The sequence below is a fragment of the Acipenser ruthenus genome, chromosome 12 (assembly GCF_902713425.1).
Source record: "Acipenser ruthenus chromosome 12, fAciRut3.2 maternal haplotype, whole genome shotgun sequence".
Taxonomy (NCBI): domain Eukaryota; kingdom Metazoa; phylum Chordata; class Actinopteri; order Acipenseriformes; family Acipenseridae; genus Acipenser; species Acipenser ruthenus.
The window spans coordinates 10,122,979-10,382,080 of record NC_081200.1 but is presented as its reverse complement, the minus strand read 5'-3'; the positions used below and the strand labels follow the sequence as shown (position 1 = coordinate 10,382,080).

The following is a 259,102-nucleotide window of genomic DNA, read 5'->3' as shown; positions in this document are numbered from 1 at the left end:
AAAGCAAGCAGCTAAAAGAAAAGATCGGCATCATGCACACTTCTGTAGCTGTGTGTATCGTTGTGTGCCAAATAAACAATGGTGGCTGAATATGCCAAGTCGCCAGCACCATTATTGATCATTATTGAGATCCACAATCCTGCAATTTTTATATTTGTCGCTTAGTTACTAAATAACAATCCACTGCAGCTCGTATATGTGAAACAACCTGAACTTTAACCCGCTAGATTTTTTTAAATTTAATATCTGTATAATTAAAGTTGTATGATGTAGAAATAATTACTATTCAATATTGATCCACTGCTGTCTTGCCTAGCACAGATTCAGCTTTCTATTTACCTTTCGTGCATGTGGGAGTATACTGAGCTATGTAACCACATTGGTCATGTGATGCAAAAATCTGGCCCGAAATCTGCTTTGCGTTCATACATATGTAAAGGCCGTCCCTGGTCTGGGATTGCAAGGCCACGTTGAAATGGCAGCCTAAATCTGGGCCGGCCCTGGAATGCCTTTTCTTTTTTTAGAGTGTTCACATATGAGAAAAGGTGGCCCTGGGCTGCCTCAAATCGCAAGTGTGAACAGGTCATAGTTACACAGTTTATAACAAGTTTGTGGACTCCATAACTTAACTTGGAACACAAGAATACATAGCATCAATTTTATTCTTTAGTTTTATATGCCTTTGTTTCCTTATTGGCTGTGCAGTGGTGTGTAAAAGTATTGGCACCCAATGACATTGATAAAGTGAGAAATCAACAAGCAAATATATTGCAGAAAGTAGTGCTATAATTGATTTATTTGCATCTTGTGCTGTACTGTACAAAACATTAATTATTATTATTTATTTTTTTATAAATTTAGTCATTGCCAATTAGTTTTTTTTTATTATTTTCTCCCCAATTTGAAATGCCCAATTATTTTATTATGCTCAGCTCACCGCTACCACCCCTGCGCTGACTAGGGAGGGGCGAAGATGAACACACGCTGTCCTCCGAAGCGTGTGCCGTCAGCCGCCCGCTTCTTTACACACTGCGAACTCACCGTGCAGCCGCCTCAGAGCTACAGCGTCAGAGGACAACGCAGCTCTGGGCAAGCTTACAGGCAAGCCCGCAGGCGCCCGGCCAGACTACAGGGGTCGCTGGTGCGCGGTGAGCCGAGGACACCCTGGCCGACCTAACCCTCCCTCCCCCCCGGGCGACGCTCGGCCAATTGAGCGCCGCCCCCTGGAAGCTCCCGTCCACGGTCGGCTGTGGAATAGCCTGGACTCGAACTTGCGACTTCCAGGCTATAGAGCGCATCCTGCACTAGCGAGTGCTTTTACTGGATGCGCCACTCGGGAGCCACAAAACATTAATAACTGTACCGGTACCTTCCATTATTTACAATTTTTTTAAAAATGCCTCTGTGAATTGATTAGAAATCTATTGCTACAATTAGGACTCTGTTCAAGACATTATACTGGTCACACGCTTGACCATTACAACTTTATCAGTAGTTTATCTTACACAAAATGTAATATATGCTTGTGTAATGATAGGTCACTTTATCAATAAACCAAAATATGCCAATAAGGAGCAGAGCAATAAAGGATGCATTTCATAAATGTCTTATTTAGCTGAAGTAACATTAATTTTGATTAAATAGCAGAAAGTAAAAGTGGCGAATTGTGCTGTTGAGCAAATGAAAAATACATTGCTCAGTGCTCGTGAATATTTAAAAACTCGGTTGGTCTTCGGAGTCAGAAGTCCGAGCTCAGAGCACCGGTTGGTCTAGAGATCATTTCTAAACTTAAACAGCTGCAGGGGGTGGGATCAGAGCACTTGTAGTACCAATCACAGAGAAAGACAGACACATCAGACCAGACCAGAGTGTGAATGTGTTCTCTTGAACTGCTGAGAGTGATCACATGACCAGCAAATTTCAGAATGTGAGGCTGAGCGAATAAACACGTTTCTTTTTCCTGCTCTCCCCGAGATTTGTGCTCTTGTGTCTTGTTCCAGTTCTGTATAATTTTTAAAAGTGCAAACTTTGCACTGGAGCACAAACTGAGTTAGCCCTGCCTCACATGTGGATATAATGCTGATAAGTTGTAATAGGTACATTAAACAGATGCATTGAGTGCTGCAAACTTGCAGTGTTGATGATTCAGGGTTTAACAAATACATCACTCCACAATCCAGTATGAAAGCATGTACCTTGCAGACCTCTCAATTTAGTTAATCGGGGCACTGTTAGGTTATCGGGTAAAATGCAGAAAAAATTATTTTGAGAGGATGTGGAAAAAAAGCTATTAAAAACCCTTATCCACAACAACACTTGGCAGGAAGAAAAATTATAACTTTAAAATCCATTTTCATTTCTCTCATTAGCATTACACTGCAGAATTATCCTCTCATCAGAATTGTGCTAAAAAGGCATTTTTTAATCAGGGATATACATATTTTGATAACAGAAGAACATGAAGGTATCAGGAACTTTAAACATTATATACCTGCAGCATTTGCCTGCCTGCATTTGCATATGCCTAAGTAAAATAAAGTGTGTGTGAGAGTATATATACAGTGCCTTGCAAAAGTATTCAGACCCCTGACCAATTCTCTCATATTACTGAATTACAAATGGTACATTGAAATTTCGTTCTGTTTGAAATTTTATTTTAAAGCACTGAAACTCAAAATCAATTATTGTAAGGGGACATTGGTTTTATGTTGGGAAATATTTTTAAGAAAAATAAAAAAATGAAATATCTTGCTTGCATAAGTATTCAACCCCTGTGCTGTGGAAACTCCCAGTTTACACCGATGAAAGAAATTGCCCTAACGAGGACACAATTACCTTACCATTGGCCTCCACCTGTGAACCATTAAAGTTGCTGTCACATTTTCTGGATAAAAACCCCACTGTTGAAGGATCATTGGTCAGGCTGTGAATCTGAAGGAAAATGAAGACCAAAGAGCATTCTACAGAAGTTAGAGATAAAGTAATACAAATGCATAGATTAGGGAAAGGGTACAAAATAATATCCCAGTGAGCACGGTGGGTTAATAATCAGGAAGTGGAAGCTGCATCACACCACCCAGGCACTGCCAAGAAAAGGCCGTCCCTCAAAACTCAGCGCTCAAACAAGAAGGAGACTTGTGAGAGAAGCCACAGAGAGGCTAACAATCACTTCGAAGGAGCTACAGAGTTCAGTGGCTGGGAGTGGAGTAATGGTGCACAAGTCAACCATATCAAGAGCTCTGCATAACACTGGCCTGTATGGGAGGGTGGCAAGAAAGAAGCCGTTACTCAAAAAGTACCATCTGAAAGCACGTCTGGAGTTTGCCAGAAAGCATGAGAGTGACCCAGCTGCGATGTGGGAAAAGGTTTTGTGGTCAGATGAGACCAAGATAGAGCTTTTTGGCCAAAACTCAAAGCGCTATGTGTGGCGCAAACCTAACACTGCCCATGCCTCAAGACACACCATCCTTACAGTGAAGTATGGTGGTGGCAGCATCATGCTGTGGGGATGCTTCTCATCAGCAGGGACTGGGCATCTTGTTAAAATTGAAGGAAGACTGGATGGAGCAAAATACAGGGAAATACTGCAAGAGAACCTGCTTCAGTCCACTAAAAAACTGAAGCTTGGGAGGAAATTCACCTTTCAGCAGGACAATGATCCCAAGCACAAGGCCAAAGCAACATTGGAGTGGCTCAAGAACAAAAAGGTGAATGTCCTACAGTGGCCCAGTCAAAGTCCTGATCTCAATCCCATTTAGAATCTGTGGCACTATTTGAAAATTGCGGTCCACAAGCGTCATCCAAACAACCTGGAGCAAATCTGCCAAGAAGAATGGGCCAAAATCACTCCGACACTGTGTGCAAAGCTGGTACATACTTACCCCAAAAGACTTAAAGCTGTTATTGCAGCGAAAGGTGGCTCTACCAAATATTAATGTGTGAGGGTTGAATACTTATGCAAGCAAGATATTTCAGTTTTTTATTTTTCTTAAAAATATTTCCCAGCATAAAACCAATGTCACCTTACAATGATTGATTTTGAGTTTCAGTGTTTTAAAATAAAATATCAAACAGAACGAAATTTCAATGTACCATTTGTAATTCAGTAATATGAGAGAATTGGTCAGGGGTCTGAATACTTTTGCAAGGCACTGTATATATATATATATATATATATATATATATATATATATATATATATATATATATATATATATATATATATATAGTAATAATGTTGCTATATCTAGTAAGAGCTAAGATGGAAACAATAGAGATGCATATATTACATTTCTTAAATTGCTTTGAATAGTTATAAATTATAGATGCTGCAAATGACTCAAGGCCTGCAAATTCTTCATATTCTTTATAAGCAGTTTCCTGCATTGTGCAAAATTTCATTCTTGTGATTGAGAGTGCATTAATCTGGAAAATATCACTGTTTGATTATAATACCAATTCGGATACAAGTACATGAACTTGTTTTAACCTTGTCTACCGTAGCATGAAATATTTGGGATGTAATGGGGATTTTAAAGTAGAAATAAAACTTTTCTAAATAACAGACACACGTGTTTAGTTTCCAATCCTGTTCAGTGCACGACATTGCTGTCAAGTTCAAATGTGTTGCAAGCCTCAACTTTAAAACACTCAACCAAAATATTCAGTTGTACAAAAAGTATATCAAATTATATAAGCAAGAAGTTTTTATTTTTATTTTTTATATATATATATATATATATATATATATATATATATATATATATGTAATAGGCTCTCTGGACTCTTGTAATAAATTACATTCAGAGTTTATGTAGAGATACAGAGTAATCAAGTACAGGCATATTCTAGTGATACTGTAAAGTAAACAAGCTGTTATTTCCTCCTGTTTTTACCTAGTTTGAACCAATTGCTGACCATTTTTTGTTAATATATTTATTTTTGTAAAGAGTTCTAAAAGTCCCTTTGTGATAGTAGAGAGAAACGTCAGTTCCTAACATATCAGAGCAGGTAGTATTAGTGTGAAGTACTGTATATCATTAAAAGTTCACACAGTGATAATGCTCCAGTATGTCTTAGAAACACGCAATAGTAACATATGCTGTTGGCTCTTCCCTTACAAAAGTTACCATAGTAAATCAGCACAGTAATGTTTCAGTTTTTCCATGCTTTTGACATTGTTTTAATACACATTTACCTTTTTACAATGGTTTACCCTGATTTTTCTTCATATATTTGACCATACCTCTGGGCTTTACCATACTTTCACTATGCTTTATTACACTTTACTATGATTTTACTATAGTAAACTTCTATAAGGGTTATTTGGTGCTGTACAGTACACTGCACCATAGTGTGGGTTGTGAAAGTTCAGGGGTTCTTTTGGTTTTTATGGACAAGCAATGGCCCTCATTGTGTATAAGATAACCTGTATAAAGCCGTGAAGTTCCAATAAAACAATAGGAGAAACAGTATGAAAAGGGGACAAAAAGGCATATTTGAGGTCACCCTGAGTCTTAAGAAAAGCAGACATTAATAGCATAGAGTGCTGAAAGAAGACTAATGATTTTTAAAAAAAATATTATTATTATTTGTTCATCTTGCTGTCAATATCTTAGCAAAGAAAACCCAGCTGAATTATATTACAGACATCTGTTACAGAACTGGAGGCAGTAAGCTAGCAGCAAAGGATCGACAAAGGAGATCTTATTATTTGTATTACCCAAAGTCAAATAGACTAGTTCTTAGTAAATGTCTGAAGTAGTGGCATTTGACCACAAAACGAAATACAAATGATAATAATAAAAAAAAAATCAAATCACACTTTTGCTGTCCTCTGAACCATGGTATGTTGTCAGCTTGAAGGGTGACCTAATCACTAGGATCAGGCATTAAATTGGATCAGAGCGAGGTGATGTTAAATCATGACTAGTGTGACAACACCACATGCTGCAATCGCATTCCAGCATTGCAAACCAAATAAAAGAAATTGAGGCACTAGACACAAGAGGCTTTTAATGCAAAAATGGAAAGACTCATTTTGACAAATCTCTTGGAGATGGACTTCAGTGCTCAGTCTTTCCTGACCCACATTCTAGTTTGGATTTCAGGCCTGCAAGTCGAGACTTGCTACAGAACGGCAGTGGTGAAACACAAATTAAACAGCTTGAATAAAGATTTATTTGGACCTTTCAGGGGAACATGATGAGGTCTGAACATGATGAGGTCTCACACATCAGAAAAAATAGGGAACGGCTTTGAAACGTGGAATTTTAGGTGCTGTGTCTGAGCTCTGCAACAAACTGAGACTCATCTTATTGGAGTACAGAGTGCTGATTAGATGCAATGATTGTGAGTGACAGAGTGCTGAACAGATCGAACCACTAAGAAAACCAACCTGCACATTGCATGAAATGCAATTAGAAGAAAGCACATGAGAACAGTAACTGCAGTCAGGTAAACAAACTTCAGTTGGCTTGTCAAAGATCATCACCATGTTTTGGGGAAAAAAAGCTGTGAATTTGACATTGAAAACTAATGTATTTGTGCATGATGACCAATTGCTAAAAATTGGCAAAAAATGTAAAACTGAAAGGCAGACATTATAAAATAAAAAAGGTGAGACATGCAAAATTGGACAAGTAAGCACTAGGCTGACAGCATTCCTGACAAACTAATACAAGACACAGGCGAATTGTAGCTGAGGCTACACATTCTGTTTGGACTCAGGATTTTCATTTTGGACCTATCCAGGGCGACTTACAGTTGTTACAAAATATCACATTACGAAATATCACATTACAGATGAGAGCAATTATAAAGTACAGTAAAGTCAGTAGAAAGTAAGATCAAATTCAAATACAAGCAAAATAAAGAATACAGTAAAGAATTACATTTAAGAGCGAATTTGACTTAGCAGTAAACTTATAGTAAAAACATTTGCTTATAAGAGTAAATTCCATTAAGAGCACTTAACAAAAACATGAATACAGATACCTTTAAGAGTAAAATCAGCTACAAGAAAAATTGTTATAATTAAGAGCAGTAGTAGAATACGGCAAAATATGGAGCAGTTCAGTGCAAGTACAAGATGATACAAGTACTGGTACAATTAGGTAACATAGTCCATTATAGTCAAGAGTTGTGTGTCTTGAGGAAGCGCTGGAAGGTGGTCAGCAGTCCTGATATCCATGGGTAGGTTGTTCCACCATGGGAGGGGCAAGGGTGAAGAAGGAGCAGGATCTGGAAGCGGGGGAGTGGAGGGGGGTACAGCTAAACTGCCGGTGGTGGAGGAGCAGAGGGGACGAGAGGGGGTGTAGGGAGAAATTATAGTCTGAAGATAGGAGGGAGCAGAAAGGTTGAGACAGCAATAAGTGAGTACAAGAGTTTTGAATTGGATGCGAGTGGCAATAGGGATCCAGTGGAGGGAGCGGAGCAGCGGTGTAGCGTGGGAGAAACAAGGAAGGGAAAACGCAAGGCGGGCAGCAGAGTTTTGGATGAGCTGGAGTGGACTGATAGCAGAGGCATGGAGGCCGGCCAGGAGGGAGGTGCAGTAGTCAAGGGGGGACAGTACCAGGGCCTGAACTAGGAGCTGCATGGAGTAGCTGGTGAGGAAGGGGTGAATTCTGCATATGTTGCTGAGGAAGAAGCGACAGGAGCGTGCCGGAGTAGAGATGTGCTGAAAGTGGGAGAGGGGGGGGGTCGAGGGTGACACCAAGGTTCTTGGTGGATGAGGAGGGAGAGAGGGTGGTGGATTCAAGAGGAAATGCTAATGATCACCCTTCCAGTAAAGGGAGACATAACCAATAATGCACCGTACAAGCAAAGGCAATCTCAGTTACTAAGCTGATTAAAACTGAAAAGTGGGGAGCTGTTACTAGATAGAAACAAGCTAAAGTACCATTGATCAGCTATTCACTTTATAGCTGATCGCAGAAGCTTCAGGCTACAATGGCACTGCTGGTTTTAAAAGTGTATTTAACTAATCGAGTATAAAATAACCGCAAGTGTTTTGTTTGATTGTATCACCTAATTGTACTGCTTGTTATATGTTAGACAGCTAACACGATCTGGAGCTGTCGCTTAAGGCCAGCACAAACCTGGACAACACTGCACCATTGTTCACAGATTAAAATTGTATTTCACCACGAGCACTATAGCACTCACTCTGGACTTGTGACCATGTCTGTGTTTTGTATGTGTGTTTAACTGTGTCTATTATTTCGGGACTGCAACCCGTTGTTTATTGAACTGTGCAATACACATCAATGTGTATTGCCAACCCTCCATTTCTTTACTGTTGTCATCAGACTTTGGATTATAAATAAACCACCATTTCACCAGTACTTTGTTGTTTGTCACTGTCTTGAGCACTGCATCACCCCTACACCTGCACACTGCCATCTAAATCCTTTCTTCCTTTGTCAAAGTTGGAGATTTTCAGTCTTATGACAAGATCCGGAGATCCCGAGCCACAGTAGAAAACTACAAAATGCCAACCACAAAGGACTGGAATATTGGCTTCAGGAGTTATTACTGTGACCATATTGTTATCAAATTATCCAATTCCATATTGTATATTTTGCCATATTATTATTATTAATAATATTATTATTAGTAGTAGTAGTGTCTTGTATAGTAGTATGTTAAAATCATGCACTGTTCACTGTTGGGTTTCAAATTGTATATGGAAAACAGATACGATCAAACAAAGCAAGTATACTACAACATTTGTTGTAACAGTACATATTTCTTCAGTTCATTTGCAAGGCAACCTTTAGGCATCCTTTCATAAGAATTGCATTGTAACCCCTCCTGTAAAAATGGTATGGGCCTGTTTTGGAATATTTATCAGTGAGTGGTTTGTCTGTGCACAAAAAGACACATGGCAATTTTTTTTTTATAATAATCCATACGAAATTTCAGACAAAGCGATCATTCAGAACTGATTCTGTTTTTTAGCTTAGTATGAAATAAACGTCTGTAACAATTACCTTGCATTTAAAGGTGCCATTATTCCTGAATTTCAAATTATCATGCATTAAGATATTTAAAAAAAAAAAAAAAGCCTTTTTTAAATTAATTAATATTTTTTGGTCAATCTACACTGCACAATAGCATGATTTGAAATGCTGTTTTCAAGAGGCTGGCTGAGATTAGACTTTATAATTTTTTTATTATACAAAAGAAAATTGTAAATATGTCTTCGTAAGAGCTTCTTGAATGCCTTTGAAAGCAGAATTGAAAAGAACATCCTTGAAAATACTGCATTAAAAGAAGTACATGGATGAGCTCGTCAGCTGCTAATGCAACAAAGCTCTAGCAAGCACAATAGTAATGGAAATGGTCTTAGTCTGCACAATTGGTACAGTAACTAAAACTATTTACACAAATCTGGAATAACAGCCTTTTTAATAATTTGATTGGTCTTTTAAGTGGCCAGTTGAAAGGCAAGGCCCCTTACAGCTACATTTATGAATAATAATCAACTAATGATCAACACGGTGCGTAAGCCAAGTTCCTGACTTTCCACAGAGCTCTAGGCAAACGTGTGTCAGTGATTGGGGTCTGGAAGCCTGTTCTGTGTCTGCAAGGCTTCATGTAAATGCAAGAGTGAATGACTAGGGTCCTCAGCTGTTTACAAGTACATACAGTGCCTTGCAAAATTATTCAGATCCCTGACCAATTCTCTCATGCTTTCTGGCAAACTCCAGACGTGCTTTCAGATGGTACTTTTTGAGTAACGGCTTCTTTCTTGCCACCCTCCCATACAGGCCAGTGTTATGCAGAGCTCTTGATATGGTTGACTGGTGCACCATTACTCCACTCCCAGCCACTGAACTCTGTAGCTCCTTCAAAGTGATTGTTAGCCTCTCTGTGGCTTCTCTCACAAGTCTCCTTCTTGTCTGAGCGCTGAGTTTTGAGGGACGGCCTTTTCTTGGCAGTGCCTGGGTGGTGTGATGCAGCTTCCACTTCCTGATTATTAACCCACCGTGCTCACTGGGATATCCAAACACTTGGGTATTATTTTGTACCCTTTCCCTAATCTATGCATTTGTATTACTTTATCTCTAACTTCTGTAGAATGCTCTTTGGTCTTCATTTTCCTTCAGATTCACAGCCTGACCAATGATCCTTCAACAGTGGGGTTTTTATCCAGAAAATGTGACAGCAACTTTAATGGTTCACAGGTGGAGGCCAATGGTAAGGTAATTGTGTCCTCGTTAGGGCAATTTCTTTCATCGGTGTAAACTGGGAGCTTCCACAGCACAGGGATTGAATACTCATGCAAGCAAGATATTTCATTTTTTTATTTTTCTTAAAAATATTTCCCAACATAAAACCAATGTCCCCTTACAATAATTGATTTTGAGTTTCAGTGTTTTAAAATAAAATATCAAACAGAACGAAATTTCAATGTACCATTTGTAATTCAGTAATATGAGAGAATTGGTCAGGGGTCTGAATACTTTTGCAAGGCACTGTATGTACATGTCTGAGCAATTTCCTCCTGCAGGAAAATAAATGCTGCCTTGGACTTTTTTAACCAACATTTTAGGACATCAGCGTTTGCATAAATATCCCAATAGCAAGAATCTTAAATTTCAAGGATGCAGTGTGACATTCTCGTGTAGTCACTGCACATTGTTTGCAGTCTGTGTTAAAATCTGTAAAGCAATAAAAAAAATAAAAAAATTGGCATATTCTGATGTAAATTTAATATATTTTTAAAAATCTGCTTGCAAGCAAGTTCTGAGTGCTTTTTAAAGCTCTTAAATCATGAACATGTTGTACGGCCGGTTGTTGGTGTCTCAACAACCTGAGATTGTGTTAGCTGGTTTAAAACAATATTTCTAAAAGCCCGTATTTTTTACATTTGCCTACAAAATGTTAGGTAGAAGCAACAAATGAAACCAAGACAATGAAGTAAACATTTTCACACATTTCCACAATTATCACTGTTACTATATGTTAATTAATGAATTATTCTTGTTTAGATACATTACACATTGTTTTTCAAGCCATTTTCCCTAGCATGTGTCATTAACCTGACTCCACTCTCAGCCTAATTCAGTTCAATTGTGTACAATCAGTTTTTTGCTCCGAGAATCTTTTGGAAGCGCTAAATGTTAGATTTAAAAGAGTACTGGCTGAATTCACTGCTTAAATAGAATTTCTTTAGAAAGAACGCAGACGTGGTTTTCTTGTTAATAAGCAATCCGCAAATCATTTCTCATTTGTATAGCAACCTCCAGATAAACCAGGAGACAGACTGAGCGAGTGAGCAAAACAGCCACATGCGTATTTTGGAAATCGATTGTGCTTTATTAGCATTCCCTGAAGTTATTCAGCCACTGTGAGCTACTGAAATATTATCCTGCTTCATCTTCAAGGGGGGTATGCACTGGGGTATAGACTTATACAGTCAATAAATCAAAAGTTGTTTAGTACATATGCCATGCTTGCATTTTAATGAAGAATCCAGCATTAAGTGCCTTGTTAGAAGTGCAAATAATCAAAGTTTTACACAACCATGGCTAGATGTCAACAGAGTGCCAGTAAATATTTAAATCAGCCAGTTCTCAGAATAACACCTGAAGAAACACATTTGATACTCACAGTTTCTTACCCCTGTTCTTTATTTTTATTGTATCTCTCTCCCCTGTCCAGTCCAGATTAAAGCTTTGAAAGCACATCAAAAGATAAGAGCTAGCTATATCCACATCCAAGAAACAAATCAGAAATGCACATGAATTACTTGAGCATTCCACTGCAAAAAACCCAGAGAGACCAACAATTCAGGCTGCAGCAGAACCACTGTCAACAAATGAAGACATACACAGCACCGACCTGCATTTGAACAAGATATCCAAGTGTGCCGTGTCTTAAGCACTGCACTCCAGCAACCTCCTTGTCCTACACATCCTCTCCTAAAGTGAATCAGTTGTATTTCTTCTGTATTATTTTCCAACATGACCAGCTGTCTGCTCTCCAACACCAGATGGGATAGAAGAACAAACAGAAATGGATGGAGGATATCCCAAAACGTATGGTCACAGCAAGTACTGTATATAAAACAGTACATCACAGTGTATGCCACATAGGTTGCTAAAAATGCCAGGAAAATAAAAAGAAGCCTGACATTCTAATATCTGTAAGTCTGTAATTATTTGCTACATGGGTATTTCATGGTTCCACTTAAAGCACAGTTTTATATTCTTCATTATTGATTTGTTATGCAAAAACATATGTGGAGCCAAAAGTTTTAAAAAAAAATGTACAGCTACCGGTTGAATGCTTTTTTGTCTCGATTTAGAAAAGACACCATTAAATAATTATACAGGAATTAGACTGGATTAGACTGAGAAGTTGCCTTGATAATTTCCATAAGTATCTCTTATGGCATATTTGATGCAGCAGTGATGAACGATGCATCTGATGAAGAAGAAAATAATGATTACAGTGCCAGACACATTTTATGATAAACAGACGACTTTATAAAGATCTGATTACTTCAAAAATATGTCAAAATATGCCATCAGGGGCAAATATGGAACACTATCATGTAACCAAAAATGGTTTTAAAGTCTTTTCAGAATCAATAACATACTAGATTATCTTTTGGTTATGATGATATGGCACCGGTCTTGAAATAGTCAGATCTGAGGATCGAGCTGCCTTTACAAACAACCAGGCATTTCCTCACTAAATGGTCAAATACAAATGATTAAACTAGACAATACTGACATGCTTAATGTATTTGAAACTTGGCCTTCTCGTAGGTAAATTCTCTATCTAATCCTCTCTAATATTTTGTAGCAATCCCTCACACACACGAGACATGACTATTGAAAATTCTGCATTCATAAATAACCCTTTTCCAAGACCATCAGCTGTTGTAGCCACTACATTGCCAGAGTAATTGCGATTTAAAAATTTACTAGAAAAAAAAATATTGCTCCAGGCTTAGATTTTCCATTTTACATTGAGCATGTCAGACTTAATTTAACTGTGGCCTTCAGTTTCAGAACAGAGTCTCTGTGTCAGTGTATAAATACAGTACTTGTGTGACTCATTGGACCTGGTGGTACACTACAGGAAGCTGTGAATCTGGGACATCGATACTAAATGAACCAAAGCTGGAATTTTAAATGAGATTGAAAACTGCTTTATATTATATTATTTCATAGCATATGCTGAAGAGGATTCCTTTTACAGTAACCAGGGGGAATTATATTTCTGGACTGGTAAACAAGTCTTGCAAATTGAAAAGTAATTTTGCAACAGGTAAGAGACTGTTCTTAAGTTTGGGTATCAGAAGATTAAACATTAAAAAACCCATCAGCAGCAACTATTTTTAAAAGGGAGAAGGAGAAGAATAATACCATACTGGGATTTAGTTGAAAGTGATGTAAAAGTGGTCCCATTCATTTGGCAGCAGAGTGTAAACAGATTTTGAACCAAGAAATCAGAGGACATTACTTACGGCAGGGAAAAGAGGATAAAGAAAAAACAAGAAAAAGAAATACACATGTAGGCAGAATGGAGGAATTAATTATGTTACAAGGAAAATACTCAAGGTACATGCATAATTATATAAATAGCAATTACACAAAACGTGCAATGTCTAGTTGAAGATTGGATTGTAGACTGCAGATGAAATTAGCAGCACCCCCAGTTTGAGGAGTTGTAGATTGGTTTCTTGGTGAAATAGACCTTTCAGACTGCATTTGGGTATATTCATATAAAATGTTGATTATATACACATCTTAAACTATAAAGTGTTTTTTATATATATAGTAACACAGCAGGGAGGGGGTTAATCCTCCGTGCATGAAAAACACGTGCGAAAGCACATTGGTTTAATTTAATTGTTTTGTTTTATTGTTTAATTATTTTTGTTAATTGTTTTATTAGTGATTATCCCCTGCACCCGGTAATTATTGTAAATTAGAGCCAGGTGCAGGGTATAAAAGAGAAGCAGCCAGTCTGTTCAGGGCTGCTGTGTGTAGACCCTGTTTGCCAGGGTGTGCAGGCGTATCAAGGTGTGTTGGTGAATTCCATGTTTATTTTGTTTAGAGTTTGTGTAGCAGGTAAACGGCTTAGCCATCCTGCAATTTAGTTAGGTTCCATATGTTTAGTTAGTGCTCGTATAAGAGCTAGGTGTTTTTTTTTGGTTTTGTTTTGTTTGTGTTTTGTGAATTAAAAAAATAGCGCATACGCGCTTTCAAAACTCCATTCCTGTGTCTGTGTTTAAAGGGGCAATGAACTGTGAGTGGTGCAGTTCTATTACAATAATATATATATATATATATATATATATATATATATATATATATATATATATATATATTGTAGCAGAGGGTTTCAGATGATTGGCTAACATCTTTTGGTATGCTATGGAATGATTTTTACCATGTATTTGAACTAAATTTTCTGTGCCATTAGAGGGGAAAACAACCCTATAGTATAAAAGGATATTACCACCGCCGTGCTTGACAGTAGGTATGGTGTTCTTTGTAAGCCTCACCAGGTTTTCTCCAAACGTAACAACTACCAGCATGACCAAACAGCGCAATTTTTGTTCATCACTCCACAAAGCCTTTGACCAGAACTCATATCCATCATTCGAATGCCGTTTTCCAAAGTGGCTTTTTCCTTGGCCTGCGACCATTGAGATCTTCACCATGTAGAAATGGTTGAAATGGAAACCCCAGTCCCACTTGCAGCCAATGAACTTTGAATATCTTTGGCAGGCAATCTTGGATTGTTATTAACCTTCCTCACAATTCTTCTACTTCTTTCTTACAGACCGAGGGAGTGTTGTGACAGTACCATGAGTCTTATACTTCTTGATAATAGAAACAATAGTTGTAACCTTCTCCAGCTTTATGACAATAAATAATTTTCTGCCTAAGGTCAGATAGCTTTACTTTTTCCCCATATTGACTTATTGGTAATGACAGCAATCATCCTATGCCTAACCCTTTTATACTATCTAAGAATGTTTACCTACAATCCAGCATTTTCTAGACTTTTCATATTGAAATTTCTAGCACCTTGTACAATACTGTCATAGCATTAAAAGGGTGTGAATACATTTCAATTAGCATTTTTTGAGTTTTGCAAAAAAAATTGCTTAAATAATTGTAGACATCTATTTAGTTTAACTTTATTTTTTTCCTCATCCAAAAAAGCAAAATATTTTTCCTATAATTCTTTGTTTGAGAAATGTCTAGAAATTATAAATATCCATTGGGGTATGTAAACTTTTGACTACAACTGTATACAGTGCTCCCTCGCTATTACGCAGGCCTCGGGGGACACACAATGTGAGTGTTATAACTGAAGAGCGTTATAAACTGGGGAGGGCTGTGCCACGGGACACATAACACACACCTGACTAATACAAAATAACTCCCTCTCTATAATGCACATATAGTGAAGCAAAAATGTAACTTTCTGTGAATTAACCATGCATAAACCACCATGTAATCAACACTATATTTTTTACCAAAAAAAAAAAAAGAAAAAAAAGTAACAATCCCACTCGTGGATCATTTTAATTAGCAGTTTTTAAACTATAAATAGCCTGGCTAAACAGCGGTCGAGAGTTCAGTTCAAAGCGACAGACAAGCAAACCAAGTGCGAGAAGGAGAGTGGGTTGGGAAAGGGGAAGATGGAATGGGCTCACCCCAAGTTCAGCTGCCAGAGCGGGGCTGAAGCAAAGCTAAAGTGTCTCGTCTCCCAGAGAAAGCCGCAGCTCCTTTCGCAGCAATAAAGTAAATACATTAGGAAAGACTACCATGTAATAGCCCTAATACACCACCAACTCGATATATTGCGGGTGTCGGGGTCCAATATAAATCCGCTATATATCGAGGGCTGCGATATAGTGAGAGACCCATAGAAAAACAAATAGGCTATCAAATACTGTACAACCACTCCCCGTTTTATTGGGAGCGTCAGGCTCCAATGTAAATCCTCTACGCAACCCGCTTTTTCTCATTTTTTGTATAAAAATCAGCACACCATTTTAATTTGTACTGCGAAGGGTAATTGCTTCCCATCAACTTAAATCTCCAATTAATTTCATGAGTCTTCCTCTCCTTTCTCAAATGCACAAACCCGCTGCATTGAAAGAATCCCATTCCAAACATAGGAGGTTTGTTGCTAGGGAGCTGATTTCACTGCCCTGTGACTTTTGCACCTTATAACAATAACACCTTGTTGGCTAAAATAAAAACAACTTTAGCAAGTAGATATTTAATTTGCTTTGTGTTATTGTGCAATGCATGCATATATGATAACAGTATGATATCAATGATTTGTTTTGTATATTTTATGTTTGTGATGTGTAGTACGAAATAAAACAAACAGTAATTCTAAGTGCAATTGCCTATGTATATTGCAGACTGTAAAAATGGGAAGCCAACTCCAGGACTACAATATATCCAAATCCGCAGTGTGGAGTAGCGGTTAGGACTCTGGGCTCTTGACCGGAGGGTTGTGGGTTCAATCCCTGGTGGGGGACACTGCTGCTGTACCCTTGAGCAAGGTACTTTACCTAGATTGCTCCAGTAAAAACCCAACTGTATAAATGGGTAATTGTATGTAAAAATAATGTGATATCTTATAACAATTATAAGTCACCCTGGATAAGGGTGTCTGCTAAGAAATAAATATTAATGAAGTGCTTATTTGTAACAATAAAAAAAAAATACACACTTACATTGAGTACTTAACAAGGGGTGGGTGTATTTATAAACAAATGCTGAATGACAGCAATGTGAACCAATCACATCAGAGGGAGACTATTGACCAGTGGTGTAAGGATGTTAGGGCAATAATTCAATCTGTTTTTGCTCCTATGATGAGGTTTTAACCAATCACATGCGTGAATTTCCCAAGCACGGACATACACACAGGGCTCAAAATTAACACTGGCCACGCGGCAATTGCCAAAATGACCCTCAAAAGGTATCTCTATTCACAGCCATCATGGCCGCAGTGCCCTTTCAGCTACAGCAACTGGAGACATCTGTATTAGCAAGAGTTTGGGTCTAAATAACATGATTATTTGATTTGTGTGGTTAAGTCACACCAATCCCACACACTTGTATCAATATGTATGAATGCGCTAGGACATCGGTCTTTAAAGGGGAAAAAAAAAAAAAAACAGCATATTGCATGTTTTAAACTGAAGTGTGAGAGAGACGATAACAATCTGATCAAACACAAATGCCTGGCAGTCCAGAGGTGCTGTATTAACACTAGCAGAATACAGTAACCCGTTTCATGCAGCAGTTGTGATGGTGTTGTGTAAGTACTACTGTTGTGTAAAAATGTAGCATAAAATGAAATGTTGCATTCAAGAAATTTTGAACAAGAACGAAAAGTAAAAATGCAGTTGGCTCCTAAGGCAAACATTTAGGCTGCTGGCTGACAAAATAATACAAAAAATAATAAATTAAGTTAAAGTGGCCAATAATTAGCGTTTATATATATATATATATATATATATATATGATAAAATTACACAACACTCTACACTTTGGCCTTGACTTAAGTTTAGCAAGTAGATATTTAATTTGCTTTGTGTTATTGTGCAATGCATGCATATATGATAACAGTATGATATCAATGATTTGTTTTGTATATTTTATGTTTGTGATGTGTAGTACGAAATAAAACAAACAGTAATTCTAAGTGCAATTGCCTATGTATATTGCAGACTGTAAAAATGGGAAGCCAACTCCAGGACTACAATATATCCAAATCCGCAGTGTGGAGTAGCGGTTAGGACTCTGGGCTCTTGACCGGAGGGTTGTGGGTTCAATCCCTGGTGGGGGACACTGCTGCTGTACCCTTGAGCAAGGTACTTTACCTAGATTGCTCCAGTAAAAACCCAACTGTATAAATGGGTAATTGTATGTAAAAATAATGTGATATCTTATAACAATTATAAGTCACCCTGGATAAGGGTGTCTGCTAAGAAATAAATATTAATGAAGTGCTTATTTGTAACAATAAAAAAAAAATACACACTTACATTGAGTACTTAACAAGGGGTGGGTGTATTTATAAACAAATGCTGAATGACAGCAATGTGAACCAATCACATCAGAGGGAGACTATTGACCAGTGGTGTAAGGATGTTAGGGCAATAATTCAATCTGTTTTTGCTCCTATGATGAGGTTTTAACCAATCACATGCGTGAATTTCCCAAGCACGGACATACACACAGGGCTCAAAATTAACACTGGCCACGCGGCAATTGCCAAAATGACCCTCAAAAGGTATCTCTATTCACAGCCATCATGGCCGCAGTGCCCTTTCAGCTACAGCAACTGGAGACATCTGTATTAGCAAGAGTTTGGGTCTAAATAACATGATTATTTGATTTGTGTGGTTAAGTCACACCAATCCCACACACTTGTATCAATATGTATGAATGCGCTAGGACATCGGTCTTTAAAGGGGAAAAAAAAAAAAAAACAGCATATTGCATGTTTTAAACTGAAGTGTGAGAGAGACGATAACAATCTGATCAAACACAAATGCCTGGCAGTCCAGAGGTGCTGTATTAACACTAGCAGAATACAGTAACCCGTTTCATGCAGCAGTTGTGATGGTGTTGTGTAAGTACTACTGTTGTGTAAAAATGTAGCATAAAATGAAATGTTGCATTCAAGAAATTTTGAACAAGAACGAAAAGTAAAAATGCAGTTGGCTCCTAAGGCAAACATTTAGGCTGCTGGCTGACAAAATAATACAAAAAATAATAAATTAAGTTAAAGTGGCCAATAATTAGCGTTTATATATATATATATATATATATATATGATAAAATTACACAACACTCTACACTTTGGCCTTGACTTAAGTTTAGTGACCTTGGTGCCCTCTACAAATGTAGAGAAATTTGGCCTTGCCTGTTTTGTTGCCAATTTAAAAAGTCTTTGCAAAAACTTTGGACTCACTGAAAACAGATCCAATTTGTAATCTTCATACTGGCAATATATACCGAGCATCAAAATAAACTTATCACTTATATTTGAGCATCAAAAAAACGCATCACTTATATTTGGATAAAATTCACTAGATTGAAAAATGACAAACTATTTTAGAGCAGGTGCAGTTACTTTGTATTGTGCTGATTAACAATGGACATGACAAAGATGCTGCAAAATGATCTGTCAATCTTGGGCAGGTGTTGCGACCCTTGGTCTCCCAGTTCACTGTCATTGACAGTGTGTGTCTGGTTATACCATCTCGCCAGGTTTGAAATTGCTGGCTGTGAGCACCCAAGACGGCAAGCCACAGTACGCTGCCCAATCCAGCCTCCAACATACTGATTGCACAAAGGCGCTGCGCTCTTGACAGACGTGGCATTTTGTTTTATTTTCTGTGGTTTTATTGCTTTTATTCAAACTTGCAATTCAACAGCTGAAATCACACCCTATCCAGTGTCCAATCAACTGTCTCACTAATTAGGTGATTAAGTGCATATGCTTCAGTCATAGTCACTCAAGCGTGTCATGGTCAAGGATGAATGACTGAGTGATTAAAAAAACATTGTCAATGTCCATCATTTATATACCTTATTTTTTTCCGAAAATAAATGTGTTATAATAGTGATAAGATTCTTTTGATGCTCTGTATAGATTAATTTGGGTGTTATTTATTTCTTTAACTAAAAGCACTTCAGTTTAACAGCAATAAGAAACACACAAAATAATTTCTACTCATTTATTGTAATAAACATTCGGTTAATGTCAGTTTCAACTAATAAAAAGGGATTGTGCACAATAGACAAAGGATTAGCCTTTATGGTCCATTCAGTTTTTTTTTTTTTTTGCTTAGAAAAAACTGACAAAAGCCAGAAAATACATAGACGTTGTAAACGCTCTCTAATTGTACATAGAAAGCACTACAGTATTTAAAAGTGTGGCAAATAAAACAAGAAATGGGTAAGTGCCTTAGGTTTACACAAAATCTATGCACTGTACCATAAAAAAAAAAAAAAACACTTAATTATCTACAACAATTATAGGTATGACACACAAGGGACAGACTGTAAATTTACACATAAATAGATCAATTATCAGCTTATTAATATAGAAAGTCTGGGGAAAATATATACAAAGCACAACGGATTCATTTTTATGTTCTACATGCAACCAGCCCAATACAAAAATAAATCAGACAATTGAACAATACTTTAGAATGGGTCCCCTCACTTTTTTCACATGAATACATTGCAATATCAACCATGCTTTTAGTTAACTACATACGAGACTAGAAATACACACACATATATATATCAAAAGCTTTATAAAAGCTGAATATATACTTTAAATACTTTCTTGTGAACTTATTACTGTAAGATGGTAGACTGTTTAAAAAAAAAAAACCTGAAAGATCCTATGCTGCATTAGATTGACATGACGTGCATTCCATTCAGAAACTCAAAGATGACTAAATACTATACTATTTGCAAGCCTTAACCAGTGTACATGTTGTGCTCCACAAATGTGTCAGTTTATCATGTCAAATAGCAGGAAAATACAAATAAACAGGACAGGAAAAATCCTTCAAATTTCTTAAGCCAAGTCAAACAAACAACTGCCTGGACATTATTGTTAATTATCAAACTGAAGTTACAAACAGAATGTTGCCCAGTACCATATTATTCAGGTTAATTAGGAGTTACAATTAAATCATAAAATAGGTTCTATAACATAGTCTGCAATAATTATATCAGGTGTGTAGTTGATCGACTGAAAGTGTGATACTTCCTTTCAAACATGGCTGGCAGGCTGACCAATGACGGTGACTGGACTCTCTAGAAAAAATAAAGGGGTGAAATATTAATAAAACAAGGTCAACAGAACAAGCAGGTTGACTGCATTTTCCTTAGCAGTCCCTTGTGAAAGGTGTACCGATAACCAAATCACCCAAATTCCACAGGTGCCATTTTGAACTACAGTACATGCAACACTGAGCCCAAAGTGCAGTCATTCTTTCTTTCCAAGTTTCTTCCATTTTAAAAGGGTTACTAAATACAGTATTTAAAAGAAGAAAAAAAAACACCACCACAACTTCCAGTTGCAACATTTACAAACGTGTAGAAGTCCTTTATTCTTCTATACATTTAAGGCTCAAAATGTTTTATGCAATAAAATCTATTTGGTCCTTCTGTAAACTGAATACAGCAATGCTTTTGCAGCTGTATACAAATTGTTCCCTTGCTTTTAAAATCGCTTGGAAAAGGAAGTCTTCAGCGTGTCTTTAAAGAAATCTACCTGTAAAACGTTCAAGCTCCTAAAGAAAAGCAGCACCGGAATCTAGGTGGGGGTGGGGAGCGAGTTGGACACACGAGAAACTGCAATAAAAAAATAAAAAATAAAAGAAAACAAGTGTTTTCAGGTTTCCTTTAAAATTACAAGTCCCGAGAGATTGTGGATGGTTCAGCACATTAAATGCAATTGTGCTTTTACAGAAGGAAACTCAAGTGCATCAATGTAGGTGAAGCAATAGGACTCAGCCTAAAATTTATCTACAATACAGATATGCAACGTGTTGATCGTGGTACAAAACTGTATATAAAGTATACTGAAATGCATTGGGATTTCAAAAATACCCATCAGTCTCTGCACCTAAATTCTAAACGGCACTACCACCTCCAAAATAATATGCAACACCTTACAACTTGCATTGTTGTTCAAGATATGTTCCTTGGAAAGAAAGAATTTGCAAGTGTTAATGTAGTTTAAAACTAGGCCCTTTACAAGATAAATGGTTTACCAGTCATTTATGCAAAAGAAAAGCCCTCTGTGAAAAGTGTAAATTATACACTACCAAATGAATTGGTGAACTGTGTTAAAAGTATAGGATTCTCACTTCAGCCATTCTTGTCACAAAAGGGTTTCCCTTCTGGTCACCAAGGAAGACCTTTGGGGGTGACTAACACTCTGTGGGCTTTGCTCAGAGGGCTCAAAAGCAGTTGTAATTGTTGGAACTGAAGAAATCTGAGCAGTCGGGGAAGCATTTGAAGTACAAGAAGTCGACACCCTATTATTGCTGATGTGTTTTTTGGGGCTGCTGGGGGTCTCATTACAAATAGGGACCCGGAGCCTGGAACTTGGAGAGCTTGCATCTAGGGAGTTTGAACGGTGCACATTAGCATGCCTGGCTGAGCAATTTAGGCTGAACGTTGAAGAAGAACGGGATATCTACAAACAGGGAGTAAGGAGGGAAGGAAAAAGTTAACTAATCAAAAAGGGAAAAATGCAATTAAAGTAAAAATTGTAATTATTCTGTATGGTACCACAATGAAGAATGTCAAAAGCAGTTAATAAAACAAATCACCCAAAAATTAGCAGAATATCCCTGATATCCCTATTACCTATGAATAGGGGGTCTACCTAAATCGCAATTTTGGGGAAATCGGGAAATTGAGGGGGTCACTGCGAAATTCACCTCTTTTAGGGGCCAATGCATACAAGACGAGAAAAAAAAAAAAAAAAAAAAATAGAAACCTCGTTTAAATTAACTAATGCACAATGCATGCGACGCAAATTACGTATCCTTAGACAAATAACATTTACAAAAAAACAACTACTCCAAAGTGGTTAAGTTCTTGTTTACTGTTCAAATGACAACAATGTTTTAAACAGCCTATCAGTGTGTCTGTACTGGCTTATCTGTGACCTGTACTGTAGAAAATACAATCAATTGCTATTTAGCTTCAGACTCACACATTAGAATGAAAGGCTACTACAGAGGCTGCTGAACAGAACGTAAAACAGCTTTCAGAAAACAGTTAAGTGGAAAGTCAGCACAGACAAAATGTATTCCTGGTCGGCTGTAGCAAAGTTAAAATCAGTACTACAGGTACAATCTAGCACAACCACCTCGCTTCAACAACCTGCTGCTTACTTTTTAAACGCAGTTAGAATTTTAGACCCGAATAGGCACGTTTTCTTTGTTTTGACTCGGTACTAAAAATAAATTATTGGATGGGACAAATAACATGACAATGAACGTGCTACATATATTGCCTTTAAAGTATGCCAGATGCCCTTGGGTAACAGAGTTGTGGGGCTGTTTCTAATCGATTTCCACATCTGTATAACTTGGCAAAGCTTTGCCTTACACTTCCAACCAATTCAGTGGATGCAGAACATGCAGTCTCAATGTATGGGCAAGTCCACACCAGACAGAGAATGTCGGCAGCAACTGCTGGGGGATGTTGCATGCTTGCCTTTAACAAATGACAACACTCTGTTTTAGTAAGGAAGCAAGTACCACTATTTTTAGGCTTTTTATAGTGCTCTGAAATATTGTCTACTTAGGTTTATTTAATGTTTAAACAGGTCCGCGAAATCCTAATTTTATTCCATAACCTACCTGCGAAAAATACGTAAATTTACCACGATTTAAGTAGATCCCTACCTATGAATTCTCAAAGCTGTACTACTGCTAGTCAAATTTAAATTAACACACTGCTTGAGTGTTTTTTTAAAGACTAAGCATACATGCTCCACTGCGGAGGAAGTATGTTAAGTTAGTGTCTGTGCATCAGTGAAATGTCATGTCTGCAGATCAAAAATACATTAATACAAATGTAACCTGGCCTATTAAATCTACAAACATGGTTATTTAAATAGGCAACACTAGGCTAGATTATGGTTGGGTAGTACTGCTAGTTGATGTTTGAAGTTACTACCTAATTTAACCTGAATACCACTTTTGATGTTTCATTCATCTGATTTGTGTTGGAAATATTACTAAAGATGACAAGATCGAGTCCCACAGTGATGATTCAGGTTAATTAAATATGTACTCTTTCTCCAAGTAGTTTTACACATTTTACAACAAGGTACAACCACCCCTGGAAAACCCTGCTTCATGGAAGCTGTATAAGGTTATTCGCTATCACAAAGCTACGGCATTAAAACTTTAGGCACTTCTCCACAGGATGTCTTGCATTTGTCTTGTCACACTTGATTACCATCAGAAAATGCTCAGGTCTAAACATAGCTAAATTACCAAGTGGATACTGTGACAGAAAGACAGATTCTTGGAGGTAAATCTCCCTCCCGACCTGTGAGATCGCTAAGTAACAGGAACAGTGTACCTAGACTTTGGGCTGACACTTCGTTCCTAGGGTTAAAAAGAAGTCGGGCATTTATAAAAGGGGCGGAGCTTCAGTACATTAACTCATCGACCCGGAAGGGAAATGATGTGGCAGCCGCGGATTGGAGGAGCAGGGACATAAGTAGGGGACGAAGCGACGTAATCTGTTCCTTCAGTTATGGTTACGAAACGACCCGGAAGGACCAGTGTTTTGAAATATATCATGAGTGTTGTGTTTGTTTTGTCTAAAAATACTGTTTGTTATTGTTTAGATGGCTAACACGATCCGAAGCTGTCGCCAAAGGCCAGCAGCAACCCGGACAACATCACTGCACTTTGTTTCATTGAGGACTGTATATCCACTACAAGCACTTGAGCATGCATTGTGGACTTGTGTTTGTGTCTGTGTTTAGTGTTACGTGTGGGTGAATAAGAATGGGAATGTTTATTATTTGGGAACCAACCGTGGATTTAAACAGAGCAATACATGCTGCTGTATTGCCTGCTAACATTGTTTATTATTTACTGTTATGCCATCAGGCAATCTGATTACAAACCATTAAAACAACATTGCCCCTGGATTATAATTGTTTATTATATAGTCTGTTTATTGATCACCTGCACACTGTTAACCACTTTGCCAGAGATACTTACAGCCAAAGATGACGTGCTTGCCAGGCGACCACCCAAGTAATTCCCAGTGCCTGAAGTAGGGCTATCAGGGGTACTATTTGCCAGGAATGCTCTCTGTATTACTCGCTTTGGAGTTTTGGTGAAGGAGAAAGCTCTTGTGACCTTTAAAAGGATACAAAATAATTAAATGAGGTTCCAATCATGACTCAATGCAGATGATAAATCAATTCAACAAAATTGAATTAGTATACAAACTGCATGAGGAGTAATTGCTACACAAAACTGGTCATAGGCAGTTTATTTTTTCAAGACATAGATAGATATAGATATTTTTAAACAAACTTTCAGTGACAAGCCTAAAAGATAAATGCATCTTGAATCAAATATCAAATTCTAAATGTAAATAGGGTTACCTTCTTGGATGTCTTTTTGATTGCCCTCGATGCACGGCTCAGTGTGCTGCTGTCCATATCTTTCGTGTTTACTTGCAGGGAGTCAGGATCGGTACACTGGATTAAGTTCTCCTGTAGCACAGAAAAATAAAAATGCTGAAGAAAAAAACTGAAGCACCAGTATTCATTAAGCGGAAATATTGATTGCAATCATTAAAAAACAAACAAAAAAAAAACAAACACAAACTTTATAACCTCCACCCAACTTTTAAATAATTGTGCTATTGATCAAAGTGGCACTTCTTTAAATTGCCAATTTAAATATATATATATTATGTTTTAAATTGGAAATATCCATACAAATGTGAAGAGAACACTATACCTCAATATAGTTAAATCTATCTATCTATCTATCTATCTATCAGACACACACACACACACTGCTCCGCTCCCTTGCTATAAGGCTCTCGGTTAGAATGTGCCTCCGATATAAGGCTCCTACAGCAGGTCCCCCAATTCCTTATACTAGTGATTAATGCAATATTTCAACATTAAATACAGTACCGGTGTTGTTTCAAACTGTAAACAACTTCTCAGCCTAACTTCCATTTCTGTCTCTCCCTTTTGATACAGTACCTCAACTGAAGAAAAGCTGCGCCGGCACTTTATAATACAGACATCTTATTCAGCATTTGTTTATAAATATTAGGCCTATTACCTGGTTATCTTTCCTATTGTATTTACTTTCTCTGGGAGACTAGAAGCTTCAGCCCCGCTCCGGCAGCCGAACCTGGGGCAAGCCCATCCCCTCTTGCCCTCTCCCAACCAGCTCTCCTTCTCGCACTTGTTTTGCTCGTCTGTCGCTTCAAACTGAATTCCCTGAATTCAAACTGAACTGCTAATCAAAATGATCCATGTGTGGAAATTACTTTTTTTGTGTGTGTGTAAAAAAATATATAATTGATTACATGGTGCTTTATGCATGGTTAATTCTCAGAAAGTTACATTTTTTCTTCACTACATATGCATCATAGAGAGGAAGTTATTTTATTTTGTATTTTAGTCACATGTGTGTTGTGTCCCACGGTGCCCCCCGACCCCTCCCAATTTATAATGCTCATAGTGTGTCCCCAGAGACCTGCCTTATGGCGAGGGAGCACTGTGTGTGTATATATATTATTAATCTATCTATCTATCTATCAGATACAGCTGGTTGTAGTATACACTTGTCCCCAGTAAGAGAAACTGATATGGCAGCACACTCCTGTAGATCCTTTAAATTTTGAACAGTTAAATAAGGTAAAATATTTAGCATCTCATTAAAACCAATCTTCATTAATATCCATTTGTTTTAAAAAGCATAGAACAACGCGTTGACACATCAGTGTCTTCATCAGGTTACAAACTGCTGCCATACTGGTTTATGTTACTGATACTACAACCAGCTGTATCAGAGACAATCATATTTAATTTTCTATTCCATTGTGGTAAGCACCTCATCACGTTAAACTTTTTGTGCACAAATGAGTTTCTAAAAAATGTATTATATATATATATATATATATATATATATATATATATATATATATATATATATATATATATATATATATATACATATATATATACATATATATATACATATATATATATATACACACACACACACACACACACACTTCAATTCCTGAGGCCGTTAAACATGAAAATAGGTGTTACTGCATCTTCAGCAATTTAATTATGCATGTTTTTGGAGCTGGTGGAAAGAAATTAAAGAAAATCTATTATAAAAGTCCTAAGATTCAGTGCAATTGCTATACTGATTTGCAGTTTCATGCTAAATCTAATAGGATTTAAAAATCAGATTTAAGATGCTTAAAATATGGCATAGGAAACCAATACTTTGCAAAAACATTAAAATATATATATATATATATATATATATATATATATATATACACATATACACACACACACACAGTATGTAGATTTCAAATCCAACCTATAATTCCTTGATTATTAAACAATATCAAACAAATTAAATTAATTTTATTTTTAAAACTTTTATTTCAGATGGTAATGAATACTGCAGAAGATAAATAATTGCCAGAAAGGCAGAAGATAAATTGCTCCCTGGCTAGTAGCATTCAAAAAATGAAAAAGGAGAACATAAGAATGAAGCTTATTAAAGGTGGCAGACTGCCCTTTAACACATACTGAGTATATACAGACTTTTGGGACAACTTTGGATCTGTATGTGGGGGATAAAAAAAAAAAAAAAGGGCAGAAATGTTTGGGTTTTTTTGTACATACACAACACATTCCTGAATGGTGTTTGCCTGTTGGTGGTGAAGTTAATAAGCACCCAAAGCTGTTTCACCAGGAAATCACACACTAAAAACACAGCAACTTACAGCATCTGCTTTACAAATGGTGTTGGCTACATGCCGGCAAAGCATCCTGAGCCAGTCTTCCTTGAACGTATCCTCTGCTGTCAGCTGGAAGCTAAACAACAGGTTGTCCTGTTCAGTGGGAGGGCGCACCACAAGGGCAAAAGCATTATGGCAATCTGTGATCAAAACCAATTAGAAAAAATAAAATAAAATAAAAGAAATCAGTTAAGGTGTATAAATGTCTTCACCTATACTCAAGTGTGAATGCAGCAATTACTGGTATAGGTTATGTTGATGAGGTCAAAATGTAAGCTCTCAGGAATTGTAATGCCACTGTAATTAAGGTTTGAGCTATTGCGGGTATAAGGCTTACACTTACTTTGATTTTTTTTTTTTTTTAAAAAGCATGCTTTGTACCAGTTTGATCATTTTCCTTCTATGTGACCCTGGAATAAAGCTATCCCCTGCCTGACATACCAAGTAATCATGTGTCCTAATGTCAACATATTCGGCAGCGATTTAAAGGTAGCCAAATACCAATACCAGAGGTTTAGGGTGTACTGCATTGATAAAAAAAAGTATGCAACAATTGGAAGAACCAGACACTTCCCTCATATTGCTATTATTGCAAATTGCCTTTTCATTTTAAACTTCACTTACTGCATTGTACCATGCTCACTTTGTTCTGAAAAGGATTATTTTAAAATTGTTCTTAGAAATCATGGCAACATACAAAGAGGAGTACATTAAAACGTAACTATTCCATCAGAGCGCTGCATTTCTTTTGTGCGTCTGTTTAGGTCAAGACCTTAGAGACCCAGATAAAATATTAAAAAACTTTAAGTATCCTATTTTCGTATGATGAAATTTGTACTGTTAATGAGTGTAACTTCGCCATTACAAAAACTTTACTTTTAATACAAATGCAAATGCCAATGTTAATTTATAAAGACCAATGTTGGAAGGCCAGTACTAAACTTATTGTTAAAGCCTGTATTCCTAGGAAACAACTCAGCAGATTCAGACCCCCACTAAGTGGATAGCAACCTTTTTGGAGAGTCCTGCGTTCACTAACCTTCTGTTTCCTTGAGGTCCAGAACTTTCCTGATTTGAGACAGGGGCATAAGAGTAATGTGTTTAAGGGAGGCCTGAGGTCGTGTGCCCCCATGGGGGCTCCTAAAAGTGGATATTACTTTATGACGCTTCCTTGCAATCTGAAAAGAAAGGTAGGACCATTTAATCCCTTTTAAAATGGTTTGCAGAAATTATTTTTTCTATTGATCTGGAAGTCAAGTGTAATATAATGTGGACTGGCATCAGGGGAATTGGTTAACCCAGCAAGTCAATAGCTCCTTCTTAAAGGTAAACCATCTCTCCTCGTTATCAGGCCTTTAATTGACAAAGGCAAGTTGCTGCTTTTTCTTTTCTTTCAATTTAAATAATGCTGGTCTAAGGTGGGGGTTGATTTTAAAATACAGTAAAGTGTCTCAGTAAATAAATTTAAAAGTAATCCTCATCGTTTCCCTTTGCTCATTAACAGGCTGGTCTGACACTCCTGAAACCAGGAGCTGAGACTCTTTTTTGATTGCTAAACCCCATCCTAATTCAACACTTCTAATTAGGAAACAGATACAGTAAGATGCTGTGTCAGCAACAACAGATTGCACATGCATAAATAATTCAAATTCAGAGCTGTTGCAAATAAAATTGCACTTTAAGCAAGTATCAACAATCCTAAATTTGAAAATATGCAGGGAAATGCTTTAAAGCTGATGCCACATTTGCCCCCAAACTAAAATACAGTACAGTGAAGATTTTAAATAGTCATTTGTGCATTCCTGAAGCAGCTAAAACAGTGTTGCAATGGTGTTTGTATTTTGATTTACAATCTTAATTATATATACACACAGAACCATGTATTTAGTCATATTCTTTCAGATAATTTTACAGTAGTAGTAGTCGTCGTAGTCACAATTCATCATTTGTTATTTTTTTTGTTAAAATCCAATACATAAGGTTGGTGCATTTGAAAAGACGGCTCTTCGTTAACCTACCTCCAGACAGTCATTGAAGAGAAACAAAGTGACATTTTCCCCTCGGTCACAAGGCTGATCCCCCAGCGAGATTGTCTCAACTCTATGAACCAGACTGCGATGAGATGACAGAAGATTGGCCTATATTACAATATAAAAAAGGAAAAAAGGTAAGTTAGCAATTTATCTCTGCACTGATCATACTAATAATGTAGTACTTCTAGAATCCAATCATATTTTATAAAAATCTGAAATAAAAGCTGTATATACTTAGGCTTTATTTTTATATAGATTTTATCTTTAAAAACCATCATCATTCATTTAATTATATCAAAAGAAGTACTGAAAAACATCATTTGATCTGTATAAACCAAGCTGTGAAGCATATTGCAGATTGTACTGGTAATGTAAACAAACTTAAAAGTATAAAAAAAATTCCACATCACTATACAGAAAAACGCAAGCAGATTGCATCTTAGTGAATTTACAAACACCGACCCAACTTCCATTTATGTGACACAGTACGCTTGGCTGTTGCACCTTATCAGATTGGTTCATGCAGAGCACTGTAAGCAGCTAAAGTAACCAAAAAGAGGGCAAGATAGACCCCTACTGGGCTTACAGGTACAGAGAAAGAAAGAAACACACACAAAGGGGAATTGCATATTGCACATGCATATTTTCATTTCATGTACTTTGGTTAAAAGCATATGTATTTAAAGAAAACCTACTGGACAATTATCAACTTCATAAACAACATCAAAGATCTGCTTTTGTCCTTCTGTTTTTCTTTTGTCCTCATTGATATGCCTGAAATAAGATACAAATATACATAGTTGTTTCCCTATAATAAATTAATTATGAAGTATAGTATTGAAGCTTAAATCAAAACATTTAAAAAGGCAATATAAAATTGTCAAAAGCAGCAGAAAGATTTATTTGAAATATACTTCAACAAAAAAAGTCACACTAGTTTCCTTATAAAGAACACATTCAAGGGATTGATACATTGTGTTGTAATCACTGGCTGAGGTAAAGCACAAGTCACTATTTTAATGATCTAAATACTGCTGAGATTTCTAAACAATTCAGCCCATTAAACTGCTTTTTTGGACAATGCCAACATAACCTGAATGACTGAATTCAAAGAGTTAAACAAAATTATAATAAGAACTTACGTCATAACTTCTTTGAGCGATTCAATAGCCTTTTCTAAAGTGACTTTGTCAGGATTGTCATCTGCAGTGTGTTTCCTAATATCTAAAAATATATTGGGGGGGGGGAAGAGACATATATATATATATATATATATATATATCTTTTTGCATAATACAAACAATAACATAACTAATTCAACTGTCAGATATTAATTCAATAAAAAAGCATAAACATATTACTATTACATTTGTAATTCACTGGAAATCTGTGTTTTTTTATGTTTCAGCTAATTATATTGTATTAGTGGTCAACAGGAATACACTTTCGGAAGGGGCACCAAGAACCAAAGTGCACTTAAACATGGAAACATTCATCAACAGACTTCAGTGACTAAACATAGTGCAACTTATCTCTCTCTCTCTCTCTCAAACCCCACAATAAAAAGGAGAAAAATAGTACTCTGCACAGTTTGACATGTCAAATGTGAATATTAATTTATAGCTGCTTTTAGAAGCAGCAACATGTCAAACTTTTTTTTTTTTCACTCGTGTTTAAAAGAAAACAGTTTGAGATTACCATTAAGTAGGAGAGCGACACTGGGTAACCTCTGCACTGGTCGGATAAGCAACTCAGCCAAGGTTTGACGCCCACACTCCGGTTTAGCTTGGTTAATCTAAAATAAAAACCCATTTGCTTGTTAAAGTGACTCAAAAAAAGTTTTTAAAAATTGTAATTCAAAATAAATTAAAAAAAGTACATACCTTCAAAAAAGCATGAAACCTTGGCTTCTGCTTTTCACATTTGGCAATTGTTTCCTTACTCATTTCAAAGAAATTGACAAATGGAGGGTAAGCTTTCACCAATTCTTTTGACTGTTAAAAACAGAAAACAATATGCTGTGAAGTTTCATACCCACAAAACGGTTTACAAAAAGTGCAAGTACAACATACTACCCTAGAGTAAAACATGCAAAAAACTTATTACAAATACTATGGTAAAGTTTTGTTTTTTTTTCTTCAAATGAGGACGAGACCTACATAGCATTTGGGATTGTACGACAGGTAGCAAAGTCTCATCTCTCATTACACATTTATATATATATATATATATATATATATATATATATATATATATATATACACACACACACACACACACATACATATATATATATATATATATATATATATACACACAGACATACACACACACACAGTTCTCCATCGCTATAAGCCTCTCGGTTGTAACGCGCCTTGGATATAACGCTCCTACAGCAGGTCGCCCAATTCCCTATACTAGCGATTCATGCAGTATTTCTACAGTAAATGCAGTACTGGTGTTGTTCAAACTGTAAAGACCTCAGTCTAACTTCCATTTCTGGCTCTCCTTTTTGATACAGTATCTGAATTGAAGAAAAGCTGCGCTGGCACTTTATAACACAGACTTCTTATTTAACATTTGTTTTATAACTAAATAAATATTAGGCCTATTAGTGGTTCTCTTTCCTAATGTATTTACTTTTTTGCTGTGAGAATAGCTGCAGTTTTCCTTGGGACATAAGACGCTTCAGTTTCACTTCAGCCCCACTCCGGCAGCCGAACCAGGGGTGAGTCCATTCCTTCTTCCCCTTACCCGACCTGCTCTCCGTCTGCACTTGGTTTGCTTGTCTGTCGCTTCGAACTGAACTCCCGACCGCCAGGCAATTTATAGTTTAAAAACTGCTAATTTAAAATGATCCACGAGTGGGAATGTTACCTTTTTTTTTTTTTTGTAAATATAGCGTTCATTACATGGTGCTTTATGCATGGTTAATTCATGGAAAGTTACATTTTTGCTTCACTATACATGCATTAGAGAGGGAGTTATTTTAATTTTAGTCACATTTGTGTTGTGTGTCCCGCGGCGCCCCCCACCCCCTCCCCCGTTTATAACGCTCTTCAGTTGTGTGTGTCCCGAGACCCGAATTATAGCGAGGGAGCATGGTGTATACATATTCCACATATCAATCCAATAACTTATGTATCCAGTACAAACCCCCTACAAGTACTGGTGCCACTGAATAGCAACTTTCAGTGGTTGACTAGTAACAGTGGAAAAAACAGGAATATTCAGTATACTTACATATTTTAAAATGATGTCACCAACACTCTTATCCTCAGACCAGTTAAGTACAAGTTCTTCAAGCTCAGCCTGCAAATATATATATTTAAACACAAATGTGTGCTGAAACAAACATTAGCAAGTCAGGAAATTCTCAGAGGTTGCTCCCTGTCTGTCCCCAGTGCGAGCTTCGTAAGATCCTATTTATTTACCTTCTCCAAAAAGAATGAAATTTCCCCCATGCTTCAAATTGGAATCGCTGTTAAAACTAGAACCCAGGTAGGCCATTAGCTGGTAAAGGGATTTTGCTTGATGAAGAGAAAATGTTTTTATAAATGATACCTTGATTCTAGTATGCACATCAAATATATCTGGGATACTGCCAAAAATCGTTTTGATTTCTTCCACAGCTAGAATAGGCCCACCAAGTTGTCCTTCTTTCTCCAAAGGGTCCTTGAACAACTAAAAGATAAAAGTAAATAGTTCCCATATGTGATCAAGATGGCCCACATGTTGATTCTGCTTACAGTTCCAATAATATTAAGGCTTTAAAAGGAAGGTATAAAATCCCCAAAAAGTCAGAGTTTTACTAAACATCTAACCAAAAATTGATATTGTAAAAAAAACAGACTGACCTGTAACACTGTTGTTAGGATATCCACATAGTTGTTTTCAGTCTGGTACAGCTCCTTTGCAACCTGCCACCTGGCAGACTGCTTTTGAGGAACAGGGGTTGAACTTTTTGAAGGTCTAGCAACTGACCTGGGAGTTTCTGTCAAATTAAAATAATATAATTAGTAAAAAAAGCACATACTTTATCTACCCAATGCAAACAGCTGTTAACTTCCATTCTTCCTTTAAATATATAACAACCTGGATTATCCAAAACTGATTTTACAAACACCTATCAAAACAGTACCCTGATAACCAATCATGTGTACAGGGCTCATATGCCCACTGTCATGGGGAAATATGCTCAGATCAACTCTCTCAAGTACAATACTCACATTACTGTATATACTTAACGTTATGGGGGGTTTACTGTAATTATTCCCAGAAGATTTGGTACTAGAGTACTGTATTGTAAATGCATGCTTTGAAACATGACATATGTTCCATAGCTTACCTTTGTTTTCAATTGCACTCATTTCATCAAAGCTGTTACCTATACTAGTGTCAATAACAGAGTATTCAGAAACTGCCGAAGATGCAACTCTGTCTTCAACAGCTGACACTTCTTCCAACAAACAAACATTGCTGCAGGAATACCTTCTAGAAATGCTTCTATAAGGGTTTGTATCCAAGCTGACATCTTTTAAACATTCAGTACTTGAGCAAAGAGGTTTTAACTCTTGCTCTCTTCTATCAGGTTCAAGTCCTCCTATTTCACTTTCTGACAGACTGAAATGTAGTGGTTTCTGGCCGCCTGTTTCATTGTTAAAGGTTGTAAAAGGGGATGATAGCACATTAAGAATATTCTGTATTTGTTCCAGGGTTGCCTGACTTTCACATGCTTTAGTCTCACTTGTATGGAAAGTATCAGACTTTTCTGTCATGCAATCATCTTGTGAGAAATTATACGAAATCTGCATGCCTGAGAACTCTTCCTCCTCATCAGCTATACTGAACCTGTCCTGAAGTTGCATTTGTTCCTGTTTAGCTTGCCGGAGGTAAACTGAAGCTTTGTTAACACCAGACCTTTGCTGAAGATCTATTTCTAGCTGCCCTTCTTTCTCTGGTATATTCTGTTTTGCCCTTTCATTTCTCCGTCTCTGGCTGTGCCTGGTGGGACGGCGGTTACCAGGTGTCCGACTACAGTTTTTTCTACTTTGTGTTACTACTCTGTGTGGTGTATAATCTGCAAGAAAAGAATACTGACAAATTAAAAGCTGTCTCCCTCTTTGTAATTAAGATAAACTAATAGATACGAATTCACTTGATTAGCAAAATAACTTTCTAACTTATGCTTGATTCATATACAAGTTTGCTTTACATCATGAATGTCATTACTTAGCATTTTTCTTAAAATGAGAAATGTAGTTGCCAGCCTAACAAGACAAGCTTTAGAATATCTTACATTACTCTAGCCTCCACATACCTCCAGTAGCCTTTCCTGACTCTGGTGTATTGGAAATGTCCAGAAGAGATCCCATAGACAAGGAGTGCTCAGCAGATGTCCGTTTGCGTGGTGGGAATGGAGAAATGTCTGTTTCCCTGGTTAGCTGCGCAAGAGTGTCTTGCAGACGACGTCTCTTTCGGTTGCTATTCGGCGTGTTCAAGGACAGCAGAGAAACAGACTTCTTCAAAGTTGGGCTTCCAGCCTGTGAAGTTATTTTATAAGACAATATATACACGTTACCCAGATTTTTACAGAAACAAACAAAATAAAAATAACACCTGGCAAAGCTTGCAGATAAAGGAGTTTGAAATATTAACATTAAAGTATAAATCACATATAATACTGTATGTTAAGGATAGCACTTTTTATGGGGCCTATCCAGTATTTCAAGTATAGAATATTTCAAAAATAAACATGGGTAGTAGAAACTCAGATGAATCATACAAACCATGTATTTTACCTAACATTAAACAACCTACCTTTTCATAGAAATACATAGACTCCCCAGCTCTTGCATCCATCTGAATGCTACCCCAGAACCACTAAAACAAGAACAAACTGTTACTTCCATTTTCATAACAATGTGACATTCATTGAAACTTTTTTTTTCTTCTTTTTTGCTAAAGAGGCCATGCAATGTTAGTTACATTAAGAACCAAGAAGTAAAATTGACAAGTATTTAACTACAAACTCACAGTAAAAAAAAAAAAAAAAAAAAAAAAAGCAGACTGATGTACTGTTCAAGTACACTACATCAAGCTAAAACGGGCATTTGAAATTGTTCAAATGAAATTGTCATTTATTTACTAGCTGAAAAACATAATATAAATATTCTGCGAGCGTGCCAGTATCTAATTTATTTCTGGAGCACTGAAGTAGGAGATTTAGTTTATCAGGAATTCATTCTAAATGTAACTTTTTTTTTTTTTTAAACCTACCAGCTAGAATTTACCAGGGTAATGAATAAAGTAAGCATTTACCTCCTGCTTTACAACATATAACTTCTTTGATGGTTCAAAAGGAAGTTCTTTTATTGTGTTCTCCTCAACCACCATGTGGGTGCATCTGACATCACCAACATCCAAGTATCGGCCACCTTGCAGATACAGGGGGGAGGACTCGTTAGAATTGTTACATGACAATCACTGAAAGTGCAGCGCTATGTGCTATGATCCAACATATGCATAAGATTTAGAAAACTGACATTTATTTTCGACACAGATGCAAAATGCAACACTGATGTGAAATTTAAGAAAACAGGAAATCAATGTGGAAAATTCAATGACTTTTTGTAAAATAGACTAAGTAATAAAAAACCTAGACAAACACTCCAAGTTTGAACCCAGTATTAAAAGGAATACCCCATACCCTGCATTTCTGTCATGTCTTCCATGCTTGCTTTATCTTCATCAGAAAAGCCCAGAAAACTCAGCACACAGTCTTGGAACGGAGGTACTTTGAACTCCAATCGGAACTCTTCAGCAGCTGCACAGAAATTACTAGAAAAAAACATCAGTAATTTGTCAGCAAAAATGCCTTTCAGTGAAGGCTAATTTGAACAAAACAAAGACATTACTAATTTGCTGACATTTTACTAAAACGGCCTGCCTTAAAGCAATATCCCTCGCCTCCACAACAATAAAATGTGTATTCAGCAAAGGAATATTTTTGTTCTCATGTACTATATTGTTAACATGTACACTTTATTGTTGAACTTAAGTGAACCAGTTCACACCGAAAACCTGAAAACTGAGATAATGTCCCAGCTTGGTCAAAGGCATTCTAATGGAACCACGTGGGAAGTTCTGACAAAAGAATGTATAATGTGATAAACTAATTGATACTAGTTGTGTCAAATTGACTACTGTATCAAAGGGTATAAAGACTATACACTTTCAGTGCATCTAATAATTCTAGTTCTGCAGTATCTTTCCCTGTGTATGGAAAATGGATTTTCCATATTTTAATCATGGAACATTTTTACCAGATAAACGTATATTAAACCTGTACCATGTTAGTGATACTTACGGCTCATTCCTCTTCTCCCAGGCCTTATATATCCACTCTGTTTTCAGAATTGGCGTGCCCATGCTTACAGCAACCTGCAAGGGTCAAAACACAATGAATTAAGGAATTGTTATCAAATTAATAATTAAAGCTGTACATGCATCTGCAACAAATAGGGCACATCTATATTTGTATTATAATTTGAAACATTAAAAAAATACAAAAACCCCCAACATCCTACCAACTGCATAAAACATTTTTATTAAAGACATTTCTAAATGTAATCATGGCATGCAAACATGCTTGGAAAGGGTGAACATTGAAGCTAGGATACCGATTATTAATTATGTATGTTAGAAATTATGTAAAAATGCAACCGACCCTGAACTTTTCTCCATGTGTGGAATTCGCAATAAGATGCGTGACTTTGGAACTGAAATCCCTGCGGATGGTGCCTCCCATGTAATGAGCAAGATTAACAAGTTTTACCTAGAAATGAAAGAAGACAAAAGGAAATATACAGGGAATACATATTTAAAAAACACCTCAACACACTGCAGAGATCAATACTGTTACCAATGCAAGAGAAGACGATTGTCTTTAGGGATGCCATATTATCTGGGGTCATAAATATAACATCCACATATTACAGGTACCTTAAAGATGAAAATAAACGCTTAAGCACACAGGTTCAGCATAATTAGACAGGGAGCTCAACATATATAGCTTCCAGTAGATCATACAATCTGGTTTCAGTCTAATGACAAAGCATGTGGAGAAGCTCCATGCAAAATAGACATGACATATTGTCACATTTTTAGGCAAGCAGTTCCAAAAGGCAGATTGTCCAATCAGGGATCTGTATTGTAGAAAGTGTCAACATGACCTACATATTCAGTATACTGAATAACTACTTGTAACAAGTCAAATTTGGAAATTTTGGAAATACTGTTGGCATCAGGCCAAACAATACAAGGGCAGAACTAAAGAGAAAGCAAGTAAATTAAAATACCCTCAAGAACATTCACTAATGAATGGTCATTTCAAGTGCCATCACTAAGCTACGAGTCATTCTCAAGTGTAGCTACAAAACTGTCATGGGATGATGATGATGAAAAAGCACTTGAATGAAAGCAAATTAGAAACGTACCACTTCTTCTTTCTTTCTGAATCCGGTGAAACACAACACCAAGTTCAGCATGGTTGTACAGTAGAGTGGCCGGGAAGAGAATGGAAGGGGCTATATATATATATATATATATATATATATATATATATATATATATATAAAAAGGAAATACAAAAAAAGTCAACATTACGAAAGAGCTCAATAACAGTAACACGTCATACTGAAATCCACCAAGAAATGCCTCTTCTAAATATCTTCTGACTAATTTCTTGGTAAGAAAAATTAAATGCTAAATAACACACTTTTTTCCCCCCCAATAAAGATTTTTTACACAAAGAACAGGTACAAACCACCAAAATGGTGTGAAAAGTACACTTCACATTGAAGATTTGGACAGTCTCAGTAGTCAATAGTTTATTTACCTCTTCTTTCGCTGCACAGTGGAGTACAACAGGTGGTCCAAGAATTCTGTTGTCCTTTTTATATAAGTATCCATACTCTGGACACTCAAAATCAGTCAGTATGAATATCGTTTCAAATTCTGTGTTCTCACCATCTCCGAACTCTTTCACATTACATGTTTTAATACAGGGAACTTTAATTTCCTAAAGAAAGTAAAACAAAAAATAAGTGTACTACTAATGTAAAATGGCACCACACCCTTGAGCCATGAGAAAGTACACTACCATATATTATGTACAAATAATGCCTGTTTTTATCTTCTCCACAATCTTTGCAAATCTGGTTATTGACACAAAGGACTATGTTGAAGTAATTCAATCATTTAAATACAGGCCATGCACTTAATATTAAACAAGTAATTAAACAGGCTAGCAGACAGTCCTTATTCATTTGAAGATGACAACTAAAAATAACTGAATAGGCCTTTTTTCCTTTTATGACTTAATAAAATAAGATTTGTGTTGTCTTCTTACGAGTTCTTCAGTTTCACTTAAAATACACAAGGTAAAAAAATGTAAGTATTCAAATTTGTATCTTGTGTTATGAATCAGTCTATTCTAAAATATATGTATGAAGTTCATTTTTCATAACCAATTCATAAATTACTGGTTTAGGTTTTTTTTTGTTTTTGTTTGTTTTGTTTTTTTAATGTACCGCTGGTTTTACATCCCTCAGTTTGCACTAATCATATTGTATTATACCTTCCCTAATGCAACACTGAGTAATACAAAATGAATCAAGGTCTGTGAAACCAGCAGTGAATGTATTAGATATTTAAGACATGCTTTATACTGCAGTAATATAAGCTGTGAAATACTGTAAAAGAATATTTTACATGCAACATTTGTCACTGTATAAAACCCTCAAAACAAAGACCCATCTCCAAGTGGTAAAGCCATCAAACAATTGCTCCAAATCAAAAAGGACACCATTTAGTTATAGAAAGTGTTCCTCTTCACCAGTTGTTAAATTCCACAAATGTGCTATAAATCATCCAAGACCCATTAGTATACAGTAAACATGTGCTATTACTCTGGACACCTTAAACAAACCATGCAGGATTGGTCTCCATGTGGATTTAAGCATGCACAATCCAAATTCAGTGACATACCATATTTACTATAGTTTTTATAAATGTATTGCCCGACTCGCTGCCAGGTTCACCTCCTTTAATCCTTACAACTGGGACCTCCATTACTTTAACAGCCTGTAAAAGGAAGCACCAACTTAATACAACGATGACTATAAACCACCACCTAGGGCTTTTCAGCACTTTGTCTTGTCAAATATGTGTTCCTATTGTTCACGATTTCCTGTCCAGTCTATTGTTGGATCTTTCGCCTCTTCCATCCTTAGTGTTGAAAGAAGCAGTTTGGGTACAGGCGAGGTGTCCTCTGGTTCTGAACCCAGTCTTGTATTTTATTAAATTCTAAAATCCCATAGTTTAAATTTAACCAAGAGTGTACAGTTACTGGATTTATTTTTAATATAGCGATATTGGAATTATTTATAATATACTGTTGTATGTATTCTTAAATATATATCATTAACTTAATTACAAAAGTTGTAGAAAACAGAAAAATCTATGTTATTTTTGCAGGTACTTACTTGAAACTCAAAAATAAAGTATTTTATCCTCAAACAAAATGTTGCTATTAAGATTTCAAATTTGGAGAAAAACGAATTATCACAAACGCAACACCTTTTTGTGGCTTTGTTTACAACAGAGAGAGCACTGCTGCTCTGATTCGAATTAGTCAAGGTTTACATTCATTAGGGTTTCCCCACATTCATTACTTAATCTCTCAAGGATTTCTTGCTATTAGTTTAGACTAACACGAAGAAAAAAAGAACAGCCAAAATAAAGGCTTCCCCAAAAACTCATGTGGTTGGAATAAAACTTACCTCTAATGCTTTAAGAAGTTTGTCATCATTGCCAGCTTCCCCAACCAATACAACCCGGGTTTCAACCTGAGGCATGCCATCTAGAAATGAATTTGAAGAACAATTACAAACCCAATTAGCATGTTAAATACCTAAAACATTGTAATTTTTTATTATTTATTTATTTTAATGTGGATGCTACTAAACAAGCATTTGTTACAGGCTTGGTACCTGCAGATATTTTAAAAACAGAAGGGACTTGTATTGCTGTAAAGTGTGTATTTACAGTAGATTAACATTTCTTTCCAAAAGCAAACAATCTGCAAGCAATTCAACAGAAAAAGGAATGTTAGACAATTACAAATGAACTGAAACTGAAAATGGTATTACTAAATAATTTGTAATTGTCACACTCCTTTTTTCTGTTCCTGTGACCTTGGCAGCCCTACCTATATTTTATTAAGGGTAAATGTTAAACAAAAAAGGAACGCAACACCTAGCTCACAGAGTTGGAATGTTGTTATCCTTGTTTCACAACCAAGATAAGCAGCATCACATTGATTTATTAGTCACATTACTCAGTGGCAGAATAAAACCTGTTTAAATAAAATCCTATAATGAAAATGTCAAGATGTCCTTGAATTATGCTTCTTTGGTTGCAGTTTTGTAAAATTAACTTTTAATTGTTCTCTTTTCAAAGCATGAGTAAATTGCAGACTAGAAATAGCATGACAATATGGCCAGATCTTCCCTTTAAGAACTGTTTTTAAAAAGTCACATTTGTTACTGCTTATTAGCAATACCATAACTGGACCATCATTTCTTATGATAGCAGTTACCAAAATGGAAATGGATTTTAACGTCTTGGTTATCACCCCAGAACCTACTGAAGTTCTACAGACATTATTCTAAAATAAGAAACTCGATTCACTCAATGAAACTCTATGCCACCCATGTGTCCTGCTTGGCAACAGTGTTTTAAAAGCAACAAACCTAGGATTAAACACATTCTTTTATTAAATGTGTTCCCAATTACCTTCAATATCCTGTGATGTGGAACCAAGAAATAAATGTTCTTTGGAGGTCTCTGCCAATCTGGAGTCAAAAGCAGATAAGTCTAGACTCCGACCAGTTCCAAGTGTTAAAGTACTACTATCAGCCATTTTGGACGAATAGCTACAGCTTTTCAAGCTCTGTAAAATAAATGGAAGAGAGAGGAATAATGGACCTCAGAGTAAAGACACAGTATACTGTAGTGCAAGTTATATTTTTATTATGAATGTATGGTTTTCTTGTTGATAACAATATGATCAAGGTCTTGAAGTTTGAGTAGCGGGATGTTTGCGATTTTCTGGGATCCAGACAGGAGTTTAGTGTCGCTCGCAAAACAAAATAATTTTCTTTGTACAGTAATACATCGCACAGAAATTCGTAAATCAGTAACAGATTCTCAGATAGGAATGTGACTCGATAACAGCCTGTATTAGTACTGTATTACTGGTACCGTTTGTATTATGCCACAAATTCATGGGCGTGGCTAATATTGAATGTGCATGTTGCCACTGCTACACCTGTTTAAACAAACAGACAAAAGAATACAACAGCATAACCCGTAATGTATATAATTCGTCGTAACTAAACTGAATTGTCAAACCAATGTACCTGAAACAAGAGTAAACGAGTATGTTGAATCTATTTACGCTTAAAATAGTACTTTCTACAGACACCTACTGCATTAGCAAATCAATCGGTTTTTTTTTTTAAAAAAAGAAGACAATTAGCTATATTTGATACGTCTTTATGTAACGTTACGGAATAGCGATGCATATTTAATATTTCAATAAACGAATAAAAATACTTACATATAGTATTCAAACAACAGAAACTAGAACTTTATATAAAAACGATTAGATACTAGTCGTTATTTTTTATTTTGCATTGCTAATGTCACGCGGAGCTGTTCCTATATAAGATAATATAGAAAAAATAACAAAACCTCAGACACTCACCTATTGAGATAAAACAGCAAATCGCAGGCCTCTGAGGACACGAATGAGTAACACTGAGAAAACAGTAAACACAAAAATTATACTAAAGCTTTTTTTAACGAAGAAAATACGAACACAAACAATCGCGGTAACCTTCGCGCACCGCTTTGCTAAAACATATACTTTAAATAGTTAATTTCAATGCATTTGAACTGTGAACCCTCATTCTCTTTGCTACAAGAAGCTGTCTCGCCCAGCTAAATTCAAAATGAGAGTCAAACACGAGATCAGCAAGCTGATTGGACGAGACGGGAGAGCATGTACAGGAAATGATGTAGCGCGCTTCCAATTGGTTACTCTCTTCAGAGCGCAGGCAGACACTCCTTTCATACAACTCGTTTGGTTCAAATGTAATGTGTGATTTGATTACTGGAAAAGAACTGCCAGCAAATGAGACAGTAGTTTGTACCGGACATTTTGTGAACTGAGTTATTTATATTGGTTTGTTTAAAATGACCTGTTAGTTTGAGGTAGACATACAGTTATCCACGTGTTCTGTTGGTCCTGCATTGCAGGCTTTTTAATGTTTTAAAATAATGGCCACAACACTGTGTAGTTGTTTAAACAAATGTGTTGCATTAAACATTTTCATCTACAAATCTGTAACTTTTACATATGCATATTCAGAATATATGTTTTATCAAACCAATGTTTTGGAGCGTGTGGTTTCGATATCATTAGCATAGAATTGTAGCGATACTCCCTAGTGATACCTTACTCGTGCGCTTAGTCAATGCTGTTTTATTCATATTCAAATTGCTCGTACCATCTCTTTGAGGTTTGGCTCATAAAAGAATGGCATTAAATGAATTTCTTTCATGCACTGTAAAACCCTTAACAGACTTAAATGTTTATTTTTGTTACTCATAGTACACCAACACACTTCTAACTGGTGATTTACAAACCAAAGTAATTACAAGATAAAATGGCATGACAGGCAGACCCTTGGGCTACCAAGCTATTGACAGGTGTCTTGTCAGAACTCACTAGATCGCTCTAAGCTACTGTACGTACTACGTTCTGTCAGATAGCCCCAAAGGAAGAGCTTGGGAACATAAGACATTTTCACAATTAACAAAAATGTACAGGAGACTCCCGTAGCATATCTTAATAAGACACGGGTGAAGGTGCATCAAGTGTTAGCCCATTCATTTATAGGGTCTGCACTGAATACCACCTTGAGCCTGAATTTATTCTAAAGTATAGCAGACCCTAATATATTTCTGTGTATCAGATCACAAGTGGGCATTCTGATGGTGCTGACTACTCATGGGGTTGATATTAGTTGATATACAGTGCACCAGAGGTTATAAGGTGGTATGGTTATGGCTTCTTTGGACCATAATATCATTACGCTAGCACAGTGTCTTATCTATGGCTCCCTATGGTTATAAAGGGGGAGCACTATATATAATATATTAAAAAAAAAAAAAAAACTCGTGGTACTACGTGGTACGTATTTCATAGTAGGAACATTGTTTTAAATAGTTTTCATGCGGCCATAAATGGTGCAAAAACTGATAAAGGTAATGGATGATTTCAAAAACATGTTTTGAAACTAGCAATATGACAGCATTTGACACTGCTAAAATGAACAGAGCTTTCCAAAGTATCCCATGCTGATTGCAGTTTATTGGTTGTTTTGTACAGATTAACAGTTATACTTATTTATGTATTTGACTTTCTTTCCAAAATCTTGCAAACTATTTTAACATGGGTGCCATTCCATATCTACCAGAATAACTCAAGTCTCTGGTACTAGAAAAGCACTACATGGGGGCTGAACCTTGGTGAACTCAAGGGAGAACTGGAATCGAGCGTGAAGAATCTTTTTCAGAGTTCTGAGTTGCATCCGATTTCTCTTTTGAGCTTAAAATAGCTTCAGTTACTTTACTGAATAATTGAGAGCCCTGTTTTTTTTTTTCAGAATTGGCTGTATTTGAACTGGAATCCAAACCCTTCTTTGCTCGACACAATTTTTGCTCCACAGAGTAATTCCACAGAGGCTCCTAACAGGTACAGACAGATGCTTGCGATGAATCACTTAAGGTCGCTCCTTCAACCTTTAGAGGGACTTGCCAAGCTTATTCGTGCCAGTATTTCTTGGATTAATTTGTGATATCTGCAGTTCTTAGTACATGTCCTCCTTCTGTTGTTTCAGTTTGTGGTTTTGCTTGAAACACATTATCTGTGGAGCATGCCTCGCAGAGTAATAGAATAGAGTTTTCCGCAGCTCCAGGAGTGCTTGCTGGGTTTTGCAGTGATTGTCGTTGGTAGCTGTATCGATACAAAGATGATGAGCCTTTAGGTGAGGAGAGCCACAGGAGTTCAGGCTGGATCCTTTATTACGGCCTTTCTTAGTCTGAAAACATACAGTGTTGTTAAAATAAACAATTATACATTTTATCTACCTTTTTTTAACCAGATCATTTACATACCTCAGTCTTTGAATTTATAAATAATATATAATTTGTAATGATTTTGCTTGGGAAAAGTAAATCTGGGAACAGGTTATTTGGATGCACTATAAATATCATAAATCATAATATAAATATATATTATACTTTGCAATGAAATATTTGTGCATAGTTCCAGTTATTTGATTGCCATTATTTAGGTGGCCTATTTTTATACAGCCAATGTCCTTACCTAATGAGAGTGTGGTTAATAGGACTCTAGGAAAGGAAATTGGTAAGGAAAGACACATTAGGGCATCTAAAAGATGTGTGTATTCAGAATGTTTACATGCGTGACATATTCGGAATACTTATACATATTTTGGAAAACGAGTATTCCAAAAAAAGCATTTTAGATAATCTGTTTATATGTAAATGGAATTTAATATTCCACATTAACATGGAGACAGAAATATCCAGAACACTACACACCTTGGGCATGTGCAATGACAGAATTACAAACGTTTTAAAAAGCAAGACGAGTTTAACGGGAGTCATTTGATGTGGTGCCCTTAATGTATTAATTACAATTAAACACTACATAGACAATCTCAGTGTGTTGAAACTTTATTCCTTCCGATAAACTGGCATCTTCATACCAGGTTACTGTAACAGTATTTGTAGTAGATCAAAACATAAAGCAAGGCAAACTTCAATCAAACACAATTAAATTGTAACAGCGGAAAAATGGAATACCTAATAGGTGCAGTATAAAGTTTTAAACTGCACATCTGGCCATGTGTTTATCTACTTGCAATTCAATGGCTGTGTGTCTCAGCTGTACTATTATTTGCAGAGCACTGGTTCCCTAAATAGAGTCAGTTTAACAAATGCCAATCACAGGTTGTCTTACACATGCACAGAAACAGAGAAAGACAAGTATCTGGAATACACAGTTTACATGAACTAATATTCCACAGGTCTTATTCTGAATACACTTACTCAGAATACTGCGTATCTTAGTCTGAATATGCTGTTTAGATGAGTGAAATACCTTTTGCCAATATTCTGAATAAAAATTGAATATTAGCCTGCATGCTAATGTAATGAATGAAGCAAAGATCAGATGGGATAAAACAAACTAAATGGAACCTCAATTTGGATTCAGGTTGATAATTTCCTGGTCAATCGTCAGTTAACAATGCAACCACTAGGGGGCGATCTTCTTCTGTTCATCTTTAATTCTGCTGCTGGTGAATGACGGGGGGGGGGGGGACAGCTTGTTTGAGGCGTTTCCTCCCCCATAAAGTAGAAATACATGTTGCGTACAGTAACAATTACATATAAAAATGATAGATGTGTTTTTTGACAAATGTTTCTAATATATTCTAAACAAAATATTACCTAAAAACAAAAGCAATTATATTATACATATACAGCAACTAGAGTGATATGATGACTGGTTTGTGAGTCTGTTTCCTTTTTGTATTGATGTGCCAGTGAGTACATCAATACAAAAAGAACTGTACAAAACAAGCATTGGAAAACAGCTGGGGTTGTGTACACAAGCGATTTCCTGAAGTTAGAAAGAATAGTTCATACTCTGTGGTACAACATGATAACTAAGACAATCAGGCTAATAATCAAGATCAACTAACTGTACACTAGGGATATGAAACACAAAGCCAAAGGACTAAACATTACCATAACTCCCTATAAAAAAAGTGAAGACATTATGTTTTACATTCCTCCTCTTAACAGAACAGTACCAGTAAGTGCACCTTGTTACCACTAGTGGCCAGATGATATCGAGTCTGCTTCTTCTGGAGCTTCAGGACCCACCAGTTCTGACGAACTGTAATGAGAATGCACTGCACAGCAGGGAATGGATCTACAGTAATTTGGTTCAAAGATGTCAGCCATTAGACACTTCTGGAAATTGAACAGGGGATCATTGATAAAAGAGCTGCAGATGTGCAGTGCAGGTTTATAATGGTGCTGTATTGATAACATGCATTCATAACAGGTTAGTGGAAGAAAGAAGCCCAGACACAGGTCATTATAATGCATTGTAATTTGTTTTAAAATGTACAGAAATGGAATTTACAGCATTGTGCCAATTACATTTTTCATATATACAAAAAGCAGCCTGCATCTAATTTTAAAAGTACTTCCTGTTGCTTCATATGCAAGTCTCAGTTGAACACTGGCTTTCACTGGTCCTGAACCATTTCACAATTTACACAGGCTGGACAAAAAAATAAATAACCTGCGACTTGTAGTGTATATTTGTTACTCACATGACTGGTACGTTATGCAAATGGAATCCCTGCAATATAAAAGCTGTATTTTTACCCTTGTTAGTAAATCACAGGTAAGCATTGTAAAGTCCAGAGAGATGTGGTAAAGTATTACAAAAAAACATGGAAAATCATGGTAAATGTATAGTCTATCAATTGGAAAACTGAAAAATGCAAGGACAGCTTCAGTCACATAGGAAAATACAGATGAAACTGAAAGACTAATAGGTGTCTGCTGTTAGATATGCAACACTTGGAAAGGTGATGACTCTGCGGCCCATTCTGGTAAGATGCAGATGGTAGAAATCATCAAGGATTGGTCACTTATCCCTCCAGAACCATTTAAAAAAAATTCAGTTTCAGTGATGTTGTGTCTGTCTGGTGGCCTTACACCCTTCTGACAATGGTATGGCAGATGTTTTTTTTATGTTTGTTTGTCTAGGGCCTGTACAAACTTTGCTGTTGGACATGGATTAAGTCCTTGTGGCAATGTGCCCCGCCCGTGTGCATATTATGTGTTGCGCGTGCGTGTGTAAATGTTGGTGTATAGTCATTGGTACACGGGATATAAACGGGTCTGTGTTTCACGTGTATTTAAAAAGTGTAGATTTGTATATAGGCACGAGGAGGGCACAAATCACTTCACGTGCTGGTTAAATGTAATATGTAAGCACGGGGTTGCACAGAATTAATTCACGTGCTGGGATTCAAGTGAATAATTAATTAGTAATTGAATCCCAGCACAACAGTATATACAGACACATTTTCTTTCACTCGTGGTTGGGTGTTAGGTGAGTGGAGAACGAGAGAGAGAGAGAGAGAGAGAGAGAGAGAGAGAGAGAGAGAGAGAGAGAGAATGAATGAGAATATTACAAAGTGAATATAAGTGTTTTCACTCACCGTGTTTGTTCGTCTGTCTGTTTAAGTGTAGTACGTTTTGTTTGTCTTTTTATTTTGGCGTATAGTGCCGTGTCCCGTGTTTTGTGTTAAAACCTTTTATTTTCTGTGCTGTTTATTAAATGCTGAGCGAAACCATTCGCTCAGCTCCACCAAACCACACATCTCTGTCTGTTTATTTCCTGCTTCTGGTCTGACGCCACCCACTCCGGCCGTCTTTGTGACAGTCCTCCAGTGAAGTAATCAGTAAGTCAGTAAGGAGTTCTAGTATTGTACAGCTATGGCCAAAAGTTTTTCATCACCTAGAATTTTAGGATTGAGATATAATTAAAACAAACAAACAAAAAAAACTATATGAACATAATTTTGATCTTTTATTTAACATGATGATATTGCAAGTGTCTATCAGAAGCCATAATAGTAATACAGTATTTCATGTTCGATTTCGAAATGTCACATTTAAAATTGTCAGTTTTTCATGAAGTATATGGAAAACTACAAAGCAGTATGTAATTCAATATGTTAACATAACATTATTCAGCAGGTTTCAATAGACTTTATGAAGCTAAATTAGTTCATTCCATAAGGTGATGCAAAGCTTTTGGCCACTGCTGTATTTCTGGCTACAGGTATTATACAAGAAGGTTAAAAATGTACTTAATAAATAAACAGATAAATAGAAATGTAAAATATAAGGAACATAAAGAAGTGCTTCATTTTTTAGTGAAGTGTCTCATTGTTGAAGACTAGAATAAGACAGTAAAAATACCCTATATATGATAAATAAATAATATTTATATTTATTATAAATCAGTTGGGGTGTGCTGGATGGGGACAGGACCACATGTTTGAGCAGAAACACGTTTTTTACAACACCTGTTTTTGGCTCGACCCACTTTTGAGGCAGCCTTGTCCACTTCTGGTTGGCTCTGTCCATTCCTTTTTTCCCCTGCTCTTTTCCGAATCCCTGCACACCCCCTAGCAGTTTATCATGTAATCTGCTTACAGAACTAAGGCCACAGTGTTGACCCTGTGGCCTTAGAAAGCCAGTTTATCATCACCACAATATATTTCAGAGTTCAAGCAAAACAATTATATTTGATATTGTAAATATAATTTGGTCTGCTCGATATTGTGCCATTATTGGTCCATATCATCACAGAAAGTAGACAAGTAAATACTATGACAACACAACCAGCAAAACACACCAGAACCAGTCACCTGACAAGCGAATTACAATTTTAAGCTGTACAACAGCTCAATGTGATCACACAGTTTTTTCAAAGAGTCAGTATCTCTGGTATAGAATGGACATACGTCAGTCAGTTTTTTCTATCTATGAATTCGGCATCTCACTCAGTCGCAGACCTCTTGTTTTATACCTTACCGGTTAAGCTCCATAAAAGGAATGGAATAGGAAATCTGTGGAAAGGCACTGAAACAGTGCTAAATAAAATCCATCAGAGTAAGCATGAATGCAGTTCTCTTGCCATGAGATGAAGCAGCCAAGTGCATTGGTGACCTGCTTTATAGTCACAGCTGAGTGTCAGGGGGTTGTATACTGGAGGGAAGCTGGAACTTCTAGTCTTTAGATGAGAAAAACAGCTTCCTCTGCAGTGCTCTGCCTTCGGGAGTATGGAATGCATGGCACAGGCAGAGCCGGGAGCCCACAGAGAGATGCAAAGACGAGCCAGGGTTTCAACTTGCAACCTTTGTTTCTGTAGCTCTATTCCCCATGTATTCACTTTCCTTTTCTTCAGTGTCAGTTAATGCAGCAGTGCACATATCACGAAAGAAATCTGAAAGTCAGAATGATAATGAAATAAATAAATAAATACACAGGCACATTTTTTACTCAGAAATGTAAATGACAATTTTCAAATGTAGAAGCTACATTTCAAGCTACAAAATGAGAAATAAACATACTGAAACTACTTATTTCCTAACTAACAGGTGTTTTCCACCCTTTTAAAAACAATACATAAATAAATAAATAATTTACACTTTAGAAAACCAGTCCACAACAAAACATTCCTTGAAACAATCCTTATTACACTTTTGTCATTGAGTTTTACTGGATTTTAAAAAGGATACTGTTAACATTTTCAGAATATTTAATTTCCTGTTTAATATCTTATTACGTGTTTTGTACAGTTCTTTACTGCTGTTTCTGCTTAAACATTTCTTTACCCGAGACTATCTAACTAATGTCCCTTTTTCAACCATGGCGACTGCTTCTTAAAAAGTTGAATTTCTTAAGCAAGCTGATTCTAGAAATGACTACTGATGGTGTGCTATTATAATTTCTGTTCCCTCTTCAACTGTGAGTTAGCGAATGGAAAATCTCAATACAGTATCACTATTAAACAGGGGTCAGAAATTACAGCTGCACACTGTTTGTGCTTACTTTTCAAAACAGCTTAATTCAGAATTTAGCTTTTGGGAGTGTTTTCATAAGCATGGTAATAGCATGGTAAATAACAATCTAAGTGGAAATGATGAAATAAAAAATTAAAATGAACATCCGTAATCGGATTTCAAACAGGTAATACATAAAATATTATAGAAATGTGAAGATATTCATGTTTGATATTATCTGATCAACAGAAATGCAAAGCAGAATCAATATCATCTAGCAGGTAGGAGAGGGGTATGGAGACTTCCACAGAATGGTTTAATATCAGAAAAATAATGCTAAGTAGAAGAAAATCATGCTCCTTCTTCGGATCATTAAAGCTGGGTTCTATGGTTTTGCCCTGTACTATACAAAGCATTATCGGAATATATAGCATGGTGCCAATTTAATATCTAGCTTAATCAACTAACCACCAGGGCAAGTAAATATCACCTTCAATTATTATTAGGTCTTAATAAGTAAGACTTATCGGTCTGTAAAACTGAATTTGCATGTCTCAAGGTATTACACCCCAAGAGCAGAACTGTTACATAATCATTTTTTTGTGGTTTCAAAAAAAGTGGAACTATTAAAATACTTGCACTGATGGCTTTGAATGGTATAGATGTTAACACTTTAACAGGTGGTGCCAGAATTACTGTTTAAGTGAACCCCTCCAGCGATTTTCAGTATGCTGGATGGAACCAATCCTGTCTTCTGAGTTATAAGGTTCTTGACTAGCCTAAAACATAAACATATAATGGCAAGAGGTTCACTTCAGTTGAGGATTTATTCATGTCAGGTCAGAATATTGTCATACGACTTAACTTAACATGTACTCTTAATTCTGCTTTGTAAGGGTAGGACCACACATCAGACGGTAACTCTTCTATTGTAATCTCTTGTAGCAATATATCTTACTAGCAGGGTATGTGTGTCAAATGCATGAATGGTGAGTTTGTTTATTAGAAGGCCCGAGAGGATACCAAGCTACAGTACACTAGAAAACAGGTTTAGTATAAAAAGGCTTGTTGTGTAGAGCTCTTTTTTTGGACCAGAGGAAGGAATGAAAACTGCACACCCTGTCATCTCAGAAATTGGTAATTATGCACATAAAATGCCTTTTTCGTATTTGCATGCTGATTTTGATGTTTAATTGGGTATTGAGCTAATCATTCTGGCTTAATCCACAAAATAAGGGTCACACCAGTGAGCCAGAAACACTGTCCATCTCCATGTCAGACTACTATATTTTCATATATATATATATATATATAGTAATCATTTTATGTGCCCCTTTAAATGGTAAAGAAGTGAGAAATCATTGAAACTTTTTGAACAGGGTTAGAAATTAACACAATTGCGGTACAAGTCCTAAGGACTAGTACCTTTTGAAACTTGCTAGTCCTTATGTAAACTTACTAGTCCTTATGTAAACTTGCTAGTCCTTATGTAAACTTACTAGTCCTTATGCGAGTCAGAATAAACAACAGCTGTTGGGGTCCCTAAAATATTAGGTTTACATTTATTTTCTTAAAAAATGAATTAAAAATGTATTTAAAAAAAACAAAAAAAAACCAGATAGAATAAACATTAATGCTCATTCCCAGATACGTTGATTGGGTTTCTGCATCTTCCTTCCCCGCATTCCGAACCCAATAAAATCCGTTGACAGCATACTTCACGTAGCATATCACTGCCTCACTAACGGAACTATCTGTAGAACCGTCCGAGATAACCGACAAATATTTAGCAGTTGTCATTCTCGGCTTTACGCTGGGTCTTTGCAACAGCGTGTATACACTCCTGTGCCTGTTTAGAATTGCTATAGCTTTCCCCACATTTAATCCTTTTGCCTCATCCAGGTCATTCAGAATCAGAATATGGTTGTGCTGCTTTGCAAGGGCGCGAGTTGTTCTGAAAAGCACTTTTAGCTTTAAAATCACAGAGGTGTTTATGGTGTGTAGTAATTGTTATGCTTTTGATGTGCCTTGTTTGACAATCTTTTGCCTTTATCAGTTTCACAGTTAAAATGCCTACTTGATTTGTCATGCGCTTTAAAATAGACTATCTTAAGGCAGATGACCCAGTCACAAATGTTCCACTCTGGTTTTTGTCATACTGGACACACACCTTGCAGTACATCTTATTTTCTAAAGGCGTAGACACTGCAGGCAGTCAAATTGTGAAAGCCAGGTTACTTGAAAAGTGCATTGCTTCTTTTCTTTGTCATATTCCTGGTGTTTGCAAATCATCATGTTTTTTTTTTTTGGGGGGGGGGGGGTAATTTACACTTACTTCAAAAGATGCAATACGCTATTAATGTATTCATTGCAGTGGTTTAAATGTAAACTTTCAGTATTATAAACGAAATCTACTTTTTAGACATCAAAACAGTATAAAAACATCAAAACACAAAGTCGCTCAAGTGAATAGCCATTCCCTCACATTCCATTTCTTTGAAACGGACCACATGAAATTGTTATTCTAATATTTTACACTAAATCTTGTAATCTGAATATGTTTAGTAATAAAACAGTTAAGCAAGCATCCCTTAAATCTATATAGTTTTAAATACTTAAACATTTTACACTGATTGAAGATCGACCTACCAAATAAAATGTGTTGGGTTCAAGCAACTGGGATTTTTCAAAAAAGAAATACAGTAAAATAATAGTGAAATTCAGCATGAGAAGTGGAGATGTAGGGAGGTTTCAGATCCAAGCGAGTATTTTGTAAGCTTTATGAATGTTTGTTCACCACTGCTACATCCTGTCAGAATTTGTTTTAAATGCAAGCCTGTGAATGTGAGAGAATATCTGTACACATTTTTTAAGCACTCGCTCACAGGACTACTGAGACACAGACATCAACTTGCGGTCATCAGTTTTAATTCACTTTGGGCGAATGGATGAGCGTTAGTTTCTAACCCTGCTGAACATTGTGTGGTTTTCCTGTGTTTAATGTAAGGCTTTTCAAATCTACTGCTTAAACACAGAACACATATGTGAACCATGCAACTGCACATATACATTTCACACCTATGGTATTAGCATAGGTGTGAAATAAGACCGAGATGAACTGGTTTAACCTTGGGCCCCATCTTTCTTTGTTACAAGTTGTTGTACAAGATGATATTGCTTCAAAAGCTGTTTCTTCACATTTGATTTACTTTGTTCCTGAATGAAACTCTTTCGATTGAAATTACCTGAAGATGACTGACTATAATGTTTAAGAAGAAATCGAATCTTACAATACGTTATTCCACAAACAGTAAATCACTCATTTTAATATACTTTACCATGACACTAACACCTCATTTACTTACTTAAATCCTAAAATACCTCTTACTATACTCAATTTTCATTAAACTATTAATTGCCATTTCTGACTATATACCACTATATTATTTTGTACATATTGTTGATTTACATCATGGTGATCTCTTATTTTTGTCATACCAGCAGCTCTAATTTTGAATGTACAGCCTTGGCTGGGGGTACTCACCACTGGCCATTCTCCCCTTCCTCCAGAAACTGCACTAAATCCCCAGACTCCATGGACAGCTCTTCAGAAGTTTTGGCATCATTGGTCACCTGAACTCGAAACAGACCACGGTCCTTACAAAGGGGACAATAAAAAGAAAATGCAATGGGAACCGATTTAAAAACGGTGCCTGTCAATTTGATCTCTCTATAGCCTCTTGCAGTGTGACCTTTGTCAGCATTTTTTAAAAATGTAGCATTATGTATATTATAAAGAGAAAAAGCGCTATATCAATGTGACTTATTAAAAGGCTTACAAAATCAAACGACCGCATGACCATTTTTCTTTAATGTAACCTTCAAAAGGTGTTTACATTTTTGTTATTGGGTTCCTCCTCTGTCTCTGAAGAGTTGGAGACCTCCTCTGGGCTGGAAGGGATCGCTTCAAAATCCTCACAAGTGTCCAGCGATGGAATCTGTCTATTTGTCCAACCTTTAAAAACAAATACAATTCATCATTTCTGCTCACTTCTAGCGATGTGTAACTATAGGTTATGCAGTCTGCATGTGACTAAACAGCAGCAGTCTAACCCTGTTAAATAATGTGTGGAAATAAGAATTAAAAATGGAAAAAAGATGAGCAACAGTAAATGAATGTAAAATGTATTAATATTACTATCTCAGTACAGAGTATTAATAACACAGCAAAATTATACAAATAAATTACTGATCTTATGAACCGACCAAATAAAAGTAAATGCGCACACCAGTAATGTCAAGTACAATTCATGGAAAGCAAACAGTTTATAATATGCAAGATTCCTTGCAAAAACAGCTTATACCAGCTGCAAATCTGCCCCCAGTGTGTGGTAATGACAAATTAAAAAACTGCTTATCGTGATAAAAGAATATAAAATGTCAATGACAATTGACAGGAGTTCCTTTGTCTTGAGTTACCTGTCTGGGAAGTAGATCTAGTAACAGCTGAGTTTGTACTTATAGTACTGCTACGTTTGCTTTCAGCCGGTACAGCATCTCTTAACGTATCTGGGAGGAAAAGGACGTTTTTACACAGCAGTGCTAGGGCAAACAAATAGTACTAACAGAAATGTCAACGCTGCACAGCAATCTACCCAGGCCAGATGAAATACACTGTAAAATGACTAAATATATTCTGCTACAAATCACACTAACTCTTATAAATAAATACACAGTACTGTCAGACGTTTTCCAAATACAGTGGTTGTGGTTAGTTACTGTACACCCAGTCTCTTGATTAAACAGGGCCATAGAGTGCCATGAGGCAATATTCCAATGAAGCAAACTGCCAGTAAGCACTGCTGTTGACAACCATTATTAAAGTCAATATTATGAAAAAAACTAAACAAATTAAGATCATCCAGAAATATGAGTTTCATGCCCTGCTGAAGTATGATTAAAAAATCAAAATTTTACAACCATGATACATTCCTTACTTCCTGGTAGTTTTTGACCACTAACATTAAAATGCTTTTATTTTATTATCACAACAAGCACTATCAAGTGCTCATGGCCTTCGGGGGGGGGTGTCCTCAGATTAAAATAATGCACACCCACTCTCTTGACAGACCAAGCATAACAACTGCACATTAAAAAGAACATGCTTTTATTGCAGCTTTTTAAGAATGATACCACCACCTCACGAACACGACACGGTGCAGGCAAAAAACGAACAAACAAAACGACAAGTCAAACTCAATTAACAACACAGCAACAAAAACTGTTTTCATGCATAATAACCCAAGATGTCCAGCTATACCTTCATACCCCAATGGAGTGGGGTCACTCTTTATTTCATGCCTCTTAGCTTTAAGATTAGGAGCAATAGCACCTGTATAGAACAATGCACAGCATTAAACAAGAGAACAACCTGCACAAAAGACAAGACAAACAGCATCAATCCCCCCCCCCCCCCCCCCAAAAAAAAGAAAGAAAAATAATTTTGCAGTGTGCAAGGGCTAGGCTAAAATAAAGATGTATACCTAGCACCAGTGATGTATCAGGCAATATAATAAAAAAGGCACTATTATGTCTGTCAAGTACACGCAGCATATGGACACTGCTGGCGTTCAGGTACCTTTTGTGCGTCTAGTAGCTGAGGAGCTGATTGAGGAGGCTAAAGAGAAGCGACGCGTGACTTCTGTCTCTTTAGACGGAGGATCTGGAGTGAAAAGCAGGGTTAGCAGTTAGTAAGCCAGGGAAGGGAGAACAAAAATACATACAAATTGGGTTTAAGCAACTTGCAGACATAGCGGTTACACTTCCATGTTATCCGGGCAATATTTATGAGTAAAAACATGTCAATTTTGTATTATTTCTCTAACCTTTTCCTTAATCCTAACCTTAAGCTACCGAATCATTATGAACTGTCTGGTTATTTGTGGGAACATTACAGATAATTATCTTTAATTGACCAACATGTTTCCTCATGGTACTCAGCTTTATATAACATTATTTAGGATATCTTTATGATCAGCAGTCCCTAAGGTGTGGATTCAACATAATAAAAAAAGACAAAGCGCTAGACATATCCCTGTTTATAGTGAGATTCACTCATATTTTCAATGAAGTGCTTCTAGAATGTTTTGAGGAAGGGGGGGGGGGGTTAGCTGGTGCAGCTTCTGACAATCATTTGAAATGCAGAAAAGCAAACTGAAAAAAAAATCTAAATTGCAAAAGGAAGATAAACCCATGCAAAGATTGCACATATGAAATAAGTCAATGCAGTTCCTATCTGATTGCAAAAGATTCATTTAGCAATTAAAGCATCTCAAAGTATTCTCCCTAAGTTAATTAATGTTGAGCTGCACAAAAGACACAGTGAAAAGAGCTCATTAATTAAATGTGGGCTCTGTATATGGGATGAAAGGAAAAGGCCGTCTAAATTTTTGTCCTTTAGTTTTATGGCCTGTTGCATCATGAGCATCCACATAAAACATACTTTAATCTACGCTGAACATGAACCGCTTTCCCATAATTCACTTTGCGGTGTTCTGGTTTCTCATAGCTACAGTTCCTAGTCTCAAGGAATCAAATTATATTTGGTCTGTTACTACATAGACATGCCTTTGGTGTAATAGAATTTTAACACAACAGATGCACATGGCTTTATTAATGTGACAAGATAGATTGCCAGTATTTATTGAAAGTGCTGTATATTTTAACATTGCTAACTTTGTTAAAAAGCTATTTTTGTTAACGACAAGGCCCCAGATATCAAAGCAGTGTCCCGAGGACAAAATGAAATGGCGAGTAAAGCAGCAATGCAGATGGCGATTTCTGAAACACCAACAGGCTCAGGGGCTGACTTTACCTTTAGAGTGAGGCCTTCGGTTGGAAAGACCCTGCAATGTGAATCGCTTTTTAGCAAGAGCAGAACGCTCAATATTATGACTGGCAGAAGCATCAGCTAGGAAAGGAAAAGCAAAGGGAAAGGCAGAAGTAAGGAAGGCAGGGTATATGCCGGCAGCTCAGAGTATCTCATGAAAGTGTTCACATGTAACAAAGCTTGAAAGCATTATATATCCACTATCACTCAGACATAGCGGAACAGTACTTGGAAAGCATGTCTTCCTTGTTCAATATTAGAACTATGTTTCTGTAGTATCCCTGCAACTTTTAAAATGTACTTATTCAAAGAAAACTGAAAACAATTAAAGGGAGAATATTACTTCCACTCCACTAAGTGTAATTTGTATTTGTTAATGATACAACATTAGTAAATTACTCAATTCATGTAAGAAGTCCCATATGATATGGAACTGTAGTAACAGTGACCTAGAACATTCAGTAAAACAAAGCCAGTAGAGACAGTAACTGAACACTGTTTGACTGACTTGTTTGTATTTAGTGATTATTATAATTCAACTAGAAAATGTATAGAATAAAGCTAGCAATTTTCTAATAATCTTTAATCCCTGATATATTTGGTTTATTTAAGTTGCCTAGATTTATAACTTCCCAGTTGCTTTAAAGCTTGTTCTTCTGTTTAATTTTCATGGTTCTTTAATAAAAACAAGAAGTTTGTACTATAATGTGATGGGAGGTGTAGCCTGTCATTATTTCTCATGACACTGAATACACCCCAGGGAATTATGCACAGAAGAAATCAAAATTATGCAAAATTATGCGGTATCTCTCTACAAGTATGTACAAGCATGAGTAAAAAAAAAAATCTATGTAGGAAACAATGGATTTTTTTTTTTTTTTTAACATAAAGTCTTTCTAAATTCCAAGATTGAAATAAAGGAACACCAACGCTTTCAGTTTGTCTTCCGAAAGAGAACGCCTACGATCGGACAGGACGAGATTATACAGCGAGTTGCAGCGCTCAGCATCAGCTGTATTTGTTACTGCATTTATGTATCTGAAAGCTAATGTTTTCAAATTAGGAAGACGGTCAGCTGTCGATGACCAAAACAAGCTGATGTCAATTTCCCCTGGCGGCAGAGCGCTGTGGGTCGCATCGGTTGCCACCTTCACAGTGTACAAAGCAAAACAAAGAAAATCTTTTACTCTCTCTTTTGCTGATATATTTTCAACGTGGGACCTTTGTCGTGGCATTTTGTGGCAAAATCGATCAATGTTCCCTTATCCTCAGTGTGATCCAACATTTTTCTCTATAATTCTCTGTTAATGGCGATTAATATTACATGCCTATGCGTAGTGATACGTTTTAGGCGTAAAATTATGCTGGTGGGTAATTTCGTAATTCCCCAGGGTGTAACTGAAGAGAATGCACATTGAATCAAACCATGCATGCTTGTTGAGTTGAAGAGGGCAGTTTTGGCTATATATTGTGCTCCAGGACTACCTGACAAAAGATTCCCAACGCCTCAACTTGATACCAATTTCCTGTAAGGTTTTCTATATTTCTCTTAATGTACCTTTAGCTTAGTAGGATTGTTAGCTAACTGGTAAACTAAAACAATACAACAACTCCAAAATTAAAAAATCAGATCACAGGTCTGAAGCAGAAAGGACCCTTTTTTGGACTGTGTGCATCGCACTTGAATCACTTACTTCTCTTTTGTCTAGTGTTGGGACTAGCGGGGCTGCTTCTCTTATTAACTGTTTCAGGGCTTGAGGACTCAGACTTGTTGCTTTCTTGCTTGCATGAAGACTTTCTCATATTTCTGCAAAATATGAAACAGTAATGACACACATAAATACAGAGATACAGTGTGCTGCCCTAATCTTTACCTTTATAACAGGAGTAGCTGTTAATCATTTTGTTTTACTGTTTAAAAAAATATGCAGCAAAATTCCCCCGTCATGTCCTACTTTTGACTACCCAAATAGAAATTCTCTTTACACTGAACAACACTTACACATACAGTAGTAAATAGCCAGGTTCCAAACTACTACAGCTGTATGTCCACATGGTGGCAGCTTACACCCACAATGTACCTCTAAAAGCAAAATAAATTATACAGAACTGTACCTTGCATTGGGGGAATTCATAGTAGCATGATATACATTTTCAGTGATCCTTTGGTGAAGCTGGCTGGCCTCTATTTATTCAAGAACAAAGAATACAGAAAAGTACAGTTATTAAAGGAATTTCTCGTGTTATATAAATAAATGTATGTCTATAATACATTTTAGAAATGTATCTAAGAACTCAGAAAGTACACCTATCCAAATTATTTTTTGTTTAACATTTCTCCAGGGTGTAACTGGATGTGTGAGCTTGGATTTACCTGAATGGGGTTCCAGGACATCCAAATATTTTGAATTACAGGCACCCACCATAGATTGCCTACCTGTGCCAACCTCAAGCAAACTAATTAAAATGGAAATGTAATTGAAAGTAACAGTCATACAATGGAGCTATAGTTTGAACAGTGGATATATAAGCTCAGCCAGTGTTGATGAGTTCATATCTGGTAAACATTGTTTTTGGAGATACACACAAGTAGCCTTCCTACAATACTGTATATTTTTCAAAACTATGTATTTTATTCCAGCAATTGCCCTTCTTACAAAACAAAGCAATAACACACTCTCGCCTTTCTTGAAAAACAACTTGCACCTGTGAAGCACAGCCTCACAGTCTAAGGAGACCTGAGCAGAAGCTAAGGGTTGGAAACTCTGTCTTAAGTTTAAATCTTTCTAATCCATAGTGAAGTAATCTCTTTACGCTCCTGTTGCAATTATAAAATCATGTACAAGGATTCGTGCAAGTTTTGTAGTGTACATTTTTGCATATTGCATAGCCTATGGATAAACTATATCCTATTACAGGACAGACACACACCTATTATTTTTCCTGTGTACAAAATATGCTGTACAAACAAAACCAGGGTTAACTTTAAATGGTAGCACAACAGGACATTTAGACCACAAGGAGTTGGGTGGTCTTAGCCTGAGTCATCTGCGGGTTGTTATCTCAAATAGGGCTGTGTGGTCCAGTGGTTAAAGAAAAGGGCTTGTAACCAGGAGGTCCCCGGTTCAAATCCCACCTTAGCCACTGACTCATTGTGTGACCCTGAGCAAGTCACTTAACCTCCTTATGCTCCGTCTTTCAGGTGAGACGTAATTGTAAGTGACTCTGCAGCTGATGCATAGTTCACACACCCTAGTCTCTGTAAGTCGCCTTGGATAAAGGCGTCTGCTAAATAAACTAATAATAATAATAATAATAATAATAATAATAATAATAATAATAATAATAATCAAAACTGCTACACAGTTCTGTATTGAACCGAGAAAACACCAGTATTAAATGACCATATACAGACTTCTCTAATAATTCTGGTTGTCTTCTTGTGTCACAAATATCAGCCAAGTGGGAATCGCTGGCCTTACTTGCGTTCCAAGCAGCACAAAACGATCTTTGGCTATTAGTCAGTATATCTCCAGAAGCCCCAATAGCTCACACTAGGAACAGCTAGAAGGCCCCCAGGTATGGACAGAATGGGTGACTTAAAAGGATTATGTGTATGCTTTTCATAACCTACAAACTCAACCATACAAAATCCATACATAGGTGAGGATATTAAAATAGGGATATCAAAAAGCATGTAAAGGTCATATTTGAAATAATGTATTGCAGAGGATACTGTATAATTAAGTAGTGTGGATTTGAAACACCTCAAAACAGCATGTAACATTGCTCTCTGTGATAATGGGAGTACCTCTGCATGCTTCCAATTGTCCTGTCAACACTTTTCGGATTTCAGTAACCCACAGATTCTTCACATCCATCGATGAGGCCTGTTCATGAAAAGATGAACAAGACGTGTGTTGGTTGGGTTATGTACTCACCCCAGTAGAAGACCTATTTGGTGTTGTTAAATTGCTTATATTTAGGGTTGCCTGGTTTAGCGTTTATTTTTCATGAGCGCACAAAATAACAAAATAAACCAGTCCAGTCGTATTTGATTGCGATTTCTCATTGAATGATCACGAGTGGGATGGGAAATATATCAAACACCCTTCAAGTTTAGCCTTCACATATCAGTTCTATTCATTTTTTTTTTAAGTTGAATATCTTTCATGCAGAACCTAAAAATCACTCTAACTTCAGAATTAGAAAAATAAGTAGTTTTATTTTTACTACATTACAACCAGCTTTACTTGACTGGCTATAACTGGACATATGGCCATTCAATTATGTAGCGATACAGCACAATACAGTACAAGGACTATAAGAAACATACAAAATTGTTTTAAATATTTTGATACTATTGGACATGAGTGAGGATGGATAGTATTTTCTAGTTAGTAGTATGATTTAGTTTTAGTAGGAGGTTTAGTTTTGTTTATTTGGCTTATCCTTACTTAAATTGGGAAAACAATGCAATAAAATGTCAAAGTGACATTTATTGCCATTTAAAATGTATCTGTTTGTGCACCTTCAGAAGAAGAGTACACTCACCTGAATTATGTAGACCTCTTCCCTGCCATTGTACCACACCTCAAACTTCTTGCTGTCTCCTTTCACGTTTTCTGTGATGCCAACAGCGCTCATCTGCAGGAAAAAAAGTAAATTAGGATTTCCTGCTTTAACTTCTTACTTGGAAACAAGCGAGATGGACAGATACATAAGTTTTCTGTGTTTGCCTGATTCTTCTTATTACTTAGAATAGGATTGTCTAATTGTTTTTACCACCCCTGGTTGCTTTTACCTGCTTACAAGTTCAATAGCATCGAAAATATTATTATAGGATATTGCTAACTGACATAAGCCACACCAACAAACCAACCAACACCACTTCCTCACACTGAAATACAAGTAACTTGTCTGACCTTAATCTACTTTGTGCATCATTATATTACAATCACAAAGGAGTCTGGTGCACTAGAACATGTGTTACACGGTACAGGTAGTGTTATGAACAGTTTAACATATTGCCTATTCTTTAATAAAAACTGCTTTTCTATAACTGAAGGTTTGCTACAGCTACCCATGAACATTAAAAAGTAAAATTACTGTCAAGAATACTTGTGTCGGTAAAATAAATTTGTACACTTGTAAAAAAGATTTGTACCTGTGTAACAGGGCGAGGAGCCCTGTACATGTATTTATTAATTTATAGAACGGGGTACCCCTCCGCCCCTGTGCAATTTATTATTTTGTATTTGTTTTGTGGTATTATTATTGTTATTGTTATTATTTATTTATTTATAAATATGATGGCTGAGTCTGTTTTGTTATTATTTTGTATTGTTTAGCAGCGTGGATGGGAAGCCCCATCCACATAAAAAAACCTTGTGCAGAAGGTGACCATCTCCCGAGTTAATTAATTGTTTAATTGTTCCTAATTGGGAGATGGTCACCTGTATATAAGCCTGCAGTTCTCCATGCTCTGGGTGGGTGTTCAGAGGAGTGAACGAGAGCGAGCGAGAGAGAGAGAGACAGAGAGAGAAAAATCAAAGCGAAACTTAAAAACCCTATAGGAACAGTGAAGGCGTTTGCCCAGCCTGACCTGTAGTAAGTTTTGTGTTTGTGAGTTGTTTTTGTTTATCTTTTCTTTCGCTCTGTAAGCAAGTGTTTTTGTTATTTAAATAAATGGCGCACAGCACGTCTTTTTGCACCGCAGTATTTGCTTCTTTGTTTTTGTTCCTGCTGCTGGCCTGACGTCACCACTACAGCCATCCCTGCGACAACCTGTAAAAAGCATTCTGTGTAACTGTAAAATTTGTAAGTTCATAAAAACTACGGTCTCGTAGTTTATGATGTCACATAAACCCTAGATGGAATTATTTTCCTGTAACTCACTGAAGCCCATCTATTATTCTATATGTCTATTAATAGTTTATTTTTATATCCGTTGTTTTCAATTGCCTATATGTGTTATGAAGGAAAACAAATAAGTAAAATAACACCAGCTAAACAAACATCACTATCGTGAATATTGCATTTGAATTGGTGCATTGAGCAGGCTCATATGTTTTTTGTTTTTATTCAGAATGCTTTTTACAGGTACAAATCTTTTTTACGAGTCTACAAATGTATTTTACAGGTAGGCCTACGCATTTATTTTTGACAGTTATTCCACTCCATATTGAATTGCCCATAAACTAATACATTAAATTACACTGATTCATCTTTATAACAAAAGTCATGTATTTTCTTGGTATAAATCATCGTTTTCATATGGACCAAAAAGTAAAAAAAAAAAAAATGACATAAAGAAAAAAAAAGTGGAAGGTGGAGTGAGGCGAGGGTGAAACAATACAGTAACAAGCATGTGTACATTCCCCGTCAAGGCTGTGCATACAAAATCAAGGGCATCTCTGTATCACAAATTACATCCACTATATACACTATATATAACCTTTACCTTTAATGAATGCTTGAAGCCATAAGACGGGGTCTTCTCATGGCCATCCACAGTCTCCTCTCGTTTCTTACAGAACAGCAGCATCTTGTTATACAGGAAGAGGTGCCTCTGCATGGGCTTGAACCGGGCAAGATCCTTCACCTTGCTGTGTCCTTTTTTGTGTTCTGTCCACACGCTGAAGGACCCTTGCATCAGCAGTTTGCCAAGATCATTCAGGTTACCCTATAATTGTTTTTTTAAAACATCACTTCAACTCTAATTTTGTATTTATTATACCATTATCTCCAGTCATTAACTTTTTTTTTGTTTGAATCACATGATAATAATAAGAATTAATAATAATAAATAATATAACGTCTCTTAAGCACTCTCAAGTTGGCTTTTCATTTGTAACTTTTCTTCTTTAAAAAAAAAAAAAGAATTATACACTGCATAAAAAGTGGCCCTTTGTATTATAATGGACACCTATAGCAATATAACATTTTACATCTGTTCATAATGTCCAAGAGATGAGCCGACGGGATCAATTCACCTGTCACTATTGAAATAATTATTAAAGGCCCCTTTGTTTTCCAAGTGTAGGAGATGACATTCTTCATAAAGTGTTAATTATACAATTGATTATTTGTATGAGTTTTTATATTTTCAAATTTTGATATGTAGGACATGTAACTAGCTAAGCAAGACTCTGCAATTTTCCTGTCTCTCTAAAAAAAAAAAAAAAAAAAACATTTGCAGTCTCTTGTATCTTGGCATCCAGGCAGAGCGCCAAAGTTAGCAGGTGTCTAATCAAGATGGGTGGAGGAGTGGAGATACAGTGTGAAAACAGAACACCACAAACAAAGGACTAGTTTGAAATGGTGTCTAACAGATTAAGTTAAAATGCTTAAATGTGATGCACTATAAAATGGGATAGATTTGAGCGAGTTTCCCCCCCTTACCAGGAGGTGTGCTGAAGGTGTGTGATAGCAGGGTGGATCCATACTGATTGGAAGAGAGTATAAGAAATGGGGTGGAAAGGCTAATCTATTCATAGTATTTAATGTAATGTTTTTGTTTGATAGTCAATCAATTCTTTGATTTGACTCCACGGATGTCTGTGTTATGATACAAACGTATACATTAGGGCATGCTGTGACCTGCACGTCTTTGCTTATAAACATCCAATGTTTATATGATTGCATTAACATTATTTTCTTTTATACATATAAAGTATTTTTGATAAAAAAAAAAAAATAATAATTTGTCGGATTTATTTCCCTACACAAGGTTATACAAAAAAACAAAAAAAACTACGAGGCCTCACTTTATTTAAATCTACTACAGGTCTTAAGTAAACACATGTAAATATTTGAAATCAATGTTTGCCTGATGAGGAATGAGATGCTATTGACATACCGAATTAGAAACTTCCTGCAGTGTATTGTACCCGCCCTTTAACAATTAAAACATACCTCAAAACCAGTTATAGCAATCTGATGCATAGAGTCATTAACTGACTTGATGATGTCTAGCATGCTTGCTAGGGCCTCCTCCAGCTCTGCAGTGCCTTCTGAGTTCTTACTACACTTGAGCATGTCCTAATGAAAACACAAAAAAAAGCCATAGTGTGAAAACATTAGCAGCCACTCTAGTCAGGCAGGGTGCGCTAAACTGTTGCCCCAAGGGTGGAAAAGTGATGGGCAGTGGGCAATATTGTGGCTTTATTGCTTTATTGTGGAGGTCACTTTTTCAACCTAAGGGTAACAGATTACATACGTTAGTTGCTTGGCAAAGCAGATGCCTAGTTAAAACATCGACCCCATACACACACACATTGCATTGCACAGTATGATACACTAATACTACTAATACTACGGTTATAACGAAGTCCAGTTGGGGGAACATTTGCAGCAAAACAATGATAGTGGAGACACACAATGAGTGGGCCACAAGAATCTAAAGCTACCACTGTTGTTAAGCTCTAGGGTTCAAGCAACCATGCAATTTCCACAGACACCAAATACAACTTGAGGTCCTTGATACCATGAATTGTCAAACCCTGCTCATTTACCTTTAGCATCAGCTGATACTTGGTGATCCTCTGAACAGGTTTCAGTAAATAGGCATCCAGAGAAAGTTTATGATCAAGCTTTCTTTGGCATTCCTGCAAAATCACAAATATTTGAATAACGTTAATATTTAGTGTACTGACGTATGGAAACTGTTTTGCCTTCTGATGCTGCATTCTGCCTTTCACTAGTTACAAGCTCGATTGCAAAAAAAACACTTATGTTCGAAAAACGTGTTTTTAGTTTCTTCCTCCACAAAATCGTAAAATCATACAAGAAAACGTATATATGGTGTCTCCAAGCTCGCGCACATAAATATAGCCTAATCATGTATTATTGTGAATAATAAAACAAGTGCAGAGAAATGTCGCAGCCGACAGCTTATGACTTTGACTGCTGTGCTAGGGGTAGGCGTGCTGTGATGACGTTCTACAAGTTCACAACACGTATGAATGTGTATCAGCTATCAATAAAAACACTGTTGTCTTGCGTCCGACTGATCCATATACCTTAATCAGTAAATCATTTTGTAGCAAGCCTGTTTTTTAAAAAAACTACTATAGATTTCTATACATATGTTCTTGTGAGTTACTTGCTTAGCTACTGAGAATGCGCTGTGCTTTACTCGCAGCATCACTTTGGCGCCATAATCGGTCGCTGTAAATTACAGTCAGCCATTTCTTCGTAACGGTTTTCTCTTGAGCGAGAAGGACGGGACCATTGCTCTATGACTGGATCTTCCGTCAACAGATTTTCAGGTAAAATAACTTTTAGACCCACAGTTCAAGGGTTTATGTTTCAGCTGATATCCCAATACCAGGGCCAATCACTGCTTTCTATCTAAGACTTTCATTTAGTTAGCCACTGTGGCTAAAGTAACTCAACATTTTTTAGCCACACTGGAAAATCTTAAGCCATTTAATACTATAAACAGGTTATAAACATACTGGTTCACCAAGGCAAAAAGACGTGTGTTTTATTTGAAAACACCTAGATATTTAAATGCCAGACCCTACCATTTACAATACACATAAATATTATATTTAAATTGAACTACAACTCTTGATTCCCATTTAATAAATGTCAAACTTAGTCCCATGTGAAAAAACGGATTACCGATTACAGAGATATTCATGTACTGCATAATCCTTTACGTTATTTGACTGTGACACAGTTTTCTTTTCACTACAGAATTGTACAGCAAAAGTGTGCCAGTAGACAGTGCTATTAGTGTGTTAATAGTAATGCCTCCCTGACCAACCACAGCTACAGTTACACAAGATTGTACTAATGTGATTAATAATATTAGTAGGCTTGTACAGCCACTACTTTGTTTAAAAAACGGGTTTTTTAAAAAAAATTTTTACCGTGTTCTTTCACCAGGGACTACTGACAGTATATTGTAATAAATGTGTTTATTCTTTATTCTTCCTCTTTCGAATCCACTCTGTTACTATTTCCAAAATATATTTCAGCACATTTTGGAGATAGCAAACAACGAAAAAAAAAAAAAAAAACACTTAACTGTGGTCTTTTGAAGCTGCTTGTTTCTGGCTTGTCCTCTGTGAAAAGGTATGTTTGAAACCATGACTGCTTCACCTCCCTGTGACTAGTATCACGCTCATATTTTAGCTTTTTGTACATGGGTGACTGGTATTCCTTGGGCTACATCTTTTGAAACATGATTCTGGTAATTTGTCTGTACAATTTTTTTTTTCCGTTTTTACAAGCAGTGCTGTACGCTGTTTCTAATTAGAGCCGTCCTCCTGCCGAACACAACGTTTGTGGCATGCATATGTTACGTGATCAAGCCAAAGGGCTTTAATTGGGCAAAATGAAATCAAACTAAACAGTCTATATTGATTCACCTACCAACACACGTTGTATGTGCTGGCAGTCTTACACAAGTACATTTTTCAAAGCATTCGCCACCGTGGCGAACTTTGGGAAAAATAGTTGAGCCACAAGGGAAAAAGTTGCGCTTGTGGCGAGGGGCTAGCAGGAATGTAGGATCATAGGAAGACAAATTATTTTAATTCATGTTTTAAATTAAATAAAAGCAAAGTGTACCTGAAAGAATTGACTATCTCCACATTGTCTCCATAGAGCTTCAGAACGAGGTTTGTTCTGACAGTATTTTTCATAAATCTGAAGATCCTCTTTCTGAAAGAAAAATTTTAATATATATATATATATATATATATATATATATATATATATATATATATATATATATATATATATATAAGGGATGGGACGAATACAGTGGTTACGAATAATTTTCCTTTAAGGTCTCACTGAACCGACACATTTCAATTGAAAGCTGGTTAAACTTTTAAATCACACAATTAGGTTGTGCTGTGTGTATAATCTCCAAAGTGCTTTCAATTAAAAAAAAAAAATGTCGCCATCTGTAAACAGGTGAGTTTCACATGGCCAATGCAGATCCACATTATGAACACATAAGCATAACAATAGTGTGTAATGTCTTCAGGTTTTTTAAAATCCTTCTTGTTACAATTCTTCGATCTGTTGATGTTGAGGTTTAAAAGTTTGAAATTGATATGAGGCAAAACATACATGATGATAATTGCTAAGGTGACCATATGGCTCAGAATGAGTTGAAAAGCATGAACTGTCCCGCTGAACACGGAGCCATATTATCACAGTATTAAATTGGCCAATTAAAAGCCGACAGTTCCCTTTGAATCGAAAGTACTCTGCAAAACGTTAGGTTACTTACCGTAACCCTGGTTCCATGAAAGAGAAGACGACCACCAACGACATTATGTATGGGATATGCCTGCCCATTGGGTAGGTAATTGTTGAGCTCTCTATACCAGAGCTGCCGATAGGCCCCTTCCTGGGATGATGCACTCGGTCCCACCCACCGAGGGATTAAAACCGTCATCCTGAGGAAGCCATTTCTCTTTTTCCATCGAACCCGTGAGGGCGACCGATGCGACCTCGCGGTTGGTGGTCGTCTTCTCTTTCAGGGAACCAGGGTTATGGTAAGTAACCTAGCGTTCCCTTTCAATTCGAAGACGACCACCAACGACATTGTGTATGGGATAATGTATACCAGCGCCGTTGCGAGGGAGAAGGAACGGCAGCAGAGGGATGCATCAGAACTGCATAACCCAAGGGTTAGCGGTGTGAGCTTGCACCCTCAAGGACCCTTGTACCTAATGAAGGCAGGGCAGGATCTACCACAATAAGGCGGTAGAACCTGGAGAAAGTATGCGGCGTAGCCCAGCTAGCAGCAGTACAAATATCGGACAGCGAGGCCCCTCTGAAGAGGGCCCATGATATAACCAACCCTCTAGTTGAGTGTGCGGCTACTCTCCCAGGTGGGGGCAAGCCAGCACCATTATACGCAGTCAAGACCACTGTGACACGCCAGTGTGACATGCTGCTTTGACGGGCTGTCCTAGGGTCCGTGTCCTGAGACAAAGAGCTGGTCAGACTGACGCAGAGCTCTTGACCCATCACGTAGCATCTCCCGCACTGGGCAGAGGAAATTGAATTTCTCCTCTACTGTTGAAGCAAAAGGGGGTGGATGGAAGGACTCCAGTTCCACAGACTGATTAATGTGGAAGGATGTGATCACCTTGGGGAGGAAAGCAGGTTGGTGCGCAGAGACACCCTGCTGCCATCCTCCCAAATACACATGCAGGAGCTGTGCACAGACAGCGCCTGCAGCTCACTGACCCGCTTAGCAGAGGTGATAGCCATGAGGAAGGATGTCTTCATAGACAGGTACTTCAACTCTATGCTCCAAACGCGCCTTTAGAAATCAGGTAAGTCAATTTTTAAAGGGGCAACGAACCCGGAGAGGAAGCGTCGGTTTACTATATATATTATAATATTAGATACAGATAAATTACTCCACAGCTGGTCCTGTTAAAGCCGTGGTATATTTTCAAACTCTCAAAATGATGCTAACAAAAACTTTCTGTACACTTACCCTCTTCAAAAAACAAGTTCCCGCCAGTTCTGGATTTTCTGTGCAATTTTCTAGTTCTTTAAGAAATGTCCTAAAATAAATATTTTTTAAAAAGGTATATATCAAAACAAGATACAGTATAAAATATACATTAAATAGAAAATAGTGTTCAAATAGACATTAAACAGAATTCTATTTTAACTTTTTCTCAAACAATTAACAGTACTTACAGGCCCCTAAATTATATGTATAATGTATAATGCAAACACGCTTCCACTGCCTAAATGCCACTAAAAAGATAATTGACTACAAAAATATTTGTCTGCGGGCAACGGTATTAAAAGCAAAACACTGAAGCAATACAGAAGCTTTTAAATTAAACCCATTGTGTAGTTTTGTGTAATGCACGTTTGTTGAAATTTGATAGCCGAATGGGAAAACAAACAACAACAATGAAACAGCTTGGAAAAGCTTATTTCTGGTGTCAGTAGGCCCTATTCACAAAGCTTGAACCCATGAGTTCTTTTCAAGTTTAATACAGTAATCTGTTGCATATCTGACTGCGGTGGGACCAGAGTAAGGGCAGATATATAAAAAGTCGGATGAATGAATCCTGTTTTACACAATTATTGTTTCGACATTCAGCTTTTATTAGGGAACTCCCCTAAATCCCTTGTTTAGAATGATACAGGGTATTAATGCTTGTGACAGGGTAGCCGTCTGCCGTGTGCGTGCATGCATTTGCTGCTGAGTGACAGGCAGGAGATTGAGACGTAGGTTGAAGTTGATACGCCCCGCAGACGAACAGGATTTACATATCAACACACTGACAGCTCATGTGACACTACCAGCAATGGCAGCGAACGTGCAACACAGTGTACGAAAACATTTTATTATTATTATTAATTTCTTAGCAGACGCCCTTATCCAGGGCGACTTACAATTGTTACAAGATATCACATTATCTTTACATTCAATTACCTATTTATACAGTTGGTTTTTACTGGAGCAATCTAGGTAAAGCACCTTGCTCGAGGGTACAGCAGCAGTGTCTCCCACCTGGGATTGAACCCACGACCCTCCAGTCAAGAGTCCAGAGCCCTAACCACTACGCCACACTGCTGCTAGTTCAGATATCTACAATATCTGAACTAATCTTCTCTGTTCAATAATAAACTAACGTTGCTGAAGATCATGGCAGATAAATGGTTAGGGTGGATTTGGGACGGGTGGGTGACGGATTACTGTATAGGCTGTTGTGGTTAATTTATAGGCTTCATAAACGTTTCTGTCTTCTTTAACAGCAGCCTATAATAGTTTCATGAACTTCAAACTTTGTTCTATCTCAGTGGTCATACTACGAACATTATACAGTACAACGTCGCATATCCGACCCCCTGTGGACTGGGGTATAGGCAGATATGTGAAAAAGTCAGATTTTCAAATATCTATAGAAAAAGCATTTACACATCCATAAATAGGTTAGTGAACAAAAACAACACACAAACTGCTTTAAACATGGGGACATTTTTTGCTTTAAAAGTAAGCAAACGTAAACGAGATTAATTAGGCTACAAATACACTGTTGCTATGCAGGTTTGCTATAAGTCATCTCCACGCAAAGCTTTTTTTTTTTAAAAAACTCTAGAAGTCCCTGCCTCCCAGGTTCTGCTTTCTTAATATCTCTGTCATGGTACTTTGGCTCTTTCTTGATATTTCCAACAGCCAATAAGCAGCTCGGTTTGAATATTGCTTCGGCTATTTTAAACAAACGATCGGTAAGCATTGCTTTTATGAAACTTGCTTTGTTTAATTCAAATGCATTGAAAAGCTACAACAACATGCTGCCAATATCTGCAAGCGTGCGCTCCATCATATAAACACTTTGCACAAAAAAAAAAAGCTTTCTTGACTGGTACATTGAAACGTCACTGCTACACGCAGCTGACTGACACACGCACACAGCCCGCCTTTTTAAAGGGGAACACACCAAAAGGCTGATTGGTATAATGCTTTCTTTCTGTTTCCATTGTGGAAGCTGTATTGTAGCCTACTTTTTGATCAGGGCGGTTATGTGATGGTCGGATATACGACGTTCCACTGTACTTTTTAAATGAATATGACCTCAACAATGCAAATTCAATTTGCTCTTAAGCAAACATATTACCTCTTGTGAAACTCGTATATTTCACCAAGATTGCCAAAAAGCACTTCCTTTTTGTTTTGCAGAGCAATTGGAACAAGATTGACAAATTCTGGGTTGTCAATCTCAGCAGAATAACCCTGTAAGAATAATAAACAGAAGGTAGGGCTTCATAATAAGCAGTTTAGCAAGCACGTTAGTAACATACACAGGCGTAATATACATTATAAAGTTTTGAACCAACATTCATTTGGTTAAACATTTATACAAAAATAGCTCCTAAGGTTTTTAATATAAGATATTTTAATATAAATTTGCCTATTAGAAAACAATCATTCAGTTAATCACAATGTATAGCCTACTATACATTATGCCACTTGCATTGTAAACAAAAACACACACACAACTCAATAAGCTGATAAGAACAGTAAAACTGACACTTGAATCAATGAATATATACTATCATTGTGCTATAAAGGTTGCAGCCAAACTCTTCTGTTGGCTTTACCTTTGGAAAGTTTATTTTACCATGTGGCAAGGAGCCCTGCACATGAAAAGGGGGCAGGGCAAAGCCCTACCATACACCCCCTTGAACTTTTTTCACATTTTGTTGTGTCAGTGCCTCAGAGTTTCATGCATTTAAATGAGGATTTTTTTATCTACACACCATACTCCACAAGGGGAAAAAAGTTTTTATTGAGAAAAAAATTATATATTAAAAAAATTATATATTAAAAAAACAAAACTGAAAGATCATAATTGGATAAGTCTCCACCCCCCTAAGTTAATACTTGGTGGAAGCACCTTTGGCAGCAATTACAGCTGAGAGTCTGTTGGGATAGGTATCTACCAACTTTGCACACCTAGATTTGGCAACATTTGACCATTCTTCTTTACAAAACTGTTCAAGCTCTGTCAAGTTCCTTGGGGAGCGTTGATGGACAGCAATCTTCAAGTCATGCCACAAATTTCAATTGGATTGATTTAGATCGGGGCTTTGGCTGGGCCACTCAAGGACATTTACCTTTTTGTTCCTTAGCCACTCCAGTGTAGCTTTGGCTGTGTGCTTTGGGTCGTTGTCCCTGTCCCTGCCGATGAGAAACATCCCCATAACATGATGCTGCCACCACCATGCTTCACAGTAGGGATGGTGTGCTTTGGGTGATGCGCTGTGTTGGGTTTGCACCAAACATAACGCTTTGCATTTATGCCAAAAAGTTCAATTTTAGTCACATGGCTACAGAATCTCCTGAGTGTTTTTTTTGCATACTTCAAACAGGATTCAAGGTGGGCTTTCATGAGTAATGGCTTCCTTCTTGCCACCCTACCATACAGGCCAGATTTGTGGAGTGCTTGGGATATTGTTGTCACATGCACACTTTGACCAGTCTTGGCCATAAAAGCCTATAGCTTTTGCAAAGTTGCCATCGGCCTCTTGATAGCCTCTCTGATCAGTCTCCTTCTTGCTCGGTCATCCAGTTTGGAGGGACGGTCTGATCTAGGCAGGGTCTTGGTGGTGCCATACACCTTCCACTTCTTAATAATCATCTTGACCGTGTTCCAAGGGATATTCAAGGTCTTTTATATTTTTTTTATACCCATCCCCTGATCTGTGCCTGTTCCGGAGTTCTTTTGAAAACGCCCTGGTGCTCATGGTTGAGTCTTTGCTTTGAAATGCACTACCCAGCAGAGGGAACCTACAGGAACTGCTGAATTTATCCTGAAATCATGTGAATCACTACAATTTAACACAGTTGGAGGCCACTTAACTTGGTGTGTGATTTTGAAGGCGATTGGTTACACCTGAGCTAATTTATTACAAGGGGGATGGACACTTATCCAACCAAGCTATTTCAGTTTTTATTTTTAATTAATTTTCTACAAATTTCTAGAATGTTTTTTTCACTTGGAAGTTGTGGGGTAGGATGTGTAGATTAATGAAAAAAAAAACTATTTTAATTCCAGGCTATAAGGCAACAAAAAGTGAAAATTTGGAAAGGCGGTGTAGACTTATAGGCACTGTAAATGTATTATTTATTTTTAGAACGGGGTACCCCTCCGCCCCTGTGCAATATATTATTTTGTATTTGTTTTGTTGTAGTATTATTATTATTATTATTATTATTATTATTATTATTATTATTATTATTATTATTATTATTGTTATTGTTGTTGTTGTGATTTATTTATTTATAAATATGACGGTGGAGCCGTATGTTTTGTATTGTTTTGCAGCGTGGATGGGAAGCCCCATCCACATTAAAAACCTCGTGCAGAAGGTGACCATCTCCCAAGCTGTGGGTGTTCAGAGGAGAGAACGTGAGAGAGCGAAAGTGAGTGGATTAATATTCTAAACAAACCTAAAATATAAATAGGAACAGTGACAGCAACTGCCCAGCCTGTCCTATTGTTCTTGTTTAGTGTTTGCGATTATTTTGTTTAAACTTTTATTTTCTCTCTGTGAGCAGTATTGGTTTTGTTAAAACCTTTTATTTTGTTTGTTTTTGTTATTTAAATAAATGGCGCCGCAGCGTGTTTTTGCACCACAGTATTTTTTCCTTTGTTTTCTTCCTGCTTCTGGCCTGACGTCACCTCGTCAGTCATCCTGTCACAGACCATTATTTATTATTCCTTATTCAGAGGCTTCTATAAGATTGTCAGTCACAGTTTACAGAGTGTATATATCACTGCCGTTTGATCAATGCAAATATACTCTGTGCTGCTAAAAAGTCTTTGTGCAGCTCTTGAACTAGTGTATGTTGTGCTTGTAGCTAAGGTAATCGTAATGGTTATTTCAGGTTTGATCTATTAAACACAGAGGTATTGTACAAAAGGCTCCGATTCATTTGCAAACTGCCTACTGGGAATGTTTAGTGGAAGTCTCCATACATACCTGTAACACTTATATTTTAACTACAGCACAGCAATTGAGATGAACATTTGTATTGATATTCTTTTTAGAATTGCATGTTTTTTAGGGAGTCATGGTGAATATATCTTTGATCTAAAATTCACTGCTGTGTATCTTCGTTGAGTGGGCATTGCTTACAAGATGCGATCCCACATACAGTACTTTGAATGTAGGTTGTGTTTGAAGTCATTTTTTATTTCACTGTACAGCTGGATAGGTAGACCGTATGTCCCTTGGTACGAAAGGCTCCATACCTCAATGATGCTTTGAAGCTCTTCCACATATACTCTCTCCGTGTCTATCAGCTCATTCATGATGTGCCTAAAAAAGAGAGAATGACAGTGAACTTAGCTTTTTTTTGTTTTGTTTAATATTGTTGGGAAAAATCTAAATCTAGTCACCACCAAAAGTAAAAAGCTTTATCGAGCGCTATCAGTGCACACAACAAAATGAAAGTCCACATTCTAATCTTAACTACCTCATTACATATTTGCAATTGTAATAAGGTTTGTTTTAATATAAAACTACATCAGTCTATTACAAAGGGTATATCATGTACTGTAATCAAGTAATTTTACTAGGAGCCATGGACATGTGTGCTGTGTGCTCTAAAGCTTGCATATCAGTATAGAAATGTTTGTTGGTATTAAGATATTATCTGCCCTTTGTTTTGGGTGGATGCATTGAAAACTGTAGATATAACTTTACGTAATAGTGTGACGTACAGGCAGACTAATAATGTCCTTAGCAAGTTAGGTAGGTTCTCCAAATACTAATGATGTATAGAGAAAAATGAACTGCACCCATTTATTTACTAAGTATATATATATATAACATTGGATCAGCATTTCTTCAGCTTTATGTCACAGTATAAAGCAGGTTAGTTGTACTATACTACTGTTGAGGTTCTCACAAGCCTTGTTAGCTATTAGATCCCATTTAATTCTTGAAATCCCCTCCCCTCCCCAACACCTGTCTCCAAATAGATGAAGAAACCTGTTCAACTACATGAATTGACAACAGCATGAGAAACAATACCTTTTCACACATTCTTTCAGAGTGACTCAACCCCTGAGGGTATAGTAGGATTCAAATTATTTTTGACTGAGCATGGCGATAGTTATGAAGCATATTCAATTGTCTGATTTTAGTATACTATTGGTACCATTACACTATCCTATTTTGGCACAAGTATACTTGCAGTATATTATTTTTTTGTAAGTGATGATACTGGATTCTGGTCCAAACTTCTTTATACCATCTGTTAAATGTTGAACACTATGGGAGGTGCAAAATAACAAAAATTAAACAACAAATGTGCATGCATTATATATTCAAATGTGCAAGTGTCATATATTAAATATACAAGTCAAATACTAAATTCAGTACACCCTCGCTATAACAACCCAGTTTGGGTCCAAAGCCTTTTGTTCACTATAATAAAATGACAATCCAAAACGAACAATATAAGCTGCTGGTGTAAGTTAAGGAAGTCGCCACCCCCAAAATAAATAAATAAATAAATAAATAAATAAATAAATTGCAAGTGTTAATTTAAGTCGTGGTTCCTTATTTAAAAAAACTTTTTATATTCTTTTTGTAAATAATGCAACTTAGTTCTCAACTATTGGCCATTTCTTAGATTGCATCTTCCTTCTCTTTTGCATACCTGCATTGTCTCTTGCTAGATATGCACCTCCAGATTCTGACAAATACTTTTAGAAAACCAGGAGCAACTTCTGCTCTGGATCAAAAAGCTATAATGCTCTGCAGCTGCCCGCCTATGTGGATAACTATCGAAAAACTACTAGAAACTAACTTAAACACAAGTCTGGGAAAAATAAATGGAAGTCTGGAAAAAGTATGGAATTTTGATGTTGATGTATGATACATTGGTTTTTTGTTAAATTTTTTTCCCACTGTATTTAATGTATTATGCATTTTTCTGTATTTAAATTATTATGGATTTTCTTGTTGTTACTGCATCTTTGTGATGGTGGTCCACTATGAAAGGCCCTATATAAAATAAAGATTGATTGATTGATATACAGCTTGGCTGCTGCCATATTTGTTTAGTTAGACTCTTTTCAATTACCAGTAACATTTTACAGGCTGGTTCCAATATTCTAGCTACAAAAATAAACTCAGATTAAAATTTAAAATTTTCTATTTTGGATCACAGTAACATTTTTAAACCTTATTTTTGTATTTATTACTTTTTTCCACTGTATTGTTATTGCAGACACTATTATGGTTAATAAGTGGCACAATAATTTACATCTAATTCAGGAGAAAATACCAGCAGGATTAATATAGAGTTGGCTGTACATTTAAGGTTTAAAAGGAAACCCTTTTAGATTTTAAGAAAACAAAAAAAAAGTCTTAATCATTGAGGGATGTTACGGGGAAAGGGTTTGAAGCTATGGGGAAATCACACCCTAGCTGTCACCCATATAAATGGCAAGCATTCTAAGGCTGTTGCTGCTGACTGGAAATACAGAGCAAGATCTCAAGTATTTCAACCATACAGTATGTGTTTCCTGGGTGTTGAAGCCTTTTGCAGTACTGACAGCCAGAGGGCAGAGCTTGCTCGTTACGTCCTGTAAGGTATGTACTACTGTACTTCACTCTGCTGCTGCAGTTGCCACTTTTCTCTAAGTCAGGGATGGAGTTGTGCTGCTGGTAAAACTAATCACCAATTTGAAACGAATTCCATTCCTTTTGAATGAATACTTCATAATACTTGAGAACATCTTGTGATGGAAAAAGAATCTGGACTTTTTTTTATTAAATGGATAATGGATAATACTTTTTTGAGTTGGTAAGTGACCTGATCTAACAAAGTGGTATTTGTTTGTTTTATCTTCTCCAAGATAAAACGAAAGAAAAAGCCAAGATTGCACTTAATCCTGTATAACAGGATACAATCTAGATAATCAACAACAGGGCTTAAATATGTTTAACTTTTAAAAACAGCAGGACCATCTACAAATACATTGTTTTAAGGTTTTAAGTGTGAGATAATAGACATGTTTTCAGACCTAACTATAAAACATGGCAACATTTGATATGAAAAAAATAATAATAATTCCAGTACTTTTTATGATAACATTCAGTTTTACTTATATTCATGTAGAGAAACTTTCAACTGGTATATAAGTGACTTTTTGATAACTGATAACTGTGTTTTGCCTAAATGTGCGTGATTCAATAAAATCTGAATGAATTCAAGGGCTGTCACTACTAAAAGCATGTATTGCATCAATAATGTCACAGCAAACTCAAATAGTGTTAGTTTTAATATAAACTACAGATATTTTGATTTATTGATTTCAATTTATTGAAAAATGTCTTTTCATCTATTTTTTTCAAGCATAATGTTTTGTAGCAAACGTGTTCAAAATGTCCTGACAGTATAATTTAGAGGACTTGGTATTGGTTTACGTTTCTTTTAAAGCTGGCATTTAAAACATCTGGAAAGAGGTTTATATGCCAAAAATGTATTTGTTTGCTTTACAGTGGTGGCCACATTTGTTGTAGTAGCCCAATATAGTTAGGTTTACTGCTTTGTTGCCATTTATAGTGTGTGTATATATATATATATATATATATATATATATATATATATATATATATATACAGGTATACTGTATATAATTGTTGTTATAGTTAGTTTTTCTATAGTATTTTTTTATTTGCTATCCGTGGTTACATTGAATTCTATAACGTTTGCATATAAATATGATTTTTCTCTTCATAATGCAAAATTATTGAATAATTTAATAAAAACTGCATTGTCTACTTGTATTTATTCATATGTTTTGAGCTTAAAAGTTTTTACATACGATTTGGAAATGTCCAATGTGTGGACTACTTCCATAAAATAGCTGACAGTGAAAATTAGGCCAGTTTTCAGGCATTTTGTCATATACACCATGGCTCATCTTGTAGCTCCTCAACAGTAGAGGATATTTAAAATCAGACTTTTTATTTGAAATCCTTATAAAATTTTGCAAAGTTAACATCCTAATATTTTTCTATATCTAACTGGGGTGGAAATTTGCAGTTTTAAATATTTCTTATAAATTGTTGTGATTTTTTGGGGGGCGTGGCTTATATAAAAAAAAATAATACATTCCACAACAGAAGACATGATATCATTGGAAACAGCTACGTAAGGCTTTTCTGTGGATATATTGGCTTTTCGTTTGTGGTTTAAGGTTGCCAACCTACAAGCGCTAAAGGGTTAAAAAACAGAAGTTGAAATTTAAACTCATTGATGACTAACAATTCTGAATGCTAACCACAGAAGTATGTGACCAGCAGACCAGTTCTCCCTATGGTATTGCTATCCCGATCATTGTTGTTCACAGTTGCTGAGTACAAACTTGCTGTTGTAATGGTATTTTTTGTTGTCAAAGTTTTATACAGCTCAGCAAATCTGTTTCGTCTGTTACTTAAACCCTTCCATTATGGGCACACATACTGCATTTGCTGTGCTGGCTTTTATATTTATTCACAGTATTCAACCTATGCTCCGCTTGGTCGAGCGACTCCAGGGTTTCATGGTTTACTGGAGAGCTTCCAAAACTACCATAAAAAAACAGGTTTCCATAAGGAACCAAATGGGTATGTTGCAGTGATGCACATACTGTTCACTGCACTCCAGTTCAAAATGTTACAATTAATAAAACATTTGTCCATTTATGATGAAACACACATTATTAGGAGTATTAGAATGTGGTATAGTGGAGGTTCCCTGTTTGCTTGTCTCTCTCCCCATCTATGGACGTACTTTAGCACTGAAGCTAATGAGATTATGTGAAATTGTGTTAAATGAAGACATCGGCCCATCTATCTGCATGTCAAACTTTGTGCAGGTAGTGAATATCCACAGTCATCCACTTTTTCATGTTACTGATAGATAGCCCTTATTTTGTATTTAGTGATGGGAGATGAATGTTATTGACATGCATTTTTTATTTTTGTTAATGTGTTCTGAAAGGAGGTTAAGGAGGGATAGTTATTTAAAGGGTATATAAGGACCTTTTTATTTTATTGTGTTACATGTTACCATGTGTTGCTACAACTATTTAAGTAAGGTGTGTGTATTGTTTTAATTATTATATTTTTACATATTGATCACTTTTTTTTCACTTTTAAATTGCAGTGCTCTCTGGCTGTTTCTATTATAGCTCCAAGATGGCCTCTCATGTATTTATCAGAACTACATTTCCCATCATCCACCTGCTCACTGGTAAATCCATCAGTTACATATGTGAGTAGGAGGATGATGGGAAATGTAGTTTAAGTGGTCCATGCAGGTCCATGTGAAGCCATCTTGGAGGCAGTGGAATGCAATTTAAAAGTTCAAAAAAGTGGTCAAAATGTAAAAAAAAAAAAAATAATAATAATAATAATAATTAAAACAATACACACACCTTGCTTAAACAGTTGTAGCAACACATGGGAACATGTAACACAATAAAATAAAAAGGTCCTTATATACTCTTTAAGTTTCTGGATCTACAGGTGTAGCTTGTCATATTTTCTGTATGTGATCTGTCAGCTGTGCAGCAGGGAAGAAAAGCCCTGCACATAATGAGGGGGTAAATAATGTATTGTGTTATGATTTAAAAGGTATTTGTGTTTATTTATACACACACACACACATACAGATGAACCCGTTTTATATCACCTCGCTTAATATTATACCACTTTTATTATCACGATTTTTCAAAAACCACTCACAATGCACCAGAGGTTCTTTGAGAAATTACCTGTCTAATATCATCTCACAAACCCGCTTATTGTCACTTTTTGTGCAGCCTGTGATGTGCTGTGTGGCCGGGCTTTACTAAGTAACCACAGGATATAATTAGGCTTACTACTATTCGATTTTACTTTTTTTGCCAAATCGACAACTGATATCGAATTTACCTTTTCTTTCGATCTTTATTTTTCAGTTCAAGCAGAGAATGGGTGAAATCGACCTTTATGCTTTAAAAAAAACAGACTGTTTATGCCATTGCGAAACCCCTTTATTATTCAACATGCAACAAACCCATGGTCAACAACATTCTACTAGAACAACATTCAAACTGAAATGACGTTTAGTCAATGCAGAGCTATACCTTGTATAGATAAAGATCCTACACAATTAAAAAAAGATGTCTCAAATAAACCGCAGAAAACGCAGCATATAAACGTTTATTACACAGACTTTTATAGTATACATTTACTAGTAAAAATATGCACAGAACAAAACAGATAGTTGAACAGAACTAACTTGCACTTATTATACAGAGCTTCCCCACTCTCACAGCTGGACTCAGATACCATGTTTCCACGACACCTCTCTCAACTAGTAGCATTGAGCAGAATCGCTTCAAAACACAAACCACGCATGAAATCATGAGGGCAACCAGGACCGGATTCTTGTTTTTTCTAGCATTTTCACCAAGCAAGCTTCCATTGTACCTTTTTAAAGACAGTTTCTGAGCGCTATCCTTCATATTTTTATGACCTTGTTGTGCTTGCATGTGTTCAACTATTCTGTTTGCCTTCCCGGTGACTTCTACTTTACAGTTACATACCAGTTTACATACCAGGATATTTTCTTCATCTCCTGTCCCATGTTTATTTACAGTTTTCACTTCAAAGTCAGGGTATTCTGCACAATACTCATTTAGTGTTTTCCTCTTGCACACAAAGAAAAACACCAAGTGCAACACCTAATTGATAGCTCTCATCAGTCAACATATATCAGTCAATATATATATACACACACATGCTTCACTGCTCCTCTGAATCCCCTAATAAGAAAGTAAATTTATATATATATATATATATATATATATATATATATATATATATATATAGATAGATAGATAGATAGATAGATATAATATTTCTGTTCAAGAGGACATTGCCATTTAACTGTATTTTCAGTATTTGTATATGCTGCTTTGTTCATACAATATTTTAATTGATTTAGTGTAGTCAGTCTTGTGGCGTTTGGTCACAGTATTCACAGTAATGTGGAGTTATACTGGCGCCGTTTATTTGAATAATAAAATAAAGAAAATATTCAAACAAAAACAAATAAATAAATAAATCATCATCATCATCATCATCATCATCATCATCATCATCATAATAATAATAATAATAATAATAATAATAATAATACAAAACAAATACAAAATAATAAATTGCACAGGGGAGGAGGGGTACCCCGTTCTAAAATAAACAATACATTTATGGTAGGGCTTTGCCCTGTCCCCTTTTCATGTGCAGGGCTCCTGGCCCTGTTACAACAGGTATAACACATTTGGACTTCTTACAACAGATGTATGAATCGATACTATGTGCCATGATCATTTTGGAAGCTTGTTTAACCGGGAAGTGGTTGAGGAAAGTTTGTATTGCATTTGCTTTCTGTAAAATGTAAACATTTCTTGTCTTTTTTAATTTTTTTATTTTGCAGAGCCTAAAAGGAACAGCACAACAAGATGAGGACAGCATTGCAGAAATCTGTTTATTTGTTGAGAAAAGGAATACTCTAAATTAAGAATTCTCTCACGGAACACACGTTTTCAAGCAACCCCATGCATACTGCAAAGATGGTCCTTCTTGTGGGAACACTATGATGGAATTCAGACAAGCTGAAAATTGTAATCTGTGCAAGAACAAGGACAGCCCATTGAACCCTGTATACTGGACCTGACCGTGACTGGAGGTGACAGTAAGATTACAGAATGTTTAGAGGTGCCAGAAGATTTAGAAAATGCCAGTTTGTGCAGTTGATGACGTGCGTCATACTCGCTCTTGTTATGATATATTGGCAGCAACTTGATAACCATGTTGTAAGCCACATGAAGTCGTACTCCTATCGTTACCTTATAAACAGTTATAATTTCCTAAACGATAGCCTTTCCATAAGCAGGGAGGATGCTAGTAGCTTGCCCAACTACCAGTACTTGATCAACCACAAGGATAAATGTGAAAAGCAAAATGTGCTCCTTGTGCTGTTTGTGAAGACATCTCCAGAGAACCTAGAGAGACGCCAAGCTATCCGCTCCACCTGGGGCAACGAGAAGTACATCCGCTCCGAGCTGAAGGCCAATGTGAAGGTTGTCTTTGCATTAGGGGTTCACAAATATCCATTGGAGAGAGAAGTCTTCCAAAGGCATCTTGAAAGAGAAGACCGGCAGTATGGCGACCTTATACAACAAGACTTTACTGATGCTTTCCACAACCTCACCCTCAAGTTGATCCTGCAGTTCAAGTGGGCTCACATGTACTGCAGACATGCAAAATTTGTCATGTCAGCGGATGATGACATCTTCATCCATGTGCCCAACCTGGTAAAGTATCTCCAAGACTTGGACCAAAGAGGTGTCCGGGATCTCTGGATCGGACGTGTCCATAGAGGAGCCCCTCCAATCAGGATCAAAGAAAGCAAGTATTATGTTCCCCACGAGATGTACCAGTGGTCTTCTTACCCAGACTACACTGCAGGTGCTGCATATGTAGTTTCAGGGGATGTAGCTGACAAAATCTACAGGGCGTCCATGACGCTCAACACCACACTCTACATAGATGATGTTTTCATGGGAATCTGTGCTAATAAAGCCGGGGTGATTCCTCAATACCACAAGTACTTCTCTGGAGAAGGCAAGGCCCCCTATCACCCCTGTATCTACAACAAGATGATGACTTCTCATGGACACTTAGAAGACATTCATTACCTTTGGAGGGAGGCCACAAATCCAAAGCTTAAGACCTTGTCCTCTGGCATACTGGGAAAGCTGTACTGTACTGCTGTAAAAGCTTTTCTTCTTTGTAAACCATATTATGTGGACACTTATCCCTGCAGTGCAGTGTTTTCTTAATACCGATGAGTGATTGTAAAAAGCATGGTGTGAAGTTGTTTGTAAAGATGCAGTATTTTTTTTCCCTGCAGATTGTTACAAGTTACATTGTTTTAAAATAACATTTACCTCCCTCTTCTTTCATTTAGTGGAAGCAGGAGCACTAGAGTCATAAGTACCTTTCCTAAATATTTTGTTTGCATTTTTTATAGATAAACTGCAATGTAATTGATAAAAACAATTTTAAAAAAAAACTGCATCTTCAGTTTAAGTAGCTGATGGAAAGTTGCACTGCAATGCTACTCACCAACTTTCTCTATGTGAAAATACAACTATAATCGTGAACAAGGTAAATGGTAGAAAGAGTTTTAGTCGTGGCAGTGAACAGTTATCACAGAACAGCCGGTTGGACAGATAACTAAAAGCTTAATTTAATCACTCATAATGAGTTTAACATTAGTCACAGTTAATTTGCATCCAGGCAGAGTATGTTTGTTAGTTTTGGTAACTGCTTTATCTATCTTTATAAATCATAAGGTCATCAAGAGCCAATGAGAGTGCTGTATTTTTAGCATGAGAGGGGCCATAGTTCTGTAAATAGGTGTTTTGTCATGCAGTACAAACCACAAGAGGTCTGAGCAAAGAGTTCTCAAACATATCAAACATCAGTGGCACACAATTAAAAATACATTTCCATATATTGCACAATGCATTGCTTGCTGACAACACAGTACAGTTTCATAGGAATCATACATTATTCTTATTGAGTAACCACATTGGGCCTACAATTAAAGATCATAAGTACACTACATCTCAGTTGACTTAACCTTATTTCTCCCTTTACCTTGTTCTCCACCAGTACAGTACAGTATATTTAATTCAGTTTTACAGCACCCCTAATGTGACCTAAAAGATTGTGGTTTCCATGGACATTTTAGTAGGATTACCCATAAAGTTAAGCTGTGAGTTCTGAAGCTTGGAGCTTTCCAGTGCTTTTAGAAGAGGTGTGTTTACTAAACGTACAGTTTAGTAACATAAACAAATTTACATGGAAACAATTTATATTGTTTACTAATGTATAGCGCTTGATTTTATTTTGTATGTATTTTTTTTACTATAACCACTAGTAACAGGTAAAGATTATTATCCTGTAGTAGAAATGTTACGGCATACTGTCACCATCACACAGTGGAATTCATTCACCATGGTCCCAGTAGTAAATACCTTGCATCGACTAAAGCATTTCTGATGACGGGTTAAATGTCACCGTGTAGGGAGTGGTGAAGATAGGAATGCCATGAATAAACTTCAGCCCTGCATCTTTTTATTCATTTCCCAATTAAAAGATAATACATGTTGATAGTTTTCTAAGAAAAAGCAAGTCTGCAATCAGATTTGGGGGGGTTGGGGGTTGTTGTATTATATAGGTCAATTATATTAAAAAAGCATGTAAGAAATAAAAGATGGCTGTACAGTGTTTGATACTTTAAGTGATTTCAAGTTTCTATACACCTGAAGTTAGTTTAACCTGTCGTTAGTTTTACAAATATTTCTCTAGTTTCTGTGAATTGTAATATGTATTATGGTAAATGTTTCTCTTAAATGTCTATTACATTAGACTATGGATGTACCTGAACTGGACCTTTCTCTTTTGACTGGATGATATGAAGGTAGAAATCAGTATCATTCAGAAGTCTAGCTTGTATTATGTATGAATATTTTATTCCATGGCTAGTTAGGAACCAATACCTAAAGTATATTTATTGTAAGCTCCTGCCATGGATTAATGACTTGGGGGTAAACTTTTAAAAATTGTAAAGATGTCTGGGAGACGAGTGCTCACAGGGAACGCCTTTTTTATATAATCGGTTTCAACGAGAGAATGGGAACGCTGGATGTGAGTCAATGGAAATGTCCTCTACACAAGTGCTGATGTCAAACTCTGAGAGCAAAGTGTCGCACTCACAAGTTATATTTATGTCCCTTTTATGTTTAGCATGGATACTCTTGTAAATATTGTGATTGCACTGTTCTGTTCACTGTGTTCATCTTTTGTTTTTTGGGGGGTTTGAATGACTTTATAAAAGTTCAGTGAGATTCTAATAGTGTGTGTGTGTGTGTGTGTGTGTATCCTCATATCACTGTCTCCACCTGTGTTTTATCACTCCTCACATGGTTAATGAATGCAAAGTGCTGCAAAAAAAAAAATGCTGAGCTAATGGATCAACCAACAAATTATTTTTCATTTTCTGGGACGATATTAATTTGCAAATCTTTCTGTAGCGTCAACAGCAACCAAAACCCGGTGTTTACCATTGTTAATGATAGGTGGCTATGCCTTGCTTTGCCATACTTTTCTGTTCCTTACGCTGTCTATGCTTTCATACACTTCGCTCATTGTGTTATGAATTAAAACTAGGTAGATGATCCACATTTCCCTCCTGTTAGAATGTAGAACATTTATGCACCTACAGTAGAAGGAGGGAATTTACTTAGCAGTCTGAGTGACTCACATAGTCCAGACACCAGTGTTACTGTATTCTGTGATGTGGTTATGAGTAGACCTTTGTACTCCATGAAGTATCCTACCTCCACATGAAGTATATTGTGGAACAGCATTTAAAGTCCATATGTTTTTTACAATCTGGTTATATTTTATTAAACTACATTATAATAGTGTTCTATATATAGATAGATAGATATCATTTATACTTTTGGTGCTGGCTTGTATACTTTATACAAGCCAGCACCATTATACGCAGTCAAGACTGTGTCCACAATCCAATGTGACAGATGCTGATTAGAGAAGCACTGTCCTAGGGTTCGTGTCCCGTGACAGTCGAAGAGCTGGTCAGATTGACGCAGAGCTCTTGTCCTATGCACGTAGCATCTCAGTGCCCGCACTGGGCAGAGGAAATTCAATCTCTCATCCTCTGTTGAAGCAAATGGAGGTGGATGGAAGGACTCCAATTCCACAGACTGATTAATGGGGAAGGCTGTGATCACCTTGGGGAGGCAAGCAGTGTTGGTGCACAGAGACACCCTGCTGCCATCCTCCCAAATACGCATGCAGGAGCTGTGCACAGACAGCGCCTGCAGCTCACTGACCCGCTTAGCGGAGGTGATAGCCATGAGGAAGGCTGTCTTCAAAGACAGGTACTTCAACTGTGGAGTGTATGGGCTCAAATGGGGCCTTCGTGAGAGCCTCCAGTACAATATTAAGGCTCCATTCGGGGAGAACAGTCCTCCTGGGAGAGCATAAGACCCAATAGTTTTTAAAACAACACCAATTGTACTGTGAACCCTTGTTGAACAGTGCCAGACAGTTGCGAATGGCAGCTACTTTGTCATCCAACAGGTAGGCTTGCATTGTAAGGGAATCCAGCCGGAGACCCAAGCAGACCGTACTTTACACCGGTATTAATTGACTCTGGCATCATTGAGGGTGAGACCCAGCCTCAACAGATGCTTTATCACAAATCGCTGTGTGGGCCACTGCTCCTTCCTGCGACTGGTAAAATAGCAGTCACCACGGCAACGTGTTTAACTTTTTTGTGGGCGGGACTGAGTGCATCATCCCAGGAAGGGGCCTATCAGCAGCTCTGGTATAGAGAGTTCAGGGATACCTACCCAATGGGCAGGCATATCCCATATGTAATGTCATTGGTGGTCGTCTTCGAATTGAAAGGGAAACACGAACCATAAACCATAAACATGCATGCATATGTCTATGACATAAACAAAATGATCATACATACAGGCCTATTTTGTGATGGTTAAACGGTGTCAACAATACATTTCACCACAGATGGGCGCAAGGGAATGCACTGCATGAAAAAAAAAAAAAAGGTTCTGTATTCCGTGAAAGTAAAATCAGCGAGTTCATCAGTGCACAAGGCAATGATCACTTCATACAACACGGAACACAGAGACTAAAGCTTTTGTTTGTTGGTTTCTCATGGCAGGTACAAATTTTATTTTATTTTGTAAGACACTGGTACACAAGTTCACAAACACACGCATACCTTTGCAAAGACAGCTGCTCACAAAGACAATCATCAAGTAAGTGACCATTGATTAATTTTCCCCTGACAACAGCGGAACCATTTAGAAACCACAATACTTTTTTTTTTACCAGCCTTAATTAAATACATTTTTTAAATAGCTGTATCTATAAGACACTTCATACAGATATACAAATAAAAATGATTACCATAGATTTTTTTTTTCTTACCCTGTGCTAGTGCTCAATACTACTAGGCTATCCACTGCACATAATCAGTTCTCTGCTAGTGTTGCATTTGTTTTTTCAGACGTCAGATATTATTATCATAATTATTATTATACAATATACCGTTATTAAATAAACTCCGGGCCTCAAACCACTTATTCTTCCCCCCTTCTTTCATTACACACCACACTCCCGCTGTCCTTATTGTAATACAGACTACTCAAAATGTTGGAGAAATTCGTAATGATCGCTTTCACAGTCTGAAGCCATGTATATCTCTCAGCTGTTCCTGGTATGTGTTCCCCTAGTGACGTCATGCAAACTTAGTGCTTTTCTATGTGAGATATGGACTTTAACATTTGCATCTTTCTTATTAGGCATGATCTCATCAACCAATCCAGTGCCATAGCCTTATTCAAACAGGGCCTATTACCAGAGGAGTGAATACTTCTGAAGTAGTTCCCTCCATATTCTGAGCGGCATCAGTATAATATCTGAACAAAAGTTAATCTGATATGTTTTTAAAAGAATAATGTAATGCCTGGAGTAAGACTAAAATGAGTCATTTGTTGTATTGGAATTAAAAAATAAAATAGATGTTTTATTATAATTTATTATTTTATGTTTAAGACTATTCAAATCTTGCAGTAAAAGAAAAAACATATAGCAGGGCTATTTAAATTACTAACTGAATTACCCTTCATGCTTAGATAAATATAAGAGGTCACCTAAGGACTCCAAAGTGAACACACTGATAGCACACACGATAGCTTCATGGAAGAATTTTTCTTGGCTGAAACTTGAGCACATGCTTTAAACTTGAACAGAATCTTACCTTCGTCTGCTTAACAGACTTTCCTCGGTTTCATTTGTCACCAGAATGTGGCTGGACCCTCCTTGGCTGGCTTCGTGCATTACTTCAATCTAAACATGAAATAAACACTTAACAATTAATCTTCAGCAACACTCCTGACAGACGCACATGAGCATGCAGAAGCATCTCAAGTCAAGGAATACCATAATACAGTCAAAAGATGGCACTGATGAAAAAATAAATAAATAAATACAATATTTTGAAAATGCTGAGAAATGTAATCTTATTAGGGAGAAGATTTTCTTTGAGGGAAGTGGTGTAAGATTACAACATTTGAGACAGGAAAACACATTTCAGGAGGAGAGGTTAGGATATGAGATTGCAACTGAGGGCCCTGTGTAGAAAAGATGTGTATTTGTGGTAAGGATGATGTCACTGGTCAGACTGTTAGTAAACAGGCAGAGAATGCAGGTTTGTGGTGCGCAGATTTATAATTTATTATGTTATGTTTGACATGGTGGCCAAAAGGAACAAACATACAAAACAAGTACTGTGCTGTCTCCACTCCAACACACGTAGCAATTGTTATGATTTTAATTATTTTCTCCTGACTTGTTCTCTCCACACTGAACACCCACCCTGTGTGTGTGAAAAGTGACTTATGCAGCTGTGCTGGGACTCACTAATCAACTATTCACTTGAATCCCAGCACAGTCTGCACGTGAACTAATTGTGTACTCCCTGTGCCCCCATACAAATACCCACTTTAATCTGCATTGCAGCCGTTATGTGTGCTGATGCGCTAGGGAGGCAAAATAAGCTGATCCCTGGAGCCAACATTACACTTCAGCCATCATCATATGGAAGGAAAATGCAAATGGATGGAGACGCAGATGCATCATATTAGTGTACTGTAAAGCTACGTCTTAGTTGGTGCTTATCTTGGTGAGAGCCGAGTTCAAATCAGCATGAAGTTTAACATCTACTCTCATGTAATGGAAATCATGCGATTGAAGTGATTGTGCAATCCCTGTGCCTAAATACAAATATACATTTTAAATCACCTGTGCTACGTAACCCACACTTCATGCACCACTACACACATACATAAAAACATCCCACATACGACATAACACACAAAATACTCACAGGGGTGGCACACTCTGCCACAGTATTCCATAGTGTAAGTCCAAAGGCGTACTTGGGTTTTGGGACAGAGAGGTTGAGTGTGGATTCTAGTCTTGTGGTGGTATGTTTATGAGAGAGGTTACAGATAGAGTCCATGACAAGATTGAATGAGTTACATTAACCTAAGTAAGAGACATGTATGTGTTTTCAAAGTTGAGGGCCTGTGCAGAATTACCAAGGCTGTCATTTTGACCGTTTTTCGAATTTATATTTAAATTGCGGTGCATGTGTTTAAGATACGGAGATGTGCTTTCCTGACTTTTCCTAAATATATGTACTTATTACCCTGACAAAGAAAGAATCGCGTAGCTGCAACAATTAGGGAGATAAAATACTGTCATACCTATTCCTACCAGGAACGGTCAAATTGATTGCTACATATAAAACATATTATAACAATGAAATGTTGTGGTATTATTTGTATTTATCAGTCGGAACTTGCCTCCATGTATTGAAGATTGATTACATCAGTCTGCATTCCTCAAGTGAGCGGTCTTCTGACCGGTCTTTCTATTGTTTCAATGAGCCTCCCGATAGCCCATCAATCAGCCTTGACAGCTCACGATGCCCGGCTCTCTGTCTGTGTGATAGTCTATCACCTGTGCAAGCCACTACTTTTCTCCTATGATCTATGTTTTATATGCACTCTGGTCACTATATAAGTCACTCGTTTTTCTAAGAAATTAATTGTTACCCCAATACACGTTGAAAATGGATCGCTGAAGACGTGTGACAGCAAAGCATTGCTTGGAATTACTGCAAAGTTTACCAAACAACGATTCTGATGCAGCAGAGACGGACAATGACGAATCTGACTCTGAATAAGACTGGGCTTGCGAAGATGAATCTTCCAGTGACAGTGAGGAGTATGCCAGCGAAGTGCAGGACCGAGTGCGCGAAGAGGGCACAGGAGATCCCGTGGGAGAAGAAGCTCCAGCGGTAACGCCAGCACTACCTCACCCAGCTGGACAAAGACTGAGTGAAAACATGGTACTTCGGCTACTTGGACCCTATTTAGGGAAAGGGAGGAATGTTACCACTGACCTTTTTTTTTTTACTTCATTGCAATTTGAAGGAGAGACTATATTGAAGTTAGCCGAAGAGCTTTGCCAGACACATTTGCCACTGCCACATTGCAAAATGCAATGGCAACAAGGCTGTTGATAGCTGTGCCAAATGCACACGATTGTAAATGAAGCCCATTCTGTTCAAATCTTTACTTATTCATGTCATTTCAATTATAGTATGTCTGTGTATAAACGCAGCTTTGGTTGCGTATATGTGCTTTGTTATGCAGGCAATATAAGTTTATTTTACATTTTTTATACTTATTTACATTGTTTCAGTTGTACAGTTTTGTATGTAAATGATATACATGTACAGTTTTATACATGTATATTTTATACATGTATATACACAAATGTATTTTCAAATATTTGTTTATTAAATTTTTTACCGTTTTTTGAGGTTGTGCTTTATGTAATATGTCTGTATATAAACACATTTCTGTTCAAATGTGCGTTTATTTACAATGTTTCAGTTGTATAGATGCTTTATATAACGTTCCTGAATAAAACTACGACTTACATTCAATTGTTTGTCCGTTCATTATAATATTTATGTTGTTTTTAATACGCCGGTCAAATTGACCGTGCATGGTTGTTCTAGCTATGCCTATAAACACGGCCGTTCTATTGTTAATATGTGACAACGGGCAGTGGAGAAAAGCAGCTTCTCAGTGGGCCTTGCTTACACTAAATCACACAACATGATTAAAGGTTAAAGCTGATAATTGCTGATTGTTAACAGTGGCTGGCTAAAGCTGATAACCCCCCTTTTCTGTCAACATGAAACATTGCGGTTATGTTTACAATCTTCAAACATTTTTATTTTCATTTTCAGCATTCACAGATTCCTGGTTCCCAAACCACACTGGAAAAAGTTAATAATGATATGGTGTAAAAAACTTATCTTATTTCTGATTTAAAAAAAAAAAAAAATTAAAAACAAAGTCTAGATCATATTTAGCATGGACCTACTGCAGATATGCATGCTTTTAGTGAATAATGACAGCCACATGCAAAAAGGGAGACACTGGGTCTAGCAATCGCTATCACTGACATACTGACCAGAAGATGCAAATTTAAGCAAAAGGTATTTTTTTTGCCACACTCAGATGACAGTCTAAGTCAAAGCAAGGCGACGCCAGACTCAACACACAAAATCAGACCGTAGCGTGGCTTAGTCCAAATAACTAGAATGAATAGTGAACATATTAAATACGAAAAATAAAACAAAAAATTAGCCACTAACCACTACTCCACACTGCTGCCCAGTGCCTAGGGCTCTGGACTCTTGACCGGAGGGTCGTGGGTTCAATCCCAGGTGGGGGATACTGCTGCTGTACCCTTGAGCAAGGTACTTTACCTAGATTGCTCCAGTAAAAACCCCACTGTATAAATGGGTAATTGTATGCAAAAATAATGTGATATCTTGTAACAATTGTAAGTCGCCCTGGATAAGGGTGTCTGCTAAGAAATAAATAATAATAACTAATTACCATGAAATTATAGCATGTGAAATAGTGTAGTTACAACACAGATAACTATAACTACTTAAATTGTATAGATTGGCATATACAAGGAATAAAATCCAGTGATCAGTTCCCTTGAGTTCTCAGACTCAATAGAGGGTAGCAGGCAGACAAAGGGTTTTAGGGTTTATATAAGAAAGTAGAAGCAGGTTTAATATAATGTTAAAGAGCGGTAATACTGCGGATTAAAATAGACTTAAAAAAGATTGTTGAGTTTTTGTTAAGGGACCAACAATGAATTATTAATAAACAATTTCCATTAGGCCTTGATAGTTTAGTGCCAGAACACTGCAGTACAGCTCAGAGCTACGCTATAAATGAAGTGTCATTATGTCCTCAGAGGAAATGCACTTCATATGCAGCCAAAATCCACAGCAATCGTCCCAAAAATAACTTTCAGACTACCGTCGTCATTTAAGAAAATTCTGCTGAGCAAAGAAATGTGGGACAAGATAACTGGCACCTGAGGATACTGACGATTTTTTGGGGGGTGCTTTAGAAGTGAGCAACTACGTAGCATTCTGGTGTACAGTGCATTAGTATTTAGTTACCTACTTCCAAAACAGTAACAACAAGGCAGAAAGGCTAAGTTATTTGTTACAAAAATAGTCGCTTCTGCTAATCTGACATGATCGCTATGAATTGAGGAAGATATATATACAATTTATACTCTAAGGTTTGAGCGTGGTTCATTGTAAAACCTTGGTGTTTGAAAGCATTTCAGGATCCTTTCAGAATAAATTGTAAATTGTTGCACACCAATATATGTTCAATGTAAAAACATAAAGACACATTTAGTGTTACAGTAACAGGCAACTTCTGTAGTTGTTGCAGCTTTCTGGTATTATTAAAGCAGTATTACTCTGATAATAGGGGTCTGTGAAATCATCCACTTGCGTACAGGATGTGTACAGAACAGAATATAACCAGGCACTATCAGTCATTATGTTATCAGTAGTACCTTGCCCTTTAGTTAGAACCTTGATCAAAACTGGGCCCTAGGTGTCCTGAGTGGATTCCAAAGGGTAGTTTTCATTCATGGAAAGGGGTAGCGATCATACCTGTGTTGGTTGTGTTGAAACCAGTCTTGAAACCAAAATGCAAAAACACCAGACTTGTCTTACCTTGATTCCACCTTTAGTTTTTCTGGGGTTTTTCTTTTTTGCCAGTTCAGCCTCAGTAGGAGGCTTGGTGGTACTGGAACTCTCAGACGCCCTTCGAGTGGGTGCAGCGGCTGCAACAGAAGAACAAACTAACTGCCCCCTCAGCCAAGGAAGCAAGACACAATTACAGAAATGCCCTGCGTGATACAATATTACTCTATACTAAAATGTCCTGAGTCATCATTACTCAACAGCCCCGAAAGTAATTTCACTGCCTGCTACTCTGAGGATCCCTGTTGACTGTCATATTGGTGCACACTTGCATGAATATATAGAAATACTAACAGATGCTGGTAACAATTTTTGACAAACATTTTGACAAGAAGTCTTTAAGATACCGATAAAGACCTGTTGCTAAAATGTACAAGTTTATTTTTGTATTTTAAGTGTTTTAAAGGATGAAACACAAAAAAAACCAGCAACGTTATGTGGGAACTTTAATGGTAAAAGTTGCAGGTTGTTCTGTAAAGCTGTTGTACCAGCATCTTATCACCATGGCTTAACATAATAGGTTGTCAGCATTGTTATTTCATATCAGTTCAAACAAAGGAATATCTTCAAATTGCAGAAAAGGCAATCAAACAGAAGCCTGTTAAAACAAACAATGGATAGACAATGAAGTTATCAGATGCAATATCTAGTGAAGGGCCAGTGTTCACATGTCAGCTGTCACAATTCTTGCTCACACTTGTCTGGTCTGTGACTGATTTGTACTATAAATGTGTCTCCATAGTAGTAGCTCGACAAAGTGCAAGCAGACAGCTTAAAGCACACCATCACTGAGACATTTGCATAGAAACAGAAGTATTTTTATAATCTAAGTAAGCATTACATTTGCCGTGTTGATTTTGCACAGCTGTAGAATCATCTTTATCATGCTGTCTGTGATTTTCTGTGCTTTACACTTTGCATGGGAACTTATAAGGACCAAAGCCTTGACACCACCATTGAATATTTTGCGATTAATCTCTCTTACTGGGCACAGGACCCTACAGAGAATTTGCATACAGTATAAAGTTTTCAAACCAATGAACAAAAATAAATAAAACTGCAGGAATAGGGAATACACATTTTATATATTCAAATGTTTTATATCGACTTGCTGGATGGCATCCTACTCTGTAGAATTAAACCTTTAATGGCATTCTGTGCATTGCACTGGAGTACTGAATACAGTATCCTTTGTGTGCTTCTTCACTCTTCTGATAACAAAGCTGATTTAATCTGAGCCTTTGCTAAAAAATAAACATTAGTATTATTATTTGTCAGACGCCTTTATCCAACGATACTTACAGAGACTAAGGTGCGTGAACTATGCATCAGCTGCAGAGTCACTTACAACTATGTCTCACCCGAAAGACGGCGCACAAGGAGGTTAAGTGACTTGCTCAGGGTCACACAATGAGTCAGTGGCAGAGGTGGGATTTGAACCGGGGACCTCCTTGTTACAAGCCCTTTTCTTTAACCACTGGACCACACAGCCTCCTAATTAATAATAATAATACAAATAAAACTGAAGGCAAATCAATCGGATCCGCGCATTTGTGGAACAGGTGCGATTTATTTTTATACAATGTGTTTGTGCAGTAGTGTGTGATAAGTCTCACAGAAGCTGCTCTATAAAATCACATTTGATGTCTTGTGGTAGAATTTACTAGTTTACAATTTCACTCAAAAAAAAAGTCTAGTTCTTGTCTTGCAACTTAGGTTAAAGGAATCTATTCACTTGACTGGATAATGAGATAAATGTGAGTAAATGACAGGCATTCAATAGAAAGCAAATGAAGCTCACAGCTTGTGCTTTTCATATAAGGCTTCACCTGAATGGAATTGGCAACTTATTCAAGTTATTTAATGCTTTTTTCCATTTTAAAACCACATCCATTAAAGCGTATCCAGGAAAGTGCTGTGCTGATTACTTACAATGTCCATTATTGAGTGCGTAGCTGTAATTGTAGAAATTAGAGGCACATCCCAGTGGGAGTTTCTAGAAACCCCAAACTTCAGTGTAGGGTGTTCACGTCTCTTTAAATTGAGGGGTTTAAAATACAACTTCATACCTAATGAGATGTCAGTACTGTTAATCTATATTAACTGTGAAAAGGTTCATCAAAATTGCCCAAGCCGTTTTCAAGATATGGAAAAAAATGTGGTGTCCCTACAGCTTTTTTTATACATAGATGTATAAATTATGTGTTTTAGTGTTTTCTATAGGGTGATGCAAAACCTTTGGCCAGAGCTGTATAAACAGAAAGCCTGGCAAAAAGCACTGGCCTTTATTGATCTGCAAGAGTGCCATTGTTGTCTGTTCTACTCTACTGTAGCAAGGCTGTTCACTAGGTACTTGGAAGAGAGACCAATTAAACTACATGGGGAACTTTCCCTTTCAAAAGCTTGCCACAGTAAAATTGCAGTCATTCTTTTGCAGGTTTACCATGTTTCTCTTATGATTATATTATGCATTTACCACTAGTTCTATTTTTTTATTTGGTGTGCCCAATTGTAATTCCCCCCTGATTTCCTCCCGCTTTGGAATGCCCAATCGCTTTTCCCCTCACCACAGCAATTCTACACATGACTCTGGAGACCCGAAGATTCAGTGGGCGTCCTCCGATCCCACGACCAAGCCAGCTTTCTTTTTCACCCAGAAACTTGAGAGCAGATGTCAGCAAGCTACTGACCTCTGGAGGACAAAGGCCAGCCCTGCAGGTGTCTACTCTGAGCTCACTGGGCGCCTGGCCAGTAGGGTTCACTGTAGAGTGATGAGAAGAAACAGTCCCTCCCAGGACACAGACCTGTGCTGTATGACTCGCCCTGCGCATCACACAGCTGTGCTTCTACCAGGTGAGCCACTCAGGGACCCCAATGGTTTGTTGTTTTAAATCACTTTACCGTTCCTTTATGGGCTTTACCATGCTTTCATTATGCTTTATTACACTGCTCTGATTTATATATGAAGCTGTAGCTGGATATCTTTATTGCCAGCATTTGCAAAGAAGTTTAAAACTCAACAAACACCTAATGGAAAGTGTTTAATACATCTATCAGGTTGGAAAGAGACAGGAGTTTGCCCTGTTACAACGCAGTAACTAGCCATCCCCATTGAAGCATACATGCCTTTTATTTAGTTCTATATCCATGTACTTCCTTTACATTCCAGCTTATTTTAAGATGTTTTGCATGTAACTATAGCAACTATATTAAATAAAAATAAATCTCTATGAAGGCTGTATACTGCAGGTTGTTTACAAGATACATTTTCTGTACATTTTTGAGACTGCTGAATAATGTTACGTTAACATATTGAATTACACAGCACATTGTAGTTTTCCATATATTTGACATTTTGAAATCTAACATGAAATACTGTACTACTATTATTGCTTCCGGTAGACTTTTGCAATATCATTTTGTAGTTTCTTTGGTGACATGATGTTAAATAAAATATCTAAATTATTTGCATACATTTTTTTTTTTTTTCAATCCAAAAATTCTAGGTGATGCAAAACTTTTGACAATAGCTGTACACTTAAGGAGTAAGCAGCGGGTTGTTACAACTGTTTAAATAATGTACCTGTCATTTTTCTTTTCATTGTTAACATCCTGAAACGTTTTACACTTATAACTGTCTTATTCAAAATGTCCGCTCTAGTGTACTGATAGTGTAAGGATTATTGCCCACATTGTCAAATAGGTAATACAGCAATAACGATCCATGATGTGTTAAGGAACAGAAAAGCCAGCGCTTTTTTATTTTTTAACGCAGTGCTTTAGAGGACAGATCTCAAACCCCAGTTCACTAGAGCAGACATTTTGAAAATAGCTTTGAAACACTTTAAAGCTATAAGTGTAAAAAGTTGTCAGGATGTTAACAAGGAAAAGAAAAATACAGGTACGTTATTTTTTTTATTTAGTGGTTGCCAATTGATTTTTACCTTTTTTTCTCCCAATTTGTAATAGCCAATTATTTTTTGGCTCAGCTCACCCCTATCACCCCTGCACTGACGAACACACACTGTCCTCCGAAGCATGTGCCATCAGCCGACTGCTTCTTTTCACTCTGCAGGACCACCATGCAGCCATCTCAGAGCTACAGAGTCGGAGGACAATGCAGCTCTGGGCAGCTTACAGGCAAGCCCGCAGGCACCCGTCCAGTCCCCAGGGGTCACCGGTGCGCAGTGAGCCGAGGATACCCTGGCCAACTTAAGCTCTCCCCACCCAGGCGACGCTTGGCCAATTGTGTGCTGCCCCTTGGGAGCTCTCGTCCACGGTCGGCAGTGGAATAGCCTGGACTTGAACCGGCGACCTCCGGGCTATAGGGCGCATCCTGCACTCCACGCAGAGCACCTTTGCCGGATGCACCACTTGGGAGCCCACAGGTACGTTATTTAAACAGTAGTAGCAACACTTGGGGACCCGGCTACTTACTGTTTAAGACTGTATTTATTTATTTATTTATTTCTTTATTTATTTATTTATTTATTTAGTTATTTAGTTAAATGTCCAGATCAGAAAATGATGGTGTAAGATGCATGTACTATATCTTACTTACTAGGACCAGCATTTGTGACTGGTTTAGTGGATGCCCGTTTCGGAGAAGATTCTGGGCGGGGGGCCACAGGCTGTACAGGCCGGGTCTGCTTAGCTGACAACTTCTTAAGACTGACTTGTCTCTTTTCAATCATTTCCTGCACATCTCCTAGTCTCTGGAGGGCCTTCTGGACATTGGCCTGCCCGACAAACAACATAACACACTGAGTGGTCAAAAGAGATCACAACAAACAAAGGGAGCCTCTGCTGTTAACAATATCCGAAGTTAAAGATTAACACAACACATTAAAGCATAATGAATTGCTGGGCAATTATGTAATTGCTAGCATTTTTCAGACCTTAGTGAGTGTTAACAGTAAAAATGTTTTCTTACATAGTAACATGCTGGGATATGAAGAGAGTAAAGGATCATGCTAATGACAACTTGGAGTAAAGAGTTTTGAAAATCTAGCCCACATTTACAATCCAGAAGCAAAACCCAAAATGTTATATGCAACACATTATGCACTGTCAGCCGAGACACGAGTTTGGGTTCGGTAACTGGATTTAGCCCCTGTTGCAAATGTTAGAGATGGGCATGATGACCCAGTCGTTATCAAGCTGGTGTCATGATATGTTTAATGCTGATAGGGTTTTTTTTGTTTGTTCTAGAACAAGATGCTGTTGCATCACTCCTGATTACTTAAGCCATTTAAGTAATATATTTCTCTCTCACCCATGCTCGTGATGGTCAGTCATAAATACTGTGCCACAGACTAGTAATAGAAAACTGTATGGTTTTAGGAATGTGTCTATTTTTGAAATACACCACTGACACAGGATCAACTTTTCTATCTATTTGGGTGAGTTTATTAAAGAACCTACTCAAAATGTGATCAAATGAAGGATCCCACAATATACATATTGGCAGACTAGTCATAAATAAATATACATCCCCATCTAATTAACAAGTCTCTGCGTCCCGTATTAGCATAACTAGGTCAAGAAGACAAATGCTTCAGTTGACATTTTCCTTGACTTAGTTTATTTTCTTATAGTTGCACATCTTACCTTTACATCAGACGTGAGAATCATTTCAAACTGATTGTGAAGTTCTTTAAGGTTGCTTGGCTGATTCTCATTTGCAGTTTCATTAAACTCTTCAATGTCATGCAGGGCAGATTCAGCACCTTCTTGAGACTGGCACTTGTCCACTGCCTGGGATGCCAGCAGGTATATACCAGCGTCACACCACAGGTTAACCTATAAGAACATATGAATGAATGTGTATAGTATATACTTTTTATATGTACAGCAAAAACGGATATGAAAATGACAATACTTTCTTCTTCACCCTTACCATAGTCATGCAGACAGGACCCTGTAACACTAAAATGCCCATCAGTTTGGATGTTCTGTCCGTCGGGATAAAAAGCATTTGTCCAATACATAGTATACAGACATCCTTGTAGCTAAACATGTATCATTAAATTGGGAAAGATGCTGAGGTTGCTAAAAGCAATTTACAGTGTTGAATTTATTGTAAAGCCTGCATGGGGACTATATAGACATTAGAGCTTATCCCACACTACAACAAGGAACACTATACATATTTTTACACCTTTACTTGATATACTGGTAGAGTATGTTACAGATTCATAATTAAAAAAGGAAGATATTCTATTGAAAAAGTTAGCCTTTTTCCACTTCCAGAAAATGTGGTAAATGTGAACCTTACTATCTAGTAAGGACACCATTTCCTTTTATTGAGCCATTGGACATTTTTAATATTTAAATTGTAATGTTTTGGTTTGACACTACATGAGTAACATGGAACCGTACCATAATACAATAGCTGTCACTTTGCCCTGAAGTGAGTGAGTTACAACCAAATATTGTAGAAATAGGGTTAATCATCAGTTTACTTGACTATATAAGTCACCACCTGTTTGTCAGCTAACAGTAGGCCAACGCCTATGCTAATATTTACTAATGCTCTTGGTTTAGTTTATTATCAAGATAAGGATTTTTAAAGACTACAGTTTGTAGAAAAGATACCGAACTACATTTAGAGCAATAATGCTGAACAAGTTATTCCCAAGCTACTTGCTGTTATGGATCAATGTTGTACAGAATATCCAGATACACAATGGGTACATAATTAGTGTCATTCATTATATTAAAATAGCCACATTACTGGCTACAGATTTGTTGTTGGAATATTAGTGATTATGTTGTTTTCTGTTGTATAATTGTTGCTTAATTTTTGCTCGGCTTAGTTTTTTCACACACGTCTAATCTGTACAGGTACCTCCATACCTGTAGACATGGGAATAATTTGGCTGGAATGATTTATTTACCTTGTCTATTTTTGTATGTATTTCATAGGATTTCCCCAATATGTCGTACTTCTTCTTTGTTTCATTGTTAAAATCATCGCAGATTCGCCTGAGTTCAACACACTTGGGTCTGATGGAGTCGACAGCGTAATGGTTACTTTGGATCAGCTGGTCTCCGCGCAGGGCTTGCAACTGGGCCTTTTCCAAAGATTCCTGCAAACCACAACACACAGATGACCATGCATACAAAGTATTTTATATATATATATATATATATATATATATATATATATATATATATATATATATATATAAACAAAACTATTAAAAAACACAGAAAGATAACCTATTCAAATACTTTCCAAAACTTGGCAGGTTGTACGTAGCTGAATTTGCAATTATGTAAATTACACTCTGAAACGCTGATGGGCTGGTTGTAAAGTGTCATATATACAAGTTCTCTCCAAGGTGAAGAAGAAATGAAAAGGGAAGTAAGAAAATTAAGCAGACGTATTAAGCTACCCTAAGTAAAAACATACACATCTGAATGCTCAAAGTATAACCAACCTGAGCTTTCTCCTCCAATACTTTAAGCTCCTTAAGAAGTTGTTCTACTCGAGATACACTGTCTCCAATGTCTGTGAAAGCAGCCAGAGTCTCCACAAGGCTGTCCAAAGCAAGTTTTATCTGAAAAAGAAGAAACAAATATAGAAGGTATTCATTGTAAAAAAGAGGACACTATTTGATGCCTAAATGAAAGGTTTTAGAAATGGATTTGTAATTACACATGGTTATTTAAATTGGCTCAAAGCTCTTTACTCCAAATCGTCATTAGCACAATTTTTTTTTTTTAAAAGGAAAAAACCACCAGTTCAACGTCTGAAACTAACAAGAAACAACTTAATACTTCATTCAAGCTCCTGAATTAAAGTCTCACTTGTTTATTTCTGGTTTTGTAACTTTATTGGGTGTGTTTCTCTCTGAAAAGATTGTGCTATAATTACTTTGAGAATGGAGCTCCTTTTAACTACATGTATATTTACAATAATTAATACTATTTACATCATTAAAATGCCCTTTTACTGTATTTAATGCCCCAGTCTCTGTGGTATTTACTAACAAGCAGTACAGCCTTTAACTCAGCACCCTACTCTAACATTGTAACAGTAACAGCCGTTACCTCTCGAAAGTCCTGTTCGAAATGCCGCAGCTGTAAACACTGCTCCAGTTTTAGATGATGCTTGGACCAAAACTGCTCAAAAGCATTTTCTGTTTCATCCAACTGCGCCAGCAGCCTGTTAGGAAAACATGGTTTTGTCAACAAAGCAACCATTTAGCTCACAAAAAATACCATACGAAAAATTCACATTTTTTATTTTAAAATCAATTGAAATATGCAAAATGCCAGGGGTGATGGTGAAATGTAAAGTTGCAGACCACAAAGTTTCACTGGTTTATGTTTGTTTCCAGTGAGAGTCAACTGAGGTTCAGATGAATTAGCTTTTGTACTGTTAAAATAACCAGAAACTTCAACTGAGGGATATCTGCGTGCTGCATATAGACACATACAAGTTAAAAAAAAATACTTAAGATATGGTATTTCAGTTGATGTAATGGTTATCAACTCATTGAGAATATTATCAATGGTGATAGACTCCTGAAGATCTCTGACACAAACACCATTCATGACATCATCGGAACATATTGAGTTTCTGCCATGCTTTATTCGCAATATTCAAACATTTGACGCCACCTGCTAGAAAGAGTTCACATCAGAATCAGTCACATTCCACTTAACTTAATTCCTTCATCCCCCTGTTGCCTTTTTCCAATGCAAGTGGACTAATAACATTTTGTTATGGTTATTCTAGATGGATTCTAGATGGATATATATTCAAAGTAAAGCAGTATAATAGAGTGACGAGACAACAAGCGTCTGTGTATGGGTTATCAACACTTGCATCGCCAGTAGGGACTGCCTATCTTACAACACGTATAGTAGGTCATTATTAACAATTAGTATGGCTGACTAATACTGTAGGCAACTCAATATGCAAAAGGGACCCATTTGAACCTTGTATTTTAAAAAGTATGTATTAATATGGCTGGGCTGAGAAGGCTCTAATCAGCTAATTGAATCGTTCATATTGACCTGCTGGTGTTTTACTATGTCCCTGAGGGCTCAGACGATGTTCCATACAGTGGGTTGTAAACAAACAGATTTGGGGCCTCTTTATATAATCCTTGTAAGATTGTTTACTTTACTGTGTCAGACAAAGGCAGTACTTATTGTAGAAAGCTTAGAATCACAAACCGTTCAACTGTAGCAACATTTTCCAGTTCGTCAGAGTTGAGTTTGCAGCTTGTGTTTTTGGTTGTTCGTTCCTTAATGCAAGAGAGGAGGGTGGTTCCCTGTTTCAATGCCAGCTGGAGATCATCCTGATGAAAAGAAAACAATTAAGTTAAATATAGCCGCCCGCCTGCAGGAGAGAAGGGGCAATGAAATACCAGCTATTAAATAACCATGCACTCAAGCTTGACCCTTTTGTACAGAAGTTAAAACACTCAACTGGGGACAGGGAGTTGGGTTATCATTAATCTTTGTCATTACCCTCTTGATTTCACAATTGCAGTTGCAGTCTGGGAAACTGACACATTTTTCCAGCAAAATACAACATCCAAGTGCTAAAATTGAAATATATATGCACACACACAAACAAACAAAATTAGATTTATTGTATTAATATATATTTGTAATAATGATTGCAATAATAACCTTCTTGGAAATATAGTATAATAGGTTACCCAACTCTTTCAAATACAGTGCTTGGCCCTTTATACTGTGGAACCACTTCTGTATAAGGTGATCTGGTCATAGCTCCCAATTGCCCCATAATGCCATTCCACATATTGATTTAGATACAGAATATGCCAATGGCATGCATGTGGCCACATTATTTCTGATGCTATACAAATGTATCCTGTTTGTTTTTTGTATGCATCTATTGGCTTGGTGTAATATGAGCCTTTAAACCACATTATTACATGCATACATAAGCTTCCCTGAATACTAACCTTGAGCTTGTCATGCTTTTCTGTGTGGGAGACCAGGAGATCCTCTGTACAGTGAACATCATTCGGGAGCTCTGTCTCAGCCAGACCGGTACCAAACATCTGCAACATCTGCGCTGTCGTCTTCACCGTCACTGCAAAATTCTCAATAGCCTGCAGTGCCATGGAATTGAAAATCAGGATAGGATTTCTACTATGGTCAGCCAAATTAAGCCAGTTTCATAGTAAAAGCACCTTAGAGAAGCCCCTTTCTCTGGCTTCAAATCTCTTATGCTCTATGTACATGTGGAGGATATTTTAGTCTGAAATATTTCTTTAAACATGGCCTTTGGTCTTAATATCAATCATGTCATCTTTTGTCCCATTAACTGTTAATATTTCCCCTGCATGCCCCCTTGATTTTGTTGTGCTGGTACTTACGGTTCGATGATGAATCCACTGGTTATGGCAGTAGTCTAAGGTTCCTCCAAGTTCACGTGTAAGCTGGTTTTTATCAATGTAGCCATGTAAATCTGAGACTGCGTTTAACATGATGATCTGGAAAAGATAAAGGCGATAGTAAATTGCCCTGCACCTCAATCCTGGGTTTAGATGAGGTTTCAGCCTCCATATTCATTCAAGAACAAAAACATTTAAGAACAAAAGTTGTCTTAAAGGATCCCAATGATGCAGCACCAACAGCATGGCTAGTTAATCAATCAGCATGTCACATATTAGTTCCAGTGGTAATGGTAGTTTTGTGATGTTGACACCTACCCACAAGGAATTGGGCTAAGACCATCCAAACATGTTACACTGCAACATGCCCCCAATGCACAACATGGCTGGTACTTCAAATACAGTATCAGCCAAACAGGCTGGATTTAGTCTTCCTTCTCGTTATCTACTGACACCTGCATTGCACAGGATGAAGGGATTGCTAAAAAGGTACAGTATGCCAGCATTCTTAAAGCAAACATAGCTTCATTTTAACTTAGTACCAGATACATTTTTTTTATGAAAGTTTGCTGTAATATGTGCATCTTTCAAAACTGCACATTTGAACCCTAATAAGTAATATTTCTGGAATTATTTTGTTAGCTATAACTCCCCTAATATAGGGGAACAACTGAGGATTGAACACAGGTCTGAAGGTCAACAAGCTTAGCTACTGCTCAACTCAGTCAGATATTAGATACTTTGCAACATGCTCACTGGTAAACCACACAGTCCACGCAGCATGCATACACCATCAGCTATATCGTCAGGATGCTTGTATCTGCTCTGGGATCGAAACTGTTATCAGAAAACAAAAACAAACTGGCATGCATGTTTGAAGATGTATCAAATGTATTATGTTGATATCATATTTGTACCCTCAAATACAAATCTTCTGTAGTGAAAAACAGTACAGGAAAAACATACAGTAAGAGGAAACTTGGAATTTAATAGTGGGACTTGTAATAAACACACAAGACAGGAGCGCATGCTTACCGGTACCTTCATTTTAAAGTCATCTCGGTGCAGCTTCATGCTAATGTCAGTGATGGTTCTCTGAATGAAGCGGGAGGGACGCAGCACCAGAACAAGCTGCAGGTTCCCTGGGAATGCCCCCTACAAGTGACAAGCAGCCACAGCATTGAAATTCCTGTCCTAGTAACCTGGCAGAGTTTCCATTTGTGGAAGCTCTAAAAGCAACAGTTCTTTTCTCCAATGTTTTACTTATTGAAAAATTGTAAAGTAAGCATAATACAAGAATCTGTAAATACGTAATGTTTAAACAATGGGGGTATTTAGACTGGCCACTTTTTAGATCTGTTGAATTTCCTCCTCTAGTCTACCCATCAGTACTCAATCAGTACTGAAGTCACCAGTTCATTAATACATTACTTATCTGAAAAGTCATTAAGAAAACTGTAGAATTCAGGTATACCAACATATCTAGTCAGCAATGGGGCAAAATGCCCCCCCCCCCCCCCCCCCCTCAGTTGTTCTACATGTTTTCATGTGTCACAATCACTGTTGAAGGGTAGTGTATATGTGTATACTTGTATACTTGTATATTTGTTACATAAATTGAAAACAGCAAGTGATGTTCTAGAAGATATCTACGTTTCCTAAGAGTTTGTAATATCAGCGTGAATTGGAGCTGTTTGAAATGATTTGAGGGACCTATACTTTTGGGAACCACTATTCTTCAGGTATACTTTTCATTCTGTAAATTGCAGAAGGGCATTGTAAAGGCAATGTTAATTTATTAAAGATACATGTAGCTTTCATGTGCATACCGCTATCCGTGTCAATGACGCCTTCACAGCGCTCCATTTGTCCCTGCGTCGGTCTATAATAATGATGAATCCAATGCTGGCAGCCTCCAGACTAAAGCACAAAAACAAAAAACTGTCTGAAACACAGATTCTACAGTTGCACAAATAATCTTTAATAAAAAAAAGGCACACTGATATAATAATATCTTTATATAGCACCTTTCATAGTGGACCTGCATCAAAAGGGCTTTACAGAGGTAGGCTGTGAACTGTGCATTATATACAGATATACTTACAATAGGACATCTATTTAACATCTGTAGGATGGAGCACAGGGAGGTTAAGTGACTTGCTCAGGGTCACACAGTGAGTCAGTCAGTGGCAGAGGTGGGATTTGAACTGGTGATTCTCAGTAGTAGAGGTGGGGTTTGAACAGGTGACCTTCTGGTTACAAGCCCTGGACTTTAACCACTGGACTACACTGCCTCCAGTCTGATGGAATAACTGTATTTCCATCAGACAGATGGTTCCAGTGTGCATTCCAGATCAGGAAAAAAAGAAAAATCTGCTGCACCATTTTATTTATACAGCAAAACAAAAAAAGAAGTCCAGCACAGTAGTTTTGTGTGAGAAGTAAGGATTGGTAAAAAAATATATAATTGAACCCGTGACGAGATGAGATATTTGTTAGTTTATGGAAAATCTGAATGCTTATATTTTCAACAGGCTTCAACAGATCATGAGGTCATATCTACTACCAGCACATGCCTTCTGCTGCTGCCAACTTAACAAAATGGCTAATCAGAATGCATTATTAAATAAAAAAATGGTATTAAAAATGCATTGTTTGTTTCTTTTGTTTTATTCTGTTTCTGTTACATTTTCTAATCCTATTTTTTCAGATATATACGCATCTTAATCAGTGCAAAAATAAAATTAACATTAATATTTATATGTGTGTTGTGAAAAAATAAATATATAGGGGTGTGTGGGTGAAGGTAATACAGCAGTGCAGAAGAAACAGACAGACAACGATATCCAGGTGCAATGGGGTTTATAGTTGTGTTTTGTCCAGAGCCTGACGGCAAACAACAGTAAACAATAATGATGTAAAGTGATACAGCGCCGTGTTTCACTTTATTTATAATCCCCGGGTTTGACCTGTAACCAAAAAGTCCCATCCTTTATACACCCACACGTAAGACAAAACACATGCACAGGTAATTTAGTGAGTGAATTAGTGCTCGTGGTGCAAAATGCAGTTCTCCATGAAAGGGAAAGGGAAGTGCTGGTGTCCGGGTTTGATGCTGGCCTTCGGCTACAGCTCTGGATCGTGTTAGTAGTCTAAATAACAAACAAAAAGTTTTTACTTGAGACAAAACAAACAAACACAACACTCATGTTTTTCACAAGTTATCCTTTTAGGCTGTTTTCTAACCATTTACAAAGGAACAGATCACTTTACTACACCCCCTATTTATACCCTCCCTCATGACCCCTTGGATAACGAGCGCATCCGCTCCTCCAATCCGTAGTGGCCCCTTTTCTATGCCATGTCGTGCCATTTAGTCCAGGGTACTCTGTTCCCTTTACACAGCGCCCTCGCAGGTCGCGAGGGAGATCTAACACCAAGAATCATTCGATCTCTGTCACATATTCCCCCGCTCAGAGTGAAGCCGAAGGAACACTCGGGTAAATCTGCTTTTCCCATTACACCCTCCTCCTGGGAAAAATAATCCGCATTTTGGTGGTCTTTCCCTACATGGTGTACCATGTGGTACATGAAGGGCTGCAATGCCAGATACCACCGAGTTACCGTGTAACGATCACTCTGCACAACTGAGAAGCAGTTGCACTGTCCTCCCTAAGGAGATACTACTGGCCCTATTCCTATAACTAAATAAGTCAGCAAGAGTGACAGACAGCAAAAGCAGGGACGTCAGAGGTGTCAATTTCAAGAACAATCGGTTTATTATTGTGAACAATAATGTCAACAAATGAAAAAATGAACAAATGAATGAAATGAATAATGATAAGAAAGTAATTCAAATAATTGCAGGTAATAGGTAAGAAATAAGATGGTACAGATAAATATGTAGGGACAAACAGAAGGCTAAACAGTATCACCAAACAGAAATTAATGTAGGGTCCGGAGGGTCTCCAATAAACCCACACTCACAAACACAACACACACAGATAGACAAAAGATGGTGGGAGAATGACAGGTAGGCCCAACAAGTCCAGTAATAGCAGGGTAATTGAAATCCATACAAAGTAACAAAATAACAAAAAAATACAGGAAACAAAGTATCAAATTAAAGTAGAAACAATCCAAACGAAAAAGAAATGATCTCACCCACAAATAAGGCAGTCCAGCAAAGTGTCCCAAAATGATGGTGATTGTAGAAGGTTGAAAACATTGAGTACGTTGAAATTGTTGAGACTGTCCAGTAGTGTTGAGTTGAATGGTGAACAGTTGTTTGAAAAAAATCAGGAGGATCAGGAAAAAATTGAGACCGTCACACATAAAACAACAAACACTAAACAGACCTAGAAAAACAGCTAAACTTAAACAAGTAACAGTGAAAACAAAAAGAGCAGTTTAGACAAAGCGCAGCGACAAAAGAAAATGAACGGATGCACTGGAATTATCTAAGGATGGTAATGGATTCACTGAAATTTAAGTAAAGAAAATGCTGTAGTTTAATGGATTCCTCTGAGAAAGGGAGTCTCCCTCAGGCCTGATTAGCCAGCTTTAATACAAGTGCTGGCTACTAAGGAGCTCTGAGATTGGAGGGGTGGAAATCTGAATAAGCCAATGGGGAGAGAGGATGAACAGAGGGTGGTTGCAAGGAACTAAGGGAAATGAAGTTTTGACCTGGCCAGGCTACTGACCCTAATTAAAGGGACAGGTGGGTGAGACTTACACCCACATTATGTAGCATGGGAATTGCTACATATTCCCCCCCCCCCACACTGGAGGTGCAAGGGACGAACGCCATAGTAGCGTTTTAAATTAACAATATTGACGGTATCCTCTTTGAAATAATCTGGCTCCCCCCACTTGACTTTGTAGTTGTTGGGTCCAAGTCTCTTGGTTACAAGAGCTGGCCCAAACCATTTAGGGGCAAGTTTTGCGGAAAACTTTCCGGAGGCATCAGATAAGGGGTGAGATCTTATCCAGACTAACTCACCTTCTTCATACTGACAGTGTGCTCTCCGGGCATTGTAATTCCGAGCTTGCCGTTTTTGAGCTTTGGCAACGTGATCCCTCACCTCTTCGGCAATCTGCTGCTGGCGATCTAGCAGTTGGTAGGGATCGGTGGATGGAGCAGGAGCAACAGCGATTAATCGGTCCAATGGGCCTCTGATGGTCCTTCCGAGCGCTAGTACTGCAGGAGAGAAGCCAGTGGTTTCATGTTTGGCGGTGTTGAGGGCGAAACGAAACTCAGGTAGCCACTGATCCCACAGTTGATGGTTTTTCCCGACAAAAGATGCAACCATGGTCTTTAAGGTGCGGTTCACGCGTTCTGTCAGGTTGGTCTGTGGGTGGTAGCTGGTGGTGAGTTTTTGTACTACTCCCCAGGTCTTGCACACCTCTGCGAGTAGCTGGCTCGTGAACTGAGGTCCACGGTCTGAAAGAATGTGTTGCGGTGTTCCCCATCGAGTGAATATTTCCTGCGTCAAAATGTTCACAATTTTGGTGGTCTTACTGTCCCGCAATGGAAACAGCTCAACCCACTTTGTGAAGTAATCAACAATGACCAGGATGTAAGTGTTACCTTTTTTACTTCTTGGGAAAGGTCCCATTAGGTCCAGACCCAGCATCTCTCCGGGCTCCTTCACAGTAGTGGACTGGAGTTGACCTGCAGGTTTGGTGTTGGACGGTTTGTACTTCTGGCAGGTTTGACACTCCTTTATGTGGCGCCATGTATCTTTACGGATGGAGGGCCACCATGCAACCTCCAGCATGCGCAACAGGGTCTTCATCCTGCCCAGGTGACCTCCCAAAGGGTTGTCGTGGTAGTGGTGGAGGAAGGAATCCGTCAGCTGTTCCGGAATAACCAGCTGGTATCGGAATCCTTGTTTAGGAATGGGCACCCGGCGATACACAAGTCCCTGCTGTTGGATGAAGGAGATGCGGTTATCATTGGCAGTATTGGAAGCAATGTCATTGATGATGTCAGAGATAGCTGGGTCTTTGGACTGAGCGGCCGCAATCTGGTCCATGGTGGTGGGAAGATCCATGCTACTCGCAGGGGCATTGCTAGCACACACTGATGCAGAAGGAGTTGAAGGTGGTACAAGTGGAGCTCTAGAGAGTGCATCAGGTACAAGATTCAGACTACCTTTCCTGTAAATAACGGTAAAAGTGAATTGTTGTAGGCGAAGAGTCCAGCGGGTCAGTCTGGAAGAGGTTTTTGGGTTGTTGAATGCCCAGGAGAGTGCAGCGTGGTCAGTGACAACCTCAAACTCCACCCCCTCCAGATAATGCCGCCATTTTTCTACTGCCCACACGACAGCGAGACACTCCTTTTCAGATGTGGAGTAGTTTTTTTCGGCAGAGTTCAGTAATTTGGAGGCGTAGGCTATTACCTTCTCATCATCTCCTTCTAGCTGAGTCAGAACCGCTCCAAGTCCTACATCGCTGGCATCAGTAAAGACTCGGAACGTCTTGTTGATGTCCGGGTGAGCGAGGACTGGAGGACTGATCAAAGCTTCTTGGAGGAGTTTGAAACTCTTCTGGCACTCTCCTGTCCATTTCCAGGGGACATCTTTCTTTTTCAAGTTGTTAAGTGGGGCAGCAATATCCGCAAACCTGGGGATGTACTTGTGGTACCACCCTGCCAAACCTAGGAACCGTTGAACCTCCTTCAAGTTGGTAGGAATGGGATATTCCTGGATGGCTTGGAGCTTGTGGGGATCAGCAGCTACACCCTCACCTGAAACCACATGACCAAGGAAATGGAGAGTGTGTTTAAAGAAGTGGCATTTTTTGAGATTGAGAGTAAGACGGGCCAGATGAAGTTTGTGGAAGACAGCTTCGAGGTCTTGAAGATGCTGTGCGGAGTTTGGTGAATAGACAATGATGTCATCTATGTAGACGAAACAGATCTTCCCTCGGAGGTCTCCTAACACTCTCTCCATCAGCCGTTGAAAAGTGGCTGCAGCATTTTTTAACCCAAATGGCATTACATTAAATTGATAAAAACCAAAGGGTGTGGTAAACGCAGTCTTCGCTCTACTTCCTGAGTCCATCGCCACTTGCCAGTAACCCGAGCGTAGATCAAGGGAACTGAATACCGCAGCACCACTCAGGGACTCCAGGATGTCATGAATGAGGGGCATGGGATATGCATCAAAGACAGTCTTTGCATTCAGCTTTCTATAGTCCACACAGAACCTGTAACCACCATCTTTCTTCTCTGTGAGCACCACTGGAGAGGACCATGGGGAGTTAGATGGTTCTATAACTCCGTCCAGCAGCATGTCTTGGACGTGTTCCTTGATTAAAGCCTTCTTCAGTGGAGACGCTCTATACAGTCGACCCCGAACAGGGACTTCGTCCTCAGTGGAGATGGAGTGACGGGTGACTGTTGTCATTCCCAACTTATCAGTGCAGACTGAAGACCACTTTTGCTGGAGGTTCTGGAGTTGTTGCTCGACAGGAGATGGTTCAGCTGAAGTGATGGTCATGGTCACCTTCGCCGGTTGGCATGGCTTTGGATCAGAGGTGGTAGGTGGCTGGCAAGATGTATGGAAGTAGAGGCTGACACTCGATAAGGACCTATCCCAGGAAGCTTCCCCCTCATACCGTGGCAAAAAAGGATGGTAGGAGAAATCCTTCTGATGTTTGACACCATACTGCCTATTGGCAATGTCAATCTGGGTATGAGTTTTCTCCAGGAAATCCAAGCCTAGAACAAGGGGAAACGTCAGGTGATGATCCTGTAGGACATATGTGCCTAGAAACCAGATCTCTCCGTGGAGAAGGTAAGTGAGGCGAACTTGACCTTTGGCCTGGTGTGACTGTCCATCCGCCAGCATGAAATACTGGTCCTGTGCAGACTCCAGCTCTTCCCCTGGATGAGCTATCTTCCTCCAGAGACTCTCTCTCATTAGAGTGAAGGTGCTCCCAGTGTCCAGGACTGCAGGCCCTTGGAGCCCTCGAACGCCCACATCCACGATCAGTAGAGTCAGGCTTGCAGCAGGAACTATATTTTTCTTCTCCTGGCTTCTCACCATGCTGACCTCTGCCGGCTTCTTCGTAGCTCCTTTATGGCTCTTCTTGTCCTGAAAGGCTTTGCTGGAGTTTGACTTGACCCAGTATTCCCGCTGGGCAGCGTTGTCTCTCTCCACCTGGGTCCCGATGCGCACCAGTTCTGCCACTGTCTTCACTGTTCCCCTAAGGCAGCTTGCCAGTTTGGGATTACAGCTGTTTAGAATGCGACAAACCAACTCAGTCTCCTCCAAGTCTGGCTTCCAGCGCAGACATAGGGCACGGTAGTCATAGGCGAAGTCAAGGATTCGCTCGTCAGGAAGTTGGAATCTGGAGCGAAGTCGGTCTTCCACTTCGGTCTGGAAGTCAGACGGCAGAAAGGCTTGACGGAAGACAGTCTTGAACTGTTCCCAGGACTGGACTCCCTTGCGCTCCGCGACCCACCAGCTCTTTGCTGAGCCTTTCAGCACACTGGACATGGTTGCCAGGATCTGATTTGGTGTCATGGGTCGTAGCGCTAGGAATTCATCGCATTTGTCCAGGAAGTCAATGGCATCGCTGCTGGCCTCCCCGCCAAACTCTGGGAAGTTGATTTTAATGGGCAGCTTTGCTTGGGGAAGACATCCTTCAGTCCTGGAGCCATGGTAATCAGCAGACCCACCGTCAAAGGAGAACTGTTGTGGTGCAGATTGCTTTCTAGAGGAGAGAGACGGCAAAGAAAGTGGTAGACGAGGGGTGCTGGTCTTTTTGAAGAGTTTCTTAATCTCTTCTCCCCACAGCACATCGCGGCGTTTCAGGCACTTCACCACTTCCTTATCCATTTCGTCAAGGGCCTCTTGCCTTCGATTCTCCATATCTGTGAAGCGTCCTTCGATGTAACCTCGCAGGACCTGTTCACGATTAATGCTGCTCTCCTGTAACTCAGACAGCTGTGTTTCCAGTTGCTCAACACGGTCAGTGAGATGGGAACAGTGCTCAGTCAATTGCCCTATCGCAACGCTGTCAGTAAGGTTCCCTTCATCATCATCGCCTCCAGAAAGATCTGCCCCTTCCTGTGAAATGTACAGGTCACTAATGCGGGTGGTTCTCTCTGTGATAGGCTCTCTGATAGTCACATGGGGTCTATCTCCAATTTCAGAGAAGTTTAGCGAAGTCAAGGTCTGATTTTCCATTTCTGACATTAAGTTCCCAACAATTTAAACTGATGAATTTAGATATGAATTTAATGACACAAAGGGTCCCCATACGGGCCACCAATTCTGTAACGATCACTCTGCACAACTGAGAAGCAGTTGCACTGTCCTCCCTAAGGAGATACTACTGGCCCTATTCCTATAACTAAATAAGTCAGCAAGAGTGACAGACAGCAAAAGCAGGGACGTCAGAGGTGTCAATTTCAAGAACAATCGGTTTATTATTGTGAACAATAATGTCAACAAATGAAAAAATGAACAAATGAATGAAATGAATAATGATAAGAAAGTAATTCAAATAATTGCAGGTAATAGGTAAGAAATAAGATGGTACAGATAAATATGTAGGGACAAACAGAAGGCTAAACAGTATCACCAAACAGAAATTAATGTAGGGTCCGGAGGGTCTCCAATAAACCCACACTCACAAACACAACACACACAGATAGACAAAAGATGGTGGGAGAATGACAGGTAGGCCCAACAAGTCCAGTAATAGCAGGGTAATTGAAATCCATACAAAGTAACAAAATAACAAAAAAATACAGGAAACAAAGTATCAAATTAAAGTAGAAACAATCCAAACGAAAAAGAAATGATCTCACCCACAAATAAGGCAGTCCAGCAAAGTGTCCCAAAATGATGGTGATTGTAGAAGGTTGAAAACATTGAGTACGTTGAAATTGTTGAGACTGTCCAGTAGTGTTGAGTTGAATGGTGAACAGTTGTTTGAAAAAAATCAGGAGGATCAGGAAAAAATTGAGACCGTCACACATAAAACAACAAACACTAAACAGACCTAGAAAAACAGCTAAACTTAAACAAGTAACAGTGAAAACAAAAAGAGCAGTTTAGACAAAGCGCAGCGACAAAAGAAAACGAACGGATGCACTGGAATTATCTAAGGATGGTAATGGATTCACTGAAATTTAAGTAAAGAAAATGCTGTAGTTTAATGGATTCCTCTGAGAAAGGGAGTCTCCCTCAGGCCTGATTAGCCAGCTTTAATACAAGTGCTGGCTACTAAGGAGCTCTGAGATTGGAGGGGTGGAAATCTGAATAAGCCAATGGGGAGAGAGGATGAACAGAGGGTGGTTGCAAGGAACTAAGGGAAATGAAGTTTTGACCTGGCCAGGCTACTGACCCTAATTAAAGGGACAGGTGGGTGAGACTTACACCCACATTATGTAGCATGGGAATTGCTACAACCGTGCATTGCTGTCCTTCATTGTGCTTAACCACTTGAGTGGGGCGTGGTCAGTGACAATATCAAATGAGTGTCCCAGCAGGTAGTATCTTAAAGAGTGAGTGGCCCATTTAATGGCCAAACACTCCTTTTCGACCACGGAGTAGTTGCACTCCCGGGGGAGCATTTTTTTACTGATGTACAGGATGGGATGTTCTACTCCGTCTACTGTTTGGGACAAGACTGCACCCAAACTGACATCCGATGCATCGGTGTGGAGGATGAATCTCTTAGTGAAGTCTGGAGTGATGAGAGTGGGGGCCTGGCAGAGTCTCTGCTTAACAATATCAAATGCCCCCTGACATTCTACTGACAACATATTTAAATTTGGTGCATTCTTTCTGGTGAGGTCAACTATGGGATTGACCACTGCGGCATACTCGGGGATAGCATACTCGGGAGGGAAGCAGCAGCATTACTTTGTCAGGTCGAAAGATTCGAATTCATGCATTTTGATTGTAATGCTGCTGTTGCTGGTGCTGAGCCGAGGTTGTCCTGGGCCAAACGACCGACCAAATCTAGGCGATCTGTGAGTAGGAGCACATGCTGCACTACATTTTTGGACAAGCCTTTGTGCTCCTCCCACCCCTCTCTCAGCAGATCGAGGATGCCGCAAGGCTGTCGGACATACAAGAGCTCGAAGGGGGAGAACCCTGTCGAACTCTGTGGCACCTCTCTCACTGCAAAAAGGAGGTAGGGAAGAAGCGATGCCCAATGTTTTTGCTCTTGATTCACAAATCGTCTCAGCATCTACTTCAAAGTCTGATTAAAACGTTCCACCAAACCGTCCGTCTGTGGATGATAAACAGATGTCCTGATAGGACGTATTTTTTGTATTTTATGAACTTGCTATAATGTATTTAGACAGGAAGTTAGTTCCGTGATCAGTCAGGATTTCCTTGGGGATTCCTACTCTAACCACAATCTGCAATAATTCTTTGGCTATCGCAGCTGCACTAGTGGACCTCAATGGAACTACCCGGAATCAGAAGGTAGCAAAGGGCCGACTATATCCATTGTGATACGTTCAAAGGGATTGGAAATAAACGGCAGTGGGACCAAAGGGGCGGGGCGCACTCGACCCGGCGCTACTCACTGGCAGTCTGGGCATGTGGCTACATATTTCAACACATCTTTATGAAGTCCTACCCAATAAAATCGAGCCAATATCCGTTCAGCTTTGAGGTGCCCCGCAAAAGGGATATCACGCGCCAGCCTCATGACCTCCGGCCGACAAGATGGGGGAACCAATAATTGTGTTACAGGCTGTCCTGTCCCCGTGGCAAGGTTTACCCTATACAGTAATTGCCCCTTGATAATGAAATGTGGAAATACTAGCGCCCCAGCGCCTTCAACATCCTTACCTTCAATAGACCTGACCTGTCCCCAAGTGTGCACTAGTGAGGGTTCTTTGTTTTGGCTCCACACTATGTCCGTGCTTGAGTGCCACATGTCCAGTATATTGAGAGGGGCGGGAGTAGTATCTGCTCTAGATGGCCCAGTAACCTTACCCTCTCGGTCACACTGCATTCTGACCCCCTTTGACTGGCGTTTGTCACCATTGTAGCAGGTTCCCACCAGACCCCAGCCCTGTCTCATTAATGCTCCCTCCCATTTCCTCATCTGTCTCTCTTTATTTGTTTTTCTTGGATGGAACAGGGGGGAAAACATTTCTGTTTGAAAGGGAGGGCAGGGGTAGAACCTCTACCCCAGTTGGGGGTCAACCTTGGTCTCCATGGAGGGGAGGCAAGGTTGCCTATTGGGGCCGGCGGTCTAGGAGGTCGTGGACCCAGTCGCGGTGGTGGTAGAGCAGAGAGAGGAGGTGGTACTCGGTTGCTCCGTTGGACTGGAGCGGTGAGTAGGCCGGTCTGGGCAGACACCAGGGAGTCCTCAAAGTCCTCGGCGAGTTTCACTGCCTTGTCCAGGGTGTCGGGGTTGTGGTGCTGTATCCATGCTTGGGTATCGGTGCCGACCACATTGTAAAACTGCTCAATCACAATTGCCTCTCCCATCTGCAAGCTTGTCTTCTGGGCGGGGTTGAGCCAGTGTACCATGTGGTCACACAGTTTTTGTGCGACCACTCTGGGGTGTGTATCCGGGGACCTCTTGTACTCCTGGAGCCTCACACGGTGGGTTTCCTCCATAATGTTGAGATGGCGCAGAATGGCTAGCTTCACCAGGTCGTACTGAGCGGCGGCGTCATCAGCCATGGCTTGGTAGGCTGTCTGTGCCTCCCCGATCAGGCACGGTCCCAGTTGGCTTGCCCAGAACTCTCTGAGCCATGACGCGGTGGAAGCCAGCCGCTGAAATACAACCAGGTAAGCTTCTGGATCATCCTCCGCCATCATTTTGTGCATCCTCGTCTTTGGGGCTGACATTACAGGTCCTGTTGATGCTGTGGGCGGGATTGCCAGTCTGACCCTCTCGATCAACGCCGTGTATGGCTCCTCTCTTCATCTTTCCTCGGCCTTCCGTCTGCTGTCCAATCCGCAGATGCCACGCTGTTTCCCATCCGGGTCATTGAGTTCGGGTACAGTAGATCCTCCCCTTTTCTAGATGGCCGACTTCCACCTAACCCTGTTAATGAAGGGTTCCACAACACCCCTTCATTAATAACGTTTTACAAGCTGAACAAAGGGGTTTGTTGTTGTTGCTTGTATTGGCAACACCAGACATTACTTAACCTTTCCTTTTGTATTGGCATAGCAACATAGCTACAGTACAAAAGTCATTTTCAACAGAAGTATCCATCAACGTCAAACATGAATTCTTGCGGTTACCATCTTTGTAAGTTCCGTTTTTTCCTAGAAAAATGTAAGTGAATGGGTGGGAGAATGGGGTTGAAATTATGGCTGATTTTACAGACCCTGATTACAAGTAATTTTGGGCTACTTGTATCCAATATGAGTGTTAATCAGGGTCTGTGCAGCCACTGAAACATATATTTTAAAGGTTAGGATTTAATATGTATAGAGTAAAGAGAAGTAAGGGGGTTCTTATTAATTCAGTATGCCATGGCACAATATAACATTTTTATTGTCAACACAAAAAAAGAAAAACTTTTTTTTTATTATTATTTTTAGGCATCTAAAAAAAAACAAGCTAAAAGCTGTAAAGTGTTCTTTACAAATGCCTGCTTTTTCCCTGTGTCTTCTCTATTTGATGGCTAATTACATTTACTAGGACTGATATATATATATATATATATATATATATATATATATATATATATATATATATATATATATATATACATATATACGTATATATATATATATATATATATATATATACATATATACGTGTATATATATATATATATATATATTGAAACAGCTATATATATATATATATATATATATATAGCTGTTTCAAGCTGTATATTGGGAGTAGCCCAGTCATGTGAAGAACTCTTAACAGTATCTCTTTATGATATTCCTAACAGACCCGCACAGAAAGCTCAATACCTATCTGTTTTTATATGTGCACCATATTAGTGAAATAACTGTGAAAGAAAGAAACCCTTGTTTGGGTTGGAGAGGCGTTCTGAGTCCATGCATAGTGTGGTGAGAGTTAGTCACATTTAAGAAGGCTTTAATACAACACAATAATTGAGGTATTTAGGGTAATAACTGACATATTAGCAACAGACTGTAGCCAAACCTTGGTCATAAACATGTGACAGGGCAAAACGTTGCACACTGGGGAAGGTGTTTGTGGCTGTTTTAACACAGACACATGTTTAATTGATTAAGGGTTAATTGTTTAATTGAACCAGAATCAGGTGTAATTAAATACACCTGCCTGGAATTATTTTCATGCAAAACAAAATAAACAAAACCAAAGCTTAACTCCTTCCAGGAGTGCTACACTAAACTTTGTAAGTCATTAACTATAAACTGGACCGCTAACCTGTTTACCAGCAACAAACACATATAGTATTACAAGTATTACACAGTATCTTCTCTTTGTCAGGTCTGTCAGGTCTGCCCCACTGTCTTCCCCCGAGAGTTGAGCTTTGCATTTACACTTCCTATAGTGTCATTGTATGTGAGCCTCAGGACTGGTTTCACATACTTAAAAAAAAAAACAAAACCACAGTATCTGAGTAATTGTAAGGGGATGATAAAAACAACTAAGAAAATGTGATTTGAAACTAGTGACATTTATGTATATTGATGCATCATATACAGTATAGATGTGCTACCCAGACTGGACTACATGTATGTGGACCCCCAGTTTTTGCCCATCCAGTATAACCGTGACACATCCGTGATCTTACCTGGGAATGCTAGTGAGATATGTGACAACGTTAAGGAAGTCTTCATCAGGAAGATTCCCAAAGCCAGAATATTCAGGGAATGTTATTATCGGAGCTCCATTGTTGCCTCTCCCCCCTGCATGACAACAACAACAACAACAACAGCAAAAACAAAAATGAATAAGTATTTTCATTCTCACCAGATTGACAACATTTTACTTACTCTTTATTTACTCCAAATGATTGTCAGTGTCATTTTTTTTTTTTCCTGATAGGATAAAACAAAAATTATAATTCTAAAACAAATAAGAAAAACTTAAGACAAACTACAAGCCTCTAAATAAAATGTCTGAGTTGTTTATTTCAGGTTTGTTAAGTTTATTGGGTGTGTTTTTCCTTTCTGAAATAATTATGCAAAGGCAGATAGATATTGAGCACATAGGACATAGTGATTAAACACTTGTTTGAACAGGTGTTCAAAACAAGTACGGAACAGCAAATGACCACATCATTTTCTTCTCTGTGAATTTTACATTGCATATTCAAATTTGTTTTTGCAAACTGAGAGCTAGCCAGGAGAAGAATTAGATGAATAACTCCCATTGCTATGAATGCCAAACAGTAACAAGGAAAGTATTTGGAATTCTTCCACTAACATAACTACCAAAAAATCTGAAGATTCTGAGATAAGAAAGACTAAACAGAGGTATCTTTGCAAATGTCTTTTGTGTTATGCTCTATTTAGTTCTGCATGTATTCTGTTTCATCCGTGTAAGTTAACCTGTAAACCATGTAGAGCCGCATGTTACCACAAGGTGGCAGCAGAGGTCTAATGATGATGAACTGCTCCTGCACAAACCAGGCATTTTAAACCCTTACGACGGGTTGGCTCATAATCAGGGATTGATGAATATTTATCAACTACCGTTACAGTTATGTTTGACAATTTTTAATGATGTAACTGCTTTTGTCTTTATCACTGGCTTTGCTGGTGATTATTTAAAACTTCTTTAATGATAGCCGCACACTAATTCAGCTTTAATGATAGCAGCACCCTAATCTTGTTTAAAGGGACAAGGACAATGTTAGCATGGCCGTCTGTTCCATTCACATCTCCATGCAACTCAGTGAATATATTAATAAATCATATTTTGGCAATTAAGGGTCTGATTTAGGGTTAGACTTCTACAGAAAATATTGAGTGGACTCTATAGGGCTACACAATGTGAATCAACAGTGGCCTTGGGATCTATCAGGCCCCAGTGGGGTCTAGGGGCAAAGCCCCTGGGGATTTGTTCACATTTACAGGCCAGTGCAGTCAATTTTACACCTAAAAAGATAAAGATATTAATTGGAGAGCCTGGATCCATGAAAAATCATAGTGTTAGTTGAATGGGAAAATGTTTATTGCATGTAAAGTATTATATTATGTGAAGACTGGAACTAAGTTTTAGGCTACCAATTATCAGTAGAATAATTTGAATTAATAGTAGAACATGCTAAACTGTAAAATGCTGCCAATCTCACTGTTGGGTAGATTGAATATGAAAACCCAGAATAAACAAAAGGAAACCCTCATTCTCTAAACTAGTAGGGCTACCCTTGCCTGTTCTTGAGAAATATTATTTGTCCAATACTGGATTTTCAAAAATCGCCCTCTAAAAGTTGTCACGTCAATTTCAGTTCACGGTGCCACTTGTCAATTTCAGTAAAGACTCCAGTTGCTGTTTAGCCAGAGAGCACACGCAGATGCAATACAAGGAAACATTAAACAATGAAGTATTGGTGAGAAATAAAATAGACTACTATTCAAGATAAATAACAGTGACGATAGAGTGTGAAAAATTTCACCAAGAAATAGTGGGTGGACGGGGTCCATCCTTCCAATCCCCTAGTCTAACACTGGTCAGATGCCCATGACCATTGACCACCACTGCTTCTCACTTCAACACAGTGATGATGCTTTCTACAGGAAATGCCCGGCTTCACTGTAACTAATCCCTGCCATTTATAAAGCGTTTCTCTATTAATGTGAAAATGTATGAGAGTGACTGTGGTTGGGACACTAGTCATCTTCATTATGTCTGATTTATTCCACTCTGACATAATCCCCTTTTCTTTGGAAAGTTATTCCCTTTGCATACTGCCTAGTCCTGCTGCAATATAGATTTGTTCGGCATGTTTTGCCATTTGCTTCAAATTCACTTCATACAACAGAAACAGCTTGATACTTCATGCAGGAGTATTCGAATCAGTTGAACTACTGTGATTGGACACAGGTGGGCTCTATTTAACTTATTATGTGCCTTGTTAAGGCAATTTGTTGTACCTGAGCTCATTTGGGTTTGCTATGAAAGGGTGTGAAGACTTATACAATCAAGACTTTTTGGGGTTTTTTATGTTTAATTACTTTTTGAATATTTCTATAATTGTTCTTTCACGTTGAAAGTGCAGATGATGTTGTGTAGATCAGTGAAACAAACTCCTACTTTAATGCATTTTGAATTGTAATTTTTAGGCAGTAGAATGTGAAAAATGCTCAAGGGTGTGAAGACTTTATCAAGGCACTGCACATATATATATATATATATATATATATATATATATATATATATATATATAGAGAGAGAGAGAGAGAGAGAGAGAGAGAGAGAGAGAGAGAGAGAGAGAGAGAGAAATGGCTACCTTCACAAGACTGATGCAAATGAAATACCTAGATGCATATATTTGTAAGGGTAAATCAGTGAAGCCTCCTCATGGTGGCCCTACAGCAACAGGACAGTGGTAGGGCAGGTATTTCTAATTATCTGTCCAAACCCAGTAAGGTTTTTGTGTAAAGTATTGTGCATGGGATCGTCATCCCAGTACAAGCTCTTATATTTCAGGTGTTATTTAGAGTATTTATACAGACGATTACAGGAAGTGTTAGCCCCCTTGACATTCAGCTAGCCCTTTTACAGTCAGTTCTCTTGTCTGCTGCTGTAGCACAGCCATCATCTAAGAATGCTGATTCTCAGAATCTAGATTAACAGCCAGAGCCAAAGTAACCACTACTACATCCATGAACTATATCTCTCAAAAACATCTGGCCCGCCTTATAACCGCTTAGCCACATCTGGAGATGTTTACAACCTCAGCGCTGAATCGTCCAGGCAGAAAGCAGAAACGGACTGATCATTACAAAAAGAATTACAAATAAAAAAGATGATAATACGTACATCAAACCTAGGAACATCTGCAAGAAGAGAAGGTCACAGCAGTAAATATAAAGCCCTACCGTCAGAAAAATGTTGTCACGTATCATATTTTTATTAAAAAAAAAACAAAATATTTTTGCAGTACATGTCGGTGGGTTGGCATGAATGAAAAGGAGTGGCAACCACCAACCCCTGGAATGAATACATTCTGAAAGAATACTATTATCAACCCTGAGAGAATTAAAAATCGAAATGAACGAAAAGAAATGGGGAAATGTATTGAAAGCTCAGCAACACGAGAGAGCGGATCTAGACTAGGGCAGGGCCAGTAGTGCAGATTGCAGACTTCAGCTGATCAACCCAGAAGCTGTGAAGATATCTAGAAACACAAGAGCAGACAGGGATCCTTGATCTGTGTTCAACAGGTCACACAGATAACCTACTGTATATCATTTTCTTCACAACGCATTATTCCTGACCCAAAGATAATGTTGTTTTAGAGATAGTATTGCTTTTTACACACAAACATCACCCTGATAATATATTATGCAGTATGTTATTTTTTGTTACATGTAGTTTAAGTCATTTTCAGATTTAACATTGTAATTTAAATGACATTTTTATATAGAATTAAAAAAACTGTTAATACAGCCTATTATATACAATACATTAGTAGTCTTGTTGTCAATCAACAAGTCTTTTAAATAATACAGTAAGAGAAGTAGTATTGCAAGAGTGTTTAATAAAACAGTAGCCAAGGACTGTATTAAACAAATGTAGCAAGTTATTCAATTATTTGGAATTTAAAACTAAAGATTTATTCAGTCCATAAGCAAACCTGTAAAAGCTCTCTGGCGCACTCTGCTGGAAAAAATAAAGTATTTGACACAGTGTTGGAAGTGGTGCACAGGATGGAAAAGTTTTAAACGTGCATAGTGGTTAGGGCTCTGGACTCTTGACCAGAGGGTTGTGGGTTCAATCCCAGATGGGGGACACTGCTGCTGTACCCTTGAGCAACGTACTTTACCTAGATTGCTCCAGTAAAAACCCAATTGTATAAATGGGTAATTTTATGTAAAAATAATGTGATATCTTGTAACAATTGTAAGTCACCCTGGATAAGGGCATCTGCTAAGAAATAAATAATAATAATAATAATAATAATAATAATAATAATAATAATAATAATAATAATAATAATAATAGGCCTAATTTACACAGAGGATATGTCCCCCTCACTTTTTCATTATGTTAGATAGAATAATCTTTATGCATGCATCAGCTACAGACACTTCCCCCACCCCCCCACCTTTGAAACCAAAGTTACGCCACTGGTTTTAAAAGTTGAAAACGGTGAATGACAGAAATCAGAATTACAAACAATGGAGAAAAAATGTTGTTTCTTAAAAATAAATAAATAAATAAATAACTTAGCCCCTAAATTCAAATCATTTGTGACTGAAGGGAAGTGCAGGGGAAGAATGTTAGTGTAACGACTACAGCAAAATGAGAAGCGATATATACTTAGATTCAATGAACACATCAACATTTCTGATTTCCCTCCAGCGACAAAGAAAACTGAACCAAGCTCCCAGTTTGTCATGTCCAAAGTGGAAGTGCATTACAATATATTCTAATGTCCTTCCAAAGATGGAACAGCTTGCTATAATCCAACTAATGGCTTTCCATAACATTTACTCACGTTATCAACAGTCAACATGGCGATTAAAAAAGTTGGGATCTCGGTTTACTTTTCTGCTATTTGCTTGTCCTTAATTTAATTTAGGGCTGGACTATTTAAATAGAGAATTGGGTCCCATACTAATCATTCAATTTGTATGTATTCTTCAGTGGAAAAAACAGTGAAATCAGTATTTCGAGGCTATTATTTTACTGTGTAAACCAGACTACTGTAATCCCCAGTTCAGATTTCAGTACAATAGTGAATACAGACAAAGGATGAGGTAAAATAATACTTTCCACATGTGATTTATGAGCTATAGCAACCCTTTCAAAACACTCTTAATAATAATAATCTATAATAATAATCTATTTTATATATATTGCCTTTCATGTACATCTCAAAGCGCTGAACAATAAAAAAAATAAAAATAAAAAACATAACAATTTGTTCATGCTATAAAAGCCATTGAATATAAATTAGATGTAAAAGTGAATTAGGAATGAACCAGTACTAAATCAATGCTTTTTAACCTGGCCTTTTTTAGTTTCGATACCTGGGGAAGATGTGTTAATAATAGATAAACATAGTGTTTTGACATATTATTCAATAACTCTAAATGTTTTACCAGAAACATCTCAAGCTACAGCACTATTGAAAATCCATACTGCCGACCATATCCACATCCAATAATAATATAAAACTGGAATGCTCAGGGAGAGTACTGAGGGGAGGGAATTAGGACATCCTTGCTTTAGAGCAGGGCTTCTCAAACTCGGTCCTGGGGACCCCCTGTGTCTGCTGGTTTTCATTCCAACCGAGCTCTCAATTACTTAACTAGACCCTTAATTGAACTGATTGCTTTTTACTTGTTTTCAGCTCTTAAACAGTTGCAGTTCAAGTTACTTATCAAATGTTATAGCTAACTTGAAATATGCAACTGTTCAGAGCTGAAAACATAAAAAGGTCTAATTAAGCAAAAAAGGACATTCTCATCAGTATAACCAGGCTTTACTGGTTAGAAATACATACTGTAACTATTTCAAGTGAGTCCATGTTTATTTAGCTTTGTTTACTTCTACCTGTCTAGTCTGTATAATGTGATGATATTTCCTCTTGTGTTGGTTTCTAGGGAGCTCTGGATTAGCCCAATATGCTAAAATGGAAAAAAAAATCTCTAGGCATAGGATTGTTCTGTCAGATACTGACTTACAAGCTCTTTAATGCAGAATATGTTTAAATAAAATAAGCGTTTTTTGTTTTTTTGATTAATATTAATGCTGTTTATGTTAATTAATATTAAAACACAGAGAGTAGAGTGTGTGGGTGTTTGTCTGGGGGAAGGAGACATGTGCACAAACACACATACAAAATCATAAGTAAAAGAAGGAACAGACATTGAAAAGGAAAATAGGATCCTTACCTGAGAGAATGGCGAATTGTCTGTGAAGTTGCTCTATGATATCAGCTGCCAGCAGAGGTCGAATCTCCTGCTGCATTATTTCATCTAAAGGAAAGGAAGAGAGAATAATAGCAGTAAATCAAGGACAGCTTTTAGTATCTTAACAAAATGATACTAACTAAGATATATACACAAAGGAGATCTGCAGGAATTACAATCCAGGCCAACACTGGTTTAGTCATATGACCATTTCAGCAGATAGCCTATGATGCATGGAAAGTCTTATCATGGGTCTTTTTCATATTACTGTATATTTTCATTTGTTTGTGTTTTTTGTTTAAGCTGGTTTTGTAAGCGAATTGGAAAAACCTAGTGGAAGTCACGCATTTTCTGCTGTGCTGCAGAACATCTAAAGACTGCCTGCCTATAAAACATCCTGTCAAAGTGCCTTTTTTTTAATGAATGTCTATTTTAGACACCAAAGACTCTTTCCTCACCCTCCCATCATTCTCTGTTTTACAAACCCCCACTGTTGAGGGAAATAACAGACTGCATTAATAAAGTCCACAAATTAAAAAGGACTCGCTCTTCTCAACTGAAGAGTCACAATGAAACTACCATTATATTTAGAACAAAGATTCCCTTAAACAGCATTTAAGAGCCGTGATGCAGTAGAACCACAACACAGAACTAAGTGTTCTTGGTAGCTCCAACCATTTCCTTTACACCCTACTAATTAGACAACACTACTGCCAAATAAACCCACTGCCTAAAAAGATTCACAGATGTTGAGCCTGACTTAACTCAAGAGTTTAATAAGCCTAAACTTTTGTTGACTACAAAACAAGCAAGTAGAAATGCTAAAAGCTAGGTAGTAATATTAATAAATTAAAAATATAATCCTTTTGAACTGTCGTACACACCAAAAACAAAAATAGTCATACTGTAGTATTTATATGTATATTTATTGTTGTATTTATTTCCCATTTCCACCCATTGTCACATGAATTATTCAATTGCAGTGATTTACAATGTATCAATATACGATATACTTTTTGAAAAAAAAAAAAATGCGAGATGCAGATGAAACAGAACAATGGTGGTTAAATGTGTAATACAATACTATACACGTGTACTGTAGTAAAATACAATTTGTATTTTCATTGACTGCTTAAACGTTTAAACCTTTAAAGGCTTAGATACAATTAAGGGGGATTCTGGTGATAAGCAAGGCTCTTTTTTTCCAGACTTTTTCTTTTCATTTTGATATACCTGTGCAGCAGGTACAAGGACACTACCTGGTCCTCTCACTCAGTTCTTGTGCTGATTATATGACTTCCAGTACAGGGTCCTAATACCTGCTGCACAGAAAGTGATTCTAGTGGAGTGGCAAGATAAATCAAAGTAAAAAAAAACTAAAACTATCTGCAGCAAAATGATAAGGAACATGCATGAAAGCTGCTGTTCTGATAAGGAAATAAATCTTTGGCTTATTGTAACTGCCCCTAAACTAATTACAGCTGAATTGCACAGCTCACACAGCATGCTGCATTGCTTCATTAGTATATTTGTTGTATATTATTCAGATTTACCTGGGGCACACACTGCATGCAAAAGGAAAGTAAATGAGCCTTGAGGCGTATAAAAAAGTCATGATATATCTTTATATTCTGCATGTGTCTCCATAATGACAACCCATACTGTGCATCTTTTGCAGCACATCTCATCAGGGGAAAAGACACTATGTAAGCAGGATAACTCGTTTTATTTAACAAGCTGTCCCAGTGATTTGCAGATTCTTTCGTACTTCTTTGAATCCAATGAAACGAAGCCGTTATACAACCAAATTACGTAATATTAGCCTTCCCATATGGCCTTGTGCTGATGAATACTGTAAATCATGTATATTGTATATAACCAGGTTTAATAAGATAAATGCTGGCAAATTTACACATGCACAATTTCCTGTTTAGAAAGTAGACCATATACGCACACTATGCCAGGGGATGCAAAATGACTTCTGAAACAGTTAAAGCAAATCCGATTATAACTTTTCACTTATTTTGAGATTTCAATGCCTGAATGGTAATCAGAATAAAAGGAATTGTTGAAGCGCTTATTATCAGTAGACAGTGAAGTGCGATTAAAGAACTTGCAAATGTCGTTCTCTGCCAGGAAACAAAGTCATCTAAGCAATTTTACACCAGCTCTGGTAAAGGTGTTGTGTTTAGTTTTAAAAATAGTCATACATTAGGAGTTCTTGGTTCTTAGCTTGAAATGACTTCTGCTGACATGCCCCGCTGAAATAGATCGGCTCTGATTGTACAAAGTGCAGTCAAAACCGTTCATTGAATAAGAAAATGCAATTCCAAAAAAAAAAAACATATGCAGAAAGAAAGCTGGGAATATGTTTTGGTAGATTATAAAACATGTTTCTAACCCCTTACATAAAGTATTACGAGACTGTCCTACATCGCTAGTAATTTCATTATGTAATGTATCACATCGAGAAGGCCACTGATCTCTCAATAGGTGACTTTATAATATATTTTACAGATGATTGTTGCTAAACATCAGTGCTACTGTGGATTTAGTGCAGTTTGAAATACTGTATGTTGCCGGTTTCCATCTACTGCTTTAAAGAATATTGGATTGCTGTTTTTATCTAATATATTTTCTTTAAAACATAAGGAAGCACCCCTGTAGCCTTAATAGAGTGCACAAAATCATGCCTAACCTTTTAAGTACATCTGGTACACCAATGTGTAACCATTAACCTCTCCCCCTGCAACCTCTCCTAGTGGATGTAGGTGTTGCTTAGGAGCAGTTTAGTGGTTACACCCTGGTGTACCAGATATTCTTAGAGTATAACATGAGCTCTATTATAGCTATGGGGCCACTTTAAACTTTTAACAAGTTGCCATGATGTGATGAATAAAAATGATACAAAGTTAATTTAAACAACAACAGAAAAAAAATGTATTATACTATCAATCCTTATTTATTCCACCAAAACAGACCGTAAAAAAACAAAACAGGCTTTACCATTATGTACCATTATCAAAATGCATTTACTGTAATCATACAGAAACCAAAAAACACATAAATATGAAGTTGAATAGTGGTGCAAAGACAAGCCTTCTCTAGCTTGTGTGTGTGTCTTTCACAAACAAGTAACATGTGATTTACAGCCTGTATGTATTTTAAAAAGGGGACATTTGTAAAAAGAAAATATCTGTGTGCCAGGATGGTAACGACTGAAGATGAATTTGAATTCTGGCTGACTGTATAGCCTGAAAGTCAATTCCATTCTCTTTTTTAAATACCAGCAAAAAAATACATCCTCCTGTTACTCTACTTTAGCGTTTCTCTTGGAATTCACAAAAAGCATTCCACAGTTTAAACATTACTAATGTATAACAGCTGGGCAAGCTGTCTTTAAATCATGATAATGCAGGCAAAACAGTTTCAATATGAAGCAACTTGTGTGCCTGTATACAATGTGTATACAGGCACACTGCGCTTTAATTAATTTTAAGCATAAAATAAAGACTATATCAAAGCCCCACAGAAACTGATTTCAGTGGTAAAGTTACACTACACATTTGTCTGAATATTTTTTAGTATTGCCGATATAAGACAATTTATATATGTGTACAACCATCACATGTATACAGTGTATTTTATGAGGGAGCACACCCAGTCCTACATGATTAAATGGAGGGAAACGTGAGAGGTTTACATTGGTAACGCTGTCAAACAGCAAGGATAAGAATATCATGTTGCTGCTATGTTTTTTGTCAAGCGAAATCATTTCTGTTGCCAAAAAAAAAAAAAAAAGTTTACAGGAGTCTGTAAAAACACTGAACCATATACCTCGCTGCATTCGATTGAAGTTCACATGCTGTGAAAATCCACTTTCCTGCGGAGAAAGGTATCTTGCTGTGCGGCAGATTGAACCACGAGTGCGCTGAGGATAATGAGGAGAGTAGCTGACTGAAGCACTGAGCCATGGCAACACACCAGGCGATGTATAAAGCTGCTTTTACCACTGCCTCGTGCATTACAGATTGCTTTTTCTCTTGCAAAAACAGGCTAAATAAAATAACAAATCACATTTTATGAGAGCTTTAAGACATTAAAACACCAGTATATCATTACAAACCGTGTCTCAAATGTGTACTCTAAGCTAATTAACTCCTTACTTCAACTATATTTATATTACAGCATAGTGACTATTCTGACTACAGGGTGATAGCACCAGCTCCCAGTATTAGTAATATAGAGCAGCACAGATCATTTCAGTCAATAAATTTGTTCAGTTTATCAGGCACCTTACGTAAGTAGGTTTAAGAAATCCAGAGGGGTTTGGACAGAACCTGCTTGGTCTCGTGGTTTGGGCTGGCAATTATGGTGCAATCACACTGAGAGCTACTTTATCATTTTGAAGTTAACAACAGTAGACACTCAATTGTTTTTTTTAATTGTTTTTTTATTATTAGAATAGCTATGGTGCCTTAAATGAATATTATCAGATAACAGACACGTATACAATTATGTATAACCTTGGGAAATGTGCCTGGTCATTTTGCAGTGTGCCAGTCTTGTACTGTACATTTACAATGTAGTTTAAGAATGATTTTTACTTGGTTTTTACTTTACTTAGTGTATCTGTGTTTTGGCATGCCTGCCAAAGCTTTAATCTTTCACAAAGACTTGACTGGGCAGTATTTTGCTTGGCTTTTGAACTGCAGGTGGATGGCACATGTGTATAGCAAATGAAACACTTAAACTCCACCTACACCTCCCAAAACAAAGCTAATGCTGTTCCTCAATGGGTTATGTAATGGGACACTCAAAAGACTAATAACCAAACAAATGTGCTCTGTAATTAAAAATGAACATTTTAAAAATGAGTCATTACAACAATAAAAATTGGTCTGCTTAGTATTGCTAATTTTAACAAAAAGTAATACAGATTAATGTGCAGATAAAGGGCAGCGAGTCAATACTCTACTCACAAGTGTAGTGCACTTTTTGTTTTTTAATGCATTACAATACATCAGTCACTACTTTTGTGTACCCAACTAGAAACTATTTACAGTAGCCAGAGAACGTGTGTTAAATAAAATCACAGCTGTGTAGGTACATGAACATATTCAAACAAACAAGCCCCACAAGCCTTAGAAAACACTTACCTATAAGTGCTCTGTTTCGTCTCGTCATTTTGAAAGTGAAGAAAAGCTGCCAGATTGACTCAGGTAAACTTAAAGAGCGAATGCTGTGCAGTGTTTTGACTTTACTACCATTTTCATACTGCACTCCTCCTTTGGGCTTCCTAAAAACAACAGCTGTGACTAGGCTGTGGCAAGACGTACATTTTTGTGGGAAGTCATTTCTTTGGTCATTTTTTCCAGTCTAACAGCTCCTGCAGCTGTACTGCTCCGCTCACTGACATAATCTTTCATGGCTCGGTGTAAATAAGATCCAGCAGAGAACATGAGTGAAGAAGGAAATCTATTATTGGTAGATTGTGCAGCTCCCAGTTTTTCACAGATTTGCAACGGCACTGACACAGAGGCTGGCTTGTTGGCTCTGCATGAACAGACATGTGAACTTACATCCTTTAACATTCCTGTCAAGTTAAAATCATGTGCAGAACGTAACCTCTGCACTTCTACTCTATGAAGTATGTATGAATGAACAAGCATTTCACCATTAACCCCAATAATACAAGCCAATACCAACTTCTATTGTAGAACTATCCAGAAGCTCTCTGGAGTATGTTGGATTGGCTGAAATCTTGGATTGTTGGTTACTGGAAAATCACTGAAGTCACTGCTAGATAAAAAGCTTCAGTATCATTTTATTTTAACAAAGAGCTTTCTGTATATCGCTCTATTGGAAATAGTACAGATACTTGTTTTTGCTACAGGAAAATGGCTGAATATAAGACTCAGATACTCCAACCATTTCAGATGGTCAGCAACATTTATATTTCTGTGCTAATATCATCATTTTTTATATTTAATATTTCAGAATAATTCTGCCCTCCAACCATAATTAATGGTCCATGTGTAAAAATATGTATGGCACCATGCAACTCTCCTGTAGAATGCCAAAAGGGCAAACAGTAAATCAAATCCATGCAGTTACCATGGCTACATACTGTACTGTATTCAATTATATTTAGGGCTCCTGTTTAATTTTGTACTCTTTATTCTGTTCAAAAGTTAATTATGGTATAGTCCAAAATATCTGGAGTTTTTGATGTGAGCAGTGTGCTGTACATCTATTGCAACAAAATGGTAATGCACCTTGAGCAGGAGGAACGGAACACAAAATAAGTAGAAATCTCTGATGTTTTTATTTAGTTGTTGGTTTCAGGGGTGATTTAATTAAGTTTTGAAACTTAGGTTCACTTAAGTTCATCCTCCTACAAACATTATGTTACCGGCAACTAATTTGCACCAATCAGAGAACATAACTAAGCATGCAACTCTCTCCTATTTGTGTTTGATTTGGTCTCATCCCTCTGCTTTCCCATCTCCAACCTTATAACTTCCCCTTGGTCTATCTAACTGTTATGGGGAGGGGGGGTCTACTGCCTCACCTAGTTGACCAAGTGCCATCCCGTTACATAATCATCATTACAAATGAATTCTATTACAAATTGTTGTGGGGGGTTTACTGAACTACTGAATCAGCTCATAATGTAAAACCAGAAACCCTAATTCTATTTTAAAAGATGTCATATTTTTGCAGTTATTTTGCAGTTGTTCCCTTCATTACCTCCAGATGACAGGAGATACTGCTGACACACTCATAATAATGAGGCTTTTTTTGTCGTGTGCTAAAACAGCAGCAATATGTTTAGGTCATCCATGCTGACATGTATTTATGAGTACTTCCTGCATCTCTTACAAAATGATTCAGGTACATATTGATTCTGAAGTAATATACTGTGTATATATATATATATATATATATATATATATATATATATATATATATATACTTTCTGACTTTTCTTGAGTGGCATAACCTGCAGTTTTCACAGGTAGGTTCAATTAGAGGAGACTGTGTTACCTTGTTCCCCTTGGAGACTTTATATTTGCGCAGTCTGCAGCAGCTGATCACAGCAAGTCTATGTGCCAGCAACCAGCTCATAGGCAGGTGAAAAGAACAAACACAACTTTACATTTTATGGGGCTACAGAAAGTACAGGGCTCAGCAACAAAGTCGTCCTTCTGGAAAATAACTGAAAAAGACTGTGATTTAACTGAAAATGTTTGGCTCTGTTGCACTGTATCCTAGCAGCAGCGCTAAGGTTTCTTAGTTAGGGACTATTAGGGTTCCTGTAAATTGATTGTTGGTTGACCTTTAGGTAGAGGAAACAGGAAGTGAGAATGCAATATAAATGTGAGTGAGACTTGTAAGCAAGACTGAACAGCTGTACACCTCCTAATACCAAGTACTCTCCCAATAAAGACTTTTGAACCTACTTTTGTGACACATTCAGCAGGTATGTTTTGCGTGTAAAAGAGGTGTAAAATATTCTCAGCAGCACACTGACTGTAATGAGCTTTCCCTGGAATTAAATGTCATGGAAAAGCTTACAGCACCCCAAACATCAAGGATTTAACAAACAGTAAATGGATTAAGTTGGGAATCAAGTTAGGAATCAAGTTTAATATCTGCATACAAGAAAAGGGGATGAGAACTGTTTAAAAGTTCTGTCTAATAGACAGTAATGAGTTGCTACCAATGGAATGAATAGATGTTTTAGACCCTAGAACTCAAAATCCCTAGAAGTCAAAAACATTTTCACATTTATTGCTTGTCACTATGCTGTTTAGTTAGATTACACTCTGCTATACTAGTTGCTTTGCTGGTCACCAATGAATCCTATGTTTTATCATGCTTTCACTATGCTTTATTGCACTATGCTTTTAATATGGAAAGCTTTTGTATGGGCACTCACATAAAAGTCTTGCATTGCTATATGTGCCCAAAAGGATTAGCTGATTGTGCACAGGGAGACTGCATGAGGATGTGTTGTGCTTTGGTATCACAGATCTCTTTCTTATAATAAATCACATAAAAAACAAACAACCAAGCGCTCAACTGGGAATTTTAAAAGATAAAGCATAAAGTAAAACATAGACAATATCTTACAAATTCAAATGTTTAGTTCAAGCATATTTGCATCAAACTATTTCAAGCCTTCACTTTTGCTAAGACCATTTAGAATAATATTAAAGTAATTTTGCTTTACCAAACTTAGCTTTACAGTATATCATATAAAAATGCAAAATGTGTTTAGAAAAAAGGCCACCTGCTGACCCAGGGCATCACCTGAGCTTCAGCATCCTCCTCAATATGATACTGACACAATATAAACATCCCCACTCAGACTTCCAGCCAGACTTATATCAAAGTTAAACAGTATGCAACCAGATCATTACTAATATACAGGAACAGCATGAAATTATGGCACAGTGCAGTATTCATACACATGAAGTTAAAAAAAGAAGGCATACTTAAGTTTGCCGTAGTTTCCAAATCCCAACACATTTCCAAGAAGTGATGATATGACTCCATTTCCCCCTCAGAGATCCGGACCACAGTGAAGGGTCCGTTTTGGGACACTCTGCGCCCACACTTGGGACAACTAGCAGCCACCGTCTGGTACCTTGGTGAATTCCCGTCCATTTTGTAACAATAGTCTACGTACTTTGACAGCATCTATGAGCGTCTACACAGCCTCTCCGAGCCTGCAATGCCCCTGAGCTGCCGGTATGTAATTCTCTGTCCAGTTTATCCAAGGTTATTTTTAAACTAAGAAAGCTCACTGCTGCAGTAATTCAATTAATGAGCTCCTGCTCCCAGTGTCTTCCCTGTCTTACAGCTTTGCAGCGTTTTCTGAGAATAAACTACAATCAGCACACCTGATACTGCAAGATAAAATGTAGACATATAAACCTCTCGTCTTGCTGGTTATGTGTACAGTGGTGGAACTGTGTTATTATGAATATGAAGGGGCTGGAGCTTGTACATGTACTGTAGCACAAATGTAGCATTCCTAAGATGCTCTGTTTTCCACCCTTTTGGTATCACGATAATACGTCACTATTTTTTAACAGTAATAATAAAAGTTGTCTACTGCACAGCTTGCTTAATTCAATCAGATAATTCAATACAAAAAGAAGATGTCGAATACTGCTAGACACTAAATGAATTAGGCCTGGTTTTGAGAACCATAAAAAATTAATTTCCAAACCAATTGGATTCAAGAGATCTGTGGTTGTCAAATTTCAACAAAAAAATCATTAATGAATGACTGAAATAAAACTCTGCGAAGTTAATGCTGTGTGCAGGGTTTTGTTTTCTTCTAATTTTCAAGTTTAAATCAGTTGAGATTTAATAGACTTGCATGATGCAGTCCAGAAGTGAAAACCATACACTCTTTATGTAAATGAAGTTCAAACAACATATCCTTCTCTTCCTGACTGGTATCAATAAGGAATGAAAGGGCATGACGTAATAAACAAACACACATTCTTAGAGTAAATGAGTGGTTTTGGAAGTACAGGTCACATCATGTACTGTATGACATATTGTCTGGATAGAAGCACAGAGTCAGAGAGGCACAGACTGCAGGCCTCCTAGTTGCTAATAGGATTTAATTAGATAGTCCATGAGTGTACCAGATCTTTGGTTGCCTAACAGACTGAACAGAATAAATGCCATATGACCATTCTTCACCAATCAATCCATTTTGATTTTTTTTCACCAGCGTAAACATTGAATATTGTAAAAAGCAACAGATACCAGTTTTTTGTCAGGATTTTTTATCATGGCTGTTTTCAATAGGAATGTTCCAGGAGACACATGAAAGTGTTTGACACATGTCACACTGTAAATCATTAAGTAAAATCTCCTGGATCAAAGTCGTCGGCTAAAACCATCAGGCCACACCCCAGCTCCCAAAGAATTGACTTCATATCCTTGTACATACTACAGGGTATCAACTAAACTTTGCACTTCACCTCATAACAAAGCCTAAAAACTTGTAATGTATACAGTAGGTTGTCTAATGAGAAATATATTTGCAAAGTAAATAAATAAAAACAAAATATGTTCCATTTAAAAACAAATATTTAAAGCTTAAAAATCTTTATTTATTTTTTAAAAAAAGTACTTACACATTAAAGACCCCATTTCTAGATGGTGTTCAAGGATATTTAGTGCTGGTTTTATAAGTAAATGCTGCTAAAGATACAGCAAGGCTCTCGTGTGTTTATATTAGGACTCCAGAAAAGGATCTGAATCAAAGCTGCTGGCCAGCTTCTGGAGATTTCCTTGTTTCCTACAAATCCCCCCAAACAATACAAGAATGGCCCAGCTTCCACTTCCTCTCACTCCCAGTGCAGTGGACTGTATTCCAACAGCAGCAAGAAATCAGTAATGAGGGGCTTTACATTACATGCTGCACAGTGCCTTTAGTACGCTTTTGCTAAATAACAATATCATACTGCATTTTTTTAACCAAACATCAAATTTAACTGTAAAATAAATACTAATATATTTTAATATTGAAGCAGCGATTTTAAGGCAAAATATAAGGAATCCTAAGGATTTAAATTATTCTTTATTTTTTTGTTGCAATATTTAGTTTGGTATTAATTTATATCACAATAACATATATATATATATAGCGGTGCTGACCATAAGGCACTTTATATATTAATGTCTCTGCAGAGTTGATAAATAGTTAACAGCAATGACATATAAACCATGTATACTTTCATACTAATATAATTATTAGCGGTTATTAGAGTGTGCAACCAACTTCGTCTCTACGAGCGTCACCTTGCACAAAGTATACATAGTTTATATGTCATTGCTGTTACTATTTATCAACCCTGCAGAGACATATATATATATATATATATATATATATATATATATATATATATATATATATATATATATATATATATATATATATATATATATTGAATGGGCACGAATGCAATTCAAGCCCACTAAATCAAGGAGCATCTCTATAATTAAAGGCAAAGTAGTAGATAAAACATTCTTCATTAATGGTGAGGCAATACCAACAGTGTCTGAGAAGCCAGTGAAGAGTCTTGGGAGATGGTACGATGGGGATCTAAAGGACACAGTTCGTGTGGGAGAAGTTAGACAACAAGCAGTGGAAGGGTTGAAGAGCATAGACAGCTGCGCTCTACCAGGCAAACTAAAACTCTGGTGCTTTCAGTTTGGTCTACTGCCGAGGTTGCTGTGGCCACTGACTGTGGAAGGGGTTTCTTTGACAACAGTAGAGAAGCTGGAAGCTTTAATCAGTTCATACATCAGGAAATGGTTGGGAGTTCCACGCTGCCTCAGCAGAGTGGGACTTTATGGTAAAGGAATACTGCAGCTACCAGTCTCCGCTGTAACCGAGGAGTTTAAGTGCGCCAAGGTCAGACTAGAAATGACATTAGTAGAGTCACGCGATAAATGAGTAAGGGAGGCAGCACCTGTGTTGAAAACTGGAAGAAAGTGGGCAGCAAAGAAAGCTGTGGAAGATGCAAAGGCTGCGCTTCGAATTGGTGATATCATGGGGCAAGTTCAGCATGGAAGAGGGGGTCTTGGTCTCAGTTCAGCTCCTCCTACATGGCACAGGGCAGCCCCAGCTCAAAGGAGGAAGCTGGTAGTCAACAAGGTGCAAAAGCAGGAGGAGAGGATGAGGTGTATAAAGGCCATCTCCCAGGCCAAGCAGGGAGAATGGATGAGATGGGAGAGTGTGGAACAACGCAAGATTGGCTGGCAAGACCTATGGTCAGTGGAACAGAGTAGGATCAGTTTCCTCATCAGGTCAACATATGATGTTCTCCCATCACCACAGAACCTAAACCTCTGGGTAGGAGAGGATCCCTCATGTCCTTTGTGTTAATCACCTGCAACATTAAGGCACATTTTGACAGGATGTAAGGTGGCTCTTAGCCAAGGACAGTTTACTTGGCGCCATGACCAGGTGCTGCGATGTTTGGCCTTAGCATTGGAAGACAAGCGTAACATGACCAATAAGTTGCCACCTGTTCCATCAAAACATTACACACAAAAGACAACATTCCTCCACCCAGGAGAGCAACCACCAAGAAAAGGTGTTAAAACCAATCCTCGCCCAGGACAACTGGAAGCTGCTAGAGACTGGAAAATGCTGGCAGATGTTGGTCAACGGCTTATTTTTCCACCTGAGATTGCCACCACTAACCTTCGACCAGATATTGTCTTGTGGTCTGGATCAGCATGCCTTGTTCACCTGATAGAGTTAACAGTGCCATGGGAGGATGCTGTAGATGAGTATGAGAGGAAGAAACTGCGGTATGATCAACTAGCCACTGAAGCGGAACAGCTAGGATGGAGAGTCCGGGTTTACCCAGTGGAAGTGGATTGTCGAGGATTTGTGGCACACTCTACAACCCGGTTTCTCAGAGACGTCGGATTCAGTGGTCAAGAGTTGCGTCGCACAGTGAAGAACTTATCTGAAGCAGCAGAGAGGAGCAGCAACTGGCTGTGGTTGAGACGGAAAGATTCTGGCTGGGGATCTCAAGCACAATAGAAAGAAAGAAACGCTGATGCACAGGTAAGTAAGCTGGGCTGAGTTGAGTGGGGGACGGAGGGGGTGATGCTGGGACGCCAGAATCACCGTCGAGCCCTCTTGAGGTGTCGTGGGCTAGTCGACGAAACACTGAGGATAGAAGGTGCCCACTTGAAGACCCCAGAGATGTACCCTACTTAACTCAATCCAGACGGTTGTCATGCTGATGCGCTGGGGAGGCCGCACTGTGGTTGATCCCCGGAGCCAGCATTGCAGCCGTTGTGTGTGCTGATGCGCCAGGGAGGCGAAATAAGCTTATCCCTGGAGCCAGCATTACACTTCAGCCATTAACACCAGACAGAAGGATATCTACATCATCATATGGAAGGAAACGTAAATGGATGGAGACACATATGGATCACATTAGTTTACTGTATAGCTATGTCTTAGTTGGTGCTTATCTTGGCGGGAGCCGAGTTCAAATCAGCATGAAGTTTTAACTTCTACTCTCATGTAATGGAAATCATTATATATATATATATATATATATATATATATATATATATATATATATATATATATATATATATCCATCCATTATCATTAACACGTACTCCTACACAGGGCGCAAGGCGAGACTACACCCTGGATGGGACGCCAGTCCATCGCAGTATATATATATATATATATATATATATATATATATATATATGTATATATATATATATATAGATGTTCTATGTCATTATTATCCGTTTAGTTTCTCTGAAATATGAATGTAGCAGCTTCATTAATATATTCTCATTTTGTTGATCATTAATGAACATTTCTGTATTGTGGGTGTTGTCGAGTGATTGAAAACGTGACATTTTGTGTTTGAATTGAAAGTGATGGTCTCGAGGAGTCGAATGGTTCAAGTATATTTTCACTATATCACTACAGTGGTATTATCACTTTTTTTTAAATTAAGCCGGAATGTAGTTTATGGAGGCAACAAACAGAAGAGTTTTAAAATATCCTCTGGTTCAAATTAGAAAGATGCAGTCAAAGGCTCACCAGTGAGTTAAAAGTGAAATGATTTGTTGAAATCTTTGTCTTGCTGATCAAGGGCTTCAATTGTTTGCAACTGCATAATCCACTTACTAGCACTGTCTAAATGGATTTCTGGTTAATAACCACCAAGGAAACAACAAGAAAATCCTTTTCTACAGTACATTATGAATATTTAGATGACAAGACTACTACCACTGAATATTGTACTATAGAATTTACAGTACACATTCATAATTCCTCATTTTAAATGACATACCTATATACCATACCATGACATACCATGGTTATGATGCCATTAGAGTATGTTGTTTGATTGACTACAGGGTATAAAATATTAAAGCAGCTATATAAAATATTAATAGTCAATGCATCAAAAAATTGCATCATAAAAGGTTAGGAAATATATAGCAGCTGTCATTGAAAAATGCAGACTTTTAGGCTAATCTTTCCAGAGTCTAAACATGCTCCCTACACAAACCATATGTCAGGCTGCATAATCCTATTACCTTCATCTGTCTAAAGAGGATTTTCAAGCCTACTCACCACTGCTCCAGTGGTCACCTTCACTTGTGAAACAGTACACACACATCTGTCCAATGAACTGTTGCCTTGAATTTCGAGCTCAACAGTATTATTAGTTTTATCATAAACATGCAGGTCCATTTTGTGAAATAAAGTATTTTATCTTCCCCCAGTGTAATCAGTATTGATTTGATTTGTTACTCAAGGTGTCCCATAATATTACATTGCATCTTTATTACAACCCTAGGCGATGTTCATTAATTATATGCAGTGAAGAAATGTACAGCAAACATAACAAAACTGGATAAGGATGGCCAAATATTGTAATAATTAAAAACACAGAGAATACACTTTTATTCAGCTGGTCATACTTATGTGCTGAAAAGCATGTACAGCTAAATGCTTTGGAAAAAACACAATAGGTTGTATGGACACCATGGGCAGGCTGCATTTACTGAGTCAATGTGACAGGTCTGCAAGGTGTATAAATAGTTCTGGATGGATATCTGACCAATCTATTGCCCAAAGCCTTTTTCCAGAATAGGCCACTGAGTCATCACATTTGAGACTCCTAAACATCAGCGATTTGACAGTAGTCTTGGAAACAGAGCTTTTATATATTACAGAATGCCAGGGATGCCATTTGCATAGCAATCTAATCAGTCCCAGTATGTGCTAAATATGAGAATAGCAGTGATATTATATTCAGCCTTACTTCTGTTTTTGCAGACCCCGAGGCAGAATGTAGGCAGGGTAATACGAGACTTCAGTTTAGCCTGTGCAGGTGGGTGCAGAGTTTTGCCAATGTTGTGAAGTGGGATAAGCAGTCACTAAACAGAGGCAGATCACAACAGAACTGGGGCTGGTTGAAGAGAGCCAGCATGAGAGTGCATGGCAAAGGGGAGTTAGCTGGTTGGAGCCCTGCATGACCTCAATGACTAGTAAGAATAAAATATATTGTGGGTTTCTGGCATATACAGCTTGGCTTTTCATGTTCCACAATCTGAAATTAGACATCTTAAATGTAACCAACGCTGCAAGTGCTATAACGCTTCAGCTTGTGTAATTGTTTTTGGTGATTGATGATTTCTTTCCGCAGTTCCAACACGAGAAAAAAAAAAAGCAGTGTGAGTGAGTTCAGCTCTGATAAGCATCACCTCAAGTGCTTCATTAATACCTCCTCAGATGCAATCTACATTTTAATGTGGATCTTTGTGGCAATGATGTAGGTCACTGCGGCTAACATCTGTACTGTTTGAGAAACGATGCCTTTGCATTTCAATTTAGCATCTTTAGCTGTATAAGACCACTCTGTAAATGTTCCAGAAACAAAGGTCAAACACTTAATACCAAATACTTAATACCAAACACCTAACAAAGACAAATGATAAACAATTAGTTTAACCTGTATTAAAGACCACCTTGACAAGTTGTCTGTATGAATGTCCTATTTTCCGAGACATCACACCAAGTAATTCTGACTTTTTCAATGCATTTTCTTACAATTCCCACAGCCTTTGTTTTGAAAATAACTAATTCATTAGGGAGTTAATCCTCTATAAAGTCTGTACCAGATATTAAAATCTTGCAAACTATTTCCAAATGGTGATATTTGTTAAGCAGAAAACATCTTACAATAAACAACTGGAACAGGCTTAAATAACTGCACAGTATTAAAACATGACATACATGATATTCATCAGCCTCTGCCAAGGTTAATAATTTAATAAAGATTGCTTTCTACTGTAAAATCATTATTATTCAAAATAGTGTAATAATACAATAATATACCGCTCTCCTCAACTTCACCAAGTCGATGGCAGCTCATCTTCAAAGGTTTCCTGAGAAGTTTTGAACAAGTAGTCCCCATATTGTTTCTACTTAACGAACCTGGCTGATAAACAGGGTACTAGACCTTCCAAATGAATCAGTCTAAAGTGCCAGCATAAGGAAAGTTTGGCAAGTGTTTGCAGTGATAATGTTTTGCTGTATTTATACTCCCTGTGTAGCTTATGACTCATGTAGAGGTCACTTTTCAAGTCCTGTGGAATTTCTATATAAACAGGTAAATGCAGACGTGTGTTTATAGTATTTTGTTTGCTTGTCAACAGAGATCTCGAAAATGCCAAAGTCCCTCAGTCAGGCATGAATTGCACTTATTTGTAGCCTGTTGTTTGTAACAGTTGTACATGAAAAACGTTTTTAATTGTGTAAACCAACTTGATAAAAAAAAAGGGGCCCAGTCACAAAACGTTAAGGACTGTTTAAGGTCTGTTTGATTACAGGTTGTTTTTAAAGGCCATTCTGATTAATTAAACCATGTACTCAGTCCACAAAACCTTTTTAGACAGAGTTTATTTTCATTTTTTAAAGCATGTTTAATACAAGACAATAACAAAACCCTCCTTACTGTAGTCTTTAAAGTTTTGTGAATAGGGCCAAATAAATTAGACAACTATAATTTCCAACAAGTACAATTTGTGTCCCACAATAGGGAACATATAGGGAACCCCATGACATAACACATTAATTAAAGACACTGAATGAAGAAAATGGGGGCATTTTACCATATATCTCAACAGTAATCTGCAGCTGTTATAATAGGATATACATGCATGCAACCTCATTGCTTTGCAATGCTAAATTCGATTTGCATTCGACCAGGAAATGTATAGCTAATCATGTTTTGATTCAGTTTCATTCATTAGCCTTTTTTTTAAGTAGCTCTTTCCCACAACTTTCAATTTCAAAATGCCATCTGTTTTCCAGCGTGGCTGTCTGTCCTAGGGTTAAATGGTGTGTCAGGTTTCCAGTGCACAATGTAATAAAACTAAGACACACTTGTCAGCCCGAATCCTTGCATGAGAGGCTAGGCCTCAACTTCCTGTATGGAACATCTATAAAAGTGCAAGACTGTTAAAGTTTCCGCATTTAACAACTATCAATGTAACATTAAAGCTGTGTAACCTTGTTTAGGTTTTGAAATCAGACCAGTATGGTGCGGGCTCAACCCTGACCTCTAACCTCTGTTAAAAAAACAAGCAAAAACAATTTAATGTTATCTGCACTACACACTGCGGTTACAATGGACCATGTGAAGGATTATTTTGTTTTTATGTAGCTAGAAAATAAACGCAAATGCAGATATACCAGATTCATTCATTTCACAAAGAAAAACTGAATTTTTTGTCATTTCTAAAAGGTCAGTTTCCATCTGCAGTCTCTGGTCAACATACCCAGACATTTGTTAAACCACGATACCATTGCTGACCAAGGTTGCTTAATGGGCATTCCTGATAAAGCAATCACTAGTTGGTGTGTAATTTATAACCAGGTTCTGAACATTTGTATTAGTTAAATTAAGCATGGTCTGGCAATGGTTTAGCCATGAAAAAAACAAAAACTACATTGTATAGCATGGTTTATACATGATACAAATACGTGATGTCAGAGCTCTGCTGACAGGTCTCATAAATTCACCTCCCCCATCCTCCTGCGCCAGCCTGCAGCTGAGCAGTCTCTACACATGCTGTTTTTCATCGACTTCCCAGTAAAGGGTACTATCATTTATCTTCAAGACTGTAGATAGTCAGGACAATGGGAATGTCAGTTGTTTTTATTATTTGTATTTGGGTAATTGGTATAGTTTGTGTTAATGGACCACTTCATTAAGTAATGACAATACTTATTCATTGATGTAATGAAACACCAGGTACATCAAGCTAAACAATCAGAGTTATCTAACCAGTATATTCTGTTTTTTGGAAGACCACTTTATTTTATTGTGCTGAGAATTTTTGAATAATTCACATGTTTTTTTTTTTTTTATGGTTTTCACTTACTAAAACTTTAGCACATGTACTCGCTTTTGACTTGCTTTTGAATAAGTGCCCGCCACTGGCAATAAATAAAAATAATTTAGTAGCTATTTTCAAGTTGTTAGTTATAATGCAGGACAGGTAAATAGTTTTGCGTAAAATGTTTTGCATAAAATCGCGAGTGAGTGAAATCTAAGTTGCGGAGAAACTGCAATTATCGTAGCGCTGCGGAAATTAATAAAATAACAATAGGGCAGCAGTGTGGAGTAGTGGTTAGGGCTCTGGACTCCAGACCGGAGGGTCATGGATTCAATCCCCAGTGGGGGAAACTGCTGTTGTATCCTTCAGCAAGGTACTTTACCTAAAATTGCTCCAGTAAAAACCCAACTGTATAAATGGGTAATTGTATGTAAAAAATAATGTGTAAAAAAATAATGTGATATCTTGTAACAATTGTAAGTTGCCCTGGATAAGGGCGTCTGCTAAGAAATAAATAATAATAATAAAATGAATTAACACAGGAAATCAACCGCAACTCTCTCTCGAGGTATGCAACTTTAACTTTATGCAAAATTAAGATGCATTATTTGGGCTTGACGAGGCATAGCCCCAGCACCTCTTCAGCTATGACAGTTAAATGTTTTGCTCTCAAAAGCATTTTCTTACAAATCTCAACACAGTTTTATCCATTCTGCAAGTTCTTGCGTGTGCTAAACAGAGACAGTCCACTGCCAGGGACATTTAACTACTTTACCATTTACGTGCCATAAAGATGACACTGGACTGAGAAGGACTGCGACTCTATTGTCGTTTTTTATACACAAATGAAATAAGCTTCCTTGATTTGAAAAACATATACAAGCAAATTCCTACACAACAAGCTTCAATATGAAATCTGAACATTCATTTCAATAAACAACACGTTTTTAATGAAAACAAATATTGCAGCCTACTTCACTAAAGTGAAAACTGGCTTCTGTTATTTTTAAATATCACTGCTTCCGATTACACTACTGCTTAATAACAGAAACAACATTTCATTTAAGGTTAGTGTTGATATATAAACAGAAATGTATTTATTTAATTATATATATATATATATATATATATATATATATATATATATATATATATATATATATATATATATATATATATAGTGCTGCATTTGCCTTTAATTTATTTTTCTGCACGTAATACTGCTTTACAATACTCTTTCAAATAAACAGAAATTGATTAAGGACTTCTTCAGTAGACAAGTCAAGGAATGTTATAAATTGTCTGTATATTCTGCCCGCACGATATTTCCTCTTTTTCTCTTGCTCTGCTAGCTAGCATTTGCAAATATAGCTGTCTGAAGGCAATGTTCACTCTTTAAATAGAAACAGAGATTACCCTGAAATACTTCCTGCGATATAATTATGAGGAGTGTAACCAGTCTAAAGTGATTTCCAGGCAACATAGTGATTTGCGACCAAATTAACTTTTGAATTTAGCTCGCGGTGGTGAACTTGCGGGATTATTCATGACACCTCCCCCAAATTTGAGTGAAAAGCACAAACCCATTTTTTTCCAACGCAGCATTTATTTTGAATCTCACTCAGCAGCCCAACTATTTTTGCAAAAAAATCCATACAACTCCCCTTTCGACACACGCAAGTCGTTTGAATATTTGGCCCTACATTAACAGTCAGCATTAAGTATCTCAGAGCCATTACTGGACATACAGAATGGGAGGACAGATAATAATAAACCATAAATATACTGTATTTGTAATAGAGGTGATAAGTCTGGTAGCAGGTTTTTTTTATTTTTATTTTTTTTATTAAAACAATGTATTGGTTGCTTTTTAATAGTGATTTACTTTTTATTAACTGTAACTTTTGAATGTTATGTATGTAATTCTGAGTTTTAATATTAACTGTTGGGAATCCAGGATTAAAATAAACAAATGATTAAAACTATTATGGAGCAAGGAACATAAGATCTCACGAAAAAACAACAACATGTTTTCAAAGTCTTCTAATTAGTTAATACAGTATTTAAATGACATTTACAGTAATATCAGGTTTTTATTCAATATATGTACACATAATGTATTCTTTATGGTGTAGTAACGATCTTAATGTTGGCCCTCTTTACTTTAGGTCAATTTCTGTTAAGTGAAAATAATTCCTACATGACTAACATTTCATAGAAAATATATAATTGGTTAACATTTGTAACCTTAAAAGGTAACAGAGCATAGCTCCCAGGTTATAAAGTCATTAAGAATCCATAATAAATGATCCAAGTGTATTGACCATTGGAACAGAAACCCTGTAGGTGCTGGCTCATAATCAATGTGGCCTGATGCATACAAACTGCACTGGCATTGGCTATCTTCGTTTCTATAGAAACTACTGGCACGTGTTATTCTCCTGGGTGGAGGCAGTGTTTTGGCTGAGTAAACATTACACATGAGAACAATCTGAACGTAATGTGGCACAATAACCCACTTTCTTCAGGTTCGTTATAGCACAGAAAGCAAAACTGAAATGCTGATATTTCTAAGATGAGATTTCTAATTGATGACTCATTATCAGGTGTTTCTCTCTGCACATTAGATAGTATATAGATACCATTATATCATATATATGTAAAATATACATATGTTTATATTCACACACAGTATTATTAATCAGTAGTATTAATAAAAATGAAACAACAATGCTATGGCACTCTTCCAAGTTCTTCCAGGTAACACAAGCAGACAGGCTGGAGGGATATTGTCTATCTCAGCTCTCAATAATACTACAGTACTCTACTGAGCCTCTGTCATTTAATCCTTTGATACCGAGAAAATAAAACATTCTTACCAACATGAGTGATCACACATTGCAATCGTTGGTTGAGCTCTTGAAGAGACATTTCTTCCTCTCTAAGCCAGAAAAGCATTTCAGATGAACCTCAACATCCAAGCTCTGCAGCTGCTCCAGTGGAGGCTTCCTTTACACACAAAGCAAAAGCCACTCCCAGGAACAATATATTCCAAATGATAAAGGTCCTTTGCAGAAAAAAACGTCTGCCTTGGCCGTTGCTGTTTTGCAGTTTGCTGTTAAGCATAAAGGTTTAGGTACGGTGTTTGATGTTCACATTAGCACCTTGTGAAAGATGATGCTGCTAATTCCTGTTTCAAACCGGTGTAGGGCTGCCTATCATTAGGGATGAGTCAGGCATGGTGAAGCAAATCAGAACACAGCTACCTGCCTCAAGGGAAACAGTGGGTGGTGTGGTGACTTTAAAAAAAAAAAAAAAAAAAAAAAAACCTGAACTGGACTTCAGGGACTGGAGCTGGCTTTCCGTGGGGGCTGTACAATTGAAGCAGCCTGGCCCCAGCTGAACTGAGAGCCTGTTCAATTCACCAGTTATTCCCCAAAGATGTAATTGGTGCTTAATTTATGCTTTCCCCTATTATAAAAATATATGGATATTAATTATGTTGTTCCTCCTTCTTTGTATGCAATATGTGGTTAAACAACAGAACATTGCTATACTGTAAAGTAATTATACCCTTCTAAGCATTGCCTTTTACTTTGTTTACATGCTATGCCCTGTATATCATTTTACATGATAATATCAATGCAAACAATAATAACACAATAACAATAAACTCCAAATCAAAACTATTTCATATTTCTTTATCTGTTGGTTTCAGTTGTTTGCATTTCCAGCTTACAATATCTGTTTATTAATTGGCCATATAGTTTTAATTATTTCTTGGATAACTATTTTCTAAATAACCTCTATACATTTTGTTAATCATTTCAGTTCAGTGCTGTAGAACCAAATAGAGAGACAAAATGAAATACTGAGTGACAGTGACATGCACCTTAGCAATGAAAGGCCCAGACCACAGCTGCTCTCCCTGGCTGGTTTAGCCCTGGGGGCTGCCTCTCCGAGTGACAAAGGGAATCAATGCAATCTAGCCTCTGAGGGTCTGATCTGGGTCCCCAGCTGGTACTCTGAAAACAGAGGAAATATACACAAATGGTGTGAAGAACATTAAACTGCAAGCTGTTACAGATACACATGCCTGGTTTAAGTGTCAGTGCTAATGTGTGGTTTAACTAACGTCTTGTCATTCATGATAAAATCAATGAACACTGTACTGTCTAGACAGATGTCTTAATACAAAATAACTGTTACAACTTAGCAGTTCCATTTGTCAATTCAAATGCAGTTAATCTGCTCAATTAACACCATAAGCAACTGTCAAATATTTAGCTCAGATATGCTATCTGGAAAGAATCTTTTATTGTTTTAAGATGATACACTGATTGACATAATGCAAGTCTGATTTTTTCTTAAAACTTTCCTGTCTTTTGGAAACTATAAAGCAGTACATATATGATGGTAGTTATTGTTACAAAATGAGTCACCTTGCTTTGAATATCATATAAGTTTTCATAGTAACCATTGCAGAGGTAAAATGCTGTGTAGTCCAGTGGTTAAAGAAAAGGGCTTGTAACCAAGAAGTCCCCAGTTAAAATCCCGGCTCTCTCACAGACTCACTGTGTGACCCTGAGCAAGTCACTTAACCTCCATGTGCTCTGTCTTTCGGGTGAGACGTTGTTATAAGTGACTCTGCAGCTGATGCATAGTTCACACACCCTAGTCTCTGTAAGTCGCCTTGGATAAAGGCTTCTGCTAAATAATAAACTGAAGACCACATCCCAAGATGCTTTTCTGCTGTTATCAGGGTGTCCAAGATATTTACAAAGCAAGTGGTGTGAGTAAGGTAAAACATACAACAAATGCCCAACCACTAACCAGCACTGTTTTTCACAGTGATGAAACTTGGTTTAAACATTCTTAACCAGGAGGTTCCGAGAACCTAGCTGACCTACTTGTATATATCATTTAGAAGAAGAAAAAAAAACATTGGGATGCTATGACAAAAAGCCTGGTCTTAAAAGAGTTCAAATTGATTACAGACATTTGGGTCAGAAACAGCCTGACAGATAGCTATGAAGAGGAGGATGTGGTGTTATTTAGTAAAGAGTATCAATTTGTGGCAATGGAAATCTACATCAAGAAGAACATTTCAAAATGAATTCATTAAACCTAATGAGCAATTCAACAAAACATCTATTTGCTCAGTAATGAGAATGGCTCAGGCTCAGGGATTTTAATTGCACTTTATTTATTTATATAATAGTCCATTTTATAGGCATACTTACATTTCTCCAGTCGACCTGTGTTAACTGTATCCAGGTGCGTTTCAAAAATACTATTATGCAACATATATCCATGTAAAATTGCATGATGTCTTGAAACCAATGAGTTTGATACCTAAATACATTTGAAGCTGCTGTGAGGTATCCTGTATGCTGTTGTACAGAAAAGGGAAAAACGGTACAGTATTCAGCCCAGGAAACAGGGGAATAAATATCATGATTGAGACATGCCCCTGCTCGTTTAATTCCATGGGGGCATTTACAGTAAACCCGTTTTAAATTCTACAGACAGGATTTAACTCAAGGATTAGCCTACTGTAATTATGAGAAGAAGAAAAAAAACTGCTTGCCAGCTGAAGGGTAATGATAATGTTGCATTCTCAAAACGAAGTAAATAAAATATATTTCTCATTATTAGTTCTGCTGAGATGAAGTATTTTACCCTTCACGTTACCTTATAAACCGCTTGATTGGGATCCTGAATTGTGACAAATTCCTGAATTGTGACTAGAGTGCTGTATTTCGAAATATGATTATTTTAATCAAAGGCTACAATCCAGATACACAAACTAAAAACTGTCTAAAGGTGTTACATAAACACGTTTAGATAGTTTTAGCTCCTCCTCCCTTGTCATTGATCGCATTGAAATGTATTTTGGACACAGAAACGTTGCTATATTTGCAGTAGGCTTACACATCCTACCACAAAAAATACAACCACGTGTACTGCAGTCATATTGCAGTGCTGTATGAAACATTACTGTCACAATTTAATCTGCCTTTGCTTCCGATTACTAAACTTTCCCTCGATCTCACTTGCATTTTACAGCAGACAGCAGTATTATTATTTATTTCTGAATATTTCTGTCAAGGTTATGACATGCATATTGCCTGAGTCAGTTGATCATATACATATATACATATCTGTAAAATAAATAATAAATAAACAAATACAAACTTTTCTTTATTGTAATCATTTTCAAACATTATTTAATTGGCTGCTTCTGTATGACATTTTTCCATGAGCCTAAGCGCGAATATCAGCACTAATCTTGCGTCTGGGTAAAGGCGCACAAAGTAAAAGGCAATGCGCTTATATTGGCGATACTAGTGGCAACTTTTAATACAAAAAGAAAGCGCGTTTATTATTTGTGCAACATTTCGGTACTTGACAAATAAATATTTGTAAGCATCAGCTGACTAAAACAAAGTTCTTCTGAATTCACTTTCACGTCACCTAATGACAGTACGAATCTTTTTGCCTGAGCTCAACACTGTCTAGAGTAGACGATTACGTCATCACTTTACACGTGATCTGACTGAGGCTCCGGAAGTACAAAGAATTGAAGGGAAGGGGTATCACTGTAATGTAATTGGAGTCTGGCGGGAAATTATGCATTTCAGTACGCTTCAGTTTGTTATCAGAGCATCTGATTTTAAAATTACAAAATTAAACGTTTGTGTACACAAAACCAGGACAGAACAACATACAGGTAAGGCAACATAAATGAACAGCAAGTGAATATTTTTAACAAGTGGGGCAAGATTGCTTTTTTGAGTTTCTGCACCGTAATACGTAGACTGAGGAGTCACAGAATAATCTTGCCAGGTTAGTATCGTGTGGCATATGAACTGTTGTACGGAGATCCAGTTCTGTTGCTGTGTAGTGATTGTTTTTGACAAAAAAGTTTGGGTATCGCAATGTCAGTTTAGCAAATTTTCATCACGGAGCTTGTTTCTCAAAGTGTACGTCCAGTTATATTAAATATGCATTTTAAAGTATTTGTGTCAATCGCAGCTTGGAATATTATTATTAACATTGTTATTGTTTGTCTGTAAAAATGAACGAAAAATAGCCATGTTTGTTCATTCAAGTGTTCGTTTTTATTCTCTTATTATTTTCATAAGTAATTACAATAAAAAACACATGCTGCAACTTTTTTGCTTATAATAAGTTTGTTGTGATTTTTAAAGATTCATTTAATTGTCTTATCAATAACTAAAGTATCTGCACACGTGTACAATTCTGTTTAGCCGTCGTTATCTGTGTTTATTGACACCGCTGCCAGAGAATGATTGATTATCTCTTTAAAATCCTTATGTGATGGTGTTGGGTTTTTCTGTTTAAGGGTGAAACATGCAAGCGTTTTTAAAGGGAACAGGCATCAGCACCAAACCCCAGAAAGACAAAGCCACCGCTGGAGCGAGTGGAGAAAACAAGAAGCAAAAACCAATCCCATGGGTTGAAAAATAGTAAGGCTCATGGTGCAATTATACTAGAGGTAGTTAGTTTAAATAATCTCTGAAAAGTCGTTCTACATGTGAAGTCATCAGTTTAAGTACTGTACTTGGTAAGCCCTGAGACAAACTGGCTGTGATTGTAAGATAACAAGTGTACTGTAGCATGATACTGCCCTGAGTTCCGGTTTGAGATGACGTGCACTTGCACGACTGGGAGGGTTTAAATAAATAAATAAATAAATAACTTTTTTTTTTTTTTTGTGCAGTCGCCCAAAATGTGTTGATGAAGTGGCTTTCCAGGAAGAGGTGGTTACAGTACTGAAACGGTCACTAGAGGGAGCTGATGTGAGTAGAATTTTTGAGACTATGAAAACTGCACTGTACTTGGTAATGCTAAAATACCATTAATATCAGCCTGGCAATTTATGTTCTGTGTCAGTACTGTGATTTAAATCTTTGCTTTTATTAAATGAAGCTTTATAAAGTTTTAATTCAAGATCTTATAAAAACAGTGCTCCCTCTTTATTTTGCTATGTGACACATCAGTATGTGAAATATTGAAAATTGTGAATTTTGCGTAGGGCCTTTACACAGGAAAATATAGACCTTTTTACAATGTACTGTCAGTGTGGACTAACATTGAATTAACCAAGTGAGTGAATTCGTCCTCACTTTGCCTTATTGAAAGTGTTATGGCAGATTTTTCAAATTTTTTGTTCAACCCCTAAAACAAGTCTGTTTTTTATTAAGTCACACGATTCTTAATCTGCAGACATAGGGCTGAGTCACTCATTCCTGATTAAGTATTCTCATGCATTGAAATGTAGCCAACCATTATGTTGTTGGCAAAATATCAGCTCCTCACTCTCTTGGTCCTGCACTCAAGTCTGTAATAAACTATTGTGTTATTATTAAACTATGCATTCTTAATGTGACAGCATCCATTCCTTGTAAAGTAAGATGCCTTGCCGTTGGAGTAGTATATTTATCTTTGATATATAACTTGAGTGGCTGTGCTAAACTGCACTGGAAGCCGGATATTGTTTAACTTTGGATTTTAATATGGTTTTTGAGTAACACTTTAAAATAAGTGTCTGTTCATGATAATTTCATGTGTATTAAGAGAAATGTCATGAACTCATGCTTGTTACTTTGGAATTACAGTTACGTGTTACCAGTTTTTGAATGTTCACGTATGTTGGCAAAGGATTATTTTAACTTCTCATGAGAGAGCCCAGGTGGAAAGTGCCAGGTGGTGCATTATAAATCGAACTTCTGATTTTCTTTTTCAGACGACTTTTCAACTCTCCTTTAAAAATTAAGTTGATACCCTTAAGCCTTTCGTGTATCTCAATCACAACTGAGAAACATGTTAATAGAATTTATTTTTCTGTGAAACAACTAAAGGCTTTTAAATCCTAAGTCTTGCTTTTTCATTTCAAAGCAGAAGCAACTCTTCTTTATTAATGTAAATACAGTCACACAGAACGATTGTAATAAAGTGTGTCCAGCATAAAATACTTTCTTTTTCATTATAGCTCTAATAAAGATTAGTCTCTTATTAACATGTTGCGATCTGGTTTGTATGTTCTGCTTGTTAATCAAAAATTAAGGCTTGGCCAGTTTAAAAGCCAGTTTAGTTGTTTCACAGAAAAAAAAAGAAAACAAAAATTAAATCAATGTTACTATCAACATGTTTTTCAGTTGTGAGTGAGATACACGAATGGCTTAGCAGGTATGAATTGAATTCTTAAAGGAGAGTAGAAAAGATTTTCAGGGTAAAGCACTGAAAATCAGACGCCCTAATTATACCTTGGCTGTCTACAAGAAAACACAAATTCTGATTATAAATAACTTACAACAGATTGTGTTCATGCTTTAGACTTTGTGGTCAATTGACACTGTTTAGTTGTGATCATTTGTAGTTTTTTTTTTCACCTGGAGCCCATTACTTCATTGGTGCCTAGGTTTAATATAACTTTCACAGCTCTGATTGAGTTTCTGGTTTGCTATAAATAACCGTTCCCCAGACATTAATGTGAACCTCACTTTATTGAGCACTAGTTCAACTGTAAACAGATACCAGTAATACCTGGCATGGCGCTTACAGCAGCAGGTTTGTTGTAGTCCTGTGTATTTAAACTGAAGTAGAGAAAGCTTATATAACTTTTGGTACAAGTGCTGTACTTATAACATTGGTCTACAATGCCTTGTGAATATAACATTTAGTTTTTAGTTGTGTAAGATATTTATGTACTGTAGCTGTTTCTGTGCAGGTGAAAGGAGAATGTACTACCTGAACAAAAAAGTAATTTGGTTTTACCAGCCAGTAAACCTCAGAAATGATTCAAGTGAATGGGGACGATCACAGGGCCACTTTTGTGTGAAACAATCTAAAGTATTCAGTCAGTTTGGTGTCTGGTAATTTATGTTTCAACATAGGAATTTTAAAATGATTTGTCATAAAGTGGTAGAAACCCCACCACCAATAAAAAAAAAAAAAAAAAAATGTCTTATTGCTCCACTCTGTAAGTTATTTTTCCAACATGAACCAAAATGTTTTCTTGTGATTTTTTTTAACATTTTTTTTTAACAACACCATAATATTATGGAAATTATTGAAGTGAAGGAACTTGTTTTTCAAATGTGATAAGCACAGGTGTAGAGGGTAGAGGTCCAGATGTAATTGATATTGCTACTCATGTTTTACTGTTTCCTGGTTAGACACTTCTGCTATCTGATTTAATAAGTCGTTTGCACCATTATGTTACAAAACTAGTAAAGGACAATTCTGTGCACATACAAAATGATTTATGCTAACATATGTATTTATACTTTTTCTTTTTATGAAATGATATAATTACTAACATATATCCGGGGCTGATTCAGTCTCGTAGGATTTGTCTCTTGAGACATGATCTTCACTTTGTGTAACTGTAGCCCACGCTGACTACATCTACAGCTTAAACCTGAAAACCTCATTAGATGTCTTAGCACGACAGCATCTAGTTTGTAGTAAAATATAATTTTAATAAATCTTCTGGAAAGCCCAGTACGCAGAATAAGATTTTCACAGGTTATGCCTGATGAGACATCTTGCCGTGTATACCACACCTAGAGCAGTGTCATTTTTTTTTGTTTGTTTCTTATTGTTTATTACAGCTTCCCAATCTCCTGTTCTATGGCCCTCCAGGGACTGGGAAGACCTCCACAATTTTGGCTGCATCCAGAGAGCTGTACGGGTAAGATTACTCACAGGAGCTCTGACCTGCTGCGTCATGATTTAGTTTCAGTGCACATCCAGGACGGGGGCAATCTGCTGACTTCAGAACATTCTTGATGTGTTTCCAAGTGACTAATCTCTTGGCCCTCATAAACAGAGCTTGCTAACTGATAGCCTGCTTATGTTTTTAATGATTTCAGAAAATGCATTCGTGCAGCAAATAAAAAGGTTACGGTGCTAGAGTGCTTTGATTTTTTATTTTTAAATCATTACTCATGAAAAATGGGTTGTGGGGAACACTGTTACCAATTACACCGTTACTGTTCGTTCTAATACAGAGAGTAATTGTTTCAGGACAAGTTTAGTTTTTTCCTAGAAAACAACTAACTAGAAAGTCTCACTGAATAAATCAACTCATCAGTCTTTGCTTAACTGTGGAAGGGGAGGATAACTACAAATCAAAACAGATCAATAATAATGTTCTTAAAATGGGCTACCCATTACAACTTTTTTTTTATAATGTTAGAAATGTGATCAATCTTTTGCCACGCTGCATTGAGTCTGTTATAATGTAAATGGTTTTCCTGCAGACCGGAACTGTTTCGACAGAGGGTCCTCGAGTTAAATGCTTCAGACGAACGTGGCATCCAGGTGGTGCGAAACAAAATAAAAACATTTGCACAGTTAACAGTTGCTGGGAGCCGTTCAGAGTAAGTGGGATACTTTGGTCAGTGGCTCTGTGTTTTAATCTGTGTCACTGAAAGATCATTTAGGCCAAAAAGATATTCTGTAGTTTTGTTTTCCATTTCAATTCCCCTTTCTCATTCATCTCATTCATTATTTTCTTTTAATATGGCCTGCCGAAATTTGCAGTCACACAATGTTCTCTCTTGCTCTAAAATTCCATTATGTCTCATCAAATTTGTTTCTCTTTTTTTTTTCACCTCAAAGCGGTAAACCGTGCCCTCCGTTTAAAATCATCATCCTGGACGAAGCTGACTCCATGACCAATCCTGCCCAGGCTGCTCTCAGACGCACCATGGAAAAGGAGTCTAAAACTACACGCTTCTGCCTCATCTGTAACTATGTCAGCAGGTCAGTGTGCTTCCAGATGTGTTCAGGAAAACAGGACAGATCAGCGGTGATATCCCAAGTATAATTGCAGTAACTTCATAATATATGGGCTGAATGTGCATTTTCACAGATATGGATGACTTCTTTAAGATAATATTTGCATTATAAATGTTGTTAAATCGCGTGGAGTGCAGGATGCGCTCTATAGTCTGGACGGCGCTGGTTTGAGTCCCAGGGGGCGGCGCGCAATTGGCCGAGCGGCGCCCTGGGGGAGGGAGGGTTAGGTCGGCCACGGTGTCCTCGGCTCACCGTGCACCAGCGACCCCTGTAGTCTGGCTGGGCACCTGCGGGCTTGCCTGTAAGCTGCCCGAGAGCTGTGTTGTCCTCTGACGCTGTAGCTCTTGGGTGGCTGCATGGTGAGTCCACAGTGTGAAAAAAAGCGGTTGGCTGACGGCACACGCTTCGGAGGACAGCGTGTTTGTCTTCGCCCTCCCGAGTCAGCGCAGGGGTGGTAGCGGTGAGCTGAGCCTAGAAAATAATTGGCCATTCTAAATTCGGAGAAAATAATAAAAAATAATTGGCAACGACTACATTTTATATATAAAAAAAACACAAAAAAACACAAAAAAACAACAAAAAAATGTTGTTCAATGACTTGAAATCGCCCTGTATTGAGGATGCTATTGTTGTTGTTTTTCCTTTTAGGATAATAGAGCCTTTAACATCTCGATGCTCCAAGTTCCGCTTTAAACCTTTAGCAGATGAAATACAGGAAAACAGAGTACTGGGGATTTGTGAAAAGGAAGATGTGAAATACACGAAAGAGGTACATCAGTCTGACACCGCGGATTTACACACAGCCGAAATAACTTACTGATGCCAGAATGGTACTGTACTTGTTATGCTTTGGCATATAAATGGTTGATTTAGAATTTTTTAAAATAGCAACATAATATGCAGCTACAAATTCATTCTAATGATGATGCACTTTACGTGAAACATATTTGTAAATGAGCCTCATAGAGTTAAACTTTTTTTTTTTTTTTTTTTTTTTTTTAGGGAATTACAGCCTTGGTTAAAGTGTCTGAAGGGGACCTCCGAAAGGCTATCACTTACCTACAAAGTGCAGCCCGACTTACTGGGGGCAAGGAAATAACTGAGCAAGTTATTACTGAAATAGCTGGGGTGAGTGGGGAAAAATAATTGGTTTAATATCTGTTTCTTCCTATGGCTATGACACTCAGATTTCACCTAATGGTATTTGTTTAGTACTCTGGTAGGCTGAAGAAAGATGTTTTTGCAAAGTGTCCTGTCTGTGTCTTTATTAACACTGAATACCACTCCACATGGCAAGAACATTGGAATGGTAAATGTGTAATGGCTGCAGCCAAATTATTGTATATATTTTACCTCTGTCTGTCATTTTATTTAAGTTTGCTTTATGAAAATAATAATCCTGTTTATTCTAGGTTGTTTCCAATGAGATGACCGACAGCCTCATAGAAGCATGCTACAGCAGCTCATTTGAAAAACTTGAAGTTGTTGTCAGTGTAAGAAACATTGTTTAATATTTTGAATACCAGTGAAAAAGCAATCGGTGTTATAGTATTTTATGAGAAGTTTGAAAGGAAAACATAAACATCTAAGTGGTTGCTCATGCAGCTAGCAGAAAATCACTGCCTTTTTGTCTTGGTAAGCTACTGTATTTATTGATTTAAAGTTTATGTACTGAACTGCATCAAAACCCAATATACTATGTAATGCTATGTAATCTGCTGGTACTCATTAACTGTTACTGATGATATTTGAGGAAGACAAATGAATTACTTCTCCTTCTGTGCAGAACATGATAAATGAGGGGTTTGCTGCTACACAAATTATCAACCAGCTCCATGACACTGTAATTGAGAAAGAGGACCTGAATGACAAGCAGAAGTCAGCAATCACAGAAAAACTGGCGGTAGGCTTTCTGTAAATTTATGAAATAGAGCTAATTGTGTTCATGTTAAGTAACATTTGGCAGCATAGCTCATTATAACAAATGATGCCACTACATACTGTGGCAGATCTGTAATAAACACCACTTGACCCAACCGTTCAGCTGCTCTACAGCCAATGGAACTTCAGCGTTTTAAACTTTGTAATGTCAACCTGCTGACCACTAGTAATCTAATGTGTCTCATACACCTTATATCAAACATTACTGTGCAATGTGTATTTTAACCATTGTCAATTATTGTTCATCAAGTTATTGCTTGGTCAGTAGTGACACTTGTATGTTTAGTTTGCTACCTGGAGTATTCATGGGGTATGTGCTCTATGGTGATTTCACATTTTAAAAGGAAATACACAGGCTTTGAAGGGTGCTTGTTCTAATTATTCCTTTTTTGTTTGCAGGAGGTAGATAAATGCTTGATGGATGGAGCAGATGAGTACTTGCAGATGATTGGTCTTTGTTCTGTAATTATGCAGCAGGTTACGCAGAACAACTGAGCGCAGACTTGTTAGTTTTTTGTATTTGTAACTTTGCACAGCCTCCCTTTTGTTTGAAGGTTGATATTGGTGCATCTGTAAAATTGTGAATATATCACCTCTCACTTGGTGAGTGGGTTGAAAAGGAATGCATTTGTTTAGAAGTATCACTTTCAACTTGTATTTTGTATGTTAAACCCAATAATAAAGTATGTATTAAGGAGACATGATTTAAAATATTGCTTTAAAAATTATTTTTTGGGCTGAAAAGCACATAGCACTTTCCATTGCTGCCAATTTGTATTCTGCATACTGAACTGTATTGTGTACAGCATAATGTATCACTTTAAATCAGACATCAGTAGTGCATCCCTGCTACGATAAATGTACGAGAAACTAAAATGTCACTGCAGGCAGTCTGTTACCAGTGTTTCCATTACGTAGAAAATATAAGATAGGTATTTAAAATGTTTTGAAAAGTAACAATTGAAAGTGCAGTTGATTTATAAAAGGTAAGCTTTTGATGTTTAAATATCAGATTAAAGTGAAACTGACACAAAGTTGCATAAACCATTTGATTTATATTAAAGGTATAGGGGAAACCTGCATTACAGACCATAAAACGAAGCACTTTCCTTTTTAACATTGCATCCATTTTAAGCTGACTGTAGATCTATTGTCATCCTGAACAGGAGCCCTACCCCCCTGTATTAGCGATGGGGAATTTTGAATAAGATATTTGAATATACCAAGAATAAAAGTTTTGAATACTTGATTTCTAATTATTCATAACAGCGACAGGTCCGTAGAACGTATTGCCAGCAACTCCGCATCGGGATGCATAGATAGATATATACATACATAAACAGTAACAGCGCAGAAACATCCAAGCACTTAAAAAGTGTAATTCTGGAAGCAAGCTGACATCAGTAGACCAATAACAGCAGAACTCAAACAAAGGCTTAACATCGGATGGGTAGTTTGCAGTCAAAATCCAAATTAAAAGTTAACTACTTAAAACCTTTTTTTGTTTTTTCAGCCAAGACATCAGACCACTGCACACAGTAGAAAATGCAATGCTTTTTTTTTTTTGCCACAGTCTGCATTTTCTGCTAAAGTAGCAAATGGTTGCTTGCATTTAAATGGAGTATTTAACTTTATTTACAAAATACTTGTGCTGCACAGATTTCAGTGGTCTCTTAACTTCTTTGAAAATACTTCCACGCATTTTTTTTTTTTTTTTTTTTTTTAAATCCACAATTTTCATGCTCATGTACTCCTTTAGCAGAGCTAGGTAATGAAGTGCACCCAGCTCCTGTCAGTTATCAATGAGGAGAAATTGTAGTGGCTGATTACTTACTCATCTCTTAAATATTGTACCAAATTTTTCCGTGTGTAGTTGCACATTTCCCCAAATATTCAGACTCGCCCCTACCAAAAAAACCTTGTTGAAAGAAATCCCTGTTCTCTTTCAGTAATCTGCAATCAAATACAACTACACAGGCTGAGCAAGCTGCATGCGTAGTTGATTACAATAACAAACAAGAACAATTGTTGGGACTTTACACCAGTCTAGACAACAAGACTTCAGTAATTAAGTTTATTCAATAAATACATATCCACAATAATTTTTATAAGCACTAAAGTGCTCACAGAATTCAAAAAGGCAATGCCACTGAACTAAGCTAATTTTACAATAAATGCAAATATGTTAGTTTAACATAACTGGCTGACTTAATACAGCACTTATATCTTTTAGTCCACAAGTAAATTATTAAACGATAAAGAACATTTATTACAAACACTTGTATGGAACTAGAAAAAAAATACCTAAAGAAAAAATGTGAAGACCCCATTTCTTTATTGCCCACCAACAGTCTGACTCTGCAAGAGGATCAAGCCCCAATACTTCTCACAAGAGACAAAAGTCTCTTAAAACAAAATCAGTATTTCTGATCCAGCATCAGCATGGAGACAAGATTCTATATTTTTCCAATAAAATAACAATGCAAGTCTGTTTATTCAGCAACAGCAAGCACTGCATTCGATAAATCATCCCAGGGTTTAGATCAGATCAGCCACATTCATAGGCATCTCCTCAACAGTAGTATTGTAGAACGTCTCAATATCTCGAAGAATTCTCTTGTCTTCTTCAGTAACAAAGTTAATGGCAACTCCTTTTCTGCCAAAACGGCCACCACGACCAATTCTAAAATAAAAAAACATTTCACATGTCAATCCATGGGTGGGGGGAGAGAGAATCTAAGAATACTAAACTTACATTTAAGTCTTAATAGGAACATTCCCAACCGGTCGTGTACTAACCTGTGTATGTAGTTCTCCCGATTTGTCGGCAGATCATAGTTAATAACTAGAGACACTTGTTGCACGTCAATACCACGAGCCTACAAAAGAATATTAATTTTTTATATACACACTTCCATAAAACCGACTGTAGAGCAACTTTAAAAAATGGCTTGTTGACTGCATTTTAGTGACAAGCTACAACTGTGTAGCCCATCGTGGAGTGCTGTCTCTTTACTCTTCCAAATGGCTTGAACCTGCTAGGCAATGAAACCCACAGAAGAAAAATAGCCTTTGGTTGCAGCATGTACAATTACTTGAATTTAACCATCCAAGTAGCACATAGTGTTGCACTATAAAGCCGAGAACAACATTTGAATCTAACACTAACTGCAAGGCAAGCATACATTGTATTGTGCTCGAGGCTTAGCTTACCAACAAGTCAGTTGTGATCAGGACACGACTAGAGCCGGACCTAAATTCTCTCATGATAACATCCCTTTCCTTCTGGTCCATATCTCCATGCTGCAAAAAACAAACAATTTACATCATCCTAAGGTTTGGGGGAGGGGGCTGCAAGACAGCTTAAGCAATCCATCAATGAATGTTCGTGACTAAGCGTCCCTGTTAGCCGTGATAACAAGACAAACAGGGATAGTAAGAAACGAGTTACTTTGTGCAGGGGGAACGACAAAACAGCACTCAACAGCTGTATTGTAACTTTACCTGCATGTATGGGGTGGGGGAGCAGACCACCAGATAGTGTCATGCGATACTAAAACCTGATGGGTACTCCATTTGGCCTTACCAGAGCAGAGACAGTGAAGTCTCTTGCATGCATCTTTTCTGTCAGCCAGTCAACCTTCCTCCTTGTGTTCAAGAAAATGACAGCTTGAGTGATGGTCAGAGTCTCATACAAGTCACACAGTGTGTCCAACTTCCATTCCTGTAACAGGAAGAGATTACAATAAGCCAGAAACCTAGATTTGATTGATCAGACTTAATTTGGTTACATCACATCAATGTTGCACAGAATCTTAAGACAAAGGACATTGGACATTAAGAAAGAGGTCCGCCCTAGTCTCATTGCAATGCTGTGCATTTGCTTTCCTTCCTGGGTGTACTCCTACTAGCATCACCACAAGATCCAGGCCAGCAGGCTTAGATCTTACAGTTTTAGCAGAGTGCTTTAACAGGAAGACTAGGTTTATAAAATTAATATCCCCTGGACAGAAACCAATAGTGCTGCAAAATGAATAAAAAAAAAACCCATGTATGTTCCTGCCTTAGAAGGTTTCCTAAGCAAGTTTCTTGACCATGGGGATAAATGGTTCTCAATAGAAGTCATTCTTCAGTGTTTTATGGTTGTATTGGTTCCTCCACTATGCATCAGGGAACAAGGAGGGATTTGAACCCCAAGCAGAGACTGAACTGAGACTCCCATTGCAATTTCTGGTTTACTAGAATTCGGTGCAGTACTCTTACCTCTCTCTCTACATTTATGTAGAACTGCTTGATACCCTCTAGGGTAAGCTCTTCCTTTTTCACCAGAATACGGATTGGGTCACGCATAAACTTCTTGGTCACCTCCAACACATCAGCTGGCATTGTAGCAGACAGAAGCACCACCTTTTATATATATAAAAAAGTTTAGTAAAATTAACATAAGTTGATCCCTACAAAGGGATCCATGTAGTGGTGCAGATTTTCCTAGAATGTGCAAGGGTACAACTTAGCCAAGACACCAGTGTTATATCCAGATGTTGCACTGAATCTTGAGACAGAGGGCACTGGACATTAAGAAAGAGGTCCGACCTCATCTCATTTACGATACAGTGCAAATACTCTTCTTCCCTTTGTGTACTCTGCTAGCATTATTGTGAAAAGCAAGTCCAAAAGACCTAATTTTCACAATTTTAGCACAGTGCTTTTATCAGGAAGGTGACCTACTAAACACTGAAAACAAGACTAAACAAAACAGACAACCCACCTGAATGTTTGTGCTCAGTTTCTGAAAGATTTCATAGATTTGATCCTTAAATCCTCTACTCAGCATTTCATCAGCTTCATCCAGCACAAACATCTTTATCCATTTAGGAGCTGTTAAAACAAAAACCCTTAAAATAACCAAATGACTGAAGATCAAAATAACTCAATCTTTAAAGTGAAGGTTCAATAAATTAGCAAGAAAAAATGCAATTTTCTATTGCACCATGCCTGAATTTTTAGCAACCCATTGTATTTTAAAATTTGTAGCCAAGTAAATGCTTTCCCTGCCAACTACATTTGCCAACTTTTCTTTTTCAAGCAGGATTTGTTGAATGCAAAGAGACTTGGATACAATACTGGGAAGGGGAGGTTCAGATGAAGTCCTTTCCTTAGTATTCAATAGGCTCTAGAGCTCATCTGTATTCGAGTTGATAAGCTTGTGCAGAAACACAGTAGTGATTCTGTTTATATTGAACATTGCCAACTGTAAGGACAAATTCAGTATAGCCCAAGTTATAAAATTAAGTACACTACTGTATTAAGAGTGATCAGTTTAGAAAGGCTGTCTCCATTTTAAGTCAGTCCCGAAAGATGGTAAAGCATCACTTCACTCTGTTGAAGGGAGTTTTGTTCTCTTTTCCTTTGAAAATAGCCAATCCTTACACTGGTAACTACTTACACAGGTATCTCCTGTTCAGCATGTCAAACACTCGCCCAGGTGTACCAACAACAATGTGGGGAGCCTCCGCCTGGAGCTTCTGCATCTCATTGCGGACGTTAGTGCCTCCAATGCAGGCATGGCACGTGGCACCCATGTAGTCACCCAGAGCCAGGATTACTTTCTGGATCTGCAATAGTGGACATATTTAAAGCTGGAATATGAATGATTAAAGCAAAAATATATAAATCCATTAACAATGCTTAATTGTCATGTTTAGTTTATTACCTTATTACAAGAATAAATATGGTGTTCGTGATCAAGCGTCCCTGTCAGTCGTTGGAACAAGACAGCCAGGGATAGTATAAAAACGAGTTAATTTCCGCAGGGGGAACGACAATAGAGCACTTCGCAGCCATATTGTAACTTAACCTGCATATCTAGGACACTAGACAAAATAACTATGTAAATCTCTCATATTAAAACACTAGCACAATATGCTATAGAGCACATTAAGATTTGTCAAAAGCAAGACAAATGCCAAAAGAAACATTCAGTGCTTTTATATAAAAAAAAAAATTGTACCTTGTTTTGAACACCATCCAAATATGCTGCCTTGGTCTACAACACTGCTCTATACTGTAATGCAGAGTTAGATTCTTATGACCTCAGGTGCAGCATACCTGTTGAGCCAGCTCTCTGGTTGGTGCCAAAACCAGAGCCTGAGTCTCCTTCTGATCAATCTCCAGCTGCTGAAGGATAGAGATTGCAAATGTGGCTGTCTTGCCAGTTCCTGACTGTGCCTGAGCAATGACATCATAGCCTGAAAATACATGGGATTCATTTCAGAACGGCAGTAAACCTCAAGTTTATAAAAAAAGTTAACTAAAATGTGTCACTTCCTGCATTGATAGCCAGAATCTATAAGGTTACAAAACTGAAATGGGGAGGGGGTCCACTTACCCTCCCCAGTACTAGAATTTAACAGCATTTACTCCCAACTCGAACAAAAAATAAAAACTTGCTGGATCACCAGGACCTAAAGCTAGCCGCAACCTAATTCAAGACAGTCTCGATGGGTTTTAAAGTCAATTTTACACAACATTTGAGATTGAACAGCTACACAACTTGGAGTGAAACGCAATTAAAAGAATTTCCATTCTAGGGCAGTCCTAGAAGATAATCCTACTTAACATTTACAAAAGTATCCACGTCTTACCTTTAATGCATGGCATTATAGCTCTTTGTTGAATGGCAGATGGCTTTTCAAAACCATAGGCATAAATACCTCGAAGTAATGTTTCCTTTAAGTTCATATCATCAAAATTGTCCACAATTTCGTTCCAATTACTCTGTACAAAAACAAAAAAACATTGATATACCTACCCTGCTGCCTACACTACACGACTTTATAAATACTGCATTTCACAAATTCTACACGAACCTCAATGACGCCATCGGGTTCCATTCCTTCAGGGCCCCCATGGTCTCTGTCTCTAGAGCTGAAAAAAGAATAGTTAATTTTAAATTTAAACTAAAGAAAAAAGTCACTCAGAACTGTGTAACCTACCACTGCTTTAATTGTTACATAACGCATTTTTAACTTGCTCGCTTTTTCGAACATGCATTAAAGTAGAAGCTACCTCAGGCCCTCACCACGTGGAATTAAGACAGAGCGATCAGCATTCAAGAAAGTTTGTCTCCATTTCAGGTCAGTCCCGAAAGATGGTATACCATCATTTCACTCAGTTATCCACGTTATCTAGGAAATAGTCAGTTCTTTTGCTCGAATTAGGATTTCTCCAGTCTTGGCTTACCAGTTTAAACTTAACACCAGCCAATACAATACACAACCTGCCTAAAAAAAAAAAAAGCCATGCAATAACAGATATTTCATCAAACTAAAGAACCATGTGGTCCTTTTACCACCCAGATAATCATTACCACTCCCATCCCAAATCCAAATTGCGCAAGCTACAAACCAGCGTCCAGAAAATGAAAGCGGAAATAAATTTATTTATTTTATTATATATATATATATATATATATATATATATATATATATATATATATATATATATATATATATATATATATATATATATATATATAAAAAATCACAGAAAAATCGAAATTACATAAAACAAGCCGATCCTACTGTCCTCCTGGAAGAAAAAAAAAACCTAACAGGGCCTATATAACATCAGCTAACCATAAAGCTTTTACAATTATTTTTCACTAACCAGTTGGTGTGTATAAACTGTCTTGGAAACTTCCAGCGAACATTGATACAATTGTATAAAGAAAAATTTGATAGATAGATGCTCCATTTGCTGCATTTATCACGTTTTCCACCAAAATAATTTTAATGTCGGTATCACAGTCTACAAGTTAGCTACACATTCTTTGAAACAGGCTATATTCGATAATTTATTTGACCAATCCCCTATTTTTCATTTTTTACCTGTTATATTCCGCAGAACCGCTTGACATGATCCGACCTACACCAGTATTCAACTGAAAAGGACGTGACGCAGCCACGCACAGCTATTTAAGCAACAGGGACTCAAACTTCCGGCAAAGAAAAAATCAAACGTCATACTAATAATGTTCACAAATATATTTAATAAACAATAGGTAGCCCGTGTTTTTTATATAAAAGATTACAGTTTTCCTAAATTGATATATATTGTTTTGATATATATACAAGAATTTATAACTTTTTGTTCTATCGGAAGGATATTGCAGTAAAAGAAGGCGTTGCGCGGTTTGCTACGGGGTTTCCTGAAAAACTCCGCATAAGTGGACACCGTAAGCCCCTCCTCCTCTATTGGCTGATTGGCCTAAATAGCATACGTAACGTGTGTAGCAATCTCTCTAAAGGTGGGACAGTTTAGCGGTGTGCCGTAATTTGTAGGCTGTTTTAGTTTATTTACAAAAAAAGGGTTTTCGTGTTTCAGAAGGGTCCTAATACCTGAGTGAATCTACAGTGTGGTGTTCGTTTAAATTACCTTAGAAAGGTGTGCAAATGTGCAGGTATTCAGCTAGTCCCTGACACATTCTGATTGTTTGACAGCATTCACTGTTGAAAATACAGTACTAGCAATAACTGGTGAGAACACAGAGTTGGAAATACCCAGGGAAACAATCACTTGGCCTTGCATGATTTTGTGTCCCACAAGCATGCTGAAGTTGCTTCATCAGAAAACAGTAATTGTTGGCTCAACAGTGATTGTTTGCATTACCTAAGATAGCTGCAGGCATATTACATTACTTAATTGTAGGCACACAATATTCCTCCCTCCTTGAAGCTTTTTGCTAATTTGACTTTTTCAATCAACAAACTTGCTAAAATTGCCTTGAAATACCCTGAAATCTGTAACATACTGTACTGTATATTCCAGATATGAAGGGGTGATGTAGCAGCCTTCCAGCTTGCACACTGGATTATATGAAATAATTGTAATATATAAGCACACCACACATTGAAGTACTGACTTTAGATTTATGATATGTTAACAGTTGACCTATCTTAATATAGTGTAGCAAATGCGAGGGTGTTCGGGAAGGTTCCTGCTGATATCAAGGTACAAATGACTCCTTAGCAGGGATTAAATAATGCTTTATTGAGCAATTAGCCTACAACTGGGCAGAAGTGGCTCGTGCTTTCCCCTTGTTCTGACAGCTTCTGACCTACTGTCTTCACGGCTGCACACAAACTCAACCTCCACCACGTTTTATAATTCTCTGTCTTCTCTCACCCAGACTGACATACAATATGCCATCCAGCTATTAATGCCCCGAGCTCAGCCTAATACATCAAAAACAAATGCAGCTGCCTCTTTATTGAAGGTGCTCCTCACACTTTTTTGTTACTGGGTTTTATTGGCTGGTTTGAAAACAAGTGTACACAAATGCACAAATTGTTTTAAAGACCATTTTATTAAGAAGTGACACTCTTTTCAACATTAACATACATTTTAAAAAAGGGTACAGAGCAGTACACCTTTTAATAAGACTTTGCAACCTTCTGTAAAAATGCACAATTTGTCTTTTTTAACACAAATTCGAGTGGTAAAACATGCAATTGTGTTCAATTGCCAGAAGCCTTCTGTAACTGTACAGATTTACCAAAAGATATGAAAGATTTGCTGATACAACCTCTGGTGGTTCATACAGAACAAAAGATCAAGGTAATCAAGCATGATAAATCTGTTGGGTATAGTTTATTTACATCCTTCACAACAAAGGCACTTAAGAAATATTTAAGTTTCATTAATTAACGAGGATTGTGAAATCGGGCTTCTATTGAATAAATGACATCAGTTGGCATCAAACACAAATTTAAATGTATGTTTAGGTTCCAAAATGAGTAGCAAACTAAATTCCAGCTACACAAGACACTGAGACAAAGCTTCAAAGTGTGAACAAACTCTTTACAGACCTGCCAACAGGTCGGCATCGCTGAATGTTCCACTTTGTTTAGACTTGTCCTCGGTCACTACAGTGGGGGGTCCGTCTGTTACTGATTCGGGCTGTGGGGCATGAGTAACCACATGGGAATCGACAGACTTCCATGGCTTGCTGGGGCAGTGGAACAGGTGATGCAGATCCACAGGTCCAGGCCCTCCAAGTAATTCCAGTAGTCTAACTGGTTCTCCCGTCATTTCAGGATTAATTACGACTGGCCCAGGAACTGGTCCTATAGGGCCTGATCCTGCTGTCTGTTCCTGGGATTCTTCTCCACTAGCATGTTTGCAGTCTGTCGGAACACTGTCAGGACTCTGTGTCACGTGTTCCTTAGATTCCTCAGAAGATTTTTTTCCCCTGACGTTCAGAGCGATAGCGCGGAAGGGAGACATGCCTGGGGGCATCCTTAAAAGCACAGTCTGAAAAACAGACATTCAGAAACAGTTCATTAAAAACTGTGCAACACTTTATAATAATGGCCGTGAATGCATGATCTACACCAGAACCGTGAATAATGGGCAATACAGTAACTTTCAGAGGAACCTGAAGCTTAATGATATGTTGTATAGTAGATTTTATTGAGTTGTTATACAAAATATATATTTTTAGGCGTTTTTTTTGCAATGTAGACATAGAGATAGAATAATGATATAGTAGAGCCTCTTTCCTTACCCTTATTCTACTATTTTATGAAAAACAAAATTCCTATTACAATTTCAAATAGATTATATAAATGAAATTACCGGTATCTCCTCGGTTTCACAGTTTACAACAGGATGTACTTCTTGTTTCCATGGCACAACATAAATTGAAGCGTTGCAATTACCGACAACCTACACAACAGAGAAGATGGCCGTTTGTGATGAAATCAGTTTCAAAGCATGTGGTTTCTCTCATTCATTCTATATATGTCTTAATGTAGTATTTAAAGTTTGGGATAAACTCTACTTACTGAGTTTTCTGGCTGACATTCAGGTGTTATCTCCTCAAACTCTGCTTTTGAACAATTGCTCTGCTGGATCTCAAAATAAGCATTGTACTTCCACCCAGCTACCACCTTAAGAAAGACAATTAAGAAGCTGAGGAAAATCCTAAACCACAACTTCATTCTGAGACAATAGCTATAATGTATTATATATTTAAATGTTTATCAAATATGTTCAAGATCTGTGAATTTACAGCATTTGACTTTTTTTTTTTACTTTAATTTAAATTCAGTTCAATTCTTTATTGTTTTACCAGGTTTATAATAACCCTTTTGAGATCTAGTAAACAGGGGTTATCTCACAGTCACAACCAGTGCTGTACAATCAAAATATCAATTTACCCAACCTGTATTGTAGCTTTCTTGATCACAGAAATGACAAAAAGTTTGGGGGAGTTGCTTTCATTGTTAAATTTTTTTAGCGCATGTTGCAAAGCCTTCATTAGTTCAGTGTTATTGGTTGGTATTTCCCGAGGGCATCCAAGACAAGGGGCCCGTTCAGCAACAATACGTTCCTCGTCTGCAGAAAACATGTGGTATTAAAAACTGATTGAGCACCCTTTTCTGTTCATTTTATTAATAATACAACGCTGCTTTTTAATAGTAGACACGAAACATATTCTAAGCAAGGGATTTGTTTAAACAAACACATCCCTTTTAAAATGTTGTATTTAGTAGAGCTTTTTCTGTTCATACATTTCTCAGGCATATACAGAGATAATACTCTCATTTGATTCTGCTGTGGCCATGTGAACAGGTAACCCCCTCCCAATCAACACAGTTTAATTCATTCTTGATCTTACCAAGGGCATGACAGGTAACTGAAACAACTTTGTTGGTTTCTCCAGAATGTTTTACCTCAGTTGTGCAGGGTCGCATTTTCTATGAAATGAAAACCAGGAAAGGTTACATAGAATATAATTGATGCACAGCAAAATGAATATTTACCAGATAAAAAATATATTAAATATATCAAAAAATTAATATGAAGTATTAAACAGAAGCAATGCTTACAGCTTTACCCTCCGGTAGGTAGTCACATTCCAGCCAGATTTTGTCTCCCCCTACTGGGCAGTCGGATTCTCTGACATGAAAGTTGACTTTGTAGGTTGTCTCTGAGCCATTTTCAGACTGCGTGAGCAATGAAATGGAGGAGACATTTTGAACCTTGTTTAATACAGGAATTGCTGGTTTTGAAATATTTGATTGACGGCATACCGTAGATTTTATACTTCATAGTGAAGGGCATATAATCATCTATTGAATGAACATACTTCAAAATGTTTACTCCAAGGCTGTATCTGGAGTAAGGGTTTTGAAAGGATGCCCAGTATTCATTTTCAGGACTTTGTGTCAAACACAGGCTGTAAATAAGCCTAATGTATCATTACCACTAAGCTAAAATTGCTTTACCAATAGTAGCTTGGTAAACCTTTTAGGTCCATATAGTGACAGAGTTGTAAATTTAATCTGAATGGCAATATTCTTCATGATAAATTAACTGAAAGGGGCTTTATTTAAAAAAAAAATCTATAAGCTAACCTTTCTGTCATGGTAGTCTAACAAATTATTATTAACAGGTGCACACAAAATACGCACGGTGCGCACAGCGTTAGTACCTAGGTGCGCGTAGCGCCCTCAGTGCTCGGTACACCCGGTGCACACAGCGCTCGGTGCACGCGGTGCTCGGTTCGCTTGTTGCACACGACGCTCATGCACTCGGTGATCGGTGCACACGGTAACCATACACTCGGCACGCAGTGTTTGCTGCACTAAACGTCAGAGTGCACAGTGCTCTTGGTGCACAGTGATAGCTGCTGCATGCCGTACTTAGTTATCAGCAAAAAAGAGATCACTGAAGACCGAAAAAAGATGTGTAGTAACATTTCACTTACTTTCTTGGCTTCAGTAATTTGGTAGCGTGCAAACTGATTGCCTGACACCAGTTCTTTGTTGTAGGTTTTGATTGCCTCGTCCACAGCAGCTTCAACTAAACCGTCATCACAAAAAGTTGGAAGCATTTCAGAATGGGCCCCATTGAGATGCAGCTGGGAGCAGACTAGAATAATTACAAGTAGCTTCATAGTGGCAATAATAAATTAAAGAAAAGCAATGGTACTGTACTCTGAGAGGTCTATTCTTGAGTACAACTGCATACTGGTTGAGTGCTAAGCATTATATACTCAGCAGTAGTGCAAATAGAGCTTATTTGCCAAACAGAACTGTTTAAATAAGAAGTCACAAGAAAAAGAAGACAGTCATCATATTATGATAGACAGAGAGGGCAAAGGTAGGTATGCTTGTCAGTGCTCTCGTGGTCATGCTGCATTTGTCAGTGTGTGGAAGGGTCTGAAGGTTTGCACTGCAAAATCAATACTTCAGGCCCTAATGCCAGGCTTTTATTGAAGGCACACATCTGCTATGTAATTTGGAGCTTATTGCTTGGTGTTTTTTTTTTCAGTTTCTATCTATTTGCTTTTCCGCTTGTTTGGGTCTGATGTATCGTACCTCAAGAATTCTTAAAAGCTGGACCAGATGGAAGCAGACTACCATATTCTTGTATTTCACAGACCTAAAGATATAGAAATAGAAATAACAACGGCCATCTAATTCACCATACCTCTAAAAGCAATGTTACATAGTGTAGTCTTTCATTTGAGTAGAATTGGTTTGCCTAATAACCCCCAATCATACCCCTTGTTTACTAAAAACCTTGATCCCTGAATGCCATCCCTTCTTCCAAAATAAGCAACATGTTTTAATAAGCTTGACTTTTCACAAGTGTAGGGGCGCCCCAAATAATGTTAGTCATTTATTTCCAATGCAGAATGGCTGGGTGTTTTCTTTGCACAACATTTTATCTCCTTCAACCCATTTAAACTTTCAGTTATTTGTTGTTTTTTTATTTTTTTTTATTAATTGTATTTGTCTGTACCATTTGTTTTCCTTTTCATAGTTGCACAGAACATTTAACAGTTAACATTCAGTTACATTTTAACATTATGTTGACTGAACAGGGCAGGAAGCGTAGCAGTCAATAACCAAATGGTGATCTGAGCTAAAGTTTAAAGCTTCACATGGAGCAAAGAAAGATATATCAAAGATGAAGATGTATAGCTACAGGCATTAAATAGCAAGATGCCCAGAAATTATAACTAACATTCATTTAATATATACAGTACATATACTTACAAGGGAGGGAGGCTGTGTGGTCCAGTGGTTAAAGAAAGGGGCTTGTACCCAGGAGGTCCCCGGTTCAAATCCCACCTCAGCCACTGACTCATTGTGTGACCCTGAGCAAGTCACTTAACCTCCTTGTGCGTCGTCTTTCGGGTGAGACGTAATTGTAAGTGACTTTGCAGCTGATGCATAGTTCACACACCCTAGTCTCTGTAAGTCGCCTTGGATAAGGCGTCTGCTAAATAAACTAATAATAATAAAATAAACAATCATGTTCATTTTTTATCATAAAAATGATTCCTGGTTCCATGCTTCCATATTGTCATCCCAGGAACACACACTTTCTCTCTCCTTTTAATCTACTTGACACTTATACTGCACTTCCATCTGCATCATGAAACCAGTCTATAAAGTTCAATCTCAGCTCATTCCAGTATTGCGGTCTACAGTCCAGTTTGCAACTGAATATTACACCAAAGTCAAAGATCATCTGTTTGTATCACTTTTTTGTATAATTTTCAATCTATAAACAAATTCACCAACCTCTAATATTTCCCTGACAGTATAATATATTCACAACTACATGTTTTAGTTTATGCCATTGGGGATTACTAAAAAGGACAATACAAAAATGTACACAAATAATAGTTTGTCTTTGTTTTGCTAACTTGAGCTACAGCAGTACACTTTCCACTTTGTGTATTTTAACTGAAACAAAAACACATTGAAAATATGAAAAAACGCCAAGTTATCAAAAGTGCCCAGCCATTTAAAGTGGAGATATCAAAAACACAAGCCAAGTTCAAGAAACCATTGGGGCAACCTTGACCAGCACAAAACAAATAGGCACAACTGTAAAACCGATGGGGGCAAAGGTTGCCCCAATTGTCACTGTGACTCTTTCAAAATTACAGAATTACCTACAATATATGAACAATAAAACTGTGAAATCAGAGAATACTACTGAAGCTGAAGTTATTTATAAGCTAAGTTTTTGGGGGTGAAGTAGATTATTCTCCATATAAAAATCTGCAGTGTTAATTATTTTAAAAGATATTTATCGCAAGTTTCCTTAATCTGTATTTTGTATTATATTGTATTATTTATAAAGGACTATTGTTTTTCTCCCTGCATTTTCCAGAATCTTTTTCAAACTGTACTGCAGGCTGGTAACCTGGCAACACCCACATTTACAGTGGCAGCATGATTAAAAAAGATTCTGGAAAATGCCGAGGGAAAAACTAGGCCCAAAACTGTAGTGTTAAAGATTTGCATGTATACTTTATATATTTCTATAGATAATATTAATGCTCCTTAAAAAACAGGCTCTTCCCTTATAAAGGTTTTCCATAGTATTTTTGCAGGTTACCTATGCTTTTCCCATTGTTATACTTTGCATTTGTTATTGTGTACCCTGATTTACAATGTTTATTAATCTGCTTTACCATACCTTGCTAATCTTTACAATGCTTACCTATGCTTTATTACACATGGCTCTGCTTTTACACATGGAAGTATTTTTTTATTTTATTTAATTAAATGTTACTGTTCTGCTGAAAGATAACTTTACATCTTATGTTACAATGTGTGTTTGTTTTGTTTTGTTTGTATTGTATACTTCTAACATGTAAACTTTGGAAGTGATTTCAGTGCAAGAATGTTTGGTTGATATGAACAAAAGAAACATTTCCATTGTATTGTGTGTCTCTGTGACTGGATTGGGCCCGATTATCCTTGTGACTTGTTTGTTGGCCTGGCAACGAGATCCCCAAGACTTTGAAAAGATCTAAGATCAATGCCATCATTGTTCAGAAGGAAAAGGAAAGATACTCATTTACCAGTCACATGCAATACAAAATCCACTCTACTGGTACCAAAACAGTATTGAAACATTTCAACCTACCATTTATTTTAGGTAGGGGTTCATCATTTAATTAATCTATTTGTGTGAAACACATTGCTGGGCAAAGTGGAGTGTTGTGATTTTTGGTTTTGTTTGTCACATCTTTGTTAACCCTTGAGCTTGATTGTTATTTTGGATTTATACAATTGTTTTTTTTTTAGATATATAATTCTCATTGAATTTGTATGTTCTAACGGGATTGCTGGAAAATTTGAAAGCGGAATTAAAGAACAACTTTGTATGTGATTAAATCAGTGATTTTACTGAATGTATCCTTCTTGCTTCTTGTTGCTTATTATTATTATTATTATTATTATTATTATTATTATTATTATTATTATTATTATTATTATTTATTTCTTAGTAGATGCCCTTATCCAGGGTGACTTACAGTCGGAAACAAAAATACATTTCAAGAATCACAGTACAAGTATTAATACAATTAAGGGCAAGATAAAATACAATGACTTCGGTTCTAGATTCACATATGTATTATTTTCTGTTTCGTTCATCATTTCCAGGTATATGTACTCTTGGGAAGAACGCAGTTCCTCCACCGGGGCTAGGCCTTGCTGTATTCCCACTGTGTTGAGTGATCTCGCCGAGTGCCGTGCGCAGCAGTGCGAAATATGAAAGTAAATAATTGTATTGTTGTTGTTGCGTGACCCGATCGCACAACCCAGCTTGCCTGCGTTGTGCTTTGGATTAGCTGCAGCGCAGTTAAAAAAAAAAACAACAACAACAGCAGCCAGTCAGCCATGTATTTCCTCCACCGGAGGCTGTGCCCCGCTGTACAGCAGACTTCACCGGCTGCCACAGCCCGCCCACTCTGGTGTGTCGGGCCTTCAAAAAAAAAAAAAGAAAAAAAAGGGATTTCTCCCCCTGTTGTTTTTACACTCGCCTACCGCGGCTTTAGCCTGTGTGTCTCCCTGGTTTATGCTACGCACTGATCAGATGTGTGACTACACGCTGTCAGGGCAGGCACCGCTGTTTTAGCTGCCCCCCTGTGCTTCGGTACCTCGGTGTACGCTCAGCCCGTGGTAATTCGGTGCCTCTGTGCTTGGTGCACATGTTGCATACGGTGCCTGGTGGGCATAGCGCCTCAGTGCACATGGTGCTTGGTGCATGCGATGCGGTGTACACGGTACTCAGTGCATGTGGTGCGCACGGTGTTAGTGCCTTGGTGCGCGTAGCGCCCTCGGTACAGAGATTAAACACTCATAAATAAACAACCATATTCTTTAATTCAAGACCTTCAGAATTGTATATATTCTCAATCCTCAATTAGTGATGACTTAAGTTTTTTTTTTTTTTTTTTTTTAATGCATGCCAAAAAACAGAAAGCTAAAAAATATGAAGTCAGATCTTTCTGCAATTGGTTACATGTTTTGACACATACGGCTCGTTTAACAACTGGCAACCAACAACCCCCCAGAGCCTGCGACACGCCCCCGTCAAATCGCACTCTGCTAGCATACTTTGCAAATTTTTTTTTTTTACTAAAGTTAGTACTAGCATGAATGTGAACCCAACGTTATCATGATTCTCAGGAATTGGTGTGGTTTATACTAGGCTACGTGCAGAGCTATACCGGTATGTCTTACTCTGAAGAACATGTAGCTCTGCACGTCGTATAAACCACACCAATGCCTGAGAATCATGATAACGTGTTTCATTGTCTCGTTTGCGCAGCTGTTTAATGTTTGTGCTGCCCGAGTTTGTGAACATGGCTGCTGTGAAGGTCCAGAGCTTCCACAGGGAGTGAGGGCAGTGCTGCAACAGTCACTGAGGATAACTTTTGTAAATGTAAATGTCTAAAATAAAGTACCATGGCCACGTTTAAATATTATGCTGAAATATTTGCCAACACAGTTTATGGTTTGTCTGAAAATCTCCCTCAGTCTCACCACCATCCGCACTGTTGTCATAGAGATTACAGTTCTACTGTTGTACTGTGAAGTTACCAGGAAAACAACTGCTGCTCCCTAAATAACGACATTGCAGTTTTTCTGTAAAAAATACTGTTTTTGGTACAGTGGAGTTCATCATTGATTCTCAGCACAATTTCTACTTCATGGAGATGAACACACGTCTCTGAGATGATCACAGGAACGGACCTTGTGGAGTGGCAGCTGAGGGTCCGAATGTTAATAAACATTTATATTAATAAATAGTCCTTATTATATTGTGTTTAAAAGGCCCCTCTGTTTAAGTTATATATCCCAATAAGGGAGATGAAATAGGAAAATAAATGTTGATGTACTTCAGTCATTACAGCACAGTGGAAAATACGCCTTTCCTAAGCACAAAATTCCCAAGATTCAAAATTTAAAACAATCAAAAAAATAAAAGTTGAGAAGCAGTCTGCACAATATGTATGCAGATAGAAGTTTAACCATGTTTAGGTTGTTTATACTGTGTTTCTGGTGAAAAATACTGTAAGCAAGTCATTTTGAAAAATAGTTGCAGAGCTTATTTGCTGGCACCAGAGGGCGCAAGCAACCTCTCACTTGAAACCCAACGAATAAAAGGAAGAAATCTGGAAAGACCTTTTGTAACTTTTGAGTTTGTAAATTATTCCCAACAGGTCTGCAGTCGGTCAATATAGAGTGTACCCTTAGAATGTTTTATTCCTCTGAAAATGTGCTCTTGTGTTTGCACTTGCAATGCTTCAAATTGGACCCATTATGTTCACATGCTTGAATCTTTCATTGCCAATCTCCCCACTGGCAAATTTGTGTTTTAGAATACTATAGTTCTGTAAAATTTTAGACATGCTCATTTTTCACCAGAGGAGTTAAAATATTTTTAGAGATGTGGTGGAGTCAAGGAAATGTGGATAGTGAAATTATTTAAGGATGGTAATTTCATAAAAACAAATGTTTTAAGGAAAAGTGACACTTTATAATTAAAAAAATCCTAATTAAACAAATGATTGCAAGCATTCTGTCCAAGATTTTGGAAAACAGAGACGCATTGAACGGTTTGATCAAGATATACGTGTTCATGATTGATTTATGGGAGTCCAACCATCAAGGGCAACACTATTGGTTTATCGCAGATTAAACTCAGATTTGTAGTTTTTTTACTAATTTATTTTTATCAGGTTGCTGCAGGAGAAAAACTCTCATTGATGCAGGAGGAAATCGATCTGAAGGGTCATTTGTTTGAGGCTAGAATCTACGCCGAAGATCCCAGCAATGATTTCCTACCTGGAGCTGGGCCCCTGCTCCACCTGTCTACTCCAAGAGGGGACGATTTCATTCGGATTGAGACTGGAGTAAGACAAGGCAAACTGATAGTTCAACTCCTAACCATTGCACTCTCCTTTCAGAACAGGACCAGCTGAGTAAAATGACTTCTACACTGAAACAAAGCCAGCCTCTCTAGAGTCTATTAAGAGCAGCACAATTCTTGATTTGTATGTAGTGTGAGAACCTTTGAAGGAGTGATCACATCAATCTGTCACATTTTTACACACATTATATATATATATATATATATATATATATATATATATATATATATATATATATATATATATATATATACACACAGTATATGATAAAAGCTTCTAGGAACGTTTAGATGTTATTATTTATTTCTTAGCAGACACCCTTATCCAGGGCGACTTGTTTGCATGGTTGAATACAGCTCTACAGTGTGTGTGTGGGGGGAGTGTATTAGGAACAGTTACTGTTGCTAAGCGCTGATAAGAGTGCTGACAGTAAGAGTGATGGACGCTCTGAAGCCTAGGGCCTGTCTTGCCGTGACTCCAAGTTAAAAGCCTGTCTGAAGCTACTTTTGTTTGTTAAAAATGTAATTAAAGGAATCTCCTGTATCTGTGTGATTCCTGCCTTCCTCCTTGACAACTCGGACATGCTATCACAGGGATATTATACTGTGTCAAAATTATGATTATGTCTAATGTTAAAAGGTTTACATTTAAGTTGGATTTCTTGGTCCCCAGGTGATGAGGTGTCGGTACACTACGACCCAGTGATTGCTAAGTTAGTGGTTTGGTGAGAGGATCGCTGTGCAGCTTTGAAAAAGCTGAGATACTGTCTGTGACAATAAAATGTAGATACTTTCCTGTGGACAAGCTTTAACAGCTTTTGGTTCATTTCTTTATCAGCTGATGCATTCACTATCGATCTGTTCCCATTACTTTTTTATATTTGCTTTCAATTCTCACTCAATAGAGAGCAAATATTTTACAATCGGTAACCCTACAGAAAACTATATTATCTATCGAAAGTGTGGCCAAGAAAACATCATCAAGGGGAAGGGGAAGGTACAAAAGTTAATAAAATGACATTTGAAGCTACATGACCTTTAAAAAGGAGTCCATCTGATTTATGAAGCCTAATTTTGAATCTCATAGCTTTTTGTCTGTCTGCATTAACAAAATGAACACATTATTTGCACAAACAAAGATAAATCCACATAACTCAATGACCAAAAATGAGCTAGATTTGCAAGTGTCTGGAAAATAGCAGTGGCATGTTTTTGTACGTGATGTCTGGCTTGGACAGATCCTGGGTGGTTTTGGTTGCTGTTTAATTCAGCTCTTTGTTCCTGTCTTGATAGATTGTAGGCCTCAGCACCAACATTGATTTTCTGCTGAGTCTGTCTAGGCACCCAGAGTTTGAGGCTGGCAACGTGCACACCAGCTTCATCCCTCAGCACTACAGTGAGCTCTTTCCAGCCCCCAAGACCACACACAAGGAAGTGTTGTGTCAGGCTGCTTTGGGGCTGATATTGAGGGAGAAAACAATGACAAGTAACTTCAGCACACACTCAGATGGTATGAGCCTGGTGGTGTGATCTTTATTTATATGGTGCTGCCATCTTGTGTGCAAATAAATCTACACACAGACCTATAGTTTAAATAAGTAGCACCATAAACAAGTTTTATGGTGACATCTCATTTCTAGAGACACTGTAAATCTGTATACGGGTCTAGGGAAAAAAAAACTCCACTCAAAACACACCAGAAATCAAATCCAATAATACTTCAATGCTTATTTATGTGTATTTTAATAATAAGAAACTGAAACAGTTTGATTGCATAACCCCATTGAAAAAGGATATAGCATCATAAAGCTATGCTGTATTTTTTTGTATATAACTGAGTTTGCCCCCTAAGTAGATGGTTAATATCATTGTTGCTGCTTTTGTATTTGGACAGCCAACGGTTCTTATTATCCAGATGTTGGTAAGCAGAAGGAGGTGGTTTTATTGCAGTAGATTATTGTTCATTCCAGAGTCTTACTGACTAAAGAGATGGAAAAATACGCTCTTCTCTTTTTGGTTATAGAGTGTATAATCTATACAATATTTGAATATTTTAGAGAAGCAAAGAGAGTTGAAAGTGGCCTGTGGATATCTGCAAGTACGGCATTGCTTTAAAAGCTGAGTATTGTATGTTATTTTAGCCTCTAAAATCTGATTCTGTATTTTCTTTTCAAGACCGATACTCTCCATTCGCTTCAAGTAACGGAAGGAGGGTAAACATTTTATACACCCGAAACCTGACACTGCTGGATGGAGAAAATAGTAAGTGTTAAACCCCAAACGACGACAGACATGATCACTGTACACGATCCATTACCAAATGCCAGAGCAGTTCACAGAACCTGAAGCTATGTGATTCCCAGTACTGGCATCATAGCTTGCTGTATGAGTCTGACACTTCTCTTATTCTATCACAGATGATCTCATCAGACTCATTTTTTGGTCTGCTTTGTTGTTTTCATGATGTCGGTAGATGTACTATTGAAATTGAATAGTCAATTGAAAAACCTAATTTGAAAGACAGCTTTTACACTTCTGTCATCTTTATTTACTCGAACTTCACAGAGCTAAAGTTAATTTTAGATCTGTAATGACATTGTGTGCAATGACATTCAAGCAAAGGGACCTGTTTGAACTTGAATGTGATCTTCCATATCATTGATTAAATGTATGTGTTATGTACACATGCTTGCAGCGTATGTACCACTTTTAAATGTTTTCTTGTGATGAAGTTTGTTTCTATGGAAGCTTGTGACTCTTATAACATGTGAACGCCTTTGTGGATTGATTTGAAAAATGTATATCCCATCGTAAGTGTGGCATGAAAAAAGCAGAGATTTCTATAACAAAATATTCTCCAAACATTTCCTATAGCACTGTTTGTTGTGTATTAAAATATCAGCCTCCTGGATGAAGCTGAAGCCGTAATCTATTTTACAAACATCCGCTTCCCTGTTCTTAATTAGTCTTGGTGCTATTTTCATTGGTTGTCTTATTATTGTGCAGTTAACCTATTAAGTTGTAATACATGCTCTTCAATTGGATAAGTATTTGAAGCTACAGCACTATGAATAAGCCCTCTCTTCCAAATTGCTTACTTTGTTGGAGAAAGAAATGAAGCTGTTGGAACTTCATTTAAACCACAAAGCTAAAAAGCTGTCTGCTTTTATTTGGAATTGGGGGAAGAAATGGTTTGGCCACGATTGTTTTTAAAAACAGCCAACCCCTATTATCATTTTCATCTTCAGATTGACAGAGAGGTGTTCCAGGTATCAGGTGATTTGATCCATGAAGACAAAGCTTTATACCTGAGATGCTCAATAAACAGAGTTGCGTCCAAGCCTAAGCTGGACATCCTGGATAACACTGTCCACTTGTTTCCCATGGTAAACTCAACAAACTCTTTTGTTTGTTGGGTTGCATTGCTAGAACATGACAAACTGCCTTTGCTTTATGTTCATTGTTCCTTGTTGTTTCACTTGGAGGGTCATGCTGAGGTGTCTTTGCCTGTGCCCAAGTTCTTGGCTGGTGTTAGTGCCACCGCAGCGCACAGAGGGACAGTGGCACCCATGACAGGAACTATTGAAAAGGTAGGTTTAATTTCCTAAATGCCCTACAGAACCCAATATCAAAAGCCTCTGTACGGTGTAGGATCGTCTTTGCAGTAAATAAATATTTAAACAAATATTTTTTCATTTTGTATTTCATGTAAAACAAAAGTAAAGTTCATGCATTGGTGTCCTTTATATTACTTTCATGTACTGTATATATTCTATATGAATGAAAATGAGCATAATCATTTTTGCCACTAAATACATTTCATGGAGTGTTTGTTTGAATAACTGAATATTTCATCTGGCGCTATATACATGGTAGTATCAAATAATTTATAACCTAAACCTTCATTGTACATGAGAAATATCATGACTAGACTTACGGTTTCTACTTAAGAGCTGATTTACTAAAAGCTACAATGTTTAAAGATATGTATGTCTGGTCTGTAACACAAAGTCATATATTTTTTTCTCTCAAGCGTGGCACACATGGTAAGACCTATCTTAGACAAAATCCTACTATATACTGCCCTGCACTTTTCAGTTAGTCTTGCACTCAGTCATGCAGTGACCCTAAGCAAGCTGCTTTGTTGGTAGCTGCTATGCTGATTTCTGTCTGTGTACAGCATTAGGGGCTTCCATCTCCCTAGCAGAGGATGTTACAGCAAGTCGGACCCCAGTTCAAGGTTGCAGAGTCATCTCAGTTTCTTTTAGTCTTATTTTAGTCCAACTCCAGTGGTGTAAGCTGTGGTTCTATTCTGGATCTAATGTCTTTGTCTGCTGTGCACCTGGACTGGAATATGAATCTGTCAACTGTAACTTCAGATTTATCATTACAGCATCAGTATCAATCATTGTCACCATTCACTGTGAGGCTACTCAATGTTGTCTTTTCCGCACAGTGTACTCATGACAGATGGGCCAGATTGCCTAACCTAATATTTAGTTTCTACACAAATTACTTCTATATACTCCCATGTATTTGTCTTGTACAATGTTAGTCTGTTTCTGAACATGGTGAGGAACAATGCCTCTGGCTAATCAGGCACGATTCTGGCAGTTGATAGAAACATCTGGAGAACAGGTTTGTAATGAAGCTTGCTTAAGACGGGTTTTAACACAGTTATTGACATTATCAGCATCTAGGATAATAGAGGAACCCTTGTATACGTCACGTTACTGTGGCAGTTTTTTTTTTTTCATGAACTTTATACTGTAATTTATCCCCATGATTTGATACTGACACTCTCATTTAGTTATTTTTGTTCTTTCAGGTATTGGTGAAGGCAGGGGATAAAGTACAGGTTGGAGATCCCTTAATGATCATGCAAGCGATGAAGATGGTGGTAGGAAGATAATTTTTAAGGATTTTCTCAGTTCTTCTGAGTTTCATGACCGGGAAGTTGTTTCTGTAGATCTTTATCACATATCATCCTACATACATAAAATGATGTGAATCTCAAAGGTTAGTACGGGAACCCCCTTTCACCCTCCCTCGCTGTCTTTTTTGTAATACTGATTAGGCTTTCATGTGTTTTCATGGGATGGAAAATGTATGAATATTAGCTTTTTGCCCCAAGATAATAATGGTTAAATTTATTTTTCCTAAAATATCTAAGCATAGTGACGCCCTGTTATTTTTTTCTGATTTGCACTAATGTACATCCATATCATCACACCCTAATTCTGTTCCCTCATGTTTTCCTTTTCACAGCATACTATCCATGCACCGAAAGCAGGAGTCATCAAGAGAGTTTTCTTCAAAGAAGGTTCTCAGGCCAACAGGTATTCACCTCTAATTGAACTGGAGGAAGAACAAGCCAGCTCTGAATGAGCTGCTGGATGCTTTGTGTGTATAGACTCAGAGGTGTAGAAGCTGCACTAATGTGTAATGGGGGTGGAATACGTAATAATATAGGAATGGAGACTAGTGTTTTGAATCCAAATGGACAACCTGGACCTTTTCAAAAATAATGGAATCCATTTTTGGATGTAAAAATGCTTTGTACAGGTTGCCTTATAATTTCTTGAAAACTACAAATAAATATGTTTATTATTCTGTATCAATTATGTTTATGATGGATTTTCAATATGCAGTAGAACCTAATTAATGATATTAACAGTAACTAATAATGCAAAAAAGTAGATATGAACCTTGTAATAAAATAAAAGGTAATTCTAAGACAATGTAAAAGCCTTTATAGTTCATGTTATTTTTTTCATTGAATAATTATGATGATTATGTTTTTCTATATTCAAAATATATTGATTGTTGATGTACAACACAGATTTATTTAACAAATTCACAATGGTCACCAGGAAGTCATCAGGAAATTTTATTTGTGTTACACATTAAAACCCTGAAAAGGTATATAACATACATTAGATACAGGAGATTGACACAGTGCTTAATACAATCAAACAGTTCAAATCTGACATGGACCTACTTGATCTGTAATGTAATTTAAAAAAAAGCCTCCATAGCCAAATACATGGCATTGGTGATGCTAAAATATGACACAATCGAGGCATTACTGTATTTATAAAAGTCACATGTATCTGAAAGTGCATCCTCTCTTCAAATCAATTCAATGGTAAAACTTGCACTTTGAGTGTTTTAGGTATACAGTAGCTGAACAAATCCATTAAAATGACATGCATACAAAATTGCACACAAGCTCTCAGAGTTGAAAACCACATGCAAAAGATGTGTGACCCTTTGGCGTTTATCTTTTTAACTCAATTTGCTTTGTCTGCCAACCTCTCAAGGTATCTAAAACTAGTCCTTAAAGGCAGGTGGTCTTTAGACACAGCTCATTTTTAATACACTGAATTAATGAGGGGAATTGCTATTGATTGATTTGACTGTATATAAATGTAAATATCAGGAAAGCATTATGAGTTCGCTAGCTCGCAGCACTACCCTTGCAGTGACTGTCGATGTCTGATGAACCCCTATTGGCTCGGCATAGCTGTGTACTTTATACTTCCATGGAACAGTCTTTGAGTTCTTGTTTCGCTGCCTGCTGTTGCTCGTACTGGGAACGTGCCACATGCCAGGTAAGCGTGCCTCTTCGGTTAGTGTTTCGGGCTTTGCTACTTCTTGTGCTGGAGCTACGCAGGCAAGCTGGTCCGCAACCTTCTCGTGTTCAGAATGCTTTTGTTCCAGAGCTACTTTAATGCCAACCACAGGGGTGACTGAGAGCTGGGAAGAGACAGGTATTTCTGTACAGCCTTTTATTGGCTCATCTGCGATGGCCTCCACTGGTTGTCTAACAGTTTGTGCGAGTTCAGAAACTGATTGTGTAGCACATTCCTCAGATTTTGCTTTGTGAACCTGGGATATAGCCTCTTTTGTGTTTGACTTGGACCTTTGGCCTGTGCCAGGAAGCATGTCTGCATCATAGCTGGGAGCTGTGGGAGGATTCATTTCAAAGCTGTCTTTAGGAGAAGTCTTTTCACAGAGCTCATGTTCCGGGCTCTTGTCATGTATAACAGAGGCCCTTACTTCTCTGTGCTCTGTAGCTGGAGAGACTTTATCTGCATACAGGGATGGATTGTTGCTGTCTAACCCGTGGTTGGGAATTTCTATAGCTATTTGTTTGGAACAGTTTTGTCTCTCTGTATATGCCAGCTTCGTTTTGTATTGGGTTTCTGTCTGACTAGTTTGGGACTCAGAAACACTGTCGGTCTGAATCTTTGGGGAGGTTGAAATTTCTGTGTTTAACTGTTCAACCTGTGGGTGTATTGTTGGCAATTTGTAAACAAAGATTTGATTTGTGTTGCACGGAACACACTTCAGAGAAACCAGCGCAGCATTTTCAGTCCAGCTTTCTTTCTGTAACTCTTCAGCAGATGTTTGTAACATTGCAGGTGCAGTGTCTACCAGTGGCTCTGTCGGAGCAATTTTGACTTGAGAAATTGCACTTGTGGTGCCCAGCTTTGTAAAAAGTGAGTGGTGGTCTGCTGTCTGTTCATTCAGCTGAGTATGGCGGTTCTCTTGCTTCTCTGAGACTGTAATATTATTTGTGGATTCTGTTTCTTTGGTTATACCCAGCCTGTCTGTGCTTTTATTCTGTCTTTCTGAAGGGCCTTGTTGAGTAGTGTTTTGAGCAAAATTGTTTGCACCATCAGAAGGTTGGACTTTGTTTAAGGTAATCTTCTTCTTTCCTGGCTCATTAAGAATGAGTTTTTCCATTTTATTCTTGATACCGAACTTTGTAAATCTGCACTGTAGGAGCTGAAACCGAGTCAGTCGTGGCTTCGCAGCAGCTTCTTGTTTTTCTTTTGTCTTGCTGTCCGATTCGACGGGTTTAGAGTTGTCCTTTTCCAGTAAGGCCATGTAGTTGAGAAGGTTATTGATTTCATCCACTGTGCGCTTGCTGGCTAACTTTCTGACAATCTGTCTTAAACTGGTAGAATTCTCACAGGCTGATATATAATCTTTGCAGAGACACGAGCTGAAATAAAAAAAGACTTCATGTTTTGTATTTTTGTATACAGGGTTATTCAAACATTGAAAGTAATAAGTAGAATTTGAAAGCCGATATCTTCAGTCAAATTGCCTCACACATTCTATATTCATGGAGGAAATATGAATATGATAAAAGACAAAGTCACTTGAAGGCAAGATTACCTGCCTTGACTTTTTGCTGGAATAGTTAGTAAGCTTGGCAAATAAAAATAGAAGCTAAAACAACAATGGAGAGATACACATAACACACATAACAAGAATAATTAATTTATAAAGTGTGTATTAGAGTAATGTTATCTATTAATTACCTTTCCCCATGAGCAACAAGATATAGCCTCTTGCCCAGTCTTTCCAGCTGTTCCTTTAACCTCAGGTTTTGTAGGATACATTTGGGAACGTTTTCAATCCCATACAAAAGGCCATACAAGCATCCAGCTATGGCGCCTGTAGATTCACTGTCTCCTGCAGAACCAAACGTTTAATGGCATTATTAAATTAACAGAGGATTCAGTTAGACACAAAGGACTCTACTCTTTACTCCAAATTCTCATTAGCACATCAGCATATTAACACAGAACGGCAGAAACGCACCCAACTACAAATAAATACTTGAATTAGGGTCTTGTATTACAAATTCATGAGAATTGCAGCCAGTTAATTTCCTTTATGGCCTTCTTGATGAAATGAAATGCTTGTAAAACTTACTGCTGCACTGTATACTGTATATTGTTGCAGTTTAAAAAACAAATAGGACAGACTCTGTGAATAATTGTTGTGCGTCCCTGTGAAAATGCTGCGCTGTGCTGTGTTTGATAATGTCTTGATGACAGCACTAGATGAAAGTATATATTGTATATGCAGTTACACTTGCGTCGGCTACAGTGTCTTTCGTGGGGTTTCCATGCAGTTTGTGGCCGAAAAAAACGTCCAAAGAAAGGGATAGAGTAAATCTCATTTACTTGTGTAAATGACAAAAAACACGGGAAAATCCACGCCCAGTTTTGCATGGAAACCCGCATTTGACATGTAAATGCTAATGAGGAAGGACGCAGGTCAGTTGTGGATTCCAAGATGGTAGAAAGTAGTGGCTGATGGGCGGTTTTATGGTTAGCAGTGGTGTAGTTCACCTTAATGATGCGGGCAGCCTTTTTTTATTATTGTTTTTTGCTGTGTCTTGTCTGTCATGTTGTATATCTCTTGTGGGTTTACAGTTCTGTATAAAACCCCTAGCCATGAACTACGTTATACCCTTGTTATACTATTAAAGCAGCTGTTTGAGAATACCCTTGCTGTAAAAACTACGCTAAAGTTAAACACGAAGAGCAAGTGAGCTGCTTACTAAGTCTGTAACTGATTTCCCTTGCTTTTGATCCCAGCTATGTCTAAAGACAACGCGTGTCCGCCCTCCACTCAAAATCGCTGGAGCGAGGAGGAAACCTGGGCATTAATAAGTATAGTTAGTAACTTGGATGTGTTGAGCCAGCTTGATCATCCGAAACAGCACAACAAGCGTGTACCAACAAGTGGTTGATACCCTCTAAGAAAGAGGAATAGAGTGCACAGTCCCACAAGCTAGGGACAAATTGAAACCGTCCTACCTGCAGGAACGAGCAAGAAGGTGCCGTTCGAGAGAGGGATGGTCCTGCAGAGCAATGCTTTTTGCTTCAGTTACATCTGGCATAGCTATGTATGTGTTGCAGTGCCTCTGAACAAGGGAGTTGACAAACTTGTAAATACAGCAATTAACTGGTTTTATGCACCCCAAACACATTGCCAACTACCCTGTACTCAGCTGAGTAACCCTAACCCTGTACTCAGCTGAGGAGGCCAGCCTATGCTATTACAGTGTCATTCTGACTTCATAACCACCCTGCATTAAGTGGCAGTGACTCGACTGAGAGACCTAAAGGAAAGGGCTCTGTCCACAAGATTAAGAGCTGGGATTAGTTTGAGAAGAAAGTGATGCATTTATGATGAGCATTAATTTAGTTTTCTATGATCAGCCACTGTCACAATTTGACAGTGGCTGACAGTGGGATTAGTTTGAGAAACTAAATATAAATTTACCACAAATATATCACATAACCTAAGGGTTATTATATATATATATATATATATATATATATATATATATATATATATATATATATATATATATAGTAAAAGATTGCACCCACACGGGTTCGTTGCCCCTTTAAAAACACGACGCAGCACACACAGGAATGGATTTTTCTGCGCGATTGCGCTATTTTTTTAAATTAACAACAACAAAACAAACAAAACAGAAACAAATACCTAACTCCATTTTGGAGCACTGACTACACAGGTAATATATATACAAATATATATGAAATGGGTCTTTTAAATAATCTATCCTGATTGGTCAAAATAGGTCACATGGGGGTGTGAATATTACAGCATATTCCTTGAACCTTTTTTCAAAAAGGGGCTAATCACCTGTAGATATCCATATGCCACTAGAATTTTTAAGAAAAAAAAACATATCCATATTTAAATTTATATTAATAAACATGACTAACCACATCTAATATGTATTTAAATTTGCAATAAAGATGACTGACGAGGTATATCAATTTTGATCTTTTGGGAAACCAAACTCTAGATGAGATTTTGGATGAGTCTGAATAAGACATCAACACTTATTCAAGTGGTGAAAAAAAAGTAATATTGCTAGGCATCGAACTTACCGAAGCACAGCTTCTGGACACAGAAAAAGAAAAGGAAAAAAAAAATACACAGAAGTCCACTGCCTGGGCATCGGGTGTCCTTTTTATGCCACTAGTATTTCAGTATTTCAAAATGCAAACAACATCTTTGTTGCCACTGAGAAATGGTACCGCAAATCTGGCATGGATACCTCCTGTCAATACTCCTGGATCACAAAGGACGATTAAAAAAATATAAATAAATAAATCTTCCCCAACACTGCTGCAGGTCTTTTGAGAAAGGTTTGTTTTGATGTTCTACTAAATATGGCTAGACATGGCAAAGGAGGTCTGCGTGATTGTCCTGCTGCACTTCCTCAGACAACGACAAGGACAACAATGAATCAAACACCACGTTGCTCGAAATCGCTTGCTGCAGCTCCACCTACTGTTCAGAATGAACATCTAAAAAAAGGTTTTGCGTGGCCGATGCAGATCCACATTATAAACACATAAGCATAACAATAGTGTGTAACGTCTTCAGGTAGGGTTTAAAAAAAAAAAAGTTCTGCAGAGTGTTTTCGATTCAAAGGGAATTGTCGTTTTTTAACTGGCCAATTATGTATGTTTTGCCTCATCTCAATTTAAAACTTTTAAACCTCAATATCAGTAGATCGAAGAATTGTAACAAGAGGGATTTTTTTAAAACACTACCTGAAGACGTTACACACTATTGTTATTCTTTATTATGTGGATCTGCATCGGTCACGCAAAACTCACCTGTCTACAGCTTAAAAGGCGATAATTTTTTTTAAATTGAAAGCACTTTGGCGATTATACACACAACACAACCTAATTGTGTAATTTAAAAGTTTAACCGGCTTTAAATTGAAATGTGTCGGTTCAGTGAGACCGTAAAGGAAAATTATTTGGAACTGCTCTATTCGTCCCATCCCTAATATATATATATATATATATATATATATATATATATATATATATATATATATATATAGAGCCTGTTTGCCACTACAAGGTGGTCATAATGCCACTGATCTATTTGTAATTTAATTGGTGCTGTACCCAAAGACTAGAGCTAAACATAGTGCTCATAAAGCACATGATGACATTATCTGCTTAATCTCATGCCCTGAATGTAACCTACCTCCATGAATCATGGCCCTTTGACAGAGTTGGTTCCAGTCATTGCCAGCAGCCAGCAAGGCATCATAGATGATGAGTGTAATTTCAAGACCCTTTCTTCTTCCAGACGACTCTGAACCCCAGCGTTTGTACAGCTGTCAAACAACAATCACCCAGTAGGTTAAATACAACTCAAGGGAAACTTTGTAATGGACTGTAGAACCTGCTGCCATTATCGTTCATCAACTCAACCCGGCCTTATTCACTGCAGTGGAACAATGGCGTCATAGTTTCCACAGCTGTAGATTAATTAAAGGTGATTGACATTTTGTTTTTAATCTTAGCCAATGCCCATGTCAACTATATCAGATCTGCAGGCTTTTTCCTGAAACGATTTTAACAGAACGCCAATTTTGTTTTGTTCCTGAGCTAGAAAAACTTGAAAATATGATTCATAACCTCCAATACTAAAACTGCTGCAGGTGGTAGCACAAGCATGCCTATTTGGGTCATGTGATACAGGGGAAGCGTCAATCAAAACATGCAGGACCGCTTCATGACCAGCATTATTTCCCCATAGTGGCGAGCAGGTTCAAATAATCGAAGTCGAATTGCAGCTAACTTAAAGTATGTGTAATGCATGTGGTGGCTGGTTTACTATTCAGTGTTGTATTATCTTTTGTCCCAGCCAATACAAAAAACAAGGAAGTCATTTGAAAAGGTGCATTGTTGACGTTTGAATAAATATTTTACCATCAGCCAAACAGATACCCTATTCTTTTATTGTGTTGCTCTGGCTGGCTTGATTTTAGCTCACCGTGACTGGCAGAAGAAGTAACTATACGTTTCTCAGGGAGTTTAACAAATACATAAATTACGGAATAACCATACATTTTAAATATACAACATAACATCTTACTTATGTGTTAGTTACATTTTAAACACAACAAAAGGTGATGTTTTTGTAATAGTAATTATATATTTAATATGTATTAAAAAAATGTATTTTACTTTTATTTTTCACGTGTTAAACATAGAGTGGAATCAACAGTTGTTTTATTGACCCTTTAAATTTTAATGGTACTTTTTCCAAGTAACTTTTCAATAGATTTTCACTTTTGCCATTAAGCCAGTGTTATATATGACAATGACTGGCTACAAGAACTGAAGAGCAGCTAATGGGGCAGCAGTGGGCAGGAGTAGTGGTTAGGCCTCTGGACTCTTGACTGGAGGGTTGTGGGTTCAATCCCAGGTGGGGGACACTGCTGCTGTACCCTTGAGCAAGGTACTTTACCTAGATTGCTCCAGTAAAAACCCAACTGTATAAATGGGTAATTGTATGTAAAAAATAATGTGATATCTGTATAATGTGAAATAATGTATAATGTGTATAATGTGAAATAATGCGATATCTTGTAACAATTGTGAGTCGCCCTGGATAAGGGCGTCTGCTAAGAAATAAATAATAATAATAATACCGAACTCAGGTTAAAGCACCCAGAAACAGACTATATCAAGTAAAGAAACAAAACAATATTATGTGCAATAAGAACCAATTGGACTGGCGGCAAACATCAAAAAACGATATGAAAATCTGAAGCTACTTCCTCTTATATTTTTCCAAAGACCTGTATTTCACCTTCATGGCTTGTGCCCTCTGCTCAATTCCCATAGTTCACGCTGCTCAGCATTACCTTGTGTCTTTCCTTGGCATCGTAGTTTTCTGGAAAGACAGGATTGTCACAGCCATCCTTGTCAATTGTTCTGTGCTGGAGGTAGAACTGCCACTTGGCTTCAAAGTAAAACCAGTTTTCACTATAATCTAGTGAGAGAGAAATAAAAGCATACAAGGATTATCAAGTTTTATTATCAACTTTCATGAACATGTTGTACAATTTTGTTATAGGGAATATTGCTAAATTTACATTATTTATTGACAAAAATAAAATTTTGGTTTGCAACCTCTGCTAACAAATCTTCACGCTAAAAGCTATTTCTGTTGTACCTGAAAATAGTGCTATCTTCTTTCTACAGTATTCCTCTGCCTGCGGCATCACACCCAGCATCATTCGCCCCCACTGGGACACAGGCTTCTCTTGTATAGCATATGATGTGAAGAGTGCTGTACATAGAGACCCCAGGAAACCTGCCAAAGAGACATGCAAGCCATTCATTCAGCATCTGATAGAAGACATGCCTTCATAAAGATTAGAGTTTGCTACTTGGGACACAGCGTTGTGAATTAGTAACCTTTCAAACATGTTGTATGACTACGAATAGCTACAATGTTTATTTTAAATGATTATAATTATTTCAATGTTCTAGCTGGTTTTATTATGAAAAGTTACTGAACCGATATGAAAAAACACACACTATACTAAAACATACAAACTAGACCCTCTGTCTAAATTAAACATTTACTTAGTTGTATGTAAGACTGTTGCCTGAATTATATTCAGTTGCTCGTTTTTGTTGATATGGATATACTACTGCTGTGCGTCCCCAAGCACTAAACATACACTGCACATACACTTAACAGATTACAGCTCTGCTCTGTCAAATTGTTCTATTAATATAAATTTCAAGCATTCTGGTGCAGTAACAACCCACACAGCTCCTATTGAAAGAATTTGCCTGGTCCATTACCTGCAGGGTAACTGTGCGTCATTCGACCACATTCAATGCTTGCTTGAATAAGGTCATACAGTTGCTCGGGTTTTGAATAGCACATTCCTATGCACATGCCTCTTCCAGCAGCTACACATTTAGGTTCTGTAAATATAAAAGCAGATGAGTTTGTTTTAAAAAAAAAAGTACTAAAACAAAACTTGCATTATTGTGTATAAAATTAAACATTTTACTGAGCGGTGTGAAGGTGATTATAGAAGCAGCAATAAGCAATAACCCTATAGGTGTCATTCATGGGTTTTCCGTGAAATGGCGATGCGCGTGCACGTTTGGGAGAATTACTGTTTGTGACAGTAGGGAGCGATAGGGAAGATCTCATTTACTCGTGTAAATGACGAAACACACAGGAAAATCCACGCCCAGTTTCGCATTGAAACCCACATTTCATGTGTAAATGTTAATGAGTGTGTTTATCCTTAAGTGACATCACTATAAATATTGGAAGGGAGCAGGTCAGTTGTAACTGTGGATTCCAAGATGGCAGAATGTAGTGGCTGATGGGCGGTTTTATGGTTAGCAGTGGTGTAGTTCACCTTAATGATAATGCGGGCGGCTTTTTTTTATTATTGTTTTTTGCTGTGTCTGGCCTGTCATGTTGTATATCTCTTGTGGGTTTACAGTTCTGTATAAAACCCCTAGCCATGAACTGCATTATACCCTTGTTATACTATTAAAGCAGCTGTTTGAGAATACCCTTGCTGTAAAAACTACGCTAAAGTTATACACGAAGAGCAAGTGAGCTGCTTACTAAATGTCTGTAACTGAATTCCCTTGCTTTTGATCCCAGCTGTGTCCAAAGACAACGTGTGTCCGCCCTCCACTTAAAATCGCTGGAGCGAGGAGGAAACCCGGGTATTAATAAGTATAGTCAGTGACTTGGATGTGTTGAGCCAGCTCGATCGCCTGAAACAGCGCAACAAGCATGAGTACCAACATCAGAAAGAGGAATGGAGCACACAGTCCTACCTGCAGGAACTAGCAGAGCAATGCTTTTTGCTTCAGTTACACCTGGCATAGCTTTACCAGTTCCACTATAATGCAGAATGTTGCCCTGGTGACACGAAGTGACTATCCACTGCAGATCTGTGAAAGAGTGATGCAGCACAACTTCTTCCCACCAGCAAGATGGACGAGTATGTGTCCTAACCGTCCTTTCGTTAGCCATTGGCATTAGATAACAAGGCATAAGGATTTGCTGGTAGAGGATGTTTGGAGGTTCAAGCTCCCGAAACAAAGGGAAAACATCCACTGTTCCCAATCCAGACAGCCTTGGGAGCATACGTGGAAGATGTGTGGCACAGAGCTTTAGAATCCTAAGTCTCTGCTGGTTTTCAGCCATGGTGTTCTGCAATACCTGTGTTGTTCAGTTTCATTTTATACCTCCCAGGTCATTTTTAATGAATGAGTCGTAAGATAAATGAGTTGAAACGGAATAAATACTAACGCCATGCCACCCCGCCAATGACATTTAAAAAGCAGTAAAACATATTACTAACCAACCGGCTTAGATTCACTCGGGTACCAGTTCTCTGTGCATGGAAACCACATTTTCACAAAATGTCACTAGTAATCTTCAAAAACAGCACGAGTACTTTACGCATAGCTAATTTACATATCAACTCCCACGCCCCCTTTATTTGCATGACGTCGAGTGAAAAGCCTGGTTTACTCAGACTCAGAGTAAAAAAAAAACTTAGCGAATGGAAAACTAAAAAAGCATTTTACCCGAGGCATTTTTCTCGCAAATGTCTCGAGCTAAAAAAAAAAAAACAACACACGCATGGAAACTCCACCACTGTTATAAACAAAAACGACATATCTAATGTTGCCTTTGCAATAAAAACGCAGGGATCATGTTCATTACAAAATAAAATAAATACAAAAAAAAAAAATACTAATTAAATACCAATACATTGAACAAGAGCTGTATGTAAGTGACCAGACAGGTGCTAAAACAGACCACTGTTAAAATTAGTCCATACAGACGACAGGTTTACAAGAATGTGATGCTGTATTTTTGATGGGTTATTGTAAATTATAAATTCAGACATAGTTAAACCACTTACCGGGGTCAGAAGGACCATGCCCCAAATCTTCACTGCTATTTTGAAATCCGGCCACTGCGATGAGGTATTTTTTTGCAAATTCTTTGTAAAATGACTGCCAGCTGTCCAAACCTGAGCCAGAATAAATTGGATGAGGTGATTAAGAACATGCAGTGGGCTTGTTATTTATTTTTTACCATTGTTTAAAATAAGTTCTTAACAAGCATATTTTGTTACGACAACCCACTGAAACACACATATTTATATTAACTATGAAGTAATAATGAATGGACAATTGTGAACAATTATTTTTATTGATTTTTTTTCTTCTTTTCCCTAACCCTTTGGGAAGCAGTTTTCTTTAACTATTATTGTTATTATTATATTTTTTATGTGGTATTTTTTTATTTATTTATTTTTTTTACCATGCATCTTCTACCGTACTTTGGACAAATGGTGCCAAAATAAACAATTACATTTCATTTTGCTACTGTATAAGTTTACAACTTTGCAGTAGCCTATTTGTACTGCAGTACTTTTTTGTTAGTGCACAAATTCTAGATTTATACTCACAATTGCTTAATATCCTTTAAAGAAATAAGAAGAATTAAACGGGTGACATTGTTTCACATTTGATCACACTGTAGTACTGCTTATACAACCGACCTTATCAAAATCCCAAATTCTTAAAATATATATATATTATATATATAACACGACTTCAAAAGAGATGTGTGTTTTTAAAATGAAAATGCCCCAATACCTGCAGTAAGAACTTCAGCCGTTGCCATGAGCATTAATATATTCAAGGGAACTTTCCATTTAGCAGGCGGCTGAACTTTGTCAAGATAATGCGTGTCCTCAAACTCCTTTAATTTCTGTAAACATTTCCAATAGCCCTGGTGCTTGTTTTGGTACCCCACTGCATTACCGACTTCCACGAGAACCATTGCTGCTTTATACTTTTCCATTTCAAAATGAACTCTGCGTTCAGTCCTTAACGCTTAAGATTTACTGAGACCCAGCTAGCCTACTGGCACACTGGTGTGTATTCTAGTTAGTGGAAGTATAGTGTTGCAAAGGCACCAGCGTTGTGCTCACACTCTGTTTACCTTGAATTGCTGATGCACTAATAATAGCAATACATTTTTATAATATTACCTTACCCATATGTACTTTCAAGACAAACATTTCTGCTTGCTCTCAGGTATCTGGTTACTTCAAGCCTACATTTTTCATTTTGGAATATGTGAGTTAGTTCAGTCCCTGCTGTCAGCTGGCATTACTTAGATATCTCAATGTCTTCTCTGTAAGTTACATTTATCATAAATTATATTTATTATGATGACTGCATCACTATTTAGTAGCTTTTTTCCCCCTGTGACACCACAATAAGCTCACCTATAGTGACACTGCATTGCATATTTTGTGATGTTTAGCATATAAAGCATGTTAACATTAAAAGCAAATACTTGGCACAGCAGGATACTGTTGATGTTGGCATGTCCCGTGATCAAGTTATACAGCTAATCCTCTAAACCCCTTAATGGTCTCACCTTCAGCTTACTGAGGCTTAGTCAGATGGTGCACAGAAGAAGGGTGTGCACTTGGTAGTTATGAATGTCACCACTTTTGAAATATAAACTCAGTGGAATAACGTATATGTACAAAGGTCTATGAGAGCTGTATAACTTTAATGATATATGTCCTAAAGTATAATCAGCTTGTGATTAAACATTTTTCTGGCCCTTACATGGGAACCTGACACAGGAAGTGCCAGAGTACCAGGAAGCAGCAACCTCAACTTCCCAAAGCTGCAGTATGATACTTGAAAAACAGAACAAGTTAAAAAAAAAAATCTATAACGCAAAGATAAGGTTGCTTTAACCAGAGATATATAACAGATATAATAATAATAACAAATATAAATACATTTTAAAGTCTTGGTTACCACCAAGTTATTACATAATATTAAATGTTGTATAAAATACATAAACAAAAATCAAAACAAACAAGCAAAAACAATTAAAATAATAAATAAACCATCTATATTGCTTAACACGTTACATTTAGATTGGTTCTCTGGCACTGCTACATCACAAGATTCAATTACATTATCCATACAAAAAAAAAAAAAAAAAAAAAGATTTTAAATGTCGATAACTTTGTGGAGTTTTTTGGTGTATGAATATTGTACATATAACCGTGCTAAATCCTACTATAATATATTATACACATCATCTTTATCCTGTATTATTATCGGAGTATTAAAGAATGTAATTTAAAAACAATTACGTGAAAGGTAGCATTTATGGTCTGAAACTAGTCAGTTAGTTTAGATAAGGGCATTGCTATTTTTTATGGAATCTGCAGTGCCATAGGTAACAATATAAACTTGACCATGCGTTTATCTTGAATCATGTTTGACAGAGACGCTGTCGGTCCCAGGTCAAAGTTTTGGAAAACACTGAATGGAGGACAAATCGAGAGACTCGCAGCTCCCAGGGCTGCCGCTGCTACTCGTGGGTAGTAGTGGGGCTGTTGTGTGGCAGTGCGCATGAGCAGGAAGAGGTAGTGGAGCCTAGGACTGAGTGTCTGTCAATTACACACAAACATGGTAAGTGGAAATGCAGTTTGTATTTTCAAAATACCGTAACTACAATATCCATAACGAATGGCATGTTTTATTTACGCCGCTCAGTGGGTTTTGTTCGGGTTACAGTTTCCTCCTAGTTAGGTTTGAATTCATTGTTTCTATAAAGCTGAAAAGCAGAAGATGCCGGTTTCGCCGTGACGATTTGTTCTGCCGCTCAGAAGAGAACCAAAACCCGGAAGGCGTGCGCAATCTAGGACCGTGGATAACGGGCCTAGTCGTGGTTGGGTTGTTCCGAAGTAAACCAGGCTATAGCCTCTTCCTAAATAACAACAATGTCAAAATAGCACGTGGATTTTGACACTGTCTTTGTTATCTGCACAAAACATTGTGTTTTATAAAGAGTATCAGTGCTGCTTGTTTTGTTTTATTTGTTTTTTTTAGCTTGAAAGTATATGGCTCGACCTGTAAGCACACCAGATTTGAAATATGGTACAAAGATGTAACATTAAAACCTACCGAGGCTGGCAAAAATTGAATTATCGCTTTACGTTTTGCATGAAATAATAACACAAAGATCGGTTTTGTAGCTAGTGACAGTACTGTTATGAAAGATCCAACAGTGGTCATTGATAAATTATCTACACATCACCTGTGATGTAGTAGCAACACAAGGAAGTGTTGTGTTAGCTAGAGTAACTGTCTTTGAATTATGTTACATGTATTCTACAAATCGATTTTGTACAAGGTTTTGTAACCTGTGTACCTGTGTCAGGTTGTCACTTTTTTCTTTCAAGTATTTATTAACACATTCTAACCCTAAAACAAGCCTGACGTTTTGCGTTGTGTAATGTTTCATATTTAAATCTTAAATGTTATGCTTTTTAATTGTATAATAGTCTTGCAGTAAGAATGGCATGATTACTTCTTAATTTAACAGTGATCAGCATTCTGTATGTAACATATATATCCAAATATGTTGGGTCTCAAGCATATAGGGAAACAAGTTACTGGGAATGTGATTGTCCCAATTTAAGAAATTATTATTATTATTATTATTATTATTATTATTATTATTATTATTATTATTTGTTTATTTAGCAGACGCCTTTATCCAAAGCGACTTACAGAGACTAGGGTGTGTGAACTATGCATCAGCTCCAGAGTCACTTACAACTACGTCTCATCCGAAAGACGGAGCACAAGGAGGTTAAGTGACTTGCTCAGGGTCACATAATGAGTCAGTGGCTGAGGTGGGATTTGAACCGGGGACCTCCTGGTTACAAGCCCTTTTCTTTAACCATTGGACCACACAGAGATGTAATGGGATGTAATATTTAAAACTGAGTAAGGCGTGTGTGTCTTATTAACCACTTCCAAAGAACTGATATAATTTGCTTAATGTTTATTGAGGAAGAATCTGTTGCTGTACACCCTAGTAGATGTAAATACACATCTGTCAGTGTGTTTCATTAATGCTTGTGGAGATGAACTGTAAAAAAAGGATACAACATTAAAATGGTCAAGCTACATTAACTCTTTCAGTTTTGGTAACTTGTACTGTGCAGGTCTAGTTAATTTCCAGCCAAAACAGCAGACCAGTTTAAAAAAAAAAAAAAAAAAAAAAATCAATATACTAACATGCATATTAAATATACTGTAAGTAGCTATCCCAGGGAAGTCTTTCTGAAAAGTTACTTCATGCTGATCGAGTTAAGCTGAAATGTTTTAAAAAATGGGAAAGGGATTGAGCCTTTATTTTTGTTTAATTTTGTTCAAATATTAAGAAAAATGCTGTGACTATTGTTTACTTGTAAGACAGTGAGTGTAAGGAAGAAAAATATATTCTTATCAGAAATTAATTTTAAAACTGCAACAGAGATGAATAAGGCAACTAAACCAGTGATATACAGGTGATTGCATTTTTTGGTCAAAAAATGTTGTGCTAGCTGCTATAGTTTGTTTTATTATGTAATTGGATTTTTTTTTTAACAGTGACATGAAATGCTAGTGTATTTAGCCCTATACACCACTTTTTAATCTGATATGACACATTAATTACGTGAAATAATTTCTGTATATTTATAGTGATGATGTCTTTACTGTGTACCTATTTTAAAAACTTTTAATTTGATTCAAATATTAATATGGGTTTTGGACAAACAAAGAAAAGGATCACATGAGTTGTACACACTTGAATATATTTTTCTTTTAAAATGAGATTTATAAAACTCGAGTCAGTCAGAGAAAAATATTTTGCTCTCCTGAGACACCTCCAGGAGTGTGTTAATATCTCTGTACATTTTGGCTGGTCAGCACCCCAATTGTATCCCTGCTATTTTCAGCCTTAGAGTAAAGACAGAGTAGTACCACACCGGTGACCTACACCAAGCCCTTGAAGTGATGTCCCTGGCCATGACCTTGACTTTATTTATTTATTTATTTATTTATTTATTATAAGCATTTGGATGAATGCTACTGTATACGGTAAAGCAGACATCAAACATGCATAACGATTTCACAGGAACCATGTTTCTCAGACACTGGTCCTCAGGCAGATACCCCAACTCTACAGTAAAGTTAAGTTCCAGAACTACTTCACCTGTGGTGCTGCAAGTTTTGTCCTGAAAAAAAGCAGTGTTCCCTTTAGAGATTTTACCTAATTGCATTGTAATAATGGCAGTAGAACTCAATTACTGTTCCCCTCTACCAGAAGCCAAGCTTTAGAAACGCTCTCATGAGTAATCAAAATGTTGATGCATTCTTGCATCCAAGTTTTGAAAAAGCATGCTTAAAAATATATATTATATTTTTTAGCTGGTTTGTGTGCTGTGTTCCATCATCTCTGTTTTTTCATTTACCTCAAGCTGCTTTTCCAATCACCCCCCACTGCTTTGCTTCATTAAGTTCTCTTCTGAAATTTGCGATCTGATCATTAAGCATTAGACTTCATGTCTTAATTACAACAGAGGGTATTGGATTTGGGATTCCTCACTGTGCTTTTTAACAACTTGAAGGTTGATGACGTAGGCTAGATATTTATTAAGCATGACAACATTGTAAAGAAATAAGAACAAAATAATAATCAAGCAGATAAATCATGGAAAATGTGGGTACATGTTTGCTTAATTTGTTAAGCGAATTGCAACATAATTAGTTAGCAAATTGAATGTGTGAAGGTCTGTACGTATCCAGTATCTAAAGTAGTAATTGTAAATTGTATGCATACACTGATTGAAATTAAGAAAAACAACAACAAATGCATAGTGCTGGCTTTAGCTTGGCTAAGGGTTAGGTTGCTTTTACAAAATACAGGCAAGAAATTGAGTTATTTCGATAAGTTGATGATGAATGTCAGTTTTGTCAGAATGACTTTGAGGGATTGAAAACCATCAGGCTAAAAACTGTAAACCTGCTTTAGCTTCCCTAACTGCGCTGTATTGTTTTTATTCAGTTCAATGAAGGTGTCAATAAGTCCCTCATTGTGGAAAATACTAGATGGATTAATACAGAGTTAAAGGAAGGTAGTATTTAGACCAATAATTTAGACTCTTTTCTTACAGATTTGCTAGAATTTACCTACAATCTCTTGGTCATAACAATCAGAATTACCTTTTCTCTGATAAAAGGGAACACATTCTTTATTTTGTCAATGAAGACCTTTTGTCAGTACTTTGGTGATGAGAAAGTTAAATCATACTTTTTTATTTTTGTACAGATTTAAATGTTTTAACTACATGTAAAGACCTTTATCAGTACTTATTATCAGAACATGTGTATGATGAAAATGCCAAAGATGATTGATTGTTACAATTTTTTTCAATCTAATTTATTATAGAATATGCATATTGAATTGTACTGAATACAGGTGCAAGGTATGCGTAGGTACACCTTGTTCTTAAACATATGCAGTCAACATGTCGTTGCACCAGGCTCTTCGAAAACAGTAGTTGGAAAAACAAACAAGTACACAGTATCGATTGTTTTTTCAACTGTTGAAACCAATATAAGGAAACTTGCCAAAATAAAGACAATAGGGGTTCCTTGATAAAAGAATGGTCTTTCCGTGTTTCAAATGAAATTACTGTGTTTAGAATGTAAACATTGTCGATGTGGTTTTAAACTTTTAACCATAACATGTCCAGAATTGTGGCCTTATTATAGTATTTATTTGATGTATTGCACATACACATAGCTACATGCATGTTGATATATGGTTTGTACATGCTGTAGTTCATAAAAGTAAGAGTACTTTATTGAAGGGCTTCTAATGATGATTTTTTTGTACTGCCTATAAAGATTCCAATTGTTCATTTAAACATGCTCACTAAAAAAATTAAACGGTCTACTGTAACATCCCTTCTTTCTGTTTAAATGTGTTTCTATGTAGTACAAAATTAGATGTCAAGTTCAGTCATGATTTACTGTACATTACATTCTACATCGACAGGGACTATACTCTTTCTGACAATGGTCTCCAACTGCACACCATTGTAAGTCAATCAGAATGAGAAAACAAAGCAAAGCGTCTTGACCAGCTAACATGCTGTTTGTCCTCCACAGAACAAGCTGAAGTCCTCACAGAAGGATAAAGTTCGTCAGTTTATGATCTTCACACAATCTAGTGAAAAGACTGCAGTGAGTTGTTTATCTCAGTATGACTGGAAATTAGATGTTGCCACTGACAATTTTTTCCAAAATCCAGAACTTTACATTCGAGAAAGCCTAAAAGGAGCATTGGACAGGAAAAAGCTAGAACAGCTCCACAGTAGATACAGAGGTGGGTGTATAGGATTAAAGCTTTTGCATATGGATATGCAAGCTATAAAATGGATGACATTTTTAATAAACAAACATTTAAGCCTGTTTTTTTTTATATTAAGTTTATTGTATTAGTTGTAATTTACAGGGATTGCGTGATGCATGCTATATTTGCAGTGCTGTTTTTTGTAAGAAAACCAAAACACTGATAACAGTTTAAGGGCGCTGTTATAAGAAGTTATATACAGTATAAACATGTTGCTAAATGTGCTATTAGCAGTTAAAGATTTGTTTTGGAAATAACAAATAGCAATAGACTTTTGAACTAACTTGTAGTATGTTGGAAGAATGTTATAATTTATATTATATGATTCATATCTAACCAGTTAGAACAGATACTTAAAGAAAAATGTTACCAGCATCCCTTTTTCATATTTTTTTCCATATTAATTAATGGAGCAAGACATTAAGAAGTGTGATTCCACTTTAGAACCATTAAAGTCCTCTGTAAAAACATCAGCTAAGATTACTGCAATAACATGAAGGTAAAGTTCCATTCAAATGTTCATTTTTTGTTTAGATCCTCAAGATGATAACAAAATTGGCATAGACGGGATACAACAGTTCTGTGATGACCTGGGGCTCGACCCAGCTAGTATAAGTGTACTGATAATTGCGTGGAAATTTAGAGCAGCAACACAGTGCGAATTCTCAAAGCAAGAATTTATGGATGGAATGACAGAGCAAGGGTAAGTAAATGGCACAAAGCATACAAGCAGTTCCCCATTTCTGTTTTTAAATTTAGCTTTGATTGGTAACCCGAGTGTAATAACTCCTCTGTCATATTTCTTCTTTATACTTTAGCTCCTGTTGTGAGAAGGCATATGGGCCATGCTTTGTACAGCAGTTATTTCTGATGCCAAATGCCATTGTCAGAAATGTGCTTTTTGCAAAGTTAAGCAGTTGTCAGTTTTAGCCTCTGCCCTTGCTGTATTAAAGCTGTCTACTGTAAAAGGTAGCTGATTCTGTTTACAAATGTAATAGAAGTATATTAAAATCTCAACTACAGTGGTACTCAGTGCTTACTTCAAGTGTGTTTGATCATGACAAACAAACCCTACTCATGGCTCTCCTAATTCTTGTTTATAAGGTGTGACAGTATAGAAAAGCTAAAAGCACAATTGCCAAAAATGGAACAAGAGTTAAAAGACCAAGGGAAATTTAAGGATTTTTATCAGTTTACATTTAACTTTGCAAAGAACCCTGGGCAGAAAGGACTAGGTAAGTTGTAATTCCTCTGCTTTTCATTTATTTTATTTCTTAAAATACAGAATCTACTTCAATAATGCTTTTACATAATGTACAATTTCCTTTGTATTTGCTTACAGATTTAGAAATGGCAATTGCCTATTGGAATTTAGTACTTGCAGGAAGATTCAAATTCTTAGACCTGTGGAATACATTTTTATTGGTAAGTACTGAAATTCCAAAATGTTAATAGAATCATTTAGGAATGTTTGACAGGTCCTTGCTAATTACAGATTTTCTTGGAGATCCTATATATTGCAATGATAAAAAGCATGCATTATTTTGTGTTTTATGATAGAGGAATCAATGGCAGTGTGTTAGTGTGGGTCAGTGTACATTATATACAGTCACAGACAAAAGTATTTGGGCAGTTTAAAAAAACAAAAAACAAAACACAAAGTGATTTTCTATAATTTCTAATTGATCCATTGAAAGATATAAATGAAAGTAGAGATTCAGCTTTATAATAAAATAACAAATTATTACATAGCATGCATACAATGAAAAATAACATTCAAAAACAAATTCCATACTTTGACAAAAGTATTTGAGCAATCAACATATTTCGTATGAAACCCATTCGTTGCTAATTATTGGCAATTATGATTGAAAACCATCACCTAATGATAATTATAGAATAAATACATAATGAAGTGCTGAAAAATACATGTGATTCAAAAAAGAAACAAAAATGGTGCTAAAGAGTACTGCAACGGTCTCAAAATGGCAGTGATACAACTAAATGAAAAAGGAGAAACTATCAGAAAAATAGCAGAAAGACTCGGTTTACCGAAAAGCATTGTGTGCTATTATTGACAAACACAGGACAACAGGAACTACTGCAACTAGCTCCAGGTGTGGAAGACCAAGAAAGATTTCTGCAAAATCTGGAAGAAGAATTGTTCGAGCAGCCCTGCAAAATCCTCAGGTTACTGCAAAAGATTTGACACAAGAATTGAGAGAAGATGGTCAGATACAAAAGAAAGTGATTTGAAGTTTTCTGTTGAATACTTGAATCCTGATTATTTCTTCAACCAAATTTTATGGTCAGATGAATCCAAAATATAACTTTTTTTCACCAAGAAAGCAATAATATGTTTGGAGGAAGTGGAGAAGAATGTAAAGAAAAGTTCATCATGCCCAGTGTTAAACATGGTGGAGGTTGTGTGATGGTATGGGTTTGATTTTCTTCCTCAGGCACTGGCGACCTTTGTATTATAGAAGGATCAATGAATGCTGCAAAATATCAAGACATTTTGCACACTCATTTGTTACCCAGTGCTAGAAGGCTGATTGGATGGAAGTTTGTATTCCAGCAGGATAATGACGCACTGGATGTTTTTTTTTTTTTTTTTCTTCTGTTAACAGAAACCATTTGACAATGTGTGAATACTAATAAATCACACATTAAATGTCACTTGCATGCAAAATTCAATCTTGATTTGTATAATGCATATTACTTAAGCAAAAGTTGTTTGAAAAATACTAAATATACGTTAACAGTAATAATTTTTAATTTCGAAAACTGAGCACTGTCCGCCCGTCCCCCCCTCCAGCTTGTGTTATCCAGAGGGAACCCTTTAATTTCTTCATTCGTCATCTTGACAGCAAAGTGTTATATAGTGTACGCTGTGTTGAAATAAATTTCTCGAAACCCCTCGCTGTTTGGGATTTTTTTGTTAAGTGCTCAGATGACCAAAATAAAACTTGAATGCAAACTGTGCAAGTGACTGTTGATGTCTCATGGAGGCACAACCTCACATCTCCAGGGTCACTTGACAAGCGTAAGTTCCTATTATTATTATTTTTATTATTATTATTATTATTATTATTATTATTATTATTATTAGTTGTAATAGTAGTAAAATGTGACTGATAACCTGCTTGGAACAGTGACTGTTAAATAAAGCTTTGTTTTGCCCAAGTCCGCTGCAGTTGGTGCTGCTACAAATCAAGCTTACTATATACAGTATATCGCAAGCAGCATCAATTACGTGTACCTAAACAACGTGAACATTTATTTTTATTTAAAATCTAAAAACAGGGCTCCCGAGTGGCGCATCCAGTAAAGGCGCTCCTCGCAGGATGTGCCCTATAGCCTGGAGATCGCTGGTTCGAATCCAGGCTATGTCACAGCTGACCGTGACCGAGAGTTCCTAGGGGGCGGCGCACAATTGGCTGAGCGCTGCCCGGGTAGGGAGGGCTTAGGTTGGCAGGGGAATCCACGGCTCACCGCGCATCAGCGACCCCTGTGGCCGATAGGGCGCCTGTGGCTCTGCAGCGGAGCCGCCAGAGCTGTGTTGTCCTCCGGCACTATAGGTCTGGTAGCATTGCTGTGGATCTGCAGTGCGAAAAATGACGGCTTGGAAGGAGCACGTTTCGGAGGACGCGTGTTCCAGCCTCCGTTTCCTGAGTCGGCGGGGGGGTTGCGAGCGGTGAGCCGGGGATACAGATAATAATTGGGCATGCTAAATTGGGGTGAAAACCGGGGTAAAAATAATTGGCGACGACTAAATTTAAAAAAAAAAAAATAAAAAAAAATCTAAAAACATGATTACTGTTCTATAGAACATATTTTTAAACTACATGTGTGTTTTACCTGTAAAATAATAGGATTTTCAATCAAATATAAACTAGTAGCTATGGTGATGCCACCAGTAAATTATGCAAATTAGTACCATCGAAGGGTCGAACCTTCCTTTGGTAATGTGTTCCGAACCTTTGAAGGTCAAAATGTACCTTTCGTTGCAGCCCTACAAGCTGTAAAAGAAGCAAAGGGTGGGCAAACAAAGTACTAATGTAAGGATGCCCAAATACTTTTGTCAAAGCATGAAATTTGTTTTTGCATGCTGGTTTTCATTTCATTTTCATAATTTGTTGTTTTTTATAAATAAAGCCCTGTGTTTTTTGCAAATACGAAATGAAAAGAAATGTAACAAATGAAATGCAAATATAAAAAGAAATAGAATGAAAAATCATTATAAAGCAAACCTAGAATGTCATTTTTAAATTGGGAGGTTTATACAAAAAATGACTTTAAATAAATGGAATCGTAGTTGTCCAGGCTAAGCCGTTACCGTTAGACACGGTCTGAAGGGAAATGGAAGCTTTGACTAGCACTTGCACAGATGTATAGTTTGGAGCGAGTCGTTTGGGAAGAGACGTTTGTTTCTAAAATGCCTAAACCACGCACAACAATTAAATAACGTTGCAAATAATTTGAGCACGAGGGGATGTATGCAGCTGACTGTGACAAAATAATGATGTGCAGATTTTGCAACTGTCGGCTGGAATTGAAGTCGAAAGATATTGTCGTTAAGCATGATTCGCTGTTTATTCCTTTTGGGGAAAATATGGCTTGTTTGCTTGTACTGTATTTTGTATTAGAACGCTAATTCTTAGTTTTATTTCAAGTGGTGCAAACTTTGCACTGGAGCAAATGCTGTTTTGGCTTTGAATGGATTTGAATTAGTGAATCTGCTTTGCTAAGTGTTTAAATACTGAGAAACCCCAAGATTGTTGTATACTGCTTCAGTGCAAGGGGTTTGAAATACAATTCCTATCGTTTTTTTAATGGGTAAACTACTGTATGTGCAATTATTATGACAGCCCCACAATAGTAGGGCAGTGTAAATAAATACTTTTATCTTATTGTATTTTTATAGAGGGCATGGGCAGTATTTACTGTAAATAAGCAGTTAATTAAAGAGTAGGACTGTACATTACTGTTACTGCCGCAAATGAGAAATTATGGTAACTAAATTATTTTTCTGTGCAGTCTGTTTGTCAAAATGTTTAAAATAAATAAATAAAAGCAGATAATATTTAATAAAAAATCTGTCTGTAGTTAAAACATGATGTATACTATTACTATTATTGATATACATCTGTTTGAGTTGTTTTATTAATGTGAGTGTAATGAAACAACATTTGTGAAAAATAAAACTAAATATGTGAAAAAAAAATCACGGGGCTTTAATTATAAAGCTGAATCTCTAATTTATGTCTTTCAATAGAACAATTAGAAATGAGAGAAATACTTTTGTGTGTTGTGTGTGTTTTTTACTTCAGTAAGTCACAGATACTGTATAATAATACACTACATGAGTTGTAGCAGCACGCATGTAATATGATAAAATACATTTTGTATGCCAGAGGTACAGCAAATATAAAAATAATGTATGCATTTGTTAGTTTTCATAACAAATGCAGCTTATTTTCTTTGTCACTTTTCCTTCCTTGTAGGAACACCATAAAAGATCAATACCGAAAGATACCTGGAACCTCCTCTTAGACTTTAGTACAATGATAGCTGATGACATGTCAAATTATGATGAGGAAGGTAAATCATACTTTATATTTTTGTATGGATTTAATGTTTGAACTAAATCAGGTTCCAACAAAAGGCTATAATTTACTGCATTTTTATAATACTGCATTTTTCCTACATAGCAACAAACAGAAATACAGTAGTAACTTACCTGAGTGCAAGAAAAAGCAGATACAGAAATAGTGTATTGAATGTGTGGTACTAAATACACCAAAAGCGCTATCTCTCCAAAATGAAATCCAGTGACCGAAGATTAAAAGTCTGTGCCACACCGTATATGGAACTAGCTTAATGCTTGAATTCTGAATTGTAAAAGAAATATGAAAATTGGTCTTACTTAAGGTTGAAGCGGGTTGTTCTACTTTGCGTGAAAAGGGGACCACAGTAGCCCAATGTGCCATTCAAAGAATGATCAGTGAACTTCCTGCTTGAGTCAATTAAAAGTGAAAAAAGCTAGACAGGCTATACTTTAATTTCCTTTAATAGTAATATTTTGTGTTCTTTGTAGTATCTTGGTATAAGCAAGGGAGGGTCATTGTGTGGGTTTTCAGATAGCCAAAGTGCATGTGTTTCTGGGCAGAAACTTCACCAGTTTGTTTTGTCTTTCTTTTAGGAGCATGGCCAGTCCTTATTGATGATTTTGTGGAGTTTGCACGACCTCAAATTGGGACAAAAAGTACTGCAGTCTAGCGCTGTGGAACCTTCTCCTTGAATGTACATATCTTGTACAAAAAAACATAACCGAAATTGCACAGTCAATAAAACGCTGATGACTGCACTGAGCTGAAGATCAATCCTTCCATTCTATACTGAGGGTTGACAACATAAAAGACATTCAGAGGCATATCTTACCAGTCATCTAATGGTGGTTTGGGCTTCTATCTTTAGTATGGGCCTCCTTTTGTAATTATTCCAACCAGCTGGAGTTCATTCACTGTTTTGGACCATCCTTGCATATTGTTTTACTAGTCTTAGGTCTACGCTGTTTGTTTTGAAGCAACCATTATTTATATGAAGCACAACTCTGTCTTAATCAGAACACAAGAGTCTGTTAATGAATGTCACATACCTTAAGTTCTTCCTTTTAGTGCTCTTAATGCTTTCTTGCTTTGGTTTTCCTCCCTCTCATTTATTATAAAATCTTTGGCAGTGACAGATCAGTACAGATTGTTTTTTGGTAGTTTTGTTTTAGAGTTTTCCAGGCTTAAACAAATAGTTCTTATCTGACAATGAAAGATAATTTGTGTGGATAATCATTCAATAGCCACACCTAAGTTAATCGTAGCAATGACCATTGAATGGTTACTAAAGATTACACATTTGTGCTTGTCTGCCACTAATGGGACAATGGCCTGTAAATGATTGATATAATTCATACTAATATCATGTGTTTTAATTTCCTGTCTAGTCTACTTGATATATTCAAATGATCATTATACATTTGTACCTTTTTTTAGAATATTCTTTTTGCAAAAGAAAAAAAAAAAACAATGCTGTTTTGATATAGCGCCTGCTGCTAAATATTATGAAAGTGTGATTCCTTGCACAGTTATTTAAAATGCCACCTGCTGAATCAAAACAGTATTGTAACCATTGTACTTTAAGAAAATATTTCTTAAAGGGACATTCTCCCCATCTAGCGTTTTATAAAGATTTAAGACCCTTGAGTAACTGATCAAAAGATCTTTGATCTCTTATCTGCACACTCTTAATACCACAACGTCTTTCATTTACAAATAAGTGACTGAACTATTGTGTTTTATATAGTTTTTTCAGGCATCAAATGCAAGAATAAAATAATGTTGTCCAAATGTTTATGTACTGACAATTATTTTCTATTAAGTCTTCATACAATTGTCTTTATTGAACATAGGCAGGGGAGGATGTCCACTAAAGGTGAAAGCCAAAACAGTCCAGATTTATCATATTTACTTCATTTTTAGGTTCTTTTCTACACTTATTTATAATGGAAATAAATTATATAAGCAGTACAAAAGTTGAGGCAAAAATGGATGAAAACTAATGATTCTCTTGAAGTTTACCAATCCCAATTGTGTATCCTAAAGAGGACTATTTTGTACTATAAAAAGCAAACACTATAGCTTTTAATGAAAAAATATTTGTTCAAAAAAAAAAAAAAAAAAAAAAAATGCGAAGAGCTATATTCTCATGAACTGACTTCACTGGAAATCCAAAATGCGAGTATTTCATGCACTATTACTGAAAGTTCCTGGAAAATTTAAATGGCCTGCTTACTGCCAAACTGCATACAGATTTCAGATTGAAAGTTTAAAGGTATTATTTTTCTTACTGTATATCTTGTAGAGCATTTGCAGTTTTGGTAACTTTGAAGTATTTTTTTCTGTTTTACTGCCATTCAAAAATTATTTATTTTCCTGATTTTAAAAAAGGAGGTAAAAAAATATTCCACCAGGATTTTTGGATGACAGAATGAAAGGATGTTTACAAAGCCTAAACTCATTAATGTGTCAGTCCGACTCGAGAATTAATAGAAAAACTCAGAGTGCTACTGTATTGTTATAATTACTATGTAATTATAAAATAAAAATGACTGAAGGTTGAAATCTTTGTACAAGCAGGACAATTGATGTTATTTTGATATTCCAAAGTGCAAGTGCAAGTACAAGAAACAATTTGGTAAAGACTGGTTTAAGAAAATACGTGATGGTTGATTTGATCTATTGATCCATTTTTTAAACTTTAAACTTAAAAGCAGAAACATTTTTAACCATTGTTTTGGTGACATTTACATGTGTCCATGTGCATATACATATATATATATAAAATTTCAGTATTTGTGTGAGATTGTACAAATCTAGCAGGTTGGGGCAACTTTACTTTAGGTTCTCATTATCACAGTGCTTTGAATTAATTGTCTATTTATATTTGGTTAAATGTATTTTAGAAAAATGGGGTAAGGGGCAGTTATTTTTCAGGCTACTTTACACAAAGGTTCAGATATTACTTCACAACTTCTAATTATCCAGTGTTGCCAAGCATCACAGAAAACACTTGATAACATTAATTTTAATGAGGGAAATCTGAAACTTTACAACTGACATTAATATATATATATTTTTGTTTTAAATAGCTGGGATTTTAAAATTATCCCATTGAATTTGGTATGGCTATAATCAAGCTGTACATTAGTAAAATGGAATACATTTAATCCTATGCTTATTTTTCAAACTTGTTGTAAACATATTCATACAAAATTGGTCAGTACTTCAAGTGAAGCAATAAAAGTCAAGACTCTTTGCAGTGAACTGAAGCGTCTTCTGAATGTTTTTAATTTGGTTTAGTTCTTGATTTCTACTCCCATCTAATATTGAAATTCTGTGGCTTGTTGATATTGTACTGAAAATAAGTGAACAATCTAAAAATATGGTCTTAAAAAAAATGTCTTTGTAATTTATTCATTAATTCATGGTGTGCCTGCCGGGACTATAGGGTAGTACAGAGAAGGCAGAAACGAGGTGTTAGTGCAACAGTAACGGGCAAAGGGGGCCTGACTCGGAGAATTGGGCTGTGGTCTGAATAGAAAAGAGATTCCCCACCAGCGAGCCGTACTTTGCGGAGGAGAGGGCTTGGTCTTGATGGATCTGAAAAACATAAGAAAATTCCTACGTGGCAGAGTCGTCTCGCGGGGCAAGAACAGGTCTCACTGAGACCTGAAAGGAAGTAATAGTAAAGAGTTCTCTGACCGATGTGGTGCTGCCCTCGAATTAGGTGAGGCTGCAGTCTCTGAAGCTGGGAGCGGAGGGGCGTCCCGCAGGGCACCTGTAAAGAACGAGAATAGATGGGTTAGTTGGGACTCGAGCACTGAGAGGTTAAAGCAGGCCATGTCCCGAAATGTTAAATATAGGATAGAGGCTCACTGCGGTGAGGTAAGATAAGTGCATGAGCTGCAAAAGGATAGTGTGGCTGGGGGTCCCCTCTGACTCATGTGGCGAGAACCTCACTTTAATAAGGTTGAAGAAGCGCAGCTTGACCTAAGGTCAGGGAAGTGAGACTCACTTACCCCCAGAGGGAACCGATGCAAAGGTATGTACGAAAGGAGGAGGAATATAAAAAACACTAGCCAGCGAAGGTGTGTGTGATTAGGGTCCCGGCACCCCCCCCCCCCCCCCCCCAAATTCCACAGAAAGGCTAACATGTTTATTTTTGGAAACATAATGGTGATAATCTAAAGATTTAGATTATTTTTCTAAAAGCCATTATCTTCAAATTGTCTTGCGTGATTTTTTTCTTTAAGGTAAAAACATAAATTCCAAAACAAATAAAAAATAGCTTAAGACTTCTAGTCCTTTAATTAAATGTCTAGTTTATTTATGGCGTGCTCATTTAAATTTTGCATTTTTCCATTCTGAAGGTGCTAATGACATTCTGGAGTATGGTAAATAGTCCTTCATGTTTATTAATAGGGCTTTAAAGTGTACCAGCCATTTTCCTTTTAGAAATAGATGGAGTAAACTATTGAGCACATTTAGTAAATCTGGCCCTTTTGAGTGGCCTTTGTCTAAAAGTGAAACAATGATTGAATTTGGTTACATTTATGCCTAAGACAGTGTTTAAGCAATGGGGTCTGTTTTAATATTTTTTACAGAACACGACATAAATATTGTCATAAAACCTTGCTTAACAGTTGGTATTTTGTTGTATTGTAAAAACACAAATTAAAGATGAAGAAATGTATTGGGCCTCTCTAAAAAAAAGTGCTGTAAAGTTTCCTGATCAGATGTCATCAGCCTTGACCTGCTACTGTTTTCTAACAAGTTTTGGACCAGAAAAGTGGAGGACACCCCATAACCACAGAAAGGACAGATGACTGTCTTGGTGGAAGGTTAATATGTTCTGCTGACATGTACTTCAAAGGCTTTTTATCCCCTATGTTACTAGTATCCTATTATACGTGTGCTCGGCCATTCTCTATTGCTGTTTCAGATCAGATCATTATTGACCATGTTTGCTAACTATTTTTTTTTTTATTTTAAGGTAGTGAGGTGGTGTTAGAGATGACGACCAGGGGAAAGCAACTACCCTTTCAGAGGAGACAGAAATTACAGCTGTGGTCGTTTTATCAAACCACCTCACTTCATTAATTCAGCTTTAGAAATGTTAGAATTTTTCTATTTATTTTTTTGCTAGAAGAGGTAAGCAAGGTAAATAAAGAATAATCTAATCAAAAACAACACATGTGTAATAAGTTTTTCAACAGGTAAGAAATTGAATGTTATGAAAAAGTAGTTGCATAAATGATCATTTTAATTGTTGCTTAATGTTTGCATTAGATGTGCAGGGTGTTTTCAGTCAAACAATAAGAACACTGCAGCATTCACTCTGTTCATCAAATGTTACTGCTTCCACAGAATAGAGATTTTGTTTAGTGACAAGTGTATCTTCAATTTCCTAAATGTTGATTGCTGCAGAAGTGTGTAGAGATGCATTATTCATTATGTGCTTTGAATGTGGCATACTTAAGGGACACATTTAATTGTTCATATTGTGTGTGTTCATATTTGTTGTACTAATCTGAATGATTGTTATTGGTTAAGGTGCATTCTTGTAGTTTTAATTCAGTGAAAATGTGATGTAAATTGAGTTATCACAAGAACACTTTTCAGTGAAATACTGAAGTGATGGTATCTTCTTACTGATTTGGGCCTGAATGGCAAACTTTACTTTTAGACCTTGATGCAATTTATTATTATTTTAAATCAAACTAAAAACTTTATTTTTTGCCAGGAATTGCGTGGTTTTACAAAAACATAAATTGAGGAAGAAATGTGTTAATGCAACCTGTAGGGTATTACAAATTTGATCTACTTTATAGAATAAGGGCTTTTTTCTGTAAAATAAGGACTCTACATGACATTATATAAAGTACATAAGAGCTGGCTGGGTAATCTCAGGGCCCTAATCGTGTAAAAACAGGCTAACACTATTCCTGTGAAGACTGGAGCTTTACTGAAGAGTTAAATATAAATGAATGAAACAAACTTCTTAGCTATTTGCCTTCATATACATTGAGGAAGATAACCAAAAAGAATGTCAAATGGGCAGGTTTCAGATGTGTTTTTTGAGCACTTCATGTGTTGGCTATTACTCTAGGTATGTTTGGGGCACAGGATTCTTGTGTACCACCTTTATGAAATCCAACATAATCTAAAAAGTACAGGAGAGTAATGTTTTTTTTAATGTAAAATTATATAAAACGATGAGGAACCTACTGTATTTTAATTTAAATGACAGCTGTAAATAGGAGTTATACCTCCAAAAGCACTACTTAACCAGAGTTACATGCCCTGATCACAACGGCCTATAAAAAGTCTTTCTACTAAAGCTTTAATATGAGCAGAAAATAACACTGAAAAAAAGGGTATTTGTTTATTTTTTTATTCTGTGAATATAACTGATCTCATAAACATAAGCAATAAAACAGCTTCACTGACAGAACTGTACAATTAACAGACTGCATCAAAAACACAAAAGTCAGACATTACATCAGAGGCAAACAGTGCCCGAGGTCCAAAATTCTTTATACCCACAATTCTTATTGCTAACAAAATATCTTTCACCGTACAGCTTTTCAATAAAAATAATTTTTAGCAAAAATATTTGTTTTAAAGTAGAGAAGGCTGGTAAACTTTATTAGCTGATTTTTAACTTTAGAATTACTGTCCAGGTTTCATGTAACGGTAACTAAACAACCAGGACTTCTTTCAAGTATTTCCAACAAAGTCCCAAGTAAGACACTAAGTTATATACACATTATATTAATATGAACATAAATGCTGTACAACCAGGGCAACACATTTTGTCAGTGATAAATATAAGCAAACCCATGGCTGGATATCACATTTATTCTACTGAGATTTTGTATCATCATTCATAAAACACCATTTGTTTAAATCAATAGTTTAGAAAACTAATTTACCTCAACCAACAGAGGCAGATACATTAGTTTATAATCCTTTTAATCAGACATTTGATTTTTAACTTGATTTCCTTAAGCTTGAACTTCAAAAGCATATGAAGAGAGATAAATATGATTCTAATGGATCAATCGCACCCCTATAAGTGATAAATAATCATACTGATCGGGTAAGAGGTAAAAAATCACATTAGAATCTGGTAAACAATACTACCTTAAAAAGCTGCTTAGGTGACACAATATGCAGCAACACAATACGAATGTGTGGTTAGTCAAGAGAAGAAAAAAACACAAAGCAATGCAGGTAAACTGTGACAAATGACATGAAAACAGTCAATGCAATGGCTGGTAAAAGAAACAAACAAAAAAAAAAATCACAAGAATAAAAGCGTGTAAGCCACTTTCTCCAATTAAATCAAATTTATAAAACACACAACTTATTACTTGGCTTTGTGTTTAATATATCAGAAAATACATACACAATGATGTTAAAATATTAAAGCAGGATGAAACCCATATAAAAAGAACCTGCTTATCAAATATTAAGCACCAGTTTTATTTTTTAAAATTTTGTGTATTTTAAAAATGGAGAACATGGCTTGGAAAGCTATAAAAATGACAAACTACAGCTACGGCCAAATGTTTTGCATCACCTAGATTTTTAGGATCGAGACAAAAAAAAACAAACACACTATAGGCACGTAATTTAGATATTTTATTTAATATCATGTAAATTAAATTAACTACAAAACAATATCACAAGAGTGTACTGGAAGCCATGATAGTAGTATAGCATTTCATGTTAGATTTAGAAATGTCACATTTTTCGTTAAGTATATGGAAAACTACAAAGCGGTATGTAATTCAATATGTTAACATATCAATTATTCAGCAGGTTTCATCTATGAAGCAAAATGTGTTAATTCTATAAGGTGATGCAAAACTTTTGGACATAGCTGTATATTCAAGATGGTACAGTTGCAGTAATCAGTAAGCTATTAAAGCTGTGTCCATTTGGTTTCTCTTTGTGGAAAGAAAACTACAGGCGCTAAATATTTCTACTGCAGTTTGATGAGCTCAGAATCTGGTTTAACTAAGTAACTAATATTTGAGTCAAATCTGGAAATCTGCCCTTTTATGAATGGAAAGTAACTAAAGCATTTAAGAGAATATAGGGCTTATTTAGCTGTGATAATGTCCTTGATACGTTAGCAGGAAGTGGCCTCCATAGGCGACAGTGTCAAGATGCTTCTGTCGTTGGAATTGAAGGGGTCCGGGTCACTCCAAAGTCTATAAGTAGTAATAAAAATGAACAAAACAAAAAGCGTTGGGCAACTTAAAACTGGAAATATGTATACTATGGAGAAATGTATGATAGCACTAGCACACCTAATGCTGATTTATTCTGATCATGCTCTACATACAAATCTACCCCCTATCTGGACCCTTTGATGGAGAACAGCGATTTCCATTTGATTTAAATCTTAACAGAATGACAAATGTTTAGGTGCATGAGAGGCATCAATACTAAACCGTGATGGAGTGGAGGTAAGGAGAGGGTTGTTAATTATCACATTGACTGAACACACAACAATGAAAGAGATGTCGCTTAGCAGCCAATGCATTTACTGTACTACATAAAATATTAACTGTATTAAAAAAAAAAGGGTGTTGTTGTGAATTGCAGTGTGACTTGGGAGACAGAACCTGTATCAAGCTGTCTCAATGATTCTTGGAAAAGTAATTCTGAAAACCATTCTCACTTGTGTTACATTTTCAGTATCAGATTTAATTGGTCCAAGATATATATAATAGGAGGTGAAATAAATATTTGTTTAAAAAAACAAACAAAACAAAACAAAAAAAACTATCATTGTATACATCATATAAAAACATTAAAAAATATGGCTTTTTGATTTAGTTTTATGTTTGACAAATTTCTTTAAACGTATCTACTTTCTAATGTAGAAAATACATACAGTCATGTAATGTGTTTCTAGAGCCGTTTCTGGCAGCTCTTTTAGCTGACAAACATCTTTATTTTATTTGGAAAGGCACAAGGGACCATAAGTACGAGCACACTGGGAAATGCATTGAACAGCAGCACATCTACTATTAAGCTTGTGTTTCTTAGAATAAGAACTACCAATTTAAAATTGGTACACTTATTCTAATAGGTATCTTTACTGTTTACAGATATCTTTGTAAAGCATACGGCTTATAAGTTTGATAATAACCTGTATATAAGAATATTCTTGTTTGGTATGTATAAGAGACATTGACAGATAATGTATATACTTTTCTGACTGGTCTTTGGATTACACCCCTTTCCTTCTGCCAGTAACTATGAATTACATTTCATATTACATAATATTTCAATTACATTTTTTTTTTTTTAAACAAAGAAACAGTCCTGTATGATATAAATATAACCGTAAAACAGTTGATATGTAATAATCTGGCATCCAGTTCCCTAAAGACCTATATAGACCATAAACCCATGGTATCCTAGATCTCACAGGATAGGACTCTGATATGGAGTTCTGACTGAATCTTTGAACACATTTATCAAAAATAAATAAATAAGAACTGAATGTGCTGAAAATGAATCTGAAAGTGAGACAGGTTAGTATCCCCAGATACTTATGATAACAGTACACAATCCCAACAGGTTTAAACCATTTAAATACAGAATACTCTGTAATTAAGACCATAATTGGATTACAACACATCAATTTAGTTATTTAAGTGTGTTTTGTTGTGAAAAACTTTAAAAGGATTACAGTAATGTACAAAAGATTATATACTGTTGTAATTTCCCCCCAAAAAAAGACCAGTACAGAATTAGAACAGCCCAGGAAAAGGTAAGAGAGTAAGAAAATGGACCTCTTGACACTGTAGAAAAACACAGAAATAATGAATAAACTGAACACACAGCTTAGAAAGAGCTCAAGGCAGCCCCATGCGAATCACATACTTTGAAGACAGATCCCCAAAAGGCTTCAGGTGTATTAAAACATTGCTAAAGATGCAGAATTCCATTCAAAATGTAATTACCAGGGGGGAAATGAATGCTACATCTTTAACATCAAGAAGTAGGCCAAGATGTGCAAAAGGTTTATTGGAAAACTTGGTTGTATTTCTGGAAGGAGAATCCGCCCACTAATCAACACGTCATATCCAAGCAGCATTAAAACCTCAGTGTGGCTTTCATTCATGTCGTTTCTATTGTTTGAGCTCTCAGTCAGGCGCGGCAAGGACAAATAGGGAGACGGCCATCTTTACAGCCTGGAGGAAGGGCTACCCTCAGCCATGGATTCCCTAATGTTTCCTCCTACCAGCAAGTAGGGTTTTTTTCCTTACCCGAGTGCTGAGCGGTTCGTATTTGGTTTCATGCTCTGGGGGCCTGTGTCTCAACTGCTTACTTTTCATTCTTCCTTTTCCTATTTTTGGGGGTAGTAGGCATTGCACCACTGCAGTTGTTCTGTTAACCATTCATGATCCTCATTTTATCCAATCATGGTTTGGCAGCTTTGTCTTTTGGGGGGAGGTGGCCCTACGAGCCACTTCCTATCTGCGACACTAGACTACATGATGTCATTGTGTATTCACTAGTCGGTCAGCATTGCGGATAGCCATCAGCACCCATGGACAAGGTCTCCGGCCAAATTCATCATCCGTCATTAATTCACCTGTTCAACTGCAATTGAAATCATCCTCATTGCGGATTCTCCGTCCTGAAATTTCTAGTAAATAAGTCACTGTAAATACCACACTCCCACAGTCTAACTGCTATAAACATATTGCACCCCCAGAGTCATATCTGTGGTGCAATATCTTAGTCACAGTTGTCTATTTGATTTTGATGCCTTAGTTGACAAAAAATATATATTTGATACAGAGCTTTGGGATTAGAGCTGGTTGATAGAGAGTACAGAAAGAAGGGTTGATAAAGTGGATGTGTAATTGTACAGTAACAACAAACATTAAACCTTTTGCAGGACTCAAGATACAAAAAACTCCATCAACCACACACAGAGAAAACCCATGCCTTTATCAGGAAACAGACAGTTTTGAAAGAAAATAAACGTCAGATTGTATTGAGAAGTGCTATTCAAAAAGACACCTGTGGGCAAACCAAGAAATCCCTATTTTATATACAACACAAGAAATACTGTACCATAGAGATTTTACAAACTAAAAACTGTTTCATTAAAACTAGAAATGACTGTGAAAACCATTCCTTGTCCTGTATCCTCCAAAGCAATGCACTGCTCTTCTGATCAAAGTGAATCCAGGTTACTGGGCAGAAACGCTTAACTGGACTTAGACAGATAGAGCTGCAGGTTCATCGCATTCAAGTTTATAGGAGATGCGTCTGCAGCACAGACTACTGAGAGAAATTCCACACCTTCTAAGCCGTGAAGGGTTGCATCGGCCCATCATTCGCTCCATAAGTCTTCCCACCGGCGCACAAGCCGTCTCCCCGTCTGAGAAACAGCACATCGCGTCCAAGCAGCTGATGCCTTTATGGGTTTCGGTATGCTGTGGGGAGAAAGCCAGGTAAATATGAACATGTTAGAGAGGGTTCCTGACAGAAATGAAGAAAAAATAAATAAAAAAAGTGAGATACAATCCGAAGGAGATTTAGGCAAAGCAATGGTGCCTTACTTTGTTCATATTGTTATTCAGACTAACTTTTTTTCCCAATTAGCACCTTTTAGTAGTGGGACAGTACTGTACCGTATTTAAAAGGAATGCACTTCAAATTGTACCCCAGTGCGCCAAGTGTTTAAAAATGAGTGCACATTGTCTGTTCTGTCAAAGCAATCTTAAAAATGACTCTCAGAAATATACATGGTCCATAAAAAACATAAACAGATAATCAAAACACATATGGAAAAAAGCAGTGGGTTAGGTCATGTAGTGATCCTTCTTTGACCCTAAAGTCAAACTAGATAATACATTTGTATTAGCCGGGGAGCCACGGTCTGAAAAAGAAATGTAAACACCTTTATTCTGTTTTTGTAGTTGCTGTATTTAAAACGGCATGTCAGGTGTGGCTATGACACAAATATGATTAGTCACTTACCTGCTGTCATTTGAGTGAGAGATTGTCAGGGTGAAAAGCAGAGCAATTTGAACTATTCCAGGGCTATTCCAAGTTAGGCTATCTAATTAAGCATGCAAGAAAGGCTGCATGGATTAAACTGTTGTCTTGCTTGCATCCTGTAATCTGTCCCTGAATCTTTTAAACTGACACTACATCACTCCAACTTTAACAAGAGGTTAACTGTACTGTCATTATAAAATCACCATAATTACAAAACTAAACAGCAATTCCTTCCACAAGTCTCTACACAATAAGAAATAAGGCACTCAAGCAACAAATGACAACTCATTGACTGTAAATATACTTCATCAAGTACTGAGAGCTGCATCTGATCTTCCCTTATAAATCAGAGCCCCATGAAATTATTTTTAATAATTTTTCATTTTATTTTTCACAAATTTCGTTGTATTATTTTATTAGATACACATTAATAAAACTAAAATAGATGTGTATCAATAATAGTATAGTATACATCATGTTTTAACTACATACATCATTTTTATTAAACATTTTTTGCTTTTTTTTAATAACATTATGACCTAAACAGATCTCGCACAGAAAAATAATTTAGTTACCACAATTTAGAGGCAGTAACTGTAACGTACAGTCCCCAACTCTTTTTAATTAACTGCTGCCCATGTCCTCTATACAAATACAATAAAATCAAATAAAATAAATATATATTTACATTACCCTACTATTGTGGGGCTGTCATAATAATTGCACATACAGCGATGGGAATTGTATTTCACGTTTGGGGAGGTATACAAGTATATAACAGTATATAGAAAGCTTGGGCTTTCTCAGTATTTAAAACACCAAGCAAAGCAGATTAATTCATTCAAAACCAAAACAGCATTTGCTCCAGTGCAAAGTTTGCACCACTTGAAATAAAACAAAGAATTCACATACCAATGACAAAATATAAGCAACCAGACATATTTTCCCCAAAGGGAATACACAGCTAATGCTTAACAACAGTATCTCAGGACTCCAACCGACAGTTGTAAAATCTGCACATCACTATTTTGTCACCGTTGTTATGCACGGTTTAGGCATTTTAGAAACAAACTTCTCTTATCCTCTTCCATCACAATTTTAATTCCCAAACGACTCGCTCCAAATTATACATCTGCGCAAGTGCTAGTCAGAGCTTCTGTTTCCCTTCAGACCGTGCCTAGGATAACAGCTGAGCCTTGACAACTACGATTGCAAGTATTTTTTGTATAAACCTCCCAATTAAAAAATATAATTCTCTTGTAGCTATCCATGCAGTTGTGTTTGTGTACTGTAATTCCCGCTGTAATTGTGTCCCCCTCCATTTCTGTATTTCCCGCCACTTGTTTGTTTACATGTCTGTGTAATCCTATCCTGCGTGTGGGTATGTTCTGTGTCTCCCCTGTGATTGGCTGTTGTCTGTCTGTGCCCATTGGTCCTAGTGTGCAGCTGAGGACCAATAAGGGGGCAGGGTTAAGGTGAAAAGGTGGCGTTGCAACAGCATTTTGTGTTGTTGGTCTTGTAACCTGAGTAGCTGGCAGAGCTGTGTGTGTGAGAGAAAGGCCTGCTGAATAAAAGCCTTTTGGAAAGAAAGCGTCTATCTCGTTTTCTGCCTCCTGCTGAAACGCTACACTATGTTTCCAAGTATTTAAAGGATTTTTTTTTGTATAAACTCCAAAATTTAAAATTGTTTGCTTTATAATGATTTTTCGTTTTATTTTGTTTTATTTTTGCATGTCGTTTTATAGGTTGCATTTCGTTTTATTTTGTGCTATTTCGTATTTGAGAAGAACACGGGGCTCTACTTATAATGAATCCACTTGGTCCTAGTATTAAATATCACTTAACTGAGTTCAAAGATTGTTGTGTTCATTCCCAAAGATGAAACAAACGAAGGTAAATATTTACTTGATAAAGCTGTATTTTAGACCACCGATTGGACTGATATGTACAAAAATAGGTCTCAAACACTCATTGCAGCATGCCTAAGAAAGTATTTATGCTTTGCAAGCACACACTTCTGTGACAATCAACATGTAAAAACACACTGATGCTTTCTCAATTTTGTGTTTTTTAGTGTTTGCTATAAAAATAAAGCATTGGGTAAAAGCAATGATACTGTTTGTGTTGGCATTATTACAATCCATTCAGACAATAATAATCTGAACTTAAATGCATCCAGTTTATTCTGCTCTAGTCTGTGCAGACTTGGCTTCTGAAAATAAAAGCTAAAGCAAGCCGATAGTTAAATAAATATAAATAGGAGACTGCAAAACTAAAAAAGAAAAATACAATTAAAATATATTTTACTGAAAAAGCACAGATATAAAAAAAAGACAAAGCACAAGATATAACAGGTGACTTTTGAAAAATATATTCATGCACAATATATGTAAATTATTTCTGATATCGACCTGGATAACCAAATTACGAGCATTTCTGTAATTGCATCAAATTGCATGCTTAAAAAATGCAATTAATAGGAATTTGTTGTATTTGTAAAATGTCCGTTGTATATAATGCCTGAGTAATAAAATTAAAGCTAGTTTAAACATACTTGGTACTGAAGAACAAACGATACAATAATAGACCACAGGGATCACAATACAGACATCTCAACAAACATGCCAGCATTCTTATGACTTTCCCAAAGTCTGTCTAGATAATCTTTTTTATTGGGGTGTAGGGGTTGTGGGATGGGAGTCCATGTGTGGACACACAAAGGTTTTGTGGGAGTACTACCTAGGGTTCGTTAGAATTGCCCTGCTGACTGGACGGATCAGCTAGCAGTTGCCAATTGTCCTCCCCTCTGTTCCTGCTTTCAGCAAAGTCATATTCTGAGCTGACTGAAATCTTATCCTCTTCCATCTAGAAGGACAGAAAAGTTATAAATCTCAAAAACCACGACTTCCACAATAGGAGTGGTGCAGAAAGCTCCATTAATATCCTCTCTGCCAGGTTCTTTCTAAAAACGTGCTTCGGATTCAGAAAAGCGTGTCAGATTGTGCACAACGTGCAAATTATACTCAGTGTCACAAGCAGCTTTCGTAGAAAGCGAAAAAACACAGGAAAAAAATGATTTGGGGATTGAAGGAGATACGGACACAAATAGGAAAGACAGAAGGGAAGTTGGTGGTTCAGCTTTGAAATGTTATATTAACACAATTTATACATACACACACAGTATGTACGTGACAAAGACAGAATTCTGGCCAAAAATGACAAAATCTGTAAAATGTCCAAAATGTAACTGGATTTAAGACTTTTTCATTTTAGTCATTATTTCCCAGTCTCTGGAGATACCATACTGTGGATTTAAGAACGGCACATGTATTGTAAGAGCTTTCTGCACACTGCATTTGGATCATTTGACTGTTCCTTGTGTATGCAAAATAATGCAGTACTCTTATTAGGAGCATGCTGCTACTAATTTACAAGTGCAACAATTTAAATCAAGCATAATTTTCAGAATACCCTGAGACATAATGGTTAAAAATCCTCCAGAATTCAGTGCTACAACTGGCACAAATGTTGTCCAGACGCCATACATTATATTTACTACTACCGTTTATTTTTTTGGCTAACCCATGTTGCATTTTAAAATGGGATTTGTGATTCTCATCACGTGCGGTTTTCTGTCATTCATTTTTTTATTTTTTTATTTATTTTTTTAATCCAAATTATCACCAATAAATGTAAGCACTTGTTTTGCATTGGATGCGCTTTGTGTTTAGATTTCTTTACGAGATACAATATGTTGCACTCTTTATACTTGAAAGGCAAAAGCCCTTTCTATACAAATGCACCTAATTAGCATGCACAAAGCACATTTATTCCAATCATTTAGAAAGCCGCTGATTGAAAAAAGTTAATAGTTCATGCTGCTCAATGAATTTGTTGTTTCCAATATGTTAGCAAGCAGGGAAACACTGGAGGGTTACTGACTGAGACTAGTTTACATGCAAGCAAGCCTGGCTCCTTCCTCAACCTCATGCCCCCCTCTCTCTCCACCTTTCCCTCCCTTGAATGCTGGTTCATTTGTCTTCAACATGCACAAGGTTAAGTAACTGGCTCTCCTACTCTACCTAATTTTCCCCAGCTTGGCCCTGGACAACGGCTGCAGAGCGATGAAGTCATCCCCTAAAGCAACTCTGTTGGAGTACATCTGCAAAACGGACAGAAGAGGGATGGAATACACAGCAGGCAAGTAAAGGAAAGAGTCTAGAACATATTTCACACACAAGACACAAACATAGACTGAGGTAGTTAGAAAGATCAAGAGTTCAATCTATTGTCAGAGGCTTGGTTTAGGTTAGTGTGTTATTTTCTCATTGAAGGGTATAGGCAGAAGAGTAGATTTTGCACTAATGCTGCACTGTAGCATTGGTGAAACATGTAGATCTCACGAATCTGATATTAATGATTGGGGAAGCTTGACAAATGCAACTTTAAAAAGAAAAAAGAGGTGATGGAGGGGGAAAGGGGTCCTTGACTTCTGCTACAAGCAGCTAATGGAGGCTGTGTGGTCCAGGGGTTAAAGAAAAGGGCTTGTAACCAGGATGTCCCCAGTTCAAAACTTGGCTCACTCACTGACTCACTGTGTGACCTTGAGTAAGTCACTTAACATCCTTGTTCTCCGTCTTTCGGGTGAGACGTAATTGTAAGTGACTCTGCAGCTGATGCACAGTTCGCACACCCTAGTCTCTGTTAGTCGCCTTGGATAAAAGGCGTCTGCTAAAATAAACAAATAATAAAAATGTACATATATTTTTCGTACTGGTCTGCTACACAAACTATTTATAGCACTTGGGATCAATCCAATAGCTTTCCATGTAAACAAGGCCTGGAATTCAGAGCCTTCTTTGTGTCTGAAGTTGCAGTCAAGAGGTTTTTTTACAGTATTTTGGACTGTTGTGAAGAGTAACAACAAAACCCTCAGTCTGTCATCCTGTAGCTTTAGTGGTCGTGTACCCAGAGTAATACCTGGTACTATCAGCATTGTAGTCAAATATCAAAACAACAAAACAAGCAAATGACCCAGTGTCTACTCAGCATTCTTTGTTCAAGATCCACTTTAATGGTGGACAAACACATTTTAAAAGCATCATCACTTTGTAGCTCAATTCCTGTTGATATAAATATTATTCCAACATCTAACCTCAAGAGATAGGCAGCATCATTTAATTTAGACTGTCCATTGGAGCCACCCACAGTGCGTAATACAAGTACTGCTAAAATGTTTTACATTATCATTCATATGTTAAGTATGAATGCTACTTTTTCTTTCAGTTCAAGCTGGAAACAATGTAATAAAAACAGCCTTCAATAATAACTAATACAGTGAATGCTACCAGTCTTTCAATACAAAACCATTGAATCAAATCTTGGTTAATCTTATTAAATATAAATAAAATAACCCTAACTTTTCATTGCAAAACATATTTTTCTAAACCGACAGGCGATTATAATTCTTATTTTTGTAGATCACACGGTATGGATAGATAATGAGATATTAATGACAACAGTGAATCTGTGCCTGCACAGTTTACCAGTAAGAGAAACAGCTTGGCAGGTGTCTGCGTGAACATGCATACTGCCATAGCTGCATATTAGGTCATGCTAGGCCATGCTTCAAAATACGAGGAGTAGTGTTTGCATGCTTACAGTTCGACGCAATCTGCAACACAATGTACTTTGAAGAACCATGATGAAAACACATTAGGAACACAATTTCTCTAGCTTAAAAATAATACATATGCAAAATACAAAAGCAGAAATCACAGCAAAATACAAATTTGGTCATTCTTAGTTATTTTTACATCTATTTTAGAAGCAAAGAATGCTTAATATCTATCTTTGTTAAAAAAAATTATATATATATATATATATATATATATATATATATAAAGAAAGCTTTGTTTTTTAAATAAATTACTTTTAAGAATGAAGAAACAGTGCTAATATTTGCATTCTAGATATTTGATGTGTATAGGAATGTCCAGCAGTGATTTACCTGTGCTTTCTGAGTGCTCGTTGGTTGAACATGTCTGTATAAAACCTTCTTTATGACATCAGGGAACAGGCAGATAATGACTATGATGATAATGGCAAACCAGGCAGAACCACTGGAGAGCAACTGAACGAAGACAAAATACATGTCCTGTGTGTGCAAAAAGGGCCTAGGACAGAAACACAGGAAAAACCGTTACATTACAAGACTTTAACATTACTGCTGCCCTCACAAAAACAAATAAACTGCTGCAATTGACGACTTGTCATACGTAAATAGACCATCTTACTTCACACATCTATGTATATTTAAATAATGTAAATCTTTTCATAGCTACTTGAGGCTTTAAATGCGTTTACACATATACTGTAAATAAATGACCAGTGTGTGCCGAGATAACAGAATCATATACTGGTATTTTCACTTTTATTCTTTGCCATCACTTAGAATTTAAATTCTACAGTACAAATTAAAAAATGTAGCAGGGGCAACTTACCAAATGATTCCTCCATAAAATAAAGAGAATATGAAGTAAAATGCTATGGAACCCCATGTAACAAAGTGGTTCACCCACGTCCAGAAATGTGTCTCTAGAGCCAACTGTTAAAAAAACAAAAAACAAAACACATTTATCTATTTTCAAAATATTTTATTTATTTGTTTTTACCTCATGCCAATATATTCTAGGCACACAGACATTTAATAAATCGGGGGGGGGGGGGGGGGGGGGACCACTTACTTTTTAAGGATGCAAATACGCTTACTTTTTAAGGAACTCTTCTATAAAATGTAAAACACAGGATATTGAATGTGTCTATAACAAAAGCTGATAAACAGCAGATGCTGGCAACTAATACATTCCTAAAAATACGACGATACATGTAAAATAAATGAACATATAATATAAAAAGCATTTTAAGTAGTTTCAGCATGTAGGAACAAAATTCAGCAAATTACCTTTAATGTTACCGTAATGACCATAACTGTGAAAACCAAGGTGCCAAATGTCCAGTTACCAAACATCTAAATGTGAAAAACAAAAGTTTTAAAATACATAAAAAGATACTGGAACTCGTTTACTGATTGTACATAACTGTTTGCCAGGCTCTTTCAGTATGTGTTGTTTCTACCTAAAGTTGTTTAATAGGCACACATTGTGTTACTGTATATGTAGGATGCTGGTATTGTACTGTAAAAAGTGTGTAGCATACTTTAGATTAATAGTGTCTTTGCAAGCGTAGTACTCTATACCACAGGTGCATGTTATATACAAAGAATGTAACCCAAGACTGTTCAGTAATGTGCATTTCACATATTATATTCAAATGACACTACCTAGGATATATATTATACTAGAAATCGCATTGTGATATATACATTGTACAGACGTGCCATTTATTAGTATGCGATACAAAACACAGAAGTTATGTATTGCTTTTTAGAAATAAACAATTTAGGTCGTGTGAACTTGAGAGCAGACTGAAAAACACTACATGCAAACAAGACAAAAGGTTGACTGATCATACAGGATGGAATCAATAAAAAAGCCTCAACATGCATTGGGAACATCAACTAGCTATAAAAAGTTGATTAATATCTGCAAAAAAATTAAAAAAAATAAAAATCAAGTGAATATAACACCAGATATATCTAATACAGTCAACTCTTACCAGTTGCCTGTTAGCTTTCAAAATCTGAAGACATGCACAGGAGGAAAGAGGAAAAGAAAATGTAGAAGAACCAAATAAACAAAAAAAAAAAAAAAAAAACAGTGAATGCTTTAGATTGTATAATGTGTGTAGAGATTCGCTGTTGCCAAAGCCCCTGATACTGGTCGTATCCCCTTTCCCAAATTTAACAAGAATGCAACTTTTGACTCTGAGGAGTGGGAGGGGTTGACAAGAGTGGATCTCATAGTGTTTCTGCCCATACACCTGAAGCAAAAGCTAATCTTGGATTACACAGAGCACCTGTTAATAAGGGTTTCAAAAATGTCCTTCTGTTGAGCTGATTTCCTTGAGATGCATTGTATTTAAACCATATTCAGCAAACCATACATTGCAAATTGACTTCAAGCACATTTGTACCGCATGTGATTTATTATAGTTACATTTTCCCGTCTTCTATTCCTTATTACAATTTAAGGTAACTTCACAAACATTTATTTATTGAAGTTCCGGTTGGATCTTTTTATAATTAAACATTAAATCTAATAAGATGCTCGGTATAAAGTCCTAGTCTGTATCAGAGATAAATGCAAATAATAACAAGCAAAAATCATCCAAAGTAAACTTAAAGTCTCTACCTTTCCATTTCCCATTAATGATGTATCTTCTCCCATTAAAAAATATGAACCGAAAAAGAACACCAAGGCGTGGGAAAATCCTAGTAATGTCCAATACAAAAAGGATTTGAAAGACAGGAGAGAATTTTTGCTTATGTCTCTGTGGGATTAGAAAAGGGGAAAAAAAAGGTTATCGTGTATTTAATATGGTCAAGTTAGAACGTTAACTAAAAAAAAAAATAGTCATTTAGAAGTGTAATTACAAGTACATACAATATATTAAACACAAGCATGGTCTAGAATACCATATGATCAGTTCTGGTGTCAAGCCAAATGCTGTTCTAAGCAATTACTAGGTTTGTGTCTTCCTTCTCACTTGCCCTTTAAGCCTACAAAGTCATTCAAAGATAACAAAAGGACCTACTGGAAAATTACCTGTAAAGAGCAGGTTTGCTTTGTAACACATGGGGGTGCACCAGCTGTTCAAAGAGACTGTACATCAGAATGGGCAGGGATGTGAAAGAGATGTTGTACAGTGTAAGGTATACACTGTCATACAGCGTCTAGGGGACAGAGAAATACATATTTTCATAAAATCCCCTTTGACAGGACATTTTGAACAGTTTATCTCGATGCCAGCATAGTAATGTTGTTGGTATTAGAAACATCAACACACACTGTAATCAGGGTGTTTGTAGTTACTAGGTAGAAAATGATGTTATTAACACACAGTCCCCACCACGACTGTAGTGTCAAATGTACATGTAAATATGGAAGTGCTACAGGCAGACAAGCAGATTCCTCCACCCAGGTTCTGATACCCTCAATACCTTGTGTCAAATGACATCCTAACCAAGTTCAATCAGTGGTTCGATGAGCGGTTTTCTAGATCTTGTGAAACTTGAAAGTGCATCAGTTGCTTCAACAATATCCTCCTCAGTGGGGGATCATTTATAACTGGCATTGCAAAGAAAAAACACCCACACATAAAAGAATTTAAAAAAATGCAAAAGAATACTTACTTGCTGTGTAAACAGACAGACGAACTGGTATAAAAACTGGGGTGTGATAAAACACACATTCTAAAAAAAGAAAGAAAGAAAGAAAGAAAGAAAGAAAGAAAGAAAGAAAGATAAAATGCCATTTAGAACGGAGGGGAATTCCGCCTAAAATTGTAAATATTTAATTTCTAGACAAATTAATTAATAAAACTACACCTAATTAAAAATACTGCATTGTTCAAATTCATTCCATTAAAATACCATCTTTAAATACTTTGTAGTACAATTGTTTTAGAAAACGCTCACAACCTACCTTGTAGAAAAAGTACTGTACAAGGTTTGCTATTCTAATATAGTAGAAGTGACCATGGACCAGCAGTAACTTTGAGAGGAATCTAAATCTTGCAATTGCATAGTCACTGTTTCTGACAGCTTGTCTTCCCTCTTTACCCATGATCCCTGAAAACAAAAACACCACTACTTTCAGTGAGGAAGTCGAAATATATATTATTCAATTGTGGATTGTATTTTAGCCATATAAGGTTATTTTAAAGTTTCGCAATGTAAAGAAATATATACAGGTTAATTACGGGAACTGCAAATACAGCACACCCTTGCTATAAAGCCCTTCATTATAACGAACATTCAGCTATAACAAACCTGGCCCCTGGACCCCAAATAATTTTTTTTTTTAAAACGATAATATAAACACACACTGTCAACATCCCGGTCTGTACGCACAGGATGCCACCTCCGCAGTGACGTCAACTCTCTTGTCTTAATAAAAGAGCAACCATGCGGCAAACCAAAATTGATTAAAGAAAAAAAAAAAGTCAACTTTTCATGTCGGGTTGATTTGGAATAAAAGCTCAGTTTGGGATTCTTGCATGTTGCATTAAGATTTAGTGCACTTGAAACGATTTATGTCAGATTGATTTTGAATAAAAGTTCAGCTTCGGGATTTGTGCTTTTTTTTGTACTGCGTTTTAATTCTTCAACGACTAGGATAACGCAAAGGCAGAATACTGCATCCATCAGAACAGGGACATGTAATTCTACTTTTATTCACAATCTCATCTCATTAACTTACTTCGTGTAGCATTCATTTTGGATTGCCCTTTCGCTATAACAAACCCCTCGATATAATGAACAAAAGGCTTGGACCCCAACAGGTTCGTTATAGTGAGGGTGTACTGTAATTTACTTTTAGCGAATCTATTCCCATCTCACCCACTAGGTGTCACTATCAATTAGCCATTTACTTTAAGTAAGAACAATAGTACAGTACATAAAAATACATTAACAGGTGTATTCACCATTATGGATTCCTTAACAAAAGGATAAGGGTCCTCATAATATCCATTCAGTTAGTTTTTTTTTGCTAAAGTAAATGTAGTTAAAAATCTAAATGATATAGTGTGAAATACTGACCTATACCCACATGGGCCTCCTGAATCATACTAACATCATTGGCTCCATCGCCAATAGCTAATGTGATGGGCTTCTCTGGCGAAGTCTTTATCAGTCGTACCACCTATTTGTTCAAAAATGTTTTAGTTCAGTAGTTGCAAAAATACATATCATCATAACTCAACAAACTTAAATACCGTACAAAAATTAATTTTAAAAAGATGTTTTTGACTTACTTTTGCTTTCTGCAGGGGTGCCATGCGACAACAAAGCACGGCTGAACAGTTTCTGCAGACATCCATAAACAATTTCTCATGCTCCCTGAGTGCTAGAGAAAGGCTGGCTCCATCAACAACCAGGCCATGCTGGATCACATGGTCGTCCTTAATTCTAAATTGGATGTCAGTGACAGATCAGCTTCAGAACCTCTCTACTTCTTAAATCATACAATAAACTGGTCTACTGGTCAAATGAAGAAAGTGCCTACTACTGTTTTAAGCAACAGGTCAACAATAAGTGCAAAACAAACCTACTATTTTGAGAGAGGCTCCCGTGCCATAACACAAGGTCTACACAGCATATTACAAAAGCCAGAATATATACCTTGTTCAGTATGTATTAAAAAAAAATACTAGAGATACCAAATAGTTTGTTGAATTTACAATGCAGTGGAATGCTGCAAAGCTTATAGTAAATAAAAAGATATATGCAAAGGGGACATGAACCTTTGTTATAACTCTCTGGCCACAATCACTTGTTCATGTACCAATCTATAAATAAACAACAAATAAAATTGCTAAAAAGAAGAAAAAAAACTGCTTCAAAAGCATGTATAGCTCCACAAGAATACAATTACCTTCTGGCAAGTCTCCTCAGCTGTTCTGCACATTCATTGTCAGATTTCTGCTGTACAAGTTCCAAGATATTCATAGTTCTGTGAAAATGTCCACAGGACAAACTAACACTGACTGCAGTTTCATGCTTGTCTCCTGTTAGCACCCACACTTTAATTCCAGCCAGTCTGAGGGATTCAATAGTCTCCTGGACTTTCTCTTGTAACCTGAAATACACATTATAAAATATTATTCACATCTGAATATAAAATCAGAAGGCTTTCTCCACAAGGGCCCATTGTCAGAGACATTCAACACCAATATATATATATATATATATATATATATATATATATATATATATATATATAATATATATATATATATATATACACAGACGTGCTCAAATTTGTTGGTACCCCTCCACAAAAAACGAAGAATGCACAATTTTCTCTGAAATAACTTAAAACTGACAAAAGTAATTGGCATTCTCCATTGTTTATTCCATATTTAATAGAAATCAGACTTTGCTTTTGATTTTTTATTCAACATAATATTGTAAATAATAAAACAAATGAAAATGGCATGGACAAAAATGATGGGACCCTTAACCTAATATTTTGTTGCACAACCTTTAGAGGCAATCACTGCAATCAAATGTTTTCTGTAGCTCTCAATGAGACTTCTGCACCTTGTTTGGCCCACTCTTCCTGAGAAAACTGCTCCAGCTGTCTCAGGTTTGATGGGTGCCTTCTCCAGACTGCAAGTTTCAGCTCTTTCCATAGATGTTCGATAGGATTCAGATCAGGACTCATAGAAGGCCACTTCAGAATAGTCCAATGTTTTGTTCTTATCCATTCTTGGGTGCTTTTAGCTGTGTGTTTTGGGTCATTATCCTGTTGGAGGACCCATGACCTGCGACTGAGACAGAGCTTTCTGACACTGGGCAGTACGTTTCGCTCCAGAATGCCTTGATAGTCTTGAGATTTCATTGTGCCCTGCACAGATTCAAGGCACCCTGTGCCAGGCGCAGCAAAGCAGCCCCAAAACATAACCGAGCCTCCTCCATGTTTCACTGTAGGTATGGTGTTCTTTTCTTTGAAAGCTTCATTTTTTCGTCTGTGAACAGAGAGCTGATGTGACTTGCCAAAAAGCTCCAGTTTTGACTCATCTGTCCAAAGGACATTCTCCCAGAAGGATTGTGGCTTGTCAATATGCATTTTAGCAAATTCCAGTCTGGCTTTTTTATGTTTTTCTGTCAAAAGTGGAGTCCTCCTGGGTCTTCTTCCATGGAGCCCCACTTTCACTCAAAAAGCGACGGATGGTGCAATCAGAAACTGACGTACCTTCACCTTGGAGTTCAGCTTGTATCTCTTTGGCAGTTATCCTTGGTTCTTTTTCTACCATTCGCACTATCCTTCTGTTCAATCTGGGGTCGATTTCAATCTGTTCAATCTGGCCGCGCCCAGGGAGGTTGGCAACAGTTCCATGGACCTTAAACTTCTTAATAATATTTGCAACTGTTGTCACAGGAACATCAAGCTGCTTGGAGATTGTCTTGTAGCCTTTACCTTTACCATGCTTGTCTATTATTTTCTTTCTGATCTCCTCAGACAACTCTCTCCTTTGCTTTCTCTGGTCCATGTTCAGTGTGGTGCACACAATGATACCAAACAGCACAGTGACTACTTTTCTCCATTTCTTTTTTTTTTTTTCTTAGCAGACGCCCTTATCCAGGGCGACTTACAATTGTTACAAGATATCACATTTTTTTTTACATTTAATTACATTATTTTTTTTACACATTATTTTTACATACAATTACCCATTTATACAGCTGGGTTTTTACTGGAGCAATCTGGGTAAAGTACCTTGCTCAAGGGTACAGCAGCAGTGTCCTCCACGGGGACTGAACCCACGACCCTCCGGTCAAGAGTCCAGAGCCCTAACCACTACTCCACACTGCTGCTGATTACAAGATTGGAGACATGTGTGATACTAATTAAAGAAACTAATTAGTTTGAAATATCACTATAATCCAATTATTTATTATCTTTTCTAAGGGGTACCAACAAATGTGTCCAGGCCATTTTAGAATATCTTTGTAGAATAAGCAATAATTCATCTCTTTTCACAGCTTCTTTGCTTTATTCTATGACATACCAAAGGCATGCAAGTATACATGATAAAATAGCTTTTAATTTCATCACTTTTCAGGAGGAATGAAGCATTATTTCAATGAGCTGTAAGGGTACCAACAAATTTGAGCACGTCTATATATATATATATATATATATATACACACTACTCTAAATGCAGTTTAAGATGATCAATTATATCTACTATTAAATCCACTAAATCAAATGTTAACACTATACAATATTGCTATCATGTGCACCTACTTACAGGACAGTATGTTGCAAAGAAATTCAGAATGTGTGCATATATGATCTTTTTTTAAACATTTATTGAATTTGTTAAGCTGCGGTTAACACATACTTGTCTTCCACTCCGGTGGCTCCCAGGAGCTCCAGGTCTTTTTCAATGAAGCTGAAGACCTCAGCTAGGCGCTCCTCTCTCTGTTGCAGTGCAGTCCTGGCCTCGTTGAGGCGTCGGTCCACCTCCTGATATTCTTCAGGAGTGAAGTGTCTACAGGCTACCACAAGAGTCCTCAGTCCTTTCTGTGTTCAATCAAATAGAAAAAAAAACAAAAGAGCATAGTGGAATAGCCTTGACTGCACACCCTCAAGTCATCTTCTACACAGAAACTGGAAAAATGTACAAGTTGAAAAGGTATTTTACTTACTAAAGCAAACTCATCTACGTGGACCCTTGTTTTTTCTATTGCTCCACTTCGGGTAAATGGAAAAACAGAAGACTCTGCTCCTTTAGTGAACAGCACCTTTTCTCCTATAAAAATACATCAATTAAAAAAAAAAAAAAAAAACCAAAACAAACAGGAGGCACATAGGATGCTACAGATCCCTAAAAAATCGTGGCTGTACATACCTGATGGTGTTTGTAAAATAACACTCATTCTTCTTCTATTGGCATCAAACTCTAAAACATGCAGTAGTTTATACCTAGAAAACAAATGTTACAAAATACATTTATAAGCATTTGTGGTTCAGCTGAAAACAACAACTACAGATAGAAACATTAATGAATAAGTGTTTTGTGTCAAGAGCCGATTTTAATTTAATTTAATTTTTTCTTTTTATTTCATAGCTCGAAAAATGTAACTAAAAGCTACAACAGCTTACTGCTTAAAAGCACCTGATATTTTAAATAACAAAATTCAGTATCGTAATGTTTCAGGCTTATTTGATCTAGATGTACTCAAACACCATTTACATAATGTGATAACTACAGAGTAAACAAAATCAAAATCTGTGTTTACAAGAAAAAAAAAAAAGAAGCAAATTCAAATTTCACAATTTTAACACACAAAAGGAGCTTACTTCTCTGATCTTCCGAATGTTTTAATTTCCATATTTTCCCCATTGCTTCCTGCGAAGGTTACACCAATCCTGCAACAATGAAGAATAATTAAAGCTTCATAAAATGCTAATTTATTAACCTTTCCTCCAAGTCTAAATGAACAAAACCAGAATGTACTTATTGAAGCGTAATTGAAAGATTTACTTATAATATGTTAACAGGGTTCAAATTACATGGAGGTCTTACACTTAAATCACCAACATTAAAACACAACCAATAGTCAACATTTTCTGTGAGAATTTTACCTGTCAACCTAAGCTCCATGATAAAAATCATTAGTAGCAAGAGTACAAGGCCAAAATAAAACATGCAACTAAATAAGCAGCTTTACTTTTCTAACATTTCAAATGACTGCAAGATTCATGAGAGCAGGCTGTGTTATTTATATTATCAACCCAAACAGCCTCTCTGTACACAAACTGACTTCATGATTAGAAACAATTTGAATAGATCATCAGTTAAAGAGACACTTGGTACAGTTTTGTAACAAAAGGTCATGCCCTTTCCAATGAAGCAGACATTTCAGATCATGTTATACTTCAATAGAAGCACTTATTCCTAGTAAACAAAATTAGGAATTGATTACTTTAAATATTTTGAACTTTAATGTTATCTAATTTGTGATGGACCAAGCTGAAAGCTTAGGAGCAGTGTCAGTGCAGCAGTACAGAGTCCTCTTCCATTAGGGTTTTGTTTCTCTGTTCAACTTCCTCATGCAAGAGGTTAAAAATGAAATATTAAGGACCTTTTCAGTGCTGCACCTTGACACTGATGATAGGCTCTCATGTGTGCTGTGAAATCAGTTTGTTTATTCATCACTCACTAATTGGATTAATATACTTTTGCATAAAACAAACATTTATATATTGTAGGGCAAAACACTGAGAAAGGCTTCTAGTGGTCTGGTTAATAGATGAGCAATTTGAACTTTAAAAAGTTTCTATAGGAAACTGTCACCACTAATGCCTCAACAGCTTCATTTAAAATACTAAGTATTTTCTAAATCAATATAACCCTTAACAACTATAACCCTCAATTGTCGTGTACTTCATAGCGGTTTCCTTTCACAAGCAGACTCCTAAACCACAAATTGACAAAAAAAGAAAAGAAAACCCTTGTAATTCATAGAACGGTAGATACTTCAAAACAGGTACGGTAAACTGTTCTTTAGACTTACTGCTCAACAACTGAACTCTAAACTATAGTATATAGTATTTTATTACAGCTTTATTAAAGCTGTTTCCATTCAAGTCACATGCTGACAATTTTACTTCAAAACAGTACGATATGCAAGAATATTTGCTTGCATTTTTACCATATAAATGCTTATTCTTAAATCTAAAAGCAAATGACATTTTACTGAATAAGATCAGAGTGGAAAGCTAGGATACTAAATCAAACTAACTGTGCACAAATACAAAGAAAATCAGGTAAAATAATGTGATCATGAACTACTTATATTCCTGAGAACAAACAATGAAGTAAAAGGGCAGCAGTGTGGAGTAGTGGTTAGGGCTCTGGACTCTTGACCGGAGGGTTGTGGGTTCAATCCCAGGTGGAGGACACTGCTGCTGTATCCCTAAGCAAGGTACTTTACCTAGATTGCTCCAGTAAAAACCCAACTGTATAAATGGGTCATTGTATGTAAAAATAATGTGTAAAAAATAATGTAACTGTATGTAAAAATAACGTGATATCTTGTAACAATTGTAAGGTCGCCCTGGATAAGGACGTCTGCTAAGAAATAAATAATAATAATAATAATAATAATAATAATAGCACAAATTTCAGGGACTTTTCTTGACCCTAAAGTGTCCAAGAACACCCAGTCGCTATTTAAGTTTTGAAATTTTGACATTCAAAACATGTAGCTCCACAGGATTCCGAACTACAAAGCAGTTTCAGCTTCTCACCTTTCTGTAGCCTCCACTAAAGCTTTCTCATCTGGTGAAGAGGCATAGTATTCCATCTGGGATGACATTCCATTGGCATGCCTGAAACTGTCCTCTAGGCCGTCTGTTTGATCATAGCTGATCTGCACTGTGTGACAAAGTGAGACTGCCTTCAGGAAGAGCTCTTCATCTCCACTCTGCATGTTAAAAAAAGATAAACAGGACCATGTGAGATACAGCACCTGAATGTTTAATTAAATCTCTTGTACATTATCTGTTTTGTACAGTCTTATATACTAACCCTTTGCAGTCCATTTATTAAGTGCGCGTCAGGTCCAATTTATTTTCACTCGCGCAGTTAATTTTAGACGCGCTGTTTAAAAGTATTTTCTTTCCACAGTCAAATGGGTTTAAAAGGCCCTGCATATCAACAAAGCACTCACTAGGCATCTCCAGCCCCGCCCCACCCTTTCGTTCGCTATAGCTTTCACGTATGCTAATAAATAAATAATAATAAATAAATAATAATAATAATAATAATAATAATAATAATAATAATAATAATAATAATAGTCGTACATACTGATCAATCATCTCCTGATCACTCGTTTTATCACCAAACTCCTCAATAATGCAATCCAAGCCATTATTTTATCACTATAACATCTCAAAAAAGCTCTGCAAATGTTAGTGAAAGTCTCTGTGCGCTGATGCTGTATCAGACAGCTTGTTTCCTTATGACCGCCCCTATGTAATGCCAGTGGCAGGTATGACTATTCATGAGATACGCCTTATTTATTTATTTATTTAGGCTTGTCTCGGCTCCTGACGCTCCCACTCGGCCATTGAATGGTTTTCTCGGCTTTTTCCGGAGAAAAAACGACTAGAAATCTGTTTTTTGATGATGTCGGACAGGGTCCAACAATGGACCGGATAGGAATAATTGCAATGTCGGACCAGGTCCGACAATGGACCGCAAAGGGCTGAATGTCGATTGTAGAGTTTCTCTTTTTGTACTTTCTCAATTATATGATATGCTATGAAAAAAAGGGTAAATTACCAGTCTTGGTAAATATCCATCAGGATAATCATCTGTCGTTCCTTCTGGGACCAATTTGCCATTGATCTCATTGTATTTAATGCCATTAATGGAGCATTCACGAAACTGCATTTCGTTCTCTGTCAAGGTCCCGGTCTTATCAGTAAACACGTATTCCACCTAAAACATAGAATTTAGACAGGTCACCTTAAAATATTCAAACCAAATATATACAGTGCCTTGCAAAAGTATTCAGACTCCTGACCAATTCTCTCATATTACTGAATTACAAATGGTACATTGAAATTTCGTTCTGTTTGATATTTTATTTTAAAACACTGAAACTCAAAATCAATTATTGTAAGGTGACAATTTTATTTATGTTGGGAAATATTTTTAAGAAATAAAAAAACTGAAATATCTTGCTTGCATAAGTATTCAACCCCCATACATTAATATTTGGTAGAGCCACCTTTCGCTGCAATAACAGCTTTAAGTCTTTTGGGGTAAGTATGTACCAGCTTTGCACACAGTGTCAGAGTGATTTTGGCCCATTCTTCTTGGCAGATTTGCTCCAGGTTGTTCAGGTTGGTTGGACGACGCTTGTGGACCGCAATTTTCAAATAGTGCCACAGATTCTCAATGGGATTGAGATCAGGACTTTGACTGGGCCACTGTAGGACATTCACCTTTTTGTTCTTGAGCCACTCCAATGTTGCTTTGGCCTTGTGCTTGGGATCATTGTCCTGCTGAAAGATGAATTTCCTCCCAAGCTTCAGTTTTTTAGCGGACTGAAGCAGGTTCTCTTGCAGCATTTCCGTGTATTTTGCTCCATCCATTCTTCCTTCAATTTTAACAAGATGCCCATAATGGTGCACCATTATTCCACTCCCAGCCACTGAATTCTGTAGCTCCTTCAAAGTGATTGTTGGCCTCTCTGTGGCTTCTCTCACAAGTCTCCTTCTTGTTTGAGCGCTGAGTTTTGAGGGACGGCCTTTTCTTGGCAGTGCCTGGGTGGTGTGATGCAGCTTCCACTTCCTGATTATTGATCCAACTGTGCTCACTGGGATATCCAAACACTTGGATATTATTTTGTACCCTTTCCCTAATCTATGCATTTGTATTACTTTATCTCTAACTTCTGTAGAATGCTCTTTGGTCTTCATTTTCCTTCAGATTCACAGCCTGACCAATGATCCTTCAACAGTGGGGTTTTTATCCAGAAAATGTGACAGCAACTTTAATAGTTCACAGGTGGAGGCCAATGGTAAGGTAATTGTGTCCTTGTTAGGGCAATTTCTTTCATCGGTTTAAACTGGGAGCTTCCACAGCACAGGGGTTGAATACTTATTGTAATAGAAATGTTACAGAAAATAGAATTGGCTCGACATAATGTACTGGCATTTTGCACTCCTATAACCTTGCTTGCATAACCTTGTATGCTTTGCTTAAGATAAAGTCAGAACAAGAAACTGCAAGATGCCTACACTGCAGCTGCAGCTGTGAAGATGAGCCAGACGTGACTTTTTGCACGTACACCCAAACTACCCATCCTGTTATCTGCTTGCTTAGCTATATGCCACGTATGCATAGTTATAAGTTGTTTTTTCTTATATGCTAATATCTGAATCATCATTGGCTAACCCTCTGCCTTGCTGACAGTTTTAAGGTATATAAGAAACTGATCTAACTCTGTATGTTGGAACACTGCTCGATGATTATCTAGCACCCTGTGTGTTGAGAGTGTTTTCAGTTTGCAAACTTAAGAAATAAAGGCCTGTGTTTGGAATTAGAATTTCCACGACATTATGCAAGCAAGATATTTCAGTTTATTATTTTTCTTAAAAATATTTCCCAACATAAAACCAATATCACCTTACAATAATTGATTTTGAGTTTCAGTGTTTTAAAATAAAATATCAAACAGAACAAAATTTCAATGTACCATTTGTAATTCAGTAATATGAGAGAATTGGTCAGGGGTCTGAATACTTTTGCAAGGCACTGTATATATTTAGTAATTTAACCAAAAAAATGTACATAAAATAAAAATTCACAAAGTTCTAACAACAGAGAAAATGTTACTTATTTATAATATTTGTTGAATTTCCTGATTAACATACACCAACAAAAACAAACTATGTTCAACTCCCTTTTTTTTTCATATGCCTTCTGTTGTATTTTTAAAATAAGTGTATGTAGATTTCAAGATAGAAACATACCTGCCCCAGTTCTTCATTTAGGTCAGAGGTGTTCACCTGTGCCTTCTGGTCAGTCTCCTCATGGTAGAGATCAATATCCCAGCCAATGAAAAAGGAGCCAAGGAACTTCTGCATCTCCACAGTTACATACAGCGAGATGGGGATGATGAAATTGTACAGAACAAGGAAAGCAAGAAAGTCTGAGATGAACCTCAAAATCTGAAAATGAACAGCACAGAGAACAGGTATTTAGCAAACCATCTACAAAACACCTGCACTTACAAGTTATTCAACAATTACATTAGAGTAGTCCTTTATTTTAACTGGTGAATAACTGGGAATTACAGATAATAATAGGACCCACACAAAGCAAAGACACTGTTGTTTGCTTGTCCTAACATTTAACACTAGAAGCCCCGCGGCAGTTTTTGGTTTTAAAATGTAATTTTCTCCACTAGTGTAACACTTATGGGGCTGCTTCTTCATGTACCTTTCTGTCCGTATGTATTAAATATTCTCACAAAGCATGAAACGTGGGCGTGGAGAAATAAAGGCGATATATTAAATTATACTTAAAAGCCCTGGGAGCAGTCTCCTTGTCAGCCACACAGAAAACAATTGTATTTTGATTATACAGAATGGTACTCTACTTTATTATTTTTCATTTACCAGTCCGCAAAGTGTTTAGCTGAATTAGATTAGTCTCTACTCTCTGCCTGAGTGAATAACTGACACTCTATTGTTTTACCTCAGGGGGTAGTCTCGAGTCCGGTTCTAATTAGATCGCATCAGATAATGCGGTTTCCAAGAAGTGTGGACGCTGTAATACCGAACTAAATTTTTTGTGTATCCTCCAACATCCCAAAATGCTTTATGGTATGTTTGGCGAAGGACTTGCTGTCAGTGTGCAGCACAAAAGGAATATCTACTAGAAAGTGTCCTGAGGGCATCAGATGATTTTTAATGGTTCGGTTAAGGGTTAGGTATTGGGTTACGTTTTAGGGCTGGGGTTACTGAAGGATAAGGTTGGGGTTGGGTTAGGGTCAGGGTGGGTTGATTTCGTGGAGTTGCCGAGCTCTGGAAGTGAAAAGTGGGAGTGCTTGGCAAATGCCCAAAAATCACCTGATGGCGTCAGGACACTTTCTATTGGATATTCCTTTATGCTGCTGTCAGTGTACACTCTGCACTGCGTATTCATTTTTATGCTTAAAAAAATAAACCTGTCAGGACATCTCTCTATTGAACTAGTTGGGGAAAAAAACAAACAAAAGCACAACGTTAAATTATAGGTAACTGAAAAAATGAAATTCGAGTTAAAAGTCGGGGATGTACAATTCACGTAATTTGTCAGCTCTCTTTGAAATAAATTTAAGGGCACCAGAATTAGGCTCAGGCAAGATATGAAGGTAAAAACAAAGATTGTTTTAATTAACAGCTTTTTTAATTATGAAAACAGAAGCAGCTCAATTTGTTTAAAGAGATGTCACCTGATAAAAAATATAACCCAAAAACTTCAAGCCCTACTTGTGTGTGTGTGTGTGTGTGTGTGTGTGTTCGGATTTACGTTTTTCCAAAATACTTGTTTTATTTATTTATTTTTAGCAATACGCACTTCTATTAATATGAAGTATAACATGTTATTTTAAAATAAAATACAGTGCATGGTGGGATACTATCGCATTCATTTCCACTGTTCATTGCGCTGCTAGGAACTGTAATCAAACTATTTTAATAGTGTGAGGACGCATTAAGCCCGACAAAACATGAAACGGTACTTCAGTGTGGACGCTTTCAGCTGGATTAATTAAACAGTTTTTGAGTATGGTTCTCGAGTTCGGTTATGTAGTGTGGACAGGGCCTAAGTTTATTTATCTGCATTGTTCGGTTGCTTTTGCGCATCTGATAATAAACCGATTTCTGTTGAAAAGTTTAAAATGTATTGCTATCGTTTCAGTTTTATAAATATGTATGTTGTAAACCGATGTCTGTTCAGATATTTATTTACATTTTCTCATTTTGATTTGTAAAATAATTTACAAATAATATTTAATATGCTTCAGTTGTTCAGATGTTTATGTGACACTCTCAATAAAAAAAAAAACAAAAAAAAAACGAATTACATCCGACTTTCTCCTTTCGTTATACTATTTACAGTGTTTTTGAATGCAGCCGTCAGAAAGACTGCTGCAGGGTTTCTAGGTATGAGTATATCTCTGGGTCTTCTAGTGTTAAAAGCCCCTGCAATTTCTTTGTGGTAAAAAGCAGTTGTATTATCTGATGTTAAACAATAAAAAAGCTTGTCTGAAGAAGGCGGAAATGCATGGGAAAAAAAAAAAAAAAGATCACAATAACAAACCACTACATAGTTTTTATTAAACCCATTCCCTAAGGTTTACTATAGACATACTTTGCTGCTATTCCTCTCTTGCTCAGTCTTTTGGTTATACCATGGCTCATCCCACTTTGATTCAGCTTGCCATGCATACTTCAAGATGGTGCTCAGAACAGCTTCAAACAACAGGATTCCCAAGTAGATGAGTAGAAACGTGTTCATTGACCTTTATAAGGAAATAAGGAAATCAGAACTACAGTATGAAAGCATAATACAGCACCCATGTTAGACAAACATTATCTACTGGGGAAAATACAAGTCTATTAAAACATGTACTGCAAACTGTTCTTTAGACTTACTTCTCAACAGCGGAGCGTTTCTGTGATTTGCACTTGTAATTCAAAGCCATTTTTGCCTCCATGCCTGTGTACACAGCCACACCTGAAAAAGTCACGCACATTTTCAAAAGCTGTTTCCATTCTTGAGTTTCAAGAGCATCTTGTGAAAGCCAATAAACTGTGGATCTGATGTCTCATCAGAACTCCAAGGTAAGCTATAACTCCCTAGCAGTGCACATAAACTATTTCTGTTTCATTCTATTTTAATGTGTATGAAATGATGAAACAAGCATCTACAGTTTATTACAAGAATATCTCTTCAGAAGACAGATCTCTTGGTATTCTGGGCAGTTGGCCTGCATCACACATTGTACAAGGCTTTGTCTCCTAAGTCTTAGGTAAAATAGAGCAGTTAAGTGATGCTAGGAAGTGTATCTCCTTTATAATGAGTGTACTTTGAAAAGTCCTTCACTACTAATTCATAGCCGTTGATATATTTAGACTTTTTGATGAGCAGATCAGGTAACAGAACCAAAAAAGTGAGGACTGTATCTTGAAAAGTGCCATTCCTCTTACACACACTAATATACTGTACATAAAAACAGAAAAGAATACACAAACCATAAATTTCTTTGGTGTTTTTCAATCTTGCTCCCCGAAGGAGTAGGTTTTCTGCTCCTAAAGGTCTAGAAAACAAGTAATAGCATTTCATTAAATGAAATAAATAAATAAATAGAAAATAAACCACACTTTGTAAAAACTTTAATATTTTACAGACCGTACTTCACCACACACACATCTAAGAAAACAAAAACAAACAAAAAAAACTCTACCTTACTATTTCCTCTTCCTGCTGGGTAACGGTTATCCGCCCTACAAATCTGAAAGGCAAATGGTAAAGTCATCCTTATTTTTAATCTTTTTTTTTTTAAACCAGAAATGATGCACTGTTAAATACATTGTATATTAATATAAAATATAGTGAAGTCTGTTAAGTTATTTAGTACTAACACTACATATATGGCAAAAAGTTATCTTTATCACAGTTGATGCTTGTTTTGTTATTTGATTTTTAAAAGCTGCTATAATGTTAGCAGTGGTATAATTTCAATGTAACCCCAGTGTAAGTAGAATGACTACAATTACTGAAGCCATCAGTATATATGTTAATGGCTTCTGAAGTTTTGAAGAGTCAAGATATCAAAGCCTTGCAGTACTTGCTGTACCTAATCAGTTCAAGAACCTATACATTCCTCCTAAAAATCACAGCAAAGCCACTGGACTGTTGGCTTCTTGCGAAAAGTAGATTTGTTCTCACTAGTGTTTGGTCCAGTACCTGTACAGATCTGCCTCTGGTTGCTGGCATTCTATAATGGCTACCAGAGCCTCCAGCCTGGAGACTGACTGAGCCACTGCTGTTTCAGGAACTGCAAAGTGGGTCTGGAGATGAAAAACAAGTGGAATAAACCATACAGATCACACATCATTTGAAACAAATGCAATGCAATAAAAACAGAAATCTCTTATTCACAAATAAGAAAAATGCAAAGGAAATGTAGCAGACCTATAAACAACCCCACTACTGATATTGTAAGAAAGCCACAGAAGATTAAAAGAACCAACCTTTAGATTAGTCTCTCCATCCAAACTGGCTGTAGTGATGTGACATGTCCCACCTTCTCTGTCAGAGGACAGCAGAACTAAATCTGCAGGGAAAGTTTCATCTTTGGCTACTCTTACAATATCCCCGACCTGAATAAGTGAAATGGATACCATTAGGAACAAATCCCACTACAGCGTCTATAATTCAAACTAACTGGGACCAGTGAGATATTTTGTAAAAATCTATTTGCTTTAAAAATTGTTACCAGTCATTTAAAACCTGGGATGTAGAAGTAATGCATGACCTATTTAAACACATAAAAGGTCCTAGTGCTTCTTGTTTTGCTGTAAACCCACGTTCACCTCGACCAGGTTTGTAATAAAGACATCAATCTTTTAGGTTATACACATTACTGTGGAAGTGTGTGTGATCAACAGAATTCAAAACTCAGCACCAGTCAATCACTCAGGTGAGTTCAGGAGAGAACCATAAACCTGGTCATGACAATGGGGATGGTATCACTTTGCAATAAACAGCTGCAGGTTTTAACCAACACTTGAATGTGTCGCTTCAAACTAAATCCTTTTATATTACCACACTGGAATTGATCTGTATGAATTTATATTTCTACATATATACAGGTAGTACCGTAAAAAACGGTGTATAAGTCGCTCCCCCCCTTTTTAGAACCCCCTAAAAATACCTAGAAAATAGATATACAAAGGTTTTTACAGTAATATACTGATTACCTACCCTTATGTTTTTTGATTTAGTTTGTACAAGGCTGCCACTTCGGACAACATAAACAGGGGCTCCATTGACTTCATTGTCTGCTTTGTGTCGCAGCCAGTCTTCATAACCCTGAAGATTGATGGATCAAATAAAGACAAAAATAAATAAATAAGTCAGCTGATCATATTTCTTTAATAATTAAGAAACAGTCATTGTCAACAACAAGCAGAGTGGAACAGAACAGTAATGCATACTCACATAAGCTTCCCCTAAAGCACCACTGTAAATAATGTGCTATTATTTCCAATATAAATCCTCAGATGGGAGGAAAAACTACTATCTTAACAGCCTTTCAGTTTTCCAGACAGTAAGGTTGGCTGCATGTATTCAATTTAGAGTTTATTGCATTGTCAGGGAACACACAAAAGAATGAGCATTTAATAAAACAAAATGTTGTGGCATCATTTTTAGTAGAGCAAAGACAAGCAAAGACGTAGAGCAGACTTCTACCTACAAAGGATTTATAAGTAGAGGTAGGATTAAATGCATTTGATAACAATGAATAAGTTCATCATTAAATATAAAAGATTTGCCAAGATATGGTAAAATTACTGGCCACAAATATTTGTATTCAAATGTTTAAAGACAAACTCTCACCTGTTTTATGGCTGTTACTGTGATCACAAAAAATAATGGTAGTCCACTGGTGATGGGACTAGTAGGGGTGTCAATCATGAGCTAAACAAAAAAAGTAATTCAATTAACATTAAAAGCCAAGTTAAATATAAGGAAGGGAAATCTGTCATGATACACATACTTAAATAATTAACTATTTGAAAAATACAAACAAAAAACACTTAATATGAATTAAAAAACATCTTCGCTTTTGTAAATATTGTTTAATTAAGGTTCACTGTTGACAATGAACATTTGTGTTTACATATAAAATAGGTTTAAGGCATGCTAGAAGACTAGTTTATCAGTGAGGAATGCATGGTTTTTGAAGTCCTGTATCAATAAAAGTGGCTCCCAGCTTGACTGATGACACAAAAACTAATTCAAAAGCCAATCAATTCAATAAACTTACCTGAACAAGAAATATAATAAGAAAATAAAAATTGGCTATTCTTCTGAACTGTTCAAATAAGTTCTTGGGAACAAAATTCCAAACCGTATACTGCAAAAACAAAAACAAACAAAAATAAATAAATACATAAATAAACGCAAACAAAGAATACAAATTAATACGAAGTTAAAGCTGTTCTCTTGTAACAAATGAAACACATGTGTTGCCCATTTTAATTGTCTTGGAGCCTGGCTGCAAGGTCTTATACAACTGTTGCTATGAAAATAGTGAAACTTCTCAAACAGGTGTGGTAGACTAGGACCGCCTGCTCTCTTTTGGACATGATAAAAAGGTGTTCCACATGGTAAACAAAGGAAGGAAGACAACCACATTTAGCAAAAACTGAACCAAAAATAAAACACATATTCCAAATCTTCACTCCAATATAATAGCACTAACACCCTCCACCGCCTCATTGAACAAACTGGTCAGTAAAATACTTCTGTGTCAGAATACATTGCTTAAACAAATATATAGGTCATGTACAGTACACATTAATATATAATATACGTATATTACATAGTATTTATGACTAAATAAATAAAATGATGCACAATAATGGTTTGGGTACAAGTTTGCTTATGTTTATTTAAATGCACATATAATAATGTACTTAATATAAGAATATTAAAAAAAAGAAAAAAAAAAAAGACGACATCACCTGGTAGGCTATTTTATGGATTTATAACTCTGTGTAAACAAGAGAATCCTACTTCCCATTCTAAACTTACCTTTACTCAGCTTCCATTTCACTCTCTGTGCTACATTTGAAGTAGTGTCTTGGGTTAACCAATACCATTTATGATTTTAATCAAGTCCCCTATTTCCCCTCTTTCTTCTAAGCTGAGAGATTGAATTTTTTATTTATTTATTTTAAAAAATGTGGAAATCAGCAATTCTTTTTTACCCCGTTTTCTCCCCAGTTTGAAATGCCCACTATTTATTTTTTTTAAATTTTTTTAAAGCTCGGCTCAGCGCTGCAACCCCTACGCGGACTCAGGCGAGACGAAGACTAACACACATGCCCTCCGAAACGTGTGTCGTCAGCCGTCCGCTTCTTTTCATTCTGCAGGCCCGCCATGCAGTTACCCCAGAACTACAGCGTCAGAGGATCACGCAGCTCTGGGCCGATAGCAGACAGGCCGGCAAGCGCCTGGCCAGTCTACAGGGGTCGCTGGTGCGTGGTGAGCCAAGGCCCTCCCCATCCCGGGCGGCGCTCTGCCAATTGTGCGTCGCCCCCTGGGAACTCCCATCCACGGCCGGCAGTGGAATAGCCTGGACCCGAACCGGCGACCTCCAGGCTATATGGCGCATTCCTGCACTCCACGCGGAGTGCCTTTACTGGATGCACCACTTGGGAGCCCCCCAAGATTGAATTGTCTCATGCCATTAAGTCCTGGTGTCCGTCTGGTTGCCCTTCTCGAGATCAAGGACATATTTTATGTAGCAAGGTGTCCAAAACTGCTAAGCTACGGTACATAAAAAACAAACAAAAAAACAAATATTGCTTTCTTTCATGCTTACCTTGGATGATATAATTCTGTTGTCTGCAAATTTCTGGGGCACATAGTGATCATGCTCTGGAAACCGGTTAGCTATATAGACTGTCCTTGTTTCACTTTGGTGGGGTGGGTCAAAACCCTAAAATGAAAAAAAAAAAAAAAGTAAATTAATTAAAAAAAAAACAGCAGCAACTACAGTACTGACATCTACAGGCACTGTAGAGGATGTTGTCAAACTGGGGGGGGGGGGGGCGCTTCAAACAGGCTACAGCAATCCACTACTTAATGGTTGTGAGCAATAACCAGGCAGCACCCCTACAGTTTTGACTTCTGACTTTATAAATCTGGTTTCCGACTGACATGTAGATTGCCATTGGAACTGCAGCCCTAGAAGGATTTCTGAAAAGGGCAAGACTATTTTATCAGCGCCTAATACAGATGAAAAAACACACATGAAAGCTATAGCCTTGGTTTGGAGACATCTGACTTCCTAGTTCCGAAACTTAATTGCTGGAAGTGGTGAAACATGTCAGTATTATTCCATAATATCTGAACTCCCAAGCTATTGTACTGTAAGTACCCATGTGATCATGTGATTCATCAAGTTGCTGCAAAACCAAACCCATAACGAATTTGGCAGTGTGATAACAGTACAGGCAGAGTTCTCCCCCAGCCTTTTCAGTCGGGCGGGTGGCTGTCACCGCCTGGCTGAAAAAACCCGATCAGCCCGTCTTGCAGATACTACTGTGCCTTTAACAATAAGGATTGGTTGCGCTTCTAGCAGACTAGATCACTTGCGCATTGCTGGGTGAAAAAAAAAATAATCTTGGAACCACATGAGAGCTGTGTTATGTCTTGACACAACATTTAACCAATCAAATAGTTGAATTATTACTGGATTATTACACTCCGGTTTCATGCAACAGTTAAGATGGTGACGAAACATGTGTGAGTACTGTTGTGTAAAAAAAAAAAAAAAAAAAAGGTTAAAATGAACAATTGCATTAAAAAATGTAGAACAGTGAAAAACAAAAATAGACGTGCATTAACAAAATGCCCTGAAAACTTACATAAAGAAAACAATTAAAATGAAGCAATAAGTTCAATAATTAAGCTAAAAAAGAAGTGAAAAGGTTACCATTTTTTTTTTTGTGTGTGTGAACTCCAATAACCCTATGTTATCTTTCCCCAGTCAAATCATAGCGTGCCTAAATAAGCATGGTAATTTACCACAATAAAACAGTAATGAAAAAGAAAATGTAGAACATAAAAAAGTGCAACCAGATACAGTCAACGAAAGATAACACACTATTCAAATTCTTTATCGTATTATATATTAAAGGTAAGGTACGTTTTTCCGTTAAAAGTGCTCCCGGTTATAATGTTCTGCCGCCCGGCTGTACAGAATTCCTAGGGAGAAACCTGACAAGCTACTGCACATTTAAGGCTTATCATGTTTGGAAGCACATGGTATTATGTTATCTGTTTGAAATATCTTGTTATGAAACCACATTTGGTAAAACCTAAATGGATGTCCTGCAACAGTCCCTATGGTACAAGTTCTGTAGTTGCTATTATGTATAAAACTATACATACACAACAGATTCTACACAACAGATGTGGGCTTTTTATTAAGATAAGATAACGTCTGCTGATTCCAAGCCGCTGTGAGGTTATAAATTCTGCTCAGAATGCACTCTAGTGGATGGCAGCACTGGGCCAGCTATACAGTTTACTGTAAGATTGGTTGCTATAGTTTTATCAAGTTATACAGTATAACATATCACGAGAGCAATGCCAAAGACACTATGAAAAGTGATAGCATTCAAACATATTCAGTTTTTAAAAATCATGTGAAAATCAAATGAATTTGTTCCCCTTCAAATTTTTAACCTGGAAAGTTGTTCTCAAATTTAAGATCATATCCGTATTGAAATTTGCTGCCAAGTGTCTCCGTTTGTTGGATAGACGTCAAAAGCATGAAGTAATACGCTCAGACTGGCTATTAATGACAACATAATTTATTTAAACCACACAGCTTTCGGATCTTAGAATTAGAACTAACTTTAAGCAATTCTTCAAACCATTTTCAAAAAATGTTATGCAATTCTTTATGGCATAGTTCATCAAACCATTATACTAATAAAAGTGGTCTGATTTAACAAAATACAATGGGTCTCAGCGATAGTTTTTCAGTGGGACTGTAAATGCAATTTGTATTTTGTTTCCAAAATGATCATCTTATTTTGTGTATTTTATATTGGTCTTTAAAAAAAAAGTTAAATAAAATATACTTGGAAGCTAGTGTTATATTACATGAATGCAGTGATATACTATGTTTGGGAAATTAAAAATCTGCAAAGACTCGCATTAGAAAGATCAGGTAAAGCACTGGCTGCATCACATACTCTAGCGTTATGTCATGGTAAAGGTATAAAACAAGAACAAAACAAGCATTTTTAGTACTGTATTGTATTGAACAAAGCACAATTCTGAACTGGGTCTGGTACCACCCAGGACCAATTAGTATGAGGTTTATTGTACTTTATTTTCCCCCCTTGCTAAAAACTAGTGAGCGAGAATGTGTCTGCTTTTAAAATTACTAGAACAGTTCTAGAATCCCATTTTATTTGACTTAAGGTACACTATATTGAATTAAGGAGAAAGGAATTGAATTACAACTGATTCAATTAAATAAAGCACAGAACAAAAAACATCTTTTGTCTTTTGTTCCTTCTAAAAAGTACAATTAATTCAAGACAGTTCAGAAGGAAAAAGACAAAGACAGGGAGCTTTGAGGAAATTACAAAGCTGAGGACTGGAATCAGAATACAAAGTTGCTGGAGAGTTGGATTTACATATGATTAACACTAAACACAGAAAAGACCGTCAAAAGAAGTTCCTTTCCACACATATTTTAGTAGAATAAAGCTGTATTACTGTACTGTAGCTTACATAAACTAAACCCCTCATCTAAGCTTTAAAACACTAAATATCGATCCGTCTGGAGCAAGCAAATAGAACTGGAACTTTCAATTCTGCAGAAACACAACCCACAAGTAAAACTTCAAGCAAACAAGCCACATCATCACCCTACTGAATTCTGGAAACACATGTTTTTAATTACAGTACAAAAAAAATAAAAAAAATCCTTGAACTACTTCTATGAAAAGGCAAAGTAAACATACAGTACTTTGTTAGCATAAACTAACAGTATTATAATATATGCATAAAAAACACCTGAATGAAAAAGGAAATATTATGATCTGTATTTAGAATTGGACTGCTTTGGTTTGTTTTTAGAAGTGATTGGCCTTTAGTTCAGTGAAATGAAATGTGAAATGAGTTCAGACAGTCTGTGACAAGAGTGGTCCTCTGGTCCTTTCAGCACTGAATTCACATGCAGAGATTAGGGATACAAATTTGTCTAAACTAAATTTTTTACATGTCATCTGTATGAGTCAAGTAGCAATCCAATTAGCAGTTTTCCAAGCAAGAAAATATGTTGTCTCATACAGACAAATCTGCCTACTGTCCTATGTACTCTACATCCTTTTGAAGTGATATTAAACTGGATCGACTATTTGATGATTGGTGTTTTGAATTGCACATTGTTATTGTATCATTGACAATCTCCACAATTGGCCTCTGCAAACTCACAGCTTGTCAGTGCAAGCACAGGTGCAGTCAACAGTTTCGCGGTCGCTCATCACTCTCCTCAATTACGAATGTTTTTTGAAAGTGACGAACAAAAAATGTGTCCAGTCGTCACTAGTGACGACTGCTTTTGTTTGTATGTTAGTCTGTTTCCCCCACTCTAAAAAAAAATGTGAAAAATGATTTGCTTTAGGCCAGGGGTAGTCAATTATTTTATGTGAAGGTCCGAAATTCATAGTTACAGCAGAAAGAAGGTCCGGAGCACATTAACTCTGACCCCTATCCCCATAGCCACAAACAAACACATAACTACTAGGGGTGGGCTAGCATACTTTTTAATTAAAAATGTAAATAATATCTCTTCATGAATGTAAGTTCAATATATTGTAGTGACCTGGTCAGTTCAGGTTGGCAGACTTTTGTTTCATATGGTCCTGTGCATTCACGTTATCTGTATTGTTCCGGGGTGGGACCATACCACTAGTTTCGGTAGTGTGTGCACATGTGAGCCGCTGTTGAATGCGGACCATGTCATCAAGATGCCCTTGCTCTGTCCCCCCCCCCCCATGAGAGTAGTGGTCCGCTCTCTTCTCTGTGTGTGAGGGGACTGATAGAGCCGGAGCGTGTGTGTGCATGGGGGGTGGAAATGAATTTAAAAAAAGATTTATCTTTCAAGTGAATTCAAATAAAAAATATAAAACCCTAGAAACAGCACTCCAGATAAGGTTTTGGGTCTAGGAGTAACTTACCCTTTAATTTTAACACAGAGAGTAAAATGTTTTTTCAGGGGGTAAAATGCAACATTACTCACGACTTCAAGGTAATCTCGATAAATCCTTTACATTTTACAATCTTTAATGGTAATGGGGTAGGCATTAAAAAAGAGCATTCCATTTGAACTGCAAAGTTACTTTGAACTACTGTACAACCGCGCGTGTGTTCTACAAGGTTCTTTATTGGCTCAGTGACTGCAAATTAATTACATTACTTATATTTTAACATTAAATTCTTAAACCCAGTGAACATGTTAAAACCTCAATATAAAGCCATACAGGTAAATAAAATAAGGACATGCATTAATAAGTTATAAAACAGTTTGCTTAATATTATAGGCATCTTTTTTTAGCGGTTGCCTCTGATAATGGTTCCAGTTGGATTTGCAGCTGTTCTGTGGTGTTTACGCTTCAACCTGTGTAGCTTCAAATTTTTCTTATTCTTACTGTGATTGGCTGCAAAGACAACAGGGCTAACCACAGATTGGATAATGTTTGTTGGGTTCGTTTTTCTTAGTAACTGAAGACATTGTATTCTGGGAGATGTAGTTGTTAGTGGAAGTTTTAGGGGAGGCAGTCAAGCTGTGCTGCAAAATTGCTATGCGTATTTTTACACATTAAAATTTAAATTTAGTGCGCATTTCCGATTTTTTAATGCGTAAAAAAGGCAGGTACACAGCTTATCTGGACTGCTGCTTAGAAATAATAAAAAATTTAGTAATTTTACATTCAGTACATTTCTAATCGGCTAATACTCACAGTAACTTAAGTGGTAGGTCCTCAAGAGGCTTGAGTTACAAGTGAACTCAGGAAGAGCAATATGGAGGCACAAAGACATGCATCAGTCAAAACAGAACACTACTATTAATATTATGAATAATGTTCATCTTGGAGAACGAATCCACACATATCGCTAAATACTTTCCCCGCCAGGAGTACACTACAGAATAACAGAATACAGACTTGTTTTTACCGGTAATATTTTTTAGTCGGCTTGGAAAACCTACTTAACAATAATGAGCTTTGCAGTACTGGTACTCATTGATCTTTTTCTTTGTGAAGTGAGGTTTTTCTAAACTCGACCATCAGGTATGAAAATTGTATCTAAATTGTGTATTTTAAAACAAATTACTAATGACGATTACTGGCCATAGAGAAGGGCAAGATTAATGCTTGCAAAACAGACGACAGCAGCCAAAGCATGCAGTTACACATTATTTTAGCTTCTAATGCTGTTGTACATTTTGTTTCGTTCATGCCGTTCTGCGACAAGGATGTGACATCAGGCCAGTTAATGAATCCACAACAGACAAGGCAATTGCAGGTGGAGATGCTACGGTGCTCAGCTTTTATTATACAAAAAGTTTTAAACAAAACACTTTTACAAAACAAAGGGCATGTGGGCCAGAATAAACAAAACACTAATACAAACAAGTATCATGCTGGTATAAAGCCAGCACATGTAGCAATTGTTTACTTTATCAATTATTTCTCCACTCTCGCTCTCCACTCACGAACACCCAACCCCAATTGAGTGATTTGTGCATCTACATATACAGCTGTGCCAGGATTCAATTATTAATTAATCATTCATGTGAATCCCAGCACGTGAACTAATTTGTGCAATCCCCGTGCCCACATACAAATACACACTTTGCTCTGCACGTGAAGTGATGTGCAATCCCCCGTGCCGAAATACAAATATACATTTTAAATCACCCGTGCACCAATACATATACCAACAATAACACGCCACATACAACATAAAACACAAAAATACACACAGGGACGGGGCACCCTGCCACCCGTTCACTGTATGTGCTACTTACTGTCACAGCGACACCTACTGTGCCCTCACGCACCACACTCTCATAAGAACTATGTTTTCTCAAAAATTCACAGCATTTCAAATGTAAAAACAGATTGCCATATGACTTGGTGGGACAGTCAAAATGCTCTGGCGGTCCAGATTTAGGCTATATTCTGTATTGTATCAAATCACAAATTACTTTAGCTTATGTTTTGAAAATAGCTTTATTTTGTTTAAATTTTACTTGACCTATTTTCAGTTGCTGCAGAAAGCAAAGATTAGTGATAAAAACAAATGGTGAACAGAACAACATTTTGTAATGCAATTGTCACTATTTTGATACCTTTTGGCTGCCAAGCTTGACTGCCTTAGACCATAACAACCTTTAAAAAATGACTGAGACTGACACTGTTCCAGTACGTGAAGGGAAATGTCACGTTGACCGAGATTCGATTGCCCTTACTGCTCCAAATGACTCTCCCTAAAAGTCTCTCAAAGCCATCTTGATCTATGAACTCAGAATACATATGCAGGAATGAAACTGTAAACCACTGTAATATTTAGAGAATATGATTTAAAATAATTTGATCAATGTAGCTTATTGTCATACAGTAGCATTAGTGGTCAAGTACAGTAAACACTGTTGGGGCATAAACAGTTGGGCAGCACCTGCACATAGTCATTGTTTTCAGTTCCTTTACTCCACTGCAGTGTCAGACCATCTTGACTTTAGGAGCAAAGTAAGGGTTAACATTCCTGTATTTGTTTCTTATGACTACAGTAGAGACGCCAGTAAAATTTAGAGGAAATTTGACATTTTTAAACAAACTGACTGGCATAAAGTGATTTTTTTTTCACTGCATGAATGCCTTAACCACTACTCCACACTGCTGTCTTGAGATTATATATATATATATATATATATATATATATATATATATATATATAAAAAATCCTACTAAAAAGGTGAACCTCATTAGCTTAATTGACAGCACTACTGTATATCCCTGCTGCCAGGAGTTATGAGGGCTGAATATTTATTATGGCTGCTAAATTACATTGACTTTTAGATCAAACTGTAGTTCATACAGTATGCAGCAAATTTCTACGCTTCACTGGTGCCTCTATTATAAATAGAGAAGCTATTGATTGTTTTAGGAGACACCCATTCTAGCCGGGGCCACATTAACCTAGGTTCTTCACATCTCACATCTCACATTAGACATTAGAAAATGCATCTCACTATAGCCTTACTGTACACATTGCAGATTTTCTTACATGATGCCTATTTGATCTCAAACTTTTAATGCACACTGCTTCTGGCATTTGACTGAACGTGACATTCAATGCCAGTATGGCTGTAAACAGATGAGACATGATGTCACTAATACCAAAGATTTAGGCCCTTGCTGCCAACAACCTGAAATAGATCTTGAAATTTCAGAGTTTGCACAGGTGATTCAAAAAACATCTGCCTACTAAGTTGGACTAAAGTGAAAAGCAACAGAAAAAAATCATTTTTTGTACGATTTATTATTGCATAAATGTAGCAATTATGTGATTTTCATTATTATTATTTTTTGTAACTCAAACTGTGGCCTAACTTGGTTTATTTTATACACAAGTGAGGTTAAAAAAAAAGGGCACAATAGATACTAGTTGAAAGGAAGTATTTCACACTTGGAGAAAGTACATTGATTAACATTGCATTTCAACAAAGGATCTTACAGCAGCTATAACCCACACTCGAAATTCTGAATGCTACATAAGAAATTGGCATAGACAAATAATTTTAACAAAGGCTCAGCAGGGGCAATACAGATCTGCGTCAACCAGCAAAAAGCTGTTTAAGTTTTATCTTTTATACTATAGTTTCCGACCATGTTACACAGCACGCAATATAACTACATAATTTCTTTTTGAGGAGTTGGTTAAATTTCCGTTGTGGGTTGAAGGCAATTTACGATCCTATAGAACATGGCAACATTGCTGTGCCAATAAAGTATGTCATCATCACTGCAAAAGACACATTTACAGTAAAGTTATACTGTAGTTCCCTAATAGTTAAAAAATCAGTTCTGTATTTTCTGTAAAAAAAGGTCGCTTTTTTGTTCTTTGATTTTTCAACTTTTGTTTTGTTTTGTTCATGAGGCAGGTAGTATCAACAGAATACCTGTTTTATTCAGCTGGTAAAATTGAGGCAAGAAGGCTTAAGAAAGGAAACTCGCTTTGGGAATTTACACCAGTAAGAATAAAGTGCACTGAAGGTAAATTACAGAAAAATTGGGTAACATAGGAATACCATCATAGTCAAACAATCATTGATCATGCTATTGAATAAAAAGCACTACTCCTTTGACCTGTAAAAATACAGAGGAGCATGTCTAAGAGTGTCCTTCACAAGCTTTGCCATCTTTTCATTTAGCAAAGGGAGTTGGAGTTAGGGGAACTGGGTTAAGTCTTTCCAAATCTTAATCACCTGTTTGATTATTTATGCAACCTGGCTCAGATTACATATTGTCTTCCAGAAGCGAGTTGGAAAATCAACTCAATAGCAGAAATAAATGATATTTACCCATGTTTGTAATGCTGCACAGTGCATACAAGTTCTGCTGGGTTCTGTTACTGTTGATCAGGTTCAACAGTGCTGACCACAGCTTCATGAGAACATACGCATACAAATTGGCTTGAAATTAAAAGGTGTGATTCTCATCTTCATCCACTAGAGAGATCAAACACGTTTCTTTTCAATCTCACACCCAGGAGATGTAAATGTATACTTTATCAGATTATCTCTGGTCTCTAAAGGCTCTTCAGAGAAGTGTTTTTACCTATGCATCAGTTCCTGTTTTCAAATCAACTTCTTCTATCTGACAAGCGTCTATTTAAAAGGAACATAACACTAGAACCAGAATTCGTTCAGATTGTCAATTCCGGGATTGTCAAATCCACAATTGCAAAAAGGTAATTCCAACCAATAACACGAGAGACTAACAATGAATTGTAGTACTTTCATGCAGATAATGCCTGCATGACATTTTTTTCAATTTTGTCATTTTTTCGTTAAGTACATTATTCACCAGGTTTCGTTCGACTTTATGAAGCAAAATAGGGTGATGCAAAACTGTTGGCCACTGCCTGTATAATTTCGGAACTCTTGTTTGGGTGTGTCACTTACTCTACCGGTTGCCCCAGAGGAAGACAAGAAAGTACCGTTGTCATACTCCGAAGGTGTTCCTGACATGTTTTAGAGATACGATCGGTTCTGAATTATAATGAAACGCATACTATTTATTATTATTATTATTATTTATTTCTTAGCAGACGCCCTTATGCAGGGCGACTTACAATTGTTACAAGATATCACATTATACATTATTTCACATTATACAGATATCACATTATTTATTTATTTTTACATACAATTACCCATTAATACAGTTGGGTTTTTACTGGAGCAATGTAGGTAAAGTACCTTGCTCAAGTGTACAACAGCAGTGTCCCCCACTGGGGATTGAACCCACAACCCTCTGGTCAAGAGTCCAGAGCCCTAACCACTACTCCACACTGCTGCCCATATATGGCCTTCCTCAGATGTTATGCCTGCAACGTATTTGAAATTACCTGGTAATAATTTTTAAATAAAAAATAATAATAAAAAATAAAATAATAAAGTAACGTCACGTCAATAGACATACATCAAGCAAGGATTAAGTGTCAACACTAGTTTGAACAAAACCTACATGTTTTGCGTAACAACCTAGCAGCAGTATAACATGCACATAACTTTTGCAATCAGATAAACTCTTCACTAACCTTTAAACACTACAAGGCCTTCTCCACTAATTTAGCCAGGCTATTTCCTGAGCTCACGTACGCTGTTTTATGCACCTTTGGACTCGGAGCTATACCCGGAAACTCGCCTGTCTCGCCAGAACGACAATGCAAAACGGTAACCATCTGAGATGGGGGACTCTTTAACATACCAACTGCTGTCGGATCCACCGTAGCATCCTGGTATAATCTCCTCGCTGCTCAAACAACAATCCCTTTTTAAAAGCATATATCCTTTTCCCAGTTCTCCTTAGGGCGTTAATTACAACGCGTCCAGGTTCGCTGTTTGCGTAATTAAAATCGCTTTTTGTTCCCCATGTCTGAGTGTGAATCTTCCCCCAGGTTAGTGGTGGTAGTGTAGAGTTCACCCGTCTTGCTGCAGCCTCCTGCACTGTGTTGCCTTTCTCAGCTCACTCTGCTCCGCTCATCGCCGAACTCGCTAACGCGTGACATCATCCAGGAAGTGACGCCAGGATGTGGTCTCAGAGCAGAGGGGGTCACTGGGTGAACGTGAAGGTACACATCACACAAGTGCACAGCTGCCAAACCGCTTATAGTAATCGTAATTGGGCTTGTTTTTTATTTAATTTTTTCAGAGTCGGGTTTTTTTTTGTGATAGGTGAGGTGAGTTAAAAATGGTTGTACGAGTGGTTTTGGTGATTGACTGGTGTCAATGTATACGCACGTCATTAGAAAAAAATATGGAATTTGTATAGAAAGGCGGTGTTGGTTTTTTTTCTCGTGAGACTTGGCGACAATGCACTAGTGCGAACAGGACAACAAACGGAGTCTTGTAACAAATCAGAATCTACTATCCATGTTTTTGTTGTTTATTGCTGGAACGAAGTTCAAAGTGTAAGTTATCCAAATGTGTAAATGTGGATTTGAAGTCAGACAGTAAACTTGCATGTTGTCCGGAGATCGGTAGAAATGCTTAGACCCCGTAGATGCAGTTTGCTTGCTTATTTATTTATTTATTTTTAATAATAATAATAATAATAATAATAATAATAATAATAATAATAATACTAACAAGAAAAATGAATCTCCAATCAGTTAATGTTGGCGTATTGTTTCGTATCTTCTGTTGTTGCTACACTTGTGAAATACTAAGATTATTCTGTTGCCTTTTTCGTTACCCCTCCCCTTTTTCTTACCATAAAATAATAATTAAAAATAACAATAGTAGCCAGTGTACTGTACATTCATAATATTGTATTGCGTCGCACAGTGAAGAACTTATCTGAAGCAGCAGAGAGGAGCAGCAACTGGCTGTGGTTGAGACGGAAAGATTCTGGCTGGGGATCTCAAGCACAATAGAAAGAAAGAAACGCTGATGTACAGGTAAGTAAGCTGGGCTGAGTTGAGTGGGGGACGGAGGGGGGTGATGCTGGGACGCCAGAATCACCGTCGAGCCCTCTTGAGGTGTCGTGGGCTAGTCGACGAAACACTGAGGATGGAAGGTGCCCACTTGAAAACCCCAGAGATGTACCCTACTTAACTCAATCCAGACGGTTGTCATGCTGATGCGCTGGGGAGGCCGCACTGTGGTTGATCCCCGGAGCCAGCATCGCAGCCGTTGTGTGTGCTGATGCGCCAGGGAGGCAAAATAAGCTGATCCCTGGAGCCAGCATTACACTTCAGCCATTAACACCAGACAGAAGGATATCTACATCATCATATGGAAGGAAACGCAAATGGATGGAGACACATATGGATCACATTAGGTTACTGTAAAGCTACATCTTAGTTGGTGCTTATCTTGGCGAGAGCCGAGTTCAAATCAGCATGAAGTTTTAACATCTACTCTCGTGTAATGGAAATCTTTTACATTCACAATTCATAAAACATGACTGTATCTTGTTATCTATGGAGAAAATTTGAAATTCAAAAGTTCAGTGAGTACCATGCATGTATTTTTTTTTGAAATCTTGAAACCCTATGCATTCTTAAAATGTACTATGAGGGTGCGAGTTCATGTTTTTCTAATTGTAAACACACAATTAGGCTTGTGAAATGTTCAATATCTACTGAATCTGAGACAATTCATACAAGTTGTACTGAAATCCAACATTAAATAATACAAAGCCCATCATGTTGTCATATTACAGTATGTTCATGTACAGTAATATGTTCTTGTTAATTACATAGCCCACGTGCCTACAACTTTTATGCAATTAACCAGAGTATGCAATTATCATTAACATATAGTACATTTAATTGTAAACCTGATAATTACATACAAATGTGAAGCACATTTATGATTTTGAAATATTTTTACTTTACAAAATGAAAATTATACAGGCTAGACTTAAAAGGCCTTAATGGGTTTTGCGCATTTGAAAATTGCTCCCTGATATGTGTCTGTTATTCTGTCCCTTGGTATGTGTACTTCCCTGGCAACCCCAAGTAAATGTCAACAGCAGATTCAAGTAGCTTGTTAACATTAGCCTATGATATTACAAATGATTGTGTAAGCTGTGCCACTTAAACAATGTATTCCCCTTTTGTTAAGCAAAATATGACAGTCACATATTTTATCTTGTCAAATTAAATCTACTAATAACTAAATAAATCCAAGCCTAGCTTGATGTGTAGCCCACAATAAACTAGTGTCCTAGCATTTGGAGGAACATTAGCAAGACATAATTCAAGGATATCATTAGTATAGTGATATACATCAATTCCCCTTTTAAAGTTAACAGAGACATGCAAAAAAAAATGATTCAGTTGATTATTGGCATGCTGCCATAGGAAGATCTTTGTCACTTTTAATAATTACTGTAGTTTCATGTTTGGGATAAGGACATACAGTATATTAGCAATGAGCAAAGAAGTAAATTTGCTGTTTATTACTGTAATAATAAAGACCCTTTTGTTTTCAAAGTAACTCTTATTTCTTCACCAATATTATCTCACCTCGTATATATATATATATATATATATATATATATATATATATATATATATATTGTGACGATCTGCGTTCCTATCCCAGGCTTTGCTTCAATCAGACACTTGACAACCAGATGCAAGGAAACGCCGTAGCGTATGTTTATTGTTTACAGACTGAAAAAGAAAATAAAGAAAACAAAACCTAACCCAGTCTCGGGTCCTAACTAAACAAATCGTTTCCTAACTAATGACGGGGCAGGCTAAGCCTGTTACCTCGTCTCCAAAACCAAAATCGTAATCCAAATACCTTTCCAAAATGTCGTTAACCAGTTCTCACAATCCAAATGTTCTTTTTCCTTGTTTTTACTCTCCCACTCTCCCACTCTCCCACTCTCCCACTCTCCCACTCTCCCACTCTCCCACTCTCCCACTCTCCCACTCTCCCACTCTCCCACTCTCCAACTCAGCTCCTACCATCACCCTCGTTCAAGCATTCAGCAAACGGACATTTTAAATGGTAACCAATTAAATTATTAAACAATTGACAGGTCATTAAATTGGACAATTAATTT

General features: G+C 37.1%; 9 protein-coding genes, 6 non-coding genes and 1 pseudogene across 44 annotated transcripts; 4 read left to right on the top strand and 12 right to left on the bottom strand.

Moving 5' to 3' along the window:
- Window positions 1–19,751: 19,751 nt before the first annotated feature.
- Window positions 19,752–42,748, bottom strand: LOC117417306 (protein ECT2). 5 transcript variants are annotated; one of them, XM_059034521.1, is made up of 26 exons: window positions 42,465–42,747; window positions 41,492–41,648; window positions 40,477–40,556; window positions 39,683–39,778; window positions 38,532–38,714; window positions 38,131–38,220; window positions 37,362–37,469; window positions 37,002–37,075; window positions 36,342–36,472; window positions 35,954–36,069; window positions 35,453–35,515; window positions 34,953–35,175; window positions 33,490–33,626; window positions 33,197–33,316; window positions 32,876–32,944; window positions 31,516–31,626; window positions 31,331–31,427; window positions 30,775–30,856; window positions 30,328–30,406; window positions 29,618–29,737; window positions 28,639–28,777; window positions 27,585–27,739; window positions 25,192–25,302; window positions 24,800–24,940; window positions 21,310–21,389; window positions 20,739–20,849 (listed from the first exon to the last, which is right to left on the bottom strand). In XM_059034521.1, exons 2-25 carry the CDS (start codon window positions 41,616–41,618, stop codon window positions 21,321–21,323), a joined length of 2,721 nt encoding a protein of 906 aa, XP_058890504.1. In that variant the 5' UTR covers window positions 41,619–41,648; window positions 42,465–42,747; the 3' UTR covers window positions 20,739–20,849; window positions 21,310–21,320. The 5 variants fall into 5 exon arrangements, with proteins under 5 accessions (XP_033885247.1, XP_033885248.1, XP_058890504.1 ...); XM_059034519.1 differs by lacking the exon at window positions 21,310–21,389 and adding an exon at window positions 21,908–22,239 and having other exon boundaries at window positions 20,763–20,849; window positions 42,465–42,748; XM_034029356.3 differs by lacking the exon at window positions 21,310–21,389 and having other exon boundaries at window positions 19,752–20,849.
- A 3,388-nt stretch (window positions 42,749–46,136) lies between these two features.
- On the bottom strand, window positions 46,137–146,342 carry LOC117417153 (guanine nucleotide exchange factor DBS-like). 17 transcript variants are annotated; one of them, XM_059034504.1, is made up of 34 exons: window positions 145,974–146,342; window positions 125,131–125,214; window positions 118,851–118,965; window positions 105,931–106,021; window positions 105,137–105,256; window positions 104,084–104,200; window positions 103,667–103,816; window positions 102,906–103,030; window positions 101,772–101,886; window positions 101,159–101,278; window positions 100,613–100,804; window positions 99,324–99,515; window positions 98,275–98,452; window positions 93,684–93,793; window positions 88,800–88,888; window positions 75,112–75,178; window positions 71,971–72,086; window positions 69,825–69,894; window positions 67,928–68,020; window positions 65,860–65,952; window positions 65,261–65,386; window positions 63,807–64,028; window positions 61,898–61,990; window positions 61,155–61,233; window positions 59,459–59,528; window positions 59,038–59,150; window positions 57,329–57,424; window positions 56,093–56,176; window positions 55,775–55,846; window positions 54,934–55,023; window positions 54,351–54,469; window positions 53,999–54,111; window positions 51,151–51,233; window positions 46,137–49,895 (listed from the first exon to the last, which is right to left on the bottom strand). In XM_059034504.1, the coding sequence occupies exons 1-34, from the start codon at window positions 146,050–146,052 to the stop codon at window positions 49,795–49,797; spliced, it is 3,777 nt and encodes a 1,258-aa protein (XP_058890487.1). In that variant the 5' UTR covers window positions 146,053–146,342; the 3' UTR covers window positions 46,137–49,794. The 17 variants fall into 17 exon arrangements, with proteins under 17 accessions (XP_058890487.1, XP_058890488.1, XP_058890494.1 ...); XM_059034505.1 differs by lacking the exon at window positions 145,974–146,342 and adding an exon at window positions 141,089–141,246; XM_059034511.1 differs by lacking the exon at window positions 145,974–146,342 and adding an exon at window positions 135,318–135,441.
- On the top strand, window positions 66,315–86,018 carry LOC117417154 (lactosylceramide 1,3-N-acetyl-beta-D-glucosaminyltransferase-like). Of its 4 annotated transcripts, XM_059034516.1 has the most exons (4): window positions 66,315–66,615; window positions 72,033–72,108; window positions 74,182–74,279; window positions 82,347–86,018. In XM_059034516.1, exon 4 carries the CDS (start codon window positions 82,618–82,620, stop codon window positions 83,752–83,754), a length of 1,137 nt encoding a protein of 378 aa, XP_058890499.1. In that variant the 5' UTR covers window positions 66,315–66,615; window positions 72,033–72,108; window positions 74,182–74,279; window positions 82,347–82,617; the 3' UTR covers window positions 83,755–86,018. The 4 variants fall into 4 exon arrangements, with proteins under 4 accessions (XP_058890499.1, XP_058890500.1, XP_058890501.1 ...); XM_059034517.1 differs by lacking the exon at window positions 72,033–72,108; XM_059034518.1 differs by lacking the exons at window positions 72,033–72,108; window positions 74,182–74,279.
- Window positions 146,343–149,588: 3,246 nt separating the features above from the next.
- On the top strand, window positions 149,589–157,569 carry LOC117417081 (replication factor C subunit 4-like). 2 transcript variants are annotated; one of them, XM_034028809.3, is made up of 11 exons: window positions 149,589–149,827; window positions 150,464–150,587; window positions 150,842–150,920; window positions 153,738–153,817; window positions 154,389–154,508; window positions 154,750–154,893; window positions 155,578–155,698; window positions 155,932–156,057; window positions 156,342–156,422; window positions 156,716–156,832; window positions 157,270–157,569. In XM_034028809.3, exons 2-11 carry the CDS (start codon window positions 150,472–150,474, stop codon window positions 157,363–157,365), a joined length of 1,080 nt encoding a protein of 359 aa, XP_033884700.2. In that variant the 5' UTR covers window positions 149,589–149,827; window positions 150,464–150,471; the 3' UTR covers window positions 157,366–157,569. The 2 variants fall into 2 exon arrangements, with proteins under 2 accessions (XP_033884700.2, XP_058890480.1); XM_059034497.1 differs by lacking the exon at window positions 149,589–149,827 and adding an exon at window positions 149,832–149,943.
- A 1,361-nt stretch (window positions 157,570–158,930) lies between these two features.
- On the bottom strand, window positions 158,931–164,902 carry LOC117417079 (eukaryotic initiation factor 4A-II). Its single transcript, XM_034028805.3, has 11 exons — window positions 164,760–164,902; window positions 163,740–163,797; window positions 163,515–163,647; window positions 162,979–163,118; window positions 162,317–162,485; window positions 161,639–161,748; window positions 161,134–161,277; window positions 160,457–160,594; window positions 160,084–160,173; window positions 159,670–159,749; window positions 158,931–159,553 (listed from the first exon to the last, which is right to left on the bottom strand). Exons 1-11 carry the CDS (start codon window positions 164,786–164,788, stop codon window positions 159,409–159,411), a joined length of 1,236 nt encoding a protein of 411 aa, XP_033884696.3. The 5' UTR covers window positions 164,789–164,902; the 3' UTR covers window positions 158,931–159,408.
- Window positions 160,253–160,380, bottom strand: LOC117417494 (small nucleolar RNA SNORA63). The gene has a single exon (XR_004546719.1). It is a non-coding gene; the product is annotated as a small nucleolar RNA SNORA63 (small nucleolar RNA).
- Window positions 160,669–160,850, bottom strand: LOC117417515 (small nucleolar RNA SNORA81). The gene has a single exon (XR_004546737.2). It is a non-coding gene; the product is annotated as a small nucleolar RNA SNORA81 (small nucleolar RNA).
- LOC117417516 (small nucleolar RNA SNORA81) lies at window positions 161,407–161,591 on the bottom strand. The gene has a single exon (XR_004546738.1). It is a non-coding gene; the product is annotated as a small nucleolar RNA SNORA81 (small nucleolar RNA).
- LOC117417519 (small nucleolar RNA SNORD2) lies at window positions 162,180–162,250 on the bottom strand. Its single transcript, XR_004546741.1, has one exon. It is a non-coding gene; the product is annotated as a small nucleolar RNA SNORD2 (small nucleolar RNA).
- LOC117417495 (small nucleolar RNA SNORA63) lies at window positions 162,605–162,733 on the bottom strand. Its single transcript, XR_004546720.1, has one exon. It is a non-coding gene; the product is annotated as a small nucleolar RNA SNORA63 (small nucleolar RNA).
- Window positions 163,969–164,042, bottom strand: LOC117417518 (small nucleolar RNA SNORD2). Its single transcript, XR_004546740.3, has one exon. It is a non-coding gene; the product is annotated as a small nucleolar RNA SNORD2 (small nucleolar RNA).
- Window positions 164,903–166,218: 1,316 nt separating the features above from the next.
- Window positions 166,219–169,959, bottom strand: LOC117417080 (kininogen-like). Its single transcript, XM_034028807.3, has 7 exons — window positions 169,646–169,959; window positions 168,765–168,881; window positions 168,554–168,632; window positions 168,098–168,270; window positions 167,718–167,822; window positions 167,509–167,598; window positions 166,219–167,184 (listed from the first exon to the last, which is right to left on the bottom strand). Exons 1-7 carry the CDS (start codon window positions 169,832–169,834, stop codon window positions 166,732–166,734), a joined length of 1,206 nt encoding a protein of 401 aa, XP_033884698.3. The 5' UTR covers window positions 169,835–169,959; the 3' UTR covers window positions 166,219–166,731.
- Window positions 169,960–174,559: 4,600 nt separating this feature from the next.
- LOC117416775 (methylcrotonoyl-CoA carboxylase subunit alpha, mitochondrial-like) lies at window positions 174,560–181,757 on the top strand (annotated as a pseudogene).
- A 260-nt stretch (window positions 181,758–182,017) lies between these two features.
- LOC117416998 (uncharacterized) lies at window positions 182,018–193,978 on the bottom strand. Its single transcript, XM_034028567.3, has 8 exons — window positions 193,464–193,978; window positions 192,722–192,832; window positions 190,614–190,739; window positions 189,973–190,113; window positions 189,662–189,789; window positions 187,990–188,122; window positions 184,467–184,620; window positions 182,018–184,144 (listed from the first exon to the last, which is right to left on the bottom strand). Exons 1-8 carry the CDS (start codon window positions 193,669–193,671, stop codon window positions 182,569–182,571), a joined length of 2,577 nt encoding a protein of 858 aa, XP_033884458.3. The 5' UTR covers window positions 193,672–193,978; the 3' UTR covers window positions 182,018–182,568.
- Window positions 193,979–195,130: 1,152 nt separating this feature from the next.
- Window positions 195,131–208,281, top strand: LOC117417492 (DCN1-like protein 1). The gene is made up of 7 exons (XM_034029668.3): window positions 195,131–195,317; window positions 199,857–200,073; window positions 200,635–200,803; window positions 201,205–201,335; window positions 201,443–201,525; window positions 205,608–205,704; window positions 206,306–208,281. Exons 1-7 carry the CDS (start codon window positions 195,315–195,317, stop codon window positions 206,380–206,382), a joined length of 777 nt encoding a protein of 258 aa, XP_033885559.1. The 5' UTR covers window positions 195,131–195,314; the 3' UTR covers window positions 206,383–208,281.
- A 3,812-nt stretch (window positions 208,282–212,093) lies between these two features.
- LOC117417098 (phospholipid-transporting ATPase IF-like) lies at window positions 212,094–256,180 on the bottom strand. Of its 6 annotated transcripts, XM_059034494.1 has the most exons (32): window positions 255,788–256,180; window positions 245,584–245,700; window positions 244,021–244,110; window positions 243,591–243,671; window positions 242,955–243,062; window positions 242,222–242,350; window positions 241,935–242,038; window positions 241,432–241,479; window positions 241,220–241,284; window positions 240,620–240,701; window positions 240,336–240,486; window positions 237,950–238,147; window positions 235,749–235,907; window positions 234,710–234,885; window positions 232,757–232,825; window positions 232,305–232,378; window positions 232,102–232,205; window positions 231,795–231,976; window positions 229,319–229,522; window positions 228,699–228,852; window positions 228,484–228,586; window positions 227,366–227,511; window positions 227,074–227,133; window positions 226,487–226,614; window positions 226,073–226,211; window positions 225,438–225,461; window positions 224,725–224,790; window positions 224,264–224,367; window positions 223,771–223,936; window positions 221,843–221,922; window positions 220,500–220,625; window positions 217,065–217,192 (listed from the first exon to the last, which is right to left on the bottom strand). In XM_059034494.1, the coding sequence occupies exons 1-31, from the start codon at window positions 255,812–255,814 to the stop codon at window positions 220,541–220,543; spliced, it is 3,423 nt and encodes a 1,140-aa protein (XP_058890477.1). In that variant the 5' UTR covers window positions 255,815–256,180; the 3' UTR covers window positions 217,065–217,192; window positions 220,500–220,540. The 6 variants fall into 6 exon arrangements, with proteins under 6 accessions (XP_058890476.1, XP_058890475.1, XP_033884755.2 ...); XM_059034493.1 differs by lacking the exons at window positions 220,500–220,625; window positions 221,843–221,922 and adding an exon at window positions 212,094–213,937 and having other exon boundaries at window positions 217,059–217,192; window positions 255,788–256,178; XM_059034495.1 differs by lacking the exon at window positions 221,843–221,922 and having other exon boundaries at window positions 217,056–217,192.
- Between the last annotated feature and the right edge of the window lie 2,922 nt (window positions 256,181–259,102).

What these genes read in the sequence shown, in the direction of transcription:
- LOC117417306 (XM_059034519.1), bottom strand. Translation starts at nt 41,618, where the DNA reads ATGGCTGATAGTAGTACTTTAACACTTGGAACTGGTCGGAGTCTAGAC. An exon ending in TCAGAAAGAAAGAAGAAGTG is followed by an intron (nt 37,470 to 38,130) that starts GTACGTTTCTAA and finishes TTTCATTTCTAG; the next exon opens with GTAAAACTTGTTAATCTTGC. An exon ending in TGTCGCTCTCCTACTTAATG is followed by an intron (nt 30,857 to 31,330) that starts GTAATCTCAAAC and finishes ATATATTTTTAG; the next exon opens with ATATTAGGAAACACACTGCA.
- LOC117417154 (XM_059034518.1), top strand. Translation starts at nt 82,618, where the DNA reads ATGTTTAGAGGTGCCAGAAGATTTAGAAAATGCCAGTTTGTGCAGTTG.
- LOC117417153 (XM_059034498.1), bottom strand. Translation starts at nt 133,857, where the DNA reads ATGCTGTCAAAGTACGTAGACTATTGTTACAAAATGGACGGGAATTCA. An exon ending in AGCTTCAAAGCATCATTGAG is followed by an intron (nt 72,087 to 75,111) that starts GTATGGAGCCTT and finishes TTATTCTTACAG; the next exon opens with GGTTATTCTGCTGAGATTGA. An exon ending in ATGAATTCCCCCAATGCAAG is followed by an intron (nt 59,151 to 59,458) that starts GTACAGTTCTGT and finishes CATATTTTGCAG; the next exon opens with AAATATGAGAAAGTCTTCAT.
- LOC117417081 (XM_034028809.3), top strand. Translation starts at nt 150,472, where the DNA reads ATGCAAGCGTTTTTAAAGGGAACAGGCATCAGCACCAAACCCCAGAAA. An exon ending in GTTGCTGGGAGCCGTTCAGA is followed by an intron (nt 154,509 to 154,749) that starts GTAAGTGGGATA and finishes TTCACCTCAAAG; the next exon opens with CGGTAAACCGTGCCCTCCGT. An exon ending in TTATTACTGAAATAGCTGGG is followed by an intron (nt 156,058 to 156,341) that starts GTGAGTGGGGAA and finishes TGTTTATTCTAG; the next exon opens with GTTGTTTCCAATGAGATGAC.
- LOC117417079 (XM_034028805.3), bottom strand. Translation starts at nt 164,788, where the DNA reads ATGTCAAGCGGTTCTGCGGAATATAACAG. An exon ending in GCTGAACAGGAGATACCTGT is followed by an intron (nt 161,749 to 162,316) that starts GTAAGTAGTTAC and finishes TTGTTTTAACAG; the next exon opens with CTCCTAAATGGATAAAGATG. An exon ending in TGATCACAACTGACTTGTTG is followed by an intron (nt 159,750 to 160,083) that starts GTAAGCTAAGCC and finishes ATTCTTTTGTAG; the next exon opens with GCTCGTGGTATTGACGTGCA.
- LOC117417080 (XM_034028807.3), bottom strand. Translation starts at nt 169,834, where the DNA reads ATGAAGCTACTTGTAATTATTCTAGTCTGCTCCCAGCTGCATCTCAAT. An exon ending in ACCTACCGGAGGGTAAAGCT is followed by an intron (nt 168,633 to 168,764) that starts GTAAGCATTGCT and finishes TTCATTTCATAG; the next exon opens with AAAATGCGACCCTGCACAAC. An exon ending in TCAAGAAAGCTACAATACAG is followed by an intron (nt 167,823 to 168,097) that starts GTTGGGTAAATT and finishes GTCTTTCTTAAG; the next exon opens with GTGGTAGCTGGGTGGAAGTA.
- LOC117416998 (XM_034028567.3), bottom strand. Translation starts at nt 193,671, where the DNA reads ATGGAAAAGTATAAAGCAGCAATGGTTCTCGTGGAAGTCGGTAATGCA. An exon ending in GAAGATAGCACTATTTTCAG is followed by an intron (nt 189,790 to 189,972) that starts GTACAACAGAAA and finishes CTCTCTCACTAG; the next exon opens with ATTATAGTGAAAACTGGTTT. An exon ending in CTTGTTGCTCATGGGGAAAG is followed by an intron (nt 184,145 to 184,466) that starts GTAATTAATAGA and finishes TTTTTATTTCAG; the next exon opens with CTCGTGTCTCTGCAAAGATT.
- LOC117417492 (XM_034029668.3), top strand. An exon ending in CCCTGGGCAGAAAGGACTAG is followed by an intron (nt 201,336 to 201,442) that starts GTAAGTTGTAAT and finishes ATTTGCTTACAG; the next exon opens with ATTTAGAAATGGCAATTGCC. An exon ending in TGTGGAATACATTTTTATTG is followed by an intron (nt 201,526 to 205,607) that starts GTAAGTACTGAA and finishes CCTTCCTTGTAG; the next exon opens with GAACACCATAAAAGATCAAT.
- LOC117417098 (XM_059034492.1), bottom strand. Translation starts at nt 255,814, where the DNA reads ATGCTACGGTGGATCCGACAGCAGTTG. An exon ending in AAACACCAAAGAAATTTATG is followed by an intron (nt 240,702 to 241,219) that starts GTTTGTGTATTC and finishes TGACTTTTTCAG; the next exon opens with GTGTGGCTGTGTACACAGGC. An exon ending in CACCCCTGCAGAAAGCAAAA is followed by an intron (nt 228,587 to 228,698) that starts GTAAGTCAAAAA and finishes TTGAACAAATAG; the next exon opens with GTGGTACGACTGATAAAGAC.